The sequence below is a fragment of the Anser brachyrhynchus genome (assembly GCF_964034855.1).
Source record: "Anser brachyrhynchus genome assembly, chromosome: 23".
NCBI lineage: Eukaryota > Metazoa > Chordata > Aves > Anseriformes > Anatidae > Anser > Anser brachyrhynchus.
The window spans coordinates 4,401,233-4,684,235 of NC_137716.1; the positions used below are offsets into that span (position 1 = coordinate 4,401,233).

Consider the following 283,003-nt stretch of genomic DNA (forward strand, 5'->3'; position numbering starts at 1 on the left):
TGTGTGGGTGTCAGTGATTGGGTTATAAGTAAAATTCAATGCTCTAGTGCTTTGATCGTGGGACCTACTGCATTTGCCCCACCCTTACCCACTTCCTTTAAATGCAGCACCATGCATTCCACATTGCGGTTATAACAGTACTGTTAACCAGTGATATTAGTGGAAGAACCTTCACCACTAACCAGTGTGTAACCTTCAACCTCTTCTAAATTTTTATTGCTCGCTTATAGTGGTTTTGACCTTTTTAACCTTGAAAGAATATAAAAGTCCAAAAAATGCAGGAAGAAATTGTAGTTTCAGTGTGTTTTCTTCTTGTAGTGATTATTTAATAAAAACAATTGTTTTTACCACTCCAGCTTTTTTCAGTCTTTGTAAATATTAGGATTTATTTTAAATATATTGAATATTAGTAACTAATAGGGGCGGTGAGTGTTGTATTAATAATGGACTTATTCAATGATAATGTACTTAACAAAATTATGTATTGGTATTCCCAACAAAAACTTAAATATCAGAAAAATATCATAATACGGGTAATCAAAGGACTAAGTACTGAGTTCATCCCGTGTAAAAAAGAAATTAGTGGATTTTCTTAGCAGCTATTTGAAATACAGGTATTAAAATAAGCAGTATTGAGAATTTGTTATTCCAGACTGCACACAGTCAGTTCATCAAATAACTTTGTTTCTTGATCCATTTATTCTTGGTAGCTTTGATGTATTATGGAAACTGAATTTATAAATTGGCATTTCAGAGGTTAGTGGTTAACACCTCTATCTTCAAGTTAAGGACTTCGATTCCGTTCTCACATGGCCTTTTTGACAGGCAGTGTTTTTTGAAATGTCAAAATACTGCAAAAAATCTTGAGAAGACAGAATAGGGGACTAACTAGCCTTCCTTGAATTAGTAAGTATGATTCTCCTCTTTCAGAGATGCCTCGCTTGTGTGGAGTCACAAAAGACCTGAATGCCAACACAAAGGTTTGCCCAGTGTTTAATTTGAGTGACTAGAAATTATTACATAACGATATTATTAATCATAAATTTAGCCAGCTAAGGTGGTAGAGTTCAGTATTTTTACCAAATGACAAATTGCAGAGCTGATAGAAGTATTTTGCTGTTGCCAGCAGTTAAGTCTGTAAAGGCCCCACTGACTTAGGACTCAATCAGTCAGATTTGGCTTATGTGACTTTTTTTTCATCTTGCCAGTTTGAAGATAAAGAGATCTAAATCTGCTGATGGCTTTCAAAAATGAGAACGGGTGGGGTCTTTAAGATCTAGTAAAGATCTAGTAAGATCTTAATATCTTATTGAACTACCCTGAAAACTAGAAGCTGTTGAGCTAGACTCAAACTGTTGAACTTCGTTTGCACCCCTGAGGTACTGTAGATGCCTCGCAGCACTGTGCACGATCAGATCCTTCATGCTGTCAGCCACAGCTTTTCTTGCACGAATCGGAGGGGCAGGGCAGGCAGCTCTCGGAATGACAATGTTTGTAGAGCCCTGTTCTGCTGCTGCCTGCCTTTGTATTTGATGCTTCCTCCCCCTTTATGTCCTTTCTGATAAATATAGTTCTTTTTTCTGTGTGTCACTTCTCTAAATTTAAGGCATTTTATGGTTTGACTGTTTTTATAATTTTAGACTTATTTTTCATCTATAAAGCAGTGCAAAAGTACAGTCAGTTTACATGGCCACTGACGTCTTATTAACAGCCCTCTGTTGAGCATTCAGTTTAACGAGAGAAAAAAATAATTAAAAGAATTCCCTCGCATTTGAACATTTTTTTAAATTTGCATGGGCATGTTCAAGTCATTTGGATCACCTGTTGGTCTAAAGGGGAATACAGAGCGCTGTTATTCACTGTGTGATCACAGGAGTGCTTTGTTTATTTCTAAGTGGTACCACACACCTGTTTCCTTAGAGCTTCTTGAGTCCCCAAGGTTACTCACGAGTAGCACGGTGCCTGTTCACCTTTATTTTTTCCTCATCTGCAGCTGACTGTGAAAAATTCAACCTAAAACTTTGTGACAGACAGGAAAACTTTTTTTTTTTTTTTTTTCATACCTTCTAGAAGACCTGACAGTTGCGTTAGAATACAGGCATCCCTTGTTGTTTAGGATAAATGACTCATGGGTGGAGCACCTGCCCTAGCCACAAACTAAAAATTCCATTCACGCTTTGATTCTGTTGTTTATGCTGATCTCTCACAGTGAAGATATTTCAGTACCGATTGTTGAAATAGGTTGTTCAGAATCTGTTTCAGAACAGTTCGTTATCTGAACATACAACGATTCTTCTGCTAACCTCACCTTTTCAGAAGTCTGTAATTTTAACAGTATTTGTCTTAAGCTAAGATGTTCAGAGTTACTGGCTAGCAAAAGGTGAGAATTTTGGAAATAATAAGCAAAAACTGTTTTGATTTTTATTTTTGCATAGGAAAAATTCTTACTTTCTGTTACTAAAAATATATATTATGATTTTGTGCAAACAGCTTGATAGCCAAACAGTTGAGTTTGAAATACAGTGCAAAAATAGCCCCTGTTGAGGACAAATACCTTTGAGTATTCTGTAGAAAATTGGTTTTAATTTAGTGGACTTTCAAGAACATTTTGAAAGCTGGTAATAATTTTTTTCTGTAAGTTCCTAAAGCTCACAGTTTACGAAAGTTTTATTCCGCATCAGTGGAAGAGCTGGATAGTTTAACAGCATGGCAAAAAACATGCTGAGTAAGTTAGGAATGATAGATAAATTTGGTTAAGTGCCAAGGGAGAGTTCTGCTGGGAAGCACCTTACGCACTGCACAGTCTTCAAAATTTGCTGGAGTAACACCTCCTCGGGCAGATACAAGGTGTGTGAGGAACCTTGGCATTACTTGTTCAGATGTAATTGCAGGTATGGACTTCACTCATACTGTCACTACCTATCCTACATAGCATGACTCTGACTTCTTAAAGCATATTTTTCACTTTAGAACGTTTCCTGGAAAGGAGTACCTGTGTAGTGAAAGTTTAAAGCCATGTCACCTCAACTCTGCCATGTTTGCCTGTCAGTATGCATAATACAAGTCTTCAGACACATGAAAACATGCTGTTTCTTGCAATACAGAAGGTACTTTTCTAAGCAAAAGCTAGGATCATCCTTGAAACATGGAATATAGTGAAAACTCTAAAGGTTTCATTGTTTCACTGGCAATATCTTGTAATGTAATAAGTCAAATTCTGTAATGGCATCCTACCAGTGAGATTATATTTGCCTTGAACTATAGATCTCAACCCTGAAGTTTGCTGTGGGGTATGAAATTAGATAAACCCTTCACATGGGTGGAGTTCACTATAAGTTAACAGCATTTGCTGTGGTAAACCATTTTGTTCATCATCTCTTTTTGCTGAAGTGAGTCCTCGGTGTGGTTTGGGTGCACCACTTGGGTAACTGCTGAAACTGCTGTGGTTTCAGAATAGGACCTGTTTTGCTTTTTTCTAAACTTTTTTCCCCTGAAACTATTAGCAGAAAAATCAAATAAGTAAGGGTTACAACTGTTTGCCTCTGCTTTCGTATTGCCATACCTCAAAAATGTTAAGCAGTATCGTTATAAAATGTAGTATTTTTAGTCACCAGTATGTATAAGATTAATGGCACCTCAGTAACTACTGATAGTACATTTTGCAATCTTAGTATTTTACAAATGTCCTTCAGTTCAGTTGGTGATTTATTTTAATATGATTTTTGTATTTTTGCTTTATGTTTTAGAAATACTTAACCCACATCCTTGACATGCTAATCATAGAAATACAAAAGTTTTATTTAAATATATACTTATTGCATTGGGGGATTCACACTTGGGGTAAGCCAGCAAGGATGTGTCATAAGAAAGAGAACTCTGGTGTCATTATTACTGATTTGTGTCCAATAAATTAGTAAATTTGAACATCTAAAACCAAACAAACTTCTGCCAGGCCTTCGGAAACCATGTTTGCTGAGTGTGGCAGGATAGAACAGGCTATAAGCAGCATACTGAGTGGAGCAAAAGAGGACTCATTGAGGAGTCTGTTGCAAGTGTTAGGATTGGCTTCTCCATGTGGGCACTGCCCTTAAATTTCTTTGCAAAAAGTAACCTAGGTCTCATAAAGGTTGCCCCCTTTCTGCTTTTCTTCAAAATAACAGCATTAAAATCCTCTTCTATTCTTCAACAAACAGAACTAAAGAAAATGGCACTCAGAACATAAAATGAACATTTTATGTTATTAGCAGTAACTCTAGTATTCACGGTGACATTTCCCCTACAGACAAGTTGTTCTTTTTTGATCTGTCCTGAAGATGAAGCACAAGAAACCCCTGATGCTCTTTGTTTATGTTCTGAAACCACTAGGGGCTTTGTGCAAAAACATTAAACAGGCCACCTAGAAAAAAACAGGTTTGCTGAGCAAATACGTTGCAAAACCTGCATTCGTATTAACAGTCACCAATTCCACAAAGTGGTTTCAGCAACAGAAGATTTAACCTCTGAAAGGAGCAGCTTAAAATGGACCGGTCTTTCCTCCATCCATCAAATCTGGTTTGGAACAATACAGGGTGGAGAGAATTTGCTTGCTATATCTAGCAGTAGGGGAACAAGAAAAAAAATGTAGGCTCTTGTTTTGCCTTGACCTAAAAATAGAAATACAGATGCTTTAATTCTCTCCGTAATTTAAAAATTATTTTCTCCTTTATCTGCAGAATTACATTTAAAAGAATGCTGAGTTGTTCATCTTTTGCCAAGTTTGTTCCTTACATTGCATAGGTGTGTCAGAAGGTGAGGTCTGATGGAGATGAGCGGTATGTCAATGCAGTAAAATGTTTCCAGTGTACAAAACATGGCCTCTGCAAAGGCAGATTGAAACGCTGGCAAAAGAGGGTCCGTGCTTGTGGGGAGAGCAAATGCTGCTGGTATTTCCTGTATATTTTGTCACTTCCTTCCATGAAGGACAAATCCTTGGTGTGATCTGCCTGTCTTTTAGAAGCCCCACATATAGTTGGAAAATAATGGAAAATTAGTTGGGAATATAGTTGGAAAATTCCCCATGGAAAATAGTATTGGAGTGACCATTTAAGAGCTCATCCATCCTCCAGCTTCAAGGCAGCACAACCAGCGTGCCTTCTAGATACTGTTTCTTGAACCCCTTGGATATGATGTGGAATGCATCAAATTCCCTAAGTAGTCTTGACTATTCTTAAGTTTTTTAGAAATTTTAGCAATTGTCTAATATAAATCTGTCTCCATAACGTCTAAATCTGTTAGTCTTTCTTGGTGTCCAGTTTGCAGCCAAGACTATGATCAGGTTCCTCCTGAATATTCTTAAGACTAAACAAACCCAGATATGTCTCCTGCTGCACGTGTCTTGTTTCCTACACCTCTTTCTGTATGCTTGTTCTCCTGAGGGCTTTCCTAACTTGCTTTGCATTTTCCCTGACGCACAGTGCCAACAAGTGGTTGCCATATTCAATTTGAGGCCTAACTTGAGTGGAAAAAATAATTTTCCCTGTGTAGGGTACAACGTTCTTGCATATAAATTCCAGTATGATGAATGCCTGCATGTAATGTTCTAAGATTTTGTTGCTGATTAGCAAGCCGTGATCAGTTGGTGTTCAAGAAGCGTCTGGATGATGCTCTTAGATGGTTAAACTTTTAGCTTGCCCTGTGTGGAGTCAGAAATTGGTCTTGATGAGCCTCGTGGGTCCCTTCCAACTCAGGATATCGAGCAATTTGATGTGGTCTTACCAGAGATTGAAAAGGAAATTTGTACCTCTAGCTCTCGTTTCCCATTTTTTCCATTGGCTTATTGGTAGGCATTAAATATCCATTGAATGCCTTCTCAGTGGAGAGCAGGGCTGATGGTAGTGCTACTGAGGTAAGAGTCTGCTCGGTTCCTCCTGACCGAGGCTGAGGACCATAAAGCCCCTGCAGCCCTTCAGGAGGTGCTGCCAGCACTGTGTGGAGCCCGCTGATGGTGAGGGCAGCACAAGAAGGATGTGGAGCTCTTGGAACGGGTCTAGAGGAGGGCCACTAAGATGGTCAGAGGGCTGGAGCACCTCTCCTGTGCAGAAAGGTTGAGGGAACTGGGCTTGTTTAGCTTGGAGTAGAGAAGGCTCCAGGGAGACCTCGTTGTGGCCTTCCAGTACTTGAAGGGAGCGTATAAACAGGACGGGGAACACCTGTTTGCATGTTGGTAGTGATAGGACAAGGGGGAATGGTTTTAAATGAAGACAGAGGAGGTTTAGGTTAGAAATTAGGAGAAAGTTTTTCACTCAGAGGGTGGTGAGGCACTGGAACAGGTTGCCCAGAGAGGTTGTGGATGCCCCACCCCTGGAGGCATTCAAGGCCAGGCTGGATGCGGCTCTGGCAGCCTGCTGCAACCCTGCCCAGAGCAGGGGTGTTGAAACTAGACGATCTCTAAGGTCCTTTTCAACCCAGGCTGTTCTGTGATTCTATACGTCCTACAGACTGACCGCAGGGAGGTGGGCTTATGGCTGGCCTCTGGGACGGGGGGAGGCTGAGCCGGGATTTAATGACGGGTGGAGGCAGGCTGCTGGATGGAAGTCTGCTGACCTTTTATTTCTCCTCTTTGACAAACGAGGATTGCCACAGATTCAGGCAAATTCTATTTGATGTATACAGCTTATAACATTTATGAGCACCTGTCACTGACTGAAAGTACTTTCTTAAAAGATAGCAGCCTGTATCTTAAACATGGCAAGTACCTACTCTGAAATCTGGGTTTTCAACTCCATTTCTTTGTGCTTTCCTAGTATGTGTGCTCTGATGTGAGTAAATTATAAGATTCCTGTTAAATTATAGTTCAGACAATTGGAAACTTAAAAAAAATAGTTTTATGAATGAATTAGGTATGTAATTCAGGTTGTTATGTGAGAAGTTGTAAATATATTTTCTTTTTAAAATGTTTCCAGATTTTCCTTTATCATTTGTCAAGTATACATTATCATCATGACTGACCTTTTTTTTAAAAAAGAAAAAAAGGGGGAAAGAATTACATTTTTCTGTTTAGTTATTTGACCTAACAAAATAGTTTTTTCAAGGGGAATTTAAAAGTAAACATTGAGGTTCTAATTGCAACAACCAAAATTTACAACCACGATTCATGAGCATACAAAATAGCTCCTGTGATTGCATCTGTTACTGGGGTAGAGTATAAGAACAAGAAGTCACCTACAGAAACTGGGTTGCACAGCAAGCACCCCAGAACAAGGTGATTTCTTCATCACGCTGTTTTCCGTTGCACATAGTGGTACAAATGTAAACCAGTTCCAGGAAAAAAAAAAAAAAAAGCATGCATTCTGTAAAGTCACAGATAAGTTACTATTTTGTTCTATTTAACATGATTAATTACTTACCTTTAGTAATATGTTTCCAAATATTTTGTCTTTTATATTATCCCAAACAATCTGAAATGTCTCTAATCCTGGAAATTGAGCTAAAGTCATGCTTGTAAATTTTTCTGATCAAATGTCTTTACATTGGGTTTTATAATTTAAAACCTTGATTGTATTAATATGGAGTATTTGTAAGAAAGATAATCAATTAAACCAACTATTTGAGATGATTTGCATTGAGAAATGAATAGTATTGTATTTGGTTAAGTTTTAAACTACCCCAGGAAGAATGGATGATGCTAAATTGCATCACAAGTTTCCTATTTAAGGGGTTTGCATTGTCCGTGGTAAGTAACTTCTGTTTTTTTCTCCTTTTTTTTTCCCTAAACTTTCCAGGTAAAAGTACTCCTGTAAGCCACCTTGGGTCTTCAGATTTTCCCAAGCCCCATGATCCATTCCAGCCATTTGGGGCTGACAGCAGTGACCCGTTTCAGAGTAAAAAGGGGTTTGGGGACCCATTTAGTGGAAAAGATCCATTTGCTCCCTCCTCTTCAAGTAAAACTTCTAAAGACTCTTCCTTGGGGTTTGCAGACTTCAGCTCTGTAAGTTAAGTTCATTGTCTCTGAGCAAACCACTTTCTGCTCTGCTTGCAGCAATCTATTGGGTTTTTGTTTTAACTGCAAACCTACTGTTCACTGGCTTCTGTCTCTTAGTACCTTCATGCTGTCCTCATTGTTTTTGTATTAATATTTCTGTAATAAAAAGGTATTATTTCAATAAAAAAGGAGTTTCAAGTTTCATACTAAATTTTGAAGGGTTTATTTGCATTTAAATTATTTTAGTACAGTGTGCCTTTACTCACAAATTCTTTGTAGCAGAATCTGTGTATTGTTTTTGTTGCATGGAGGCTATTCTGTAAACTGGTTTTGGGGAGCCAATGATGTAAAGATTCAAAAATAATTGTTGGAGACATTTATATAGCAATTTCACCATATCCTGAGAAGTGAATCCTTAAAGGGAAAGATTCCCTAACGTATTTGTATTTGTTGTGAAAAAAGTTCTGACAATCCTGTCACAATGTTTGCTGTATACAATGGAATGTGATGCTAAGGGTACGTAAACGAGACAGAGATTGAAAATTTAGCTGTTGAATTTTGTTCCAGTTGCTGGTATTGTAGAAAAGCCCTTGTTAGACAAAGAAAACGATTGTTTTGTAGAACCAATACAGAGGCATCCATTTTGCACTCCAAAATACAGTATCAGAAGGCGAAGCCAAGTACTTGTTCATTAAATATATCCAGGTTTCTAAAAGCCTGGCTTTGTTTTAAGTGCTGGCAGGTATGTTACTGAATTGGAAATCAATGTAAATATAGTAGTAGCGTGGTTCTTATGCTTCCACACGTAGGTAGAAATCTGTTCCATCCACAGCTTCAGGCTTCTTCCTTCTTTCATGTGTTTTTGCTGTCACATTGCCACGCAGTGAAATTGCCAGCTTAATCTGTCACTCACCTCTGACGAACGCAGTTCAGTGTTCAGTAAGTGGAGATCTTTAAGCTGAACCTTTCAGGTTGCTGATTTTTTAAATGTTTTCCCCTGATTATTAGTTACTAGTAAATGTGTATCACTTTTCTATTCTATATTGTTAGTTGAGGTCATCTATGCATACTTCTAGCTGGCCTCAGTGCTTTAATTTATCTATGATACTGAAGATGTCAAAGATGAAGATACTATGTATGCTTTACCACAGTTAGTATTAGCCTGTTGAATTTGGTGCACAGTTAAATTCTGTGATTGTATACAAAATGGTGACATTCTTAATAAAAATAAGACGCAAAACTTGCTTTATCTGAAATTTCTTGAACACCACCTAGTTTCATCCTTGAATGAAAGACAAGGAATGGAATGGAATGACTGTTTCCCAGCTATTGTTGTCTTATTTACAGACTGCATTTCTTAAGTTAAAAGAGTGGCTTACACTGATGGATTGCATCAAATGATTAACCAAAAGCTCTGATCCCTGTCCCATTGGGTGCTCTAGTGTTTAATTCTCTGTGCCATCAAGTTTCCAGGAGGTGAGAGTAACTTTAAAAGATGAGGAAAAATTAGGAGAAGCGAGATCTTGAGTAGCAGCCACTTCTAACTATTGTTAGGTGGCACTTCATCCAATAAAATTAAATTTTAACTTATTTTGTGAGTTGCTTTCTACTCCTGTAAGAACAACAACAAAAATGTTAACAATTTGGGAAGAGATGGGTTTCCTGGTTCTTTTCAGTGTTTATTTTTTGCTTGCCTATAACACGATTATTCTGCTACACCTGATAATTCTTAATCCTTCTGTATAAAGTCTTAAGTGTACTAGTTACCTCGTAATCAGGAAAGATGTGCTTGTCTTCTCCTATTCTTTGGGAAATTTTGCTCATAAAGGAAATCAAAAGCAATTTTAATTGCAGAAAGTATTTTGACATACTGGTTGAGTCATTGGAACCTGAGATCAGATTCTTAGAATAATGTAGGTTTGAATAATTGAGTAATGTGACTTTTAATTGGAATTCTTTACTGTTGCAAAGAAATAACATGAGGACCTTCACTAGTTTTTAGTAGTACTCTAGAAAATACGGCTCTTTTATAAAGATGTTGGCCAAATCATGCACCCAGAGTTCAAGTATATTCTCATTGCATTCTTAACTTCTTTACTGGCATTGAATATGACTCTTTGGAACAAACCAAAATATTTTGGTAGCTCATGTTTCAAGTATATCTAGTTTCCAGCTTCAATTTACAGAATAACAAGAGAAACAATCTGTTAATGCAAAGAAAGCATTTAAATTTCCAAAAAAACAGCGCTTAGAACCAAGCTAATTTATTTCTCTTAATATAAGCTGGTAATTTAGCAAACACAAGTCAGTGTAGCTTTTTGGTTTTTGTATGTCATTACTTTTGCTGCAGAACCTGCTGTTTTCCTCATTTATGCATTGGGTCTGAGGATACTTTTGAAAAAAAGATACGAGAGTTTTTATGAAATGACACATAAGTGATACATATTTATAGACTTCTTGAAACCTGGACGTATCAAAAAACAAAAAAAGTTATTATTTTAAATGATTTGTAACTGAGTTACGTGACCTTTTTATAGGCCATCTGTGCAAGAATCAGTGGCCAGAATGAATTGTTTCACTATCTAATGGTCAGTTATGCTCCTGAAAATTTTACTTCATGCCAACTCTTTGTAATAAGGCACATACAGATTTGTTTCCAACTTTTTTCTTACTTTTTTTTGGTACTCAGCCCTTTCTATCCACAAAAATAAATTATGTATTGTAAACAAGTCATAAGTTGGGCTGTCATAAGCTTTATCCAAAGATTTATCCAAACATACAAGCTACATAAGTAAATCTATTCTCTCAACATTAAAGAGAAAAAAAAAAGGCACCCCAGAACGTTTGACCAAGGCTTATTGTATTTCTGAAAATAATAACTGTTTTTCTTGGTCCTAGCTATAGGATATTCTTTTTGAATCCTTGGAATACGTGGAGAAGTCCTACTTCTGTTTGAGCCTGTCTTCACTGTATCTTGAAAAAAATCTATTTAAAATTCTAGTTAGCACTTAAATCTTACCTGTCAGCTGCTCCCTGAAAATACTTAAAGAAGTAACGATAGTAGGATTTCTTCATTGTAAGATATTAAATGTGCAGTTCTTCTGTTGTATGCCAATAACATTGAGTGCAAAGGTTCTCAGAGAAGTTTTGGTGGCGATGTAAGCAGAGGTATTGTTTGAAGAAAAGTAGCTTTAGAAGTAGCTTTGCATCAAATTATCATGATTTTGCAGGTATTGTGAGAAATAAAATGAGGAAGCGTGAGCATACAGAAGCATACATTTACAAAGCATGATTTAACTTGAGTAAATGCAAATTGGACTTTAAACAAATACAAATAGCTGCATTTATTTAAAATTATGGATTATAGATACAATGCAGAATGGAAAAGGCAAAGGTGGGAGCATTCATGTAGTACATACGCAGCTAGGCATAGGTCTATTACTTAAAGTTGCATTTAAAATTCAGTATTTCAAGCTTGTCTGGGAAGGAGTAGCTGTGCCAGCTGGTGCTGTGGCCTGTTTTGCTGTGTTCAGAGTTACTATGTTGAGGTCCAGAGGGCAATTTTGCAGTGTACATTCAGCTGAAATTAAAACTATACATTCCATGTAGTTCTCTCTCCCAGGAGAGAAGAAGAGGGGAAAAAAAAGAAACAGATTTTCCTGAACATTTATAAAAAGAACAAAGCAAATTTTAGAAGTGGGATATAATGCAAACATTTGTGTGCACCTCTGCCAACACTTCTGCTAACATCATCCTCTTTGGTGGATGCTAAAATTAAACAGTAACAGATTGTATTTTAGATTTAAATTGTTATTATTTAAATATTTTATAGTACTTTATGTATAAGGTTTGACCAAACAAACTTATGCATAGTTCAGCGGTAATACCAGACCACAATTTTGGAATTGTTTTGTTTAATAGTGCTTAAAGTGTTTTGGGAAGCTCAAACAGGCTTGGAAGCTCAATGTTAAAATGTGTTATATTAGTATTTTCTGCTGAAGTAAATTGGATTCTCTTACATTATTTCTTACTGGAAAAACTCACCCTGTATTTTGTGAACAGTTGCAAGAAGTGCTTCTGTAACTTTTGATTGAGTGATGAAGCTTCCCACAAATCAGCAGTCTCCAGAGTCATTACTGAAGCCCCTCACCCTTAGCAGGAAATACTGCAATAAAACTCTGCCATGGACTTGCAGAAGAGTAAATAAGCCTTGGTGTAACCAGCTAAGGGTTACGCATTTACTGTTCTCAAAAATGGATGCAGGTTGTGATGCTCCCAAACCGCTAACTAACTTCTGTGTTTGTGGGGTTTTTGTTTGGCTCCAGTCTTCTGGCCATGTCCATACACAATTGGGAGGTGGATGCAGGGACGTGCAGCCCAGATGGGTTAGTCCTCTGGTGGGAGGAGGAAGACGTTAAGGAGATAAAGGAAAGGATGAAGTGAGGAAATGAGTGAGTGAATTTTTGTCTTAGTCCAGAAGAGCTACCCTAAGACAGCTTGGTATACGTGATTCATATATTATTTAATGAGTCTGATTCATTGTGTTTTTCTACTAGCTTTTTGGTAAATTTATTAATTTGTTTTCCATTCTCGTTTTTTAGTTTGGAAATGAAGAACAGCAGCTGGCTTGGGCAAAGCGTGAGAGTGAAAAAGCAGAGCAAGAAAGACTAGCTCGATTGCGGAGACAAGAGCAAGAAGACCTTGAGTTGGCTATTGCGCTCAGTAAGGCTGATATGCCAAGCTCCTAGAGGTTGTTTGGCTCCACCCTGTCCGAGTGAATCCTTTAAACGTGGCTTTTATAAAATACTAAATTCTTCGTTTCTGTTGTGAAAATTATTCTAGTCACCTTCAACTCTAAACAAGGCTGTCTGGTTCAATCAAACTGGGCTCTGTGTGGCTTTTCAAATGCGCAATATGCAAGAAACACTGTATAAGCTGTATTATATGTTCTAGATAAAATTTACTGCTTGTAAGAAATTTAACACATGATCCTAAGATACCGAAAGCAAAGTTTCTTTATCTTGAAGACAACGTTGCATATAGAAACCTGCAACTTGTGAATCTGGCTTTTTATTACCTGACTTCCATTGTTTTTTGAGGCTGCAGTATGATTTTCAAAGAAGATGTTATAAAAAGATATTTATAGAATTAGCTTTCACTTGTTACATTTATTTAATTATTCATAGTAGGCTAATGGGTATGTTATCTACATCAAAGTCTTCAGTATAAATTCATTATTAGATATTCCCTTTTTACCCAGGATATATGGCTTTTATGAAGGAATCTGGCAATTTATATATGATGAATACAAACATAGTGAAGTGTATAAAATATTGCAAATTTGAAACCTGTATGAATGAGTAGTTTTCCGTATTTAAACACTTACTTGCATTGGCTTTTAATTGTAGGTGACGTAAAAGAGGGAGTTAATTCAATTGTAGTAAATTGGACAAATATGATGGTTTGCCAATTAAATAACTAGGTAAAATCTTGCTTTATCTCATAAGCAAATGTGGTTACAAGGTTATGGTAAAAGTTTGAGTGCTTCTTTCATGTAAAATCAAGCAACTGAAAACTTAGTAAGGTTGAGCTGAGTTCTCCCCTACAAGTCGTTTTACTCTCTTTTGCTCTGTCTGCCAGAACAAAGATCATATTTTTTGTGTTATCCAACTGACAGTGTGAGATAGTCTCTACCTCTATTTCTTTTTTTCCATCTATCTTATAATATGGGGTTGCAGATAAAGCATTCTTTAGCTGAAGTAAGGCCAAATTCAAACAGATTTTATTTGCAAAATACATGTTCATGCATAAATTATAGAACTGGATTGGCTTTTGAATATGTCTTGCAGTAGTAAGTCCAAGTAGGAGCAGATTTTATATACACTTGCAGAACTCAAAACTTCCACCTGGTAAGGATAACACAACATGTTTTACATGTCATATAGAAAGCCCTTCTGATAGATCTGTGAATTATTTACTTACTAAAATGCCTTTTCTGGTAATTACAGGAATTCTAAGACTTCAGTTGTCTTTGCCTTGCACTTTTATGTCTAAATAGTGTAGGCATCTAGCACAATTTTTTTTAAATGTCCTTTACATGCATCTGCTTTCCTATCCTTGGTTCTGTAGGAATACAAACCGGGTACTTAACATTCTTTGTTTTTACACATGCAGCCATTATCTTGTAACATTTTCTCTGTTTTCTGGAAAATGTGCTATTCCTTTGTCATCTTTAATGCATTTACATTTTTTATGCCCTTGCTTCCTTAATTTTATTTTTCAAAATACAATGATAGTGCCTGTTCATTGAATGAAAGCAATCTTTCCCCATGCTATTGTAATTGCCTTATTCTGGATGCTTTCCTTGCACAGAGATAACAATCAAATTGGATTATTTTAATCTTATTAGTAGTTTTCAATCCTGAAACGTCGCTAAAACATAGCACTGGTTGTCTCAGGATCTTGTGACTAGCTATATGGGTGAGTGCATGTCTGTGTGTGCGTGCACACACACATGTAAATCTATTCATTTACACATGCAGCAATATGTAAGACAGAACCAAAAACCCCTATCTCAAAATGCAGTGTTAGGAGTCACAATGCTCTGTTTTCTGTGTGTCTCCTGTGCTACTGGTACTACAAATAATGTGAATCTTTAATTTGCCTCAGAAGGGGAGAAGATGCATTCTAGTATCAAAACAACCATTTGATGATTTTTAGTACTTTTTTTTTTTTTAGTGAATGCAGTAGGATTTCTAGTTTTACAGAATCCAATTTGCTTTCCCTTCCCAATGCTTCCTATTGAAATAACTTTCCTCTAAAATATGTCAGCTTAAATGATCAAACGTATTAAAACATTAATGAATTCTCTTTTCTGTTGGTTTACAAGACTCAAAGTCTCTGAAAACAAACATGGTCTGTCTATAGCTAACATGAGATGAAACTTGCTGTGAAAGAGCAATTTTCATAATTGAATGACTGCAGTGCAGGATTCTCAGTGAAGTTAAACAAATTGTATTCATGGGTGAGATTCTCCTTTTCATTTTCACTGGGGCAAGAGTCTTTGTAGTGTCTCTTCTGCTAGAATAAAACACCATTTATATGTAGTGCCATTTTAGAAAGGAAAACCACTTTTGGACTACTACTTGGATGATGTCACTCCAGTGGGACAGGGTGGATGAGCTAAATAGCTTGATTCATTTTCTGTGTTATGTACCATAACAAGACTTTCTGCTGCTTTGTCAGTGCTGAAAAATATTGTAATTTATAATGCTTCTCAGGCAATGAGTCGGTGTTTTCAAGATGTTGAGCAGGAAGCCAGAAATGTGAATTAATCTAGCATTCCACATAGCGTTAGAACTGATTATTTTCCTGTTTCCTTATGGATTCATTCTCCTTATTTGCTTGGACAATAGCAGAAGATCAAGCAAATGTCCTCTATGCACAGTGTGTAAGATCTAGTGACCTTAGGTTTACTGAAACACTTTTGATTCAACATTTTAGGCACTGTGGTAGAGGAAAACTTAGCTGTGATTTCTCTCTGTTGTATTTAATACAGTTTTCCTTCCTTGTAAAGAGGAAGATTGCCCACATTCTTCCCTTATGCTTGTAACTTAATGTTTTGTATAATAACTGCACTTGTTCTAAGACAAAATTTATTGCAAGATGCTGATCTTATTCTTCCTCCAGAACAGTGAAATTTAAAGCACAAATAGGCCTTTTGCTATTTGGGCAGATAAAATATGTACAATGCAAGATATATAAAATGTGAGTATACACAATGCATATACAGTGTACATTGAGATCCATATTATTTGTGTGTGTATATATATATATAGTGTATTGAATAATGTAATAATAGTGTGTGTATATACTATATATGTCCACATACTATGTCTAGTATATAGTTACTTGTGCTGTACATAAAATGTGTATATACAATGGATATGTAGAATATGCATATATATTCTATATATTAACATTTATGTGTATGTATGTATTCTTTAGAGAGAGATGGATACAGAAATGGAATCTATACAGAAATACAGATTAGATCGTGGCTCTTAGAATTTCAAAGTTCTGGTGAAAGAAAAAAAGGAGGAATGACTACTACTAATAAATTTGTTTCAAGATTACTTCTACTGGCATGAAAAACCGTGTTCATTAGTTGTGCCAAGTGTGAGAGAGAAACCTGGCAGAAAGTAGGTATCATCTGCACTGGATGTGATTTCACATTCTTTTGAGTTTTTCAAGTGTCTTTTTGAAATGTAGACTTAATTTCTGATCTTTTTGCATGTGTGGGTCATGTGATGTCAACTTTTTCTCAGGCTGAGGCAATGATTTTTCTCCTACATTTGCTTTTTTCTTTTTTTTCGCCTTTTAAAAATACTGTATTTAAGGAGCTATCCCCACCCCCACCCCCCACCCCAAACACACACACACAGATCAAACAGGCACATGCTGAGGTGGAAAACGTGTTTTTCTTGCCTCATTCCAGTTATATGGGTTGCACATAATTGTCATCTGGATTTCAGTTCTGTTTTTCCTCCATTTCCACCTAAGTTTTTACTTCAGGAGGAATGACTATCCATTGCATTCTTGGCTTTGAGGAAAGAATGGAGGTGATTCTACTTTCTTCTTGGATAAATTATTAGACTCTGTAGTACGTTGAGCAATCACAAAGAGTTTAGTAGGCTTTTATAGTGGCACATGTGTATTTTATACAGAGTACCGTCACTGCTGGAATGACTCATGGAAAACCATGAATTGCATACAGCACCGAGGCACAACAGTTAAAACAGGAAAGACAGATAATTTTTCACATTGAACCTACGCATGCAAACTTTGCATGTAGGACAGATATTGAATTACCCGCTTATTCCTTTATAGACCAGTATGTTCGCATTTGCCTCAAGTGGTTTCCCTGAGACATAGTCAAATGCTCTTGTTGTAAAACATACCAGTCATTCTGCAATAAAAACAGATGCTCATAAAAGCAGTACTCCTATAATACTGCTGTATGAAATATTTTTATATTGGCAAATTTATCCTTATGAAATCTCTGCCCTATGAGGATCATCTGTCCTTACTGTATTATGTTTCATGTAACGTGCAAAGTGTAGGAAATTCCAAGCCGTGTCCAACTTTGTATCTTTTTTTTTAAATTCCTGTCTGTTGTCAGAAATTTTGTAGAAATCATTTTGTCATCTTATGCTGAAAGATAATGCACTTTTCTTGGATTCTTCTTATAATCCTTTTGGGGTTACTATTTCTTCTTTAGTGTTTCTCCATTGAGAAGAGTATTTATTCTGTAGAACCAAGGCCCAAGGAATTTTGGTCCAAGTAGAATTGTTGCTTTTCCTCATGTCAGAGTTTGATTTCTGCCTCCTCCTGCGTTTTATTCCTCCCTCTCAGGAATTTCACTTCTGTTTAATCCTAATGTTGCATATGAACTCTGTTAAAGTGAATTATCTGTGCTAATAATGATCTAGTTCAAATATCTTCCTACACCAGAGGAACAGCCAAGTTTTTGTTGTATGTCAACCATTGCATCTCTCTGTAGACTCCACAACACCTTTTCTTAGAAAGGAATTTTGCTTGGAGTATGGTGGAATCATAGAAGATTTATTTTTAGAGTAAATATGTTAACTATTATTCATTGACACATTTGTTTGATCAGTTGATATAATGCTCTTTTTACTTGAAAGTTTTATAAATAAAGGCTAATTTGTTATAAAATGGAATTTTCATTTCTCCAACTTCTGCCTTTCACTTTTAATTTTAACTATAAAACGAAGACTCCTAGTGAATATGGTTCCTTCTGCTGTTACAATTATAGCGTGCTCTTCTTGGTGTCCCTGTTAATACGACTTTCTCTAGTATGACCTAAAAAAAGTGGAAACATAAAGTGGAAACTGCAATGTTGACCTAAATTTGACTAATATCTCCAAATATGTACATTATCATAGTTATATTTATCTCTTGACTATCCATAACAAATTGAAAGAAAGGTATTTTAATTTTAACCCATCTCATGTGCTTATTGTTTAATATAATAAGAGAAATGTTATTGTTTAATATAATAAATGAAAAGTTACTTTTTGGAGCTCTGAGACTTCGGCAATCTTTCTTTACTTTTTCTGTCCATGATTTCCTAAGCTCTCGTGTCAAACGCGTGGATCTTGCTTAGAACAACTGCTTTATTGTCGGTGCTGAGGTCTGTTGTGTTTTTTTTTTTTCCTCCTTTTGGCGGGAGCCCTCAGCACGCTGCTTTCCCTTATGTCCTCGCCTCCGTGTCCCGAGCACATTTGGTCTACACTGACCAGTCAGAAAATCCAATGCCGCACCCTTTCCAAAACAATTTGTGTGCCGCAATGCTAAACATCCAGGCAATTTACGCTGGGAGGGGTTACAGAGATCACCAGAGACAAGCCCTTTCTGCTCAGTGGAAAAACACACCTCACTCTCATGCTATTCTGCATTATTCACTTTGACTCATTACGCTCCCATGTGTTTGTTTTATTTACTCAGCTTCTGCACACATTGGCATGGTTAACGACAGCTTGCCAAGGCAGGTTTATCTTGAAATTGCTCTCCAGCAATATTTTTAGTACGTTGACATTTTAACGCCAGGATTTTGCTATAGCATGTCACAAACAGACGCAACTTCCTAACCAGGTTCTTTCATCATGTAATTGTACCAAAAAAAAAAAAAAAATGTGGGCCACAGCTCGGTGTTTTTGCTCCTGCTCGGTTTTTGGAGTCTGACCTATTCAACATACTGATCCTAATGTTCTCCAAATTTTTGCCTGATCTGCATTATCCAGGCGTAATCTGAAAGGACTCCAGGTTCCAGGCAGAGCCTCTTCGGCGAGGAAGGGAGGAAAACGCACGCATCCCTCTTCGGGAAGAAACATTTACAAGTGGAAACTCCAACGTAAAGGAACACAAAGAAACCGGCCCAGCTGTTAAACCTCAAGAGCAAATGTGGCATTGCTGCCTGGACCTAAAAACGGCCCACGAGCAGCGTGGATTGTGGAAGTCGAAGCTCTCAGAGCCTTGCTGCCATCCCTGCCAAGGAAGCTGCAGTCGCATTTTTCCCTGTCAGAGGCTGCTGGGAGAAAATTGCTGACTCTCCTGGCTGCTCTAGGGGACTGAGTTTAGTCACACTGAACATTTTTTACCTCCTGTCTGGTTCTAGGTGCCGATTTTTCTGGCAAAGGCAGTGTGAACGTTTTTTTTTTTTTTCATTTAATGACCGCAATTATAACTTTTTATTGGTGCTGATGCAGCACCTCTTACAAATGCTGCAGCCTTCCCTATTGATGAAGTCTCGTAACGCTCTTTGCCAACTGCCAGCATAATACGTTTTGGCTGTTGAACTGCCCATAAACGTTGTCCTCAATCACAGCATTTCACAAGGAAGCTGTGCAGAGAACAAAACTGCAGGCTTTCTCTGCCCATCCCTTGCACCTGTGGGAAAGGCACCCAGGCATCCATATCCCTAGTTTTGGAAGTGCTCAAGATACAAAATCATCAAAATATCAAAAAACTATGCTGTCATCATGCATGGGCTGTAAAAAATAGTGGTTGCTGGGATTTGAGGATCTTTTGTTGTGTTTTGCTTTGTGTTTAAGCCTCAGGCTCAGTAGCTTCTCCTCTAATATATTAAATGTCACAGGGGATGTCCAATGTGATATTCCAGATGTTTCCTGATGACATAATGATAGGTCAGAACTCCAGGAATGCTCTGAGCTGTAAGAAGTGCAAGAAACCAAAGTAAAAGTGATTTAAAGGGATACCATATCTAATTATAAACCTGGGACAGGTAAGGAAGTTCATCTGCAATTTCTGTGTTGCTGAATTTATGCTTACTACAAAGGATGGAATACTTTTGATTTACTAAAAGGAATTCTAATTGAAGCAGGCAAATAAGGAGGTAACTAATGCTAACTATAGTTGCAGAGTAAATGAGAACTTTGTTGTTCCTGCTCTCCTTGTGCTTGGAAAGGTGTTTTTTGTAAAGTTAATACATTTCCATCCTATAAAGCAGTGCATGTGACTCATTTTTTGTGTTTACATAAAATGTTACAAGATCAAATAATTGTGGCTGAAAAGTCAGACCTCAAAAGATTAAATCAAACATATTTTCTGCCTAGCAAGCTCAGGATAAATTCCTGTCTCCTCTGTGCACTAGAAGTGTAGAGTACTATTTCATGGCAGAGGCTATTCCCAATCTCAGCCTGAGAAATGGGGAATTGGGTGTTCGGGATCAAACAGTGCGGAGCTTTAAGGAGTCTCTGGGAGTCCATAAGTCGAGCCCATTACCTCAAGGGCCTGTAAATCATGTATGGCTACGTGCTGTGGGTTAGTAGTGTTTGGCCTGTAAATCCATTCCTTCTCTGAATCTATGGCAAGCACGTTTCTGAAAGGACGTGTGCCTAAGCCTGGGTCTTCATTATTGACAGGGAGCTGCTGCTGTACCCCAGGGCAGATCAGGATGAGTCCCGGGCAGGTGGGACCTGAGAGCAACTGCTTCGAGGACACGCAGGAATTTTAAGGTTTGTAGATGCCACCAAGTATGTTTCCAATGTTAGCAACAGGGATAGCTTTCTCCCTGTTGAATCACACGGGGTTTGGATTGAATTTACCTCTTTATGTTTTCCCCCCAACACTGCCAGTTACCATAGCGATGGCTACATGACTTTGTTGCATTTGTTTTATTTAAATATAGCAGAAGAAATTGCTAGAGCTTGGGATTCTGGCTTAGAAAATTAAATTTAAGAAAAGCCTAACAGCTACTCTCTGTTATAGGTGCACAAAATAGCTTTGGAAACCACAGAGTTTCTACCACAGAAAACCACAGAACCGCACAATCCTATAATTTGAAGAATGGACAAACTTTTTTTGGCACTTCTTGTGGATGGAGGACCAAAGTTTAGCGTGAGGGAGTGTTTTTAGGCAGCTTGCAAACGGCTGCAAGCAACCAAGGACTCACACAAGCTGAAATCCCCCATCCCTGCATGGGGTGAGCCACGGCCACAATTAATGCTCAAACTCCCCCAGCTGTGATCATCCATGCTTTGCAGCAAGCTCCCAGAAAAGCACGAGGGTTTTCCATTCCAGCCTTCCATTTCAGGGTTTAAAACCCCTGAAAAAAGCGCCCTGCCCACTCAGGGTGCTGGGGTGATGCTCGTCTCGGCAGGACGCTGCTTTTCCCTCGAGAGCTGAGCCATCGCAGCGGCTCCGCGGGGCGGCAGGACGCGGGGTCAGGGCTCGGTGCTGTTTCAGCAGCACCAGGCTGAGCGTGTTACCGTGTTTGCTGAAGAAGAGTTCCCATGTAGCTCGGGCTTAACTGACACTTCTGAAGTCAGCAGGTGAGAGAAAACGGTTTTCAGCGTAGCAAAACACAGCGCTCTGAAACCCGGCGTGGAATTAACTGACTTCAACCAGAAACGGCGCTGGATGGTGGCTGGCGCTCAGATCTGTTAGCTAAAACTTTCACTTGGAACATCGTGCAGGATTTGTTAGTTTCTGTGCTTAACTGGCTCTATCTAATCTGGCAATCTATCTTGCAAGTGTAGTGAGCCCATCACTGTGGTATCTTATAAGAATATGTGTGAAAATCTTGTTTACAACGGACTCTACATTTCCTCCTATCGTGTTCGACTACGATTTTTTTTTCCTAGCGTGTCGAAGTCAAATCCAGGGTAGCTGCAGATTGGAAGGGCACTCCTTGCCCTTTCATGCTTCCTGCAGGCTCCCCGGGAGATGCTTGGGATGCTGGGGCTTTCATGTTAATTAGACCAAAATCATGTACAAGATTACGAGCTGACGTCCTGTTATTAAAATACGTTGCAGAGCGTTAGTGATTTCCTGCTGGCCAGGGGAAGCTTGCTAGCGTGGTGGAATCACACCAGCACATCTTTGGATGTACTAATTTAAGTCAATTAAAAAAAAAGAGTTGACAATTACTCATAATAGAATGTGAGAAGAATGAGATCAGCATCTCTTTCTTTACGCTAAGAGATTATCTTGAAATTCAAGAACCTGCAGTTTCCTGTGAAGACCACACAAATATTATCATACATGCCCTCCCTTCAGCAATTAAAATAAAGTTGGTCATAGGCTTTTATTAATGTTTTGTGCCCCCAATCCTTCCCCACTTTCAGAGGCCTGTGTTTATATATCTTTATATCTCTTCTTTTTTTAATATTTATATATAAGAGGATGGCTTTGCCCTATTTTCAGATGAGTCGCAACAAATCTGAAAGCTCCGAGGACACAACCTGCTTATTTTTACAGGGGGAACAGCAACACAGGAGAGCATGTCCCCGCTGTTCATCATGATTTGAGCGTTGTCTGGTTACACGGCAGTGTGCAGATAAGAAGTGTCTTGTCTGAAGACCTTCTAGTGAACAGGAGCAGAGGTAGCGAAGGTTTTGAGCCTCACAGCCAGTCCTTTCACTGGAGCAAAGGGAAGTTTGGACGTTCCCGTGCAGAGGTAATGGAGGAGGGAGGAGGACCATGCAAGCTCTTGCAGTGGGTCCTGCAGAGGAGCCACACACGTTTGCTTAAGGGGTGGTGAATGCAGTAAAATTTCTCTTTGCACGCAGGCAGAGTGCAGGGTTCGTGTCCTTTGTGACAGTCCACTGGCTGTAGCTGTCTCCCACAAGTGTAATTTGGGAAAATATAAAAGTAGCCAGACTGCAGGCTCACCTAGCCTCTACTAGAGGTCAGCACAGGTGGCTGGGGACGAGCAGAGCATGATAAGGAGGTCGTGATGCTGCCATGCTCTCTCCTGCTGCTGGACATCTCTGTCTCGGGACCTTCCTGAGCCAGATGTGGGACTGTGCACCGATGGGTGGCTGTACTGAGTGCACCGAGGTGGCAAACCTCCATTCCTTTTTTTAATTATGTTAATAAAGGGGAATAGTGTAAGATAGCATTGTACCACTGACCCCTGGAATGACTAAAAAATATTCCCAATTCCTCAGAAAGAGCAAGGGAAAGAGATCACTATGGAAAGGTAAGGGTAAGAATTAATTTCAAAAAAAAAAAAATCATTCTTAAGGCTATAACCACCAAACGGCATGCTGAAATATGAAAATCTTTGGCTATGGGGAAAGAGAAGGAAATACCTAGAACTGTTGCAACAATGCATGTGCTAAGTTTAGAACATCTTTAAGTCATCCTCACTTTCTGGAATTAGGTTGTGCAATTTTTTTTTCTAGCAAATAAATGAGTTTTGTTTTTAATGAAGAAATGTTAAATCTCCCTTATATTTCACTTTGAAAGAGCTATAAAAGTGAAATGTGGAACTCATTCTTCCATGTCAATGATTAGAAGCCTAAAATACATCTGTTCCACATGAACAACTGCAGACTTTGCTTTCACAGAAGAATAGCTATATTAGTGCTTTCTTTAAATGTATTCCTGTTGATTTCATTCCTGTATTCTAACTTGTAAAGTCAGAAAAATGTCACAATCTTGATTAAAATCAAGTTCACAGTATCCAGATGTTAAGAAAAAAATACTTTAATATTAAGCTAAATCTGTGTGTTTAACTAACAGTGATTTTGTTTGAGAAGTATCAAGGCTCACAGCTAAACTGTTGCTGCAAAAATAGAGAAGCCTCATCAGAGTTTCAAAGTAATTGCATAAATATACTACTTGGACTTATGATCTCATTTACAGCTGTGGAAGAACTTTTGGGGGGGCTCTATTTGACTTGCTGCAGATATTTACTTCTGTAGCTCTTGCAGTATCCAGCATGTGTCAGATTAGTTTTCAGAATCTGGATTACTGGTTAACTTTTCCTCCAAAATAGTAAGTATCTCTCTTAACTCCTGAAATCTGGGTAGGGTTCAAAATTATTAGGTGAATTTAAGCTTTTGAGAATGAGTTATGAAGGTATTTTAACCTGTGTTGTGAATTTATGTTTAAATTCCACTACTGTTCTATTGGAATTCTGCACTGAGCTCTTGAGAGCAAGGATAATTTATGTACAAGGATGCCTTAAAATAAGCCTCCGTAATTACAAAAATGCAGTGTTTAAATTTATAGTAAAAACCCACACACTGCTGGCAAAACTATAACTGCATCTGGAAAACATTAAGGATGCTATTAAAATAGTCTAGCATAAACTAGAAATGAGACTGAAATTACAGTGTTGCTTACTTAACCATTTTTAGGAAGTATATTTTGAATACGATCTACTTTCCTATTTGATTTTTTTGATAAAACACCATGTTGTGTCTTGTTTACTCCAGAGAATGAGTTGTGTCCTCTGTTATCTATTCTAGAAAAACCTATAGCTCAGATTTTTTCACTGTCTTCTTACAATCACTGATATTTTAAAACATAAGCAGGTGGTTGTTGGTCCAGCCATCAGGGCAGAAGTAACAGGGAAATCTCAAAGGAGAAAAAAAAAATCACAGGAATTAAAGATTTATTTTATTAAAAAGATGAAATGTTTTCAAACATTGAAAAATTACGTTTTTATAAAAACAGAAATAGGCAAAATACCCATTTGTCTTCTATTTACATATACAATATTTCTCACTGTATAAAATTATTTACAATATATAAAAAAATTACAGTAAAATAGGTTATTTTCTTACAAGACATCAAGCCCTGTACTTCTAGTGTAGATCATGGCAAACAAGAATATTATTGCACCTGTGAAACAAACAGTCTAACAATAGGAGTGTTCTCTTAGCCATGCCTTCAACTGAGATCTAAAATAACATCGGTAGCTACAGTAACATTCATTTAATCTCTTCTAGGGTCAACTTCAGGCAGTTTCCATACAAACATTGTCTCATAAAGCTTAGGACTGGGCAGTTAGAATCGGAAAAAAACATATTTACAGCTTCTATACAATCTGTATGGAGTCTTATGGAGTTTACCCTTCACAGAAGCTGCATAAATAACCCCTATTCTCCTGAATGGAACGGGCAGGTTCACTGATACAGTCACGTCAAATTCTCTGCAGGAGATGACTGGCTAAGTCTCCTTGTGTCAAATCCTCCTCGGCTTCCACTGCTAGAGTGTCGGTGCCTCCCTACGTAGTACCAGCTACAGGTTTTTAACAATTCTGCACCTGAGCAGTTAAATAGCGTCCACTGTTCGCAGGTCAGAGTCTCTGGGGCTACATGTGCCGTTTCATGTGCAAAGCCAGGTGGTCTGACCTGGAGAACGCTCTGTCGCAGAGGTGGCACTGGAAGGGCCGGTGGCCGGTGTGCTTGCGATAGTGACGGGTGAGCTCGTCGGAGCGAGCGAACTTCCAGCCGCAGCCTTCCCAGTTGCAGTGATAGGGCTTTTCACCTGTTGGAGAAATCACAGAGACTGTGACTCAGCACGGCACTCCCACATACAGACAGCATCACACGCTAGGCAACTTTCTGTTTTTATCTCAGCATATCCTTTTATTTCCTACCAAGCTCTCTACAGTAAGATCCAAGAAATATTAAACCACAAGACTACTCTAGCAATTCCTTTACTATCCTGTACCTGCACTGAGTCTTCTGAGAAAGGGCATTGGACAATGAGCCCTTACAACAGCTTTGACACACATATGCATTGGAAAACACTTAGATACTATAGCTATGATCACCTGTCACAGCCCAACTGTGAAAGTTTTTGGAGTTTAGAGATTACAGGGTTAAAGCTCAGGCTGTGCTCTGCATGCAAACTGTTTTACACAGGTGGCTATCCCAACCAGCAAGCAACGTATCTACAAATGAAGTATCCAGCTGTATTTACCTGTGTGTGTCCTGAGGTGGGCCTTCAGGTGCGAACTCTTGGTGTAGGTCTTCCCACAGCCTGCGTAGGTGCATGTGTGAGTGGCTGTCCTCTTCCGAGGCCAGGAGCGCCGTCCTCTTTTTGGCTTGGAGTCCAGCAGCTCCAGAGGCGAGGAAGGAGGGGTGAGCATGCCTCTGGGAGCAGAGGGTTGTAAGGGCAGGCTGTCCTCAAAAAGGCCAAACTGGGAGGTGTTCTGGTACTGGAGATGGGTCTGCGGGTGGTGGAAGCCGGAGGCTGGGTGGTAGCTTTGCTGGAAGGACACGGATGAGGTGCACATCATCTGCGTGTGGCAGTCACTCACCATGAGATCATCGGGGCTCAGCGGGGGCGTCTCTGCCCCAGGGATTTGGGGAGAGCTGGCCACCCGGGGCTGCTCGTAGGCCATCATGCAGGTTGCGTTGCCCTCCTGCTTGATCTTCGGGCAAGCCTGGGGCACCAGACCCATGACTGGCCCGTAATTGTCCATGTCAGGCTCGGGCTTAATGTTCTCGACGAACTGCGGGCCCCCGAAGCTGGGCGTCACGAAGAACCGCCCGTGGACATTGCCAGGTGGGCAGTAGTTGGAGTCCATCTCGGAGCGGATCATCTCCGGCATGAGGCCGGCGTTGTAGGGCGGAGGGCTGCCCTGCTCCAGGGCACTGTAGCATCCCGGCGATGGATTTGTCTGGTAAAAGCCGCTGCTCTCCCCTTGCGTGGGGGGATAGTCCCCGCCGGCAGCGCCCTGGCCATAGCTGTCGCTGCCCATGGAAAGGATAAAATCCAGCACGTTGTTGAGGTCTTCATCCTCTTTGCGAGGGGAGAGGCTGCCCCAGGTGCCAGCGGGGGCCTTGGCCTCCTGGTCGCACTTCCACCTCTGGGGGAGAAAGAAAAGGCAGAAGGTTAGCGGTGCTGTTTGGGGAACACGGAGGGGTTTGTAGGGGCGCGGGGCTAGGGAGCAGCGGGGCGGCGGCACCGCCGCACACCCCCGCGATGAGCGGCGCCGGCCTCAGCGCGGCGGGGCGGGGGGGGGGGGGCAGGGGCCGGACTCACTTCGTGGAGGGCTTTCTCTCGGCAGGGGCTGGCGAAGGTGGCGAAGGAGGGCAGGATGGTGTCGCTCAGCGCCATGGTGCGGCCGGGCGGGACGGCGGACGGCGCGGCGCGGCGAGCCGCCCTCCCCACCTTATAACGCGGGCGCGGGCGCCCTCAAGCCAATTGCAGGGAGCGGAGGAAACGCGTCCCGGACGGGGCGGGCGGGAGGCAGCGGCTCGGGCGCAGCCTAAATTTAGCCCCGGTATAAAAGGACGCGAACAGCTCCAACCGAGCCCGAACGGGGCGGAGAGGGGCGGAGCGGGGCCGTGAAGGGCCCACGCGGGTCCCCCCTCGCCGCCTCCCCTCAGCGCGGGGTCCGTCGACCGCGAAGCCGGGACCCCCGCCTCGGGCCGCTGCCTCCGGCTGGGGTCTGCCCCGGGGGCCGCTGAGGGTTCCCTGCCCTCGGGACCCCCCCGAGCTGAGGGTTCCCTGCCCCCGGGACCCCAGAGCTGAGGGGATCCTGCCTCCCTGGGGATGCTGAGGGATGAGGGGCCACGGAGGGTGTCCCTGCCCTGGGGACGCTGAGGGGACTCTCTGGGGCGTGAGGGGATGCCGATGGGTCTGTGCTCCAAGTGACACTGTGAGGGACCTGCTGTGAAACAGGGAACACTCCCTGCCCCATGGATGCTGAGGAAGATGTGAAGGAGGGTTTTGATCCCCCCCCCACCTCACAGCAGCTGCCCCACAGCCTGGGCTCGTCCCTGGGCTGTGCCCCAGGAAAAAAGTTTGAGCTGGGTGGGAGCAGGAGGTGCAACAAGCACAGCACGGGGGACAGAGGCACTGCTCTGTGTGGATGAACGCACTGCTCGCCCTCCAGCCTCACAGACCCATTTCGGTACTGTAGGAGAGGTTTTTTGCACCACTCGCAAGCAGTCTCCCTGCGAGGAAAAAGCTTGAGGCTTGCGTTTAATGGAAGCTCGGGTCTCTAGCGGAGTTTCCATTTGCTGCACAAAGATTGCCAAAATCAACGTTTCCTTATGACATTATGAGAGAAATAATGCAAGTAGCTTCTGTGATCTGCTTTGGCCATAGCCAAATTATGGTCCTGTGCTGAATTTTTTTTAGAAGGGAAGACTGTTCTTCTCCCTTGCCTTGGCCTCTAGCTCGGATGCCCAGTCTGAAGGAGCTATTCTCCAACAATTTTTGCTAATGTGGCTCAGACTCCTGTTTTTGAGAATCACAGCTGCTTGGCAGCCAGCCAAGACCAAAAGAGCAAAAGTGGCAATTCTGAAATTGGGAAAAACGACTATCTATCACAGGATAGACAGATTCTTTGAGAGCCTGTTCAGAGAAAGAGCTATGCTTTCCCTGTACCTCCTCCATATTTCCTTTGCAATCACTTCTGAAAGGATTTCTAAGTGAGCTGGAGATCAGAAGAGTGTAGGAGAACAACTCTCACTTTTATGTGCTGTGTGCCCTGGGAGAGGAAAAAGCGATGGCCCTTGATGGATTCTGGTTCTCAGAAACGTTTTGTACATGACCAGTAGAGCCCATCCCAGGCTTGTGGCTGTATGCAGCCATCTCGGGAAAGCACAGTTGCTAGGGTGAATAAATGATCTTTTCAATAGCTACACGTGTTTTAAAATAATGAATATCTCTTGTATAACTTTCTATAGTTTTTATTCTAAAAGTTCACAGGATGGCCAGGAGGAGCAGCCAAACTTCTGTGACTGGAGCAGAATCAATACACTGAATGCATGGTAACGAAGTACACAAAGATGTATGACTCATAGCTATGTAATGTCACACTTGTGTAATCTTTCAATGTAAACTCTTTTCCTCTAATAAAATGTTAGTAAGTGTACAATACGTATATATGGTGCTGTGAGTCAGCCAAGAAAATATACTCTGATGAATTCCGAATGAATGTGAATGTTCCCTTGATAACACACCCTGAATGTCTGTGTCAGTTTATGTGCTTGTGATTTCAGCAACAGCTATAACAAAATATTTTGTTTCTAGGATATACAACTGTATGTGTACATTTCACTGAGAAGTCTAGTCAGATGCTTACTTCTAGTAGGCACTGAAAGGACGTTCGTTGCTAGCCCTGCACTGACTCTGTCACCTAACTGTCGTATTTTTTCTATGCATAAAGGAAATGCTTAGTGGGTAGTGAGGATGAAAGCCAAATTAATGAAATAATAATTTAACCGCCTTTAGTTTCTTTTTGTTTTCAAATAAAGCTGCAAAGCTAAAAAAAATGTTGCTATATTAAACGTGGTAAGTTGAATGCGAGAATTTATTTACGTTGTGAGTCACTAGTTCTGTACAAATTGAGTACAACGTTGCCATGACCTTCCACTTGGTTTGTGGTTGTGCTAAATTTTCTGGCTCTTTTTTTTTTTTTCTCCTGTATGCAACGCTTATTTAAAATATCTAAAATCGAGACTCTGGCACTGATCTCACATGACAGCATAGATCAGGAGTGATGCCACTGGTGTATAAATGTGAAGAATGTGAGATTAAAAGGTATTTGTTAATCTGCTGTGGGTAGAGGAGAACTAAATGAAGTGTGATTTGTCTTCCTGCCAAAGTAAACACAGGCTCTACCATTTTTGTATGACAAAGTTGATTTTTATAGGTGTTGCTGCTGATCTCTGTTGTTGCTTTTACATCAAGAGAAACTTTTGAAGGGATTGTAGTGAAGATTCCACAAGTTTATAAAAGATTCAGAGTCGGGGCTGTGTGATGAACTGCACCTTTGGTGAAACTGCAGCTGGATCAGTTGGTGAGAATGCCCACGTCACCTGGCTTCTAGAGCATTCTGAGTCATTGCTGAACTCAAATAAACAAACAAAAGAAGCTCTCCTTTCTCATGAGATTGTTCTCAGAAAGCCCTGACTTGCACCTAGAGCTAACGTAATAACAGCAGGGTAAACAAGATGAGAATTAGACCTCTTAGAACACTGTTCAGAATCACAGTGATAGTAATGCTATGACCAATCACTACATATTTAAATGAGACAAACATTATCATAGGATTTCTGTTTGCCCGTATCTGTATCTCAAATTACCATAGTTCTGTTGACTCACAAGGTTTTGGTTAATTCAAACTGCAGATTCTGAAAGGGTACTTTTAAAAGTCTAATCTCAAAGAAGAAGTTGGTAAAATGATGTAAACAACCACATAAAATGAAATATACGAGTATTTTTAAGATAGGCATCTCATAATTCCAGGACAGTGATTTAATCCTGTAAGCCTTTTATCTGATTAAAGTAACATCACAAATTATTTTGATAAAGGAGCCTTTTTGACCAGACCTTTCATGCCTGGAGTTTGTTCCCATACAAGAACTTAAAGACAAAGGTGAACCTTCATCTCTTTGATAACCTTAAACTGATGGGGCTCATGAAGCCTTTGATATGACATATTTTTCCTTTAATTTTATTTTTTTTGTGATTCTCCTCTGAACTGTGTGCATATTTTCAAAATCTTTCTTGAAGATTGAGCACCAGAAACGTGAATCAGCACACAAATGCGTTACCCCTCTTTAGCTGAGGGGTAACTTGCACACTTCCAGTTACTCACACACGTGAGTGACTTTCACAAAGCCCTCCTCTCTCCCAGCTCCTTCATGGCATCTCAGCTTCCCAGCCAAGGTTACCACCACCATGTAAATATGCTCAGCACTCAGTGCTGGCTCAAGGCTTGAAAAGCCTTGGATTTAGTTTTGGTGACACCAGAATACATGGGGCACAAGGGAAGACCAAAAAGTAGAAGAGAGCCCCGGGTGGGAGTGCTAGCGGGCCACGATGCAGGGCTGTGAGGCATCACCAGAGGCTTGGAGCAACTGGGAGGAATCCAGCTTATTAAGGCTGCACAGAGAGGAGGTGAAGACTGCGTGTGTGGGCAGCAGCTAGTGTGTTGCCTTTACTTCCTGTAAGAAAAGGTACCACTAAAATAGGCATCTCGCAACGGCCGTCTCTAGCAGGGCAATTTTGCTGCCGTTACTGTTCTGTTGACCCAGGTAACAATCTGGTTTTGCCTATGCCAAAAAGCAGAGCTGCTTGCGTTTTTTGTTCCTAGAATCTTTAAAGCTTCTCTGTATGGCCATGCATGGTGTTTATTTCTGCATCGATAGTGAAGCAGTTATAATAATTATTAAACAATAGCATGTCCTTCTAATTATATAGCACTTCCTTGATCTTTGTCATCTAAGACTTTATCAGTAACAGTTTCTGTTTTCTTCCAGGTCATTGTTAGCAATGTTGAATTGTAAGTGACGATAAAAAAGATCAAGAACTAATAAACCTGCTTGATTAAAATTAAATTAGATTTCAAGATGCATCAGCTTGTGTTTGGACCAATTTGCGTGTGCACACCATATTGATTTGTCATTTTCTTTTTTCTTATTGTGAAAATCTTATTGCATAAGGCAAATCCTTACAGAGATTTGCTTGTTACATCAGCGCTGCTGCCTTATTTAAAACACTGTCAAAAGCCATTGTCATTAGCTAAACCAACTCTCTTTATTTATGATTCTTTTTCTGTATTAAGTCCTTCCAGTATTTTGCCCAGGTTTATATAACACAGATGAGCCTATGTGGGTCATTCTGTTTACCCTGTTAAAATATTGACATAATATTAACATTCTTCAAGTCACCTGGGGCTTCCCCACTGTTCTGAAATTGATTGATAATAAACATTAACCATCTGGATATGTCCTTAGTTGGTTCTTTTGAAACACTTACTTATAAGTTACCCAGACCTGGCAACTTAATATTGTTTGAGTTGAGTAGCAGTTGTTTTAACATCCTCCTTAGTTACTGGAATGGAAAGTATTTCAACATCATTATTGTCTGATCTGAATACAGCATCTGGCTTTTTCCCAAAGAGAGAACAGAAGTATTTTTTAGCACTTCTGCTTTTTCAGCATTATTATTGACAGGTCTATCATTTCCATTCATTGTGATGGCAATCTTAATTTGTTTTAGTGAAAGCCTTATTAGCTCATTTCACAAAGATTAACAAATGTCAGCTGTTGATACTTTAAAGCACTGCATGCAGACATCCATAGATGCAAAGTAAAATTAAGCTTAAAGTCCTTTTCAATAAATAAGTCTACTTATAAAAAGAAAAACTGTCTCAGAAATACTCAAGGAAATGCTGTTCCTGTCATAAAAGCAAGCTCATGGTTCAATAAATCATGCAAAAAGTCAGATGTCTCATGAATTTAATTGAGGTTAAGTATGTATTGTTACACCAGTTTGCTATGTGAAGGAGAGTAGTATTCAGCTGTAAATTATTCTTTGTCATTTTTGATTTGGGGAGTCTTTAGACCAAAACGTTTTATGCCGGTTTTTAAATTATCAGCTCTGATTAGGTATGTAGTTGCGTTTCTGCCAACATTTACTGACATGTGTGTTGAACACACATATGTTGTATTGCAGATGTCCCTTTCAGCTGTCAATTAAAAACACATTTGACAGATCTTTCATTTTTTTACAGAACTGTGAAATGATACCACAGTTTCAAAAACCATACTGACGTTTAATTTTATCAGTGAAACTGCCTAAATTATTGGGCTCTGATTATGTATAGCAGTTTTCAATTGCTGCCAAATAGTTTTCATTACAGAATCAGTAGTAAAGAGATGTACAAGTAAGGGTGTGGCAGAGGCCAGAAGGTACTTATTTGGTTTCATTCAGAAAAATAACTGTTGCTATTAACAAACATTTAATAGGTGAGGTCGAAAGCCCGGTAGGATGAAACTTGAAAGGCAGAGCTCGTCTCTGCCCTAGCAAGTTGCAGATAATGTTTGGGAACCAGCATGGGGCAGGGAAGTGAAATGGGATTCTGTGTAAGTAAGAAAGTGGAAGCACAGCCTGAACAAACTGTTTGCCTGTCAACAGCTTCCTTGGACATGCCTGCCTTCCCTGGGCAAGGTTTACAACTCTGCCTTCTTCCCCCTTGCAAATACACAAGTGAGTTGTGTCAGCACAGTGGCACTAACTTGGGCCATGGGTAATAGTGCTTGAGTTATGAAGTAAAAGCTTCCATTAACCCCAAGAGAGCATAATAGATTGAAAAACCCCATTTGATCCTGGAATAGAATGGGTATTGCATCGTGAGGTTTCATACTTGTCATGTCTTTCCTGGTCTAAGTTTTAGGAAAGAACTTTTACATAATTTACTGGAGATGACAGGAGAAAAAGTAAAATGATATATTATCTCTTATGTCCACTCGGAACAATTAGTAATGTTGTAAGACATACAAAGTTAACTGGTTTTGGAAGTGAGAACTGTGTTTGGGGTTTAATTAATGCAGGAAAAAAATCTGTTTGAGGGAACTTCAAAGAGCTAATCAGATGCACTTTTCTTTCTTTTTAATTTGTAAGATCTGTTCCAGTCTGAGTCAGCATGGCAGATGCAGATGGCTTTCTTAGCAGATTTTTTGTCACTTTGAAGTTCACGGCTTGTAACTGGGGGAGGGAGAGAAGACTGGACAAAGCTCAAAACCAGCCACAAGCAGAGAATTACTTAGAAGTGAGGAAGGTTTTTTTTATTATTATTTTTTTTATCCCCCCTCATTGATGTGCACTGTATCTTTATAGGTTATGGTTTTATCTGATAAGTAGAGGATAAGTCACTAAACACTCAAAGTAGGAGTTCATATAGGGTGTAGGGTGGTAAGCCTTGTTTAACATGATGAACATGTGGGGTTTAGTTCTCCTTTATAGAATGCCTTCTTTGTACTGCACCTGTATTATTTATTAGTCATATGTCCTGCAGTTGTGTAATGGGAAATACTGCAGCAAGCATTTCATTAACTGTGACACTGTTAATTGGTATTGCTTGCTGCCTGGAATTACTTTCCCTGTTTGAATACATGGAAGTATGAATCAGAGCTTAGTGAATTAGCCAGTGAGAGGAAGACAGGCATCTTTGCATGATAGGCTGTATGTATAGAGCAGCTGATCTCATTTGTCTTCCTGGACTGTGAAGTCCTCAGACTTAGATCACTGAAGTATTCAGAATGGTATATATATTTTCCATGATCACAATTTGTTATATCATTATGATTAAGCTTTGAAACTTCACTGAGATATTTTGGGACAGACTTTTTCCAGAGGCTTATGACTGTTGTTGTGAACACTTTTTTTTTTTTCCTTGAGCTATTAATGCCTACCCTTTTAGGATATTTATACATTTAAATTCCTGGATACCTCTCAGCTCAGGAGCAGTGTTTTGTGTCTTGTAGAAAATGCTTTCCATTCAGAAACAACAGTTCAACTTATTTTTTCAGGCACCCTGAAAATTTACTCTGAAGTGTTGAGCTGATATGCCTTCAAAGAATGTCATACCTATTACTGACACTAAGCTCTATGGGGAAATTAAGTGCCAAATTTCAGGGTTGATATTGATCAAAATTATTCATACTTGGTGCTATAGCAGATATAGTATACACAGCAATTATAGTTCAAGAGCATAACGCTGTTGAAATCCCTTGAACGGTTACAGCTATTCTTGAGCAATAAAATTCTTTTCAAGGGACAGCCTAGTACAATGCAACTTTGTAGAATGAGTTGTGAAATTTTCTTTTCATTTGCCACATAAAGTGCCAAATAAATGTTTGCAATAAAAATACAAGCCTGGGAAGAACGTGTTTTGCCAATTACAGCATAATGTGGGCTACAAAGAAGCGTTCAGAATGGAGTTCGGTATGGATGTTAGGATCAGGTTACAGCAGGGAAAAAGAGGGCATTAATTTGCCAAACAACTGCTAGGATTTTATCCCGCATTTGCAAGGAAAATCGTTGCCTTTGGAAGCAAAAAAGAGATGGGGCTCATCCTGCGCAAGCTGAATGTGGAGAGGAGAAGCAGACAGTCTCTGCTTGGCAGGCAAGCAGAGCACCAGGACTGCAGAACACAGATTGATGGTTGCCGATCCGCTCCGTGTGGTTGCCACATTTAGCTTCTCCAGTTGGCCAGCACCGGCGGGGGGGCACAGAGTGGGATTAAAGCTTTCGGAGCAGAAGTGGTACAAGCCACACTGGGCCTGGTGGTGACAATTTAAGGGGCCCTTTCTCCTGTTGCTCAAGAGCTCGCATGATTCACCCTGTTCCCTTTTTCTGAGTTTCAGATCACAGAAAACCGAGTTATTTTTCAGCATAACTTTTACTTCAGCCTAAAGTTAGATACTGAAACGCTGTGCCTGTAACTACAGCTTCGCTCAGCCTGACAATGCTCGTCCACTAAAACTACGACAGCGTTTGCCGAAAACATGCAAAATATGGACCATCGTGTGCTTTACTTCTTCTTGGGCTGTTTCCTGCCTTCTTTTGCTTAAAAACCACCTGCTCCACGGAGATGGCAAAGTGTCTCATTCACATGAAATCAGCGCGCAGCAGCCAGCCAAGAGGCAGTGGCGTGTGTGAGTGAGAGGGGATCCTTTGCAGCCTTTATATACCAGAGTTATTTTTAACCACAGCCTCCATGCTTATTACAGTGTTTCCTCTCTCAGACGCTCAGGAAGCCCACTTGGCTCTGTTTCCTGCTAACATGCGGCCCTGGCTCGCAAAATCTCTGAGAACAACAGGCCTGAGACTGCTCGGCTCCATTAAAAAAACTGGCAACTTTTCAAGCCCTGACAGAAAACCTTTGAAAGCTCTGGATTTCCTCCAGCTAACGTATGAGGCTCCTACATCGGTGACAAATTAGACTGAAACAGCACAAAATGCTCCTATGTAAATAGCCCTTTTTTTCTGCGTTCACCCTTTTAATAGTACAAACTTTATTTATAGTTATTTCTCTGGATAGAAAAATATTTTTATATTTTTTTCCGAAGATGGGTTCTAGTGAAATGTTTTCCTTGTTTGTTTGTTTGTTTGTTTGTTTTTAGTTTTTCCTTCGAGATTTTTTGTGACGGTTTTCTTAGGCTCCAGGAACAACCTTTCCTTCCTGGAAACCAGGACAAAATGGCCGTTGTGAGCTCTTCAGTAAAAGGCCTGTGTCCAGCGCTGAGTGCAGGTCTCCAACCGCTGCCATTCCACAACTATTAAATAATAGTTATAGCAGGCACAACTGACTTCTGATTTCCTGAGAGACAGCAGAAGAGGTCAGTTGCACTTTATCGGTGCCTTTGCCCACGTGTTTCAGGCATAACGTTAGTCTTCCATGGTTTATTTTTTTCTTGGGACTTTTCACTGCAATTCCAAAGGGACTGCTGCTTCCAAAAATGCTTCCATGTATCAAAATAGATGTGACCTTCAACACCGAGAATGCTATTTTCTCCTGAGTTTACATTTTACAACATGCTAAGAAATCTTACCATCAAACCACTTCTCATGTCTGTCGGTAAGAATGACCTGGAATTGTGGATAACTCCAGGACAGTGGAGCTAAGTGATTTTCTAATTTTCTAGGAGCATTTCCAGTAGTCTCATCATTATCTGAGTCATCAGCACCTTAAGGATTATTTGCGCACCCTAGGCGTGAACAAGAACCATCTGTACCATCTACCTGGCCTCTCTAGACCAAGTATTTATTGAGACGCTGGAGGCACAAACACGATCATTGCAGGAGCAGGTTCACTGGCATGGGATGATTGCCCTGCGCTGCCCTAGCTGGGCAGTGATGTGCATTTATTCTCCCCATTTTAAACATTCACAGCCCGGGCATGTAGGAGAAGGAACTGAAAGACTCTGTGCTTAAAGGAGAAAGTGAGAGATAATTCATTCCACCCTGGGATGATATGGCCAGTTTTTGGACAGCTAAAGGCAATTGCAGGTAATACTATTCCAGCTCCACAGATTTGAGGAACTCCTTTTTTTTCTTTTTCCTTTTTAAAGGGCTCTCTTCAGTCCTTCATTATCCTCATTCACTCCCCTAAATCACTAGGTTATGCCTTATAAATATATATATATATATTTTTTCTAGGTTAATCATCTCTGGTATTTTTGAAAGCCAGCAGCATTTTTGCCATGTGCTTTTCCCTTGGACCTTGTCTATTGTGTGAGGGCATCTCCAATGGTAAGAATCAGGTATAGCACAAGGAAGAGAGTAAAATTAGTTTCTATGTTATTGATATCGATAACACTGCTCGAGCAGCTGTGGTTTGCTCTATCTGTGACAATGAAATACTGAACTGGGAGCTGGAGGTATCAAGCACGATCTTGAATGAGTAACTACCACCATCTCTCAGATGACCCTTATTCTGATTGAAATCATTTCACTCCCAAAGTTATCTACATTTCACACAGATGTGGTTAACTTTTGCAGTTGAAAATTACTGCTGTGAAACAAGAAAAATGTAAACAGTTTTAAAATGTGAAAGATGAATCCCATGTTTTGTAGTTTTAGCAACTCATTCTGTTGTTCATTCTTTGCTTGTTTAGAGCTTTTATCTTATGTCAACAACTGGGCTTTGGGTGTGCCAGGGGCAACCTCCTTTGGATGAATCCTGGCAAGCAAGCCTTTCAAATTCAGGATATCATTATGGCAAATGATCTTTACTTTGCAAATGCAGTTTTTGCAGTTATAATCAGAGCTCATAGCATTTTCCACCCTACCTCTCTGTGTAGTTTATGGAAAAAGTTGTGTGCAATGGCAGATTCACATTTATTTTCAGGCAGGAAACCAAGAGTGCAAAAATGCATCATGAACTGAAGGGTCAGGGTGAAGGCTTTTTAAAACAGAATCAAGGTGTTTGGGTTGCATTTATCAAGCGTAGTCAAGCGGTCTAAAATTGACTTGTTTTGATGCTATTTGGAGTTCACTGTAATGAAAAACTGACTTTGTGCAGATTGACTTTCTGCGTCACAACCCGTCTTGGGATAGTAATACCAACAAGGACAATTAGTTTAACTGTTGTTCACAATTGCTGTTTGTTTGTACTGGATGGTTTATGGTAGAAACTGCAGGACAGCCTTCCATTCGAGCTCGTGCCAGTGGCCTCAGTAATTGCCCACTAGTCTCTGAAGGACAGACTCACCAAGGACTTTCAAAGCTAAGTTACCCTCCTTCAAATATAACTGAAATTTATAGCTAGCAGCTTCTAAAATAACTCACATCTCTACCACCTCCAAAAACAGCTCTGGGACCATGTGGCCTTGTGGTTATGGCTCTGGGGTTGTGGTGATGAAGTCAGAGATTCAAATCCAGTTGTAGGGAGATAAAAAGCTTCAAAGAAAGTGAAACTGTTTTTGCCTTGATTATGTGGAAATAATAACACTTCATTCTACTTACACCTGAAAAACAAAATTCAGAGCTAAAAATAAGGCATGGAGCTGAAGGGTCAGATACCATGTCCTGTTCGGAGATGTGCTGTGGATAAAAGCATGTGGCTGGTGCGAAGAGAGTGCTTAATCTGATGTGTCTTCAGTACATCATACCAAAGTGTAGGGTGATAAAAGTCAAGGTCTGAAACTCCATATAAAGAGGTTAAAGAGGTCAACTGTATTTTTTAGCATACCTTTCAACTGACCGACTGAGGGCTTGAGGTCTGTGACAGGAAAGAACTGTGTTTGCTAGAGCAGCCCCGAGGTTTGTCCTAGGCTCTTAGTGGACATTACAGTGCACGGAGGGAGTTGTGAGAATCCGAAGGATGCTCCCTGGAAGGTGTTATTATGGCACAATAATTAGTAAATGTAAATAGGATAATAACTGTGTAATTGTGCATTATGCAGGCTCAGGGTGGACAGGGTGTCCTCTGCTGTTAACAAGCTGCTTTCCTGGACTGCAGTGTCTGTGTCTTGTCTCACATTTTAGGGTCCTTCCACTGTGGGGTCCCATAGGTTTGAGGTAATGGTCCCATAGGTAATGAGCTGTCAGACAAAGCAGACGTGCTTCAGGTGGAAGATGTAAGAGCCTACCACTGTCAAATGGCCAAAGCCTTGGGACTAAAACATTGCCCTGGAGAAAAGTATGTTATGTAAATGCACACACACATATATGCGCACAATGTGTACTCAAGTGCCTCAGGCCAAAGAGGAACCTAAACCTGGGCTGAAAATAATTAAATAATTACCACGTTATTTGGTACGAGAAAGCACACGGGTCTTTTCAGCTGGAAAGCTCTGACTTCCCCCTCAATATTCAGAATTATCACCAAGCCATTGCTGTCCTGCTGGGTTATTCCTACAGCTGGTGGATATTTCTGGGTCTGGGCTGAGAAATCCTTCAGGGAATCTCTTTCAAAACCTGGTCCAGTTCTGACACCCCCCACCAAAAGAACGAAAAAAAATCCTTGTGATGTCAACATTCAGGTTTTTTTATCTGTCACTGATACTGATCTAAATTCCCTCCGTTTACATGTCAAATGAGAGGATTTTTAACTTAAGCTGCGGCTTAAAGTCAGGTTACAGTCACACTTCTTTGTACATAGGATGTACATATGAAAGTATATTTCGAGGCTAGTCTGATGACTCTGCTACAGGTCATAACAAGAAGAGTCCAGGACAATATTAGTCTGAACAATAGCTATTGTTGTGTTTTGATGACATCAGAAGCCCCAAGTGAGGTTGGCACATTTTTCTGATCTTTTAGCAGCATTTCAACGGGAAAACACATAGATGATAAAGAGCATCAATGATAAATATTTTCCCTATAGTGCACAGGGGAATATCCAAACCTGATTCATCAGTGACAAGCTTGGATGATTATTTCCTGAACTGCACCAAGATTTAGTCTACAGTAAAGACAAGCACTGAAGCATTTACTGAAAGAGAAGTGATGTTTCTGTTGTTGGAGTCCAGTGGATATCAAAGATGTCTTTGAATTTCTACAATTAGAAGCAGCCAAATAAAAACCAAATAATTTTCCAAGCAGATGGCCTTAGCCCTCAATACCAAAATTATCGAACTCCCTAAGTAGTGGTTTTAAGATAGATGTTAATGGATCTCTGAGCAAGAAGCATTAGTGATCTGGACTATAGCAACATTTTAATTAAGAAGTTGTACAATAACAGACTCAAAATGTAAACTTCAAAACATTTAAAGCCTAAATTACCCTGGGTTAAGAACTGGCATTGAGCATGTAATTTTTAACATTCCAGACTGCCTTCATTATAGTTCAAGAAGCCACAGAAATACACCGTTACGAGCCAGGAATAGTTCTTCCTTTTATTTGGAAAGAGAATTACAGAGGGAGCTATTGGGAACTGAAGTTTAGTTCCTAAAGCAGGAGCAGGCTACAATATTTTTATACACAACTGCAACCACAGACTTGCACTCACTCAAACATGCCGGACTAAATGGTGCCGGCTGTATAAATACTCAACGCTAAGTTAAAACACAGGTTCTTTTTTATTTCAGCTTTGAAGGTTTATCATGCTATTTCTACTTTTGCAATATCATTTAAAGTCTGGATGCCTTATATATATATATATATAAAAAAAAAGAGTGCTAGTAACTTAAACCTACAAATTAAGACCATGGTTCTTCAGTAGGTTTGAAGAAAGACTGATTCCATTCCGGCCATTGTTGATGGACACAATGCTTGCTTTCATTTGTGAACATGCGCTTAAAATTAAAAAGTAAATCCTTCTGGTTTTCTTGTAATTTTTTCTCCAGCCGGTTACTCCTCAACTGCATCATAATGCTCATATAATCTTTTTTTTTTTTCAGAAATTGGACTCACATAACTAGTTGGTATGCAAAATATGTAAGGCCCCAGTCTGCTCTGAATTACACCCATGCAAACCGTTGAAACTTAAAAGGGAATTTAAAATATGCATGAGTAAGGAAAACAAGTGGTGGTGCCCTCAATTTGCAAAAAGTCCTTTGAGAAGATGCTTCAGAAGATGGGTGTTGTGGGTGTAGCACACTTCCTTACCTGTGCCCCCAGGACAGGGAGGAGACAGACTCTGATTCTTAAACCAGAAGAGCCGAAAACTACATTTTATTAGTGCTTTTGGTAAATCAAAAGGGGTAGGAGCAGCTACTGTTGCTCACTAATGTTCTTAATTAACTATAATTTATTGAAAAGCACCAATGGAAAAAAATCCTAAATCTCTCTTCTTGTCAGAAATCAAATGTCATTTTGTTTTGCCAAGAGTAGTAAATAAACCCAACATGAATAGACATGAAAGGGCTTTCTAGAAGTGGTTGGCTGCGATAATTCCACTCAGGAAGCTGCCGAAGAGCAGCAGAGCCTGGCTGCCGTAGCGTTTGCCGTCTCTTTTCCCCTGTGTTGTTATAACGGGGAGGGGGGAACTGAATTTGCTTTGTAGCGTTCGTTGACTTGACCACATGGAGCTGTGCTTCAGAAGCCTTCATCCTGGGACAGAACACTTTTTGCATACTTTATAAATTGTTTTGACTATTTTCAGATTAACTATTGAACCACAGTGGAAGCGTATGGATTCAAGATATTTCTGGTGATTGTGTAACTGGAAAAAACTGTCCTGATTTTAAAGTATTTTTGGCATACAAGTGAAAGTAAATAAGCAATTTTGGAGACTCACTGGAAAGTAATTGCTCCTGCAGGACGCTAGCTGTGCCAGGAACTCTGGCAGATGCACTGAGCCCTCACTATTAAGCTTCAAATGAAAGCATTTTTTAATGCAACAGATCAAAAACAAGGATATATAATCTAAAATGTAAGGAATTTGGAAAGAACGGTTGCCTGTGAAAGGAAATGTCTAAACATGTGAACTGCATTAGGAGGGAATACAATGGAAGAAAAGCCCGATAACCTCCAGAGACACCTTGGCTTGCTGTGGTGGGAAGCACGAGCTGTGGTGGCAGTGACACGGCCGAGATGCCGGCAGTGACGTTGGCGAGCTGCCTTTGGCTGTGGCTCTGCTGGTGACACGCAAACCTCCGAGTGCTCGGAGGTGATCTCGGGCTAATCAGACCCGCAAAAAGCTTGGACCAGCTGAATTTCTGATGACGATGTTGGGTCATCGAAGCAGGAGGAGGAGCAGCACCTTGTTGCAGGTGACAGTGAACCACCAGGACAGCAACCTTTAGATAGGAACAGTCTGTCCTCGCATTTCCATCCAGTGATTCATCAGTGACTACGAAAGCGTCATAAAAGCACCACTGTCAGCTAATGTGTCATTAAAGGAAGTGTTCTGCTTTTTTTCCTACACAAGAAGTTAACAAAGTATTATTTTTCACTGCCTTCATGCTCTAAGCTGGCATTTCAAAGGCTGAAGCTACTGTCCTTTGTTGTTGCTCTACTTGCTCATCTCGAAGCCGTAATTGAATCCACCCAGGCTGCTTTGCAGGCCTCTGAGCTGTCAGCTCTCTTGGCGGCTGTGTGTACAAAGCACTGTGCTATTAGCTTCAGCAGCTTAACAGTAGATCAGTAAACCTCAAGGGGCTGTGGACAGCCACACACTCTGTAGTGAAGGACACAAGTGGTTTTGAAACTGAAGCCACCTGCAGAAAAACTTGAAGAAATGTGTTTGGTCCTCCCCCCGTCTCTCACCTCAAGTCTTGTTTTTCTTTTCTTTATTTCTTTCTTTCTTTTGGCCAACATATTCTCAAGCTGCCCTTTTCCTGGGTTCCCAGCCTGGGGCCTATGGCACAGAAATGACCTTTTGTGGGGTAGATTTATCTAGGTTTGTAGATGCTCCTTTGGCAATCAGATCAAATGGCCATGTCTGAAGAAGCCTTCCTGAGATGCTTAGAATACTTCAGTCCAGGATGACAGATGAAAGAAAGCATTTTAATGTTGCACGATGTTTGACTTTGTCTTTAGGGTTTGTATCTGGGTCCAATCAATGTAGTATCAAAGTACTAAATCAAGCAGATGAGCATTAGCTCTCCATTTATTCTAACGGGACATTTGATTTCTTTCTTGGTACATCGAGATGGGAGAGAGGCCGGCCTCTGGAGAGAGAAAAGCTTCCTGGTTACAATAAAATACCATCCAGCCTGTACAAGCAAGATACGTGCACATCTCTGGTTCCCATTTCCCTGAAGGCCAAGCCATGAGGCTCAGTTCCAGCTCTCTGCACACCTGCTCTGTCTCGGCCGCCAAGTAAATGAAAGTTGTTTCCCTCCTCGTGAGCAGTCAGTGAAAAAGCTGCCTGTGTTGGCGTCAGGCTGGGATTTTTTTTTCAGTCAGTTCTTGATGCTTTTCCTTAAAAAAAAATCTGTCATGGACAATAAGGACAAAGTGCTGGAATTGTTAATATTAAGGGAGGTCCAGTTTCCTGAGTGATAGAAGCTTATAATGTAATAAGTTGTCTTCTACTGGGTCCTTCATAGAAGCTTACAATATAATAACTTGTCTTCTATTGGTCCTTCATTTTTAAAGCAAATATAGTTCTCATTGCATTCTGATTAAATTATATATTTATTTGTATATATACCATATATAAAACATCTATATATAAGCATATATTTGCATGTATACATACACATATATATATATACAAAAACGAGGATTTTATCTGAGAGGTGCATTAGTGGAAGGCTACAATAGGAGAAGGGCTCTTGAGTTTATAGATAGAGATGTCTGTGCAAAAGAAGATATTTACCTATAGCATCATTTTTTTTTTTGGAGTTAAATGTTTCAATGTATTTTGGGGAGAAAAAGCAAACAAACAAAACCCTTGTTGCTCCGAATCGAATCGTGTGTGGCAGTGGACTGTGAGGTGAATGGGCTGAAGCTGTACACAGCTCTTAGATGCCTTTTGCGTCGTGCCACTGTGCCTTTGCCCATGCAGCAGCATTTCCCAAGTAAATGGGCTTGTGGCAGCAGAAGAGCAAACTCAGTTTTTCATCCCAGCTGTTTCTGCAAAGGGACAATTCTGCAGAGCACAGCCATACGCCTTCAGGGAGCAACTGGAGCCAGGGAAGCAATGGGATATTGGCAGCGGGAGGAAAAGAGGCAGTTTCAGGGATGTAAAGAGTCATTCTAGGGACATGGTGCAGGCTAAGCACTGCCTTGTGTACTGGCATTTCATTTACCTGTTTGGCTTGGGTTTTGCCAGGAGCACAGCTGAGTTTTCAACTCCTCCACAGTTCGGTAGCAACTGAACAAGTCGTTAGAAACCACCGAAACTCAAACCTCCACGAAAGCAATGGTCCCGCAAAACGTGAGCTGTTGTAGAGTACCTGACGGGGAGGCTGAGCTGACACAGTGCAAACTGGAGTGGCTTTGAGTGCCATTTCACTGGTGCCATTGTCTGTCTCCTCCTTGAGCTCTTGGCTGCTGCTGCCACTTCTGAGCAAGGCAGGCGTAGTACAGAAATGCGTGCTACAAAAGAGATTAAACCCAGATAGATTTAGAAGCGAATGATAACCAAGGTCTTTAGGGCAAAGATTGCCTTTTCTCCTTGGTGTTCTTTCACTTCATGGCATAGAGGAGGTTTTTCTATGCTTGGGACTTCTTGATACCACAGTACCAGTAAAATAATATGAATCAGAGCACGCCAATACTAGGACGGTTCAAGTGCTGGGTGATGTAACATCACTGTATGAAATAGCAGCTTGCTGAGATTTGCAATGCTCCAAACAGACGTGATGGGCTCGCTTCAGGAAATGGTGGGTGAAATCCTCTGGCCTTCTCGTTTGGGTCAGAGGAGGAATCACAGTGCTCTCCCCGGGCTCCAAAATCTCTCTCTCCCTCCAGAGGACTCTTGGCTTCTCCATTTCTGCAGCTGATAAGGACATGCTATGAGGCAACCCCTGCAGGCACTTTGTATTTTGAAATGTGCTGCTCAGTGAAGCAAGATAGTCCCCTGTCACTCTCCCCCCTGAAAAAAAAAAGAAAAAAAAAAAGAAAAAAAAAAAGGTCCAGGAATAATATCTTAGAGCCAAAGCAGAAGTCTGTCAGGGAACGAATGCCCTTGGGTGGAGATTACTAATATTGTATTTGTTATATTAGGCAAGAGAGGTCAGACCATTCTTTACAATATGTTACAGTAAACAAGCTGGGTAGCTGAGCCCTTCAAAAGTTTCATTACTGATGAGTTTTAACGTTAAGAGCTTCTATCGTACAAATCTTGATCAAGGGAAAGATAAATGTGCTGTTTTTTAGCATTTCACTACAAACACAGTGTTTGTGCCAACTGACACAATGATTAAATATGATCCTCTCTTCTCAGAAATGAGGAGAACTGTAACCGCACCGAGCTCTCCGCCGCTGATACAAGATAAAAGGAGTCAAATCGTGTGTGGTTTCCTTCAGACCAAACTTGTGGCGCGGCATTTCGTGAATGATGTTGTCCAAAGTCAAAATAATCTGTTTCGCCCAAAGGTGATTTCTACAGAGGACCTCAATATTTATACAGAATAATAGAAAAGGTTTGCTCGTCCTTAGCACTCTGCCTTGGCTCTTTGGTAGTGCAAATTGAAGATAAACGCCCCAGTATGGGAATGGGAATCAATAGGTGTCCAATTGCTTTCGTTCTAATGATGGCTAAAAAGGCAATCCAGCTTTAAAACAAGCTGGTTTTTGTATTTTTACTATATTTTTAAATTAATACTCAGGACATTTCCCCAGCACTGTGCCCCAGCCACTCTTCCTGCGTGCTGTTGTCCCGCTGCTATTTCTGAGCGGTGCCGCTGATGGCCACAAGACCTGGGTTCAGCTCAGCTTCGTGCAGCACCGTGCCTGCTGCAGCAGCAGCCCCACCACCAAGCCCTGCCGAAGCCACTGTACTGGTTACTGCAGAAAATTAGAGCAGCTGTTTGTTTCTTTTCAAGAGTATCAGAAAAACAAGAAGATGGTCCCCTCCCCATGTGGGCCAAAGGCTGCTTCAGCCTTTTCACTTTCAACCACACCAATAGCAACAATTCTTCTCTGCCTTTCTCTAAGGAGCTTTTCCAATTTATTGCTCTGATGCTCTGTAGGCCCTGGGTATCAGCTATGAGCGGCCTTCCCTTGTTGTAGACCAAGATAAAGGCAGCGACGGAGCCACTCCCCAAAACAAGAAGCGAAGAATTGCAGCCCCAGACACCTTACCACAGTCAGGGTGCTACAAACGTTGTGCTTTGCAGCCTCACAAAGCCCTGCAGAAGGCTTGGTTTGCTAAATCTAAATAGGATGCCTCACCCTTCTCATGAGCAAAGCGCAGCCGGCGCTCGTGCTCGCGCTTCCTTCGTAGAAAGCCCTGACACCGCACTGCTCCTCCTGGTTAACAGCAACCATTTTTGTCAGGCTCCACCAAAATGCTGGCCCTTGTTCAACACAGCTCGGTCATGCCTGTTCCCAAAGCTCCAGCAGATTTGTCCCGAGTCCTTCAAGGTCTGTTTTGTAGGACCGTGTGTGGTGCAGCACCCTGCTCTGCAGATAACCTCTGCTGCACGCCTGGCAGACTTGGAGAGCAGAGCTCACACCGCTGTGGGCAAGCTCATGGAGGAAATTTGTTGCGACCGACAACCTGCTAATTTCTCCTGTGCCCCGAGATGGCCCCGCATTCACGAGATGGTCTCGAAACCTTTGTTCTGATGAAGGAGCATTTTAATGGCTCTGAATCGGAGGCTGTCATCGCATGGCTGATGGGATCCTGCATGGGGCAAGATGAAATGTTAGACCATAACAAGGCATGCGGAGAGCCTCCCTTCAGAAATGTGCTGTGGATGCAGGGAAAAGCAGCTGCAATATTTATTTTCTCACATGCTTTGTGGGTGTGGGGAGAGGAGATGGTCGGGAGCCAGGAGACATGAGGCTGGGATCCCCCATGCAAGCACAAAGCCAACGGCTTCTGACCCACATGGCAAAGTGCAGGGTGACTGATATCCTGGAGGGGGAAAGGGGAAAACACCTGGTACTCAGGCCAAAAAAGAGGCGGCACTTCCAGCAGTGGTGTGTGTATGTGCACGGCGTGGGGGAAAACAGCACAATTTGTGTACCAGCTGCCCAACGGGGCATCTCCTGGGCCACCCTGCCTTCCCACGCTGCCGGCTCCCCCGTGCCCTCGCTCAGCCACTGCTCTCACCCAGGATTCGTGCAGGAAACGTGGGTGAAGAGTTCCCCGAGAGCAGACGGGCTCCTGCTGTGGGCTGCCCACGGAGGCACCAGGCTCCTGCAGCGCGTTGACTCAGCGCGGTGCCCCGCTCGCAGCTGGGGACGTCCCATGGCACCTGCAGGAAATTTAATCAGAGTGTGGAGGTGTGCGGCTTGTCGCGAGGGCAGGAGCTTTGATGAGCTCAGCAGGGGAAAAAAACTTCTAGGAAAGATTACTCTGAAGTTTTGGAGGGAAAGGACTGGTGCGGTTGTGTATAGCGTCACCTTTAACACAGCATGCTGCTCAGAGTCCCCTCTGTGCACGGGCTGCAGCAGCAGCTTTTGGAGAAAGTGCATCTTTTGGAGGAGCTGCCCCATCTTCATGCAAGGAGCTCTGAGCTCTCCCCTGCTTCAGCTCTTCCAGCAGCAAACACGTGCACGCAAACACACACACTCTGTGCTGGAAGCAAACTCGTCTTTTCTAACTTGACTTTGCCTAGCTGTAGCTTCCAACCATTGCAGCTGCTCTTTCTTTTCTCTGCTGACTTCATGTTCCTACCCCAATAAAAAAAAATAATCTTGTGTTTGATACAAAGAAAAAAAAAATCACTTCATTAATCTAAACCCCTCTGGCTATACTGTCACAAAACACTGCTTGGAAAGAAGAAAGCTGCTTCAACACTGCTACCTCGGAGCGCTCAGTTGCTCAGTTACTTAAATCAGGAAGACCAAAATGTTCCCTCCTTTCCCGCCACCTCCACCAGCATGTTGCAAGAGTGAGCAAGACAGGAAAAAAAAGCTCTTACAATGTCCCATCTATGCGGTGTGTCAGTCCCTCAGAAATAACTCCTGTTGTCATCAGCCCTCGATATTCTTGGTATTTGACATAATGCACGGAGATAAGTTTGGGGACATAATTGTACGCAGCAATCCAGAGCGTTTTGAGCACTGCAGCTCTCTGGCTCTCGCTTCAGCTTTGCCCAGAGATGTCAGGAGGTTTTGGGACAGACGCAGCACGGACTGGCTTCAGCAAGGGACGCTGCTTTGTGCCAAACGCAGCTCGTGTGACCCAGGGCTGAAGCAAGCCTGCAAGCTGCTGAGGTTTTTCTCTTGGTGTTAAAGAATAAAAAGAAAAACAAAATCCTGACTTTCCTCATGGTAGAAGTTGGTCTTACCAATAACAAACTGACACCTTCCCCCATCTCTACCAAAGAATTTGCTGTAGAGAAATAACTCCTATTTATGAACTCAGGAGATATTTAAGAAAAATTCTAGCAAGCGTGGAAGTTAAAAAATCTGACTTTGGGAATTCAAAAGAAGCAGCCGTGGATTATTGAAGTAAAGGTCAAACTGTTTACTCTGAAGGAATAAAACAAACCTCCCACTTCTTCATGAATTCTTCATGATACACTTTGTAGGACAAATTTTGGGCTATCATTGCCCAAAACCCCCGGTGGGGTTTTGTTGTTGTCATTCCTCCTTTTCAGTAGTTACAGTTACTTTGGAACAAAACAGTGACAGTAGCTATGGAAAAAACCACTACCGCTTTATCAAATAGTCTAAATGAGGTTTGCTATAACCAGAGTGGTGTAATTCCGTACAGAATATTAATTGCAATGTTGGCCACCTTCCAGCTCAGCTCTTTACAGCTCCATTTAAATGCTATTTACTCTGATCTAATACTAGTTATAGATGTTACTGGACTTTGTTGCCATTAACTGCATGAAGCAGAAGGGCTGTTCCTTTCAACACATAGATCATTCAGCACAATGAACGCTTCTTATTTCAGAGCCCAAATATAACATTTTATCATCCAGTGAAATCTGAAATTTGCTTGGATAGAGCTCAGTCCTGCACCATAGAAGTCCACGAGCATTTAATGAAAGCTAAACAAGGCCTCCATTTATATGATTTATGGATTTGCTGTTTATTTGCTAAAGGCTTCTTTACAAGACTTATATCACCATGTTAATTACTTTAAGTATGTCCATCTGCACTCAAATAATAAAAATATACATATGAACTGTAACGAAATATCACTCCGAACCACGCCGGGCAAGAAAAACCATTCATGCTGCAGCTATAGCAACTACTAAAATAGCAAAGCGCACTGATTTCTGCCATGAACCTGTTCCTAATGTCCAAGAGACACTGTGTGCTGTGTGCTTTATATACCAGCTCCCAAAATATCCGAGTCCTGATAGGATGAGAAAATACTGTCATGTTCTTGCGCCAGGCCAATTACAAAGCTGTAGTTCCTGTGCTGGTAAAGATGTTTCCTGTTGATAACACAAAAGGACAACATAGCACTTAGCTGCTAATGTTATCTGGGACCCTTGTGACCTCTCGGAAACTTTAACAATTGTAGAGTTCACAACACGTAGAAGCGCTCTGTCTTGTGCTTTTGTTTTAATAAATAAGCAAGAAGGAAAATAAACACTCGTTCTGCAGCCATGCACTTGCTATTGGGCAGGGATTAATTAGAGGCGGCTGGGACGCAGAGGAGAGCTCAGTTCTAATAGCAAAGGGTTCCTACCTCTGACATGGGGCGGTGCTTCACCGAGTCCTTTTCTAAACAAATATGGTGAGAAGGAGGAATTTTACACTCCATTTTCTTTTGTCAATGTTAAATGCACTCCGCTCCAACTTTGTAGGCTTGTTTTGTTTTGTTTGAGGATTAAAAAGCAGATTTCACTTGTTTATAACATCGGAATTTTCAAAAAGACCTAATTCATCATGGCTTTTCCCCCACACCTTTTTTACAACTTTTACATTGAGGTCTCTTCAAGTTCCTCCCATCTTTTTAGTTTCGTTACAGCTCCTCAGCTAGTCCAGTGGCTCAATGCCGCAGTCACAGGTCTGGAGCCTGGAACGCAGCACTCCGGGACCTTCGAGGAAGAACTTCTTGAAAACATGAAACTGCAGCTGGCTTTGGGTAGATTACATTACCTCCTAACCATCTGCTTCTAATGCACAGCTGAGATCTCCAACCCACCACCAAACACCCAACCGGATTCACCAGCCCACTACAAAGCCCTAACGGGGTCCCTGGGCACGTGAGCCCTCCTAAATCTCAATACAACAAAAAACCCAGTGCTTCTGCTTGCCCCAGGACTTTGTGGGATTCCCAGACCCCTCCTTCCCTGCTGGTGCAGAACCACACGTACACGCAGCAGGACGTGGGCAGGAACCAGCAGCTTCCACAAGCTCTCAAACCAAAGCAGAAAGTGGAAGAACCCAGAGTGAGGTTGATCCTCTCTGATTCATAGCATGGGCTTGACACCTTGCTTCTGAACCATGCAATCCAGAGCAATCCAAAAATCACACCGGTAGGGAATTCCTCTGCAGTCTTCCTTCTTATCCAACTGGCTCTAACAGGTACACCAGTGACTTGTAGCCCTTGGCTTCAAGATTCATAAGTAACTAACATGGATTTAGCCCCGTGGGCCTGTTTTCACCTAGATATTCTTCTGTCCTTCAAAAAGCCTTGGCACAACAACCATGCTGCTTGAGTCTCACATGAGGCATAGCTGAATACGAGGTATACAGAACATATCTTCTCTATGTCCTTGTGTCTTTAATATATGTCCTTATGAAGGAAAGAAAAGTGGTTTGGGTTTTTAACTTAATAGATAATCTCTTTTAGAGCCTTATTATTGAATATTTGGGCTTTGGTTCTGTGCTAAGGGCAAGTCCTTTAAGTGCTGCTTCAAACACCCCAGCCCCTGTTAACCCATAGCTGCCCAAGTGGAAGAGCAGAGGTACAGCCAGTCAGCAGTTTTTCCTTGCTCCGTTATTATTTCTGCTGGAAAGAGGCAGAACTTCTTGTGATAATTTCCTTTGAGCAGTGCTTATTCACAGCAAGCCACAGTGGGAGAGGGTGGGAGGCAGAGTTCATTCATTTTTGTAGCATAACATAGAACAGATTGTGTTTGGATTTCACTAGATATTTGTTGTTTTACGTTTCTCTGCTTTATATTGGAAAAGGGCCTGCAGCACAACTTTGATCCAAGGTACAAATCCACAGCCAAGATTTGAAGTAAGCCTGCAAAACTTTCTCCAGAACAGGCCCTAGCCCAGCACGCTGACTCGGGGAGCGTCGTGCTCTTCACGTTGCTGACCAGTTGATTCAGGCCTGGTTCTGCTTATTTGACCATCAGCCTGCAAACGAACTTGGAGGCTCCCGCCATCCACGTTCTCGTCTGTAGTATTTTGAGAACAATAAGCCAGTAATTCCACCGACAGGACAATGCAGTTGCATCAGTGCAACGCTGCCAACTGCCAAGGAAGTCAACGAGACCAGAACAAGCGTAAAGAAATGCTGGCAGCTCGAAGGGGGAAGAGTGTGTGACAGAAGAGGAAGGAGAGGAAGGTCGTAAGGCTAAGCCGGGCATCATTTCTGATATTAAGCACAAAATTATCCACGTCTTCTAGTTCAACCAGTCCGCCAACAACCCCAGGGCGGTAGAAGAGGTGAAGTGGGAAAAGTGGTTATAACCTTCCTGTGCAACACCATCGCCTTTGCAGTGTTTTGAAGCTTTCAATTTCAGATAACTTTTTGCACCAAGTTCCTGGGAACATAGCCCAGAACATGTCCTAATAAAAAACAAGAATCCTTCATTTTTAGGAGAACAAATACAGAACTGAGTTTAGCTACAAGTCCTATCTTTAAAAACACATGACGTTGTTCTGTTTAGGAACTGGTGTGCAAGGAACACAGGAGAACGCGCTGCTGCCCAGAGGAACGGTTGTGTTGCAAAGCTTTACGAGGGGAAGAGCCCACACCCAGAGCTGGCCACGAGCCGTGCACAGACCCTGTGCAGCCAAAGCCAAAGAGATCAAAGAGTTACAGCCCAGCTCGCCAGCCCCAGGAAGGCAGGAAATACATCAGTACCCAAAGTCTTTAACTAATGCACTAATAACATAGCGAAATAACTACAGAAGGGAACCTCCTGGATCTGACTACGAGAGATGTGACTAACGCAGGCCCTGTGCTATCACAAACGCTGAGTCGACAACATGCCCCAGCTACAGGAGAAACAAGTTTTATCTGTGTACAGGGAGAGCATCACTCGCGTAACAGTCTGGATTACACACAATTCGTTGGAAACGGTTTACAATCATTTATGATTTCAGTACAACTCCTCCTGTAGCATAAACAACATTGCTGTGTAATTAATTACCATAACAATTATGGTAATTCATGTTGTCCCTTAATGTTGCGCTCTCACGCTAGCTTCTGCAAGGCCGTCAACCCTCGCAGTGCCAGGGCTGCTGCAATTACAAACAGCAGTGGGTGTCAACCACAAAGGGGAAAAAAAAAAACACTGAAAGAATTGCAACACGCTGCATTTGGCACACGATAAAGACAGAGGTGCCAAGGTTTAGCCCACTTCTTGTCAAAGAATATGAAGTCAGAAATAAACAGGTGCAATCTCTTAGCCGAAGACAAATCCACTATGGATAAAGCCTCATTGTCTCTCTTTATGCGTAAGAATGTTTTATTGACAGAGCCAGCTCAGATATGTGCAGTCAGGAAGCACATATAAGCAGTCCAACAGTACACAGTCATTAAGGGATGGCAATAAGGAAGGAAGAGCATCAACACACAAGAGAACAACAGTGAAAGACCCACCCGACCTGGAATACTGATGGGGAATGAAGCTTTTCCAATGCATCTGTATTATTTGTTTGGGACATAGGTTCAGTTTCTTTCATTATGACAAAAAACTGGGGTAATCGAGTGAAAAAAAGGTACTCCTCTTACGTTGAGGAGCTTCCAGAGCACCTGCTGAGTCTGGATTCTGTCAGCAGTTTGGAGGCGCAGCCTCACACCACCATACTGTCCTGCTCGACTAGCTGGGGTTGTGCAGCAGCAACGTCTTGAAGTCCCATAACACTGCCATACAACTCCAAGTAGTTACTTCCGTAGCACTGCAGTGGCTCTTCCCTTCCCTTTGTGCTGATGCCCTCTACTCGGTGTAGCAGAATTACTATTGTCGGGCACATGAGAATAACAGAAAGAAATAAGAACGTTAAGAGAAAACTGTCAAATGAAATTGAAGTTACTGAACTTCCAAAAAGAAAAAAAAAGAACCACCATACTGAATAGGCCTAAGAAATGTTAGTATTTTTTTTTTATAGGCAATAAAATAGCTGTACCTTCCAAACCAAAACATACATGAGTACATACTGTTCAGTGTGTGTCTATTTTTGACAGTTGATGGGAAATGATGCCCTCAGAACATGCATCGTGCTCAGAACGCCATCTACTGGCAGAACTGGCCATGGAGGGGTAGGGGGGAAAGAAAAAAACCACCAAACCATAGCTGGTTGTTGCAATCTTCCATTCTGAGAAAGCCAAGACATCAGATACACACATATGCCACTACAGGAAGTAAACTACCTATTTAATCCAGTGGAGCAGTGCTGCTGACACACCTTGATGCACAGCTAAATATTTATTATCTAATGGTTAGATGAGATGCAGTTTTGCATACCTTAGGGATGGAGGGCAACGTTTTCTGCTCTTGAAATATTCTGAGCAAGCCTGTGTTAAGCATAGAGCAGGGAAAACAATTAAGCTCACTGAGGGGAAAAAAAATACCCTGCTTCACTGTGTATTAGAAAACCAAGACTGTGGAGAATATTTGAACATTGCTGGCTTGGTATTAGGAACAGGCGTGTTTTCAGAGCCACTTAAGAAATCGAGCCTTTCGATGTTTCAAATTCCATGTAAAAGAGACAGCTATGAAACCACACTGAGCTGAAAATACAGACCAGATACCTTACTGCTTATTTGAATTATGCAAATTTTCTTCACAAAGTATTTTATATCGGGCAGTTATGTGTAACACTGGCAGACCATTAAATTTACATTTTCCCCACGTTAGGCAGAGTGCAGAAGCCACCAAGATTAAAAAAAAATTAGCAGTTGCTCTAAGAACAAAACTTACAAACTAAAGATACTCCTTGAACAAAACCTAGTGCTAGAATAATACCACATCTCTATTTCTGTCTTTATGCCTGCGTAAGTATGCTGGGACCCTGCATCTCAATGACTGAATTAGGAGCTTTTTTTTTTTATGGTGTACAAATTTTGCACAGAACACCACCACAAAGATTTTTTCCACTATTTAGTAAACAAATCAGGAACAAAAATACTTTCAGCTTTTGTGAAGCTCAGTTTCACTTACTTGGGTCTCATATTAGAATAATTGAAGGTACACTAGGATTAGAAGCTACATCCTGCTGTAGATCAAAGGTAAAAAAGACTGAGATGCAATTGATTCAAAGAGGAATTTTTGCTCTTTATTACTTGTGGACAAGTAGGACTGATGCCCCATCATCAAAGCAGACTCAAGTTGCTACAAAATACAAGAAAAACATGGTTCTGGTCTGTAAGACATAACCTTCAACAGGAAAACAAATGAAGCTTTTAAGAGTCACATTTCACAGGCAAATAACAGTTTGAAGAATAGTCACCAGGTAAAGTGATTGGTCAACCAGTTACGGTTTTAATATAAAATGTTTAGTCCAGTCATAAGCTCAGTTGTTCAAACAAAAGTGAGTAGTGGAACCAGTATCTTGAACAAGATCATTTAATTTGTTTCGATGTCAAGTTTGATGGGTGACAAATACAGTAATCTTACTCCAGAAAATACATGTCCACACCTACCTTTGCCTAACCGGCTAACTGTCTTGTTACTGCCTAGATACCTTCAAATGTCAGGCTCTTCTGAGACTGCTCTTTCTATAAGATTACAGCAGCTGCATCTCAGGGGAATTTAGCTGATTTTCTTAAACTAATAATATAAACTGTATACAGAGATATATAACCTACAAGGATTTAGCGGGGACTATGACTGAAATACTTTTCAATCTTGTGGGAAAGTCATGAACTGTCAAGAAAGTAGTGTGGAGAACCTTGCACACAGTGTACACATCACATTCGTGCACGTATGTTTAACTTTTGATGGTTTAAACTTAGCATCTGTCTGGAGTACTAAATTCTAACCAAACCATAATAAAAATTGTTTAAAGAAAATACTGATAGCTGTCAATTTTTTTCTGAAATCAAAATAACTATGTACACCCATGCCAACCTTAGCTTCTCAGAAAAATGAAACAGCATGTAAAAAAAATAATACCTTTAAGTATAACATTCTCATCTGTTGTCCATTCTGCCAGGAGGTTATAAGTTACTTACAAATGGAGACTGAGAAAGAAAGCATCCCCTTTAGAGCAAATAAAGTTAAGCAATTCTAGCAAGCTCTAGCAAAAAGGGAAGTATTTGCCCTAAATAAACAAAAAGGCAAGCCTGAAGAATGGTAGCAGTATTTTCATCAGCCTCTCTGTAAACAATCATCAAGAATAGGCTGGAGTATATCATTATCTGGGGGAGATGAAAAGTGAATACTAGCTACAAAATTATTAAAAAAAAATATCTTCCTACAAGATTTCATCACCCGCAAAATTGCTTTAATCTTCTTTTTCCCTTTTTTAAAAGAAAAGGTCTCACACTTTACAGCTTTGAATTTGATTTATGAATAAAGAAAAAGCAAATACTAGTTAATTGGCATAGGGTTTTCATACCCAAGGAGTACCACAGGGTTGAATCTCTCCAGTGTGCGTCCCAACTAATATCAAATAGTAATCATGCTTCCACAGAGATGTTCTCATAGACATTTTCCACAATCTCTTGTTCTCAGTTAACACACCTACTTATTTGTATACAAACCCACGACTTGAAGTTGTTCTGTCAGACAAATTGGTTTGAAACCATGCAAAAAGAGCAAATAGTATTTTTGGACTCCTGATAGTTTTAACTCGTATTTCTTAAAATTTTATAAGTTAACAGAGCTCTGAATGAGTTAAGGCACCCATATGCCCAGAAAAAAAAAAATAAATACCTCGGGCTAAATACAACTAACTGTTCAGCAGTCATGTAATTGCACAATTGTCTAGCTCATCTGCAGGATAACACTACCAATGACTTTAAAGATCCTAAAATATGAATACTAGAAACTCCGTGAATATAATGGACAAGGCATTGACAAGACATTCTCAAGGTTCATTCTGTATTCCTGGCTCTTCACGGTAATGGCTACTCCTAATGTAATTAACATTTAGCAGCAAGATCAGCATGTTCTAAGAATGAAATAAATATTCACACAATCAATACTAATGGTTCAAATGCTCAAACACATTGAAAACAGTAAATTTTCAATCCTGCCCAATCCAAGTTTGCAGAAACAAGACCCTTGGCAAGAACATTCACAGCTCTCAGTACCACAGAAGCTTCTGCAAACAAATTCTAGGCCTGAAGTTTTGTCATCTGTGGTGCTCGGAAGGTGTTTTACTGTGTTCGAAGCTGGTAGTCTGTAAAGGGAAAAAAACCAAAACCAGATTTAGTACATTGTCTTTCACTAAAGGTAATAAAGCTGATCAGTAAATTGGGATGAAGAGATAAAGAAAATCAGAAAAAGACAGATCTTCATGTAGAGTAAGCACAAAAATGGACTTTAAAACAATTAAGGTGATTACAAGCTTCCAAGCCAGAAAAAGCCAACAAAAACAAAGAAGTGGAAGTGGTTTTTTTGTTTAACAGATCTAGTAGCTTTTAGTATACAGTATTTATTCATCCCAAAGCTGGCAAAATGATACGTATGAGACATTTCCTAACTTACATTCCCCCAAAATTCAAGTATTTGGTAATTAAGCTCAGATTCAGTGAACAGCATTACTGTGCTATCCTATTGAGTTTTTCATTTCGACAGCAATAAAAAGGTGACTAGAAAAAGCAGCAAACATGAACGTAATGCATTATGCTGTACAGTTTAACATCAAAGAATACGAGCAAACTGTTTTTGTATTTCAACTTGTAGGTATATCCTGGAGAAACAAAATATGCAGGACAGAGATGTCTACAGTCCATTGCTTTCCAATTTACCTCCATTCTGTGTAATGTAACGAACCCATGGGAGAGCCTGATAGCCGCTCTTCTCAATTATCTTTAAGTAGCGAACCTGGAAAGAAGGATGTGCTACATTAGTCTTCCATGTCAGCCAAGCAGTGTTTAGAAAAAAAATAAACTGGGGGAGTACTGATGGTCAAAGGTGTGTTTTATGGATAACAATGAACAGAAATCATCTAGAAAAGCAAAACTTTCAGATGTAAATATAAACTCCTGACACTTGCGTTAACAGCATGCTTTCCATCTGAAATAACGCAGCCAGTTCTCTGATAATTCTCATTAAGAGGTTCCCCTAAAGTAGAAGAAATCCAGACTTACACTAATAAACAAGGAGTCGTGGTACTTTAATGCGAGGTGCAAGGAGATGCACATGCAAACGAAACACAGAACAAAGGAGGTAAGTCAGGAGCCCTAAGGACAAGGCAGACAATGCTACAAGGCTGAACAACAATTTTTGTGTTAAAAGCCCAGCGCAAGCTTTACCAGTATTTCTATTTTCATCTACTAACCTGGATTCCTGAAGTGGTGAAATATGGAATCTCAAATTTGACACTAATGGGAGGTTTTCCTTCCTTATCTTCAGCTTCAACACTTGGAAGTCCAAAGTGAGCTCTCATCAGATATTCTTTTCCACCCTTACCAAAAAAGAAGACGTGTTTTTCTTCTTGAAGCAAACAAAAGAGCTTCCAACAATACAAGTTGTTTTCTGTGCATAGTATCAAATTGTTGAATTCCACTAACCATTTCAGATCCTCTCTAGAGCTTAGAAGTAAGCACTTGCTTTTAAATGCAGATCAATTTAGCACCAGCCTGAGGCACAATTCATTTTCTTCCAGTTTCATACTCTAAGAAAACGTAAGAAGTTTTCCTTCTGACTATTCTGATTAAATGGTGAGATAGCTGTAACGCTCATGGCACCACCCAAGAAGCACAGTCTGACAAACTAAAACAGCTGCTGCTACATCTAGGCCAAGGGATTACACCATCCGCAGGTATTGCCCAGAAACCTACTCTCTAAATTGTTCTGAAAAATTTATCCCAGCTAAAAAGATTTGTTTAATCTCATAAAAATTTCTTTACAGTGAAGGTGTTCGAACACTACAACAGGCTTCCTGCAGAGGTGGTTGATGCTCAACACCTGTCAATGTTTGAGGCATTTGGATAATGCCCTCATTAACACACTTCAACTTTTGGTTAGCCCTGAACAGACCAGGAATTTGGACTAGGTATCTTCAAAAGTCCCTTCCGACTGAACTATTCTACTTTATTCTATTTTTTCGCAAGCTCCAATCTTTCATATGAGGAAGAAGAGGCCAGTACTACTCGTCCAATACTGCTAAAATTTGCTTTAGGCTGAGTCTGAACACTCGTAAAATGTTACCTTTAAGTAATTATTGTACTATTGGGTGATAAGACTAAGAATAATACTTACTGGAAAAGATTTAATGGACCAGACAATTTCACTGTTCTCTGGAACCCATTTGACACTTCCAACAGTGGTTTTAAACTTTGGCGAGTCTGCATCATTTGGTACTGGAATGTGAATTTCTACATTGTTGGCAGTTGATCTACGCTTAAATTGACTTTTCGCCTAAAGAAGGAAAGGGAGAAAAGGCAGTCTCTAAATATTTCCATTGTGTGAGCGAGTTCAGAGAGCTTTGAGACACACAATTCCCCTCCACCCCAATCTACTGAGAAAGCACTGCGACAGAGAACAAATGAACTTCTCAAAAAAGATGCAAGTCCCACAGAAATGTTAGATGTTTGTACAAAAATACATGCACTGCTGGCCAAGCACTGAAATCAAATGAGAGAGAAGACTAAAAGTAGCCATAATTATTCTAGAACTTCTGACCTTGATCATGTACTCGATGCGGCTGTGGGAATGTTTTTCAATCACAGACTCAATCCAGATAAGTGGTTTTACCTGATCAGAAAAAACATTCAACAGCTGTAGGTTTTACTTCGACATGGTCAAAAAAATATCATTTCCACATAAAATTACACTCAATAGCTGAATCCCACAGAAAAACAAAGATTGTGGTGTTTGAAGCGACAGGTGTTTTTTGGGAAGTAATTATACAAATAAGCAAGAATTGACATAAAACCAAACTTGCAAAAATGACAGGCTTAAGGAAAAAAAAAGGCATTCTCTGATTAGTTCCAAACATCTTCAGTTATCAAATATTTTGGAATGTATGTGGGTGTTTTTTCCTGTAGCTTTTTTTTTTTTTAAGAGATTAAATAATGACAATCCCTAAAAACAACTCTAATTCAGAACTACCATCCTTTAAAAGGAAGGAAAAAAGCCAACTAAATTCATGTGAAAACTTAAGGACTCTTCATTTACTGTCTCCCGTCATCGTTGCAAATTATAGACCTCCTCTATACTGAGCTTTTCCTTTTCCCAAAGGAAAGCTATCTTTATCATTGTGGCTAACATACTCTATACTGATGTTGTCAAGCACAATGAATTGCCACACTATCATTTCATCACATGGTTAGCTTAAAAAAAAAAAAAAGAATCACCCAAATGGTGTTTTGGGAGCAATTTCAACAGTAGTTGAAGAGATAGAGACTTGCTGCCAAGTTATTTCTAAACTCATTCTTACTTCCTCCAAAAAGAGCAAGCACAAAGTTTTACTATTAATGTTTGACTTCACAATGCTGCCCATACTTAAAAGAAAAAAAATTAAGGGAAAGCCATTAGCAACTTCACCTACAGTCTAAATTATTCTCATACAAAAAATTGCTCTAGTCCAAACCCAAACGTCCAGGCTTACGTGGGTATTAAGACGATATGACATGAGTTCAAACTCTCCATCAGGCGGAATGAAAGAAATCGTCCTGTCGTTTTCAAAGCGAGAGAGACGAACGCACTGGTGAAACTTCACATCTTCCAGTTCTACGGATTTACTTTTGCCACCTATCAGAAAACACACCCCAAAATTTCAAGTTGCTGCTCATGTTATATCTGAAGCCTCATCACAGCCAGTTACACAGCCAAGCAGCTGCCTGCTGCTATCTCCCCCACCTCGGTTTAGCCTGCTGTAGTTTTTTAGGACTACGGAACTCCCAATGAAAAGAGAAAAGGAAGCCCAGATGGTTACCATCTTCACAGCGGTATTCCATCTTTTCCTGGTACTAGCATGCAAAACCTAATGGGGTTTTCTCTGTGGTTTTCTGATAAAAAAATATTTCCATCACCTTAGAACAAATCCTTTCACGTGAACTTCAAGCATCCCAAAACTTAAGGTTTGAGAGAATAGCCTTAGTGATTACCAAGCCATCGCTGAAATACTCACGGCCTGTATTATCAAAGAGAACTTTGTCATTTAAACCAAGGCGGAGCTCTGGCATTCCTGAAAGAAAGACTCGCATTTTGATAGATCCAACTATCTCACTCCGCAACACGTTTCCATTGGCACTGACCTGAACGGCAAAGAAAAAAAACGTTAAGATTGGCCTGACATTACATTGAACAACACTCCCACCCCATCCTCACGCCCCACATTTTATGTCTTTCTCCTGAGAAATCAATCCTGAGTATTGAGTATAATTCATGAGGGACAAGATGGGGAAAGATTGAAGGATGAGGAAAGGACATGTCAGAAATTAACTTGGAATTGTCAGGCATAGAGCATGTATCCAAGTAAAGCATTATTGGTCTATTCAATGTCCTTAGATATACTCAGTCTTCATGACAGACAAATTGTTTCAAGCATCACAGTGCACTAACCAGAGTTAGGCTCATTTTTTATGATAACCTCGTAGGTTTTTCAGACAATAAGCTCTTTTCAAGACTTCCTGTTAAGTTTTCATTAAAAGTTCTAGCAGAAGGTACTCACCAAAAGGTTAACAGACTCTATAACATCTAGGAACACTTCATTCTTCCTATATTTTATCCCTTCTGACCTCCACGAAACAGCATTTGTAACAGTGGCGGGTGGACGTGGAGCTCCAGTTTCAAGTTTGTGACCTTCCTGAGTGATGTACCTTTACAACCACATAATGGGGGTGAAAAACAAATGATATTTTGCGATGTTTGAAGCACCTTCACTGTCAGACTCACATCAGCAATAAACAGAAGTTCATAGAATATCCTGAGTTAGAAGGGACCCACAAGGATCATTGAGCCCAACTCCTGGCTCCATACAGGTCTACCCAAAACTATGACTGAGAGCACAGCCCAAACGCTTCTTAAACTCTGACAGGCTTGGTGTCGTGACTACGTCCCTGGGGAGCCTGTTCCAGTGCGCGACAACCCTCTCAGTGAAGAACCTCTTCCTGATATCCAGCCGGAACCTCCCCTGTCTCAGCTTGACCCCATTCCCTCGGGTCCTATCACTGGTCACTACAGAGAACAGATCGGTGCCTGCCCCTCCACTCCCCCTTCGTGAGGAAGCTGCAGGCCGTGATGAGGTCTCCCCTCAGCCTCCTCTTTACCAGGCTGAACAGGCCAAGTGACCTCATGACTCCTCGTGCATCTTCCACTCTAGGCCCTCCACCATCTTCGTAGCCCTTCTCTGGACACTCTCCAACAGTTTCACGTCCTTTTTGTACCGTGGTGCCCAGAACTGCACCCAGTGCTCGAGGTGAGGCCGCACCAGCGCAGAGCAGAGCGGGACAATCACTTCCCATGACCAACTAGCAATGCCGTGCTCGATGCACCCCAGGATAGGGTTGCCCCTCCTGGCTGCCAGAGCACACTGCTGGCTCATATTCAGCCTCCGATCTGTCCACATCTCTCTGCAAGGCCTTTCCACCCTCAACAGCTCCGCTCAGTTTAGTATCATCAGCAAATTTACTCAAAACACCTTCTAGTCCTACATCCAAATTCTTTATGAAAACGTTGAAGAGAAACGGCCCTAAAATGGAGCCCTGGGGGACCCCACTGGCAATGGTCACCAGCCTGATGCAGCCTCATTCACCATAACCCTTTAAGCCCTACCCCTTGGATACTACATGGTTACATTTTACCAAGTATTAAATATTCTGACAACTGGAGTAAGCCGGAACATTTGTTTGCATATAGAAGGATACTTAAAACTTTCCCGAGGACTTTGCTACTGTAAGCAACGCAAACATATACTTACTCTTGTAAAATTTTACTATCAGTGGTTTGCGGGTAACCAAAATCCATAAGCTCATCTAACAACTCATAAATAATAACAAAATTATCCCTAATGCTCTCTTCTTCCAACTCCTTGAAATATTCAGAAAAAACCTGAGAGAACAACGACAAAAAAAGGGAGGGGAAAATGGAGAACATTAGCCGAGGAACTACAGCACATGAATGTATTCTTACAACTAAAATAGTTTTCAAAAAAGCCCCAAATCAAAGCCCGGAATTCACAAACACCGTTCTGTTTAGAAGATTAGCCTCAGGAAAACCCACCTCAATTAAATGAGAGCTACAGAATCCTAGAAGCAGCTTAACTATTATAAAAAAATATTTATTCTGGGGAAGATATGCTTCATGCCAGGCACAGATGAACCAAACAGAATCTATACGTGACATGTCACCACTCCTGCATCAAGTTCAGTTTTATTCTGTGTTCGCAGGTCTTGTGCAACTACTTACAGCAACGTGTCACATCCTTTGCCTACTCGGCTAGAGAATATCAATTCCACTACTAGTGTTAGGAAGATATTTCTACAAAATAACCAAATATAAAATCAAAATACCCAAAGAATTCTTTAAACAAAAAAAAAGGGAAATCCCTATATGCTTTGTTTAGACCAGCTTTAGACTGCACTGAAAAAAAAAGATGGAGGTTACTTTTGAGATTTTCTACTCACCTGAACTACTTTATATAAAAATGAAAACACCAGTGATACACAAGCATTCTTCTTAGAAGTCGCAACAACTGATAAAGGACGTTCAGGAACATACATTCAAAATTGCTATTTAAAAAAGTTTATTGAGTGCGTTTTTAAAAGCCTCTAGACAACTGCAGTTGGCCAAAAAACTAAGAGTTAATTAGCAGTGCATCTGGCCTAATGAGAGGTAAAGATAAACCTTCAAAAAATAATTTGTTCAAGCGAAATTAACATGAACACTTCTCTGTGCACTATGCTGCTGGTGCACGTTACAGTACGTCATGCAGAAGACCACTTAATTTAGTATGAGCCTCCTTATGCCCCTCCACCCATTCTCCAGCTTTGCATTTGGACACAAACAATGAAAGTAAAACAGCAGCACTTGGCATATCAGTAAACGCAAGCTATTCACAGTAGAAAGGATACGATATAGGTTGTTATGTTTAATCCACATAAAACGAACTCCTCCGTGGGCTAGGATAGGAGAAAGCGTCCCCTCTTCTTCCTTTTCCATAAGGATTGGCATAAAATGCTCCACCTCTGACATGTCCACATCTCCACGGTAATTTCGACAGATGAGAACCTACAAAAAAATATCAAACTCCTTACACTTTGTCTTTCAAGACTCAATGTTACCATGCAAGACCAACACACGTGAGATATTTAAAATGCTTCTAAGTAACATAAAAACCAAACCAACCAAACAAAAAAACCCACCAAGCATCAGCACACTCTCTGCACACTATAAATGCAAACCGCAACAGCAAAATAGTTTGCTGGTTAGAATGCAAATCCTAGTTTTTCATCCCGGAGTTGCGCAGTGCTGTTTTCTACTGTTACTCCTCACCTACGGCTGCACACGCGCTAACAACAACTTTTAAGATGGGAAAACATCAAGTCTTCTGGGACAAACCGCCGCCAATTACAGCGGAGATTAATCACCCGAGGCGGGATGCCCAAGAGCCCTGCTGCTCCCAGCAGCTGTAACTGCGAAGGGCAGACACAGGCCACGGCTCCCCTGTCACCGCGCGACCCCCCAGCGCCAGATCAAACCGGGGGTGCCGGCAGAGAAGCCCCGGGAAGGGGCAAGGGGCTGCCGCACGCCCCGGAGAGGCCAGGACAGCCCCACCGCACCGGGCCCAGAGCTTACACGGCCCCTCAGCGGCAGCCCGGGGCCGAGGGGAGCCCCCGGGGCGGGGGGCGGCCGCAGCCCGGCCTCACCTTCCCCTTCAGGTCCAGCACGTAGACGGCGCTGGCCGACATCGCGCCGCCGCCCGGACCGCCGTGCCCCCGGCCACGGCCACAGCCACTTCCGCTTCCGGCGTTGGCGCTTCCGGCGGGAAGCGGCGAAACGAGGCCCGGCGGCGCGGAGGGATCCGCGCACGGCGTCGTCGGAACAGCGGAAGAACACGGCGGCAGAACACGGCGGCAGGGACGTTAAATAGTCCGGCGGTCCCTGCATTTCGACCCCATCATGAAACGGAGCCGCAGCCCACAGAGCGGGCGGCTCGGGCAGGCTGAGGGGGGAGCCCGGGGTTGGATCAGCGATAGAAGAGGAAAAACACTCGGGATGAAGAAACGGGAGGGTTTGCAATGTGTAAATACACATCAGTCACATCACCCCTCAGAGTAACAACTGTAAACGCAGCCAAGCACTTCAAAAACGGCACAAAGACCTCCACAGGAGCACTTAGCATAGCAGTAAATGCAAATACAAAGGATACGATTTAGGTTGTTACGTTTAATCCACATAAAACGATCTCCTCCATGTGCACTGCCTCCTCATCAGTGCACTGCCCCTCATTTCATAGGGAAGTCAGCAGCAAAATGAAGGATGAAAGCAGTATTTTAATAAGAAGTTACATCAAAGGTAAAGGTACAAGAGGATCTTAGAACACAGCACACACCCCTCCTCCCCAGTATGTATAGATAGAAATTATACAAGTCCTATAACTTACAAGAAAAGCTGACTCTTCACTTCTAAAAAGGCGAACTGTTAGTACTGAACAAATAAAAGAACATTTTCCAGTTAGCTCAAAGCAATTGACTTTGGCCTTAATCTGACTTTGAGCACTAAAAAAAATAGCTCTCTGCAACTCTATAAACCAGCGTTCACTAGTCAAGAAGAGACTTTGTTGAATATTTGATCTTAAAAAAACAATTAAATAAGACAGTACAAGGTCATAAATGTTCAGAAGATATATTAAATACTCAATATCAAGAATACACAGATTTACATGGCAACCCCGTTCAATACAAACAGAACTCCTGATGCAAAGCCTCGAAAAGCAGTCCATTCACTTGGTCCAGCTGACTTTCGGAATGTCGTAATGCTCAGTCAGAGTATCCAGGTGCCTGTTGAAGTCCTAGGGGATGAGAAAAAAAAACATTTAACACATGACGCAGACATCACCGCTGTTGAACTACAAGATGTCCTTCTCACAGCTTTTGTGTTTCACAGAAAAAAAGCTCCTCCAGCCAGCAAGCCTGTGTGCTGGTAAATACAAGCGAGTATGAACAAATCAGGATAATTCTGCTCACCTCAACTCTCTGCTTGTGGGTTTTAGACGCTTTCTTCAGGATCCTCTCCATTTGCTGGAAGAAGACACAAGAGAGGCCGGTTACTCGCAGTAGCCCCTCAGAGGCTGCATCTGAGGGTGCCTCTGGGGCTTTTAACGCTCCCCGAGCCCAGAGGAAGGGTCTGGCCCTACCCGCTTCTCCTGCATCTTCTCGTAGGCCACCTGGGCCGGGGTCCGCTTGTCCAGGCCGCGCTTCTTCTCCTCCTCCTGCTTCTTGCTGCTCACGATCTGTTCCAGGATCTGGGCCTTGTCTTTCGCCTTCTTCTTCTTCCTGAAGACAGCGGGCGGTCAGCGCCCAGCCCCGGTTCCCCAGCGCCCAGCCCCGGTTCCCCAGCGCCCGGCCCCGGGTCCCCAGCGCCCGGCCCCGGGTCCCCAGCCCCCCGCCGGGTCCCCAGCCCCTCGCCGGGTCCCCAGCGCCCGGCCCCGGTCCCCAGCGCCCGGCCGGTTCCCCAGCGCCCGGCCCCGGTCCCCAGCGCCCAGCCCCGGTCCCCAGCCCCTCGCCGGTTCCCCAGCGCCCAGCCCCGGATCTCCAGCCCCTCGCCGGTTCCCCAGCGCCCAGCCCCAGTCCCCAGCCCCTCGCCGGTTCCCCCCCGCCGCCGTCCCCTCACCGTTTGCCGGCCCCCAGCCCGGCTCCGCTGCCCTTGAGCCGCAGCGGGCCGCGCTGCACCGCCTCGTAGTCCGCCATGGCCGCTCCACCCGCCCCCTGGCGGCGACAACGCTCCCTGTTTTTTTCCTTTCCTTTTTTCCCCGTGAGGGAAGAAACCGGCAGCACCGGGCGGGCCCTGAGAGGGCGGCCCCGGGAGCCCGGCAGCGCCAAGTGCCCGACCTAAAGCCCTGTCCCGTCCCCACACACCCCGCTCCGCAGCGAACAGTCCCAGTGTGAGGCATCTTTTGAAGAGTTCGAAGTCAGAGCGGGGCTACGAAGCTGGTGAAGGGTCTGGGACACAAGTCCTGTGAGGAGCGGCTGAGGGAGCTGGGGGTGTTTGGTCTGGAGCAGAGGAGGCTCAGGGGAGACCTTACTGCTCTCTGCAACTACCTGAAAGGAACGTGTGGGGAGCTGGGGGTCGGCCTCTTCTCACAGATAACTAGTGATAGGGCTAGAGGGAATGGCCTCAAGTTGCGCCAGGGGAGGTTCAGGTTGGAAATTAGGAGAAATTTCTTCTCAGAAAGAGCAGTTGGGTATTGGAACGGGTTGCCCAGGGAGGTGGTGCAGTCACTGTCCCTGGGGGTGTTCAAGGAAAGGTTGGACGTGGTGCTTAGGGACGTGGTTTAGTGGGTGACATTGGTGGTAGGGGGACAGTTGGACCAGATGATCATGGAAGTCTTTTCCAACCTTAATGATTCTCAGATCTTCGCTTATTTTAAGCAAGGCCTGCATATCTTCACAGCAGGGAGTAGATTTGGCCACCAAAATTTCAGACACCAGACATACCTCCTGGGCAGACAGTATGAAGGACCAAGGAATGAAGATGTTACAGCCTGCCTGAGGGCAATAAATCAGGGAGCCCACCACAGGCCGTAGTAGTGCTGTCAGGTCCTCCCTCTGCCCTTGTGTTTCATGTTTCATGTAGCCTTTACCAGCACATTTCTGGTTTTATGTATAACCAGCATATTCACATGTATTTTCAGTGTAAAAAACGTATATGTACTTACATGCATTTATGTTACATTAATAGCCACTAACCAGTGATAATGTGTATTAATAGATAATGGAGGAATAAAGAGACTGAGAGGGCTTCATAGATACTACCTCAAGAGCAAACTACCATTAACATTAGTGGACAGTGCACAGTGCATATTATAGAGAAAAGTGAGACAAAAAGGACAAGAGGTTACTATCACTGTTGCTAGTTTTTAGCATTTGGTGTTCATTCTTAAAGAAGGACATTGCTAACACTTTTCAGTTAATTTACCATATGAAGGAATGAAAATGTACAGTCCATGAAGTCTGCTTGCTGCTCCAAAGACACAAACAAGAAGCTATTAGTTGTTTGGCTAAATACTGTAACGTGAGTCTTTATTATGCACACAGGAGACAGGTGAGTGATGCTGGATAAGAGCCTTGAGTAGTCAGACTAGAGATTTGATGAAATGCTCCTATTATGACTCTCTGCAGCCTGTGGAATAGGGAAGCTGGTTACTTGATCCTCTGCTTTACCTGAACCTCATTGTTGTAGCTTTTAATATCTGAATATCCAGACCAGCTATAAAGGTGACTTTGAGGAAAGAATGATGGGACAAGACTCAGCAGTCAGAGCCAGAAATGGGCAACAAGCAAACCATTTTCACTCCAGAGCAACTGGATGCATATCAGGTACAAAACAAACTAAATGGGTATTAAGACAGAATATTGAATAATGGCAAGTTTTATTTATTTTTTTTTAAGCAGTCTCTCTAAAAATTACTTAGAGTATTAAATTACAGCAAAGGTTTTTAGGAACATGCTTGGATTCTTACATCAGGAAGGGTTATAAAGTATAAATTATATGCCAAAAGGAAAGAGTATTAGTGCTTGGCCACATACATTACAATATAATTCCATCTGAGTCACTGTAGTGGAAACGTTAGGGCCAATGCATGCTAAAAACTGTCATTACATATTATGTCATTTCTTATTTCATAGGACTGCACGTTCTTTACCAGGAAAGAAATTCTGAGGTGAGTCTTGTGTGTGTGTTGTGTGTGTGTTTTATGTATAAAATATGGAGATTGCTACAAAACAGATTACGTATAGGATATTTAAAAAAACCCAAAAATGTATTTATACAAAGTTAAAAATTAAAGTGATTCATTTGGACAATGTGCCTTTTTTTTTTTTTTTAGTTTACAAAAACAATGTAATTTATCATAAGCTGAGACAGGATTCTAAATTTTATGTCAAGGTACCAGTCTCTTTGCCAGAAATAAGTGTAACAGAGTATGTCTTAGTGCGTACTTTGCCATTGGCTTCCACATTCCCTCACCTCATTTATAGTCAAGTGCTTCAAAGTGTACTGTTATTCACTGGGACATGTAGCCTGTTTTATGAAATCATAAATGATTTTGTCGAATTTTATTCACATTTTCTTCATGTCTTCATGTAAATAATTAGCAGTGGTACTCTAAAGTGCATTTTTCCTGGAGCCTTCATGGGCCTCATCAAATACTCCATTCATTTCTGGCCACAAGATCTACAGGTTTGGTATTCTGTTCATATGAGACTGAGAGTCTTCACTGAAAACTTGTTCTATCATAAATATATATATATTTGCACAGATAGTAACATACATAACATTGAAGTTTCATTGTCTTTACTAACCATTGGGCATATTAACAGAAAAAATAACTGTTCATTCAGTTCCTGCATCTCTCAACAGGTAATCAGACATTATTTGCTAATCTCTCTGAAGCACAGAGCATGAATAACAATTTTGTGCAAACGTCCCTCTTTAGAACCTTGATATCCATGTATGAATTCAATATCAAATAAAATATGAATGAATCTGTAATAACTGAAATCTAAATCTATCTGCCTTTCCACGTAGTAAATAGATGCCAGAACCTCTGTGTCATGAATAAGACATTTATTATTGATAAGGATCCCTTTTAAAATTCTACCCTATTGTTTTGTTGATAACAGCTATGAATGGGATCCTTTAGCATAAAGAACTGAAGCAAATAGCATGCTGAAAAAGTAGTAAATGCATTCAAATGACTATGCATGTTTTCTGTCTTCCAAACCCCAGTTCTATGGAAAAACAGAGATAAAAAGAAGTGAATAAAAACCTGCTAGAGTTGGTCCCAGATATGTCTTTCCCTGGCTATGTCTTTAGTCATCTGGGATTTTATTCTGACATTTAAACTGATTCTTTCACGCTCCAATTTAAATCCATTATTTTTGGTCATATTCATTGTGGACTTGAAAAACAGATCCCTTTTGCCTTGAAACATTTTTTTGTGTGTGTTTGAAAACTGATTAAGTGGACCTTCAGGCTGAAGGTCATGTGCCTTGTTATCATAAATACATAAATTCTAAATACACTGTGTGTCTGAATACCATTGCTGGCAATGCAGAAGTGAATCTGAAAGTATGTGAAAAATCTTTTTTTAGATACACCTTATGTAGTGGCTTGGCTGCCCAACCTGTTTAAGCATTTTTTTGTAAGCATGAAGGCTTTGTATTTTTCACCAGTTATACTATGTTGTTCTTTTTAATTTTGTCTCTTCCACCAATAACTACAGGGCATAATAAATGTTATTTAGAGAATGGTATCATCCCTCCGGTAAGGAATGTGGAAGTGTGTAAAGTGTGAAGAATGAGATGGAAAAGGCAAACACATTAATCTCAGGGGTCTAAATAACTTGTTCCCTGAACGAGCCTTCCTTTCTATTTCAGACTGTTTTACAGATACCGAGATCTAGCCCCACAGCTAGTTCCACTCGACTACACCGATAAACCAGACGTGACACTTCCCTATGAACTCATTGGCAGCATGCCAGAGCTGAAGGTACAGACTGAAGAGCACAACGAGAATCAAGTGACACATTTCAGTTTAATCTACCCTTTTTTAATAATTCATTCAGTACTAATTGCTGGGAGGATGAAATACAAATAAATTTTGGCTACTGAAGTCCTTCTGGAAGCTTCTAGTGATTCCTTGAAAATACCCTGAAATTGAACAGAGGTTGAAGGCAGCTGCGGCTGTGTCTAACTCTGATAAATTAGACAAGAACATAAGAACTGAAAAAGGAGTATTTGACTGCCAAAAAGGGGTTACAACAAAAACAATCTTGCTCGAGTTGTATCTTATCTGCACTGAAATAAATGCTAGTAAAAATGACCTTCCCTCGCTCCTCTGTTCTGTTTCCCAGGACAATCCATTCCGCCAGCGGATAGCTGAGGTTTTCTCAGAGGATGGAGACGGCAATATGACTTTAGATGATTTTTTGGACATGTTTTCTGTGCTGAGTGAAATGGCTCCCAGAGACTTAAAAGCTTACTATGCTTTTAAAATTTATGGTGAGTGACATAGGCAAAAAACAATAACAACAGAAAAAAAACTTTGGGAAAAGCCTGTAGCTGCACATGGAAATGTAAAATAATTAATTTTGCCACCAGAATGTTTTCTAATTAGATGTGTTTTTAATACAGCCTTTCTCTGCATTGCATTCGAATGCCCATTCTCTCTCCAAAAAGTTCTCGTCCTTTATACCCTCTTGTCTCTGTTCTTATTTAACTGGAATTAGGATTTACTATAAAATTTACAACTTGAATTTATCTGCAGTTTTCAAGAACTGATAAACATTTAATAAATACTTCTGTCTGAGAAACTGCCTTGAAAAGTTCACCACAAAGGATTTGGTTGCCCATAAAGCTGCAGCGTGGTTTTGACTGGGGTTAGGTGGGGATCACACTTCTAGCAGTTTTCTCCAAGGGCAAATTTATATACATAAATAAGTAAAATATTGTGATTCAGCAAAATCTTAAAGTGAACCCCCACCAAAACTGAACAGCCCCCTTCTCTTGACTTCCTGTTACTGCCATTTAATTCAGTAGTACTGATTTACTAGGGTGATTTAATTATGGCTAGACTACGTTTAGCCATTAAACTATTCACGATTGTTACCTTAGGTATGATAAAGAGACATGAGACCAAGATTTTTATTTTGTTCTTCTTGAATTTTTATACAAATACATGTAACTTCCTACCTCATTTGAAAGTTCTGCTTACATCAATACATTACAGCCTGGAAACTAAACCCTTCCTATTAAGTCTTGGCAGTCAGCCATGTGAAATACTGACCTTTCCTGCATTGAATTCATTTTGTTTCCTTTCACAGATTTTAACAATGACGACTACATATGCAAATCAGATCTAGAGAAAACTGTTAACAAACTGACCCGCAACGAGCTTACCCCAGAAGAAGTTCGCCTTGTATGTGAAAAGGTGATTTATGAAGCTGACCTGGACAACGATGGCAAGCTTTCTTTGGAAGACTTTCAGCATATGATAATACGAGCTCCAGATTTCCTCAGGTAATATTTGCTTTTAATTTATAACACATAATTGCTGGGTTTTTATCAGAAGTCTCCAAAACGTGCATTTCCTGTCTCCTCAGCCATTACAGACCACTGGTCTTCCCCAGCAGTTTCTAGTAGAGCTGCCAGATGCATGAGAAAGCACAGAGGCTTGTATGTGACTATTGTTTTTTGGACCTATATATTTTTACACGATTAAAAGTCCTAGTAACTGTAAAAGTTGATATTAGCACTTAGGCTCCATTGATAAGTATATGACATTAGTTCAGCTGATGCGTAACATGGTCCAAGCATGGTTTCTGATGCATTACTTACATAAAGCAGCATTCTAAATCTTCCATTTATTTAATGTAACTGTTCCTTGCAAGTGTTCAAAATAGTTTCCAACTTAAACTACAATCCTAGGGTTAACTGTAGTGAATCCCTTTGAATGGAGTACACCGGTACAGAAGTTAACGTTGCTTCCTGGTTTTTTTTTAATAGCACATTTCACATTCGAATCTGAACCTAGAAAAACTTCATGATAGAAGTGTTTCTTGAACCTGCAACAACTGTTGTTTCTCTTGAGACGACCATCCATGAGAGTGATAAATGAGAGGACCACAGATGATGATTTCTGGAAACAGAACCAGTCAGAGAACCCTTTCTCTTGTTTACCTCTTTAAAAGGAATAATCCATCTTCACTGAAATTTCCCTGTAATTTCACAGAAGGTGCGTGTTTTTCTAAAATTGTCTATTCCTATCCCCTTCCTCCACTAGAGCAAGTCTGGTCTAGACACTGATATAGAAAAAAAATCTTATTTTTAATTTCAGATACAAGCAGATAGGAAAGGAACTTGTATCAAATTCTAAAAAAATCTTCTAAAAAAAATCCTAAGAAAATACCCTACTATCCACTAAAAACAAAACCATTATAGACTCACTCTACATTCACAAATCCCCATACCATTTCCTACTGACCTACTCCTTTTCCCCTGAGAGACAAATCTAGCTTTAGTTTAGGAAAACATTGCTGCCTACAGAACTTGGTTTTCCTTAAAAGGAGTGCAGGAAGTACTCACTCAGCTCAGGTTTTGAAGTCGTGAGAACGCCACCTACTTTGAAAATACTTTTAGAAAAATCACAGTTAATTCAAAATTGTGTAAACAACGCCTCTGATCAGCTTTACCAGTTTTAACAAATGGTTCAGTGAAGCAATTTGCTAAAGTATTCTCCTAGTGTGTAACAGAAGTCCGTTACGGTTCTGAGACGGGTATCAGGAAGTGCTCTCTATTTCAGAAATTGTAATGAAAAGTCAACATACTTTAAACAACAAAAGAAGATCCTATCCCAGATTCCTGTCACTCTTTTCTGTTTTTAAAAGTGTCCTGTTTTCCACACGAGAATCTATGTGTATTAATGATGAACGGAACTGACAAACTAATTTTTTAAAATTCTCTTTTCATAAGAAGTTTATTTATGCAGTGCTCAGGGTCCTGTACAACAGAGTAAAAACATACATACTGTAATAAAAAGTTTTGTTTTTAATACAAACATGAAAATCAATGAGAAGTGTTTAAGAAAGCAGTTGTGGGAAGGGTGGCAGTCAAAATTGGTCATTCTAAACACACAGTTTACAGTTGCTTTTTTAAATGCTGGTTCCCTTAAGTTCCCTTCAAAAACAAAGTCTTAAGTCCCAACTCATGCTCAATTTAGAGCATGATTCCTGCTGAAAGGCTAGAGAGACCAGCCTGTTAAACATGTATTAACTACGGAAACAAGAACTCCAATGATCAGTGAAAGAAATGGGTCAAAGAATAAGGCAGCCTGAAATAATCAGACTGCACATTACCATTAACGTTCTGTTGAACAGATCTTTATTTCATCTGTAAATGAGGACACAAGTTAGTCATCACTCTTTCCCAACCCCTATGAACTTCTGGCAGAAATGGAGACCATTAAGCAGCCATTTGTCCATTTCCTCTCCATCTTAAACCCCCATCCATTTCAAGTCCAAGAGAGCAAGAAATCACAGTAGCTTTTGAGTATGAGCATCAGCCAAACACATCGCCACCACAATAAAACCCTTAACAATTGTCAGTAAGATGATTAGCATCCCACATGAAAGTAGAGACCGAATAATTTTCAGCAGCAATAAAGAGACTTAATATAATCCATAGGATTTATAAATCTGAGGCTGAAAGTCTGATGGTGGCATAAGGCTCTGATGTCAAAGAACATTAGATGTGCCTATCTGCACAGGAACTAGACGACGTGAGCATTAAAACAGCAGTTCCACTGTTTATTGACAGATAAGCTACTGACAGTTCTACACCTGAAAGGGTGAAGACTATCTGAATAATTGCAATCAGCCTCAAAAATAAGGTCAACCACAGAATTCTATGATACTCATTAAAGTAAGGGAGTTTGAGAACATGCTCAAAAATGGGTTTGTTTCTCTACAAACCAAGTGTTAACCGATTACCTGACATTTTAGTGGTATTTAGACACTGAGAATGCGTAGCAAGCGCATCGTTAGCTTTACGGATCTACTTAAATTCCTGTTTTACAAATTCTGTATCCAATTTCAGATTTTTTCCATCTTAGTTAAAGAAAGCTTACATATAAATACATTCCTGTATTCATTTACACAGTACCTCTTTTGATCTTTGTGTTTTCATAACATTCATGCTTAAAAAACACAATTTAATTATGCGATGGAAACATCAACTGCATGTTGTACTTATCCAACATTTGATGTCAGTACTTAGCAATACATAGCCAAGCATACATGCAACTACAGTGTCTTTAACCTTTCCCTGTCTTACATTTGCATTCATATTTTGAGGTTTCATATTGCTTACACTGATATAATTTCTGCGAGTCTGTATACCCTAGAAGTACAGTGATGACTGTAGGTCACAGTAACTACGTGAAACTTCCTGAGATCGGGCAGTAACATGTTCCTTGAACAAAACCAATCAGTTTGGAAATCATGCTATAAATTAGGTATATAAACACGTGCAACAACCAGCATAAGTTTAAATGAAGTTGTTCACAGACAGAGTTAGTTTTTAATGCAAAAGAGTAACATAAGATGTAGAAAATGGGGAATGAAAAACAATTCAATCCTTCAAGTTTTATCCACTTTTAAGTTAATATGGTATTTCTTTCTCATCTCAGGACAAGTTATCTATTTAGATGCTGTCAACAGGCAAGACCCACTGTCGTGGTGCAGAGCCCCACGATATCAACTTAGATTAACCACTGATTTTTCCAGTCATTTCCAAAAATAAGTCTGGCTGCAACATCTGGCTATATTAAAGAAAAAGGATAGATGTGATACAAACCACATTTACTGCTAAGCCAGAAACAACACATTAAACAGATCTGCTTTGTGTAGAACAGCATTCAGACCATGCCTGAATCACCTCCCCAATTTTGCCCCAGTAATTTCTTGAAGCATAGTTTTTTTTTTTTTTTAAAGCATCCTTATATGAAGATAGTAGCATTGCTTGCCCAATCTACAGCTGTGTATTACCTACCCTTTGAAGCACATACTGACTAGAGGGCTCTTCAGTACCTTAACATGATTTTACCCTACAGATACATCTGCATGTAATTCAGCATGGTGCGTGTTCACCACGTCCTCACACTAAAAAGCCACAAGCAAACACACAAACAAACAAGAACAAAACATCATAAGGTACTGGTTAGAGGAAAGTTTTACATATGATTTTAATAATGAACAGAGCTCATTTTAATTTGCTAGCTATTAAAAGAAAAAAAGTTGGTGGCATATAAAATGCGTTTTTATAATCCAGTAACTTATGCAATAAAATTTCTTTTTATTTTAGAAAAAGGGGCAATATTCCTGTTGAGCCCAATTGCATGCTGCAGATTTATAAAGTTTAAATATCTATCAGATTCATAATTAACTACAGTAACACTTACGAGTGCTACTTTGAGGCCTGAATGTAATACCACAACATTGAAGAAAGCAAAGCTGGTAAGTAAATACATTAAAATGAGCTTTAATTTCACCCTTAAGTGCAGTTGTCATTGTAAACAAAGCAGCACGTTAACAGATCCAGTGAGTTGCAGGACACAGGTGATATGTTCATTTGGGTCAAATACACCATAATTCCAATTACTTGACAGCAGACTTCTAAGTAGATTGCTCTTACTGGCTCCTTTTATCAATCTAACTAGAGTCAGGCTTACAGCTCAGAACTCAGAGCAACTGGCTACCTAGGTGCTTCACTAGGCTGTTACATTTTATACATCGGAATGTACGAGACTGTGTTTATAAGAATAAATATTTCCACTGAGAACTAAATATCATTTGCATTGATGCACGCTATTAACAGGTTTGTTGCTGCTTGGAATCTGAAATGATCAATACACAGCAGCAAGGCAAATCTCAGTTTAAAAAGTCTGTTTTCAGAAAGTGTTCATATGTGCAACATTTATTTGCATATGTGAGCAAGTGTGCATGGGAACACACAACTGGAAGCAGTGCAATACATTTTCTTGTCACAATTTATAACTAGCTACTACATCATGACAGATCTGGAGTCATTCTCAACTGGAGAAGGAAAAGCTGTCCACTGTGATATTATATGCTGAAATACATGTCCCTGCGGTCTGTTTCTCCAAAAACAGACTACAGATTGTTTGCATGGGACACATTGTAGCTATTATCTCCTGTTAAATGTATGGATTATTTAAACATGGCCATCTTTAACATGGATAAAGAAATTCCTGATGGTAAGGAACCATTACATTTACAGTACTTTTTTTTTTAATAGATTCATTTGAATGTTTTTTTTTTTCTTTTCTTTTTTTTTTTTACTCTAATTGTACTTGTGGATTGTCTAGAAAAACACAATTGAGTAATTAGGCAGATTAAGGATTTACTCTGTAGTAGCAAAAAGGTGGAGATGTAGAAAGCTTCCTTCTACCTTCTGAAAAGGTATACACCTGTACTGCTTACTTAAGTGCATTTATTTGATGTTTTGATGCAAATGGTTTATATGCATCTAGATATGGATATGCACATGTATCATGTACACATACCTGTACTTTATTAATATTGGCATTTCAGTTTCTTATTTTGATCATAACTTAATCTTTCTAATTTGGATACATTACAGATACGAACAATAAGATTGAAGCCTGTCAGCAAAGGTGCTATTACAGGTCACATTTGATCTGTATTCCCTCTGCTAGACAATATATATGCCCAGTGGCAATCTGACAAAAATAAACTTGTTTCATCTCCAAAATTGAAGAGTCAGACAATTACTAAAATAAACAATTTCTTATTCAGATGGTCACAAAGTGACAATGTGTGTTGAAAATGCTAAGTCCACAGACAGAGGAAGTCTCACTCAGAACAGGCACAGTCCAGTTCAGTTGAGCAGACGCTCAGATTAAGGCCGTGTCCCTCACAGAAGAACACATCGGAAAAAGCTGCTTTTCTTTTGCTGGTCTGGTGTGATTTTGACTCCCTGGTTGCTGCCTTGTGGGCTATTGCCTTCCTGAAGATGCAAAGAATTTCAGTTACTTTTTTATACTTAACAGCTTCTAGTACTGTTGTAAGATCTAGCATCCATACTTCATCTATACGTTTTGTTGAATCAAGCCTTTCATTACACAAAAAAGGTTACTAGAAATCAACAGGAGTCTCCACTCCTTCACTCTGAGAAGTCAGAGAACTGCATCTGCTACTTTTGGCTTTGACTAACACGTACCGTGCCTATTCTTCTTTCCATAAAATCAAAAGGCAAACGAGATTAGAAAAAATATAGGACATTCGGTTCTTGTTACAATATCTCAGAACTGTCAGCAAGACCCAAAATATTACAGCTCTACCAGCATGTCTGGTCACATAAAGGTAGAATGTTCAGTAAAAGTAGATGAAATCTTCTTTAGCTTCATTTCATAAGGCACAGTGTTATGAAGTGGGCCTCCTGTACTTCTAATCCATACAATTCAGTTCTCCAAACAGAAAGAGCAAGAACTGCTCTGCTCTACCTCTCACTTGGCTTCCAATAAAACAAACAAAAGAATTTTATTTAGAAAACCTCAACTGCTGCAACTGATTTCTGAAATGCAGAGACAATTGTTTATAAGCCCAGGCAAGAGCACAGCCTGTGAAAACTAAAAACATATTTCTATAACCTTCAGTGCATCCCCCATGAAAGATGCCACAAAATGTTTTTTGACTCGCTGTGATAAAGTAGTTGGTATTTGGCTTTTTTCTTCCCCTCTTTAAATAGGGATTGGACTAAGTAAAAGTTACTCACCAACTTCTTGTCCATTTTTGCTTTGATATCTCTGGCAAGAGTGAAAAATGCCTGTAACAAAACAGTTGCAAGTTACATGGTTAACAGCTTGTGCTCTAACAGTTCTGTTTAATAATAAGTTGCCCTATCATGCCCAGGTTTTATATTGTAGCAAAATGATGTCCTTTGTAAATGGCACTATTGCATGCAGAGACATAAGCCCAGATTTTTTAGGATGTCCCTCTAACACTAGTTACTGTAATGCCCTTGTGTTACAGTCTAAGTACCAAGTTCAAGTTAAATTACTTAGCATAATGTTGGTAACACAATGCCATCACAGGATGCAAGGACATGTATTTAATAACACATCTGATGCACCTAACAATTGAGTTTTGCATACGATCAGGATGAGCAAGCTTTCTTGTTGCTTGTTTGCACTTATTATAACATGAATAAAAGAAAGGTTGCAGTACTTACATTCTCTATGTTTATATTTGCTTTTGCACTGGTCTCCATAAATTTAATTCCAAAACTTGCTGCAAGCTGAACAAAAGCAAGTTTCACGTTAGTTGGATCAGCAGGAACAGCTATAAATACAACCAGCCAGGGTGGAGACCAGGCTGTAGCACTTACCTTCTCCCCCTGCTCTCTAGAAACTTGTCTTTTGTCATTTGCATCACATTTGTTCCCAAGGATCATTTTTTCAACATCTGGAGAGGCGTGCTGAGGCAGAAACAGACCAAAGGAAGGACTTCTTATTTTTTTGTAGACAAATATTGACAAGATGATGATTCAGGTCATCAAGTACTTAAAATAGAGACGGTGGTGCTAAGCATTTTCTGTAGATTTATGAGCTCTCCCAAAACACCTGATCCCAGCAGCTTACTGCAGACACTGATAGCTCAGTGTGTGTCCTGCATAATGACAGCTCTTAGTCTGCTTGTCATGGCAAGAAAACGTTACCTCATAGGAACCCTACTCACTACAAGGACAAAAGCTTGCTCCTGTGTAAGCATAATGAATTACTGCTAACCAAGAAATTCTACAAGATGTTACTGATTTTCATTCAATTTATTTTCCACATAGCCTTCAGCATATTTATTTTAAAGATACATAACATTTCTGAAGCATTTAACTTCTAAGGTTTTTTGGAGGGGAAACAGCATCTTCAACATCGAGTAAGTAAATACAGAAATTACCTCTTCAATGTTCCTGACCCAGTTCCGAATATTTTCGAAAGATTTTTCATTGGTGATGTCATAGACTAACATAATGCCCTAAAGATTAAGGAGATAAACACCTTATTTCAGCATCAGTTTAAGCAAGAGTTAAAGGCTTGTCCGTAACAGAAAAGAACAACTTAACAAGCACTATTAAAACAAAAGGTGGTTCAGAGCTGCACATAACGTTTAATTGCAGTTTGTATCTTGCTAGATAAGGCGTACCGGATGTGTATTTACAGTGAGTCACTGTGGAAATCCAACCCTGGGACCTCCCACATTGCCCCAGTACAGCTCCAGCACCGTACTAAGAAACAGGAGCACGACTGTAAGTGTTTACCCAGCTTAGAGTTTACGTTTTGGAAGAGGAATGGTTACACACGTCCCACATTACAACCCAGCTGGTTTGATTGTGAGAGCTGCACCCTTTGGTTTACGTTTAGTGCAAGCTGTGTCGCTCCTACCATTGCTCCCCTGTAGTACGCCGTTGTGATGGTTCGAAATCGCTCCTGCCCAGCCGTATCCCTGCAACACACAGAACACAGCGGGGCTCACACAAACCACCCAAGCTCCCATGCCCAAATTAAAGCCATCAGAAATTTTAATTAAATATTGTTGAGCCAGTCTTTAAATATGCTAAAACTAGATTTTTGATTTCTACGATAACATAAACTGCTGAGAAGCATAATGGGAGGAAAAAAAGGTGATAACATCACTACTGTACACCACAGAATGTTAGGGATTGGAAGGGACCTTGAAAGATCATCTGGTCCAATCCCCCTGCCGGAGCAAGAACACCTGGATCAGGTCACACAGGAACGCGTCCAGAGGGGTTTTGAAAGTCTCCAGAGAAGGAGACCCCACAACCCCCCTGGGCAGCCTGTCCCAGTGCTCTGCCACCCTCACTGGGAAAAAGTTTCTTCTCGTGTTTAAGCGGAACCTCTTATGTTCCAACTTGCACCCACTGCCCCTTGTCCTATCACTGGGTGTCACTGAGAAGAGCCTGGCTCTGCCCTCCTGGCGCTCACCCTTTACATATTTACAAACATCAATAAGGTCACCCCTCGGTCTCCTCCAAGCTAAGGAGCCCCAGCTCCCTCAGCCTCTCCCCATAAGGGAGATGCTCCACTCCTTTCCTCATCCTCATGGCTCCGCGCTGGGCTCTCTCGAGCAGTTCCCTGTCCTGGAACTGAGGGCCCAGAGCTAGAGGCAATATCCCAGACGCGGTCTCACCACACTGATACCGCGCTACCAGGCCTTAATTCACGGAAGCGCAGAAGGAAAGCCTTACCAGATCTGCAGCTTAATTCTCTTCCCATCTAGCTCTATGGTCCTAATTTTAAAATCGATACCTGAAACGAGAAACAGCCGAGTTACTTCCCGCCTCCTCACAGACCGGCCACACGCGTTTCCCTCTCACCTCCCGGCTTGGGCCGGGACTTTCTCGGAGCACCACACGCGGAGCCTCCCTCACCCACAGCCCGGGCCCGCGGCTGCCCAACGCCGGGCACACGGCGACACGGCCCCGCCGGCCCTGCAGCGACCCGGGGCTGAGGCGGCCCCGGAGCGGCCCGAGGACGTGAGGGGGCCGGGGGAGCGGCCGTGAGGCGCAGCGGGCGGCCCGTACCGATGGTGGAGATGAAGGTGGCGTTGAAGGCGTCCTCGGAGAAGCGGAAGAGCGCGCACGTCTTCCCCACGCCCGAGTCTCCGATGAGCAGCAGCTTGAAGAGATAGTCGTACGTCTTCGCCATCTTGCCCGGCCGCCGCCCCGCCCTCCGCGCCGCCTCATAGGCCGCGCCCGCCGCCCATCACCGCCCGCCGCCTCCCCATTGGCCGAGCCGAGCGGCGCGGCTCCCGCAGGACCCGGCAGGAAGGGAAGGGAGCCGGCGCCTCATTGGCTTCGGCTCGGCGCGGCGAGGAGCGACGCGATTGGGGCGGGGCGTCACGTGACGCGCGGAGCAAGGAGCCGAGGCGAGGCGGGGCTGACAGGACCGTTTAATGGCCGCCGGGCACGGCCAGCGAGGGGAGGGGGTGGCGCCGACCCCGGCCCCACGGCCACCCCCAGAGCGGGCGGCTCGGGCCGGGGGCAGCACCCAACGCACGAGGCTCCCTCCCCGTCACCCCCGGAGCCCTTCGTGTTTCGGTACTGGTCATAACTTAAAGTTTGTTGGTGTGTTTTTTTTTTTTTTTTTGTCTTCCAGGGTACAGAGAGGGAAAGGGAGAGGAGTGGCGCGGTACAGGAGGTGAGGGTTTAAGCCTCAGGGGGCTGCTGAGCTCCTCTTCCCTGCTTCATATACAGTTCAGTTCGTTTAGTGTCTGGTCCAGTGTCTGGTGCAAGCCCAAGTTCTCTTCTTTCGCTTGAGCAAGTTTTTCTAGGGGGAAAGGAGAAAAAACAGGACTTAAAACGCACATCACATTACTGCCTTTTCTCTTTAAATAAATAAAATAAAAAATAAATAAATTTCTCTTTACATATTTTCTCATTAAATATAAAACTTTAAATATATTTAAAAAAATCTCTTTAAATAAAAAAAACTTACCTTGACATTCAAGAGAAACAATCACATTCCCCCATTTTTATTTTTATTGTTTTTGCAATCACTCTTTATTTCGTGAGGTTTTGGGCATCTCTTGCGTTACATGCCAGACTCGCGTTTTGATTTAACATCTGACTTGTAGGACACATCCTAGTTTTCATTGTCCCGTCAATTTTAAACCAGGCAGAGCTCCACACTTGCACAGAAGCGAGCTCAAAGCTTTTCACCGCTGGGCCTGTCTTTGGGAATAGCAAAATCCAGGCCTTTGGCAGTCCCCTGGGTTCTGTCCTGGCTGCCAGGGGTGCTGAGACAGACCGAGGTCTACGGCACTTGTCAGGGACAAGCATGGCCCTGTTGCCCCAGTATCCTGGGCCACACCACCCTCCCTGTCCCACCCGTGCTGACTGCATCTACTGCACCCTGGTGTGAGGAGCTGAACTTAGTGTCATTACTGGTCTGTTTTAGGTGAACTGTAAGGAAAGAAACCCAAAAGCTGAAAGGCAGAGGTATCTCGTTTTTATTGAGCTCGGTTCTTACAGAGAGGATTGAATTGCACAGAAGTGACAGGTATTAAAGGCAAGAAAAGCTTAAGAAATGCAGCAAGTCAAAGCGCCCCCCTAAACAAGTGCAAATTACAGAGAGGTCATGTCATTGAGAGCATGGTCAAGCTCCTCACTGATAGCTTTGTACTTCAGCTTCTGAGCGTACAGCTCATCTATCAGTCACGAGGGCAGAAGGCATGTTTCAGCAAGAAATGCAGAGAAACAGTCCAGAGGAAAAGGCGTATAGCAGAAGACACGAAGACAGGCAGAAGGCAGCGACCGAAGCAATTGCGGAGGAAAACAAAACAAGAAAACAGATCTGTAATTGAGTACCGGTATGAAAACAAAAATACACCCACCTGCCAGGTCTCTACATGTCCTTTTTTTTTTTTTTTTTTTAATAATCTCTCACTTATTTTTCAGTATTCAGGCTAAATAGGATTATGATTTTATTAATAGAAAGGGTGTTTGAGCATATACGTTTGTGAGGTAGCCAAAATGAGGTTATCGTTACCAAGTTTTTGGAAGAGAACCTCTTTCAGGAAAATCCCCTCTGTTCCATAGGTACCAACTGGGCTAGACAGGTATGTCCAGTGGATTACCAGCTGTATCATGCTGGCTTACCTATATACCTGATGAATACTTCTGTCATTTCCTAACAAAATTACTCACTCCTAGAATTACTAAAATTACTCACTCCTAGAATTTTGTTTTCTGACTTGAAACTGAAGATTTTAAAAACAAGAACCGGAGTGATTTCATACCTTCCAGATCATCAATAGACTTTTCCAGTTTGGCAACTGTTCTCTCAGCAAATTCAGCACGAGTTTCAGCCTAAAAAAAAACAAATAGAATAATTGAGTGCTGTTAAAAAAAAAAAAAAAAGCTGCCAAAATACAGTTTGGGGATGGATAAACTTACTTCTTTCAGCTTGTCAGAGAGAATCTTGATTTCTTCTTCATATTTATCTTCTTTTTCCGAGTACTGTGAAAACAAACACTCTTTAAGGGAAGTTGTGGCAGCAACAACAAATGTTTGTGGAAACATGACCACTGTTTATAACCACTTTTACAACAGTTGCATACACCCTTTGCATACACCCATACTTTTTTCCTTTTTGTCAAGACATCTCAAACTCTAGTTCAAATACCATCATTTTAAGACTGGTAATTGCCTTACTTTCATATGCAGCACAAAAAAGGCTGACAGTGTAAGAGAACCGATTCAGCATTTTCCATAGTCTCTTTAAACAGGCACTCAGCTAACCCCTTTTAATTTCTTTGTATCTCTGGATTATTTCTATGAATTTTAATTACAGGTTTCGATTTTGCCCCCATCCCTTATGTTACTTAAAGAACCAACCTTTTCAGATTGAGCTTCCAAAGACTTCAGATTGTTAGTGACATTCTTTAACTCCTCTTCAAGGTCACTACATTTACTACAGGGAAAAAAAAAAGGAGAAATTACTACTCTTCCTGTTATGGTTTAATTTTACTTTCAAGAAGTCTTAAAAATATAAGATGCAAAATACTTATTAAGTCTGAAAGCAGAAAGTTGAGTGTATAAGGTGCAAAAAGCTTTTCCGAATATACTACGTGCTTGTCTGCTAGCATTAGATTTTTCTAATGAAATGTAGCTTTAACCTTTACTGTATTCTAAACTAGTTCTGTGTTTGTGAAGCTACTCACACTTCGGACACCTCTGCACGCTCTTCAGCTCTTTCTAGCTCACCCTCCAAAATAACCAATTTACGAGCAACCTGGAAAGAGAAAACAATTGTATCAAGCTGCTATCGTTTCTTGCATGTTTCTCTCAGAGCGCTATGCTTGTGCTTCCCTTCTGAATGAAACTAGAGTAAAACAAACATGCAGACATCACAGACTTTTTCCCCAAATAAGTTACTTTTCAGTGTTCTTAGAATTAAGTATCTTAAATGCTGCTAGAGTCACCATTAACGTTATTCCTTTTAGGGAACATTCAAAGGTTGCTATCACACAGTGAAAAGCGTACAAAGAATGACTAAACTGAAGAATAACAAAGTTGCTCCCACTTCTCCCATATGGTTTATCACTTCCTTATTTAGGCATCCCTTTTACCTCTTCGTATTTGCGGTCAGCTTCTTCAGCAATATGCTTGGCCTCCTTCAGTTGCATTTCCTGGATTTCCATTTTTTCTTCATCTTTCATTGCTCTGTTCTCAATAACCTTCATTCCTCTGCAGAAATCAAAGTGCGTGTTTAATGTAGAAGCATTTTAGCACTTTTAAGTCCTGAAGTGGAATTCAATATTTATAACTAGAAAGCATCCCATTATAACCATACTATCATGTTCTTCTAGGCTAACAGAATTACTCCATTAAGAAAAAAACCCCATGCCTCTAGTTCTGAGTCTCTGACCTCCAATACACATTAGCACACGTAGATGCTGGAATATTTTAGTTGTGTATATTCCTTTTTGTTTGCTACCAAAAAAAAAAAGAAAGAAGAAGAAAAGGAAACACACCTCTCACTCTCATCCGCTGCTTTCTCAGCCTCCTCCAGTTTCTGCAAGGCTGTGGCCAGCCGTTCTTGGGCACGATCCAACTCCTCTTCCACTAGTTGGATACGTCTGTTCAGAGCTGCCACCTCACCTTCAGCCTATGTGAAATAACCACCTAGAATTGAGGTTCTGTGCATGCCAGTTGCCATCTGACAAATGTTCACATCTAATCAGTTTCCTTTTAATTGCAAAGGCTTCTCCTTGCTACAGCAGGGCAGCTCTGAAAACCTTTCCCTCTCTCTCTGCTTTTTGTTTGTTTAAACTATGGCATCTCAGGAATGTCAAGGTATGGAGTATGTGCTTCTCCTTTCTTTTTTTTTTTTCAGTGGTACTTGTCATTCCTGCCACACAACAAAGGATTAGACACTGATTGCAAACGGAGAAGTGTTCTCAGGTCACTTACCATGGCTAGATCAGTAGAATTCAAAGTTAAAAACCAATTGGTTTGCATAATGGCTTGTTCCAAAAACTTCACATTTGATTTCTATTTTCCATCACAAATTACAGTAATATCCTATCACAGCACATTGCCGAAATTAAAGCTACTTTGGCCTCCTAAGCCTGCCAACAGTATATAATCTTTAAGTGGCAGGGGATACAGTTGGCCACAGCATGAGAGTCAGTCTTCTTTGTAACATAAATAGGGCAAAATTAAATATGTTCTTAAAATAAGCTCACTTTCCTTTTTCATTGATTCCTGTGGTACTTAAGGAATTAGGCAATAAACATTTCTTAATAATAAGGTCTGTTTATGTATTATTGAATAAACTGAGCAGTAGTTACCTTTTGTTTCAGGACAGACTATGTAACAAATGAAGAGGTTGTTGGGAGAAATGCTTGCATACACACAATATGAACAAATTAGTGTCCATAAATTCATCATGTTTATTAAGATACGGGTCCTTTAATCGCTCGTTATTTGTAGAAAAAAAAGACCCACTTTAACAGTTGCTAAGTCTGCTCAATGACTTAGCATATAGGTCTCCCCAAATCTGAGCATGATTGCCATATACCAGCTTAACAGCTTTTTTTAAAATGCACTTTTATGGGCCATAGGTTCTGCAAGAGCACTCGTTTTTCGCATTATGTTAAACACTCTGCAAAATACTCGTTTTGCAGCAGCTTCTGAAACTTGGTTACTGACTGCTCCTCCTAAGTTGGAGGATGTGGTTTCCGCTCATAGCTGTACCATCTTGGAAAGGATTTCTGCGACTCTGATCCAAATGGAAGCTGACACAGGATTCCTCTAGTCACAATTACCCAGCATTTCATTTGTTTTCTATCCAGTGCTATATACTTAACTTACTAGATTTGCACACAAGGCATCGATCATGGAGAAAACTGGCGTCTGTTACGTGGCAGTCTGCAACTTCTTCCACTAGACAGGACATTTTTAAGTCCCATTTTAATTAAACAAGATTCCAAAGCTACGGAGATGGGGCCACTGGGAAGCTGGAGTTAGCCTGGCTCCACCTCTCCCAGAAGCAGCCCGCAGTCCTTATACGGTAAAACTAACTCGCTGACATGTGATAAAATAGCAGGAAGATGCCGGGAAGGCTGATCACACACAAATCTAAGTGAAACCAGCTGTCCAGCCCCGGGAGAGCGGCACGCTAGCGGAGAGCTCTCATTTCTCTGTGAAAACCAGGAGGGAGAAGTTATTTTCCAGCAGTTCGGACATTTCCCAGCTGTGCCGGAGCCAGCGGTGCGGCGCCGAGGCGGGAACTCTCGGCTCGTTGCGATGCGGCGCTTTTCCCCTAATTAAGCACCGATTTCCTACTCGACTCCCAGCCGCTCCGCGCTGCCGATCGCTGCCTTTTCCGCAGGGCAGGGCCCCGAGAGCGGCAAGCAGCCGGCGCCCCGGCCGAGCCCGGTGCCCCCGGAGCACGGCGCGGGCGAGGCGCTGCGGCGGCACCGCGGCTTTCCGCGGGGAGCTGCGGAGCGGAGCAGCGAGGGGACAGCTGAGGAACGGGGCGGGGGGGTGGGGACGGGACAGCCGGGACCCCCCAGCGGAGAGAGAGCCAGAGACAGGAAGGAAGGAGCAGGCAGCCCGGGAGAGAGCGACCGAGAGAGGCGAACAGGCAGCCCGGGCGGTCTCACTTTCTCCCGCAGGTCCCGTTCCAGGTCCAGCTCCCGCTGGAGGACCTGGGCGCGATCCTCCGCCTCATCGGCCTGCTGCTGCAGGCACTGGATCTTCCTCTTCACCGCTTCCAGGGAGCTCGGCGCGGCCATGGGCGCGGTGCGGGCGGCGGGCAGGGCGCGGAGGTGCTGCACGTGGCGGCGCGCGGCCCCGCGCCTTTCAATGGGCCGATGACGTCACGCGGCTGGAGGTGGGCTGGTGACGTCAGCGCGGAGGAACCGGGCCGGGCGCGGCTCGGGCCCGACCCCCCTGCCCCCCCCCCCCCGCCCCGGTTCACCGGGAGCCCCCAGCCAAAGCCAAGCTGCAGCAGCTCCGTGCTGCTCCCCCAGCCGCTTCTGTGCTGCTCCGGGACCGCGTCACCGCCGCCAAGGAGCTCCCTCCGCACGCCGGGGCCTGGAAATCCCCCTCTCGGCACCCCCCGACCGCTGCGGGGCTGCGAGGTCACCGCGTGGCCCACCAAGGCCCTGCTCCAGCTCCCTAGGGCAGCCGTGCGCCGTGCGCTGGGTGCTGAGCAGCCAGCCTGCGTTCATGCTGTTGGAGCGGGCAGGCGGCTTACGTACCTGAAACCGAACACTGCTTTTCCCATGCCCTGACTGAAGTCCTGCAATACAACAACTCTCAGCGATTCGTACCACCAACGTACTATACGCATACTGCAAAACAGAGCGTAGTTACAGACAGACGTTAGCTGGAGGGTACGTACATCAGTGGCCTTCTTCTCAGCCTGCTCTAGTTTTTCCTGGGCGTCTTTGAGAGCCTCGGAGTACTTATCCAGCTCATCTTCGGTTCCTTTCAGCTTCTTCTGCAGAGCTACCAGCTCATCCTCTACCTTTCAAGAGGAAAAATAAAAAAACCAAAAATAAAAACATTGTGGCACATTATTGGCTACAGTTTAACATGGCTAAAACCCCTCTTTACTATCGGTTTTAACATATCATAACAGAGTCACAAGAAGGCCAGATTCTCTTACTGCAAGTAGTCTGACTGGTAGCAGGTTCCAGGGAAAGATCATTAAAAACATACTGTCTTTGTAACAACACTCCTCATCGCTGCACACACAGGATCTGGTTTAACGCCTGGCATAGTCCCTTTTACACATTTCTATTTTGGACTCCACAACATCCTGCAGCAGTTAATTCTACAGCATGATGAAAAATGTTTTAAAGTTAGATCTTTTTATTTGTTTTAACAGCATTACCTGGTGATCTATTAGGAAACTGTTCAATTTCTGTATAGCTAGAAAAACGCAGTTGTCATTCTTTCATAATCTTTTTTGCACGTCATTCGACACACTTCAAAAGTGGTCCTCTGGAAGCAGGAGGGAATTGGTCTGGCCAGACCCTGCCGTAAGCGGGAGGTGGGACCAGATGACCTCTGGAGGTCCCTTCCAACCTGAATCGTTCTGTGACTAATTGTGGGCCAACAAGGTACACCCCATCCCACCATGAGGTTCAGGCTCTCTCCTCCATACCATATAAATCCATATCGTGCACTACAATGGTACTATTTATAACCTGCTGGGAGACTGTTTAATGACAAACTGTCTCATGCTCCCTTTAGAATTTGCATTATCAGGAGGCTTGCTGCTGATAAGGGTGTGCCTGCAAGCCCATCTGCTCCATTTGCGATACAAAACAGTTCAGTCTGTACAGAAACAGATTTAACAATTTAACTCCGCCCCCACAGAAGTTTAGGCTATCAAAATAGTTCACTCAAAATAGTGTATGTTTTAGGGCACGTATTTTCTTCATTCTAGCTTCAAAGATAGCTTTAACAGCATTTTTGGTAGTGAGCTATTCTTGAACACTGTTTATGTTGCTATACTTTTAGAGTAACCAGATAGTGTGAGAGAACTGAATATGCTCACTTGGATGCTCTAACAGGGGTACAACTAGCAGGATGAAGGAAGTGATGCTTCCTTTGTGTATGACATTAAAATCACTACTTGAGTACTGTGCCTATATTAAAAAAAAAAGATAAAAAATTGGGTACAATTCAGAGAAAAGGAATAAGATCAAAGACTTATTTTCTCTTTTTAGCTTTTTGTTGTGAATTATCCTCATGTACTTAAAACGTTCCCACAAGTGTGTCACTTAGTAGGAAACTTTTGCTAACTAAATGCAAAGGAAGGCTGAGCATTTCAATCACCATTAACTATTCTGAATAACAATCTGCTGTGGCTCCTCTGCCACTGAGTGCAGAAACATTTGTTAGGGAAAAAGTGTGGCCCAGCAGAGCTGCATCTGATCAGCACCTCAGAGGCTACAAAAGAAACAGTGACTACATTGACGTGGTGGTGTACGAAGCTTGCAGAAGCTTACTGTGAGAGAACAGAAGTGAAGAGTAGTTTTCCATAAGCTGGGGGTGGGAGAAAGACAGCAGCAGCCGACCCTTTTGGAAACATCTTTCCTGTTGTTTTAGCTACATGAATGAAAGATTATCACCCAAAGTTCTCAAACTGAACTTGAACAGAAGCAACATTTGGCCAAATGAACACTAACAATGCGTAAGAGCAATCTGGAAGATGTAGCAGAAGCAAACATATTTAAAGCATGTAAAAGAAAAAGACATGAGAATTTTATAAGAAGTTCTATAACAAACTGGAATGTAGTCAACATCCATTTCAAGATCATTCCGAAAGTACATGAGGTAGACACCCAGAATACAGCACACTGAAAAGCAACAGAATATACAAGTGTTATCTGTGTAATTCAGATAAAATTAGGGCTTTCAAATTAAGATATTGCTGATCATTCCTAACAAAACAATAACACAGCATACCTACCGTCAAGTCACAGCCAGCACCTCTAAGTGGCATCTATATACCAAAGACTAGTCAAGTGAACTTTCTTAATTCACTTCAAGGAGAGGCTCAATTAAGTTTTAGACACAGCTGACTGCAGGAGGTATTAACACTCGTCCTACAGGTGTTCAAGCTATACAGTTTTGATTTTAAGTCTGTGCAGTCTTTTCCATGGAATCATAAGCACAAGAAAATTAAAGCAATTATGTATGATTTAAAAAACTTAAACAAGATAGTCTTTAAAAATTTGCAAATATAGCTGAAAAGTTAATACCTAGCACCGGCTGTACGAGCGTAACATCTTAAAAAGGCAAAAGATTAACAAAAAACCCAAGTTCAAATTATATTTTTCTCTGAATCAGAGTTGCAACATGATATTTAATTACACTTATTTCCACAGCACATGCACAATCTGTGATTTTATTTCTACTTGCCTGTTTGCATTTGTCCTCAGCTGCCTTCTTATCCGTTTCAGCCTGCTCTGCTCTATCTATTGCATTCTCCTTGTCTAACTTCAACATCTGCATTTTTTTCTTGATAGCTTCCATTTTTGCTAAAGGATAGGTTGTGTTTGTCACGCAACTGAAAAAATCCTGAAGACTAAACTTTTAATTTTTTTTTTTTTATGAGTTGGGCAGAGAAAGGAGTTGTGCCCAGCCAAGTCAGAGGGAAACTGAGCTCAAGTAGCTGTAGAGAGCTTTAAACCTGGAGACCCCTGGACAAAAACCAGATCTACTGGCCTCTTCTCTGATCTTTCATATGCAGCCTTTCTAAGGAATGAGCTGGAACAGACTCACTAGAGGAATCTTCACCACTCCATCATATCCTTATTTGGGTCCTGTTTTCTTAAAGAGAAAACTGTTTCCATTTTTAAGCTTCTGACAAAGCAGAAGTGTTGACATATGAACACATGCTTGAAAGAAAGCTTATTAGCACCCCTTAGTGTTTGCAGAGCAATTAAACAGCCCCGTAGATCTAATGGGAATGGCCTGACTTCATTACTATTATGCCATTATTATAAGTACAAAGAAGTGTCTTTTTTAATTCCTGCAAAATAAAACCACACTAAAAATTAAAAACAACAACAACAACAACTTAACAGATAGCTAGACTTACACTATAAAAAGATGTGGAATATGTGTTGAGAGCGATTTTTTATTTATTTTGTGCTGTAAAAGTATCCACTTATTTTAAGGAACCGACTGTAATCTATAATGGTATAATACATAACAGAGTTCAGATTTGGATTCCAAGTTCAGACTCAAAGGAGTTCATTGAGTTTGAGCACCTGACTTTGAACTTTCTCTTGCTAAATACTTCAGGACTGAACAATACATCTGACACTGCAGCCTGATAAGTACTGTAAATATCTTCTCCTATATGCAGCAGCCACCTCCTGTCTTGTCAAGCAAGGCAATAGCAGGCCCTGGGAAGAGCATCAGGAGCAGCTCCTCAGGCAACCCAAGAAGAGCATCCAATGGCCCTGGGATGAGCCCTATTTCCTACTCCAATCCTATTAAACCCATAAATCCCCAAAGCCCAGCTACCCTTTCACATCCTTTCATATGCTCTAACTTAAATTCATGATCAGCTTTGCCCTGACCACAGTAAGGGCTTACCCCACCCTCCAGGGAAGACCAGAAGCACTTGTTGACTTTGCTGTGCAGGAACCTCCACACCCTCATCTGCCCCTACTTCACCAAATTCAGGCCCTGTTCCCCACTCCACTTAGCCTTTCCCCCTCCCTGATTCTGCCCCCTGGCGTGCTCTCCCCAGCCTTCATCCTCCCAGGCCACACAGAGCCCAAGCTCCGTACACCTACACAAACCCTCACAGACCTTCCCTCAGAAGCGCTCGCATCCCCAGACATGGGGGCACCACAGGTTCCAGCCTGGCAGCCCCCCTGCCATCTGAGGTGAGTTCGAACAGCACTCCAGCGCTATTCAGACCTTCAGAAGAGACCTCAGTGAAGGAAGAAAGAAAAGAAAAAGGACAAAAACAAGCCACCTTTATTAATCTAAGCTTGCTCTGGTGGTAGAATGGACATGAAGCTACCACAACACCCACAAGTAAGATTAGAATCTCACAAACCATACTTTAGCACCACAAGGCCAGTCAGAGCACTCACAAGGCTGCTCAGTTTGCCTTTTGTAAAGGACTTACAGCTCTCCCAATTCAAAATAAAAGCGCTGCTCACACTGCTACCAAATCAAAACCCCACCCCGGCAGCCCCTGCCGCCTCCCCATAAGGAGGCTTCGCCCCCCGCCCAAGATGGCGGCCAGGGAGCGCCCCGGGGTCGGTGTTCTGGCAGCGCCAAGATGGCGGAGCGCCCGAGGACTACAGCTCCCAGAGGGCTGTGCGCCCCCTTCCTGCCCGCGCGTTCCACGCCGCCCGTGCCTCTATCCCTCATCAGGGGCAATTAAATAACCCTGACTACAGGGTTTGAACCTTTACGAAAATGTTATCTGAATTTTTAACAGATATAAGTCTAGTGTATGCTTGGAAGCACAAAGCAGCATGCTTGGGCACCAGCCCTGCGTTTCCCCAGTGTGGTGTCCGCTGCCAGCCCACACTGCGGATGACTCCTCAGTACACCTGACATAATTAAATGTATTTTTTCCTCACAGAAACTAGAATACTTGTTCCCCTTCTCTGTCCCACAGGTACCATTGTGGCAAGGTGACCCCATGGGTGTACTTTGATTTCCATGATTTGAACAGTGAAAGACAAAGCAGCCAAAACAAAGAGCTGCTAGTTCTGAGCATGGAACCGATTTAAGCAGACAGGGTGAGGCTTTTAAGTAGCAGTGCTGTTAAACCTTCACGAATGATGTTAAAAACTAATAAAAGAAGCAGGTTTTGGGGTACAGCTTTGGAAACACATGAAGTGTGGGAGAAAATGGGGGGTGGGGGTGTGTGTGGGGGAAGTATGGTGTTCACCCCATCTGACCCAGCGCTTACAGGAACCCATACAATGGAGGTAGCTGCAAGACCGTGCATGCCTTTCCCTGGGACTACAGCTGCATGTAGCCCTCGGCATGCTTTGAGCTGTTTCTATGACAGCTCTCACAGCCTCTCCATAATTTCTGATTACTGAGGGGGGCAGAGGAGGCTTTCCAGACAGCTCACCAGCCCCTCTCCTGCTGCAGGCTTGGGCAGGCTCAGAATTGGGGCTGGAGAACTGAACGCTCAAAAGGCTCTTTTACTATTGTATTTCTACTGCAGGAGAAACATTTTTCATATCAACTCTGTAGCATGACTCAGAGCCACTTTTAGAAAGGAACGTCAAGGAACATGTCATCTTGTGTAGCCCTTCAACCAGGTACATTCCCTTCTTCCCCTCCCTGCTTCACAAACTGGAGAGAAATACCTGAAAAATCCACTCTGGTCCCTCAGCAACGTTAATCCCGTCACTCCCACAGCCTCTGGCTTTCATTAGCTTGGGAAACAGTGAGCAACCAAGAAAGAAAAAAGAGACCTCCCTCCAAACCATTTCCTTTTTCTTGGGCAGGCAGGAGAGTGTTTTATAGGCTGTAGGAATTCCTTTGTTTATTCCTCTTCTTTCAGTATGATTGTTTGGGCCTAGCAAGGCTTGGCAAGATTGTGTGTAAATATGAGACGATATCAGAAGGAAATGAAGTTGGATTGTTTGGGAGTGTGCTCATTTCTTTGGCAGCACACTGCATGGGAAGCATGTCACAGCAGGCGTTTTAACAGACTGGGGGGGTCCTTTTGGTCCTGTGGACTGAGGTCTGGCAGTTCTCCATTTTTTTCCATATTCTCAATCCCTACTCCATTTTTCTTTTTCTTTTCTTCTTCTTCTTTTTATTTTCTTTTCTTCTTTCCTTCTTTCCTTCTTTCCTTCTTTCCTTCTTTCCTTCTTTCCTTCTTTCTTTCTTTCTTTCTTTCTTTCTTTCTTTCTTTCTTTCTTTCTTTCTTTCTTTCTTTCTTTCTTTCTTTCTTTCTTTCTTTTTCTTTCTTTCTTTCTTTCTTTCTTTCTTTCTTTCTTTCTTTCTTTGAAATTAATTGGTACTGACACCATGGCCCATTTCACTATCCGGAAAGAGCTGATACTTTACATCCCTAATCTATTCTCTGCCTTCTGCTTATTTGAAACTCATGGTTATAAAATATCACCTTCCTCTCTTTCACATTGAATGAGCTCCAACCCCTCCTTATATGCAAAGCTGCATGTGTCAAGGCTACAATGTGTCAAAGTAGAAGAAACTTCTGACAATCCTTTACCAAGTTTCCTTTGGTTTCTTAATGTAGGTATCTCCTAACACTCAACTCTCCCTTGTAAAGTTTCTGTTCTAGAAACTATGTAATACAGTGCATCCTTAGCAGCATGCTGTAACAAAGGTGGCACCAGAATGAACACCAAATTGGTCTCTTCCTGGCATTTCCTTTTAAATGTTTGGTTAGAAATGACAAAATCCATAAAACCTCACATCTCACTGAATTTTATTTGTATGTCTTCCCTGCAGGGCTAACACCCAGTGTAAAGGGTATGGCAGGGTAGTAATATCCTCTTTCAGCTACTGTCTCATTATGTATCCATGACTCACCACTGATGCAGACAATGTGCTGGGCTAGGTGTGAGCAAAAGGACAGATCTACTCTTCCTGTGCCTAGATCCAAAGGGAATTGACCTCTTTTCATATCTAATCCTGGTTATCTGTATTTTTCAACAGAGTCTTCAACACCTGAGATGCTGAGTTAACTGTTTTGAATGGGATGTCAGGATTCACTCAGCACCTGCTTGGGAAGCCTATATCTATGCCAGTATCTGGTACAAACAAAGGGGAAAGCAAATCCCATCCTATGTGCATGTTCCTGGCTAATTCAGAATGGAGTGGAGAGGATGCCAGAAGAGGAGAAATCAGTAGCCTCTATCCCAAGACTTTGGCTACCCTTCCTTTATCTGGGTTAGCGGTATTGCCTTCACCGGGGACTGCCATTCTGTCACAGGGAAGGATTTCCTTTTAGACCAAAGGACAGTCATCGCTATGGACCATTCCTTCCTCGGTTACTTTGCTAGTGTAGCCCATTTCTGGGCTGTACCGAAAGCTTTACGCTCCTCCTTACCATTAGATGGCAATGTAGATCCACAAATCCTCTTCCTTCCTTGGGCTCCTGGAAAACCATCTTGCTGCTGGTGGAATGGCTGGTAGAGCCTCAAATCTTTTATTTCCGTCTACCTCACCTTTTAAGACCGAGGCATCCTGAATTTGTTTTGCCTGCAAATAAATGGAGCTGGCTGCCTTGGAGGCAGGCTCCTCTGGAGTTTCCAGTGGCATGAGCACTCGCTCGCTCTATCTAGCCCCCTCCCCCCCCCACCCCTTTGTCCACACAGGTTTATTTTTTTTCACTCATCCAGCATTTAATTCATTCGTCTCTTGTTTTGCTGTTTCCACAAGATGTTTTGCTATCTTGCTTGTTTCTCAGCTTACTGCCAAACCTGGCAGGTGAGTGAGTCATGGGCTGCTGCAGGCCAAACCCTGGAGGATACAGACTGCTTCCTAGGGTCATGAATCTCCTATCTGGGAAGTTATAAAGAATTGCAGCAAGAAGTAACTACCACTGCAAAATGCTTTCCCCTATATCCATTTTTCATCTTTTCCATTGTCTGCACTTGACTGGTTCATTTAACATGTGCGTTAGTGTTTTTTTGTTCCTTCACATTTCCTTTTCCACCAGAAAATGTCACCATCTCACAACTAGCTTTCACTTAGAAACTTGCAGTTCCAAAACCAGACAAGTTTGCTCCTTCAAAGCTGAAAATACACAGCTTTTTCTGAAGCCTGTTTTAAGTTCAATCCCATGCCAAACATGGGATCAGAACTCCTGACTGCTGTATGGAGCAGGGCAGGATGACAAGACATTTTCCCCTGTGCCAGGCAAGGAGATGTAGGATAGGAATACAGTGTAACAGAAAGGACATCTGGCCTGGGAGAATAGGACCCTATAGCTTGACAGGCAGATGACAGGATAGGGTCAGTGCAAAGATTGCCACTTTCCATCATCACGCACACCTCCCAGTATACGTTACCATAAGTACCTTCCAGCTTTTACGGTTTTTAAATGGTCTAAACAATGAGGAATTTGCCCTTATCCCCAGGAGAAGAATTGCTCCTCCTTAACAAAGGCTCTCTTTATTCGTGGTGCACGAGAAGTTAATAGTATTTCTAAGCACTCTTCCAGATGTGAGCAGTATGCTGTAGATAAGTTATATCAGGAGAAGTGTTATCGCTTGGGCTTACATGTTTTGTGCTTTTCTGTTGAACTCTAAAAAGCTGTTTCATTTAATTACCCATTTTTCAAAGCATTTATTAATCATTTATTAGCTCTTTGTTCATTTCCTGTAGATGTAACTTGACATCTAAAGTGAGCCTAGTCATTTTATAATCAAGCACATCTCAGGAGGAGGGAAGCACTGGGTGATAGAAAAGGCCTTACTCATCTTTCTTATCTATAAAGCACTTGGCACATGGTGGTACAGCTCTAGTCGGGACCTCTGGGCTTTCAGAAATATAAATATTAGCACCTTAAGCTGCCCCATTACCGAAGATATCTGGGGCACTGAGTGGATTAGGTGGCAGGCTGCATTTTGGACTGGAGATTTCTAACCGTAAGCGATCACTGTTGAACCTTTTGATTTGTTCTGCACAGCCATTCATTCACAGTGAGTGAACCTTTCCCAGCCCCATGCTCCCCAGCAGCCAGTGTGGGTCTCAGAGGTCACAACACTGCAGCCTCCTTCTGCGCCATCGAGTAATGGAACAGGAGAATGACCACGGGGTAGAGAATGAGCCTGCTAGCTAATGCTTAGTATTAAGCTTTAGTGACTGTGAGTCCTGGGATCAGACAGCTTCAGGAACCAGCACAGTATCTTACTTGCCTGACAGGCCAGCATTGACAGAGGGGTTTCCCCAAAGAGTCTCCCAGGGGAATTGAGGTCTTATTTTCCCCAGATGTCGCACTTTCCATATGATTGCTACCAGGAAATGAAGAAACCTTTATTACCTGATAGAGCAACATCCCGCTTTTCTGTCCTCCTCTGCAAGGACAGCAGCACAGCAGGCAGGAAAACACAGCCATTGCCAAAAAAAGGCTAAGAAATATGCGTCTCTATTCTGGTATTATAAGGAGACATTATAAGGCCTAGGATTATCTCAACCAACAAGAGACATCTTAATGAAGCACCTAATTTAAGCAGGTGTTTCTCTTTTGCTCTAGTCAATGGAGTAGGGAAGCTTTGAGAGCAGGGGAGGAGGAGACTATGTTTTATTAAATGTTGTTGCTTTAGTTCTTAAAAAAATCATAGCCCACCTAGGTTTTAAATTGCTTTTCAGGCTTTCCTAATGAATGCTTCTCTGAATGTTTGCACATTCTCTGTTTGCCCTCAATATGGGGAAAAGCTTAAGTCAATAAGTTTTTATTTGATTTGTAAATAATGCCAGAGTGACACATTATCACAGATTCTCAGAACTCTGACTCCATGTCTTGTCCTCCAGATATGACATACCAGAGACATCACCCAATTAGGCTGTGAGGCACAGGGTAGAGGATGAGGATTAAAATAACTTTAAGAAAAGACGATCTAGAACTTCAACCTATACCTCTGTTTAGCCCACAAACTATCAGGAGCTTGTGAAATAATTGCTTTGGACAGATAATAAAACATCCTCCAGCAAAACTAAGGTACTTAATATACTGCCCAAGTCAATTTCCCTTATTTCTGCTGTCCTCTTGCTTTTAATAATGGTTTAATGAAAAATTCAAAATTAATTGGAACTGGCATTAGCCATTCACGTGTTCCAGTGAGGGTTTCACTGCTTCAATATTTCATAAGCTGACTTCACTGCTATGCTTCTCCTTCTGCTGGCTTTCATCAGCTAAAATATCACCCCTTTTCTTAAAATGAATGGTCCCAACATGGTCAGATGGGGGATAGGGGTACATGAGAAAATCTCCAGCCACGTAATTGGTAAAGAAAGAAAAATAATAGAAATAATAGCTGTGTGTTTTCTTTCTGCCACCATCCCCCTTTTCTATGTAATGATACACACATCTGAGCCCTGACTGGAAAGAGCTGTCCTAAAAATAAACAGGAGCCGTCTGAAAGGTGTCTGAGGGAGGTATTTGGCAGCTGTCAGGCTGTCACGTATGCTAGAAGGATGGAGCTGATGGACTCACTGACACCAGACGGGCTCTGCTGAAATGAGAATGCCTTATGCTTCCCTTGGCACTCACCGGGCAAATTCTGTTGGCCGGAGCCATCAGACCTCAGTGTGTCTGGAGCACGATCCAGTTCTGACTGCCGTCAATGAGAGTCTGCCCTTGGATGGCAGTGGGAATTGGATCAGACCCCGGATTTACCCCTGAGACTCTGGATTTACACCAGAGATGAATTTTGGCTCCCCAAGTGAATGACGCCCCAAAGGAGAAGGATGCACCATGCCCCAGACTTGTAAGATTCTGTAGGTCTCTGAAAATGCAACCTATGAGATTCTTAGACACAGGGACATGAGCCTTTTACTTTTTTTTTTTTTTTAAACAGCTTTGCACTGCTCTGTGCCTCCGTTTCTCCTTCACTAATGATGGTGGTGGTGTCATGTGTTTGAGAAAAAATATTGACATATCTGCAGATCTATTCTATTTATAAATGCTTCCATGAAAGGGGCCATGGCTGTGCTAAAAGCTGTTCCTATTTCACATGAGGTGCTTGAAGGACACGTGTTACACCACGCAACAATCATAAGATGAGCAAACACAAACATGAAGGCGTGACGTGACTCATCTCAAACCTCTGCAGTAACTCAGTGGCAGAGTGAGGACCCAGGAATCCCAGTCACCACCAAAACAGTCATACCTCTATGGTGAACAAATCCAGAACGAAAAACTTGCTAGCAGAAGTTTCAGTTCCTATCAAGTGCACAGGGAAATCTCCATGGCCTGTAGTGTAGCTGTTGTTCTTGACAGAGACCTAACGTATTGGGGAGGGAAAAAAGAAGAGACGTGAGAAGACAGGGTAGAGACCTCATTGTTTCTCAGCGGGAGAGGGGACACATCTCTTGTTCTCAATGGGAGCTGACTGCTGCCATATCTGAAAATCTGTCAATTTGTTTCATTATCTAATAGGCAAGAGCAGCCCCTTTTTAGTGAAGAGCACACTCTGAGGGCAACTATATTGCAGTACTTTGGTCTAGAAATACTGGTGTGTGTTGAGAAGAATGGATAAGGGAATTAATTCCGGTAATACGGGCTGCAGGAAACTACCTGCAAGATAAGAGGGTGACTTGATCTTTTTGAGAAAAAAAAAATGACTTCCTTATCTTGATGATGTTTGCTCTGAAGTACCATCTTGTGACTGTCAGATTTTGCCTTGCAGGATCGTTCAATTACAGCCAGCTCCCGCAGCTGGCATTGCTTCCTTCCTTTTGGAGGTGTCACTGTATTTACCAGAGCATCACTTGCTCCTCTTGGTATTCTGAGGCCTCTCTTGTCACCTTTTCGCATGTGCCTGCAGCCCTGTGATGCTATCTCTGCTCACGTGTTAGAGCAGGATACGACCAATACTTACTTCAATTAGGCATGGATCTTCAAGGAGGAGGAAATCAAGATGATGAACTGCCGAGGAGTGTGTGAGTCAGTATTAGATACGTGATGGTATGAGGAGCAATGAATGAATGCCCTTTCGGAGGGTCCCAGCCTGTTCTCCTACAATAACTGTACAGATCTCCTAACATGAAACTGCAGTGCACTAATGAGGGGTGTTCACACCGGCTCTGAGTCTCCTTCAGGATGTTCTGGCTCTCCCCCATGAGGAAGTTTTCTCTATGCAGAATATTTTTCTGTTCTTCATTAAAATGGCCATGTTAAATAGCTGTGAGGTTTCTCAATGTCTACTTTTTGAACTGAGCTATCCCACAGCTGGCAGCTTTTTAGAGCAGGAGACATGAGGTTGCTAAACCCATTCATTTTTCAAAGGCACCCACATTTCAAATGGCTGTGGAGATCCATCTTTAAAGTCCTGTGAAAGCCATTGGAATGAAGAGCACTTTGTGAGGACGCAGTAATTATTAAGGGATTTAGGGGTGTGTGGAAATGATTCATGGAGACATTTCCCAGCCAGCAGGCTCTTGGAGCCAGGTGAGCTCTTCCCTGGAATGTGAAGCATGCAGCTTAGCAACTGGGAGGAACAGGTTTGGCAGGACATTTTAAGTTGTTCACGGCAGACAGCCTCTTCAGAGCCACATCCCTGCCTTACCTACCTCCCAGCTGGATGCTCCTCTCCGCCACACTGTCCCCGGAGAGCTGGAGAGGATGGACACGCTGCGAAGGAGTCTTTCTCGCTGGAAGAGGTACCACATCAAGGTGCACCTGGCCGATGAGGACCTGATGATGCCACTGACCGTCAAACCCAGAGACACGGTGATGGACCTGCGGGCTCACTTGGTGCGGGAGGGCGTCACCTCCTGGAAGAAGACATTTTATTACAACTCCAGGCAGCTCGAAGAACACGAGACTCTCAAAGAAGCCAATATCCAGAATGGTTCTGTCCTGCTTCTCGTAAGCAATAAAAGGTAGGCAAGGAGCTCATCTGCAGCGGGGGTGGTGCAAGGGAAGGGGAACACTCTGTGTATCTCAGCCCTTTGGGACGCTTTCCTGTTGGGGTTTGCAGAAAGCAGATCAGGAGCTGAAACCCTGCAATTTCCAGCAGGCAGATTGAGATTTAAGTCTCTTCAACCCCAGATATGCAGCACTGCGAAATAAGAGAGAAAGAGGAGGGGGAGGAAATCTGGTTGATATTGCCACTCCTGTCTCCGATCAGGTCTCACTTTCCTGACAACATGGCCAGAGGGAGAGAGAAGACGTGCAAATGGGAGCTTGTGCGACCCAGGGGAGTGCTGTGGGAGCCTATCCCTTCTCTTCGTCTTTTGCTGTCATGCCTGGCTCTCGCCATTTCTTTTTAGTAGTTAGTTTCGGCAAGTGTTTGGGGGTGGCGCAGCCCTGTTTTGACAGGCAAGAGAAGTGAGCCGCCTGCTAGCAGCAAAGCTTGGTGAGTGCTGGACAGAGATGGTGAGAGGCGGCGACTTCCCCAAATGTGGCCAGATCTTGGCACAAAGCAGTGATGCGAGAGGTTTCCAAGACAGGCAGCATAAAGGAGATTCAGTGAATCTTTTCAATAAGGGCAACTCCTACGTTCCAGTGGGAATGCAATTCGACATAATGGACCTCAGCCCCTCTGGCCAGTCTGGGCTCAGTGGGGTGATTTTATGCCCAGTTGCACCATCTTTGCTAATACCTGGCTTGTTGCTGTCAGCACGATTCATTCTGTGAAGCATTTCGGGGGTACTGGGTAGAAGAGAGGCACGGCAGAGCACAGGTGTACGGTGTCTAATTCAGCTTTCTGAATCCTGAGCCGTCTGAGTTATGCATCTGTGCTGATCAGAGTTTGCTCTGCAGAAAAACCTGCACTAAAGACTTCAGTTCTGATTAGATGCCATATACTGGAATGGTCCTATTTTCCAGTCCAGAGGCAGCTTGAAACCTCACACAAAGAAGATTTAATAAAGCATTTCCTTTCAGAGCTCAGCCAGACACAAGAGATTTCACATCGCTCAGCTAACTGCAAACCTCAAGTCACCCATGGCCCCTTTCTCCAGCATCTCATTTCAACTCTCTGATTAACTTCACACAGCTCCTCCTTTTCACCTTGTTTTTAACAGCAGGAGCATTTATATTTGTTGTGGTAGGAAAGGATTCAGAGGGGCTCGGTTGATGGAGCGCACATATTGGTGCTCAAAAATGTGCTGTGGGCCTTCCCATGTGCTGCAAAAGCAGGGCTGTAACTGCAGCAATGCAAGAATCACCAGGAGATCCTGACCCCAGTGTGCTGAGTTCTGGGTACATGTTTGAAGCTGCTAGCCATTTCTGAGAATTTAAAGCCTCTTGTTTAACGTTCAGGCTCAATTTCTGTGAGTATATGAAAAAGGGAGCAGGATTTATAATGTTTTTGTCTTGAATTTAATCAAAACCTTCCCAGCTCCCAAACAAGCACCTTTGTGTATTCTCTGATCCCTTTTCCCAGGGCTGGGAGCACTGTGGTGGGTAGACGGTCTCTCCCTGAAGTCACATCTCTCCTTGATTTATTGGGCATGGAGGGTTAGTGGGTTATGACAACCTCAGACAATTCCAAACTATTTTGTGTGGCACGAGTGGTAAATGCCCAGGTACTGGGGATACATTTCTCTAAAGGCTCGCGGGGGTGACGGGGCTGTTATTGCAGCATGACCCCCCATTCGGTATTTCTGAGACGTGCTCGTGTGTGTGCCTTGGCAGCAGTCACCACCTGCTCAGTACGTAGTCCTGGGCTCAGTGCAGCCTCCGTGACTCAGCACCTTGCCAGATCCTCAGCATACAGAGGACAGGTTTAGAGGGCTCTCTCTATCAGTTAAAGTCGGAGTTTGGAAATACAAGTTGGGAGAAGGCAGGTGCTGCATCGCAACTGAGATTACAGCACCATTTTGAGGTTTAAGATTACTGGGCCAGACCTTTAGGTATTATAAAACCACGCTGGCTAACCTAGCCTAGAAAAGAGAAGGCTCCAGGGAGACCACATTTCAATCTTTCAATACATAAAGGGGGCTTATTAAGAAAGGTGGGGAGAGACTTTTTACTAGGGACTGTAGCAACGGGACAAGGGGTAATGGTTTCAAACTAAAACAGGGTAGATTTGGATTAGAGAAAAGACAGAAATTCTTTACCACGAGAGTGCTGAGGTGATGGAACAGGTTGTCCAGAGAAGTTGTGGATGCCCCATTCCTGGAAGCATTAAAAGGCCAGGCTGGATGGGGCTTTGGGCAACCTGGTCTAGTGGGAGGTGTCCGGGTCTATGGCAGGGGAGCTGGAACTAGATCTTTAAAGGTTCCTGCCAACACAAACCATTCAATGATCTATTCTACGTTGCTCCAGTAGCATCCGTGGAGATATGCTGGTCTTTATCAGCTGGTCAATGGTGGGAAACCTTAGGGAATAAGACAAGAGTAGCCTATGCAGCGTTGGGACTAAGAGCCACAAGAGCAGAGAGGAACAAAGAACCTGGTGTTGGGTTTGGCCAGCAGCCCCAAGGTTTTAAGAGCTGGCTTTATTATTTCACAGACTCAGTGAAGTATGGACCCTCGCCATCGAAGGTCATCATCTGCTTCTTAACTTCTCCCTGAAAAACTTGGTGTCCCTACTTAGTATTTTGCACTGAGAGGCCAGCCAAGCAGAGCTATATTAATTCCAAAAGTGGAGTTGCTCTGATTGCCAAGGTCTGCATCTCAGTGTCGTGCCTATAAATATTAATGGTCACTCTGTATGCTATGTGTTCCTATAAGGGGCTCACGGGACAGTTTACTTTGAACCAGAGAAAACATGAAAATGACCCTATTTTTCAACCCCCCACCCTTAATGCCTTTGTAGATAATTGGCATTTAGCAACGGCCAAGTCAGCATTTCCACTTCTTGCTCGTGTTTTCTGGGGTTTATATCTTAGCCATAAAAAATCACTTAAGGCTGCAGCTTGGCAGGAAAGGGATCAGCATACCAGCTAATGCTGAAAATTTATTTGGACCTCAGTGTTCAAAAGTTCGGGCAAGCCATTTTGGAGTTCAGTCAACATGACCTCTCATCCTGGGAAAACACCCAGGCAGGCCAGAACTGGGAAAATCACATCCACCGAGGCTGCAATTCCCACTTGTGCAGAAGCTTGTTAATCACATTACTGCTGCACTGATTAAGATTGCAATCCTGTTGCAGTGGAAGCCTAGCAAAGAACATGCGGAAAAACAGCTTCTGCCCTAGAGAGCTGCATATTACAATAACACAGCTCACAAGTGGGCAAAACAAGACTTGAAATGCCAAAGAGAAAGCTGAGGTAGAATCCCCCCAGCTCAGAGGCCTCGGGCCTCGTGGTGTTTGAGCTACTGGTGTCCAAAGCAAGGAGACCGCCAGGGAGACTCGGCATGAAAAAAAGCAGCCACCCAGCAGAGATGCAACAGCATCCACGAGGGCATGCAGCAGGCTGTCCCAAATGCCCGAGGCGTGATCAGTGCTGGCACTGCGGACCACGCCATGGCAGAACCTGTTTGGCTCGCTCCGGAGGCGGCAGGCGCAGGGCCCCAGAGCCAGGTAGCTGCTCAGCTGGTCTGGTGGTGATGTGGGAGTTTCTGAAAGTGGCACGGCTCTTCCTGAAGTTTGTCGGAGCTGCCCGAGTGCTCTCCGCCGGCTGCAGGCTGTGGAGCGCTGCCCGAAGAGGCCTTCCGTGGTGCAGTCAGCAGCAGGGCTGGATGGCGGCCACAGGGCATCAGCTGCCCCCTGCTGCTAATTTCCATGTTAGATGTGAGGTATCTTGGAGGGGCAAATCCACCGCTTAACCCATGGGAGCTTTTCTCTCTGTGACCTCATGAGCTATTTCAAATGGAGGATAGAAATGGGTGATCCAGAGCGACTCCTTGACGTTCTGTGTGCCTGTCACCGACTGTTCCTAAGGACGCACAGCTCCAGCTGGCTCTGGACATGGTACGAGCACAAGCACATTGACAGGGCCTTCACGCCTGGTTTCAGGCTCCTTTCTTACAGGTGACTGCAGTCAGTCAGACAAGGTCTGTACTAATAAATTAACCAGTGCCAGGACTGCTCTCTGTTACACTGCTGGAGTATTGCTCTGCAGCTTGGTCCAGTCCAGATGCATTTCAAGCGCTAGCATGGGTCAAAGACTCTTCTTTATGGTCCGTCTGGTTGTGACCACACAGGTTTGGATGGTAAGAATTTGTTATGAAAACAACGGCCATTCTGTGCCAGCTGTCTTCTCAGTGCAGAGGAAAGTCCCAGGCACATTTATTTTACTGGCATAGACCCAGCCAGAGCACACAGGATCCCCTCAGTCTTTTGAAAGACAAGGTTCATTGAGGTCAAGCAGCTATTGTCATCACATATGGCTTGCGTGGAGAATGGAGTTCAGTAAGTCATTGGTGAATAGGTTAAATAAAGTAGATGCCAGCACTGAATTTAGTAGAAGTCTATTATCTGGAATCTCTTGGTGTTGATTTTTTGGCCTGGAGCCACCTGAAAACATCTATCTCGGGGCATTAGCTCAGTTACCATAACAACTCATCTAGGAATAACTTCTGACAGCTCAAAGAGCAGACAGAGGTGCTAGGTGGTATATAAGCCACCCTTAGGTCAAGATAAGCATATCCAGGATTCCCCCTCTTCTGCAATGCAGCCTCAGCATCCCTAGTGTCAGTGCTTACACACGCTTTAATATGCTTGGGACCCTGCTTTATCACTCAGAGGCTGCTCAGCCTGATTTTCCAAAGGTCCACCCACTAAAGGAGCTACCTCCTGGCAGAATAGCAAAATCATCCATCTTTGGGGAACCCGGCTAATTCCCTTGTTGCCATCCAGTTTATGATCTCTGATTTTTGGACTCGTAAATTATAGCTTGGCATGAAAACCATGACTGAGCCACTTCCATAAGGTCCAGTTTAGCTGATGCTAAGAAACCGCTTCCATGTTTGACTCCGATGATGACATAAGGATCAATGTTTTCCATAGATACTCACCGGTGGCTCCCTCCAGGCTTCTATTACTCCACCGTCCTGTCACCCCTGCTCACTCTCACTGGAATCGCCTGGGAAGCAGTCACCAGCGACCACAGGTGTTGCCAAATCTCTATAAAGAGAAATCAGAAAAAAAATGGGGCCTACACAGTTTGACCCTGTACAGAAAGCCAACATTACAGCCAAGCATGAATTAAGCCCCTTACGCTGAGCTTCAGTGTGATCTTTTGATGCCTGCTCCTTGCACTGACCTCCCAGCTCCTGGGGTTGCTCAGCAATTGCTCCTCAGCATGGAGGGGAGACTTTCCACTCCCGTACAGCTACTCTGGACTTGCCCTGTTAAGCTTAGACCTAGCAGCAGGCTCCAAGGCATCTCGCAGTAGGATAACGATCCTTTAAATAGCACTGGGAGTCTCTCTTCTCAGGGAGAACCAATTAAGTTCTTCGGCACATGCTTAGACATATGTTGACCTGGTACGCCTTAACAGGCCTGCTTCCATCTACTAGATAAATAACACTGGCTTAAAAAATATCCTCCTGGAGATGCGTTACTTAGGCAACAGCCAGGTGGGGGACTGACTTCTCCATCTCTGTGGCTAAAAGTAATATTTATGTGTATTACTAATGGGCCAAGCTCTCTGCTGGTGTAAACGCCTTGAAATCAATGTTTAAATTCTGAAAGGACCAGCGCAGTCACCTCTGGTAACCCCTAGTATAGCGCAGGCCAGAAAACAACACCTTTATTTAGCTCAGTTACCTATTGTTCAGCCCAAGAAGCTCATTTAACAAAAGCTGAGGGTTGCATCAGCAGAGAACACAGTCCATAGGGTCAGAATTCTTTCCCTGTGCAGTTGCATGAGATTTCAGTAGATGAAACTGAACTAACACGCATCCCATGGTGGCAGGGGGCATCTATCTTGGCTCTAGGCAAAGAATTAATGAATTGAAAGTATGTTCTAAACCAGGCTCTTTTCTGGCGTGATATGGCACAGCTTCCTGGACTTCTCTGTAGCTGTGCTGATTTATACCAGATGAGGATTTTACCCAGTTGGGATAAATCCTCTCTCCTGTGTCCTGGTGTTTTATGGGGCATATGTGCTACAGGGTGGGCTCTCAGCAAATCCTAGGCTATTACAGTTCCCTGAAATTTCAGGTGAATAACTGAGCGCTGGAATACAAATCTTGTTTTGGCATTTGCAGAAAACCCAGCCAGCAGCTGTTGTCAGCCAAAGCAGAATCATAGTGTCCTTTGCTAGGACCCAACAAAAAAACCCCACCCCACATAAACTTCGAACTTCTCTAATTCCCGATTAAACGTTTGCAGCACAAGCTCGGTTTCTCGTCTGCATAATTGGAAAGAGCAATTCACAGGACTCAAGAGACTCAGCCCTGCACTTACTGGCTCGGCTGGGTGGGGTGGCTGCCTGGTAGAGCTGCTGCCTACGGGCCATGAGCAGCATCTTGGTTGCCGTCCAAGCCATGATAATGAGCTCTCTAAGCAGATGCTGGCCCTGAAGAGGTACCCCTAGAAACTTTCAAGAGCTTCAGCCTCTGTTCTGAAGACACCGGGGGTAGTCCTGCATAATTTTTAAGGGTCTTCAGAAGAGTAACTACGAAAGTAATCCTAATTTTGCCAAGTTTAAGTATTCTATGCAGGGTCTGTACCCCTGTCAGAAAATGTTTATGGAACCATAACCCCAGAAAACTGAAAACCACTGTTTAGTGCTAACGTATGGGGGTGAGCACGCCTAGAGAAATTCAAGCTGTCTCACTGTAAACATCCTTAGAGTGCTCCTAAAGCTACAGGCTGCCCTGTTCTGAGATGAAAAATGGATTCTCAGGATCATGCACTAAGTAAGCAGAGCCTTGCTTATGGGAAAAAGACTTCCAGGCAGTTGCAGATTGTCAGAAGCAAGGGTGAAGGCATCTCCTGCAGAAGGAAAAGCAGGTGTGAAAACCTGGAAGTGGCTTAGTGTGATTGGAAAAACAAAACAGTCAGAGGATCAGGTTTATATTCTCCCCACGCCTGGGTCAGTGCCTCCTTGGTCAAATGCCATTTTTGATTGCATGTCTACAATGCTCCAAGTACTTGCCTCTTTCTTATTCAGATAATGCCAAAGAGCACAGCCAAAGCCATGAGAAACGGGGAGCGTGACAAGGGCTGAAAGGAAGCAGATGGAAGAGAGCTTGGCCGTGGAAAGGCAGCCCAGCCACAGGCGTTTGGTAAGTCCCTCCCTGCACGCCAGCTCCAGGACTGTTCAGAAAGCAGCTCCAAGTGTTTTCAGCACAGTGCTCACGAATAATTAACCCAAACAAACTACAAATAACGTTTCCTCACCAGCTCACCATGTGGTCTGAGCTGCCAAAGGAGAAGCGTGGGTAAGACTGACTCAGCTCCTGGGGGCAGTGAATCAGAGCGAAATGCCCAGGAAAGGGTGAATTCTGCCTAGGCGATGAAGCAAGAAGAAGCTGAGGTGGGCTTTGCTTAGGGCCCTAGATGGGGACACTGGACATCTGAGCCTCCCTCTAACCTGCTCACAGGATTCCTCAGTAAGTTGCTGGTCTTGGCCTTTCTTTTTTCCCCTATGTGCAACTCCGAGATAATTTCTCCTTCCCTCTCTCCCACTCTTTATCCATCCAGCTTTAAGTGACTCAGGTTAGGGATTGACTGGGCTTCTGAACAGTTCCTATGAGGCGGGGCCCTGATTTCCAGGTTGAAGGCTCTATACAGCAAAGAAGTGGTAAGTGCACTAGAGACAGTCCTGGAGCCTTTATATATCCAAAGGACAGAGACTGGCTCGCTGCTCTTACAGTGACCACCTTACCTGACGTTAGGGCCCCACTGTTACACCAAAACTGCCATATTTTTGAGCCAGGGTTTAGAGAGCAATGAGACTCCTTGTGCTGCTCATCCCACTGTGTGCCAGTTGCCCCACTCCAATAACTTCTGAACCAGCTGACCTGATTCAATCCAGTTCGATGGAAGAGAGGTCTCACAGACCCTAGATTCCTGCAATTTTTGTAAACAAACAAACAAAAACCAGCAGCATGATATAAGAGAGACATACCAGCTGGTCAATCAGTACCTGCCTGACTTCCAACCAGCTACTGCACCTGCTGCTCCTTGCTGGCAAAGCAGGAAGCTCTCAGAAGAGCTAAGGGCTTTGCTGGGGAGGTCTGAAGGGGATAAGGGTGCCCTGGGGATATTGGGAGCATCAAGAAAGGAAGAAATAAAAAGCAGTTGTAAAATATAAGTCAGGAGAACGGGTTTCACCAGTTCCCCTGTTCATGGAACAACTCACTTTTTAGGTTCAAACTTATATTCAGGATGAAATAGATGTTTCTTTAACCACTACAGTACTTCCCCTAGAAAATTTCAGTGATTGTTATCTGTGTTACCAATACCCCCATAAAACCTGCGTGCTCTGTTGCTCAGCAGAAAAACATGCCTTTCTGGATTTTTTTTTGGCAACAAGAAAATGTTTGATTCTTTTCTTCCAATAGAAACATTTGAAGAAATGCCATATAAAATGGAGTTTCTCATTTTCCAGGAGTTGTTTTTTTCCCCCCTAGGAACAAAGAGTATTTCCCCAGGTACTTCCCTGGACTAGAGATTCTAGGACAGACAAAGCTGTGAACTTAGTCACACCTGAAGATCTTTCAGCCCAAGCAACAGAAATGGACAAAGGTTGGGATGGGACTAAGCACGGGAAGAAGGAATGTGACTTTTCCAAGGTCAACCACCAAGCTGGGTACACGCTGGAAAGTGTGCTGGCGCTGTTGGGTCAGCGTTTCTGCCACTTGACCATGCGGCGCCTCTGTGCATCCGTCTGTCCTGAAATAATAAGCTTCTTGGAGCAGAGCCAGTACTTTCCTGAGAGCTTGGAAAGTGCCTTGTGCAGCCTAGGTGCAGTCATAAATAATAATTTAAATGTTAATAATAATATTAAAGTGGAGGCGTGCCACTGAAGATGGGACACACTCAGCAACAGAGTCCTAAATCAGTGTCTCCCTTCCAGTGAAATGTACAATTTGTCTCACAAAGTCTGGGGGACCAGTATTTTCTTCTCTGGACCTGACAATCACAGTCTTATGCTCTGTAGAAGGCAAAGTGACCTGAGTAGAATTAGGTCCGGTATCTGCTCTAACACCTCATGCCTGTAGCTGGCAGCTCTGGTCAGCTCCGGAAGCCTTTTTGCAGCTCAGGGGAATATCTGGAAAGAGTAAATTAACTGCGGTAGTGTGGGGAACTGCTTGGACTAATGTTTTTTTCAGAGATAGGCTTTGATTGACACTTCAGATCTGCCTGACAATCTCTTATTCTAAGTGTAAGTTGCTGCCTTTCTTCAGAGCAAGAAGAGCTGGTTGGGTTGCTGTCCTTCAAATGATGGATCTTATCACATGGGAAAAAGAAGAAAAAAAAGCAAACCACCTGCAAACAGCCACAGGTACAGCACAAAAAGAGGTAAAACTAACTGGAGCTATTTGAGTTATTTCTGTTCTTTTCCCTCTATGGCATAATCCAGTGCAAGATATAAAAGAAAAGAGACTATACTCTGAGGAACAAGAGCTGACTGTTCTTTTTATCTGACTGTTGTTCTTTCCCTTCAAGAGATTTTGAATGCTTTGCAGATAGCACTGTGCCACCCTCCAGGGACAGGAGGGCTGAGAAGGCAGTGGGACAACTTTTTTTTTTAACTCATTTGGTCCCCCTTTGGTCCCCTTTTAGCGCCCATCCTCCCCACATTGCCTTACTCCATAGTTTGAGGCATCCTCAGTGCTTGCTAAATGCTGTGATCACACCGTTCAGCTGCTCACAGAAGAGGTGAGCTCTTTTTACAATATAATTTACAGTTTACCTGAGTCTGGTCAAGAAGAAGGTTGGGTCTCCAAACAGGCAGAGGCTGGCTTCAAATCATCTAAACGCCACTTAGGTGGAAAAATGGGTCTCATTTGAGACGTCCTGTCTCTTCTTGCTCATCTAGGTGCATAAGAAACAGCCAGTCTCTTCAGCCTGCAGAGTACAGGGCTGCTGCTGTATGTCCAAATACCAGGAAAGATACTAAGAACTGCTCTGAAATAGATGTTTTCCTTGTTCTCTGCAAACACAGGTGTGGACAAGACCGATGACCAAAGCTGAAAGGTGTGCAAGCTCCTGTTTGCACATCAGCCTGGGCGTATCGTAAGATGGAGACATTTGCAACTTCGCCTGCTGCACCACGGATGGGCTTTCTTCTTGCCAGGAGTGTTTATCTTTGGGATCCTCCTATTGTTGAGGCATCACAGCCAGGATTACCACGAGTACTGTTGTTTGCTGCTGCACTCACCTCCACCTCGCAGCTGCAGCCAGGCCTTCCCAACCAGCTTTTTCCTGAGCCTCATGAGCAGAAGACAAGCCCAGGCAGGGCCGTCTCCCCCAGCTGCTGTATTTCAGCAAGGCAGGTCAGGCTGAGGCATGTCTCAGCGGCTCTTCCGTGCCTCTCCTCTACCCGAGTTGTGGATGCATCAAGTGCTTCAGCTTACAGGGCCATCAGTCTGGCAGCTTTCCTCAGCACTAAATTTACTTTTTAAAGTTACATCAGTGTTGTACCCAGAGGGAACGGAGGAACAGATGCAGTCTGTGAAGTCTGGCTTTAATTCACCTGCCTCATTTAATTTCCTGCCCTGCCTTCTAATCAATGAGTCTGCACTGCTGGCCCTGGGAATACAGAAGTTTTTTCATATACAGGAGAATTCAATGTGGTGGCTGTTCCAGCTGAGCTTTCAGGGTCTCAAGCAGGCTGTGTCATGTCTCCTTTGAGGCTGCTTCATAATGGTGTTCCTTGCCCCAGAGGCACTTGCACATAGATGGCAGCTGCATTGCATTTCCTTCAAGGGGCCGCTGGCACCAAGCAGCTGTGCCCCGTTAGCCGAGAGAGGCTGGCTGTGTGGTGTCCCCTCCTGGAAACTGCTCCTGTCCTTCCAGGTGCTCCTGGTTTTCAGCCACGTGGCTTTCTCTGCAGGGCCACGCTGTTTTCTGGGGCTCTGTCCCCGCAGTCGCTCTGCCGTCCTACCTCAGACAGGCTGCTGATGCCAGATGTGCCTCAGTACCTCGCAGGGGCTTCCAGCAACACCATGGGAGCAGCGGTGCTTCACATGGGCTCTGTTCTCGAGGCTTTGCAGGGCCTTCAGGCCAGGCTGTCATGCTATGGTGCCTCTGGTGTTCCTTCACCAAGGACAGTTGCATCAAATCACCTCAAAAATGTTTTCAGGACTTCGTTGCCTCATACTCAGGGCTATCAGGAAGCCCCGATGAAACGATTTTGGGCATTTTTGCTTTGGTTAAGCATATTCCCTCGCAGTATTGCCCAGTTGCTTAATCAGCCAGCGTCAAAACCCTGGGAGACAAGCAGGCTGTCCTTGGCTGGTAGCACTTATTTTGTGATGTTGCCGCTTTACCTTGCGTATTATAATCTGTATCAGATTGCTCTTTGCTTGCTAAAATGGACAATTAGGATCCAGTTGTAATGCAAATTGCACGGTGGAATAAAAACTGTGGGGAACAAAATCACAAATAAGTATTTATGTCAGCCTTTGTTACCGCGTGATAGGTCCCGCTCAGTTACTGCTCGCTGTGAAGCATTAGACAGAGGAGAACCTGGTGTGCCTTTGTGTTTTATAGGCACAAGCTGCCGAGCTGCTCTGGGTAAGACTGCCTTTAGGCACTCGCGGGCCCCGATAATATGTATGTGTGCAAACCTAACAGACAGATTGCCGCCTACACTGGAAATTTGATGATTGCCTTGTTTTTTTCCAAGGCTCTGTTTTATATACTGCAGGACAAACCCATGGGGTAATTTCCAGTCTCTCTGCACAGGGCTGAGCTGACATGGTGAGAGAAGCGTAGAGATGCTGAAATTTCAATCTGCCACATAATGTGCTCCTAATACGGATGGTCTTAATAAGTGTGTTGTCATCAGCGGTGTTGCTGTAGTTCTTGCCATTGTTATCTTTCCCAAGTCTGGTGCTAAGCCTTGTAAATTAAGAGGAACCTAAAGTTTCTGTGGAATTAAACACACAGGAGTCCTGCAAATGCACATGGAAGAGTGCACGTTTAAAATGCCAAGCCTTATTGATGCTGCTGGTGTAGCTGCTTTTACTGCACATCAGCTTTGCATTTCCCCAAGCCCTTGGCAACGAAGAGTTGAGCTGCATGTTTTCATAGCAAAACTCATTTTTGAGGACCGAGGTGGACTATCCATGTTTCATATGTCATTGCTGGTAGTCAGGAGGCAAGTTTTTTAAGGCTTAGCAAAGCTTGTGAAGTACCTGTAAGATTCAGAGTGAGAGTAATGATTGTTCACATCCCATTGAAACAGTGACTTCTAGAAGAGAGCAAGGAACAAGAATGAGAGTTTGTGAAGCCAGACGGATGAGTGGGGATCAAAGTCCTCTGAGAAGCTATGGCACCATAGCTCATCTGTCTACTCAGAAAAACCTTTGCAACTGCCATTAATGACTCCAAATGGCCTTGTTTTCCCCCTAGCAGGGAAATAAGCAGCTTCAATGGGGAGGAGTAAATCCATTTGATTGCCCACGTTGCTGGGAATAAGCATCTTATTACTTATTAGTAATAACCCAACCTATTGCTAGCACTGTAGCCACCAGAACAGCCTTATCTGCCAGAGAATAGTTACATTGCTCCTAACATTTCGAACTGCCACTGAACACGAGGAGTCAGAAAGGCCTCAAGGAAGAAAGCAAAAGGCAACATGGAGAACCTGGCTTATAAATGATGTGTGTGACAAGTGAAATATATCAGGGCCAACATATCTTTTGAAGAAGAGTTGTGCCAGGCAAGACTGAGCTCTTTCTGTTTCTGACCTTCTAAGCCAAAGCGTGGTATTCATCCCCAGCTGATGGGATGGTGGCAGTGTTGGCTTGTTAGCTCATCTTCTGAAGGAAAGAGGGGCATCTATACCTCGGGTCTGCGATGCAGCAGCTGTCAAGCTCAGGGCTCCGGTCCAGGATTTAGATGAAAATTCTCCACGGAAATTGATGACAAAGCACCTGATCGCTTCACCACGGCAGGGGTGTTCTCACATGGCGACGCCCTGGGAAATTCTCACTCAGAATAGATCAGATTCTGCTCTCATTTATGTAATTATAAATCCAGTGTGGTTCCATTTGAAACAACTGTTTTCATCCAATGCAAATGAGATCAAAATCTGGCGCAGGCTGTTTTTGTACACAATGGAAACTGACTGAATTATGGGAAACAGGAAACAAATCAAATGTAAATCTAAATGGAAATATCATGCTCTCTGTTACATCAGAATAAATTGGAAGCAAGTCTGTCGATTCTAATGGAATTCATCTGGATTTACACCAGACCGTGGCTCAGCATTTGTCAGTTGGCTGCACACCGACATCAAAACACAAACCATGCTACCTCATCTGAATAGCTTTGAACAATTTCTTCCTTTCCCTTTACATTTAAGCAATTGCCTCTGCATCCTGATAGCTGATTAGCCTTTTCAAACAAATAAACCCCTGCAAACAAACATCAACAAATGAGCCCCTGCTCTCAGTAGCACGTTCAGAATCTAAATGATGAGTCTAAAGTACTGAGCTTGGTTTTGGAGTCACTTAAACTTGCTCCCGCCCCTCTTTGTTCACAATATGGAGTAGTACGGTTGAGCTCACGTGAAAACAGACTGTTGCTATTCTCTTTTCCCCAAAGCACACCAAATCATCTTCCCATCATCACCAACAATGGTCAGGGCCAGCTATTTCCTAGAATACACAGGAGACCTTTCAGTAGATAAGCAAAATATCACCATACTTCTGCTGTTGCTGTGTTCGGATGGTCAGAAAGGAGCTGTAACCCTCCCTAATGTGTCTAATAGGAAATTGTGTCACACTCTGTTCCTCTGGGCAAGTTACCGTTCCTCTCCGTGCCTCTGTGCAGCTGGCCACAGGAGCCTGTTGCTGATGGGGCACTCTTCATGGGGGAGCTGAGAGGGCTAATTAATGTCTGAGCTGCAAACTAGGCTTCCTGGATAAAAGTTACTGGAAAAGCACAATGTCTGAGGAAGAGCACAGCCATGTCAGCCCCTTCCCTTGAATATCAGTTACCCCAGCTCCTTATATCATTCAGGGTTTAATCTGTGGTGTTTTTTTTTTTTCTTGGATAATTAGGAAAATGTATCTGAACTAAAACAAGAGAAGACGATGATGCACAAAGCCCTAAGTCGATGGGACTCAGGGAAGGGCAAAGCACTCAAATTCAAATACATTATTAAAATACAAATCCTGTTGGTAACCACCCAAAATAGTAGTCACAGTTACAGAGAATGTTTCAAGGTAAAAGAGTTCTCTGAAAGTTGGATAACTGTTTGCTTGGACACCCTTCTTTCAAGGGACTTGCTACTCACCTGCAATCAGTCTCCTGAGCAGAAGAGGTAGGGGAGCACTCTGGTCTGCAACACTTGTTCCCACTCTTCCACTGTTTTTTCTGTGGGATCTTCAGTAAGTTAATTGGCCAAGATTTTCACAAGTGGCCCCTCTCTATGACTGCTTGCATGCGTAGGTGTTCAATCTGAGACATGAGCAATCACCCTTTTCTGGGTCATTAGCAACAAAGCACACACGGATCTCAACCAGCATCTGAATGTGCCAGCCACTACCTCTCAGGGCATTTATGTTCCCATCTGTAAGTTGTTATAATAAATACTTGCCTGATTTTATAAAGCCATTCAGGACTCTCAAATGAAACAGAGGCTTTCAAGTAGCTGTGATTATTATGGCTTACTCTTGCTTAGGCTTATTCCTGCAGGTCAGCTATACTTAATTTGTGAGAGCTTTCTCATTGCTGGCACTGCAGATTCTGTGTAGCATGCAAAGTCTTCCTATCTGGTTTCTGTTCTGTACAGCATCACCTGGAATAAATGCCTGCAGCCAGGATGCACCTGATGGTTGTGTTGTTGATACAAAAACAAAAGCTCCAGTTTACTTATTGCTCACAGCCTCCATAACTCTGTTTACCATGTACCAAAGGCTTATTTTATCCATGTCAGTGAAGTTAACACAGGAGACTTGGAAGCAGAGAGAAAGCAGAAATGAGAAGTAACTGGGTCCCAGCCCAATCCCAGCTCTCTGCAAGAATGCACCATATGCAGACATGGACAGCACTGGACTGCAAAGTGTAATGTAATCCTAAGGAACCAGCTAAAGCCAATTTGCCAAGCTCCTTGGAGAGTCTCAGCAGCACCATTGCGTTTTACTCGCTGACCGTAAGTGGTCTTATTGCACATGATAATAAAAACTATATAGAGGTGGATTTAATAGGACCACCAAAAACAGAGTAAAGAGAGAATCACAATTGCACACATTTGCTGCTCCACCAATACAAGAAGACGGGGGTGAGGGGAAATTATTTGATTTTATAGGAATAAAACTCTTCAGGCAAGAATTTTAAAAGTGGGGATAATTGTGACTTACTGTTCACACAGTGCAGTGGGGAGTCATGTCCAAGACTGTAGTTACAACCTTTAGCTTTACATACTGTGGACTGGACTGTGCTGTGTGGTTTTACTAGGTAGTCACATTGATTTCAAAATCCCAGTTTTCCCCAGGGTGCAGCACTGCTTTGTGTGAGCATGGATTCGAGGCCCCACGCTTGAATCTGATCTTGCATTCTGAGAAATCAAGTGATTGTCGGTGGGCATATACCTGACTTACTTGAATATGCATGTGACCTGGCCTCAAGAGCCACTACAACCTTGGTAAGATTTTTGTTAAGTTATTCTTCTAATTAAACCCTATCTCTGTTAAGCAGAATCATATCCATTTTAGCATGGATGTGAGACTCATTTGAACGCAGAGCTGGATCTTATGTCAGAAATCAGGTTTGGCCATGATGGCAATAGAACTGGTTACCCTATAAGCCCAAAGTAAATTTGCAAACTCTGTCTGTTCAAAAAGAAATGCATTAATAGATGACTGATCTCCTGAAACGTCATTTGAATAGTTTTGACTGCACACTTGTTTTATTCCTGGGAAATTTCAGAGTACAAAAAGACTTCTATTTTCCTTCTTCATTTGCCAAGAATCTCTTTTAAACTTGTATGTAATATAGACTGACTCTTGGATCAGATCTTCAGCTCACACTTATACAGAAGTTCACATACATGGAAGTATTTCAATGGACTTCTGTAAAGAGATACTGATATATATGAGCTGAGGATCAAGGTCAAGAAAATGAAAGCAAGAAACTGGTAGGTACGAAGCTTTCTGACCTGGAGTGGTTACTCCAGGCAATGTGTTATTTCCTAAAAAAATTATTCATCCAAAATGGCAATCTTACTCATCTGGGAGATGAATGTCTAGAACATATGTCTCCGTGACCCAGTGCCATCCTTGAAACAATCCCTTTTCATGCTGATAGTTTGAGGACTTTTTTTTTTCCACTGTCTGTTCTACCCCCAAGGTCATTTTCAGATAATGGCAGAAGGTTTGAATTGAAGTATTTAATTGTGAAAAAAGTCACAGTAAGTTTTTTAAACAAAGCCTTTGGCAACAGCTCCTGATTGTGAATCGGAGAATGTGCTTGTATTGGGACAGTCTGGATTATTTTATTTTACGTGATTTTAATGCTTCTAAAAGCAAGTGTTTGAAAGCTATATGTTGAGAGTCCAACAGATAAAGTATGTGGATCAGCTTGTACAGAGATTGTTGGGTGTCAGAAGGGAGAAACAGGAACATAATGCACAACAGAACTCTGAGCAGGGAGTGCCCCTCAGACAAATGAGACACTAGCATTAAGAATAAATGGAGAAAAATAGGAAGAATGAGTAAATGGAGCCTTGGTTTAGAGCCCTAAGCACTGAAATCCATTCTTACTGCAGGGTGTCCTTCCATATTGCTGCAGCGTGGTACCTTGGAAAGAGGTTTGGATCCCCTAGTGCCTACCATGTGCTCAGAGAGATGTTCAGAAGGGAATCTGAACATGATGTTATGAGGTAAGACTGTATGACAATGAAGACCGTATAAAAACAACTCAGGGCTTAAGCTAAGGCTGCTTTAAGCCCTGGGTACATTAGGCTAGATCTGCCCATTTCTGGTATCTTGGAACTTCCTCTGAAGCTTTTACTACAGCAAAAGGATTCTGGAAGAGACGAGTCTCCTGCTGCTAAGCCTTCACCATCACTAGGGAAGTGACTTTTTTGTAGTTTAATAGTAAGTTGTCAGTTTTCAAGCCTGTCAGCACAGTGCCTTTCTCCCACAGCAAGTAGTTCATTTCAGCCAGGAGTTATTCCTGGTGTATATGAAAGAGAAAAGAGCTTCCTTTTTTCTTTAAAGGAGAAAAGAAATAGCCTTCCTGACAGATTCCGAGTGAAGTCTATAAAATTCTGGGAGAAATTCCTAAAAGCACTGATTATGATAACATCAAAAGAAGTAAGAAACTACCCTGGGAGATGATGTGAGAAGGGTGTCCCTGGTGAGATGTAGGATCAAGTCCATCAGAAATGTTTGCTAGCGACCAATTTCAGGTGTCTGGGGAAGGAATGTATGACCAGGGGAAGCTTGGATGGGTCTTGTTCTTTCCTGTTCCTTCTGGAGGCTCATGCTCTGCCCAGCACCTCTTCTCTTCCCAGTCCCTGCTGACAGCATTTTGTTTCTCTTTTTCAGTTTGAACATGGGGAAAGGAGGGGAAGCTGGTCTACAAAGCAATTTCCAACCTGTTTCCCTATCCGTCTCTCTGCACTGTACTAATACTTGTTTTTCTTAGGGATAAAGGCTGGAGATAATTCCTTTAAGTGGCAATTAAGCTCCAGGTAGCTGCAGAAAACTGTAGCTTTCCCCAGTTCCTGCAGAGACACAGCTTGAGCCACAGGTTTCCCTACTTCCCTAAACCAGGACATATTTTTCCTGTCTTTGGATGATTAAGGCCCCACTCATCCAGAACAGCCCAAAGTGATTGGAGCAGTGGGGGAAACGACAAACCAAAGATGCTCCATGAACTGCCAGTGCCCTCCTTCAGAAATACACTAATTTCAAAGAGCAGGGAATAGTTTCCTCCCAGTCCTCATCTGACCTGTGTTTCATCTGCAACACCTCTGTTTTCCAAGCCCTGAGCTCAGTTCAATATCCTTGTACCCCTGCTGTGGTGACAAATATCAGAAAGAGACCTTTGATCATGCTGGACAGACTATTGCGGGCTAATGGAGAAATACTTGCACTTCAAGATGCAAAGTGAGTCTCATCAGCAGACCTGTGTGATCAGTTTGGCTCATTAGTTAATGAGGTTAATGAGGCACCTGTGTATGAGCCAGCTGATATGAAAGGGGACACATCTAGTCTTAGTGATTGCTCAAGATGACACAGCAAATCACTGGCAGAGCTAGGGAAAGACAGAGCAGGGCACGGCACGGCACGGCAGGGCTCTGCTCCAGGTCTAAGCCATCCCAACCACCCTTTGGTGCAAGCGGAGATAGCTGCGAGCTTGATTCAGTCTTGTGTTGGGTCTGTGCGAGGGCTATGGGGGGATATGGCACATCAGCAGGCTGTTTGTGTTGGAAATATTCTCCGTTATCAGCGAGACTCATGAACTTTCAGAGAGCTTACTACATCTCTATTTGCAAAGAAACGTGAGCCTCTAACTCAGAGGATCTCCCTTTCTCAGGCAGGCTTATCATCAATAGCATCAAATAATAGGATGTTACCATTTCTACCTACTTTTAATGATTTATCATCCCTGAATTATGCACCATTGGTGACAGTAATTTTCCCTGATTTAGACAGGTAGACAGAATTACAGTTCTCTCTGTTTGGTGTGCTAACATAATCAGAATTAATATTTTGTCTTGTCTGGCTTATCTTAGTTAGACAGTAGCTATTATTTCACCTACTCTGTTTCTCTTCCCCCTCCCTACCACAACTAAAATAATTTGATTTTGAGCTATACTTGGAGCAGGACTCACCTCAAATCTGATTTCAAATTCCTTGATAGGAGCCCGATCTCAACGCTACCAATCTCCACCATGTCCAAGAACAGTCAGTCATGTAACAGGCTGGATAAAGCAGGGAGAATACATTTTATCGATTGCTGCAGATACCTGTACACAAGCACACACACGTATTTTTGACTTTACTTGCATGCAATCTGATGTTGGGCAGAGTGAGAAACTGCTTCGCACCTGCCACCGTGGCACATGCTCCTGTACCCCACACCGTGGCCTCGTGGAGATCGTGGTTCTGGCCCTACATGCACATGGCCCTACAAGCAAATGTGTGTGCAAATGCAAAGGAGCATTCCTCGCTGTGTAGTGTGTGTATGCTGGGAGGCAAAGAGGTGAAAGCACGGATTTCATTACTCATAACATGTTACTCCTCTGTCCTTTCTTTTTCTAGTGTGTTCCCACTTGTGCTGATTTCCAGTCACCACCATTGGGCTTTGCCACCCAGTGTGGGATGCTGAAGTGTGTTAGATTCTACACATATTGAATTGTTTGCCCTCTTTTTTTTTCTTTCCCTCCCTATTCATGGTTGTTTGTTTTCTCTTCATTCATGGCATCAAAAGGACGTTTGAGCAGCAACTACTCAATCCAAATGAAAGGGAATGTTGCTTTTGGAAGATCCAGCAGAAGCCTGAGCAGATCAGATACTAAATTATGAATTAGCTGGAGATTTTTTTCATCTCTCTTCTTTTTCTTTTTCTGGCTTTTCTTTTCTCCCTTCTATTTTCCTAACCCTAATTAAAATGTGCAGGGCACAAAACTGTAATGAAGGACTGGACCCATTATTTTTGTTTATGGCAAAACCCAAGCGGAACAGAACTCTAAATGGGCTCTGGTTGAGTACCATCTCCCTCCATAAAGACCATAATAAATATCAGCCACATTGATTTTCCTTCCCCATGAACCCTTTGCTATTTGTTCTGGTCTAAGTGCACTGTGTTTTCCTCTGAGGTTTCTTTTGCTCTAACTGTTCTATTATCTGTTGTTGTTGTTAATCTGTGTTGAGTGTGTAATTGAGATCCTAAGAGGGAGTTTAAGAGAAACCCCCTTGGGAAGACATCTGACCTACATGAAGAAAGAGAAAAAATAAAATAAATAACCCAAGCCATTGAGGCCAACTGCTCTGTTTACCTGGTGGAGCCATTTCCTTTATCAAGGGCTCTCATCCACCCCAGGCTCAGTTCTCTTTCTGTAATTAGTTTTGCGTATGTGTTTTTAACCTCTACTTGATTTTTCCATTGATTTCTTTGCCTTGGGGGGACATTTGTCTGTTGATTCCCTAGGCCTGATTTTCCCTTTACCTGCAGTTGTCTGCAGAACTGGTGTTACAGTCAGAGATGCTGCAGGCAGAGGTAGGATGTGGCCCCTTTTCCCTTCCCATTTACATGCTGCTGCTAACACCTGTGATTTATCCTGGCCCAAGCGATACAGTACGTGCTAGGGGGTGATGTAAAAGATGTCTCAAAGTGCATGACAGCTACTTAATTCCCCCTGGCTTTCCTAGGGAATAAGGCATGGGCATGGCTGAATGCCTCCAGGGAGACTGGCTAGAAAGGTGTGTTCAGCCGACCTCAGACACTGCCTACCTGCTTTCTATCCACAGCTGGCCGTCTGATCCGGGCAGTCCATGTCCTGAGCACCTGAACTTCCCGTCTCCCTTGTTTGGTTGCTGCCGCAGGGACGTATTGCAAATACGCGGAATCCATTATTGCCTGCTCACTGTTCCAGTTCCCCAGTCTCAGCAGATAAAGAGTTCTCAGTGTTGTCTTAATGTCTCTTTGTAGTTTATTAGAGGCCTAGGAGGCACGAGGGGGAAATGAGAATGTGACTCAGAATTCCCTGTTCTGAGTCACGTGCTTCCTTTGCAATCTCATTTGTAACAAGACTATTAAAAGTAAATTATCTGAGCCAAGCGGCAGTGCTGAAGCGTAAGGGCTGAGGAGAGGGAAGCAACACCCCATCGGGTGTCTCCAGATGCAAGCGGCTTAGCTCAGCCAGTTTAATCTGTCCCTTTCTGCCCATGTTGGGATTTCTGCTCTTACTTTGGGAGGACTGGCAGTGCTGACAGTTGTGGACGTGTGGCTGGCTTGATTTCCCCTCCAGTCCTGATGAAGAAATGCCCCTCTTGGCTGCGGCGTGGGGATGTCTTTGGGCTCTTGACATGAAACTGGGAAGAGGAGAGGGAGGTGCCCATGAGACTCCAGCTCTTCTCTCTGGGATGAATCCGTTGATGGAGAGGCTGTGAACTGATGGCTCCACTTGTCTCACGTTTCCATGGTATTTCCATCACACCTGTTTCCAGGGATGTCTAATAAACTGAAGCAAATTGTGATAAGGGATTATAAAGCTTTAAATGATGCTACCGAGCCAAGCCTCCCGCTCTGTTCATTACGACAAATTTCTATTTTCTCCCAGGGATCGACTGCAATTCAAACTGAGGCAGGGTGAGGAGGTGGCTGCTGGCGTGTCTGTGCCTGTGTCAAGCAGCTGGGACTGCTGCAGGTCTCCCGACTTGTCCCTCAGTTAAGGTCAGGTCCTGTTTCTGTTGAAGCAATTTCATATCTCTCAGTGGGGGTTGGATCAAGCCTTTAAGGAATTAGACTCTACTTTAGTTCATACAAGTGAGCTCAGCCTTTCAAAAGTCCCCTTTGATCCCTCCCATTCTGTTCAGGAATTGCTTTGAGTGTATCTATTGACTTTCCATGGAAAGCGGACATATCTATGTAAAAAACCTTGCTGCTGAATGTTTTATGGAAGTAATATTGACCTTCCCGCAGGTGCTGAAGAGAAAAGAAAGTCCTACTTCTCTGTAAAACTAAACTAAAATTGTATTTGATGAGTTCTATAAAATGTTTATAGATTTTTATTTTTTCCTACTTTGTCCAAAACATCTTTTTCCCACAAAGGCCAGAGGCAGAATATTTACAGGGAAAGAGGGGAAACACTTTTTTGAAAAATATTTGTGCTGGCAAATTGTTGCAAATTTTTCAGCTCCCAGATGTACCTAAACAAGTAACAGCAAAATTTTGGCTGCATTTGCAGAAAAAAAACCAGCCCAAACCAAACAAAAAACCACAATGTAGGATTTATGTGCTTGTTTCAGGTATAATCAGAATCTAAGTTAGGTTTACTGAGTATTTACTAGCTTTATTAAGTTTACAATGGAAGCAGTACCTGTGCAGTCTTGTGGAAAGTAAATCTAGCTACCGCCCACTCCAAAAAAAACAGGTCAAACTCTGTTTTTCTTGGCAAGTCCCTGCTGCTGCAGTCATGCTCTGCTGTGGCCACAGGCTCATGGATCCTCCCAGACATGTTGCAGATCTTCAGGTGGTGACATTAGTTCCTTCCTTGGGTGACAAGGTGAGTCTCTTCCCACTGGGAGAAAAGAAATGGTTTAGGGTTAGGTTGGGCCTGGAGGGATACCAGATCTCCAGGGGATATTAGCTTGCCAAGCTTCATATGGTGCAGGGATGAACAAAGCCGAGCTAAGCAAAGAAAGATCTGTCCTGTTTCTGAGCTGGTGCCTGGAGGGATACCATGGCACCTGGAAAAGGCTGCAGGAAAAGGCCAGTTCTTCCTAAGAGCAGCTCAAATTTTCTGTTCTTGATGTTCATTGCCTCCCGTGGCTCATATCCTGACAAGAGCTCATCGCTTATCAGCACCACTTGCCTTAAACACTGCAAACCATCGATCTAGCCTCTTCCATCCCTAGAGTAAGAATGTCTCCAGCAATCAGAGAATGTCTTAAAATGGGAACTGGAGCGTTACTTGCTTTGTGTCTCTCAGCTTCAAGTTTTCTAGGTTTTCTGCTAGAGACAGAGTATAGAAATGTTCCTCTCATTTTTAATGAAAGATCACATAATCTGTGTCACAAGAGACTGAGCATAGCAAAAGGTTTCTGAAGAATTTAAAGAGCTCCCACCTAACACACTGCAGTCACAAGCAACCTGCTGTCTAAGATAACCTACAACAACTGATTGTTACAATATACTTAAATATCCACTAACTAAAGATGTATAAACTATGTATAAGCTTCATACATTACATGATCCCTGCTTCCCTCTGAAACCTCTGTCTTCCCACTACATCTTCTATCAGCAATCTAAGTCTCCTTTCTCTGTCTTTTCTCAGCCCCTGGTGGCTTTGCGCAGTTCATCCTATGTCATTTGTGTCTGGATCTGGAAATATTTCTCAGGACATTTGACTCATCCATCATTTAGATAATAGAAGGAAAAAAAACAACAGTGTCCAGCTATGAACATCCATATAAAGCACCAAGGAAAAAAACCCTCACCTTGAACTTCCCTTCCTGCTTTTCTTTTCATTTCATTTGAGAATCTGACTTGACAGTCTTTGCTCTGGCAAGAGTCCCACTGAAGTTATTAAGGGCAAGAGCTTGTCAGGATTAAGAGGAAGGATTTGAAATCTCTGTGAGTGATAGCAATATCCCCGGTTCTATTAGACCAGATAAGTATTCGCAAAGGACATTAACCCTGGTGCCTTGAGCTAGATGGTGACTGCCCTGGGGGGAAAGGAGATGAAGCTCCCAATGGGGAAGCTGCTCTACAGCCACCTGTAATATGGCTGTGCATCCCTTCCCTTGTTCCAAAGTTTCCATTTGTCCATCAGAAGCAGGGTGCTGTTAGCAATGAATGGGCAGGGAGGAACCTAAGTGGGAATTAAGACCTAAAACTCAGTGTTGGCACCAAGTCTGGGCGTGCAGGTGTCTGTCAGAGACGATTACACAGCGAGTGCAGCCCAGTCAGGTGTTTCCAGGCTATTGCTGCTTTGAGGGCTGGATTTGGAAAGGCCACCTAAACTGCCCTGCCATCAGTGGGTGCAAACGTCTGGGAGCTAGCACAAGCACCACAAACAGAGACGGATGTGAGCTGGAGTAATGTTTACTAACTTCCAGCACCCCGACATCTCTGTTTTACCAGTGTAAACTCCTCCTCCTTCTCTGCTCCCATTTTTCAAGAAGGGACTATTATCACGGACCAAACATTCACTTGGCCCATTTGAAGGGCAAATGCGGCTCCTGGGGCAAAAGGCCGATAGAGGGTGTCATCAGGAAAGGAGAAATTAGGATGGAGTCGATTGAAAAAGCTTTTCTTACTCCTCTTTCTGCTTTCCTGGGCCTGCAACACTGGACAGACTCACGGATCATCCGTATTTCCGTCTGGCACTGAGAAAATCCATGCTTTGTGCAGGAAATCAGAGCGCTGCTCATGCCTTCTCCGCTGTAATTCCTGGCCTCACACCCATGGCGTCTACATGCGCACGTGATTCGCAAGCCCTCCTGTCAGGGGGAGATCATATTAATGCGGATGTTAAAACCAAATAAACACTGAAACAAATTTAAAACAAAAATAGCATTTCAGAGGCTGTGTTCCATTCCCACCACCCACTACCATTTATAACTAATTGGGGCTTTGTTATATTCTCTCACCCAGTGACAGATAAATACTAAACTCCACTGGTTAACAATAATCACCCTAATTATGCCAAGATGACATTTACAATACAGGCAATTGCTAATCCATTACCTCACTCTGCTGAATACTAGAACACTCAAATTAAAAGTTATTCACCCACAAAGAACAATGTTTTAGTAGCTGACACAGCTTAGTAAAGGAATTTATTAAGGTAATTTGCAGTATTCCCATAAATAAAACATTCTAGAGTTCCCCCGTCCTCCTCCCCCTTCCCCCAAAATAATCTTTTGTGATAAATCTTTTTTTTTCCCTCTCTTGTAGTGCAGTTAGAAGAATAATAATTGAAACTGTCAGACGGAGTTACGTGTTTAAATTTGCTTACCTGAAAGACAACAGAGAGCTGAACATCTTGCATCCCTTCAGGCTCTTCTCGGAGAACTGGGGCGATACTTAGTGGTTTGTGATGTGTAGGAGGTCACTGTGGTAAAACCTTCACCCATGTGGGGTTTCGATGAAACCTAAGGGAGACTCAGAATGAAGGAACGAGGAAGCTGTGACCAGCGCTGAGACGTGCAGCGTGCGGAGGATGCTGGCCCCGCGTGATAATCCAGCTGGGACTGGCAGGACTCTTTGGCCCTCATCAGGGAGATGCTGAGGAGGCAGCAAAAGGGCTGTGAGTCTCCTCAAAGACGGCTTCAATTCAAGCACAGGGGTAAATGCTGAGGCCTCTGCTCAGGTGATGTCCCAAACCAAAGCCGAACAAAAATCAGAACACGGCAGCCCGTGTAGCACAGCCCGTGACTAGCAGTGCTGGTGTAGGGAGAAGGCGGGAGAAGGGAGGCACTTGGACCTTTATTGCAGCACCTGGAGGCCTTTTCTTTTAGTGATCTTTTCCTGATCTTATCCCAGCATTAAAACACTCACAAATGTTTTTTCTCTTTTTAAATAAATAATTCTAATTAATTAATATTTGTCAATGGGAGGGAGTCCCATTGACAAATATTAATGGAGTGAGGAAAGGGTTAAATGGACATACCAAAAAATCAGAGCTGGGTTTCATTGCACCCCCTGAGCATCCCCTTGCACCTGGTGCCGGCAAAGCCTCTGCCAGCAGCGGATCCAGCCAAAGGGATAGAGCAGGAAGGGATTTTGGGGGTTTGGTTTTTACTGTTATCACAGCAGCTATGGCCAAAGCTATTTGCAATAAAGCAGCACGTTGCAGCAAGCCAAGAGTCCCTGCTAGCACATCCCCGCTATGTGCTGGCCACCTGCAGCAGCAAAGCCAGCAGCACGCCGGGTGCCAGCGTCAGCTGAGCCCCATGCAGAGCGAGCAGCTTGTGGGGGAAACAAGGCAAGAATTCAGAGCAGCATCCGCCAGACTGATCGCTGCCTGCTCAGGAGATGGCTGGAGAACTCGGAGCAGAGCTGCCACGCATCTGTGTCTCCTGCACAGACCTTCTCTTTCTGCCCAGGCACTTCATCCCAGCGTAAAAAAAGATGTGAGCCATTTGTCTGGGATGTTGAAGCCCCCGGCAGCTGGGCTGGAGCTGTAGCTCAGGGTGGAGAGCAGATGTCCAGAGACCCGGTGAAATGGTCCCTGTGCATGTGCAGCTGAGCTCTCCAGCACTGACACCCTGGGTATCTCCCGTCCCAGACACGTTAGACTTACTCTGCTTATGCAGGTTGTTATCATGATGAACAAACTGACTCCACGTTTTCCTGCCCCGTCCATGCACAGCACGGCATGTGTAAGCATCTTTACAACCAGCATCTGGGATATGGGAGCAAGCCCTGCCTTATCCTGTGCTGCTTCGTGGTGATTCTGCCCCTGGCTGAAGCAAGGGAACATGCCGCAGAGCAAAAGCCCTGTCTTTCTGCATTTTGGACCAAAGATGCTTGCAGCTGCAGGGAAGAGCACTGAAGCAGTGCCTACGCAGACGGGCACCCCACACGCTCTGCTACAGCTGCTCTGGTTCAGTTCCCCCTTGCACGATGCTCTCTCAAGGCTAGCCTGGATGCTTCTGGCCGATGGTGACAGATCGCAGGAAGGCAGCTCTTGTAAACAAAGATCTGCAGGCCTTGTAATCACCACGACTCCTTCTTCTCCCCCGGCTCAATTAAGAGACAATGTTTTCCTGCTCACCCGCTCTGCTTTTATTTGCTCTCCGTCTCATGCTTCTGTGGAGTTTTTCCTCCCCTTCCTCCTGCAGCTGAATGTTAATGGACCGGGCGCCACTCCAGCCCCGAGCTCCCAGCCCTGGGCAGACACCCAGGGCACGAACGAGTCGTCTTCCAGAAGTGCTCCTGGGAAAACGGGAGCTTTTGCAAGGGAAGGACTCTGCGAAGGAAATCTGAGCGAGGAAAAGGTGTGCCATAAAAGATAAATCTTTAAAACGCGCTGAACCTCACGTGGGGGGTGCTTCTACGTGGAGATAAAGCAGTCTTAATTTGAATGAACTTTATTCCTTCCCAAGGAGGGTAAACGAAGCCTGATTAAAGCCACTTGAATTCTGACTAAGAGAGTCTGCCTGGGGAGTTAATGGCCAGTAACAGGCAGCAAACAAAGCCGGGTAATGCTCAGCACAGTAGGGTTCAAACTTCAGCACATAACTTCTTATGATCTGCAAACTATATTTTATCTCGGTATATAAACTGACAACCCAAATTTGTACAGACACATGAAGACAGTAATATATGCCACTCTTAACTTGCTCCTGTTCAAGGGCTGTAAGTACACAACTGGGGGGTAATGACAGATTGGAGGAGAATCACTTCCAAGCACAGCTCGGAGGGACGCAGTGACACCACTGCCTCAGCCGTGCAGGCTCACCCAGGCCTGGACCACGTCATCCTGCAACTATCGAAATCACATCTTAAGCAATGGCAGAAGCTTGCTGAGCCCACTCATCCCAGTTGGGACTGCAGTCCCAGTTCTCGCTGTCATTCCCCACCTACTTTCCTCTTTTTTTTATTTTTTTCCAATCTGTTCCCATTAATAATCCCGGTTTTCATTTCTCCCTCAGCCCCTACCCGGTTCCTGCCCAGAAAACCCAAGTGACTCTCTGGGTGAGCCATTTCTCTTCTGATGGAAAGCGCAGCCAGCATTTCAGTGGCACTGCCTCCCAACTCCTTGACTGGGCAACTTAAATAACCCCTAATTTAGGCCATCAGATCTGAACCCAGACTCAGCACCAGAGCCAAAGGCATGTCTCTTCCCTCCGTGCACCTCAGCGTGTTCCAGCATTTGTCCCAGAGCCCAGCATCTATTTATAAGGCAAAGAGAAGGCTCTGCCAGCCTGAATACTTTGTTATTTTCTCTGACAAAATCTGAATTTTGGTGGCGAGAAGCACTGCCGCTCTGTATGTTTGACCCCACTTAGCCTCTGACATTAGAAATGCAGAAAATTCACAGTCCCACCAAAGCAGGGGAACTGTAATTGCATCGCCACTGACAGATGCTGGTTGTTGAACTGTGAGGAGCAACAGGGGATTTCGGGCTCTCTGTTCTTAAAGGCACAGAAAGATGGAGTTCCCGTCTTCCTCACCGACCTCAGTTATCTTCTGTCTTTTCTGTTTTGAGCTGCACATTTCTTTTCTGCCAAGCTTCTGCTTTCATGGGACAGTGCCTGGGTTTTACACTGGAAGTGCCTGGAAGTGATGGAAAAGAAAGAATAAAAGAAAGAGGGAGGGAGAAAGGGAGGGAGGAAGGAGTAACGTTAAAATCAACAGTTTCTCTTCTTTTCATTTTAGGTCAGAAAAAGTCTTCCCAACTTTACGAAAGGCATATTGAAAAAAAACCAGTAAATTCATGAACATGCAGTTATTACTTAGCAGACAAATTACATTTCTTCCGAAATGTTCCAAAATGCATTCATTTTCAGAGTACATTACTTTCATAATACTGTGTGGAACATTAAATGAGAATTTCCCTGACTTGGCTACAGAGCACATTTTTATATTTCATAGTCTGACACAGAGCCCAGGGTAAGTAATGAAAATCTTTTCGAAAAGTGACAATCTTGTCTAGCAGCCTCGCCTGTTGAAGAGATTGCAACATAAAACAGATGAGTGCCCTGCTTGACAGCTAATTGTGTCGGGCTTAATTACAACAAGCAGAATTTAATCGGCTGTGCAGTGCAGTTTTTTAGGATGGGGGAACCATCTGGAATGTACCTTGCTCCTAGGCTGATGGAGGGGCGGGCATCACTGGATTTCAAAGACAGGGGAGCAACCGTGTGCGGATTTAAATGCAGCAGAAGTTCCTTCCCTAATGTATTTCATTTGAGCTGTTTGATGAATTTCAGAGATATTTATGCAAACCTGCACGCTGTTGCCTCGCGAAGACAAGGTTTTGGAAGCCTTCCCAGGCTCAATTTGATGAGCCTCGTTCCCCCTCCGTGGCCCTGCGCCGTGGCCAGACCTCGACGCGGAGCTGTCAGGTTTCACGAACTGAGTCCCTCTCTCGGTCCCTCGCCTTGCTCCGCTGCGACGCCCGCCTCTCGCTGCCCCTGCGATCCTCCAGCCGGCTCCATCAGGTGCGGGCAGCCCCAGCACAGGACAGAGCTGAGCTGCAGCCAAGGCAAAGTGCTGGAGTGACGCCTTCCTCAGGGCCAGTCTGGCGTCGTTGGCTTGGTCTGCCTCGCAGCCTGGCACGAGGTGCCCACGCCAGGAGCTGGAGAGCTGTGTTTATGTTGGCCTGAAAAAAAAATGAAAGGGAAGTGCCCTAAGTCAGGGATCTCCAGGCTTTCATGGGCACAGCAGGAGGGGAGGGACGGGAGGCAGGCACCAGCCCTTCGCACTGTTGTATGTCCCATTTCAAGGCTGAACATCGGCACCTAGGGAATACAGGCTGCAGAGTACTCCGGCACTGACCCTGGCGAGGCTGATGCCATCTCCTGCTGAACTCTGGTGGAAACAGGCTATTGATAACAGACAGGCTCCCTGAGAACTGCAGGCTAAAGCAGTTCTTCATTTTCTCCCCCTGAATACATTTAATACCCAGCTATTAAAATAGTCCTCTGTCATGTCAGAACAAGGAAGAACGAAACATGCATTTCAAAGCCTTTGAAACAACAACAAAAGGCTCGTGCTAGTGCAGGAATCCTTTGGTACCGCATGCCTGGCAATAGCTGCGTGCCCACGGACTGGTCCCTGCGGGCAGGGACGGGGCTGCTCCCATCCCTGGGAGCCAGCAGCCAGGGCAGGAGCCCGGGAGCGAGGGGCAAGCAGGGCCTGGCTCCAGACTGCCCTCCCTCGTGCACAAAGGTATCTGTGCCGGCACAACGTGGATTTGGATACAATAGCCCCAGCCAGCGGCGTGCCTCCATCTTCGGGGCAAAGAATTAATCCCGGCCAACTTTCAGGACAAAGTCGGTCACAAAATGACATCTCGGAGCTCGCAGCGTCTGCAGCGTGTAGATGGATTCCTCACTTCAGGGGTGTTTTACCTGTCTTTGCTGCTGGGTAAGCAGCGTTGTATGGAGTGCTCAGTGTCTCTCCACGCCTGTCTCCATCCACCAAGAGCTGGGGGAGCAAGGCCTCTCCGGAGGGAGCCCCAGCAGGGGTTTCTCAGGAAGGAACATCCCCCAGCACAGCCCTCACGGCCTCTCCTGGCCTGGCCTGGCCCCTCCGTGGTTTGGCTCACGGCTGCTTGTGCAGGGCTGGTTGCTATTCCCAGCCACATGGCTATAATCTGCTCCCCGACTTCAGCTGCTGGTTTTGCTTTGGCTCCGCTGTGAGGTTCCTTCACCTCACGCGGCGTTTCTCTTGGTGTAATCGACTCGAGGCGTCTTCCTCCTTTTTTCTTTCCCCCTGTCTGTTTTATCCAGCCTTCTGCAGTTTGATCTCGGAGAGGCTGCCGGGAGCTCCCTGCTGGGTTGACATTGCTCCGACACCTCCGTCTCCTCCGTCAGGCAGAGCAGTGGTTGTCACCTTCCTCGTGTCAGGCCCGTGTCCTTACCTCCCCTTCCCTGAGGCTGCATTTTGGCCTACCTCCCACCTCCATGGAAGCGGCGAAGCCTCTCGGAAGGGTGGATGTGAGCCATGGGATGGAGGCACTTCCCCATGCAGGGCAAGGGCTGAGCCCAGCAATCCGAGTGCTCTGGGTGACCAAGCAAAGCAAAGCCCAGGGCTGGGCTCCGCAGGGGCTCATCCACAGACTTGTGGGAGATCAGGATGGGCTTTGGGCTGGTTTTATGCCTGTGGTCCTTGACAGGGTCCTTAGGAAGGTGGAGGGAGCTCAGCCTGGGTGCTGTGCGCCAGGCACTGGACTCGGTAGCACTCAGGAGGAGTCACAGTAAGCTGCAAGCACCTGTAAAACCAGCTCCGTTGTGTAGCTGGGAGGAGAGGGGCTGGCAGCATCTTTTGGGTGCTGTAGGCTGCTGCCTGACACCACCTCCCTCAAACACTTCGGAGAAGCTGCCTGCAATCTGCCTCATAACTGAAAAAAGAAAAAAGCCACAGCGGCTCCGGGCTCCGGTGTTCTCACACCTAACCCAGCAAGTCTGTGCCCCAGTCCAGGGGCTGCTCTGGGTTTACCTGGGAGGCAATTGGGAGCAGAAATGAGCACAGGCCCTACATTCTTTGACCGTACACTGGGTGCATTGAAGCAGAGCCTCTGTGCAGCCAAATGTTCCCCCTCAAATGTCGCCGTGGGTCTGCCAGTGACCCCTGTGCCCGCCCAGTGCATGGACAGAGAACCGATACACCTGGTGGGGCATCAACAGCCTGTACAGCCTGGCTGTGAGCAGGCAGCACGACATGCTGGTCACAGCAGGCTGGCAGCACCTGCAACACCTGGGTTCATTCCTGGGTTTCTCATATAACCTTGGGCAAATCACTTGCCCTTGTGTTTTTTTGCCCCTTTGTTCAAATGAGGGGAATGAGACCATCTGTAGGAAAAGGCTTTGAGTTCTCTAGAGAAGCAGCTCCTGCATCCCACACTCATTGTGAAACCTTCCTTCTGCTTCTTCCCCTCTCTCCTCTGTAATTTTCAGGCCAATAATCATTAGCCATCCCTCAACGAGCTCCCCTCAAGGCAATTAATTACTATCTATTATGCCCATTTTACAACTGCGAAAACCAAGAGGCAAGGTCAGACTCTGGCAGCCTAGAAGTCAGAGGCAGGGAGCCTAGGAGGTCAGTCCATTCTCCATACCAGCATCCCTGCTTTGACCACTAGACGCTGCTACACTCAGAAAACCTATCAGGGAAAGCCAGGCGACAAGCATTGTCCACAGTGCTAATCTTCAGAGGACCATATTAGTGCAATTTGATGTCAAGACGCCTTATCTATCATGAAGCAAAGAGTAAGATTAAAGGACTGGAGTTACAAGTGCCTTTTTGTTTGCACTAACTGGGTGAGTGCCTGTCTGGAAAACAGAAGCTTTCAATCTAAATTGCTGTCACGTTTCCCATGCAGGAGTAGATTGGTCTCAGCACCCTTATTAAAAATACTACGAGCATTCTACAGCTGTGGCTTGAAACTCTGCAGCTCTCAGTCAGGAGGTTGCAAAGTAGATGTTGAACACCAGATACCGATCACTGCTACTCCGGTGTAAATCTGAAGCAGCTTCCCTGAAGCCAGCGGAATAACTCCTGGATTTACACCAGACCCGATGCCGGGGACCTGCTTGTGTTCCCCAGCCTCTTTGCACCAACTCAGCTGCAGCACATCCTCTGCTCTCCCAGACCAGCGGAGCTGCTGTGGAACAGGGCAGAGCTGCACAGATTTGCTCACTGATGCTGCCTCCCGTTCGCCACATAAATCCTGATACACCCTGGTGTAAAAGAGAGTCAGAATAGGTTCCTTTCAACCACACCATATCTCTGGGAGTTATTACTCCAGAGCATCCCTGAAACCACTGGGGAGAAGAAAGAAGGGATGTTGGAAAAAGGCTAGGTTAAAAAAAAAAAAGAGAAAAGGGAAAAAAAGAAAGAAGATGGAGTAGGAGAAATGCAAAAAAAGAGAGGCAAGGAGGAGCACTGAACAGAGGGTTATCAAAGGCTTCTGTTGTGTGCTTAATGATGCTTTAATCCCATAATGACATGGAGGCACACGAACATGAATATGGAAGGCAGGTACAGCCAGGATCAAACGTGCTTGTTTTTTTTTGTGTGTGTGTGTGTTTTCACCTGAAATGCATCCAAAACACACTGTCAAATAGTGTTTGCTACACTTGTCTCCTGCTGCCACTACTCTGCCCGGCAGCTACGCTGACACCGCTCCAGCAACAGGGTTGAGGGAGGGAAAAGGGACTGCAAACTTCCTTGGGGAAGAGGATAATAACCATAACAGAGATCAGTATCCTCCTGAGACCGCCCGGCTTCGCTACTAGCAACAACAGCCCCGCAGATGGCAGTGGCAAGTTAAAATCCAGCCAGCTCTGCTCTTTGCCTCCAATAGCAGCCTACATGTCTCAGCAGATAGAGTTCCTTGAATATTGACAAAACCAACAACTTTTACCAGGCCCGGGCTGGTTTTCTTCTTGCTTAAAGGGAAATCTTTCCTCTCTGTTTTCTCTTCTTCCCTGGGCTTGCTTCAGAGGCGTTAGCGGAGCCGCAGCGCTGAGAGGTGCAGGGAGGCAACAGAAAAGGGGGACACGGGGCTGTGACAAGCAGAAACGTGGAGACACGAAGGTGATGCTGGGGTCCAGGGAGGAGAAGCGTGAGGGAGTGAGGGGCGCAGATGCAGGAGGAGGCAGCTGAGCAGGGCAAGGCCAACTTACCTTTGCCTGGGCACTCGTGCAAGCTCTGGGTGAACCCCAGGCTCCCTGTGGCCCCTGGAGCACTGCAGATGAGAGGCTGCTGCTTCTTCCCCTGTATTTATTTGTGTGGGGCCACAAGTGCACAGGGGACTTTATAAGAGCAGGAAAACGGAGCTCTGGCCTTTAAGAACTTTGCGACTCAGCAAGGAGAGAGAGGATTAATATGAGCTGGTGCCTTGGAGGGCAGCGGGGAGATGAAGTTCACGAGAGGGACTTATATCATCAAGGCATGGGAACAGGCGGTGACCACAGCGAGCTACCTATCCACGGGCTTTAAGCAGTCGGATATTGCATTGCAGTATCTTTTCTCACCTGCTCTTCACTCGCATTTCCAGCAGAAAAAACAAATTCCTAAGTGTAACTCCATCAAATTCAAAGAGAACTGCAGACATCTGTATTCTTTTCCCCTTAACTGAAGCTCAGAGCTCAGCAGGACACTAAAGAGTGGTTTTTCTTCTCCAGAGCTCTCAATTCACAGGGGAAAAATGGGACTCTGGCACTCTGGATTCCTGTGCCCTCCAGGATACAAACTGACATCAGGCAACATGAGAGCTGAGTGCCGAGACCTTTGCTGAGTGAGGAACGGCGTTAGTGTAAGCACAGTAAAGGGCTGAGAGCCTTTCAGTTCTCTCCCTGTTGAGCTCTGCTGACCACTTGCTCTGCTGGGCCAGAGATGCCCTCTGGGCTCTCTGCAAAGGGAAAGTGGCCTCCGGGTGGGCATGTCTGGCTTCCTCCCTCTTCCACGTTGTGCTCCCTGCAGTACCAGGACTGGTAATTTTCAGCAAGTACTCTTTGGGCACTTGCTCTCATTCTGCAGCTTGGCCCTTTTCTCACCGTGTGGCTCTTTGACCTTTGGCCATGCTCCACATGCACAACATCCCAGGTTTAAATGAGGTAAAAGATTAAGTATGCAGAGTGTGAGCTGACTCCGGGCTGCCAGAGCTGGGAAGGGAGCAAGGGGATGTTAACATAAATCCATCACCCCTGGCTCTCTTGCTGAAGTTGAGCAAAACTGCTCCAGCAAGTCTGATGCTATGGAGGATCCAAAGAAGTGCTGGGAAATCCTGATCACTAGAGGTAGCCTGAGTGTTTCGTGCTCCCAGCCTTGCTGCTGTAGGTGAAGACGCCTCCTTTAAAAGGCCCTTTTACTTTCTTGGTCTTTCCCAACGCTTTTTTGTCATCCTCTTTTCTCTCATCCTTCCCCACTTGCCAATGAACGACGGATCTGTCGTCTCCACGTTTCCAGGGTAACGACAAAAAGTTTCCCTCCAGCCCAGAGGTAGAGCAAACCCATTCTGCTGGAAAATTCAAAGCGAGGATTAAAATTTATAAAACAGCACACGACCTAGTGCAGCATCACCCGCTCCTGCCAATTCATCCAAATCGCTGCACATAAGCAGCAAAGCTGGGGCCACCTGCACGGGATTATTCAGTGGGTCCCTCGGGGCAGCGGAGAGCCAGCTCTCGCCTGCAGTGGACGGAGTTTTGTTAGCAGAGGCTGCTGGGCACCAGCGGGTCCCGTGGCTCCTTCTAGCCTGTGCTCCTCCGACTAATAACGTTAGTGGATCCAGACACTGCCTGGAGAAGGGGGGAGAGAGCAGCTTTGTTTTTAATGACGGTTCTGGATCTTCCAGTTGGCCTGCTTGATCCTCTCTTATCTGATCTGGCAGCAGTAAAGAGGAGAGGCAGCGGGGAAGAATAAGGAGAACAACTTAAGCCCACATAAGGGTTTAAGTATTCCTTAAGCAAGACATGGTCTGGGTCGATTGGCTTCCCAAGAACCCTGTACAACAAAGCCAGCGATCTCCTGAGGCAACAACTGGCGATATGAAGGTCTGGAGCAAATGACTTTGCAAGACTTAAAGGCTAACAACTTATGCACTTAATATTTCAGGCCATCAAATGTCTTTCTTCCTGAATGAAACCTCTGGGAATTAAGTACCTGAGCTCCTCTCTGAAACCGATTCCAAGGCATCTCTCAGCTTTTAAGCACCTGAATTTCTCAGGCACTTTTGTTGTGCCTCTCACCAAACCATGCTCCCTGCCCGTGAAGGGTTTACATCCCAGCGATAAGACAAGAGCCAATAGTTTGATGCCAACAGATGGAAGCAATAAGCAAGTACAGTGACTGTAACAGAAATAATAAACAACCCCACATAGAACATTTTCTTCTGTGCTAGCCAAGGAAAGTCCATTAATTCTCATCTAGAAATCCCTGTAACATTTGCAGCAAGGATGTGCCATGGCTGTGCGTGCTGCTGCCCCACAGCACACATTTGCCTTGGAAATGCGAGCCATCACCGGTGAATTCTGCTGTTTTCTCCTACCAGCTCATTTCCAGGTTGTCCAGGGAAGCAGAATACACTGATTAGCACGAGCTGAGCTGGACGCGGGTGAGGACCAGGCAGGATGGCAGGGAAGCAGCCTCTCTCCTTGCAGACGGGCTGAGAGGGTCCTTCTCGCTCTGCGGACTGGGCTGGTGAAATGCTGGCACGAGACGCTGCATTTATAACACCACGAGTTACACATGAAGCGATCCCAAAGCATAATTACTAATAAATGTTTAATTAATAGCTTATGCACGTGTTGATAAGTTCATTAAAATGATGCATGAGCACATGAATATTCCTGAGCAGGCAGGAGTGAGCGAAGTTACTGCTGGGAAGTGTGTTAACAAGGGGATTACACGGGTTGCATATGGAGGCTGCAAGCGCTCTGCTCGCTCCTCTTAGATGAACATTTTACGGCCTACTAGGACCAAACAATCTCATTGCAATCTCCTTTTAACAAATCTCCCGCTTCTCCTCTTTAATATAAACAAATAGACGGTGTTTTCCTGTTAACAATAACATCCAGCAGTGTGGACCAAAGCAAATGAGTTAATTGCTTCGAGAAGCTTTAGCCGCATTTCCATCCACTGGAATGATTGCTTCTGGAAAAATAAACACTCAAAGCCTCCAACAACAATAGGCAAGACACCTAGAAGGTCAACTCCAACAACTGCTGCTGTGGAATGGAGAATTCAATAAAACCAAGCACTGCATGATTTTGTCTGCCTAGGCTCTTGCCCTCTTTTTTCGCTCCAGAGAACCGAAGCTGATGAGGTCTGCAAGTGGTTGCCCATTGCGCCGCAGCTCCAGAAAAGGCCTTGAGCCACAGCCCCTGCTAATTGCTAGCGCTTGCCTTTTGTTCCTCAGCCTTTCTTTCTGCATCTCAGTACAGACACTCAGGCTGGGATGGAGGCAGAATTGTGGACAAATTCAAACGCTGCCTGCTTTTGAAGCCTCGAGGAAGCGTGTTCTGGTTCTTGGCATCGTTGCACGAGCTGTTTTTGGCTGGGAGTATGAACAGCAAAGCCAGGGTAGCAGAAGAGCTGCTCTATCTAATCTCATCTTCTCGAACTAATAATCTCTCTAGCTGTTCATGCTTTATATCTGTTCTGTATTCTAACTAATCTATTTTATTGGTGCCTCATCCATTCTGGATCCCGTCTCATCTGTTCTAATGATTTATAATCCAGACTGGATTCTGAGAACAAGCTTTAAAAGGCTTTTGTGAGAAGATTAAGACTTGCTATAAATTGTATAGTCTGTGTGCGTTAGGTGCCTAGATCTGGGTCAAAAACATGACGGCTACTCCTAAAGTGCTTGGGAAATGTGACCCTCTGCCCCCGGGACTGAGTCCATTCCAGCTAGATTTAGGCAACTTTCCATCCAGGTGTAACGTGGTCGCCGTGCCTGGAAGGGCAGCAGCAGGGAACCAGGGAATCTGTATTGCAGATCTATAGCATCAGTCTAGGAGAGATGAAATATGGTATTTGTGGCATTTAGGCCCATTTGTGGCATTTGTGGCACATTTGTGGCCTTTTGGTCCTTCCACAATACAAACAAAAGAGGGAGGCACAGATATGCCTATCTTTGCAGGTGCCCAAAAATATCAGGCTGCCTGAGAGATATTTTCTAAGAGATATTTTCCGCCTGTGAGCAGAAGTGAACAAGCCCCAGCCCTCTCCTCCATCACGTTCTGCTATCTGTTGTGGGTACTTCACCGAGCACTATCAAAAATCCCTGTAAAGAATAATAAAAACCTCAGCTTGTGACCAAGGCGGCTCCAATTATTTAACAACCAAATCTGGAGTAACTCCACCCCTGTTCCCAGGACAGACCCGAGCTCTCTGGTGGCGGTGCGGGGTCTCCCCGCACCCACGCGACAGGCGCGCGCTGTGCCCGCGCCATCTGCTCGCCGCCAGACTCGCCTCCCACGCGGCAAGGCAGGAGCACCCGTGCGCTGAGCATCCCCGGGGAGCTCCGAGGCTTTCTGCAGGGCCGGGAGGACAGCTTTGGATCCCGAACCACAGCCGCTTTCCCTCTGCGTACCCGGCTTTGTACCTTCTCATCCAAAGCCGGTTGTGATTACAGCCTCCCAGCACCTGAAGTAATGGTCCTGCTCTAACATCACCCAATGCACCCATCAGCTTCATTCTCCCTTTTCCTATGTGTCACCTTTCAAGCGCTTTGAATGCGAAAACCATCTGAATACAAAGAATCGCTCTGCTTAACACAGTACATCTCGCCCTGCACAGGATGCTTTGGCTCGTATTTTGTGCAGACAGAGGAAATGGAGCCAGTCTCATTGCTAAATAAATAAAATAGTGACTTACTTGGGAAAAAACCTCTAATGAGGTCATGAGGGGTGAAATGCCACCACTGCAACTGGTGACCTTTTCTCATTTCCAAAACAACATTTGCTAGATATAGACACACACTACTGGTTGTTTACAAAGTGATTGAGGATTTTTGCTTACAGAGAGATCCCAGTTTCTGACTTTTGCTACTGCCCACAACCTCATTCCGGCAGTGACTCTCAGATAATGACTTGCAGCCTTGCGAGGGATTTCGCTGAAACTTTGTGGGAAAGCAGTCGTCTCTTCTGAAGCCAGACAGCGGGACAGGAGGTTGGAAATATTTAATTTGCTAACAGCCACCAGTGAGCAAGAAGAGTTTGGTAAATAAGCCATAAGAAGCCCATGGCCAACCCTGCTTTGCCCCAAGAAAAGGGAGTGGGGGCGGCAGGTGAAAAGCTGCTGAAATGCTGCTGAGGAGCAGCTCCAGACCACTGGACCCAACGCTTCTGAGCAGCCCAAGCCTGGCCCAGTCCCAGCAAGCACCCAGCCCCTGCGGGCGACCGTGTTGGTTGCATACCCATGCCCTCGAGCACTCACACACCCATCTCAGCAGCTCTTTGCCTCCCACCTTGGTCACACTGTAAATGAGGAGGTTAAGCCCCCAGCCATCAGCGAAACAGCCACATCTTTCTCCTTGACATTCAAGTGATTGAAAAGCTCCTTGTAGGGTCGAGCACAGTGGCTTTTAAATAATGCATTGTGTTTGTTATTTTGTTGGCATTTAAGTGCTGGCTGAGAGAGGACAAGCAACTGGGGCCCCAGTGCTCCACGCTCCTTACAACGGGGTATCTGTGATATGCCCTAGGTCCTTTGAGAGAGCAGCCCAAGAGGACAGACCTCTCCTCTACCCCCACAAGCCATGGCCACGTTCCCAACCACAGCAAGAGGCACGGTGGGGACATCACCGGTCTGTGAACGAGGAGAGAGGCCCAGCAGGCAGAATCCACTTTGCTGCCTCTCAGCTGAACATTTTGGAGGACCTGGTTTGAGTTTTCAGGCTGGTGATGTGTTACCAAGAGCTGTCACTTCTACTGGGATCAGTCATCTTGAGTGGTGTGTTAGGAGGTGGCGGCACACCTCTGCCTGGGATCACTGCGCAGAGATGGGGAAAGGGGAGCTGGCAATGCTCATGACCTCCTGCCTGCACCTTCTCCACTGCCGTTTGCCACTGCAGAGTGCTTTATTACTGAAGTCACCCTCTGACACCTTGTTTTAAAGCTGCTGACGAGCTCTGTCCCCACAACCCTTTCTCAATATCAAAACCCACCCAGGCCCCAGCACTTAGGAGCTGATAAAGTCTCTCTCCTTCCACTGTGCATCATCTCTCCCTGATCCTGCAAGACACCAGAGAAAGAGCAGGGCAGAAAGGAGGAAAGGCATGAGGTGCTCAGGGCCACAAGGAACAAGGGGAGAAAATGTGGAGATGATTTTTTCATTGTCCTGACACAACTGGACTAAAAGCATCATGTGCATACGCGAGCGAGGTGGGGACATCTGTAACGCAGACAGCCGAACCGCCTCGCGGTGCTGCACCAGCCTCCCTTTGCAAAAGAGTGAAATGTGAGCGATCCTGTGCAACGTGCCTGACGTGCCTCAGGAATGGTGATTTTTGAGGAAGCTGCTGCTCTGCACCACACACCCTTGCCTGCAGTATCACTGTTAGCGTGCTTGCTACAGCCCTGCCATACACAAAGGGTAACCGTGCAAAAAACAGAGGATCTACTCCAGATTTACACCATGACAGGAAGAGAATTTTGGCCCAGATCATTTATGTGTGATTTTTTTTTTTCTTTTTTCAAAAGCAATTAATTAGCCTTGGTTTACAGCAACTTCCCTTCCAGCAAAAATCAGGCCTTGCTGCGATAGCAGCCCTAATTGCCATGTCAGATATTTCATAGCCCCATTCATTCCCCAGCACCATCAGCTATTGTTATAAATTAATAAAGCCTGGACACATCCCGTATTTAAGAATGAAAGCAGAGAGAGGGAGTGTGACGGAGCCTTAAAGAGACAGGGGATCGGAGGGTTCCTGGCAAGACCCCTCGTCTCTCATCTCCTTGCCTCCTTCCCGAAAACAACACCAAAATGTGCATCTGGAGGTATTTCTAAATGCAGCTGCCTAAAAACACATCCATTCAGAATTACAGGGTATTTTTAGACTGTAAAAGAGAGCAGATATAAATACGTCTTCATTCCTGCTGCAATCCAATTGGTTTAATCAGTTACATCACTGATAGGCTTGATCCATGCTGTACAAACACAGCTTTAATTACAGAGCGAGCACGCAAAACATATATGTATGTGTGTGCGTGTGGATATACGTATGTTTATCTATATAATATATAGGTATTTATACACAGGCATAGACACACATACCCCTCCCTTCTCTATTAAAAAAATGCTGCCTGAATCATTTTCACAAATAAGACAAACCCCATATTTTGCTGGCAAAACGATTACGGCTGTCAGATCTGACGGACGCTGTGCCTCCGATGAATAATTCATGGCAGCTAATTATAAGCTGGCAGATTTCTGGCATTGTGGCCCGAATGGGTTGGAGATCCCAGTTATCTGTGACTGATCTGATCCTCCCGAGGTCCTGAGACGCCAGAACAGAGGGACAAAGGGGTGGCATTACTGTTGCACAAACGGATTTGCTGCACATGAAGTGAGTTAGGTGGGGACTCAGCCCTGCTCCTAAGTACTACATGCTACAGCAGGACCCTGAAAGCGTCCCCCAAAGCCACAAAGGTTGCATGCTCCGAACCGCACGCAAGGATCCCAGCTCCATGGATTTGATAAGGGTAATCGTTAGGTGAAACAGCTACACAGGTCTGCCCGCTGCCCCTACGTCCTATCTCCAGCGGTGGGCAGCAGCAGGCGGCCAAGTCAAGAGCAAAAATTAGGGGTAAGATTTCAAAGCCAGAGCCTGGGCTACCTTTTCTTCCCAGCACTGCTTCCTGCAGCTCTTGTACCTCTCCTTTTTATGATTCTCACTAGCAAGAAATAATGTGGCTCCTCCCTTCCCCTTTGCTAAATGCGACAGAGCCCCTGCGGCTGGTGTCAAGCAGCCTCTACCAGACGGCAGCGAGAGCCGAATCTTTCAGACCTGCAGCAGAAGAGCTTGGAGGGCACAAGAGGCTCTGACCCAGCCTCTGCTAATCCACTGCAATGAGGCAAACGCAGAGCCTCTGCTGAAGTCCACAGGCGCAAAGCACACCTGTAAGCTCCGTGCTGAATCACAGTGCTGGTGTGTGAAAGTGAGGAAGAGGAGGGCCACGGGGAAGGACAACACAGCAACTGGTTGCACTGGTCTGACTGGGAAGCAGAAGCACTGCAGCAGGCAGTGAGCACTGTGGCTGGACTGGCAGTGGGAGGCTCGTTGTTACCTGGTACTGGTTTTGCAGGCAGCATTTCGGATGTCCCTCGCTCCCATTCCTCCTCTGCACTTCATTGAGAGCCTGCCGTGAGGGTCTGTAGCTCTGGTTTAAAGATACCTGCTTCTCTGGGGCTCTGGGGACTTCACAAGACTTTTATTCACCCATCAGTCACTGGCTGGAGAACAAAACATTACAGGCACAACTAGAGGTCAAAAGAAGACCCCTGTTCAAAGCCATCTCCTCAGCGGGAGTTAAATAGGGCATCAACCTCCATCGCCAAGCACGATGCTTCTCTGAGGCTCCATTTCCATGGCCGGAGCTCGCCTCTGAGCGAACAAGAGGCCAAAATTGCAGGCTTTGACTGGAGATTTCAGAAAAATTGTGAGGCTCTGACCCACACCAGGAGACCTGGGCCAAGGATGGCAGATGGCAAAGATTAGAAAATCCATGACCACAAACTCCGTGTCTGAAACATTCGAGGCAAATTTCTTTAGGCTTCTACAACCCATTAATCTTCTACCCGGTAATATAAGACTTAACGCTGTTAGCACTGAACACTTAAAGGGGAGATTCAAGGCTCATTGGTTCAACCCATCCAAGCAGTCTTGAGCTTCAGTGCATATTTCACTTCAGCTCAACACAGAGCCAGTTATAACTGGTAAAACCTAAGAGAAAAAGCTCCTGTTTGAACCCCTGCCCCCCCTTACAGTCCCATTTCTGACCGAAAACAAAACTCCCATGGGTGACTGTGAGAATCTGAAAGACAGCTCTGATTCCTCACTGGCATGTGGGGTCGTGCACACTTGTTCCAGCTCTGTGTGCCACCACTGCACTGGTGCTCCAGAAGCAGATCCCCAAATCCCAGAGGTACTGCTGACAACACCTGAGGCAGAGCAAATAACCTCATCACACATCCATCCACGTCCCGGCTCCCCTCAAAATAAAAGGGCAGGTTATGAGCAAGAGAATGAATGTCCCTAATAAGGCCAAGCCTGGTAAATAACATTATGCCCACATTTGCTCTGAAACCATTCATATTCTTCCAAGCAGAAAGGTAACAGGAGTTGTACAGCAATAACAGATCGTCAACTGATGGGAGCTTTCAAGGTTTGTCTCTTCTCTCAATGCACGCTATAAAAATTACCCCCCAGAGTCTTTTCTTTCTCTTTCCTTTTCCTCTTGACATACTGTCGACATAAACTTTCTCCCTGCAAGGAGATTTCTTCTTCCGTGAGTCCCAAGCTCAGTGACATTCTTCATGGTGCCCTGGAGCACAGGGCCTCCGCGTGCGTCTGTCTCTTTGGTGTGAACTTAAAGATCAAGAGTCATTCATTTACAAAAATAGTGAGGGCACATTTTCTCCTTCGTGCCCGAGCCTCTTCCTGAGTCTAAGGAAAGGGGAAACGGCTCAGATTAAGAGGCAAGCAAGCAGCATGCACGCTCAGGCAATGGGTAGAGTGTGCACGTCAAGATAATTGCAATGCGGAGAAGACAGACACGGCTGCTGATGTGCATAAATCCCCCTTGTCTATAAGCTGCCTTCTCCACCCTACGTTTCCTCTGCAGTTTTAATGTTTTGTTTCAACCTTTGGATTGTATTAAAATATTAATGCTAACGTTTTATTATAATTTTATATTCCATGTTTAATATTTTAATACAATCAAAAGCCCAAATGAAATCTTTCAACATTATCGGGTGAAATGATTATGCGCAATTGAAACAAAGCAATCCACCAGAGCCAGGAAGATGTTTTCCTGGAATTTTCTTTCCCTGGGTACTTACCACATGTCATTCCCTTGTTCTGACAGGAAGACCCCTCCCCACATCTAAAATATTAGGAATTCAATTCAGTTGTGCATCCAAGTGTCTCAAATTGAACCAAACGTCAGTGATGGGGCTCAAGAATTGCCTTCTCAAGAGATCTGATGTGTTTCTGGGGCCCGAAAGGAGCGGAGATGCCCTGGGCAGTCAGGTGCTGAGTGAAGATGGGAGATGCAAGGAGGCACAGCCCTGCTGCCTCACGCCACGTGACACCCAGCACACCATCCCCTTGTGTCCAGACCCCTAATTCTGCCTCCCCAAAGCGCCCCTCAGGTCCTAACAATTTGGGGATCCCTTCTGGGTCCCGCATGCCTGTGACACCCCCTGTTTTATAGCACGAGGAAACTGCTAAGACTTGCAAACAATTTTTCAATTTAAGGCAGATTAAGAGCAAAATTCTAGTGGGACTAATAGTGTGTAATCTTCTTTACATTTCTCCCCTTGCTTTATGAAGAACAGTTCACTGCAATGGCGTATTTCACACTCTGATGCTGATATTTCAATTTCCTGCTTAAGTTACAATAAAAACTGCCCACACTGCTGATGCTCCCATGAAGAATAATTTATGTTGATTGACGTTATTTAATTCCCTCTGGATGCAGCTAATGATTAAGTGATGCCAGGAAATTTAAAAGCACGTCCTACCTGCGGACTCCTCTAAGCTCCTTTGGAAGGTTTTGAAAAGCTTCCAATTTCCAGCACAAAACACTGCTACTGATCTCTAAGCACCTTCCTTGTCTTCCCCCTCTTCCTCCCCTACTTCTTCCCCACCCCAAAGGAAGCCAGAATTAAATTAGAGAGCTCAATCAAGGCCTGGGGAACTGAGTTCACAGCGGCAGAGCACTGCTGGGAGGATGCTCGCCTTCCAGCAGCTCCTGGCAGGGTAGCTGGCTGCAGGACACCCTGCCTGCGATCCCAAACAGGTTTTTAGGACAGCTGACAGTTTGATGAAGCCCGTGAATGGGGTTTGGATTGATTTCAGGGACCGCTGGGGAACATTTCAAGACGCTGATGGGGTCCTTGTGGTAATCAGTACCTGCTGGATGCAGAGTGGCACAAGTTGGATGGCAGCAGATGGGAACAGAAGCGCCAAGCCCTGGGCACCAGCGGCTGTGTGAGGATGGGCCCTGGAGGCGTCTCTCAGGCACCCAGTTGTGCCAGGCAACTTCATCCACAGGGGAACTTTGCTACAGGGGAAACGTTACAGGATCAGGCATCTGGGTGTAAAATTAGGCTGCAAACCTGTTCCAAAACCAGTCCTTGCATTTACACTCACAAGACAACTTTGCTGGCATCCTTAGGTTAATCAGACACGAGAAAACACACGCTTCTGCCCTCGCCTGCCCCCAAACCCCTTCCCCAGCACGCCCAGCCCAGCAGCCCCTCACGCACCTTTGCCCCTGCCATGCAGAAGCAATTTATATTGGATCCTTTTGCCAAGAGAGGAAACGTTTTGCTTTTATTTGTCAAAGGAGTTGTCCTCCTATCTTCTGCGGACAGGCTCTGTGTCTCTGTGAGGATTTGCCTGCATGGCAAAGATTTACTCTTATTCCAAACTAAATTCAAGTCTGCAAGCTGCTAATCCAGCATCTCTACAGCAGGATAACCCATCCAGCATAACCACATGATTCCTCTGTGTGGACAAGACCTCACAGGCAGTGTGTGGGGCAGTAACTGAAGAGGAAAAGGAAATTTTTCTGTTGGCAGCTCCCAAATTTTGGCAGATTCCTCCAGGCAGCTGCAACTCAGAGGGTTAAAAAGCAACCCCAAGCAAGGAAAGACTGAACATCGCTTCAAAATGCTGAGAAATCTTCTCATCAAAATAATGTCAGAGCCTGTCACGGTGGAGGGAAAACAAACGCGCAATACATGATGGTTCTGCATGAAATGTAAAACGCTGTTTAGTTAAAACAAAACTCTTTCAAAGCACCCGAATGGGGAAGGGGAGGGTGGGGGGAGAGGTAAAGGCAGAAAGCACTCCGCTCTCAAAGCTTAAAAGATATTTAAATGGAGAAACCTGTTGAGGCGTGCACAGCCCTGTCTCCGTTTCCAGCAAGCGCTCCGCAACACCCCCGGCGCAGCGAGCGGTAATTACTGTCAGTCAAGGAGACGGGAGCCCCTTTGCCCAGAGCTCAACGGCCTTCCGCTGGCTTCGAAGCATCCCCATCCTCTGCCACAGCAGCTGCAGCGTGATGGGAGCGGAGCAGCCTTTGTGAAGCAGCCAGAAGAAGAAGAAAGTAAGAGGCTATGGTGCCAAATGGATCCGTGATGAATTGCTGCCGGCGAGGTGCTGGATCCCTGTAAGTGCAGCGCTTGGCCCTAGGTTTGTTTCCCATGCCGTGGAGTCCAAATGCTTTTTGCAGGGAATGCACCAAAATGCTGCAGGAAGGGTGTGGAACACGGCTTTCAGCATGCCAGTGCACTGCTGTACCCCGACACAACACAGCTCTGGCTGGGCTTCTGTTCTCCAGGCAAACCTTTTGCAGACCTGGCTCTGAAGCCCAAGAGGAGATGGTAGAAGGGATGCAGGCAAGAGAACTGCAGTCGATGGAGAGGATGCTACAACCTCCAGGGCTTCATTGTCCTCCAGCCTGCTGCTGCAAAGCAGACCAGGGCTTTTGCACATGGCTCTTATACCATCTACACGCGGTCAAACCAATGTCATCTCCTCGTCCCTGCCTATATGTGAAACAGATCCTTTTAACATGTAATAGTTAATAATAATTGCCCAAAAGGACACCAGCTTGGAAGGCAATGACAGAAACCATGGCTAAGGAAAGAAAAAAGATCTGTTTAAAATTGGGGAAGATCAGCATACCTGCAGAAAGAGCCTTTCATGGACATGTCTTTAATCTTTCCCGCTTCCAGACCTTAATAGCAGAACCTGATTCGAAGACTTGGTGATTGATTTCCAACCCAGACACAAAGTGACAGGCTCATTTTCGAGCATTGCACAGCTATAATTCCGTGTTTTATTTGTTATTATTTTAACCTGCTGATGGAGTGGGGCTGTATTCAAGGTAGCGGGTAACAACTCTAGCTCGAAGCATTATTTAGAGTTAGGTGTTTAGAGCAAGAGCCTCGTGCCTCTTGATATTTATGAAGAAGATGTGCCTGTAGCTGCAGCACTCGTATCTTATTTGTTTGTTGTTCAAACAAAGGATCAGGAAATTGGATGCTGTTTCTAGCGAGTGATATCATCTTAACTGTTAAGGGAAGGCCACTGGTCTTTACCTGTTTCTCCAGCAGAGCAGCAAGGAGGGTTGTCTCCAGCTCAAGGTGAACGAGTCACCTTGTGAAGTGCTTCATCTCTGCAGCCGGGGACAAACCCACGAGACAGACCAGACTCCCAGGGCTCAGCAGCATCCTCGAGCCGTGGGGCCCAACCCCATTGCCTACCACTGAACCTGTCCGGTATGCCTGCCTTCTCATCTGCTGGAGCTTCTCCCCATTGCATACCTTAATTTCCCCTCTTACTTAAGCTTAAATTAACAAACCTTGCCTTGCCCACCATGGAGAAGAGTGCACAGCACTTTTTTCACTCAAAATAAGATTGTTGGAAGGAAAACCTTCCAGTCAGCTTCAGTGAGAGCCCTGTTCCACCGGAGACCAGAACGAAAAATCCTGCGGTGGCTGACAGGGCTTTTGTGGGATTAGGGCCTGTTTATGTAGCCAGAACAGAGTTGTGCTGGGTTCCCCCCTTCCGTGGGCCAGGGAAGAGCCTTAGCCCCAGTCTGCCAGCTGTGAAGCTGTGCCTGGGTGGTTTTAAACCTCAGCTAACATACCTTGCCTTGCAGCATGACTCCACAAAGGCGATGGTACACAACCTCCTGCCCTCTGTGAACTCGCCTGTGAGCTCCTAAATCACTCTGGCAGCTTGGAAAAGTTGATTCAGCCCGAGATACTCAGCCTGCTGCAGCAGCAGAAGCTGAGTAACAGGCTATTTGCTCAAGCAATGAAGTTTAACCTCTGCCGTGCTTCTGTAGAGCAGACAGCAGCAGCATTGTGCTCACAACAGAAAACAAGATGCAAGCAGGGATTTCTGGGTGCTGCCCAAACACCCCTGCGACAGCACTACACTAGGCACAAAAGAGGATATTTTAACACAGCCCAACAGTTCATGCTGAGACGTGGAACGTCTCCTACGAAGTACTCAGCATCATTATTCCAGTTTCTCGTTAACCGTGTAGAAGACCAAACGCTGCCTGCCTACAAAAAGCTACGAGCTCTGTCGGGCTTTGCAGGGAAAACCAACCCATTACAGCCCAGTGGGTTAAGCCAAGGCAATTTGAAGCGCATCCAGTGTTATCTGCTTCTTGAAGATCTCTCCTTTGCTAGTCTTTCACGCTGTGCCCTGGTCAGGAAGTGCAGGTACAGGAGCGCAGCCCCGGCCTCGTGCTGGGCACCCCGAGCGCTGCTGTGACTCACAGCACACAGCGAGAGACACGCAACTGCTCTGCAACCTGCCAGTTTGCCAATCCAAGAATGAAAGGGGACGAATTAAATATATATATCCCACCCAAGCTGCTACCAGCTCTGTTTTGCCAGAGTGTTATTCATAAAAACAATCTCTGGTGCCAGCTCTGGTTCCCAGCCAGGGCTGCAAACTAATGAAATTGCCTTTTATACCGAGCGTGCGAACAAGCCTCCTGCCTGCAGGAGCGGGCCAGATTCCTCACTGTCATCCTTCTGGGGGTGGTGGTAGCCGGGTCCTTCTGGACTTGACAGCAAATAGGACACGGAATTGAGGGCTGAGCTAAAATTGGTGGAGCAGCTCTGAATCCTTTTCAAAGGAGATCGCAACAATGAGGTTGGTGAGGGAGCCTCGACACCCCGCAGCCATTCAGCTGGCCTGGAGGGGCCGAAGGACAGGGGAGAAGAAGAGAATTAGCAAAGTGCTTCCAAGAGGAGTGCTTAGAAGAAAGACGGCCATCCTTGGAGGACAATAACCCTCAGCACTGCTCAAAGACATTCGGATCTGTTTTGTTCTCTGTGGGTTTTCTTCCACCTGCAGCCCAACCAGCTTCTTAACACCACCAACGGGGCATTCAGCAACGTCCTGCATTACCAGGAGTGTTACTGGACTGGGGGTGTATGGTGAAGCTCTGCTCCCTGGTGACATCCCTCCACGTTAGGACGTATGGGGAAGTAAGGAGCGCTCCAGAAGGCACAGGAAAGCACATTAACACACCCAGTAGTTCACCAGTAAGCTTCTTGCCTGGTTGCAGCAGGCAGATACTTCACAGAGGGCAGAGGAGGGGAGGTTGGTCCCCCCGGGAGCCTGCTCTCGCCGTGCGGTGCTGGTGTGCCCAGCACCATGCTGAAGTGGTGCACAGCCTCCTGCCCCGGAGGTGAATTCCCCAGGCTGTGCACCCAGGGTCAATTCCCCTTCCTTCATACCAGCCATAACCTTCACGTCTCAGCTGTCCCAACCCAGAGATGGGGCTCTACAAGAAGCAGAGATTTTCCTGCACTGGAGAGGAAAATCCTTCCAGGGCCTGACTGTGAGAGCTGAGGCACTTCAGTGCTATTGTGGATTCCTATCCACAAGTCAGATGCTTAAAAACGACGTGCTGAGGCTAACTTTGAAGCACTACGTCCTTTAGTGGATCAAATCTGCAACCCGCCTGTGCTCCAGTTCTCCACTGCAGAGAATGGAAACGATAAGTGTGTTAAACCCGAGAGGGGTTCATCTACCACTATGATGGGGCTAAGAGAAGGCAGAACAGCAGAAGGGCAGCGGGGGCTAATGCTGAAGTGACTGAGATGCAGCTGAGCATCAGCTGGGCACTGCATCCTCCCCCAGCCTGATGGGCTCGGAGCCACATGCATTAAACTCTACGCAAAGCTGCAGAGCGCAGCGCTCCCAGCTTGCTTCTTACACCCAGCCTCCTCTTTTCCCTTTGCAAAGCTGCTGCCAGCCTTTTTTGTTTCCACTAAACGTGGCCCTCTTGTGTTCATAAGCAAAACCTGGAGAAACCGGTAACAAACGCTTTTGAATACAAGAGGGTTATTAGAAAAAGTGGCTTTTCCACACCCTAAACTCCATTCATAAAGCTGAGGGAGCCATAGGCAGCATCCTACAGGCGTCTGCCCCAAATCCCACAGGAGCAGGCTGAACATCAACACGAGCATCGCGAAGGTTTCTGGCTTCCCTCCCACCCCCACCTCCCTGCGGTTCAGAGACAAAGACTCCTCAGAGGTTTGCAGATCTAAACACGCGGTGCTTGGAAGAAATAAAACCCAAGTGCTATTATCTGAAGGGTGGAGAGGAAGGCCGGCAGCAAAGAATACAGATCAGCCTGGTGCCACCCCGCGCGCGCGTGTGTGCACATGTGCATGAATGGCCACATGCACACCGAGGGAGCCTGCAACGCAGCTCAGATGTGCAGAAATGAAAGGAGCAGTCGTTTATATTAGGGTTTCCATAGAGACCAAGTTTGGAAAGAATTAAGGTGGAACGATTATGTATGTTTTGAAGGGCTCGAGATAAAAATAACCCTGCTACGCGCCGCATGGACTAATTAGACGATGATCCTTGACTTCGAGCTCTCCTCGGCGATACAGTCAAGCTGGGCTCCTGGGCTTGCCCGCACTTTCCCCCGTCCCTGCTGGTGTGCAACAGAGAATGAAGTGCCTGGGATCGGCAGCGATCCAGAGCCCCGACACCCATTTCCCTGGCAGGCTGTTACGCTCTTCAAAGGAGTCACCCGCTACCACTCTGCTAGCTCAAGCAGAAGCAATGCGTGCTCCAGCCCTTCCGCTGTCAAACCTGCTGTCACCGACAGCCAGGCAAAACACTCCGGGTCACAACACCGGGCTTTTGCTGTGGTTTTGCAAACATAAAGAAGGAGAAAGGTAAGGAGGAGTCCAGTGACAAGCCGTGGTGGATTGCCACCAGCCGTGGCAAGGAGACACTGCCCCAGGGCTAATCCAGTTCGCTGAAACCAGCACAAAAGCACCTCCCCGGTCACAGCACGTGCTCGCCAGTTTGGGAAGAGGCTGTATGACCTCCTGGGGTTTCCAGGAGCTAAGGAGGTTAGCAGGGAATGTCACGTACAGGGCAGAGAGAGGGACAGGGGGAGCATAACCTCGACACGAAATGCCCTGACATCGGTCTGGCACTGCTTTCCTACCCAGATACAAAAGAGAAAATAGAATACAAGGAAAGCGAAGACCTAAGGCAAAGAAAGGATGGGTCAAACTGGTGCTATGGGAAAAATCCTCTTTTGAAAAACTCAGAACAAAATCTTCTCAATACTGCATTTTGGAAAAAAAAAAAAAAGGCATTTTGTTTAGAACTGCAATAACAGGGTAAATGCATCCAGAAAAGCAACAGAAAGTTTTGCTTTGGTGTGGAACAAATACAACTCTTTGAGTCTAATTACTTCTACTCCTGCTTTGGCAAGGGATAATGGAAAAACTTCGTTTCAGGTGGCCTCCCCCCAATACATCACTCCTCGGTTCCCTCCAGTTAAAGCCACGAAACAAATTAGAAGTCTCACTCAGCTGCAGTCCTTAGCCAGAAGAGCAATTTCAGTGCTGCCCTCAGCCCAGCTGTCTCGCAGTCTGGCTATCTAACAAGCCACAACGACTCTCAATATATTTTTCCTAAAGCAAATTCCTAATGATGGTTATGAAAACCTCCTTATGGTTTCCCAGCTGATGCAAATGTAGCATACAGTAACCGGCCGTTCACACACCAACATTTCTAAAAGCAGCCTCTGATTTTTGGGGGCTCTGCGTGGGTCCCTTCTGAATGACCCCAGGTGGGTTTCAGGGACTAGGAGCACAACACCTTCGTAACCACATCGCCTGCCTCACACCTGAGTGCTGCTTCAAGGCGCTCCCCAAGCAGGCACTGACACCTTCGCTGTCACCGTCACTGCCTCATTTACTTTTTGATGGCTCTCACCCAAGGGCCGAGGGGAAAAAATCCCCTTTTCTCTTTAGCTTCTGAAGCCTGACAGACAGTGGCAAGCGATCGCAAAAAGAAGAAGGGCTCCAGATCCCCCATAGTTTAAGAAGGGGAATAAAACTGAACAGCTTTGATTCACAGGGTGGCTCCTGAAAGGAGCTCTTCAGACAGGATGGAGGTTTCTGCCTCTGCATCCCACTGTAAGAGCTCAGGAAGCAAATTAAGGGAACATTTTTCTCCTTGCACAGAATAATTCCGTACAACCTCACCTCTCTGAAGGCAGCGACTCCTTAAGTGTCTTTAATACAGAGGCCAGCTCCTGTTCTTGGCAAGGGTAAAGTAAGCCTGGTGTAGCATCATCAGTTTCTGAGTGTGACTCGTGCTTTCCTCGGGTCCAAGTGATAAGAGACTCAAGCATCTCGTTCTGCTTCCCACGGCACCCCCTACAAAAGATCAATCCTGCCTGAGTAAAACAGAGAGCTGCAATAGCTTGAATTTAATTCAAACAGACAGCATGCTCCTCTCTGCAAGCAGCACCAGGGCTCTGGCATCTGCAAAGGTTCAATGTGACGCAGTAAACTTGAGTCAGGCCCGCAAAGACACGATCGATGAGGGCAGGAATGGGGAGGCAGGACACGTCTGGCAGACAACGCGGACCTAGAGTGTCCTGTGTTGCTCCCTGTGTCAACACGAGGTGGGGGGGATGTAATGTGATTTGACATGAGCAGCAAGAATACAACTTTCCTCCTTCCAAAACAGCAAGTTTCCAATTCGTCACCTGTTTCACTTCAGCCAGCGAATTGCCTGATAGATTTAAATTTAGCCTGGTCTCCTATCAAACCAGGTTTAGATGATCAGTGTGCACACTCGCATACATGTACCTATACTCCTCTCCCCGTCATTTTGGACTTGCTCACCAATCCAAGTCCAATCTGACAGAGAGACAGAAGTCTCTACGAGGTTAAACCCCAAGTGACAGGGCAAAAATAGATATTTGAGCAGGGGTGGCAGACATTACAAAGAGGAAAACTGCTGAAGTGTCAGCTCAACCCTTACTACACACTAGAGAAACCACCCCAGGAGGGACTGAGCAGGAGAGCCTTGCAAGCAGGCTTTCCCCAAGCCTCGCAGGGACAAGACACTCCAAGCTCTGCTTAGGATTTCCTTCCTGTGTTGCCTTCCCCCAGCACCCTGCTCTCCAGAGCTGCTTTCAGCTCCATCACACCTGCCAGGGTAAGCTGTTCTTCATGAGGGTTGATTATAGAATCATAGGATCATTTAGGTTGAAAAGGACCCACAACATCATCAAGTCTAACCAGCACCTGATGCTACCAAGTACACCACCAACCCACGTCCCTAAGCACCTCGTCCACGCGTCTCTTAAATACCTCCAGGGATGGTGACTCCGCCATTTCTCTGGGCAGCCCGTTCCAATGCCTAACCACTCTTTCCAAGAAGAAATACTTCCTGACACCTAATCTAAACCTCTCCTGGCTCAGCTTGAGGCTGTTATGGCCCCAACAACCTCAAAAAGGCATCCTTGACCTTGAGAGAACCGCAACACGTTCCAGGGTCTCTTCTGAAGAGCCAGTGGCACCTAACACCAACGTGCCCATTTACCGATGCACCTGAATTTCATGGGACTTGTACTGATGCTTGAGTGCAGCCTATGGGCCTGAGGTCAGAGCTCTGCAGCAGTTAGGATTGAGTTTCCAGCTGCTGTCTCCCCAAAATCAGGCCTCAGCCTCACCTTATCATCACCATGGTGCCTTCGAGCCATAGGCAGAGGTGGGCCCCCCTGTGCCAGGCGCTGTACAAACACAACCTTTGTGGGCTGCCTCGACTTGCTCGCCATCAGCTCAGACAATAACTTGGGCAGGAATTTGCCTGACCCTCCCGACTATGCCAGGACTTGGCCTTTTCTCAGCAATTATCTCCTGCAAGGGGAAAAAAAGCAGCTTGGCGTTCAGCTGTCAATACACGTGAAGGAGCCCGGACCCCCCCGCTTCCCTCCCACTCCGGGAAGATTAACACCAGCTGCTGCAGGTGTTGCCAGGGCTCCTGGGGAAAGAGTACAACAAAAATCCTCTGCTTGAAGGTCACCAGCCACAAAGTACCATGTGAAAGAGCGGGCAGAGCACACCAAAGATTAATGGCACTTCAAGGTTTAGATCTGTCTGCGCTGGGAGGGTCTGTGGAGAGAACCAATAAAGGCTAATATGATTTTACATACAAATGAATCATTTCAAGGAATGAAAAGCCCCGAACGAGCCTCTACATCGCCGTGCTCCTGTCCTAAGGAGCAGGGGGAGGTATTCCCCACTGATTTGCAGTGTGTGTAATTAAAGAAGAGAGATCACGTTTTTCACAGGCTGAGCCTGTGGGTTTTTGCTGTCCTTCGCTCAGGCAATAACGCCAATGTCAAGAGCACGACTGGGGCAGCGTGGCCCCGGGCGCAGAACAGGGCCGGGTGCCCCAGGCTCTCACCCTTGCTCTGACACAGGAGGCCGTGTGGCCTTGGAGAATTAATGCCTCCTCTCCCTGTCCCTGTTAAAACAAGCACGCCGACACTGTCTTCCCTTGTAAAATGCCCTCGGAGCTAGCAAAGAGGAGTGCTGCATTACGGTTATTGCTCCATCTAATTCCTTCACCTGCCCTCCTCAAGGTAATATCTGAGCATCTCCTAGACCCGCACAAAGCGATATGACTCATGTCTGTCATATGTGACTCCTCTACGATTCCCAAAGGGAAAATTAGATATGTGGTGGCGTGTTTTGTTTTGGCAGGGTTGTTTCATGCCTGGGCTCTGTTTCTGGATGAAGGGCTCCCTGTGTGTGTGTTGCTTTTTTTAGCCAGCTACAGCGCTCTGCGTCTACTTGAGAGAAGCGAGGGTGATGAGCTGCTTGGAAACCAGGCAACAGGCAGCCATTTCACAGGTCGGGGGGCATTCCGGCCTGACATTCAGAGGCAAAATATGCCTGGAAGAGGCAGCTCCAGTGGCACCAAGCTAGGGAAAGCTGAGTTAGGGCTGGGCCTCTGTCCACCAAAATTCCCCTGGACTTTTATTTCTACTTTGTCTTAACTCCTGTCCCTTTCCTGAGATTCAGGAGAGAGAAAAACAGGCGTGGAAAGCTCTCCTTCCCTCTGCTCCCACTGCCAGCTGAGGCCCTGACCTCTCTCCCTCCTGGATGGGGATGTGTCCACACATCCAGCCACAGCTCCTCTGTCTGTCTGTCCGAAGGGAAGTGATCCGGCAGCACTGCCCCTTGGTCTTCAACGTGCCACGCTTGGGAGCACAGGAGATCCAAAGCAGGAGCATTGCTGGGCATCAGGAACTCTGATCTTCTTAAGCCTCTGAGGCAGGAGAAGGTGGACAAGGTCTTCGCCCATCATCGCCACATGCAGCCCCTTTCCTGCAGAACCAGGGTGGTGTAAAGAAGCTCAGATGCAGATTCTCAAGCCTGGAGCACGGTCAGCCCAGTGCCTCCTGTGCTGTGTGGTGGCAGAGATGTGGGAGAAAAGGGGGATGCAGGATTTTTTCCTCAGAAGATGTTTGGGACTCTTTTCTTTTCTTTTCTTTTCTTTTCTTTTCTTTTCTTTTCTTTTCTTTTCTTTTCTTTTCTTTTCTTTTCTTTTCTTTTCTTTTCTTTTTTCTTTTCTCCTTTCCGGAGGAACTTTTGCAAAAAGTACCATGAAAGGAAGTTTTTCATTTCAGGAACATTTCATTTTAGGATCTTTCTGAAAGCTCCAAAGAAAAGTTGAGTGCTCTGGACCCAACTTTTCAATACTCTGAAATGAGAATTTCCCCCCAACCTTCATTCTCCCTGTCATAAAAGACCTATTTCATGGCCCATTTGGAAAATACTACTATTTTTTTTTTTCCCCATTCAGATTCAAAACAAAACTCACATTTCTATAAAGCCTCGGTATTTCCCCTCCTCGGTGCAGTCTGTGCTGAGACCTCCTCGTTTTCCTGCAAGGCACCTACTGGACAGCACCAGGCGTGGATAGAGCCTGCAATGCAACAGTTAATGTGGTAATACTCCAAGGATTTTGTTTAGAGTTTTATAGCATTACATACCAGCCTTATTGGATTTAAATGGTTTAAATTAACTGGGTTATTTAATGGATTGTCCAGATTAGGCAGGAATCTGCAAAGGCTGTTACTTCAAGAAGAGCAGCAGCTGCATTGGAAGAAAAGATCTCAAAGTAACATTAATATCCTGGAGGCTTGCAAGTCCTGACAGGCCACTCCTGTCCTTTATTGACATTCTCTCATATGCATTTAGCCAGGTTTGTGTTTAGTTTAATAATCTCCTGAAAGTTTAATTGTTGCTTTATTCATCCATGACCTTTCCTTCTCATCTGGAGACATATTATTGCTAATCTACAAATTTCAAGAACCAGATTTATTTGCAAAACCAATTATTCTGCTATGCAAATCTCCTCTCTTCCTGCAGCCTGCATGAACAGGGCTTTTTACAGCCATCATAAGATATAGACACTATTCAAATATTTAAATGTAAAATTTATCTATATTTCTTTTCAAGCATGCCCAGGTTCTATGTGGTGCAAAGTTAATTAACATCTTCAGAATCAAATGCAGGTTTCCTGACCTTGATCCAGGCCTGACAGACTTTAACCTCCAAAGTCCTCATTTAACCACAGGGGAACTGGAACTACCAGCAGAGCGGAAATCACTATCGGTAAACTTCTAATGGAGAAACACGTCCTCTCCATTAGTGTCAGACGTGACAACACCACCACTTCAGTCCCAGCGACACACACACAGGTTTCCTGAGCTGTCTGCAGATGCCTGACCCGAAAGAGGAGCAGATAAGCACTCCGAATGAGTTTTTGCTACAGATCTTCACCCCCAAAACATTCCTGGTGGCACTTTCCCCATGGAGAGATGCCTCTTCTCAGCCTGAGGATTTATAATCCTGCTGGCATATGGCAGGAGACAAAACACTTCATAGAATCATAGAAAAATTAAGGTTGGAAAAGACCTTCAAGATCATCTGGTCCAACCATCACCCTACTACCAACATCACCCACTAAACCATGTCCCTAAACGCCAGGTCCAACCTTTCCCTGAACACCCCCAGGGACAGTGACTCGACCACTTCCCTGGGCAACCTGTTCCAATGTCTGACTGCTCTTTCTGAGCAGAAATGTCTCCTAATTGTTTTAATTGTTGAAGAGTAGTGCTCTTTGTTCAATTCTTTGCTTTAATTGTTGAAGAGTAGGGGCATGACGCTTCCATTTTTCCACTCACCAGGAACATCGCCCAAATGCCAGGACTTTTCAGCTCGGATGGAGGGAGGCTTGCCAGATCCCTCAGGACCCTGAGATTCATGTCATCAGGTCCCACAGACCTGTACCTGTTTAGATTCCTCATGTGGTCTCAAACCTGCTCTTCACTTACAGTGGGTGGGACTTTGATCCCCCAGCCTCCATCTATGGGTTCAGGGAAATGAAAGACTTGGGAAGCCCATCTACCAGTGCAGACGGAGGCAAAGAAGTAGTTGAGTACCTCAGCCTTCTCCACGTCGGTCATTACCAATTACTCAGATACAGAAACTCACTCCTAATATAAGAAATTAGCCACCTACAATCGCTCACACACTACTATTTTCACCCCTCGGTCTATTTTCACAAATGTTAAGGGCGCATGGTAGCCCTCGGGGACTCCTCCTGTCACCCCACCGCAGCAGCCCGAAGGAAGCTGGGTCCTCTCTTGTGCTCTTCTTCGAGGCTCTGCGCAGAAGGGATGCCACCTCTCGCACAAGGGCTGGGGAATGGGAAAAAAGCACTCACGCAACCTCTGGGAATTGGCAAGAGTTGTTTATTGCCTGGACATCTTGCAGGTAAGCCTGCGGGACGTCTGCAGTATTTGGTGGCTCCAAGCTAATGCTTGGGATGGAGCCTGAGCAATGAGTAGGGAGCTGGGTGGGCACTCCTGCGCCGCTGTTGGTGCTCTCAGATGGAAGAGAGCAACGACATGCTGCGGTAGTCCCACGTCTGTTCTGGTGGAGGTGGATCCACTTCCATTTGTTCTTCCACATCTTCTGGTGGATTCGTCTCCATGGGCTCCACAGTGCTTGGCAGAAGGATGAGCCAGTCGTTGCCTGGGACTGCCCAGATGGGATGCCTTCCATTGGGAATGTTTTCCGGCCAGGGTGCTGAACCACGAGGTCGTCCAGTTCCGCCCCCAGGACCCATGCCACTGTTGGTTTGATTTTCACGCATGGATTTGAGGCTGCTGTCTGTTTTATGGCCATGCCTGGGTCCCACGCTCCGTTCTGTACCATGGGCATGCCTCTGCCCCCCACGGCTCTCTGTCTGATGTTCCTGACTTTGCCCCATGCCACCGTTACGCCGATGGGAAGGCCCAGGCCCCCTGTTGCTGGGTGTTTGAGGGGGTGGCCTGTTCCCCGCGTCACTGCGGTACCTGTGGTACCGCTTATGTGTGCCTGAGGGCTGGGCACCAGGGGTCTCTCGAGCACTGATGTCTCTTGTGCTGCTGGCACCATCCCTGAACCCACGACACATCTTGTGAGCTGCATTCCTTCTTGGTGCTTCTTTGGATGGCATCGCTATCCTTGCACACCAAGGAGGGCCGCTTCTCGCCTTTCTGCTTCTAGTCGTCTTCCTGCCGCTTACACTGGCTGCCAGAAGAGCTAGTCGCTGAGCGAGTGGTGGGCCAGCTGCAGGGGGGCTGTTTTATAGGGCCCGCAGCAAAGGCAGGGCAGCGGTGGCCACTGTGACCTCAGCAGGCCTCTGTGATGGAGTGGCCCAAGGCGGCTGTGTTGGGAGCAGCCCGGGAGATGCCCTCACATGAAAGAAGGAGGAGGGCTGGGGGGGGCTGAGGGCCCCTTTTCTGGGGCTGGCTCCCCTGGACCACAACAGCTGCCCTCCACCTCCCATCCTGTGCCCTGGGTTTATTTTTAACAATGGTTTTTACGTAATTTCTTTCTATTCTTTACGGAAAAGAACAGAAGCAAGGTGTATCTTCAGCCCTAACACCCATGTGCGCTTTGTGCTCTGAGTGAAGGATTTCTTCCTCACATCACATCTAACCTAAATCTCCTCTCCATCTGTTCAAAGACATTACTCCTTGTCCTATTGCTACGCTCCCTGCTAGAGCCCAGCTCCAGCTTGCTTTCTTCTGAACTTGGGGTTGCTCAGAGGCTCGAGAGGTCTAGGGACTCGAGACCTCTTCCCAAATGATCAGTATCCACAGCATACAGCATTAGCTTTAGCTATCCCCTGCCCCAGTCTCCCCATCTCCAGTGACAGCAGGAATGCTACCTGCTTGTGTTCACTCAGGCTGCAAAGATGTGAAGTGCTCCTACTCCTGCTCAAAAGCACAGCCACTGTCCTACGACTACGAAGCATCATTACCACAATTACCAGCAAGCAAGAAATCAACATTTTATACTAAGCCTCATGTCAACGAACAGCATTATCAGGGAAGCTTGCACAATTAAACCATAATTCAGCGGATGGATGTTAAGTACTTTACAGATGAGCAAATTAAGAAAGCATTAGCCATAGGATTTGAGGAAGAGGTGACAAGGGTGCCAGCTAGTGACCAGTGAAGTCCTGTGTGTGCTCCCACTGCTCAGGAGGGTCCCAGGCAGCCACCAGGCTGCAGAGGAGCCAGGAGCCACCTCCTCCCCTGGATAATTCTCAAGATGTGGAGGAGGAAGTAGAGACTAAGAGGGGGAGACTTTAAGTCAGAGGCGCTGCAGATAACGCAGGGTTATGTTTGCTGGAAAGTGTCTTTATTCCTGCTCCACCATGCAAAATGTTTGCAGTGCTGGGTCTGGACAAAATAACCAGAGCAGCACCAGCTACAGATGGGTCCCACAGGGCCAGAAAAGCATCCCCAGGCTACCAAGAGATGCCATGGTTCACTCAGCTACGTACCCACTTAGACCTGACTGAGAAGAAAACCACTCCTGATTGCTTTGCTGCAAGCTGCTAGGACAGAAACAGTTCCCTATCTTGCCAATAAATCCCCACCACCAGACTGATGGACAGTGGACAACTCCAGCAGTCTTCCATTGAAATGGAATTACTTGCGGACATGAAAATAGACTGGAAATGGGTGTTGTGGGAACATCCATCTCCTGTCCCATGTGCTGACACAGGGGAAGGAGGGAGGACGGGGACAGTTTGCTTACTTGGGATGTAACGGAGAGCTCGGCTCTTACGCACTTGTGGCTGCATCAGCCCTTTTCCATGGATCCCCCAGAGCTCAGGGATGGGAACCGGTCATCTCCTGGCAGCCGAAGCAGCGAAGGATGCCACTGGCTTCAGGAAGCTCTGGCTCAAGCTTTATATATTTCAGATACGCGTGGCTTTAAGCTGTTTTCCACAGTCTGTGGATTGTTTCTCTTGCTCAAATAATTTAGCTTTAACCTGAGGCTGTGGGCTCAATCCTTGCTGTCAAAACCCAGTGCGTAGCTTTGCATGCAGCTCCTGCGGGTATGGGGGAATACAGCATGAATCTCTCTGACTCCTTCAAAGTCTAGCAGAGCTGCTTTATGTTTGTAGAAATCGACATAAATAAAAATAAATCTGACAGGCTTTAGTCTACATTTCTTCAGTATATCCTCCTCTGCGCTGGATTTACCTGACTTGGTTTATATCTAACAGCTTCGATACAGATATGTTTACAGTGAGACAGACCCCAATAAATATTAGCGGGGATAACGGTTCGCTCAAAAAAAACAACCATCCAAGCAAAGCAACCTGTAACGTGCAGCCTATGGGCCCTGGTGAAAGCAGAGAGACAACCGAAATCCCAGGCTGGGTCTCCCAGCTGGCCCCCAGCCCGTTCCTGGGGCTGTGGTGCCAGGGAGCACACATCACCCCGTTGGGTACGTCTACCCGATGCGCTCAGCAAACCAGATTGCTTTAATTAGTATTAGGAATTTAAGTTACAACCCAAATTGCTTTGTTTTCCCTGCTCTTTTAGCTTGAGTTAAGAACTACTTTTTGTTCTTCTTAGTGCAGGCAAACAAGGCTCATAAAACACTGTAATAGTGTCCAATTACACTTGGAGCTGGAAACCTTAAAGGTTCCAGCGAGAAAAGAGGCCACGTTCCCCTGCTGCTGCATGTACCATGTCGTGGGCATAAATGAAATGTGAATTACACCACTTTTACCAGCGTAAATGATTACAGAGGAGCAGCAATCCAAGGTGAAGCCGAGCCTTTAGTAGGTTTATTTTAAGCTCAGACACCATTAAATATGACAGAAACATGAAAGAAACTTCCCCTTGGTGACATCTGGATGAAAATGTGACTGATTTTCTTGTGCCCTGCAGCTGGACTCTGGCACCTGGACTGGGCTGGCCACGGGCAATCAGTGCTGGGATAAATGTCTCCACGAAGGGCCCGACATCATTCGCAATAAAGGGCCAGTCAGTTTGCCAGAGCTGTTTGATATTTTTAGGTTTTTGTCACAAACGGATTCTCATCTGGCCCCGCAAAGCTGCTGGTGAGGCAGAACTGCACCGAAACTCAACTTCTAATCTAAGCGTGTGTCTAATCCATTAACATCGAACCTCCTGAACATCAGTGGGTAGCATTGCTCTGATCTAATGCATATTCAGGCAGGCTCAAGGCACTGAGAGAACCGGGCTGAGGTTTCACAAGATTAAAGCTTTCAGGGCAACTTTGTCCTCATTCCTAGTGCACGGCCCCTCCACTGTGCTGACGCTGCCAGCCGTAGGGCCAGGCTGAGAAACATCTTTCCGAAATAAGGTGTCGACCTCGTCACTTCCCAAAGCCGGAACGAGTGACAGCAGCCTTTCAACTGGCATCAGCAGCTCAGCTCCTGTGCCAAAATCTGGGGGCACAGGGTCCTTTGTTTCCAGATTACACTCATCTTTTCCACTTCTCCTTCAAATGAGATGAATCTTATAACTGGCCACACAATCGGAAGTTTCCAAAACATCATTTACACAACAGGGGCTGCAGGGGGGAATGCTATTTTTCAGGTCAATTTGTGAGTCATTTGGCATGCCAGTCAACCAAGTTTCACTCACTTGGAGACAATATATCCGAGCTATAAACCCTAACCTTGAAACATAACTCACCAACTTTAGCGAGTAGCCTGTCATCGCTGCGAGCAACGATCCTTAACCCCTTATCTAGCTCTGGGGAACCATTATCTGCAGTTGTTAATTTAAGCTTGTTTTAAGTAATAAAAAAGTATTTCTTTCTGCTAGAAATGGGTCACTAATTCTACTGCTGCTTCATTATTCAGTTTCATAATAATAGTTATTTCTATTGATTTCTCATCCAATTAAAATTCAAATAAATATCACACAAGCCAATTAATACACCCACTGGCCAACTTTCCAAACATTTTCACTAGCCAGGGAAGAGCCAGAGAAGCCCCTGAAAGCAATGAAGCTGAGTTTAATCCACCCCTGTTGGCAAAGTGTCTTTGAGCTGTGCACGTTAACTGTCACCCTGCCAACAGATAGGGTGCCAGACAGGGACAGCCAGCCTGCATGGGACAACCGTATGGGATGGAGCATGGCATTGTCCTCACCTCACCTACGGATGTTGTCTTCCTCCTTTAAGCAGTCTCTCGAGCAGCATCCTTCAAGTCCACTTAGTTTTATTTTGCACATAAACGTGCGTAGGCTGGTTTGCATCCCTGCCTGGGCAGCCACTGCTTGCTGCAAGGCAGTGAAGGTTGGAGGCAGATGCTGGCACTAAGTAACATCAGCCAGGAAGGGGGCCGAACGCGCTGCTCACAACTATCAGATAACACAGCAACGTTCCCTCGCAGCAGCAGGCTCCAGTAGTCTGAGAACAATGAGACCAGGCATCAGTCACCAATATTTAGAGTAGAAAAGTTCCAGCAAACAAAAGCTGGCTGACCAGGTTGGGAATATAATCATCCACAAACTTCTGAGGCTAGCACAACGACCACAAAGCCCTCAAGCGATCCATCTGTCAGCTGGGAAGATGTAATTCAGACACTGAATGGAGTCACACTAGTGGACAGCTCTATGGGAACCAATTTACTTGAAGAAGGAAGAGAGTTTAATCAGTCAGGGCTCAAAAGGCATGTAACTCATGTCAGAGGAGAGCAAAACTGATTGTACACTCATCACAGGTGAACAAAAGATCAGGGAAGACAAAACAATTACAAGCAGATAATGAAATGGATACTCAGCAGCACAGACGGTGCCTCACGAGGTGTAAATCTGAGCTAACCACGTTCGGAGCAGCGGGAGTGCAGGAGGAAGGAGGAGCAGGAGCTGCCAAGCGGGCAGCAGCACTGGGTGCTGGGCAGTTGCTCCGTGCCACCGCGTCCCCACGTGCTGGAGTCCCCCCTGGCTCCACGAGAGGGATGACCCAGACCCAACGCTGCCCTGGAGACGGTGTGGTTTGGCAGCCAGCACCTCTCCAAAGCTCCTTTGGGGCTCACGCTGCAAACACCAAAAAGTGGAGGAACGTTGAACCCACTTCCAATCCCACCACAGTTCAAAACCAGTTTTAGGCTGGGCGGTCCTGCTCTGCTGGAGACCCGGTACTTGTTTTGCAGGGATACAAACCACTGTTCGCCAAAACACCGTCTCTGAAGAAATAGTTGCCCCAGGGAGCCCCGAGACACAGTCAGGGGGAGAGGCGGATTAGAGGAACCCGTCTCATTTTGCAGCGGAGCAGCTGGGAATGTGCACACACCGTGGGCGACGACGACTCAGCTGAGACAGGTTACAAGCAGCTGATGGAAAGGAATGCCTCAAACCGCTCCCTGTACCGACACAGACATCCGGCAGGATGCTTGCTCTGCTTTTCTAGCACCTTGTAGAGCACAGAAAAAAGGAGTTGGGCTTTTCCACCCCCACACGTTTTTTTTTTTTCTTCCTTCTTTTTACCAGCGGGGCTGAAAACACCAATTGTCCTTTGCACTCAGTGGGTCATCTCAAACCCCATATGGTACTTGGGATCCTGGAGCCAGGGGCTGCGGGGGCCGTGCAAAGCCCCGAGCAGCACAAGCTGCTACCCTCACGCGAAGTCTGGGACTTTGCAGCTCTCGGTAGGGTTGCAAGGGGCACTCGCTCCCCTGCTGCTGCTTCGCTGTGCCCCGGCGCAACAGCCGCAGTGCAGAGGGCCTCCGGGATGGGGGCGAGCAGAGCGCTGATGGAGAGCACGAGATAATTATCTCCTTGGGAGGCTGGTTTCTTAGAGAACAATGCTTATCTTCCCATCTCGCCTGACGATCCCTTATCATTACCCAATCCTCCTGGGTTTTGCAGACATTAGCTAATCTTGTGATAAGAGATTAAGAGGAAAGCCAAGACACATTCCCAGCCATTAATGGCGATTCCCCCAAAGCCTGGGTGTGTGACGCAGAGACCCAAGGATGCCTCGCTCTGTTTGAAAGATGCAGACAGAAACCCGATTATTCCCAGCTGACCTGCTGGGTACTTAGTCATGGTCGTTGAAGTTGTTTTAAGAAGGGAAAAATATTATCATTAGGAGGAGCTGTGCTAGAGCAGTATAGCCATAATAGCTAGTGCTTCAAGAATGCCCACAGAGAGGTAAACGTGCTAGAGGGCAAAGCAACATTCTGGTAGTGTTTCCTGCACGCGAAGCAGAGCAATCTCTAACGGGAAGGTCAGACTCTTACTACAGGTTGGGATAAACCACACCAAAACCAGTAGTTTTTCAACTGCTATTCATTGATAAAATAGTTGCAGTAAGCACGTGTCTATTGAAAACAGAAAGGAAATGCAAAGCTGCCCTGAGAGAGAAAGCTTTGAGAAGGGGAAGGGAGTAGGGGATTCACAGTTTAATTTCAAGAGGTAATGAGAAAAGGGGCAGAGAAGGACAGTTGAACACAACCATGTGTGTGTCTTGTAGGGAGGCAGGAGAGAGGAACAGGCTTCTGATCTGTGCTTACATACAAAACGGTTGGAGCTGCTGTTTTAGGTTATTGGGCTTCTGCCCTGCTCCAAAAGCCAGGCCTTTCTACATCTACGTTAGCATCAATTTTCCTCCCCACAAGAGCCATCTACAGTATTTGACACCACAGTTTGGAGGGCAGAGCACAGAGCAGCAACGTGCTTTCTGGACTACTGATGGCAGCACTGCCCACCCAGGGAGCTCACAGGACTCAGCGAGGGTGGTGACCAAGTTTCACAGCAGCGCTGCCTGTCTTGAGAATCGCCTTTGGGAAACTGCCCTATGCTCAGAACTTGGTGCACCACATCAGCATAAATACAGAATCCCACCAACAGTTACAGTTTCCAATACGTTCAATGCCACATGCTGTTTTCTGCACACAAATAGCACATTACATTAGCACAAATTACTTTTGTTTTCAATAGAACACATACCAAAGAACAAAATGTCTCTTGCCCAGGACAACACAAGGTATGCTTTCTGGCTTGCTTTCCACAACGGCAACAGTTTTTGAAAACAAAAATATCCCAGAAATGGTCTGTGGTGCAGAGACCTACATGTGATGCAAGGACTACAAAGCAGACCATGCCTTTGCTGTAGAATCAGAGAGCATTAAGGAGAGAGTCTCTGAGACGCATCCTGCTTCACTGGCTGCAAAAATTCTCTCTCCTCGAACACATTTCATTCTGCATTAAACATTACGGTTTCTGAGAGCTGCTCCCGTACAAAACCAACACTGTTACTTATGAAACAATGCATCAAACCCACTGATGGGAATTGGCTCTCCTGGCAGCATAGCCAAAACCACCCTTTCTCTTTTTTCCCCTCCTGTAACAAATGGCCTCCTTCCCCAGTCATCTGCATAACATTTAAAGGTTAATGTCTTATGTGGCATGACATGTAGTCAGTTGCCTTCTTCAAAGAAAGCTTAAAGCTCTTTGGAGACCGGGTTCTACTTTCACAGTTATCTGTCTACAGAGCAAACGCATTTCAGATGTGCAGCCAGTTTCTTCAAAGACCGGGTTAGCTAAACAAAGGGTTACTGGGTGCGATCTTAAAGAACGTTAGTTCCTGATCGGCTTTCATCTATTTTATCGTCTCTTCCTTAAATTTGAGGATGCCTTGGACTGTGAACAGAGTATTGGACTGAAAGACAGTCCACAGGCACCAAGGAGGGCTGTGCTGTTTAATGGACAAGGAACTGGCCTGGAACTCGGGAAGCCTGACACGTCTCAGCTCCGCCGCTCTCCATCCTACCCCCGTCACTTCTCTAGCTGTCTCACATCCCTGAAACAACGGTAAGGACTCACCTCCCTCGTAGTTCCAGGAACCCCACGTACCAAGGAGTTCCAGATAAATACATCAGCCATTTGCCCTAACTAACTCCAGGCATCCCCTCGCCCTCTGATCCCCAAAACACTACTCACCCCCCGTGATACGGGACGTCTCTCCTCTGGGAGTTTGTATATTTTGCTTTTGTTGACAAGAAAACTCTGGACAGGTAGCTTAGGTTAGCATGCTTTACTTCCAGCTCGCTTCTGATTGCTTTTAGCACCTCGATCTCCCTTGTCTTGCTGGGATGGCACGCAGCTGCCAGTAACGTTGGTAAAACACCTGTAGGAGAACCCAGGCAGAAGTTACTTCTGGGAAACATTAAGAATTATTCTGATTAATCTATGAGAGTGACAAGATGGGCAAAATGACAAAGTCAAGCGTCAGGCCACACAGTGCATGTCACAGAGACACTCCACGGAGACCTGTGGTGAAGCAGAGCAAATGTACCGGGAAATTCCTCAGAGACTTTTAGATGTTAAGCAAGAAAGAAAAACAGTGGAGGAGGCTGCCCGACTCTGGGTGGTTTTAAATGGAACAGCCTGATTGCTTCAAAACCGTTTTCTGGTTGCTGATGGTATTTTCCCTTCCACAGGATGTTTTGAAATGTATACCTTTGTTTTGAAAGAGCCCACAGCTCGTCCCCTTGGGATTCCCCACAGGGCGGAGGCTTCTGCGGCACACTGAGGCCCACTGCCAGCTCCGTGTGGGCCAGGGAGCTCTCCTGAGCAAGGGAAGCTGGCAGGGGACATTTTCCAGCCCTTTCAAGACCTTCGTAGGCTGCCAGAGTGAAGCAGAGAGGCCTCGGTGTAATGGAAACCCTGTCCCCAGGGAGGAAATGCAAACAGAATCCTTGAGGCCCTGGACTTATGGGGGGAAAAAGGTGACTTACTGTGTTTGTACAGTTGCGCTGCGAGAAATGGCTTAGCAAAAGAAAAAAATAACAGCAAAAGCACTTCCCCTCACAGCTCCCTCTTTGTCTGGAGAGTCCTGGTTGCTGACACAGGTTTTGCTGATGTTAGTGCTATGAAACAGCTGTGGCTCCCTGAGGAGAAGGGGCCTGATCTGTTATATGGGGACAGGGACAAGCTAGGGCAATCCCCCTGCACCGTCCTGTGCAGGAACACCAGCAGAGCCTCTGGTCTGTACAACAGACCCCAACCTGCTGGTTCACACTTACCCAGTGTCACGTCTCAATCAAATACTGTTGATTTCAGGAGTCTTTCCTGCCTGGCCTTTCTCGTACCACATCTTTGTCATTCACTACAGCAGGGTCAGAATGAGATCCTGAACAAGAGCAGGATTAGCCCCTCTAAGGCTCTAAAGTGAAGGCTGCAGGATTTGGCCTTGTTGTCAGCACTTCGGACTGAGGTGTAACTGCCTTTTTTTTTTTTTTAACTGCCTCTTTCCAGCTGGGAGAATAACACTTTGGCGAGTCAATGATAAAATGGTTTAATGTAATAAACATGAATCTGTCAGACTCAAGTGCCCTAAAATATTCCAGGCTGCAAGTGCAGGACCAACACTGAGCTTGTTGATACAGCCTCAAGCCAGAACTAATCAGACATAGACACCATTTGCTTTCAATAGAAATTACATTCAAGAGGGCTGCTTCCTGCTTGCAGGGAAAGATGGGAGGCGAAACAAAGTGATGTGGCACACTGAAAGCAAAAGTTCTCTCCCGTCAGGCTAAACATCACGGGGTTTCAGTATCTTGTAGGGAAAGAGGCTCGCCGTTTGACTAGAGATCCTGCTGACTCAGCTCGCAGCTGAAGATCTTCCCGGGAAGCAAAAACATACAAATAAATAAAATAGACCTTTTTGTGTACAGGGTTGTAAATAACAGTGAACGCAAGCAGAATCAGCAGCCAACAGGCTGGGGCTGTAAAACCGCACATGGTGGTGCTGCATCAGGACAAGAAAACAGTCCTTTACGTCCCTGATCTGGCACAGAGATAACATTAATTAGCCTTTCAAGTGGCCCTTTGATGCCTAGGAAAGCCAATGTCACTCGGTTCTGGAGTCTCTGCAGGCAGACTCAGAAAAGAACTGGCAGGAGTTCAGTGCAGATGCTTTCCAGCCTCAGTTACGCTGGGTGTAAATCCAGCTCAGCTCCACTGACAGCAGAGGGGTTGTGATTTACATCGGTGAAAATGAGAGCAAAATTCATTGAAATTAGCCCTCTGAGATAATTTGATCTGATCACTAGGGATGGGTAATTAGAAGCGCTTGAGCCTGCAGCCACACATACACACAACCATCCCCGAGTTCAGCAGAAGTCTAACTGCAGCTCACCATTTTCGCATTATTATTTCCCAGTTCTCCTTTGCTGGGCTTCTCTCAGGACCCGCCACAAGCAATACACGCGTTACAGCACTCCTCCTTTGAGACCTGTCAGTCCCAGGAGTATTAAACTCCGAGACCTGTTCCTAGGAGATCAGCAGCTCTGTTTTGCAAACTCAAGGACTTCAGAAAATTTGGAGTGGATCCAGGTTCAAGGGAGCTTAACATGAACGTGACAAGGGCTCCCTGGTGCTACACTAATAAATAATAATTAATAATAATTAGTCACTTAATGATGAGGTTCCCTGATCAGTCATGATCACAATTTCATGGCTAATATCACCATGCTTTGAGACAGATACGGTGGGCTTGACCTTTCCTCCTCACCAGCTTTATGCTGTTATAATTTTGTTAAGCCAAACCCTCAGCTTGTGTAAATCAGCACAGCTAGAGTGACTTCTGATTTATGCCAGTACAGAAAGGGAATCACATCCTCTACATATTTTACCAGCCTAACAACCTAACACATAGCAAGGCGTAGAGTCAAATACAGAGTAGGACTCTTCCTTAAACTGCTGTCTCTCCCCTGCAGAGAGGAAAATAAAATCAGCTCTTGGGCTTTATATATGATTGCTTCAGGGTCAGGAAGGGGAAACTGATTCTGTCCTTCCTGCCATGCAGTTGCTATTCCCCTCCTTCAACACATCACATGGCATCTGAATTAGTACTACGCTGCCTAATTACATTTGATCACCTCTGAAACATCAGATTTCAGCTGGTGAAAAAGGAACCGTGCATTTGTAACTACAGCCCAAATCCTGCCAGACTTTCTAGGGGGAAATGAACAGGAGGGAAACACTCCTCCCACCCCCGTAAGATCTTTCAATATCAAATATTTCCTCCCCCTGTGGATCTTTTCACTTTTCCACACGCTGCAGAAGACTGCCTCCCTGATTATATGAAAGAGATAAAGCCTTAAGAGGGAGTTCGCTTAACAGCCTTGAGATGTTCTGGCCCAGTGCTCTGTCGTGTGGGCACCCTCCCCACTCCTGATGCTCTTATTATCCTCGCTGCCATCAGCCTGAGTCATTTTGTGCCCCTTTGTTACGCTCCCTCGAACGGTCTGTGATAAGACACTTCCAACGTTGTTATTGCTTTTGCAAAATTCTTTTTATATTTTTTTTCTACAGCCAAACAATAATCTAAGGAGTCATACTGGAGGTAGCATATCAGAAAGTGCCTACTTTATTATCAGCACAATATGGGCCTGTAATCTGATAATGATAAAAATCTGCCTCTTTGCTTTAGCTCTTATCATTTAATTGGAGCGAAGGAGCACATTCGTTTGTTAATAATTTTATAATTGGTGCTATCTGCTGAGACCTATCAAAGGAACCGTGCACAACAGCCGCTTTCGGTGCAAACCATCTCCCTGATAAAACGAGCTTTACGGCATTTAAATGTTCCTGTTATTGTTTGCAGAGCAGGGGTGCCTGCAGGGCGCGCAGCCCACCCACGGCCCCGCAGCTCACGCTAACCCCCACCTCCTCGTACTCCCCCGGCTCGCGGCCTACACGCGGACCCGTGCGCTGTTACCAGGGGAGCCGGTGGCTTTTGCAATCCCTTCTGTTCTGGTTTAAACTAGACATCCCAATATTTTGACAACGCAACGATGTGTCTCTTCACACTTGTGTCTCCCAGCCCAGCTCACCTGAGGCATCTCCTCTCTCGCTCCGCCATCTGCTTGCGAGCAGAGAGAAAGCAGAGACAGCTGGATCCGCGCAGGGTGTGAAGGCAAGCACACGCCGAAGGGTTTGTTTCCCCCAGCAATGAAAACACTAAGGATGTGTCTACACTGACAGTCAAGTAGGAGCCAAGTCTGTACTTAAACCCAGACCGTGCTCGCAGTGGGCCTCAGCACCGTCCCTGGGCTGTGCGGAGGTGAGGGGCAGCCATGTTCATCACCTCTGTGCTGACAGGAACGTGATGTGTTTGCCCTGAGTTGCTACGGCCCAGTCCACCAAAAGCTGGCTTACACTTGACAGCCCCTCCCCACTGCAGCTATTCACATAGCAAGTTGAATAAAACAGGCCAAAAACCCGTCTGTGAGGGTAAACGGCGTGGTCTGGCCAGTTTCCATATAGCTGAACTCTCCTCCTTTCTCCCCTGAAGTCCTCGTCTTGGCATCAGCCAGAGCACTTATTGGCATGAGTCCTGCCTTGATGCCACCTGGGAGAGCGGTGCTAGGACTAGCTGAAACCACAGCAGGGGATGGATTATCAGTGCAGTATCATGGGCCCCTGAAGACACTGATCACCCGCACCAGCCACAGTCAGGCCCCTCAGAGCCCCCCTGGGCCCCTGAAGACACCGATTCCCTGCACTGGCCAAGACCAGGACCCTCAGAACCCCCCTGGTCCCTGGATTCATCTCACCTGCAGCACGGACCCCTCCCTATGAGCATGCTCTGGCAGCACGACACATGGTGCCTAACCTGCTGCAAACATCCCTAACGCAAACAAATCCTCATAAGCCGTGTCTCTTGTGCTGCTGTTCGCATTAAGGCGCAGAGAACCAGCATTTTAACAGCTACATGTTTGTTAAAATATCAGCTAACACAACAGTAACCACAGCCTAACGAGAGCTGCTCCTGCTTTTGGCAAGGCAGGAGTCATCCTGCGGCACCCCTCTGTGTGCACCTCCTGCTGGATGGAAGCAACAGGAATGGTGGGCAAAGCAAAACGAGGTAAAGAGCGAGAATAATAAAAGAGAAAGCCAAGTCTGGTGCATTCACATCACTCCAGACACCAGTGTTGCTGAAAACCAGCCCAGACCTCACAAAATAATTGAGAGGTGTATGCTCTCATCAGCCATGCCACCAACCGCTGAAGAGCAGCGAAGGGCAGAGTCCTGCAGCAGAGCCTGCTCTGTTCCCAGGCAGGAAACGACGGCAGCGAGGGGTGTTCTGAAGCATCACACTGCTGTTGAAGACACTAGCACTTCACTTCGAGCCTGGCTGCAACTCCTGCTTCCTCCGTTTCACCAACATCTATGAAACTGGAAGGTGTCATTGTGGCCAAATGACAAAGTACTTCAAAAAAAAAAAACAAAAACAAACAACCCATCACCCTCCCACACTGGGGCTTCTCCCCAAACACATCACCTTCCCATGAGCGGAAGAATTGAGGCAAGCAGAAATCAGGGCTGGTACTTTTAAAAGAGGTCACCAACATCTGGTACCTGAATTTCTGCAAGGTCCTGCTTGAGACAACTCCATGTCACTTCCCAAAAGAAGAACTGCACAAGGCAGCTGCAGAGCTGAGAGCAGGACGCCCAAATATTTGTGCTAGTTTTCAGACCTGTTTTAGAGCAAGATCTGATGCTGTTCTGTGAAAGATCTGCAGAAATTTTCTGGTGCTTTCCAGGAACTCCTGGATCTAGGAGCTCAGAAGGTTTTCCCAAACAGGATTTTTCCAGAACCTTCTATGAATTTTCTACTGATTTATAGGAATTTCTTCATCTAGAAAGGTTCCACGCTCAAGATTTTACCTAGAAAGCTCTGGAACCCTGCAGTTCACCAGCCTGTCATTACAATGATTTAAACAGAAGCAGAGAGCAAAACTTAACACAGGCTCCCCAGCTGCTTGCACCTTCCCAACACTGGTGTGTTTATGCATCACCCAGGAATTAACAAAAAATGAAAAAATGATTAAATTTAAATTTGACCTTATCACATCTGGAGGAATCTATTAAGGCATCAATCAAAGGGAGAACGAAAAAAATTTATCTTTAATAACCCTTAACAACAGCTCCATAACTAGCACCTGTGCTTGAACGGCTGGCAGCATGAAGGTAAAGTGGAAAAAAAAACCCACAGGCTTCCTTCTCTGTATGCCGAGAGGCTTCTAGCATCTGGAAGGGACATCACTCAGCCTCCTGCTCCCCTCGGCTGGGGCTGCCTTGGGACCCACTGCACAGCTCCTGCTTCCAGGCCAGGGCTGCCCAAGGCACAGAAATGCCCCTGTCCCTGCTCTGCTCCTTGGGAGCACGTGTGGGGCTGGGGCTATCTCGGGGTGCAAATCCCTCCGTGGAGTTCCCTGCCTTGTCCCCACCATACTGACGTGAAATGGAAGGAAATTCCAGCCCATCTGTGCTGGAGACTTCTAGGCAAACTCTGTGCCAGAGAGACCACAGCCCAGGAACCGCTCAGGCCCATATGGCTCTTTCAGCTCCCTCCTCCACCTTTACATCCCTCAGCCCTGTCAGGGGACTCAGACTTTTTTTTTTTATATCCCAGAATAAGCATCAGTTTGACATGAGCAATGATGATCGTTTGATATAGCAGGGGTGAGAGACTAATTAAAATCTAGAGCTTTATGATTTCATTTGGTTCCTGCAAGATCTGGCTGTCTAGGTTTATTTATGTGAGTTTTAAGTGTTTTATGCAAATTCTAGTGCTTGTGAAAGGCCCCGCATTTCCAGGCATGGGGAGGAAAGTACTCTGTTTATTCACAGTGCTGGCCAGAGCATGGGCCAGACCCTGGAGGGATTCCTGTGGATTCAGCTGGGCTGTTTAAGGTGCTGTTGCTCTGACATCAGTTTCCATCCCCATCGAGGCACTGGGGCTACACATGGTGACAAATGGGAGCCCTGGAACTTGTTTGCATCTAGCCAAAGCAGCTGAAAAACTTATTGCTCCCAGCTGCATGGACCAGAAGCTCTTTGCCAGGAACCCTTGAAGCTGGCTGGGCACACAATGTGATGCCCTGTGTGGGGAGTGCAGAGCTATGGCTGCACCAGCGGCTTCCAGTGGTTTTACTGCATCAATCAAAAGGCTGATTGAAATTAAAACAAAGGCCCAGATTTTGCAATTTCATCTGCTTTCCCAGCAATGTGATACAAATGGGAGAGAACATACCTGGAAAGAGGCACAGAGGCTCTGCACAGGGGAGCAGCCTTTGGAGCAGAAAGGGTCTTTTGTGCCTGTGCTGGTAGCGCATCAGGATCTCCCTGGCACTGACCAGACTGAGCAGGGTTCCCTCACCTTTGAGCTGCTGTACTTGGCTTTGGTGTCTGAAGCAATGGCCCCATCTCCTGCCCTTACGTCTGCTGGTCTTGTAGAGAGCTCGGTCCTGTATCAGCTGCCTTCTTGCTCCTGTGGGGCCCTGCATGCACCTACAGTGCCCTGCCGTGCCCGCTGGCTGGAACGAGGCACCTGCAGGGGACAGCCAGCACCCTACCAGGGACATCTCCCCTCTCTGAACGCAGGCCCAGCAGCAGGGAAACCCGTAACAGCTCAAAAGGGACTTGCCATGAATTAAGTCATTCTGCACCTCCTGGAGAGGAGCCCAAGCATGCAGACCTTCCCTCGGTGCCGGGTACTGCACAGACTCAAAAGCTGTGCTCTGCCCTCCAAAGCTCCCTACAAATGTCCAAGACAAACAGAGAAGCAGAAATAGCCCCCAAGACCCGAGTGCCACCTAATCAATCACCCCCAGCTGCTTCCTTTCTTTAGAAAGGGACACAATCTTTCCTTTCCTCCCTACTTCCCTGGGCAGTTTGGAGGATTAATTAATATTGGACGCACGTTTGGGTCTGACACACTTTATAAACAGTTAGTATTAATCAGATTGGAATTGATCAGCTCTGGCTTAGCATAACCCTTGTCAGCCTCTCTCACATCTCCGTGCTGATCAGCGATGCTGCGATACGTGGCTGCGCTGCAGCTCAGCCCAGGACCAACCATCGGGATAGCCTGCCACTGCCTCTCAGCCCACCAGAGCACATCCCTACCCCCCCACGCCATAGGGCATGCACAAACGTGCTGGAAGAACATCCCCAAGATAGATCAACCTACGCTAAGAAAAGGGAGGGCAAAGGATCTGCCTGAAAAATGTAGCAGAGAAGCTGTGTCACCAGCCTTGGGTCCCTGCCTGGCATTCAGCTCTGTCCTCCACGCCAATCTTTGTCCAGCTTCGCTTTCTCCCTGTCATCTCTTTCCCATCTGCACTGCTTTCTGCAGCCTGTCCTCTGCCTCTCTTTTCTGCACAATGCTTAAACACTGGGATCAAGAAACAGGGAGAGTGGGAGAATCACAAATACATTTGGAGCTTGCAGCCGAGCACCGGCCTGAGCGGATGCCTCTCTCGGCTGCGAGAGGGGTTGCCCTGCTGCTCACCTCCTGCTCTCTGCTGTTCGACACATGGCATCAATCACTCTTCAGCTCAGTTGTCAACAAAAGCTGCTTTTAGGACTGCGAGGTCTCTGTTAAGCACAGCTTCTGGGATCAGAGAGGCTCTTTACCAGGGTCTGAGCATCTTGTTTATACCCCTTGGGTGATGTAAGGCAACAGGATCCGATCCCCCAAGCTCTACAAACACTTCTCATTTTGAGGCTAAACTGAAGCATCCCCATCTGAGACCATAGGAGCGTGATCTCCTCACGTGCCACGAGAGGTGAGCTCCAAGGAGCAGCTCATTTGCCCCCAGACCAAGCAGATCCCAGCCCTGCTCTAAATTGTGGCTCCCTCTGCAGTCACAGGAGGGCAGGATTAGCCCCTCTGGGGCAAAAGGTCTTGCCCTGAGGTCACTGTTTAGGGTGGAAAGGCAACCCCTGACTGCTCCCCACCAGCTCTGGAAGGGATGCCTTGCCTGCAGAGGACTGATGCCATTTTGCCCCATGTGCTGATAGGGATCAGGTAAAAAAAAATCAGTATTTGCTTGGCATTTCTGCTGTGCAGCTCATCTTGCAAAAAGCTAGTAATAGGAAAAAAAATGAAACTATGTGAGGTACAAGAGTGGTGAGGTAGGAACCCGGACACACTTACCCCACTTTTCACCTGCAATGAGGCAGAATAAGCTGACTTTCCCCAGCTATAGATAGACCAAGGCATGTCCTATATCCTGCCTGCAGAGCCAAACGATGCTTGCTCAGCATTAGCCTGGCAATCCTCTAGAATTGGATTTCCAATTAATAGCGTCGACTCATCACAGAGAAGAGGCAGCTCAGGTCTTAGTTGAAGGTCAAGGAACTTCAGGCAGCACGGGACAGATTTACACCCCAACTGAGTTCCCAAATCGCCCGTGGCACACCAGGGAGAGGCCAGGCCTGATGTGTGGGCCTCCTGCCCAGCAAGGGAACGGGTGGCTGATCCCAAACCCAGCAGCAGGCACGCTGCAGAGGGACAGAGCTCTGTCCCCACACTGGCAGCTGCTGGGATGGAAGGGCATTTCCACCCTCCGTTGGCAAAAACACACACCACCCAGTCTGACTTTTAGATAAGCTTAAGGAGACTGCTCACACCAAACCTCTCCCGCCACGATAACAGGCTAAGATCACCTTGATGCCTTCAAGATGCTCCCCATATGGGATGGGAACCTTGGAAATAGGGGCACGACATGAAACAACATCTTCTAGCCACCTTTTTCAACAACAACAAAAAAATCCCATTTTCCTGCTTGGGCACAGGTTCAAGATTTGAAGTGAGAGGGGAGAAGGGGGAGGAGAAGGTATTTTATTTATAACAGCACATTCATTTGATTAAGAGCTGTTTCTGAAAGATTTCCCTGAAACAATGCGAAGGGAAGGGGTGGGGCAGCGGGGGAGAGAAATCATGCACTACAGTTTAATCTAGGAAGCACTGCAGAGGGCTGGGAAGTGCCTGGCACTCTCCACCCAGCCCCTACCAAAGCAGCTGAGCAGAGCTCATTTCCCACTAAAAGCCATGGCTGTGCCTGGAAGATGCCGTCCTTTCACACACCCTTGGAAGTCAGGAACCCCTGTTCTGGACCGATGGGATCCCTCAAACACTGGTTTCTTTCGAGGGATGGAGAACTGTTAGATTTCCCGACGAAATGACCAAAAATCCAGCTGCTGAGACTGACCAGACCTCCTCTTCTCCCTCTCCCCAGGCATGCCGCAGCCTCGCAGGACAGTGTAATCACCTTGTACGTATCTTCCCATCATAAATTCACGCACACATACAAAAATCAATTAACTACCAGTGTTGTTGATTATAAATCAACTATTTACATCATTAATTATTATATCTTTAATAAATGGTATGCAGGAGAGGAGGCTGGCGAAATATAGCCATTCTTTTGGCGCCATCAATTATTTGGAAGGGAAGGCAATTACACTAAATCTTCCTTCCACCTACCTCTCTTGTCAAGGGAAATCTCCCCCTCCTTCTTCCGATTCAGAGCCTGGAACTGAGCCTCCAACATCACATTACTAAATTGCTTAAGCAGCATTTTAAATAACAAAAAGGGATATCATTTAATTTTTTCTGAAACATGAAAATCAATAAGCTGTCCTTCAGCTTCCCTGAGTGATTGGCCCAGGCTGTCTCTCAGAGCTAATTCAATTTTCAGTCTTATTCAGAGCAACCAAGGCTTCAAAAAATAATCAGGCTGATCTTACAGGCCCATCTGGGACTTCATCGAGGAATTCCATTCATTGAATTAGATATCCTGCCCTTTTTTTTGAAAGGAGACACATTCCTGACATTATTTGGAGACAGAGCATGATCAATAATCCTTGCTGGTATTTATGGCTGCGCTATGGGGTTATGATTCCTCGCATGGATGTGTACAGTGCCTTGGAACCAAAGGCTGGGTGGAGAACCGACCGGCTTGGACTGCACGAGTGAGGATCTCTCCAAGGCTGAGAAAGAAAACGTCCCCAAAGCATCAGATGGATTCCACCTGAAAACTCTTGCCCCAGAAGCGTGCAGGAGGGGGAAGTTCAAAGCTGAGCACCTTTTCAAGGGCAAGAGTCCAGCCTAGGAGCCTGGCTGAGCAAGGGTCTTGCAAGGAAGGTTGCCCTGGCAGGGGAGGAAAGAAACAGCAGCTGGGATTCGGACATCCTACTCTGTTAAGGCTCTGTTGGCGGATTCCAGCAGGATGCTTAGACTGACAAGATGCCTCCTCCTTAATGCAGCCTTATAGCAGAAGTTACCAACTGCTGCCCACCTGCCGAGTTTCAGCTACAGGACTCTGCCAGCAGAGGGGACAGCCTGAGTGCTGCCTAACTGCAGAATGCTCCCCTAGCTCGGCACGTCAGCGAAAGCAGCGGGCTGAGAGCAGCGGCAGCAGAGGCACAGGTACCCTGACCAGCCTCCTTGATTTCGAGGGCAGTCCTGCCACGGCTGTTAGTCTCCTCCTTATAAATCCAGTCATCTTTCCTTTATAGGCTGCTCTCACTGTTTCTGAGCTGGTAATTGCATCTCCACATGTGTCTGTAAAGCACCTAGCACAGCTCTAAATGCCACCGTATTATTAAAGATTAATTCTCCCCTATGAAAAACTCAATGAACGAGGGGAAAAAATCCCTCCACTCTCCACAGCCACCAGATTTTAACAGCAAAACAGGAGTTCAGAGCAAGTATCCCTCCAGCCAAGCAGCCTCTCTCTGTGAGTGGCCAGCAGAGGATGCTTGGAGAAAGAACAAGAAACAAGCAAGTACAGAATGAATTTCTACCTTCCCAGCAGCTGGTGAACCGAAGGCTTTCTGTGCCTGTACTTACATCTAGACCATCCTTTCCAATAGCTACGCTTTGGGAATTTTTCTGGTGTGGGACTAGCACCTGCGCGCCTTTCCTTCTGTTTCAGGAGGACTGTGCCTCCCTGCTCCTGGGGAGGAAGCAAGGGGTCCAGCTGGGATGGGAGCTGCACCCGTCTCTGAGAGCAGCAGGCAGAAACCTGGTCATCCCTTTACAACAGCTTACAAAATTCTGTAGGAGGCGATCATTCAGAGGTTTCACAGAATGAAACAAACAACCCTGCTCTGGAAATCTTGATGTCAGCTACAGCATTAGCTCATGCAGCACGGAGGGAGATTCCTATTCAATTCACTGAGACTGTACGCTCATTCATCAGAATCCTCTTACTTTCATCTCATTACAATTACCCCAGAGCATAAAAGATACGGGGGCTATTAACTGGATGACTGCCCCATTTTACAGATAAACTGGGACAGAAGTGGAAGTTGAGGTGGTGTCCCGCAAGGGCGGATGCTGGGAATGAAAAGCAGCAGCCCAGCTCCTAGTTGCTTTATCCCCATGAGACGTCTCTCCCTCAATACGCACGTCTGTGTGTTTTCAAAAGACTGTGCGTTTAGATGGAGCCCAGTCATAACAGAGCAAATTTGAACATCCACTGAACCACCATAAACAACACTCGGTTTGAAACATTTTCTCCATCTTTCAAGATTATTGCAGCATCTGTTGATCACATTAAGTTGTAAGTGTGCTGTCTCCATGGAGACTGCAGAGTCTCCCTGGGTTTCCAGTTACTGTATGTGGTTTCAACTGAACGCGGAGTCACCCAATGAGTCAATCTCTATTCTGTATAATGAAAGGAAAGGATGTCACTGGGCTGACTGTTAGATATGTTGGATAACGAAGCTAGATTTATCATTACAGTTTCCTAATGAGACGCTGGTATCGGAGTGACACCAAATGGGGATTTGTGTAAGGTTTTGTTAAAGTCCTTAAAAGCAGGAGGCATCCTTGAAGAGATGTCCATGCATCCATTGGGAAACTCCCTGTCAATTCTCACAATAACCGTGGAATAACCAGAAACTATCTTGTGAAACAAACAGCCACAGATAAAAGCCACTCCTTCAAGGGGAGAAAAGATCACAGCTAAAACCTCTTTTGCTTTTAATCAGCCTGGGGGCTCCTTGCAAGAGAGGTAAGGAATATATTTTTCTAATGGATCAGGGCTGAATTCAAGAGAACTCAGCCAGCATGCAAAGTGACAACAGTAATGAGGAAACTCAGTTAATTTGGATTGCAGGCTTCATTCTGTCAAATGATTGGAAGAACTGGAATTCTGTCTTAACTGTGCATTTTGTTTTTAATTCTGGTAAAGGAGCAAAACCATAACAACATCTGAATTCATATCCTACAGAAGGCAAATTAAACACCAAATACTGACAAGAAATGAATCACCTCTTACTGCAGATGCATTATAAATGAAAAAAAAAAAATCAAAATCAAACAAACCACTCTTTTCTCCCAAGCTACGAAGGCAAGAGAAGCTGACCAGTTTTCACAACCTCTACACTGAGTGACTTGATTCGTGCAGCTTTCCTGCAGGGACAGGGGAATCTGAGCTGACAGAACAACATTTTATGTGCAGAACCCTGGTTCCTGGCTGAACTCCTGTTTCCAGCCAGCTCATCATCTTTTCGCCTTCTTTTCCCCATTTTGGACAAACCTTTCTTTGCACCTTCCACCTGCAGCCTGTGTATGAATGGGACAATTCTCCTCAGGGGGTCACCATTGCCTGAGGATCAGTGCAGCCAGGAAACCCACACTCTGAGAGTGGCTGCACTCTTTCCAGATGACTGCTGCAGCACTATCCTGCTTGGTGCTGTTCCCCAGAGAGCTCACAGGGGCAGGCACGTTGGCTTCTTGGAAACACAGTGGGGGCACCACCTTGGAAAAATCCAGCCCAGTACCGCAATGCTTGCAGACAAAACAAGCAAGCTCTGGTGGATTTTGGGCTTCAGGTGAGGATACATCCTCATTTCCATCCCTCTTTTTTTTTTTTTTTTTTTTTTTTTTTTTGCAGCAGGCTACCTGGCTTGATCTTCTCTTTGCAGAGACTGGTCTACTCCTCATCCCTCCCATTTTCAAGGCAGGGATATGGAGGTGCCTTGACCGGTGTAAGCAGATGTGCCACTACTCTGCATCTTCTGCTCTCATTTACAACAACTCATCAGGCTGTGACACCCTGCCCTCGCACTGGCGTGCATGGCAGGGCCAAGGACATTCACTGGACTGATCTGGAACCACGCTGTCTGCAGTACCGATATTTCATGCTTTCCCCCTTATTTATACCCATCTCTTTCCAAAGCAATACCTCAGCAAAGAACCCGACAGCATAGCTTGCCCCAGTGTGAGGGGCCCTTAAAGGGGTGCTGAGCTTCGCTGTGCTTACAAGCTTTGCACAGGCAGACCAAACCCCTGAGATGATTGAGTGTGGCATCCCAAAAGGAGGGGAGGGAGCACAAATAAACACACCGCTCTGCTCCAAATGAAAGAGCTGCTGGATTTAATGTGACAGGGCCTGGGATGCTTCATTTGACACAGACTGGCAGCAGTCTGGTGATTGGCAAGCACTTGGAATAATGGCTCTCTGTACTGTCATAACATCGCAAGATCATCTGCAGAGCAGCCCAGCCAGCCCCGAGCAAAGTGTGGGATCTGCTGGGTCGTGGTTAAAAATGAAATAAGTTCAGCGTCTCAGGACTTTCCATTGGCAAGCCCTGGAAGGATGCAGTCCGCAGGGTGCAGATCGCACATACCTGGCTGAGCTTTCCAACGCTGTCGAACGCTGTCAAGGTTTTCATATCTCTGGAAGAGCAGTTCCCTGGCCAGTCAGAACCTCCGACTTGTTGCTTCTTGTGTTTACCCATCAACAGAAAACCCTGGAGGAGGCAAGAAGAAAAGCCTAACTGAAATACTCACTAGTATATGGCAGTTTTTGCAGCCCTGCGCTGCAGCATCACTTTTACTCCAGGACCAGGTACCACGAGCTAACCCCAGTTAGTAACCTCATCTGATGAGACTCAGGGATAGACCAGCGATCATGTTACTATAAAAAATACCGCCCTTGGAGCTGTGTGGCGTAGTGCAATACTGAAGCCGTTATGCCTAGGCTGCTAGGCTTCAGATAGGGTGCACGTGCGCATTCAGATGGACGTGTCCATCCCTGAACCTAAAACGCACCTACACACCTCATCGCCTGCGAGCAAAACACCATGCCTTCCACCCTTAATTACACCGCATTTGCTGAGCTCAGTTCAGGGTGGGGAGCGGGATATTAACCCTGTTTTGAGCCTGGGTCCTGCCTCCTGCTGCAGTCCCCAAGCTGCAGCTCCACTGGGGCATTACGTGCCCCCCCGGCTCTGGCAGTGACAGCAGAGCAGCTGTTTGGGTGGGAGAGCGCTTGTGTCTGAGCAGCGGTGTAGTTCTGTTGTTGCCCAAGCTGTATTTTTAGTTTTTAAGGCTCTAAGCTGGCAGCGGATGAGCAGGCTGGTTTGAAAAGCTGTGTCTGGTTCCAAAACCATATTCAGTTTGCAGTGTTGGGAAAGGATATTTCAAAACAAGCCAGGCACTGGCTTCCTCCTAGGTTAATCCATGCGGCTCCTGCCTTGTGTGTTTTGGAATACTAACAACCCCGCAGTAGCAATGCGGTGCAGCGACTGCGAATCCTTCCTGCTAACTGCTCTTACAAGAAAGAAAATAATCAGGCCCTTTTGCATCCTGGTTACCTGTGGCTACATCAGCCTTGCACCCTCCTGAAATTAAAAGTTAAAAAATGCAAAGGGAAAACGTATCCAGAATGAGGTCTCAATGGATCTGCCTATGGGTTATTTCCTTTCTCTATAAGACGCCTTCACCATTTCCTCTGACCAAAGTCTTCCAAGTCAGTGGGTTTTAAGGGTACTAGGAAAAACAATGGTTCCCGTTACTTAAAGATAAATAATTTTTTTTAAAGGGCAGCTGGTGAAACCTACAACCCCAGTTGCTAAAATCAGCATCATCTGTTATTTCCCATACCGTCGCAAAATGTTCCATTTTATCTGAGCTAAAAACAGCTTTTCTCTGCTGGAAACATGCAAATATCATTCCTTCATAAAGAAGCCACCAGATGGGAACTTAATAACTGTAGACTCTAATTCTCATTGCCTGGAGTTGCAAAAAGCACCAAACTTTGAAAATTCTTGTTTATACCCTGCTTATTCAATGGTTTAAATATGTTTCCATGCACAGGCATCTGGCTCGCGGCCAAGCTGTGTTAATACTTGGGTTATTTCTCTATTCAGGGCACAAGCCGAAATGCCTGGTGCCCTTTTTGGCTCTCCTTGGCTCTTCCTGCAAAAGGGAGATTTACATGGCATAATTGCTCTGAAGGTGAGCTGGTGGGAGTACATCAGCTCTGCGAAAGCCGCCCTTTTTCTCTGTGCTTGTTATTTTACTCACCGTTCACTTTTTTTTTTAATATAAAGTCCGTTCCCCCCACATCAAAATGTCTGTGAAGTGAAGCAGACATTTTTTCTGCTCTTGCAGAAGTATGTGGGAGAGAAAATTTTATTGGAGTTTTATGGATGCCTAAATGGCTCTGCTGTAGGAGGGAAAGAAAAAGAGCACAGGAAGGAGATGGACAGCAGAACACAAAGCAAGAGTGATATCCCTCTGTGCTCGAAAACAGAAACATGGGAATACAGAACCCAGAAACAGCAAAAGAAATAAATTCTTCATGGAGCCATTTATAACCAGAACAAGTGTTTGCTGTGCAGGGAATAAAAGCAGGCAGGGCAGCTTTCACTTGTTAACCCTAGCAATCCTCCAGCTCTCTTACAGAGCGTTTTGGTGCAGGCTGGGCCTGCTTTTGTGTGCGAGCAGCTTTCAGCAGCTTCCTGCTGCTGGCCTTAAATTCCTCCCCAGTGCCTGCCCACCGAAGCCTCATCTTTGCCCCCATCCCTGCCCAGAGGATGCCATCTCCTCCATGCCTGTACATGCTTCGGTGCCGAACCCTGCAGAGGTGCACGATCAGCAAAAATAAGTTGTAGCTGTAACTTCTTCCAGGTGAAAGTAAGCAAGAGGTGGGATGTTTGAGATGCATCCTGCAGGAGGAATATCTGCGTTTAGCTGGAACTCCCATTTCTCCTTCTGCCTGCCTCTGCAGGATTTGATCACAGCCAGGAGGGCTAAACATGTTGCTCACATTCACCTCTGCTCCCCGCACCATTTACACCCCCAAAACAAACAAGCTCCGGCTGTCTCCCATTTAACTCACTGCATCAGTGTGACCCTAGTAGAGACACCAGCAGCGTCCAGTCCCCTGCTTTTGCATCTTGTGTTTTGTGTCTGTGATCAGACCAAGTTCTTGTAACGTACACAGTCAGTTGGACACATGCAGGCACCTCTTGGATTCACCACCACCCACGTTATCGCCTCTAAGTATGAATTAGCTGCCTGTGGTGGTGTTAAACAGGGATGCCAAACTTCTCAGGAGCACAGGGACAGAAAGTCTCTGGGTGAAATGGAGCCCTTGCTATAGCTGGAAGCAGCTGCACAGGATTAAATGGTTTCTGCAACTGCATGTACTGGTCTGAATGCTATCTGAAGGCTCAGAGTGCACAGCTTTCCTCCCACGAGCAACACTCCTGGCTGCAAAAACATTATTTTGTCATTGCTTTCCCACTCGGGAACCCTCAAATCTCTACAGATATTTTACCTACCTCTTGAAAGGTAAGCATGGAGGAAAGAACAGGTAAAATCCAAGTTCTCAATTCCAAAGCAGGAACGAAGACAAATCCAGCTACTAAAAGTAGACTTATCAGCCCTCAGACACTGAACTGGTAACTCAGGAGGCATGTGGGAAAACCAGAGCTTTCACTGGAAAATGTGCCTTGACCACCCACTCATCTCAGGCAGATAATGAGAATTTAAGACCCACTCTCTGGGGATTAATCCAGAAAGAGAGGCCTGAGACTTCACCTAGGTAGTAAACGATAATTAAAACCTGCTAAACCTACCATCAGCCTCAGCATCCTTAGGGTACACAGAAGAAAGGAGGGGGAAGCAGGTCGGGAGGGGAGCATTTCATACTCGCATCTAACCTCTTTTCCAGATGAGTTTTTCAATGATCAGATTCAATCTACTGTATAAACTTCCCAGGGAGAGAAACCCTCAGCGCATGAACCAAAAATGTAATGATCTGGGAAATGCATTCCTCTTTAGGGGGAAGAAAACCGTGGTTTCACCTTCATGCTCCCACTTTTATTGATCACAAACTATGCAGATTTCTGTGCTACAGAGGGCAGAGGCGCAGTGACAGAGCTGTAACGTGATGAGGTCCTTGTCAAACTCACCACTCCTCGGAGGGGCTGCCAAACTGCATCAGACCCAATGTCTGCCAGCTCATTCCTTCCTCAGATTAAGCATCATTCTGGACTCTACCAGGAAAAGACTGGCTTAAAGGCATGGTTTAATAAGCCTGCAGCAAAATTTGTCATCATTAGCTAACATGTTTTTACATATTTCTGCCATTTGTACAAGTGTCCACCCTTTTGGTGAGTCTTATTAAGTGCCTGGCCTCGATGGCTTCCTGTGGCAATGAGTTTCACAGTAATTACACAGTATGTTAAGAAGCACTTTTCTTTTTATCAGTTAATGCAGTTCTGGCTACATCTGTGCTCCCAACTTCTGTTAAAATGCCCAGTCCCTAATCAATGCTGCTGTGCCACCAAGGATCCCCTTGCGACCATGCCAGCTCCTGGAAGCCTCTGCTTCTGTTAGCAGAGCACTTCACCGGGGTTAACAGGGCTCAGTTATCAGTACAGAGGAAAATGTGACCGCTGTAGGTCCATTCATTGGAGGCTCCTGTCTGTGCAAGCCCTGGGGAAAGATATTTTCCACTGGGTAACTTCTCTAGCTGCAGTGACTAGACTCACAGGTCAGAGGCCTAGATTTCACAGGAGCAACGCAAGCAGCCGCTGTTCATCTTCCATGCTCTGGACCTCAGGTCTGTGCTACACTAAAACCTAGTATTTAAAATGCTACCATCTCAAACAGGAGGATTTAACACGTGTGTGAGAAACCATGTAACTTGGAGAGTAACAGAGAAGGAGGCCCAGGATAACTGCTGGGGCCCCAAAGCAAGTCACACAACCACGTTTGTCAGTTTTAAACACCACTCAGAAAGTGACTCCTTTGTAACTTTACAACTAGATCATAGCAGAGAAAACGCTTGCTACAATTGTGAATATAATGTGATTTAACACGTGAGGAGAAATTATCAGAATAGTGGAGATTACCAACAGAACCAGGCAGAACAGTCAGGGCAACAGGGAGAAACCTTCAGTCTCCACCCTGAACACTTGGAAATGCCCCGGGAACAGGCAGGTAGGGAAGTGAGGGGTTTTAAACATGATTCCAGAAAAGCCTTAATCTGATTCTGGGAATGTGATACATAATCCCTATTGCTCTTTGATTACCTGGTCCCAAAGTCTTGTGTTCAGGTGAGCCTAACCTCACACAGCACTCAACGCTCAACGTCAGAGCACAGAGGACTGCAGGCTGCAGCCCAGCCCAGGACTACATAAATACAACCAAGATTTAAGGAGAATCCATTCAGTCCTGAGAGGGCAACATGCTGAGAACCAGGGCTTCAGTGGCAAATCCCACTTAGCCTCAGTCCCCCCCCAGGATGGAGCTGACCCACTTCATAAATGATGCACTCTTCCTTCCGCATCCAAATGCCTCCGTATCATTTAGCACTCCCCGTGGGCTAATTTTCTCCCTCAGGGATGGTAGATGAGATCCCACAATTTCTCCCTCCCCCTGAGTTTTCAAAAAGGTCTTTCAACTGTAATAAACTCAGGTATTTATATATCAATCTGCCTTACCTGAGGCACATAATATTAGAGGCCTGGGTCATAGCAACATCATTACAGTGAGTTTTAAAGGGAGCAATGGGAATAGATAGATAAATAATTCTCTCTCTGCGGTGCCCTTTCTATTTGTATGCTGAAGCTTAGGAGCAGCTCCTTGCCTTGGACACACCTTCAGAAATACAGTATTTCTCACCAGAGCTGAAAACATCAAGGTAAGCAGCAACCCATCCTCTGGAGCTAAACAAACACTCTTTTCCCCTTTAAATTACAGACACTTGCACATCACCTTGGCTCCTGTCTTCTGTTGCTTCCTCCCACTTCTTAATCCCTTGAAGCTGTTGCACACCTGCAGTCACTCCTCTTCAAAGCATTTGTGCTGCATTTCACATTGCCAGGGACATTATAATGTGAGGAAAAAGAGGTCATGGCTTGGCTGCCTTGGGGAGCAGCAGCAGCAGCCCCTCTCCTTATTCTGCACTGCGGCACCTCAGTGTCAAGCAGTCGGTTCAGTCACAGACACTGAGGCAGATTCTTGTATTTAAGCACTTGCTTAATATTTTGCTGGGCTGAAGGCTTAAACTGGGCCAAAAAAAGGCCTCCCAACACTTGCAGAACTCCTTACTACAACATCTGATATCCACTCACCCGGTTCCTGAAGAAAACAGTACAAGTAGTACACATTTCTGACTGAAAGCACACCAAATCATATAAAAGGACCTCAGAAGGGTTGTAAGGTTTCTCACTTACTCGCTAGCAAGCAGGTCAGGCTACTCACTGCAATAACAGTATTTCATTGTTGTACTCACAAGCCAAACTAAAATCAGGTTCCTCTTGCACTAGTTAAGGTACAAACACGCTTCATAAAGGTTTACGATAGCTAGAGGATACAAATAGATATCCAAATGTCTCCAGTCATCCAGCACACACCACCAACTAGGTGGCCTGACACCCAGTCTGGGACTCTGGCCATGCTTTCCCATATGCAAAAGACCAGCTGTGTAGCGACCAGCTTTCACCCCAAAATTACTGCTCACCATAGGTTTTGTTCGGGTTTATAAAGGTATTTTAATACAGTGGCTTGCCTCTAAAGAAGAAAGTGCCTGGCGTTTGTTTAAGCGTCTTTATTAGACCTGAAACAAATACTGCATCATTTAACTTTGAGGCTTTTGTTGCTGGTATCAGTTGTGTTCTGCAAATCACAGACTCAAGACTGCATCTAACCCCTAATAAGCAAGCAAACTGCTATTCGTCCACCTCCCTGCTTTCCCCCAGCTGCTGTTATCTCTGTGTGAGACTGGGAATTGGAGGAAAGAATGACCCAGTGATTGTCTAAATCAGCCCAGCTCTAATTTACTGGAATATGGTTTGAGCAGCTAATGTAACACCTACTGTGAGCAAGATGGAGCTATCTCCAGGACTTCTGTAGGCTAGGAACATTCACTTAAATGGCATTGTCTGGCTGCACTCACTGGAGGGCCTGCCGTACCGCAGAGAGCAGTTAACCCTTGGAGTGGGAAATTAGGTCAAAAGAACCAAGCTTTCAACTGCAATTGGAAAAGTTAACTTTCCGCGGAAAATTGGGTGTCCTGTTTGCCTCTGTCACTTTCTTGACTCCTCATGTAGCAAATAGCTTGAGCAATTACAGTGTGCAGGTAAACAGACACCATCAAAGGTGTCCTCAGGATGCCCTCGCTCTGGCAGGAGCTTTCCCCAAGGCCCCCAGCTCTCGCTGATACAGTTACATGTCATGTTTCCCACGGCTGGATTAAGCAGCTGGTCTTTCCCTAGACAGAAAGGATTTTTTGGGGTTTAAAATACTGGACCGAGTCACACAGAAGCCAGTGCTTTCACTGGCCCTGGTACAGAATGGGGCTCCCCTGAAAATTGCCCTCGCCTCTGTCCTTCAGCTCCTCACGATGAGGAAAGAGGAATAATTCCTCTGCCTGTTGTCTGTGAACATTGCCAGGTAGACGTTGGTTCTTGTCCTGAGTACACAAAATGACCGGGACCTTATGACAGCAGCACCTGGGGGGACAGGGAGATGCTTATCATATAAACAGCTTCAGTTTCAACAGCAAGGTCATTCTGAGCCAGCAAGCCACTCACAGGGGATTCCACGTGAGACTGAAATTCTGTTTTAGCAGTTTTCCACAGAAAATGTTTTTATTTCAATCTGCTTTTCAAATGCAAGAATGTTTTTGAGAAGCAGTGCTTTCCAATCAGGTCGTATAGGATTTTACATAAAAGTACATCTGTCTCAAGCTAATGATCCCCTTTTTACAAATGGGGAAACTGAGGCACAGAAGAGGGGAGTGCTGGATCAGATGGAGACAATCACGCCAGCTGAGCACCCACCCTCACACATCAGTCAGCTAAGTCCTCTCTCTAAGACAGAGGGCCAACAGTTGAACCGCTAAGGAGGGGTTTATCCAAGTACCCTTCTCCCAGCAGCCCCCCCAACAGGCTCCCTTCAGCAGGAGTTTTGTCAACACACGACTTTGACATCTTCCCATTCAGCAAATTTCCACCAAGGCTGGCATCAGCTGCAGCTAACATTCACGTTCCTATTCACTGACAGGAGGCAAGAGGGTAACGCGAGGAATGTAACACTCTCAGCATGAACTTTCATAGCTGCTGAATCGCTGGAGTTTAATTGCTCACAGAGCCAGAGTTCCAGATTAAGCTGCGTGTAATCCCTTTACCTTGCAATGCACTGGGTTACGTGCAGGTAGCATGTAACCTTCAGCTTTAAAACCTGCCTTCCAGCAAGCACAAGCATGATTCCCATTAGCTTCTGCAGTTTAGGAGCACAAGCTCCTACTACCTGAAAAGCTGAATCAGTAGAGACAGCATCCTTGTGCTGCTCCACTTCCCGTGCTGGGAGATGCCTTTGGTCATGTCCTTCCCCCCCCCCCCCCCCCCCCCCCCCCCCCCCCTTTTTTTTTAAACTCAGACAGGCTTTGTGTACAGGAGGCCGCTTGCAGGACTGGACTCACCTCCCATGGAAAAGCAGCCTGGGTACAAATGGCTCCTCCGTTTTTCCACCCATCTATTTCCCCAGAGCAACGATGCCAGCTCACACTGTGCCACTGAAACTAGTGAAGGATCCCTTGGCCAACCTTCGATAAAGACCTCCCTGTACTCCTTTAGCAGTACAGTTAGGAACTATTCACCTGCTCAGGGACAAGGCATCTTACTTTGTTCTAGGGATGCCTTTTCCACAAAAAGACCCAACCCTTTCATAATGCTGGCCTGGAGGCCAACTGCAGGTTTTAAAAGCCACTTCCAAAGGTGTTACCAATGTTAATGAGTGTAGCAGTATCTCTGCAAACAAGGAGAAAGCAAGAAAAAAATTAAATGTAGGGGACACGTGAGGTCAGCTTTCAAAGAGACTAAATAAATTTGGAGGCAAAAGCCCATGTCTGGCAGAGGTGCCTTGGCACCTGGACTGCAGAGCCAGCCTGTGTCCCCCCTTACCCCCAGGCCTCCCACTGGCCATCTAGCAACTACGACAGCACAGGTAACAGCGACTGAACCCGTATCTGCTTCTGCAGAGCCAGCACACCACCCCAAGGCACAGCTAAAACCAAGTGTGTAGCTGCTGCAGGACTTACCCAGTGAGCCTTTCCAGACGTTCTCCTGCTCCCCTGGGCACCGTCGTGCCCCTCTCTTCCAGCACCCGAAGCAATCACCTTCACAGCCCATCAGGTGCTGTCCTCCCCAGGCACCTGCAGTGCACTAAGCTCAAGAAAGGTAACAGCTGTGAGGGGTTAAAACATACCCCCCCCCCGACACCTTGTCCTGTGCTAACTACACCTAATACCTAATTTTTAGTTACCACGTTACTTAAAAAAAAAAAGAAAAACAAAACAAAACACAAATGACACACAAAACTCCCCAATAGGTTTTATCCTAATTCTCCCAGGAAATAATGACTTTCTGTTATTAAATAATGTAAAGTGATTGAGGCGAGTCATAAAGCATTTGTATTAACACTAATGGATCCATGATTAATTTTTTCTTTATTTTATTATTATAAAACTTGTCTGAATCCCCCTCCCCCCTCCTCTGTCCTCCCCATCACATTTTGTTCTCAGGGGAGGTAATCAAGACTTCACTTGAATTTCTCATTACTTGAAAGGTTCCGCATCACAATATGATAATGGGACAGTTTCATAATTACAATTAAAAAAAATCAGAGCAAGAGAAAACTAGAGAGGTTTTCAGTTGCCTTTGTCTTTCAGTCACCCAGAAATTAGAGAACTGCTTTAAAACATTTTAAAAGGGCCATTTCAACTTATTTTTTTTTCATAACATTAAAAATCAACAACTGCACACGAGCTTCATTTCAGAAAGCCCATCTTGCATCCTTAGTTCCTCAGACTACCTGCTCCCTGTTTTTTCTTTCCACTTTTAATATATTCTAGACAACATTAACTTCTTTGCTCCTCCAGCAAGATGCGAAACTAGATTGGTAATTCTTGTATCTTACCACTGATTTACTTAGAGGCAAGTTACCTATCTTGTGCCTCAGTTTCTCACTTGCAGTGGAAAATACTATAGCAGTTATGGCTGTTTTGCTATTTTTACCTGGAGGCTTATGAAGCAGATTTAAAACCCTCCCTGTAGGAGCAGGACGCAGGTGGCAGTGATGAGCAGAATTAGCCCTGTTCTCTGCTAACAGGCTTTACGATCCCACAGGATATAAGGCTGGGTTAGACCTGACAAATATTAATGATTACTCTTATTATTCCTCCTAGAACTGGTCTAAGACATTGTCAGCTAAAGATATGTCAAAGTCACAAGACATTATGCATTGTGGGAGACTCTGAAAAAGCTGGAATTTCTATCTGAGAATAAGAATCACTTGCTGGAGGAAGAAAAGAAAAAAAGCAAGGCACGATAGGTAAGAGCGCAAAAAAAAAAAAAGTTTGCTGTGAGTACTGCTCTCTCAGGCCCCAAGTCCCCACACAGCATGAGCCAGTCATCTTGATTCCCAGGCCCCATTCTCAGACTGATTTATGGCTCCCTTGTGTGATCAGAGGTACCTCGGAGTAACCACCCCGTGCCTCAGTTTACCTACTGCTCCTTCCACAAAACACTTCCCTGACCTGAGGGCAACGCTGCACCGCGAGATGTAGCGGCACACAAAACGTTCAGAAGAGCTGCGGGGAAGAGGCTACCCCAAAGAACACCCCGCTGCTGGACCTTTGCTCTGGTTCTGCCCCAAACCAAGGCCTAGCAGCTCCTCCCCAACCCTGTCTCTGCTGGAAGGAGCCTGCCCCTGGCCTGAGGCTGCCTGGGAAGCCAGCCCTCATGGGGAGGCCCAGCCACCCCACCTCTGACTGACAGAGGAGTGAAGCAGGGTGCAAGAAGATGGAAAGGCCCTCTGCCCACTTTTAGTTGTCAGAGCCAAAGAGCTCTAAGTTCTCATGCCATACTTACCCCAGACTGCTCCTGCCCTCCACCCAGGGAGCAGCCATTTTCCCCTCAGAGGGGCTGTTTGTGTTGAGGAAGCTGTGCTGTTGCCCCATTTCATCCCTAACATGCTGTATGGGTCCAGCTGCTTTGGTTTTGTGCTCAGTGTTGGGCGTGGGCCTCTCATCTGCCTGCCTGACCCCGCTTCCAGCTGCGGCCCGGCCACTGGGGCTGCAACCCTTAGAGGCCAGCCCAGCTCCCTGAGCATCTGCACTGCTCCTGGGGCCCTGGCCTCTGGCAGTGCCTGCTAAGATGCTGCTGTTAAGCAAATAATGCCAAAATGCAAATAGCAGCAGCAGCAAATTCTTGATTAAATATGAACAAGTGCAGAGAATTGCTTATGTCACTCACCCCACTCCTCTCTGTCCTCCATCTGTCTGCTTCCCTTCTCTTTCACCGGCTCTTCCCCCAGCCATCTGTTTAGCGATCTCACTCCTCTTCTCTCTCTGTCCCTGCACCCATTTCCCTCCACAGCTGTCTCATTTTGAGTGGGTCCCCGTTTTCTCCTCCCCTCCCTGCTTTCAGGTTTGGCTGAGCCAGGATCAGCCCCTTTGGCAAGTTGTATTGTGGCGGTTCAGCCTCCCTGGCGTTCGTTTGGGCCGTCAGTGTGGGCGTTAGGTCAGTGCAGGGAAGCCGAAGGCAGGGAGCTGCTGGTGGGGAGGGAAACACAAGGGGGCTTAAACCAGCTTAAAGATTAAAACAGTTAACAATTGGCCACACATGTCAGTAGTTAAAATATTCAGTGGTCATAATGGGGAAGAGCAAACCCACCCCCTTGTGAGCCTGATGGCCATCCTGCAGCATCATTTACACCAGTGCAGTATTTGCGCAAACTGCATTAGTGGCCTCAGCTCAACGTGCAGGGTTTTATTTGCTTTTCTCCAGAGTAAATAATAGCAAGGGGTGAGGGCACCAGATCAACGGGCATTAAAATCTACAGAACGGAGATAAACCTCGTTGCTCCAACACATCACCCACGTCTTCCCGGGGGGTGGGAAGGAAGCCTGCTGCCTGGCTGGGTTACCAGCAGCACTCCTGCTGCAGGGGATTCGTGTGCTACCATGGAAGCCAGCAACACTGGCTGCTGTTGGAGACAGAGATTGGGTTTGATCCAGCCTGGCAAATCCAGCGTTCCTATAAAAGAGCTGAATAAGGGCCCTGTGTCTGACAAGAAGGAAATAAAACTATTGGATTGTTGGCTTTGATAAATCCTTTCCCTGACACATTCCTCAGACTTTGTCTCAGCAAAAGATAATGGTATAGAGAGAGACCGTGTCCTTTTTCCTGTGATTTAAATACAGCAAAACAACAATATGATATCAACAGAAAGCGTTTAAAAGAATAACTTGACTGTGCACCTTCTTTCTTGAGTCTCCAGGGAGGAATCAGTTTAGATTGATGCACGATGAAGGAACAAACCTGTTGCCTGAGTGGGGCGGCTCTTGGTGCAATAGGCAGAGCTGTTATCAGACCTGTTAAACAAATAAAACTGTGGAGTGCAGACATATTGTCTGAAGCACACGCGCAGCTTTCCAGTCAGCCGAGATCTTCTTAAGGAATCCTTGATAAAGGAACAAGCCTGTTCAAGTTAATGGATATATTCAGGTAATGCTTGGAAAGGAGGTGTGAAGTGAATGGGGGATCTTTGCTGTGGCTGCTGATGCACATTCCTCCCCTGCACAAACACATCCTCATTCATGGTATCGCTGCCTTCTCTGCAGGAAGGGAAGAAGAGATTACTGCACACGCAGGGCAGAAGGGAGTGATGGATGAGCCAAGCCAGCAGGAATAGCCCCAGCCCTGCTCAGTGGCAGCCCCACAAGGGCATTTGGGTTGCCGGGGGGTGGTGGACCACAGCTGGGCTGTTGGACAAGGACTGCTGTTCTGAAAGAGCTCACAGAGCAAAGAGAGAGAGCGATGGGTCATGGCTCAGGGCTGCTTTGCCCACCTCCAGTGACCAATTGCTTAGAGAATGGAAAGGAAGAGTGATAAAGGATTTCTCCTCAGCTTATGTCCCCCAGGTCAGCAGCTCTCAGAAGCCTCTCGAGTCAGAGGTTACCCAGACCGTCCCACTGAACAACTCCAACATAAGCCCAAGCGGCAGTATCCATAAAGCAGGGCCCTGACCCTGAGACCTTCCGTCTGATAACAAGGATCACATGCCAAAGTCACCTTTCAAAGCAGCTTCACACCTCCTTCATATCAAGAGCATTTTTGGACTTAGTCCTTATTTGCCTCAGCTGCAATGAGAAGAGAGCTGGGCTCCCCTCAACTGGGTTTCTAGCAACATCAGAATAGTAATTTCACTGCAACGTTTCTCCTAAGGAAAAACAAAACAAAACAAAACGCCACCACCAACAAAACAATTTGTTTGTCTGTCTGTGACAGGGAGAATTTTTCATGTTACTAGCAGCCCTGGAGTTCAAACATTCACCTATTGGAAAGATGTCCAGCTTTGAAGGATGTTTAATCTTATTTGAAAAGAGATAATTAGGAAAACACACACAAACACATGTGCCACACGCTCACAATCTCATTAGAGACTGCTCTGTCTGTCAGCCGAGGAAAAGGTTTTATTGTTATGGTGGGGATGGATGTGTTTTCGTGCTTGGTTAAGGGGTGTATGAGCACCCAGCTGTGTGTGCGTTCATGTGCATATGTGGGTGCATATTTATATGTCTGAAGGGGAGAGGTTTTTAACTTGTTGAAACCTGTGAAACTCCTCATCCTGGTTCCATTTTTGGAAGCAGATTTTGATGAGATCTCTCCCATCACTGCGCACAGAACATCTAATCATGTTGTACAAAGACAGCCACAACTGACAATGCATCTCCTTCTTCCAGGAGAAAGGAAGAGGGGGACAAAATGAATAATTCAAATGATAATTAGCGGTGTAATTATTCCTGTTTTTAAAGTAACCTACAGGACAGAATATCAACGTATGAGTCACTGGCGAAGTATAAACAGAAACAATTTGGGAGGTGCTGTCCTGATGCTTTAGGAAAGGACTTGTCGGAGACTTTCTCTTCTAATCTCACAGTGGCACCAGGAGCCCCTCCGCCCTGCAGGGTCAAAACAGCATCAGTCAGCCAGAGCTCAGCTCAGGGAAAAGGGAGCTTCAAAAGCAGTGACAGGCGGTGAGGGCATGCGGCGAGGACAGGCTGATAGAGCTGCAGAGCTGAGGCTCTTCAAGACAGTGGTCTGGACTTAAGTCAGGCCAGGGAACAATTTCTTGCTACGTGTCTCCACGACCTGGTGTAGCAGATCCCAGCTGCAAGCTTGGCTTCGGTGTGCACCAGTCCTGCAAATAACGATGCTCAGAGCTGAGATCTGCATGCACCAGGAGTTGAGACCTGCAGGTGCTGAGCCCTGGGGAAGAAAAAGGGGGTTATCCCTGCATTTTAGGCCGAGTTGGTAGGAAACAAAGTAAAAACTCATTCTCAAGATTTCTGCACTGTGCTTTGGAAGAGCCAAACACATTGTACAGGACAGAGTTGTAATCGTCCGGACCATGCCCTGATCCTTTCTGATAGGGATGCAAGCACTAAGTCTGGACTTCAGCTGTGCCTCATTTCTTCTCTTAACCAACAGCCTTCCAAGCTACAATTACTTTTTTTTTTTTTTTTTTTTTTTTTTTTTTTTTTTTTAAACCTGGAGCATCTTTCTTTAACAGGAAACATGAAACCTCTGTGCTTGGAGCAGCTCCCGTCCAAGGAGACGCTGGGGCAGCAGCAGCAGCCTGTAAAAGCAAACAGCGGGATGCCTCTTGGCACTGTAACACAAGAAGAAGAGAAGAAAGATGTCTTTAATTTGCCTGGTAATGATCAATATAGAATCAAATCTGACCTTGAATTTTAATGGCTCAGTACTAATAGAAAGCCACTTGCAGATGGATGGAAGAGGATAAGAATAGCCTAGAGGAGGGAGGGCAGGGTGGTCCTCAGCACAGCAGGCTCAGCACCTTGTGTGGCCATCCTGTGCCACCACGGATGTGCGTTTCTGGGTCTGGCAGAGGAAAAATCGCTCTAGGGTGGCAGTGGCTGGGGACAGGCCATGGGGACAACCCATTGTGGATGCAGGAGGCAGCATGACCCAAGGCTCCCTGGGCTCCCCCAGTGCTATTTCAGAACAGCACTGCCTTAGAAGCAAAGAGATTAAAGAGAGAAAAACTGAGTCGAGGAGCAGGAAAGCCCTTGGACCAAGGTGACGTGGCAGCACCCAAAGCAGGAGCAGGTCCCTCGGCCCCCATGGCGTCCTCCTCACGACACTGTGGCCTCCCCATTGCTCCCTCCCTTTGGCATGGATCAGATGCTGTAAAACAGACAAGATGACTCAACTCCTGATCCACGGCACTGACAGCATTTACAATTGGCAGAGGCTCCTTAAAAAGAGAAAAAAAAAATATGCATATATACATTCATATATATATGTATAAATAAATTCAGATTAGATTGACCAGTTGAAATTATATAGCAGCTGTTAACATTGGCATCTTTATTTGCTGCATCAATTGTATTTGGTTTAATCTTGTTCCCACAACGCTGAAAACGTTTGACTCATCTTCTGGTGTGCTTTTTTTTGTTGTTGATATAGAATCATTTTGACAGTTATCCTGTTGGCTGTTAATAAATATCTGCACTTTCTATAATCAATCATAAAACAAATCCAATCACCTTTTCGCTTTTTATTTGACCTTAATCCTAACAAATCTCCCACTGTTTTATTGAATTTACTCATGAGCCAGCAGAAGAAGAAAGAAAAAGAGAGGGTGTCCATTGCTGCCTGTCCATCTGTCTGTGGCAAATAGTCTAGAGGAGCTGAGACGGGAACCAGGAAAATATTCATCTATTGTCTGCCAGTATCTGTTGAGTCACCCTGGCCAGATCCCTTTGCTTTTTGTTTCTTGCTTCCCCTCCTATAGGGTAGAGTAAAGCTGTAGGAAGCTGAGCGCCACATTTTTCTCTCCCCTCAGCCAAACATTCGCAGGATCAGCTGCCTTCTGTGGACCACAGAGGCAAAAGGAGGTATCTTGCTTCTCCAGGAGCTATGGGAAGTTCTCCTCCTCCTTAGTGCTCTTTTAATGTTCACCAGCCTGCTGGATTCCCCCATCCTTTGCCCCCCGCATCCAGGGGGAGCAGCGTGGTACAGCTGGGGGGTGGGGGATCTGGATCCCGGAGCACAGCAGAACCAAAGTGGAGGGAGCCGGAGGGCAAATGTTGCCTCAGCCTCGTGGTCCCACCACCCGGCCGTTTTTGCTTGTGCTTCCTTCCCTCTCTCCCCTTACAGATTTCTGCCTGAAAAAAAACAATCCACCAAGCATTTCGAAACCGAGCGAAATGAGGCTTGCCTCTCGCCACGAACCCATATCACATGGTGGGGAGGAAGGACACAACAGCACTCTGCCAGTCTTAAATCAGCCCTGGGTCTGCCCTTGCTCAGCACTCCCCAGGAGACACAAGGATGCTTTACGAGCAGTTCTGGTACAGCTTCTACTTTGGAAGTGTTTCCCTTCCTCCATCCCCAGGAGGACAGCGTTCAAAGTTTATACACAAAAAAAAAATAAAAAAATAAAAAGAATCCTGCAGTTAAAGAAGAGAGGAAAAATAAAAAAAAAGGATAAAAGCGGAAGAAGCAACTTTGTCCTTTGGTGCCAGCAGCACCAGGCTCCTGCGGTTGGAACCCCAACGAGAACCAAAGTATCTTCATCATTATCTAGCTGCAAATGGCAGCTGCTTTGCCAGCCGCTGCTCGGGTGGGACGGTCTCTTTTACGAGAGCAGGAAGGGAACAGTGGGGCAGGGAATTAAAATATGGGCTACAAATTGGAAACGGCAGGGGGTGGAGGGGGATTCAGCTTAGCCGGCGGACGCCCAGTGTGCTCCCTATTTATGCTATGCCAATGACTTTGCTCTCAAGCAGCTTGCAGGAGACAGAGAAAGAGAGAGAGGGAAAAAATAATATATATATATATATATATCTTGCAGCTTGCTTTGGCCCAGGAAATTCCTGCAGAAGCCAGCGGCAGGAGAGGCTGCAGTGCCAGAGGTCAGTGATGCAGCAGCCCGCCTGGAGCCGTGGATTACCTGCTCTTGCCCAGGTCGCTCTGTCGAGAATAATCTGGTGGGTGGTGAGTTGGCTGGGGAGGAAAGGATGTGGAAAGGGCAATTTTCTTACTGCACTGCAAGCCCTGCATGAGGTCAAGCCCAGGCTGAAGGCAGGATTGGACCTAACCCCAAAGCTCACCCCCAGCCTTATCTCACACTCAGGGGAACCTGAACTTAAACGTTGGCTCCTGCGTGACCTTGACACATCTCAGCCTCAGTTTCCCTGCCTTTAAAAATGGAATCAGAGCCCTGCAGTGAGCACCACCAGGATGAACATGCGGAGAGGTGTTCAGAGCTCTGCAGTGGGGCCAGGCAGCCCTGCCTGGAGCTGCAGCCCCTCTGCCTCCGGGTGCCCCCTTCCAGCAGGACTCCTGTGTCTCTTTGGCCCCACATCACCCCAAAGCCAACCAACACGGCTGGCTTGGCACACGCTGCTAGCTGAGAAGCACGCGAAGGAGAAGGGAAATGGTGCCTGAGAGGTGCCTCCCTGGTACAGGGAGGCCTGAGAGCAACCAGAAATAGAAACGCAGGGCCATGAATTAAACACGCTGCAATCTCTCATCTGTCTCCAGCAGGGAGTTCAGCTCAGGGCAGATCACTCCTCCACTTGCTTGGATGCAGGGGTGCTTCCCTGGGAAGGCAGAGCAGGGATCAGCAAGCGCCCACCCCACTGGTTTAAACAGAAGTGGTTCCTAAGGGTGTCCCTGTCCCATGCCACCTTCCTGGCACTGCTGGGCTCCTCGGGACAGTGCTGATGGTCCCGAGCACTTCCCAGCTCCTGGGTGTCCCGCAGCATCCCCTGAAGGGCCAGAGCCACTGGTTTCCTCTGCTTGTCCCAATAAAATGGGAGGCCACCATGGCTGACTGTGCAGAAGTGCTTCGTGGGGGGACAGGAGGACACGAGGTGCTCGTGGCTCAGCTGGGCACAGTCCCCAAGGCTTCAGCAGAGGGAGGATGTCTTGGGGAGCACCCTGCCTGGCCACGCTGACACACAATGACGTGACAGGCAGCTCTTTGCTGAGACTCTCGGAGATGGAAACAGCTGGGACTTCGATCTACGGGTTTCTCAGATGGCAGGGGATAGCTTTGCCCTGTTATTTATGGTGCTCCCAGCCTTGGAGGGGAGCACAGTATTGTCCTTCGCATCTTAAAATGACATTGGTTGTGATGATTGCTCCTGCAGACACAAATCTCTGCTGGCCTCTGTGCCTGGGCACGAGCCACGGGCAGGGGCTGACCCCACCGGTGGATTCCCTGATCCCCGCACTGCCTGGAGGCCCATCAGCATCAAGCTGTGCTCCTGCCAGCTGCTTGGGTGGCCACCCAGCTCCTGTCCTCCCACCGGGCTCTCGCCGCTCTCAGCAATTGTCTCCATCCTCTTCGGTGGCACCGAAGAAGGACCAAGCCTCTCCCAGAGGCAAGCAGAGGTCAGGGGAACATCGCTCGGGCAGCAGATGATTAGGTTTGCTGACAGCTGTCTCAAGTGGACGTGATGGATGGTGCCTCATTCTGCCTGAGCACCAGAGCCTATCGCCTGGCCCTGAAGTCCACCAGACAGCAGAGCTCGGGAAGGATTAGCCCTGTGCCTGCCTGCAGCCCCGGGGCTTGAGACAACTCCAGGAGTGACAGGGAAAATGAAGGAAGTAATTTTGAGCCTAACAAAGAGAAATCCACAAAGCCCTGGCTCAGCCTGAGAGCTGCTTGCTTGAGAAGGGGGTTGATTTTCTTCTGGCTTTGCAGAGGCTCCAAGCAAGTTTTCCTAACTCAAAAAAGAAAAAAAAAAATACAGGGATTCAGCAGCAGGCTGACTTCTTCCTCCCGTCTCTAGGATCACTTAATTAAGTGACCTCACACGAAATGCACAGCATTTTCAGTTCCCAGATAAAAACACATTTGCTGCATGGCTCGCACATGCCAGATGGCACTTGGGGATGCAGTCAGTCGCGTAGATGGGGTGCAAATGCAGCTTGTACATAGACCAGCTGCAAGGAGCTTGTATGTAGCTATTGGTCTGGTCAGCCCTGCAAACACTAGAGCACTTTCCTTGGTCCCTGCTCCTTTTCTCCCTGCAGACAGCCTGCGTCCCCTCTACATGCACCTAGGCCACTGCTGCTGCAGACAGCTGCTCCATCCATCACGTGCAAGCCCCTGAAAAATGGGAGCATGAACACTGATCTCACATACACAGGGATGTTTTCAAGCGGCCACAGGATCACTGGTCTGGAAATTGCAGCTGGGATACTCATGTACATCCTGGGGAGAGAACACTGCTTGGATACCCAAGGATAGGAACCCCAAGGATAGCAGTGCCACATCCTGCTCTCCATAGGGATATCAGGGGAAAAGGACTCTACAAACACCCCGCCCAGACAAAACAGAGCTTTGGGGACCCCAAAATTCTCTGCTTCTTTCTCTCTGCCTGTTCCTCTCCCTCACTTGAAAGGCCTCGCCTGCCCCTGCAGAAGCCCTGTCTGCTCTGTCTCCCTCCTTTTCATCAGGTTAATTGGACGCCGCCTTACCAGGGGAAAGCTCACCCTGGCTGTCAGCCCTGAGCCTCGCTTAGCAGCCTCCAAAAGCTGCTGGGGACGCCTTGATGCTGGGAAGGGTTTTTAACCTGTCACAGAGGCAGCTGGGGAAAGGAGCAGGGCTCGGCTGCCTCTAATTGCTCTTTGCGCAGAGGTGCCTTGTTTATTCGATTAATTTGGAGCCATCAAATGCCAGAGCTCAACAAGCAGCTGCTGAGTGGGGGGATTTTTCCTCTCCAGCAGGGTGGGGTATGCAGATCCCTGCTTCCCTTCAGACAGCCTCTGTCTCTTGGTCTTTATAAGCATGAATGCTCGTTGTGCCCGCAGTGGGAACCGTATTGAAATGTCTGTAATGTTTTTTCCCCTAAGTCTGAGCAAGGTGGAAAATGCTAGTCCAGACCCAAGAGTGAAATCCTCGAGGCTGTGCTATTTGGCCAAAGGAAATGCTTATTTCCATTGATAAATGAACAGATATTTAGAAACTAACAGATATTCCCTCTTCCCCAAAGCTGCAAATCCCAGACCCATATCGTCCTCCTCGTTAGCGAGCAAAATCCCCCCTCCGCTCCCCATCTCTGAATGTCATGTGCTGGCCCCAGGAAACATGCAGCAACCAAAACAGCCAGGAAGGGGGAGAAGCACTCCTCGCTCCAAGACATAAAACCCTAAATCACAGCAGAATATATTTCCTCTGCCTCGATTTCACAGCTCTCTGTATGATAATATGGCTGGTCGCACTCCCCGCATGCATCGTGCTGGGAGCCCCTTTCTGCAAGGTCCAGGATTTGGCTTTTTAGAGGGAAATAAAATAAAATAATTTTAAAAAGCCTTGTTTCAGCTTGCCTGGTCGCAATCAAATTTTCCCTGAGCATGGGCAGCAGCCTTGCAAGCCATTTCTGTTTGATAGCTCAGGTTTTATTCACGTAGATAATGAATTTGGCAGGAGGTTAATAAGTGTCAACTGAAAGATAATTTAAGAGTTGTAAAGATAAATTTGTTGTGCGCTCTTTTTCCATGTGTGTGGCTAATATCTCAGTGCCCATACACGTGCGCACACACACAGCGTGCACAGGCTGGTTTCTAAGTCCATAATCTAGATGGTTTTGCATTATTCCTTGAGGTATTGTAAATACCTAAAAGTCGCAGTGAAAATCCTGCTGCATGTAAAATCCCATCTGCCCATTTTTCTCCTTTCCTGGGCAAAGTGATTAGATTAACACGAGGGGGGGGGGAAGAGGATAAAAAGGAAAAGAAAAGCAAGCTTCAGAAATGTGTTTTTTTCCTCCCTAGCACAATGCTCACGCTGAGAATTTCCTTGCTGGTTAGACAGGGACGTGGCCTTTATGCAGAGTTTTGAGGTGGAAAGGGGGACTTCGGAAAGGTTTGCCTGACAGCTGCTTTTTCTTCTCCTTCTCTTTTTCTTTTCCCTGAACCTTTATTTATTTTTTTTCTTTAAATTGGCCCGATACCCTGAGCGCTGCCCCACTGAAGCCAAATGACTGCACGTTTCCAATGCAGATGGTGCTTGGCTGGAGCTGGGTGGAACCAGGGCTCGGGACATTTTTGTCCAGGGACAACCGGGGTCAAGCTCCTCTGTGGAGACGTGGCCCAGGATCCCTCCTACGGGGCAGGATGAAGGTCGGGAAGGTCCCTTCTAACCCAGCTCAGGCTATTTGGAAGCAATTTTCCCCACTAACAGATGCTTTCCTGCCTTTCTGAAAGCTTTGTTAGAGCCCGAGACCCCATGTTTTAAACATCAGGATCGATACAAGACCTGGCAAAAGGCATAACGCTCCATGCACCTCAGACAGACACAAAGCACCCGGCACGAAACAAGCCATCGGTGCTCAGGGGAACACCACCTGCCCCAGCCCCTGCCGTCCCTGCTGGCGTTTTGTCTGCGCCCCACGGACGAGCACCAAAACACGACTGGCACTAGGCACTGCCTTCCCCCTCTGCTCCCACCCATCCACCCCCTTCCTAATCCCTTTCAAGCAGAACGGGTTTAGGATTCGGTGGTGGATGCTGTGCAGTGGGGGCGAGAGAGAGGACAGCAGGGCTTTGTCACGAGTGCCAATACAACCCGGTTCCGTAAAACAACCCCCAGTGAAGTTAAAGATTATTTACATTTTAGATATGGGTAACAACCATAATCTATTTGATTAGGCGAGGCTTGAATTAAGTACCGAATTTATCTCTTTACATTGTCAAACTTAATAGTAGTTTAAAGATAAACCTCATTGAAACTCTGCCTTCCCTGCTGGGCTAATTAACACCCATTTAGGCTCTTAAACCTTTGATGGGTGTTTCTGTTCCAAGGCTTTGGTAATAGGGAAAGCTGCTGTAATAAATCAGAGAGAAATCTCGGCCGAGGAGCATGAACCAAAGGCTCTCTGACCAGGTGTGATGGGTTTCCAATGCGGTAAGGGAGATAAAAGCACATTCTTGATTAAATACTGCCACCAGGTTGAACTCTTGAGTTTTCAGGGGCTGGTACTGTTACTGCTGCTAATGTGAGCTGAGTGTTTGAAACGGGCCAGACTGATGAAAAACTCATCCAGCGTGTGCTGAACTCAACGGGTGGTTGCCCGTGTATTTGGAGGGCTTGGATCTGGGCAAATGGATGCAGTCCATGGATGATCATGAGGAGAAGAGGATCTCTTCAATGGGGAGATGTTCTGGTAAAGCAGTGCCTAAATTAAGGGGATGTGGGAATTTAAAATGCTGGTGCAAGCAAATCCCAAGTGAGCCGTGACTGCTGGGGCCATGTCAGGCACTGCAATGGGATCGAACCCAGTTGTCCCCTACCAGAATTAGGACAGGTGGATCCAAGCAGCGGTTACAGCCCTTAATTTCTCCCACACTTTTTGATTTTATTTGTGGTCTGCATTCAGCTTTGGGAAGAAATGCTTGGTCTCTCTTTGGAGGGGCTTGGTCTGGAGACATCTGAGACAGGAAAGAAACCTGCTCCCAGCTCCTGGAGCCGGAGCCGAGGGAGAGGGCAGGGAGTCAAGTGAGCCCCCAGACCACGGCAAAGCTTTTTAACTCCTGCTGCAAGCCAGAGCTTTTCTAAGGAGCAAGAGCAGGGCAAGGAGAGATGGTGCCACATTTAATTAGCTCTCAGCAAAACCAGATTATTCCTAACATTAAACTAATCTTCAAAAAGGGAACCCTTTAAATGAAAAGAGAAAGTGCAAGGCTAGGAGACCATTAATTGATTCCTTATTCATTAACCTTTGCAAACCACTCAAAAGATCTGAAAAACGACTTTCTTTGGAGTAAGGGCTTATGTAGGGGCTTGTAGGAGCCTCTCATAACCCACCCGACACAGGGCAAGGGAAGGGATGGCCCCAAGCTGCTCCTTGCTTTGCTGATCAGAGAACAATTCCTCCCACCGAGTGTCCCTGCTGCAAACACCACTTGTCTTGAGCACCCTCATCTGAAGCCACCCTGGAACCATGATAGCTTCTCTGATATTTAATCTGTAAACCTTGGACTTCTCATGCCTGTTGCTGGGCCTGGCAGCTCAAGTCTTACGATAACTTGGTTTTCCTTTTTTCAGTCCGGAGCTTCTGAAGCCAAGGGATTTGCATAAAGAAAGTCCTTGCTAGATGAGATTGTGACAACCAGGTTGCAAAGGGCTTTGGGGTTTAAAAAATATAACAATGACCCAAAGCCAAACGAGGCTGAAGATGGTATGTTAAAAAAACAGATTTAAATCTCTGGTTTAGTCACTATCGTGATGGGAAGGGAGGTGAGCTGCCCAGGGAGCCTCAGCACCGCGGGCTGGGAGCACCTTTTGCGGTCGCCCAGAGTTAGGAGGACAAGGGAGCACTTGGCACGTGTGGCTGTCCTGCTCCATTGCTTTGCCACGGCTTGTCCTGGGGGAGGTCGGCATGCCCGCCGTGCCCACCTTCCCTGGGAGGGTGGACAAACAGCGGCAGTTTCCATAGCCGCTGGGGACAAGAAGAAAGAGCTAGCCTGCTCGGCCAGCAGCTGCCAAATCGCCTTTTGTTCGTGTCTAGCAGTGCCTGGATTTTCCCTGATCTGAAATGACACTTTTCTCTCTTTCTGGGGTCTTGTATTCTGGGTATTTGATTCTTGTGCCAGGGCTTGGATAGAAACCAATGGCTAAAAGCTTCCTCCCATACACTCTGGAATTAACAACCCTGTTTCCCTGACCTCATTAGCATGGAGGGACAAAAACCAGAAGCGTTTTCTCTCTTCACACGGTTTAGGCAGGGGGGATCCAAACCCTTCACAGGAATGCCTGACCCAGCCTCTTTCCAAGGGCGTGGGCAGAACCTGGAGATATGGCACCTGCCAAACTGGGATGCAGTTTGGGTGTTCCTATCTGGGGTAACTGCAGGCAAACCAGGCAAGCCCTAAAGCCGGTGCTCTGGGGACACAGCAGCCCAACCAAAGGCTGCATCAACTGACTTGCTCCTGCTTGCAGGAGGCGCTGCAGGTTCACCCAAATCCTGTATCCTCTGCCCACGGGACTCACACTACTTGCTCATCATATCTGTATTGCACCGACCACTCAGCACTGGGAAGAATTACAGCTTTCGCACATGTTCTGCAAAAAAAAAAAAATAAATTACCGTTCCCAAGTATCAAGAAAAGCCACAAGTCCCAGTCTTAGACCAGCCGCCGCAGACCTCCTGCGTGTCAGCACAAGGGCCAGTTCCCTGTCGCTGCTCAGCATCCTCCCACTGCTCCTGGGCTCCGTCCTCGCTCCCCTGATTCCCTCCTGCTTCGCTCAGCATTTGAAGCCGGGTGCTCTTTAAAGCAGTCTCTAATGAAACTCCATTGATCTCAATTATCCAGAGACAACTCTCAGTTATCCTGAGGCCGATTAAGCAGGTTGCAGATTAATCATAGCCTGCTAAGTGCCCCCTTCATCCCCATCACTGGTTCCTTACATCTTGATTTTGTTCTTTGAAAGAAAACACGCAAGGTAGCATGTGCTCCTGTTACCCGCAATGGTGCCTTTCAACTGGTATTTTACTTGCTATCTATTATTTCTGTCGCTGAGAGCTGTGCACCCAGAAAAACAGTAAAAAAAATATTGCTTCCAAAGAGATTTTCTCCAAATTCATCAAATTTTGTTCTGCTGAACCGTAACCCCCTCATCGAAGAGCCCTGGGGAATGTTTCACCCATGTTTCAATGTTCAAATCCCACTCATCCCAAACTTGCTGTGGTGGTTTCATGCTGATGGGCAGCTAAACTCCACCACAGCCCCCCTGCAGTCCCTCTTACCAAACCTTGGCCACGTAAGCCCAGTACACTTGCATGCACGGAGGCCGGTTTGTGGTGCCCAGGAAACCTCAGTCCTTGATGGAGGAACTGAGACACTGGGATGCTCCTGTAGGGAGAAGCTTGGAAAGGCTGGGAGCTATCTGGGCACCTGAAAAGCACAAAGTGCAAGGATTTCCCCTCCACGTCAGGCAGTCCCCAGCTCTGGCGTGGCTTGGAGTGACCCCAGGGTTTGCGTGGGTTGCCCAGGCTAGGACACAGCCCTGTCCCCCTGTCCCCTCCGCGGCACACACGTGTCCCATCAGCACCAGGCAGGGCTGCTCAGGGGTGAGCATGGGCATGGCCACAGAAGGGGACGACTCTCCCCTCGTCCTCTGAATTATTTTGGTGTTCTCCGAGCACTGACATCTTTGCAGGATGCTTCTACCCTGGGGAAAGAAGTACAGAAGGAGGAGGTTTATGCCGTGTCTGGGAATTGGGAATATTAGAGCAAAATTCACTGAAAGGAAGGAGGAAAAACATTTACCAGTAGCACACTGCCCTCCACAAGCTTGTTGTTTTTCTATTTATTTTTTTTCTTTTAAGCTCTTGGCTCCAGTTTACCCAAAAGGAAGAAGGAAAAAAAGCCGAAAGAAAAACACGGAGAGCAGCGAGCCCCGCACCACTGCCCTGCGCGGGCTGGCTGGCGGCGAGGCGCTGCCAGGGCCAGGCGCTGCTCACGTCCCCGCGCTTTCCAGCTTAAGCACAAGTGCTTTGTGCAGATAAATTGAAAACCCTCAGCCCTGGAATACTGCCTCATGTAGCGGCGCTGTCAGGTTAGAGAGGGAGCAGCTGCCTATGGAGAAAGAGATAAACAGCGGCAAGGCTGGTCTGCCTTTACGTGTTGAGCTGGAGACAGCTTTCGAATGGGAAAACGCAAAAGTTTGCAACATATGTATTTATTTATATATTACACACCCACGCATACAGCTCCATATATACTAAATACAATTATATAGTCATGCACACAAATACAGAGACACACACAACTGCTGTGCACGGTGTCCCCCTACCAAGCACCAGCCTGAGCAACGCACCACTGAGCCCAGACGAGATCAGACCATGCCGACCCCCATTAACTGCCATTTAATTAATTCTCCTTTTCAATTAACTCCTTTACTTCCCTCCTTTCCCATTTAGGAGTCTCCAAGCCCTCTTTAGCATCCCTCGGTGGAGGCGATGGTGGTGAGGATGGGGCCAACTGGAGCAGCTTCTCGGGGAAGGTCGTGGCTGTTGGAGGGGAGAGAGGATGGGAAGGAGGGCGGCTTCTGGCTCTGTTTTTGCCTTGCGAGCTGGATCACGACAGGGAAAGGCTAACAGCAGAAACGAGATGATTTCCCAACTTCCTCAAGCTTAGATCACTTGCTCACACGCACCCACAATCTAGCCCACGATCTTTAAGTGAAACTGGCTTTTATCATTACTTGTTAATCTACTTAATCAAAATTTCAATTAATGGCAGGGAATTATCATTCCATTTAGCACAGAGAGATTTAAAAAGAAAAAAATAAAGGCAGTGGCAGTCATACTGCACATTCAAGCACTGGGCAGCCTCCGCCTGCATCCTCATCAGCCGGGCGGTGATGACGGGTCTTCCTGGCCCCCCAGCTTCAACCCACCGTGGCTTTTTATAGGCAGAAAGCACCCACCCTGCTGATAGTTTATTTTTTTCCTCCTTCCCTAAATTCCCTGTGTGGGATTTCTCAGTGCTGGCCCGGGATGAAGGGCAGCAGCCCACCCGGTGATGGAGAGGGAGGGGAGGGCGAGCGCAGGAGTGAAGGATGGGGGAGAGGGGGTGGTAGAAGAAGAATCCATTTGTAATTACTGAAATAAACACAAGTCGGGGAGAAATGCAAATGCCTCATGTTGTGAATTACTTGACAGAAGAAGTGACAGCTTTTTATTAGGGTGATAACAGCGAGGAGTTTTAAAATAGAATAATCGGTGCAACAAAAGCAATTTTCATTCTGAATTTTCATTTTAAATGGATGATCTCGTTTTAATCAAGGGAGTCATCACAAAATGCTTTTAATTACCAAAAGTCAAGAGCTATATTGTAATTTTAATGTCTACTTTCAGCCTGGTGATTAGATTTATACAAAACGTTGGTGGGGTGGGAAGGTTGTTGCGCCATTCCTGATTTCTGCCTTTTTCCCCTCAAATGAGCACAAGATCTGAATTTACCATTCAAAAAATTAAAAGCCTTCTTGTAAAGTGCATTCACCTTGCCAACAAATACAGAATGGGCTCGGAGCAGAAGATATTTGTTAAAATCTGGGTTTGTTTATTTTCTTCCCCTATCTCCTTCTGTGTTATTTGAAGCAGCTGAGCTGCTAACACGAAGTTTGACTTTTTGTGCTTTTAAAGGCATTCTGGGAAGCTGCCGTAAGCTGAGATTGGACTACTTCCCGCAGACTCAGAGAAGGATCTGCATCCACCATCTACCATCATGCCAGTGAAAAGGCTAACTTCAGGCTCACTTCCAAGCACAAAACCCACCTCTTTAGAAGAAAAAATGGCTGAGGCTGTGTGCTTTGTGTTTACGGAGCCAGCTCTCCCCTGGCTCTGCTATGAATTCCTCGGACTCCTACCCGAGATTCAGAGTCACGTTTAGATCATGAGTGCAAACCAGGAACAGGAGAAGCTGGCCTTTTTTTCCCCTGGTGTAACCGCTGAGGGGTTATATACCACGTCCTGCATCTCACCTTCAGGTGCCTTCAAACTCTGAGTATACTGCACCAGCCTCAAAATAAGGAAAGCTGCACAAAACACCTGTTTATTTTATTATTTTTTTTTTTAACTATAAGACTTGAAAAGTCAGTGTAACAGGGCCCTCACATCCTTTGGCTTTATGCGTCTTTCCTTCTCGTGCTGCGCTCTTTGCTCCTTTCATGCTGCTGTTCAGACCAAGCGCGGTGAGAGGGGATGAAAGGCATTTGCAAATGCATTCTCAGAAGAGAATCTGCTTTTTCCCCCCATTTATAAAGCAATTCCTGTTGCTGTGCATTGTTTGCACGCAGGGATTAAAAACGCTTGAAAGCCTGAACCAGAAACGAGATGTCGCATTTCTAAATTCTCCACGAAGGCGTGAACGGAGACAGCACCAGACACAATGCGGAGCCAGTGCTGACATGCACAAACCAGCTCATTATGTGGGAGAAAAACCAGCACCTTTCACCTCCGACAAGCTGGGAAAAAGAAAATCCCCACCAGATAACCTGACCGAAAGCCTCACGAGAGAGGTGCAAGCACACCGGAGTGCCGGGAGCTAATTGGGAGAGCCTCCACCACCCCTGTAGCAGCAGCAGGGGACAAAAAAACATGCTTTTGCAGCTGAATAAATAAAATTCAACAGGAGACTCCTTCCTCATTGTCCTTAATTTCTGCAGCCCCGAACTCAGCCAAAACCCAACCTTGGCATTGTGCTGCGTGGCTGAGCTGCTTTCAGACCTTGCTTTTAGCAGAGCCTGTCAGGCTTGTGCCCACGCCATCCCTTTGGGAACGTGGGACAAGGGCTCCCACGAGGCTGGCTGGAAGCTGTCCCTGCAGTGCTCATGCTGCTGGGACTCAGGGGGGTGAATTCAGGGCTGTTTTCAGCAATCCCAGCCAGGATCCGCCAGCCTCGGTGCATCACGTTGAGGCCTTCCTTGGCCAATGGGTCATATCAGAAGCCATCCCCAAACCCCTCAAATTAAAGTGACTCCTGGGGTTCAGCAGGTCTGCTGCCGTACTGGAACGGCTGGAGTATTTTTCCAGCCCAGGAACAATCATCCCGCCACCACCTGCATTTTTTGGCTGAGAGCTAAGACCATCTTAATGTCTCTATCTATTTTTTTTGAGAATTTAATGAAAGATCCTCAAATACTCAAACAACACAAGTGTCAGGCACGCAAATTAGCTGAGCCTTCAGAGGCCAGCCTTCTCCCTTCATTAATATCAATAACAACCGCGGAGCTTAATTGAGCCACTTTGGAAACCACCTTTGGACGAACACACAGCAGAAGGAGAAACCCAGGCTTGCCACCTCTCCTGCTGCACAACGGCGTGCAGGCTCCCACTGTAGTGGGTTTTCGTGGCAAGGTTTTGGTAGCGGGGGAACGCAGGGGGGGCTTCTGTGAGAAGAATCCAGAAGCTGCCCCATGTTAGATAAGGGCCCCGCTGCTGGCCAGAGCCGGGCCAATAGGTGATGTTGTTTGTGCCTCTGTGAGAGCATATTTAGGAAAGGGAAAAAAAATAAAAATAAAAAAGAACTGCTGGGGAACAGCTGCTGGGAGAGAGAGAGGGGTGAGGAACAGCCTTGCAGGCACCAAGGTCTCCAAGGTGTGGGGAGCTGGGGGTCGGCCTCTTCTCACAGGTAACTAGTGATAGGACTAGAGGGAATGGCCTCAAGTTGCGCCAGGGGAGGTTTAGGTTGGAAATGAGGAGACATTTCTTCTCAGAAAGAGCAGTCAGACATTGTAACAGGTTGCCCGGGGAAGTGGTGGAGCCACTGTCCCTGGGGGTGTTCAAGGAAAGGTTGGACCCGGTGCTTGGGGACAAGGTTTAGTGGGTGACATTGGTAGTAGGGTGATGGTTGGACCAGATAATCCTGAAGCTCTCTTCCAACCTTGATGATTCTATTTTTCTACGATTTCCACCATGAGGAGTGGATTTATGCATCCCGGGATGGGGCGAGAGGTAGGTGCTGCCGCGCACAGCCCCGCGTGCCCCTGTCCATTGCCCTGCATGTAGCTGTGTCTTAGCGTCTTGCTTCCCTGGAGCAGCTCCAGCCCTGCTTCTCGCCGCTTCCCCCATTTCATGCTTGGAATTTAAAAGATCTGTGTATTTATCTGCTGCTCTGTTCAAATTACCAACTGGGCTGTGCTCTCCACGGTCTCTCTGGGAACAGGCAAGATGCTACATGGCCTTTTGATCGAAGCAATCTTTCTGTGGAGGCTTTTTTTCCTTTGCACAGGGGAAAAAATGCAGAATTTTATATATATATATATATTTTTTTTTTTTTCTTATTTTTGCCAAAGAGCATCAACTTGAGGTGAAGTATTTCCCAGTGCTGACAAAAGCTTTGATATTGTAATGCCAAATCCATTGAGCCAAAGCTTTTAACTTTGCATTGTTCTTTTTTTTTTTTTTTTTTAAATATTGGATTTGTGACGTTTGTCCTCCTTCCTCTTGCCTGCGATTGATCCTCCTGTCCTATTTATCTCCTCCATCTCACTGGGCCGTGGCCTCAAGCCCACTGGAGACGTTGCATTGATTGCCCAGGATTTTGGATGAAGCCAGCCAGTTATTTTCCCTTCCCCTCTTCACCTCCCTTACCTGTTGCTTGTTCTCTAACCAGGTTGATTTTTTTTCTAGATTCAATTGACCAGAAAACACATCCCACATTTGGGAAACAGGGTCAAGATTAGTTAAAAAATATACGTATATTTTGTATTTAAATAGTTACTTCTTGAGTCAAAATTGTTCCTCAGCATTTCCAAAACCAACATTCCCCATTTGAGAACATGACAAGTTTCACCTAGAAATTAATTGTGAAGCTGCTTCAAAACCTGGTGGGAATTCTTTCTTTTCCACTTACAGACAACAAACCAGCTTGTTTTTCTCCACCTGACTTTTTCCCTCACCAAAAAACAAACCTCAGGTCGGTTGTAAATGGTGCTCCCATCCAAAACTTGTGCAACGTAGGCACTGCTTGGGGAACATCGGTGCCCGTTTTGGGGTCTGTCCCCGACCTGGGGGCTGACGGCCCAGGGGACTGGCCACCCCCATCCCTGTCTACAAGCACTGCTCTGCAGGAGTGAGAGCTCTCACAGCACTTGGCCTTGGCTGTTTCTAAGTTAACTGCTTATTTTCTCTGCTTTTCCCTTCAGTCAACAGAGAGGGACTGTCTCCTTCGGAAAACGATTGCGAACGCCAAAGCTAAACTTGCTGTGACAGATTAACACAAGCTCCGTCTGGAAAAAGCATAAAAACACCTCTGCAAAGGTGGTCGCTGCAAAGTTTGGCTGGAAGCAAATGCAATCCAGACCAGGCGGCCTTCAGCATCTAACTGCGGGGCGAATGGGCGCGAGGATTACTTGGAGACTGGCAACAGCCCGTACGTAGAGATTTGGTGTAGAGGATTAAAGCTTAATGAGGGCTTTCAGCATTGAAATCATTTAAAAGACTTTCAGTGAGAAAGAAAAGGAAGAAAGTTTCAGGGTCCTTTCCCCATTCACACCCATGGCCTCTCTCATCGAGGCATTCACGCTCTTCACCCGTTTAGGGTCATTTCGGGATGAGGAATTACATGATGGAGGTATTGCTTTCCAGCCCTGAGTCCCTGCACGTGCTTTGCTTCTGCCCCAGGGCAGATTTTTGCTTATGAGACCACCCTGATATCCCTCACAAATACTGGGTAATGCAGGCCAAGCCATTTGAGCACTTTACCTCACAAGTTTGGGCCCCGCAACCCTCCAGGATCACATGTAAAAAAAAAAAAAAAAATCAAAACAACGACAAGCAACCAAACATTTGTTTAAAATGGGGAGACACAGCAATAAAGTTCTCAAAACCCAGCAATTATGGATTACACTGGCTACAGGGAGGAGCAGCTCCATGCTGCTGGACAAACCCTACAGAGCCTTGCCTCGAAAACGCTTTGGAGATGGGAAGCAAATTACTCGCAAGCTGACCAGGGAACCTGCGATACAGGTCTCCCCCAGCTGCTTTCTGACCACTTCAGGACTTAATTAGCATTAAAGGCCGTAGGAAGTCTGAAGATTATTTAATAGAGAATGTAGTGGTAGATATGGCCTGAAGAAAAAAGGAGAAAAAGAGGAAGCACCGAGTCTGTGCAGGTGACTACAGCTTTACTGCTTCGTTACCAAAGGGAAAACTTGGGTGGGATTTTTTTCCCCCCTACTCCTGCCCCAAATGTCAAGGTATCACAGATTTTTCAATCCTGAAATTAGGACAAAGTAAAAAAAAAGTCATAGCCCTCCAAACAACCTGGGGAGATGTTGGCCAAGATGTGTTGGTTTTACTCTGGCAGGTTTTTGTGAGCTTGCACGATCATTTAAAGCAGAACTCGATCCGCTAAGAGGCACAGCGAGGCCGTTAGTCCAAGGTACAGGTGCGGTGAGAGCAGCTGTCTGCAGAGCTCTGAAAGACCTTCTGTGGTCTCTGCCTCTGCTGGCAGTAATTAACTCAGAACTGCAATCTGAAATTTGTAGTAATATGAAGGCACTGAAGTCCAACCCTTTCCAAAAAATAAAAAAATAAAAAATGGGGGGGGGACGATGACTTTCTGTTAATTTACCCAAAGTAAAATCCGGAGAGATGTGGATGACTATTTACAGAAACAACCAAATGAACCCAAATTTTCCCCTCTGGCTCCTGCTTGGCTGGAACATCCCCTTCCCAGCACCACAGCTGTCCAGATTCAGCACATCGCAAGCAGCTGAGGGCTGGGATGTGCCCCCTGCCTGCGGGCAGGATACGGCCCTCACTCACGGCTCCGCTGTGCCACGGTGCAGCCAAGATCCTGTATTTTGCCATCAGTGATCAGCTATAAAATATACCCCTGGGGTTCGCATTCTAATTTCTGTTTGACCTTTAAAGAACAACTCTAATTGACAGCCAATTTCTGTCTTATTTTATGACAGCTTTCGCTGTACTGTCAATCACAGGTAGAGTTGTTAAGGAGAAAATGAGGCGGGCGGTGAGAGCCTTGACAAAGAAAAGCCAGCCCATAACAACATCAGGAATTCCTCTCATCACTGTTTTCCAGCTGCTGAAAATGCCACCAAAGGTGTTCATTGAGATGAAACTTTTCTAAGCATCCGTAGCCAAGGCTTCACTGGGAGGCAGGAGGAAAGCAGCTGCGTCGCGGTGCTTCTGGAGGGATGGATGCTGACCCCAACCCATGGCCCAGGTGGGATGACGGTGGCGGTAGGAGGTGGTTGAACGCAGAGGATCCTGTCCCAGGGAAATGGTAATGAAACGTGGGAAAAGAGGCAAGGAGTGGAGAGGTGCGGGTGGGAGAGCACAGAGCATCCAGGAGCCGCATTCGGATGCCTGGGAGTGAAAGAGAAGCACTCAATGCACTTTGTGCCGGGGATGAAATCAACTTTCATCCAACGCTTCTCCCTGACAGCTGCTCTACACTCCAGCAGCATTATTCCACAATTAGTCCAAAGGCATATATGCTTGGCTCTAATTAGCTTCTTATCACCCCCAAAAAGCACAAGCATGGGAGCTGCTGGCTCAGAACAGGACCCTGCATCCAGGCAGAGTGGGGCTGCTGGAAAAGCATCCTCATCTTGCCGTGAATCGATCATTCGATCATCATTCGATCGCCGTGAAAACAGCACCGGTTTTGATCTGATAAAACCTTGGAAAGGCTGAAAGAGCCACCTAATTAGCAGGAGGACACAGGTAGTTAGCTGTATTAGATCCTGTTCGAGAGGGCTGAATCCTGCCTATGTGCTGGGCCACCCCAGCTCCCATCCCTCTGTCTCCATCCACATGGGGCTCAGCCACCAGCAGACTTCTTGGCTTACAATATCGTACAGCCAGCTGAAAACACGAGGTCTGCTTCACCCAAAACTCGTGCGACCAACGGCAAAGGCGTTTGTCACTCTTCCCCCCTCTGAAACTGGGAAGCTTAAACAATATGCATCATTTATGCACCTAGAGAAGCAGAGAAAATCAGAATTGAAAACAGACTGGTGCCTCTGTCTGCATGTGTCTGCATGAAATATTCAGCACCAACTCTGAGTCCTGCTGTGTGTCAGGGCTCGGGAGCGCTGCATCTCCTTGCTCCGCAATCAGAAACCATGACAGCCCACCAAAAAATAACAGCTGCGTGGCGCAACAGACACCATTTCAGGTCAACTGCTAGGATGAAGAGGTGTTTCGAAGCCTCTTCAATATTTAAACCGAGAATGAGACACATCGAGACCCAGTTGCTAATGGCTTCTTGCCTTGCAGTGCCACAGTAACACCAGGAAATTGGAAGACTTGCTGGGATTGCTCGAGATAGTCAGGAAGGGCAAGGGAAGAAGTGCTGTCTGCTGTAATTGCTAGATCTCCAGATCTGCTCCGCCTGGGACTGCAGCCAGACAGGGACAGGGAGGAAGATGTAGGCTGACTCCCGAAAAAGCCAGGCGGCAAACGAGCCCTACCTGGGTGGGCCAGACCCTGCTTTAGGAACCGCCTGAGCAGCCTTGTCTCTTGGGATAATGGCGAGCAAGATCTGGTCTTTCAAACACAGAGATGACAAGCCAAATCCTCTAACCTTCCCTGGCTGCTTACGAAAGCTTTGAGGCTTCCCCAGGTGCCTTGCTGGGGTGGAGCAATCGCAGGAATCTTGGCAAAACCTTCCTGTGCCAGGTGATGCCTGGAGTGTGGCAGCAGCAAAAGCAAACAGCCCCCCGAAACTATCCCATCGTTTTCAAGATGAGTTGGCTGCTAACTCGCCCCAGGAAGAACCAGACTGGCACCTTCTTGCTGCTGGTGCCCAGCAGTGACTGGGAATGAAGACGGGTAAAAGAATCAGTGAGCCACCAGGCTCCTGTTGAACTTGTATGAGCTGAATACAGATTAAATGCCAACCCTTTGGTGTAGCCTCCACTACGTACAGATCACAGCCCAACTGGGAGCAGCGAGTGCAATGCATCGCTGGCATGAACCACCACTGCTGGTACGTGGTGTGGGGAGCCCGTGCCACAACCACAACTGCAGTGACGGCACTTGTACGGAGACCGCCGCGCCTGTGAGCTGCTTCCACCCCACCGGTGCTCCCAGCCAGGGCCGAATCTCCTCCACTGCAAGTGGTTTCCAAACGGTGGGCAACGAGGTTGGGTTTGGGGTTGAAATTTGCGGCCGTCTTTTCATCCTCTCCTCATCAGCTTTGTATCCGCTCCCAGTTCTGAGAGGAGTTTTTACTGCCCTTGTCTCCTCCTTGCGTTCGGAGTCCTTCAGAGCGGACAGGAGCACTAAAAATAAAATCACCTGTCAGGTTTCCCAGTTTTTACAAACAAAATGTCCTTTACAAAAACGTAACGAGTAAAACCCTCATATTGTGTGTGCTTATTCACATAAAATATTTAGAAAGCTCCTAATGTTTTTATGGCTGTAATTAATCTTGTGTCATGTGGGGGGAGAACAGCACGTAAAAAAGCCCACTCTGGCGGCAGGCGGGAGCTTCGGCATCCCAAGGCAAACCCACAGCGTGGCTGCACTCCCAAGGGCCTTCCAGGGGTCCCGACGGGGCCATGGAGGCTGAGCAGTGCCTGTGTCGTGCTGCCTCTGCAGCAGGGGCGCTCCTGCCATTTGCAGCAGCTTTGTACTCCCTGTACAGAGCTCGGTGGCACAGCCAGAGAGGGAACAGGAGCTCCATGGATGCTTCCCTCTGGGGAAAGCTGACCCCAGAAGACACACGCTCTTTTTTACGTTGGAAACAGTGGTGGATTTTAGGGAAAGATCCCTGTAAGTTCACTGCAGTTGTCTGGAGGGCTCCGATGAACACGCACATAAACTGCCACCGGTCAGAGACTTCTGGCCCTACTTGCCTTGCCGGTAGCTTCTTTGATGGGAATGCTCCCAGAGGAAGGATGCTTCAAATCAGGGCCAGCCCTTGTTATCCACAGGGTCTCACCGAAGAGGAACTTCTGGCCGAGCTGCAGGAGGTCATGGCTGGGCAGCACCCAGCAAAGGAGGTGACAACGGGTGGGCACGTCAGGGCCAGCTGCATGTCAGGGCCAGATCCTGGGCTGATGGGGAGGCAGGGCTGCTGTTCCTGCGTACTCAAGTTTATTTATCATTAAAGCACGGAGAAGCCTGGCCCCTCGCACCATAGGAGCTTGCAGTCAAAGCCCAGGATGAGAGACACATTGGCCTCAGCAGAGTAAAGCATTTAACTGGCGTAACAAAGAAGAATGTACTTGACATTTCAATCTTGATCCTTGCACTTCTAAACCGCCCTTTAGAGGCAGAAGGTAATGGGTGAAGTACAGGGCTGCTCCTGGGGACCCACCTGCCTGTAGAGCAGAGGCACTGCGATGCGACCTGGTACGGCTCAGGGACGGCCCAGCGAGGCACCCAGGCACAGAGGAGAGCAGAGGTAAGGGGGAGCCTTGGTTTCCTTTCCTGGGGGGATCAGGGTGTCTGTCGAGGCTGGGAATTAAGGTCCAACACGATGCATCCCCACCGCTCACCCCCAGACTCTGCTTGGCCAGCGGGGCACATGGAAGGGGGGTGCTCCCACCGACAGTGCGAGGCCAGGGTGCCCTGCCAAGGCTGCTTTACGAGTTTGTAAATACCACGAGCACCATGCAGATTTATACCCCTGCTCATTATTCAAAGCCATCTGGGCTCTAACCATCCTCCTCAATGGAGCAGGACGAGTTCAGGTTCAGCACACGTGGCCCGAATGTGAAGCTGTCACATGCAGCCAGAGGTGCAAAGGGTCGGAGAGGAGAACATGCAAGCAAGGTGAGCAATGGGTAACAAAACCCAGCACTCAGTAGGGTTGGGACTACAGGGGGAGGGACAGGTTTCTGCGTGGGCTGCATGAAATTTGGGAGTGGGGTTCAGCCAGCCCCTGCGCTGGACCCCCAACTGTTATCCCACCAGTTCCCATCCCCAGCCACCTCCTCAACTCCTGTGCATTTCTGCACAAGCTTTTTTTTTTCTTCTTTTTTAATTTAGTTGACTTTCAAAGTAGCTGAACTGCCAAGACTGCCCATTTTGCCTGCAGATGCTCTGCATTGGCTGCCTCCAAAACTCTTTAAATAGCCACAGCTAAATCACAGTTCTGTCAGGCGATGCTCTATTTAACAGAAGCTGCCCGTCTCGCGCAGCAGCCGCGGCCCAGGAATCTCCTCCCGAGTCCATTTTCTCAGTGAGTGGCAGCAATAAATAAAAGCCAGCCAGTTGGTCCTTGAAATGCAACCACGGCCTCTCGCTTGATTACTTCTACCCAGGATTTTGCCAACCGCGGTGCAATCTCCTGCAAACGCCGCCTCCCTCCGCCTGCCGCCTCCCCGGGATGGATGGATGGATGGAGGAAGCAGCCGGGTGGGATCACACACGGAGCGGGATGCGAGCGGGTGCAGAGCAGCGAAGGGAGTTGGAGGAGGCTTTTTGAGAAGGATGTGCCCAAGCCAAAGCCTCCTGCCCTTGAGTTGCACAGCGAACGCAAGGGTCCTGCCCTGGAAAGCTCCCGGGTCATTCTCGCAGGAGCAAGGAATGCTCCCCCCCGCCTTGGCCGGGCTCCAGGGTAGTTAATTGCATTCTGCCTGCCCAACGTTAATTAATTTGGTGTCGTGCAGAGCCCGCTGTGCTGGGTGCATCTGGGAAAAAAAAAATAAAAAAATCCACTGGCTCCCACACCCAATAAATAAGAGAGGGGGTGGGAGGCGGCGGGCTCCAAGGTTCCGCACCCGGATGCTGGGGTGCTGGGCAGCCGCCTCCATCCCAGGATGAGGAGATTCTTGTCAGCACCCAGCCCTCCGTTAGCTCTGCTGCTCATTTGCTTTCACCTCCAAGCAAACGGATCCCAGGCACGCATGAAGGTCACCTCCAGGTTGCTCCTTGCATCTGCATTCTGGTTGGATTTTAGGAAATTTTTAGGATTTTTAGGAAAAGTATCCTCACCGATACCTTACCGATGCCTCACTTGCGGTTGGGCACTGGGATGGGCTCCCCAGAGCAGAGGTCATGGCACCAAGCCTGCCAGAGTTCAAGAAGTGTTTGGACAACACTCTCAGACATAGTCTGATTTTCAGGTGGTCCTGTGTGGAGCCAGGATTTGGACTCAATGATCCTTGCAGCTTCCTTCCAACTCGGGATATTCTGCAATTCTGGGGTCTGCTCCCAGGGCGGAGGATGCTGATCTCGGCAGGGAAAGGTGCTTCAAGAACCAACAGAAGGACAGCAGGAGCCGGGTACAACCGGCCTCTGGGCAGTGCCAGACTGGGCTCGCAAAAAGGTCCATGAGATCTGGTGTGGCTGCAAGACCCGGGGGTGTCTTGGGAACCAGGAGCACCACAGACATTTGTGCTGCAGCAGGAAATCTTCTTTAACGATTGTGCAATTGTTGGGTGGGCAGGTGGGCATTGCTGCAACTCCGTCTTATGCGCCCTGAATGAAACAACCTGCAGATCAGAGCTGGGAAGGCAAAAAACCTCCAGAGATCCACAGGAAGCCTCTTACAGACCGAGGGGTCAAAAACGCTGGTGGAAAGCAAGCCACAGGTACGCATTTCCAGAAAGGTGCCCTCAAGGAGATCGCAGATGCACCGCTGAGGTCTGGGATGATCCCTACCCCCTGCGAAAGCCCTTGCTGCAGCGATACCTTCGCTCCAGCTACGGATTTCTCCAGGCAATGCTTGCAGAAGGAGCTGCCAAGAGAAACTCATCCCGTCCAGGCAGCAAACCCACGAGGGCTGAGGCATCGCTCGGTGCGGAGGCAGCGCCGGAGTGGCCCCAAGCTCACGCCTCCCCTGCAGGGTTGTTTTTGGAAGGCAGAGCTGTGGTGGGAGAGCCCCTGCTCGCACAAAGAACAGATGCTGGTTATTTTAAACCCTACTGTTAACTCATTAAAGCAGCTGTCTGCCGTCCCCCAAAGACAGCCGAATTAGGATTCGACTCAACCAAGAGCACAACGCACAAAACGTGGCCGCACGAAACGCCAACGAGCCCACTCCCACCAAGCCGAGCCAGCGGGCTGGGGGGCTTGGGGAGAAAAGTGGAGGGAGGCAAAGCAGCGAGCGAGTCTGCCTCTGTGTGTGGTTAGAGCCCAGGTCCGCTGTTCCCCCAAATGAGCAAAAATCCTGAGCTGTGTCTTGAGTTGGATTTCTCTTTCTTTCTAATTCTTCCAGTGATAATTTTTTGGATTCACAGCTGGGATCTCCATCACCTCCTCCCAGTCTTGGTGCTGATTTCCTGACCCACATCTCCCTCCCTGACCTGGCCAGTGGGAGAAGGAAGCCCCTTTACTGCACAAAAGGTCACAGCCAGATCAAAGACACCTGGGCACGGCCACAGTGGGTGGCAATGTCACATATGGGGACAAGAGACACAAAGCACGGAGATGGACACGCAGCACATCAGACGCGCTGCATCCGCTGTACAGCACACAGCTCCTCATCCCTGCGTGACGGCAGGGTGCTGCAGCACATCGGGGTCACCCAGCACCCAAAGCCCTCGAGTCCCCTCGGCCTCAAGGCGTCTGGGGACAAAGGGAAGAGCACTGGGAAACCAGCACTGGGAAACCAGCCCAGCCCAGCCTCTGTCCCCGAGATGCTCGGGCGAGTAGGACGCTTGTTCCCTGCATGGCCAGAGGTAGCAGCACAGTCACAGCATCTCCCATCGCTGGGAGCGCGTCTCGTTCAGGATCAGTTAATAGTTAAAGGATCCAGGTGATTATTTCAGACCTCCTGCGAGTGACAGCAGACCGCTCTGGAGCGATTTGTAATCTAACAGAGACATTAACCTTTTAAAGCACCTCCCGAGCTCCCTGGGGCTGTCGAGGCACGGTCTATTGTGCAGGGGAACAAAGAGCCCTGGTTATTACTCAGGAGTGAATGGCAGGGATGAGCTTTACATAAGCGAGATCAATAAAAATATATCAACAGCCCACGCAGGGCACGGGGAAGAGGTGGAGGGGAGAGGGCTGGGAGGAGACGCGGCGCTGACCAGCTGGGGCACAGCATCGCAGCACTTATTGAGGAGTAGATGAAAAGAGGCTGATTGGGCTTTTAATCTCTCCGCTCGAGGTCCCCAGGGCCGAATAGGCTCTTTGCTTTAGTGCTAGCAGGGACCGTGTGCTCCAGGGGCTGCCCCTTCCCCAGGGCTGGGCTGGGGGCCGAGCGCTGCTCCCCGCAGCAGGAGAACCACAGCTGCATCCCGCAGCAGAGCCAGGATGCGCTGCCCACACGCAGTGAGTTTGGTGGTCTTGGCTTTGCTCCCGTCGCATGCAGGCATCCCACGAAGCTGGTGCTGACAGGTTTTATGAAAAGGAGTGAAAGGACGGAGCGGGGAAAAGACAAAAAAAGCCTGAATTTCTGCAGGGATCTTCTGGACGCACAGGGATTGATGCCGCATTGATGAGGCAGCCCCATAAGCAGGGGAGCTCGGGGAAAGGCTGTTCTATTTCTGGCCGGGACTTTCCTGTCGGGAAAGCACGCAGTGCCGAACGCAACACGTGCAGCAGGGGAAGCAGAAGGTCCGCAGCCCTTCTGTGGTTGCGCAGCGAGTCTGACACCTGAGGACAGACCCCACAGCCAGCGTGAGGTCCCCAAATCTGCCCTGACAAAGCTTCCAGATGGGGGGGACAAGGCAACCTGTTTGGGGACCAAACTGGTGCCACCACCCCTCGGAGCCGCAGCGAGCAGGGGGTGCCTCTGATCACCCTTTCACTGTGCAGGGTGTTGCAAAAACACCTTGGAGAGCTCGGAGCTGCCTCGTTACACGTGGGAGAGGAGGATCCGTCCCTTCCCACCAGCAGCCGAGCTCCGCATCCCGCCTGCTATCGGCGAGCGGATCAGGAGCAGGCAAATCAACGCACGCGGCGCAGCCGCTTGCCTGCGCCAATTTCCCCGAGTGGGGTTGTTATCTAAATCAGATTAGAGAGGCAAGAAAGCCGCAGCGGCAGGTACAGCGAGCGGAGGAGGCCACCAGACTGGAGCGAGAAGGCGATAACGGCGGGGGCTCGGACATTTTGAGGAGCCTTTCTCCAAATTGCTTTGTAAAGCATCCTCCCCCAGCCACGGCTGGGTGCTTACCGAGGGGATTCCTTCCTGCCACAACCTGCAGAGCAGGGCCAGGGCTGGGGAGCAGGTCCCCAGTGCTGTGGGCGAATTAAGGGCAGCCCTTAACCAAAGCAGCCTGCAACCCCCCGATTAACAAGCAGGTTGCACCCTCCTCACCAGCACTACAGGTCACTCACACCAATAACACCACCAAAATCAGTACAGCCCTGTGAGGGAACTTGGTTTTAGTACAAGCTGTTACAATCCTTTTGAGTAACATTAATTTTATTCATATACCTAAGAAATGCAGATAGAACTGCTGAAGCTTTGGTTCCTGCCTGACCCTTAAGGCAGGAAAATATTCAGTTAACATCTTGGACATCCAGCCAGACCACACATTGTTGGGCTCCTATTTCTTATTTTACATGCTGAAATATACTAAGTGGAATTCAAAATAAGAGCTGTATTTCAAAAAATGATATGCAAAAGCTTCTTTACTGACAGATACTTAGCGCGCTTTGATTTGCTTTTCCTTGGGAGCCCTCTCAACGATTATTTCTCCCCAGCAGCGTCACTCTAACTTCCAAACTGAAGCAAACAAATGGCTCATTCCTCACCTCTGGTCAGGAGCCATCCCAGGAGGGTTCCTTCAGCTTCTCAACAAACACCCACTCGGCTTGTGCCTGCAAATTTCACCCCAGCCCCACAGACCATGGAGCAGATGTTGTTCATCAGCATTAATGGCTCAGGTGCACCAAAAAAAGCGGCTCTGCTCCATTGGAGGCCTCCATCCCCTTCACCTGGTGTATAGGAAATTGGGGGGTGTTTGGTGAGGGTTTCCCTCTGAATCTGAAGTTTGTTTTGTGGCGATGCCATGGGGCCGTGTGCCTGTTCCCGAGCTCCACAGTGTCCCCACCACCATCCGGGACAGGCTGTCGTGGTCTCTCTGATCCCCTCTCACTTCAAGAGAAATAACAACAGCCACACACGCAGCCTTTTGGGTCTTTTCCACCCTTCCTTTTTGTTCATCACCCTGCAAATTTCACAGGAGCTGCCATTTCCAGATGATCGCCTGGTGGGTCTCCCCGTGGTGGCACGCTTCGTGCTGAGATGTGATGTGACTGAAGCCATAAAGGGCTTTTTTGTAGCTGTCACTGTGGATAAGAGCACACAGAGGAAGGATTTATGTGTATTTTCTGTCCTCCTTCACCCCGCTACCTCCTCCAAGCTCCAACTGTTCAAGCCAGAGCTTCAACTTAATTACACACCGCCGGGCTAAGAGTCTGGTTTAGGAATCAGGCACGGAGGGACGTGTTTTGGGTCTCTGCCAGCAGCGAGGGAGGAAGGGGGGATAACCCGACTTCACCAGGGGAAGAGAGGGTGAAGCTGTGGCTGTTGGTGCTCCATCGGGCTTGTTGTGGTGGTGGAGAGCCGTCGAGGCCCACGAGGTTTTTTGGAGAGTCACCCTAATAACAGGTGTTTGGCAAAGCTGAGCTTCCAGCCTCAAAACGCAGGTGGCCTCCTGTGCACACACGGTGGTGCTGCCCCTTCTCCGTGTGAATTCGCTCAATGAGGTGACCGTGTCTGGTGTAAGGCTGCCAGGGAAGATCCTGCCTGCACAGCAGTGGGCAATAATCTGACAAATCATCTCCAGACCAGAGCAAGAGGCTCCCCAGCAGGGGTGTCAACAGGGAGAGGTTAATCCCCCCAGGCCCAGTGCTGCGTGATCTGGAGACACCGACCTTCATGGGCTGCATCCCAAGCATGAGCACCCGCACCAGGAGCTGGCCAGGCTGTGAGCAGGCAGCAGGGGTCTCCTTTGCTCCCCCATTAACCCTAAGGGACTCCCTGCAAGGCATCACACCACTCTGTGCCTCCATTTCCCTATTCGCAGTACAACTTGTCACCGTCAAGCAAATAGAGATAGAAAAATAGAGAGTCTGTTAAATATTTGCATTTATTTCTCTGCTGCTGACATCCAGTTGCTTCTGCTTCAGCCAAGCTGCGACTTTAACCGGAGCAATTCAGACTTGCAGAGAAGCAAGCTGTGGTTAAAGGTGATCTTTGAAATACCCCACCAGCAAAGGATCCAAAGAGACGTAATCCAATCCAATCCAATCTGCCAAAGCCATCTCCCCGACGTGTAGATTTAATGGAGTTTAAAGGCAGAAAGGCTTGGCGTAATCTTCTCAAGCCGCGTTTCTGCACGGTGGGGTGGAGGGAGGGAGGGCAGGGGACTGCGATCCTCCGGGCTGCGAGAGCTGCGTGAGAGTTCCCGGAGATGAAAGATAAAGGCAGTGCGGACGGTGGTTTGTGGGATTTGGAAGTGTTGTTGGGGAGATATTGCGAAGCCCTGACTCGTGCATAGGGTCCCACCGCACCTTGACCTCCTTATCCCAACAACTGGTCCCAGTTCGCAGCACAAACTGGGACCAAAGGTCACGGCTGCTGGAGCGCAGCCGTACAGCAGCTTCTCCAAACCAGCCCCCTGTGCCAACACACATCCTGCTCTAAATAGAAATGGGTTTTACGTTTTCTTCGACCCATGTTCTCCTTCTTTTTCCCCCTTCTTGTCTCCTCCAAAGGGCGGACCTGGAAACGCCACCTCGGGGCCCACGCCGAGCCCAGGGCTGGCGGTGCACCCAGGGTAATTCACAGGCTTGGCTTACGTCTGCTCTGACGAAGCTGAACAAAAACGAGCTCTGGAGGATTTTAATTTTCAAAGCTTTAGACGAAAAGGATTCATTTAAAGCCTTTAAAAGATTTAGCCCACTTCGCAGTTCCTTCCAGAGATCGGTGTTGTGCTCTTTAAATAGGAGACATGTTTTAAAGCTCCTGCCATCATTTATTAAATTAGCCTCAGACTTGCAAATGCAGCTCTGCCTTATTGAATCTTGTAATATTTATTTGCCAAGTTGTGATATTTGAAATTGTGCACGCTACACATATTGGGGAGAGAGGGAAGTGACGGGAAAGGCGTGAGGGGACGGGGGAAGGAAACCACTTCTACTGTAAATTGTATAAATACATTTGCACATCCCAAGAGGGGTAGGGAAAAGGTATTGTAATTAAAATGACTGCCAGGGTATTTTAAACAAGGGAGAATAAATAGACTTTTCTCTGCATGGCACAGGCTCCTTTAACTTGGAAACTTCGTGACAGAAGATGATTAAAAATATCTTATGGCGTGTCTGAAATCTGCAAGCTTTGATGAGAAAAATGTTCTTGGGAATGAAAGGAGATCAAGTGAAGGAGGAACAGTCTCCTACACAGTGTTTTATAGGCCCAATTCATGACTGCAGATGTCGCAGAAAATAATAAAAAAAAGCCTTTTTTTTTTTTTCCTTGCTACCTAACAGAGCAGGAGAAAAATCCCCACAGGACTCCTCAAGTGAGAAGCTCCCGTTCCTCCAGCTCTCAGAGCAGCGACGCTTCGTACCGGTGCGATGATGCTCCGGGAAACCACGGCAATGGCAGGGATGGGGCCGCAGCCCCACGGGCTGGCCTGGCTTCATCCTGAGCTGCCGGGCTGGAATCGCATCCTGCCTGCTCCCATACACCTCTTATCTCGGCCTGAGCGAGATATCCAGGCCCCAGTGGGTTGCTCTGCCCTCAAGTTGCTCCTGGCAGAAGCAGCAGCTCCTTCAAGGGCTGGCTGGAGAGGGGCCGATATCTGGAAGCAAACAGGCTGGCAGCTTTTCCCCATGCCCAGCCAGCTTCCCATCCAAGTGACTGGGCTTTAGCAACGCTGCGGGGTCAAAACCTGGCCCACACTGCTCGTATCACCCCAAAATCCCCCCCCTGGAACCCTGGGGGATTTTGCAAAGCTGATGAAACTGCTCAGCACAAGGGCAGCTGAGTTTTGAAGGGTTAAAGCCGCGGCTTGCGAGAGGCAGCAGCGCTCCTGCTCCGTGAGGGAGACAGCTGGGACCAAGGGGCTGGATGTGCCCGGGATGGCAGGGAGCATTTCGGGAGCCAGAGCCGTGCCGCAAGCTGCGCTCCTCGCCGCTCGGCTGGGCAGGCTGGAAAGGCTCCAAACACGTTTGCCTTCCTTTTGTTTCGGTTTTGCAAAATTCACTACGAAATCGCTTTCCCTTAGGAAGCAGATCGATTAAAAGAGAAAAAAGGAAAAGTGAAAAGAGATTGAAAAGCATCCTCGATCAGAAAGCCTGCATGGCAAATACTCGCCCCATGCTGACAACATCACCGTGGCTTCAGTGTTGGGTGAAATCCCCAGTCACCTCGAGGTGAGCTGGGATAACACCTTGACAAGAGGTTTTCTAAAGACCTAGACCTTAAAAGTTGTGAGCGGCTGATTTGTGAAATGAGCTATTTCAGATCATTTTGAATAGGCTTTCTCTCTTTTTTTTTTTTTCTTTTTTAATGATTCTAATTTTTCTGCCGCTCAGAGCCCCGGCCACGGTAACCACGGTAACTCAGCTTCACAGGCAGAGGGAGTCGAAAAATACAGGAGCACCACCAACAAACACAGAATCTAATCATCTCCCCTAACTGTGACATTAAAAGAGCCGTGTGATGATGCATAGCTGAAATAGAGGATTTCATTAGTGTTCGCTTCAGAAAGCACTTTCCCTCGTATTAGGGTGTGCTCAAATTGGGGCACCTCGGTGCGAAGCGCTGCGCCAGTTACAGCCCCCACCTGCGAGGGTTTTGAGTCCGGCACGATGCGACTGACCCGGAGGAAGGCGAGGAAGCATTAAGCACGCTGCGGAGAGGTGGCCCCACAACTCCCTGACATGGTCTCCTCCTGCCCAAGACACAGAGCAAGGGGGAAGAAAGGAAAATCTGAAGGAAAACGCACGCCAGAGCAAGCGCTGAATCGAGAAGAGCCTGGGCCTCAGTTTCCCCACTCGAGTTAGCTAAAAAGCAGCAAGAGCAGCTCTCTTGCCGGGAGGTGCAAGGCATTGCAAGCCCCTTCCAGAGGGGCTCGGAGCTGCGGTGACAAGTGACTCGGCTGCTGCTGGCTGACGGCAGCTGTGGGAGAAAAACAGGCAGCATCTGGGCTTGCTGGCTGCTGGCACAGCTCCCCATTGCTCCTGGGCTTCAAAACCTCGGGATAAACCTCCCTCCTCACCAGTGAGGCCATTAAGCCACGTTTTTCTGTAGCAAATGAACCTTCCCACCCCTGCCTCCATCCATCCCGGTGCTGGGAGACCCTCATGGCCCCATAATCTGCCGACCGGTGAGAGGTGGTGTCTCAGCGAGTCCGCAGGTCTGGCCGAGGGCAAGCAGGGAGCGGAGGCAGGAGAGGCAGAGGGGAAAGGCAGGAGAGGAGCGAGGGAACACATGGGGACAGAGCTGAGGCTGGCAACTCTGTGGCCAGCTCCTGAGGATGAGCCCAGGTGCTGTCCTGCTGCCCCACTCCGCCTGGCACATGCCGGAGCATCGCTCCAACCAAGACAGCCTTGGCACAGGCATCGGCCAAGTTTTCTTGCGGGCCAGTGGATCCTGTTCCTTATCCAATTCCTACACATGCTCCTCCTGGACCCAGATCAGCTCCTCACCTAACAGCCCCCAAGAGAAAGGAGGAGAGAAAGTGAAGAGGAAGGGGCAGAAAGCAGCAGGGGGGAAGGTTAGGGGATGCTCTCTGGCAGGACAGAGCCCAGCGGAGGGTGGCCGCGGTGGGCTGCCGTGAGTGGCAGGACTGGGCAGGAGAAGGAAGGAGGTGATTTCATCTCATACCAAAGAGCTGACAGCTAGCAGAGGATAAAAGCCTGGGAATCCCTCGGCTCCAGCGAGCAGAGCTCTCAGCTGCCAAAAGCAGAAAAGGAGACGGGAAGCTGGGGCTTGAATTGCAGGCTCAGCCTCCTGCCCTGGGTCTTTCCCACGCCAGCCAAAAAAAAAAATAAAACAACACCGAAGAGCGGCACAACCGACAGGCACGACGCCTGGGAAGGGAGCCGGCTGCCAGCAGCCCCGCTCACCCCACTGCCTCCCTCCTTGCCGGCTGCCAGGAGGCTGCGGGGCACCGGGGAGGAGGACGGAGGGAACATCTGCGGCTGCCGAGCCGCACCATCCATCATATGCACGGCTGCTGCTGGAGACGGGGCCAGGCTTTGAGAGCCTCCCTCGCCTCTACCTGGCACCCAGCCAGCCTCTGCAGGGCACAGTCCTTGCTTCGATCCCCAGGGCATCCCCTGCTGCTCGTGGGGTTGGGCCTGCAGAGCCACCCCGGGCTGGCCGTGTAGGCCCTCGCTCCTCGGTGCTATGGAAAGCGGTTCCAGCACAGCGTGGGAGCCTCACCTGGAGCGCTGGGTCCAGTTCTGGGCTCCCCGGCACAGAAAAGCCAGGGAGCTCCTGGGAAGAGGCCAGCGGAGGGCCACAAAGATGATACGGGGCCTGGAGCACCTCCCCTGGGAGGAGAGGCCGAGAGACCTGGGTCTGGTCAGCCTTGGGAAGAGAAGGCCGAGAGGGGATCTGATCGATGTCTGTAAATACCTGAGCTGTGGGAGGCAGAGGGACACGGCCGACCTCTTTTCAGTGCTCTGTGGGGACAGGACAAGGGGCAGCGGCCACAAAATGGAGCCCAGGCAGCTCCGCACCAACACGCGAAAGAACTTCTTCCCGGTGAGGGTGACGGAGCGCTGGGACAGGCTGCCCAGGGAGGCTGTGGGGTCTCCTTCTCTGGAGATATTCGAGGCCCGTCCGGACGCCTCCCTGGGCAGCCTGCTCTAGGGAACTGCTTTGGCAGGGGGGTTGGACCCGGTGAGCTCTGCAGGGCCCTGCCAACCCCTACAGTTCGGTGATTCGGTGACTGCTGGCACGTGGGTCTCGCTCCCCAGCGTGTCTGGTGGTATTTAGTGCTGCAGGAGCTGCACGGGGAGCCCAGCTCACACCTCCTGCCGAGCACCTTCACCAGTCGGGGCCTGAGTTACAGCTTCCCTCCTCTCGGGGCTATTGCAATCCCCAGCAAAGGTCCCTGAGGTATCTCACAGGAGGGTTTTGCTAAATCGGGTTTAAAATCCTAAAAAAACCCTTCATTTCTTTCCTCAACCTTTTGTTAGATTATTATTATTTTTTTTTCATCTGCCCCTGATTCTGTAAACCCCAAGCCCAACATCCAGCTGCCATTTAGAAAAAAAAAAAACATAATCAAAGTAATTACCACCTCCACTTCAGACATTACATTATCAAGCTAACCAGCTACCCATTGAAGACAATTAATCTGCACATAGGCACCAAAAGAAACTGTCAGCAATTAGAAGTGGAAGCACACTTTTGTAGTTAATTGGGAATATTGCACCTCTGTTACATGTTTAATTAGTTGATGGAGTGTGTCCCTTCTCAGACATTTTTCTTGTTTAAATTGTACCTGGAATTCGTTTTTTTCCACAAACTTTTTTTTTTTCCGCCAGCAGAAAAAAAAAGGCAAATAAATAAACTGTGAGTAATCTGAAACCTAATTCTAGCTTTTCCTTGGGTTGCAGCTTATAGGGTGTACACAGGACTTTATAGACCTCCAAGAGATAAGGGGGAAAAGTTCTTTCTTTTCTTTCAGAGCTTCTATTTTATTTTCATTCTTAATCTGATTTTAAGGCCTTGCCTCTGCATTTTTTCTCTTCTCCCATAAATCTCATTTTCCCCCCGTTTCCCTAGGGATCATCAGGTGATGGAATGCTACAGCCTGGGAGCTGAGCAGAGCCAGTCACAAGTCACAATACATTCATTTTTACACTTATTTTTTTGCAAAGGTTCTAAATTTTATCTTTGCATAATGACGCTGCTTTGCATATCTATAGCCGCTTTCATCGGATGATCTCAGTACTTTCTACCGACTGTTAATTAAATCTCAAAACACCCTGGCAAAGTCAATAGGAGGGCTTTATTTGAGTAGTTTTTAGCTAATTAGACCAAGGGAAGGGTAAACTGAGGCAGGGGGAGAATGCTGAGGCATTACAGGCACTTGGATATTCACGGGACAGCACAAGAGGCCAGGGAAGCCACGTTAAAGAAGGCTGCTCTTTGCAGACCTCGCAGGGAACATCACTCGCTCCAACAGCTTCAATCCCTACGACCGAGGAATGAAACTGGGGCTCAGCAGGGTGTTAGGTGGGACGCTCCCTGCCCCACACAGCTGCATTCGGTAACCCCGGTACCCACAGGCTGCGTCCCACGTGCGCTGTGCCAGCACACACCTCTCAGAGCAGGGCCCAGCTCCAGTTTGGGTCCCGAATGGAAATCTCATCTTCTCTCTGGAAGACGCACAAGCGTGGTGTTTCTTTGCTTGGGGTCTTTGCTTTTGTCATCCTTGGCAACACTTCCACACGCTCTAAACTGAAAACACTTTTATACCCAGGAGGGTCTATTTTTCATCACCTCGGAGCAGCGCAGACCAAGAATAACGTTGCTGGAAGTTAACAAACAGACAGACTGGCTCGAGGCAAGAATCAGCCTGGCAGCCCAGGCCTGCTTGCCATGAATGGGAAACCAGCTCGGTGCCCATCCAAACCCAGCTCCCGCGCCACCGAATACGCAGCATGGGTGGCACATACGATGCAGTCTGCCAGCTCCAGCTAGCCTCCCTCCAGCTCCCGAGGATGCTGCTCTGCCAAAATAAGATCACTTCAGGCAGAAAGATCCAGCCTGCAGGAATTCAACGTGCCTGGGGACTGCTGGAACAAACCGCAACAACAAACCTGGAGTGAAGTGAGCTGGCGAAGCCCAGAACACCAAGGCAGCTGCTGTCCTTACCGCCGCCCTTGACAAAATCTTTCCTGTGTTATCCAACGTCATCGACTCGTTTGGAGCAACGCTGCAAGAAACGGGCACCCTGGCCACAAAGCAGCTGCTTCATTTTGTCATTCACTGCAGCAACCGAGTTGCAGCTCGGGTTTGAAAGAGGGAGAAAACCTCTCCAGCAGTTGAGCTGGTGGAAAAAATTTGCTTTCCAAGTTGCCTGAGGACAACCGCACGCTGTGAAAGGCAAGGGTTTGTGTGGGGGACGCTGTGTTGCTCTCCATCCTCTGGCAGGATGCATTTCAGCAGCCCAGGAGGACCCTGCTAGGGTTATGTCTGTGCTTGCCTCTTCTCCCAGGTCCAGGTAGTAGGCACAGCTCATCAAACACACCATCTTCTGGGGAGGGAAGCAAATGAGATGGATCACAGAAACTCTCAGTACCATTAGGTCATTGCAATTTTGAGCCGGCAGCGGCACAAGCCATTCAGTGCACCGGTGATATCATTTAGTACTGCAGGCCGAAATTCAAACGACGTTGAAGTCAAAGGGAACGTATCCGCCGGGCCTTGGATCAGCCTGCAAAGCACATGGAGCGTGTGGGCGCTTTCTCTTTATGCCAGGGACAATCCAAGCAAAACTCAACCTCCTTCTTCCTTCAGCTGAAAGAAAGCATCAACAGAAGACTGAATTTTTGGCCTGAAAAGGAGCCAAGTGCTGCTGAAATCTGGCCCGTGGTCCTTGCACTGAGGATAATGAGAATTACTGAAGCGCCTTTGAAAAGTGCCTTGAGAACGGGCCATCTTTGGTCCTGCTATAACACGGGGATGTAGGAACAGCCAGGCTTGGAGCAGGGCAGGTCTCCCACTCCCTTATGTATGCAGCAGAGAGTGGATATTTGGGACATCCCCTGGTCAGCCTGTCTCATTTAGTCCACAGTAACTGCTGCTGCAGGCAAAGATGGAAAAACACACCTATCAAATCAAAACCCCTTCTGGAAGCTATAGCCTAATCTGCTCAAAGGGAAAAAAAAAATCCATCTTGTCCCCTCCTTTAGAGTTTATCTTGTGCCCTGAAGCAGGACGACTTAATCTCAATTTCAAAACTCACAGATGATTTTAAATCCATGCTTCGCAACTCTGGACACTCTAGTAACTTCCTTTAATAAAGGGAAATCTCTTTGCCGGAGAGCTGCACAGAAAAGCTTGCCTGAAAGGCAGCCATGCTTTCGTGTGCTCGACCTGCTTTTGTCCCAGCCCGAGAAGACCCAGGCCAGTCGCAAACCCAGCACACTGGGTACACAGAGACAGCTGCTCAGCACAAGCCAGCTGCTGAGAGATGATAGGGGCAACAGCCCGCCGTGCCAAGGAGGTGGGGGGAGAAAAGAAAAAAAAGACTTCTTCAGGCTCTGATCCTGATTTTGTTTTTCTCGCCTGCTGGATCCTCCTCCCAGCCCACCCACGGCAGGCAGCTCGACCCCGCCGCGTGCTGTCTTCAGGCAAACAGCTGGGGAACGTGTGGAGCCGGGCAGGTTTTATGTACCAGCATGTTCTGGGGGGTTGCCAGCTGCTGGCTGCATCCTTCTTCTGCCCTCTTTGAAGGAGAGGTTTTTCCATGGCATAGAAGCGCGAGCGAGGAGAGCAGATGCTCGGGGACACCCTGAGCGGCTCCGGGGCCAGGTTGCACTTGTTGCTTCAGGCACCTGTGGTACGGGGCAGGCAGGATGCTGAGGGCTGCTGCCTCGGCATGCTGAGCACTTTTGAAACCCTGAAACATGCGTGGTTTCTTCGGGAAATGGAGTGGAGACCAGAGCAGATACCCCTGTCCACGTTCACCAGTGAACACTGCGGGAGGTGAGGGGGGTAAAAAGTGTCGCCTGCACGAAGCGGAGGGGATGGGAGCCAATGCAGGCTGGGAACACATCCCTGCCTCACAGCACGGTGCTAAGGCTCCGCACCAGGCCCCCCATGGCAATAAAACGGGACCAAAAGCCTAAGTACTGGAGGATGGAGTGTGGTTTTTGAAAGAGGATTATAAGGCCGAAAGCTCATGACCGCAGGGGCTGTGTTCGATGACTCAGTCCCTTCTGTCCTGCATCATCACACAGCAGCATCTGTTTGTGTCCTGCAGCCTCAGTAAATAATTCTCTTTTTTTTATATATTAGCACAGCCATGTCCTGCCTTACATGCCAGCTCTGGTACAGCCACAGGGCAGGGTATTAATTCTCTCTTAAGCTGGTGTGACGTTCTCATTATAGCAACCGCTGTCAGCTCCTCAGGGTTGTGCAGCGCTTGCCGTCGCTGCTGCAGAGAGGGCTCCTTGTGCTGTCCCGGGGGAGCTGAGCACTGCCCATGACAATTTGCCACCACCTCTCACGAGCTGGCCGCACGCAGAGAGTCGGCAAGGGACAGGGTGGGGAGGCACGACCCTGACTGTGAGGTCTACCAAGTGGGAAGAGGAACGGAGAGCATGAGAAGCCAAAAAGGGGTTGCGTGGGCATACCTTCACGGTGACGGCATGTGAAGGAGCTCCACTGTACCCAAAAATACCATGGTGGCAGGACCTCTTCCAGAACGCTGCTGGGACCAGAGAGCCAAGGAAGGGCCCATTGCATTTTGCAGGGAAATCTGTACGGGGAAAATGCCGGCTTGGCTCCATCTGGAAGGAATTAGCAGCAGAGCTGTTTGTCAGCTGCTTCCACACGAAGGAAGGGGCTGAGATTTTACACCACTAGCCACCCCCAGAATAAAGCCAGGCAGGCACGGAGATTTATTACACACAAACCTCCCAGGATTACAAATGCCCCGTGGAAGAAGACCTGCCTGAGAGAGTGTTTTTAACTGGCATGCAGGAACGGAGCAGCCTCGCCAAAAATTACCTCGGAGCATGGAAAATGGAGCGGATCCCTGGCTGGATTAAACAATGGCATCAGCAAATGCCCAGTTTGAGAGAGGGGGTGAAAAAGAGGAGTTGAGGGCCCTGACTTGAGGACCACCCCGGAGATGAAAGATGCTCACTTGAACTGCCGCTGAGCCCCACAGCTTTGGCTGGTGCCTACATCAAATTCAGAGCCCGTGGTGATCCCCCAGCCCGATCCGGTTACAAATGACTTCAGCGGGGTTTGAGATCTCAGCGAGTGGGATGCGGTCCCATTCCTCCCCTTCACCAAAGATGAGCCTGCATGTGAGAAATCGTCCCCAGAGACGGCGGTACACTATTTTCATGGATTTTTATACATTTTGTTTACCTGTTGCCAAATTGCAGGAGTCATTTTTATTCCTTTGTTGCTAAGTTTTCCACAAAGCTTTGCTAAAAAATCAAAATTGTGTTTGATACAGATATTGAGCATGTTTTGTTTCCTGACAACCACACGTAGAGATTCAATTTGTACATGCTTCTTGGTGACTATGTCACACTGTGATTGCTCACACATTTACTGACACAGCAGAGCTGGATGGAACCGTTTTTCCTGTTCCATGAGAATTTCAGAGACTAATAAAAACACCAATGGTGTTGAAACAGACCTTGATGTTTTGTAATGTGTAAAACAAAAGGGTTTACTATTTAATTAGCCAAATAAAACACAACGCCAGACCTAAAAGGACACTTTAGATTGTGAAACATGTCAGTATGGGAATTTATAACTATTTTTTCTTCTCCTGGATGAAAAGGATTTCAAGTTGGGAAAACTGCAGAAAACAATAGGAAGATTTTGACTCCTCAACAGTGTCAGTTAAAACAAATCCGGCATTTCTGTTGGAACCCCAGCCAGAAACTGCTAAACCAGCTCTAGCTGCTCTCACAGACTGCATCACCCCTTTTTCCTCCCAGATAAATCCTCTTCTCCCAACACTGTCAGCTCACACGTTTCCGTTAGAAAAACAGAGATAACAGCTAACTTCCCCACGCTGTGCAGACAGAGTAAACTTGTGATGCTTATTATCCTACATGCAGGGACATAACTTTCCCCTTGATCTTCATTAAAGGGAGAAGGGAAATTCCAGCGTTTCAGAGGCTTTGTTATGATCTTGAATACTACAGCAGCAACTAGAGAAAACATCTAGCAAGACAAGACAAAGGACAGGCTTCGCAGACAGGGCGCAGCAGCTCAGACACGCGTTGGGTCTGTGAAGCCGAGCTGGAGAAGTCCCAGCAGCGAGCCTTTCATCTGCCCGTCAGCATTCCTGCAGCTGGGAATTGCAGAGTCAGGAAAAAAAAAAAAAAAAGAAAAAAAAGGAAAAGGGAAGAGAAAGAAAAAGCAAAACCCACACTCATTCCGGCGGTGTAAACACAAGATTCGCCTCAAATGCAGATCTGCAAGCAGCTATTTTCGCAGCAAGGCGATGGGAGTCTCCTTTGGCCCAGCAGTCGCCAGCTGCAGCGGGGTTTGGTGGTGCTGAGCACGCCAGCCCCTGCCCTGCGCTGCCTGCATGCACCCACCCTCCCACTCCTTGAATTTTATACCCGCTACCAGGCTCTGCTCATCCAGACACTGCTCTTATCGGCCTTCTGGCTCCGCCTGAGTCTCTGCACACACATTTTTTTGCGTTGCACTGCCCCTGACGCACATGTGCGTGCCCACACACCCGTCTGCTCCGTACTGCACTCTCCCTGCCATCGCTTGCACATGTGGACGCATCTGTGGTTCACAAACACATTTCTGGTGCTGGCTACGGCGCTCTTCCCTTGCGTTCGTCAACAGAAACCTTTCTGCTCCGTGCACTCAGCGGTCTGATCGCGCTTTCCACACACACATCACCAGTGGACACATGAGCAAATCCCAGCTCCTTCTGCTGCTCCGCAGCCAAAGCGGGGCGGCTGACGGCTGGTGGCAGCAGGCAGGTGCAGAGAGGGAGAGGAAGGAGAGGAAAATACGGATTTTGAAGCAAAGTTTAGCTTCAGGGTTAACTGGATGATGAATGACGGCAGGTGCATGCTTAACTGCATCCCGCTAACAGAGCCCTTCTCCTTCCCTGCCCACCGCAGTGCCAGTGTAGTGGGGCTCCATCGCCACGAATGCTGTTTCAAGGTTACTTAAGCAATAAATTATGTTATATGCTTAACAGCCCCACCAGGAACACCCACCCATGACTTGCTCATCCTCCCCATTTATTTTCCCTTTGCAGATGCATGGCTGGAAAACTGCTCCAGCTTTCACCTCGTTACAGGGAAGGAGGAGCCATTTCCATCCAACAAGCTGCAGAAACAGCTACAGCTTGATAACTGAAATAACAGGGGTAGGATCCTCCACCAGCACTACATCTGTTTGCTCCACCAAAGTTTGGGGAGCTGTGCTGATTTACACCAGCCATGGATCTGCTCTCATCATCATGCCGGGCAAACCATCAGGAAAAAAAAAAAAATCTGTACAGGGTTCAGGCAAGAGGGAAAGACTAAATGGGATAGTGGCAGAACTGCGAGAGAGAAAATTGTTACAATCTTTTGCAATGCCACTATGTGCACTGCAAACTGCAGATTTAAGAAATGAAAATTTGTGGTCCTGATTCTCTCCCCCCCCCAGTTTTACCCACATCAAAAGGCCAGATCCCAGTAGACTCAGTCCCCCCTTTTCCTCAGCAATCCCAGGTATAAGGAGAAAGCTTCAGTCCTGCAGATGCCCTTTCATGCCCAGGGATGGACACTTTCACCCTAGCACTGAGGAGCAAAGGCAGTCTCATACCTCACGTCACCTTGGTTAGAAGCACCTAAACCCAACACGTCTGCTCCTGTACCCCACTGGTACCAAACACGTCCTGGGGACTGCAGCAGCAGAGGGCTGGGTGCCCCGTCCTTCCCCGCGATGCTGTCTGGCTCCACGAGCAGCGCTGCCCGGCATGCCCTGCCGTCAGCCCTTAGCGTGCCAGATGCCCTTGTAGGCAGCTGCACGCAGGATTAAGTGCAGCATGTTCAAACCATGTACAATTACGTGCTACTGTTTCTCTGCTGCAAAGAGATGGAGGAGCAGTGGAGCAGCAGTTATGGTCTCGCATTAGTAATTTCCAAAGGACAGTTGTGTGGCCACTGTCCGTTACAGCCAGGGCAAATGAAGATGAATGCAAGTGAATTTGGATGCTCCATATGCCTTCAGTTCATTTACTGCAGGGAGGCCTGGATTACAGGAAACATCATGAGAAAATCTGCTAGAGGAAAGCAGTTACTGTTTCTACCTGAATCCCAGAAAATAACGTATTCAGCTGGAGATGAAAAAATCAGGTCACCTGAGATTTGAGCCTTACCTAGCCCTACCTCTCTGTTGCTTTTCTGCAGTGGCTCTCAGAGCACTTATCAGCTGTAATCCCCCAAATGGGAGATGTGCAAGGGAGCTACCAAGAAAGTAAACCACAATGAAAATGGGAATACCATCAGGAGCTGTCTCGGAGGAATGCAGTGCCACCATGTCCCACCACCTTCACCTTGTACAAGGAGAGGCAAGCAGAACACGGAGCTACCAGGGACTAAACCCTCAGCGTCTCAAAGAAAGCTCCAGAAGTCATGAGGCAAAACAAGCTTCAGGGACATACCTGGAAATTTGGCCTGAATTTCAAGGTCATGTAGCAAACTAGCGAGAACAGAACCCAGGTGTCCTGAGCATGATCCCTTTCTACCCTAATCAGCATGGCCTCACATAACCATTGGAGCAATTGGCTTATTTCACAGAGTGACTTACAGCTGCTATTGTAAGCAGATCCAGTCAATATATTTATTTTCCCTTTGATATACAGCTACAATAGGAAGCCATGCATGAAATTTATTAAACCTGGCTAATTTTCTATCAGTTCTGCGAAATATCGATTCTATGCATTCACTTATCTGGCTCAGCCTCGACCTGGAAAGAGAATCATTTAAAAACAACAAAAACACATCCAATTCCTCCAAAACAAAGCTAATCCAAGATGGCAAAGTATTGCTGTTCTCATGGGCAGAGCCCTCTGATCAATTGAGCCAAAGACAACTGTGTTATTTAGGAGCCATTTGCAAGCTGGCAAATTAAACATGATTTTTATTTTTTTTATTTTTATTTTTAAAGGGTGGGTATGGGGAAGAAACAGCAGCTTTACAGTAGCAGTAAAATATCCAAATGATTTTCTTTTCTCTAATAGGGCCAGATTCTGCGTGATATAGGGCAGGAAAGCAGTACAGAAGGATCTGCCATTCTCCATCTCTCACAGCCCGATGCAGCACCAATATTTTGATGTCTCCCTCTTGAGTCAAGAGCACACCAGGCCTCCGACAGAGTATGGTGCAGGAGCCTCGCACACAGTGCAAGCAGGGAAGAGGTACCCCAGCGATGCATCAGCAAAGCTTCATTGGAGCACAAGCTCCTAAACACAACGGACTGACGACGCTTCTGAAACCAGGCATTTTTTGCAGGTGTCTGTCTCCTGAAAGCATGACAGAAAATCCTGTCCAGTGGGAACATCTCAAGCCTAACCCCTGACTCTCTGCTTTAGAGCATTTGCATAGTAAAATTGTAAAATTTTCCATCTTTAAATCTTTATGCTTTACCGATGCTCAGCACAAGCAAACCGTTATTGTGCCTATATTGTGATGGAAACCAGCAATAAATGCAAAGCTGCTATCTAAAACAATATGGCAACATGTTTTACCACATCAATCCGAGGGTGCCTACACTTGGATTAGCATGTCAGGCCAGCTTTCAGCGACTTCCTTTGGTTTAAACTTAACCTGCTGCTTCTCCTGTGCCGTAGGCTGCTCGAGACCAGCTGCGAAGCATCATTGTACAAGACAGAACATATGCACAAGTAAACAAATTAAGGCTATCTCCAAAACAACAGGCCCCTGGCTTCCTGGAAGAGCTGCAAAAAGAAACTTAATCAACAGCAGCGGGTGAAACGGTAAAGGGGAGGAGATGGACCTCTGCTAATGAAGGCGATGCTCGCGGATTGCAAACGCTGGCTCGCAGCACGTGAGGAGGGGCTGGCGGGGTCAGCGCCGGTGACACGAGATGCACGCAGAGCCTGCAGCCACGCAGGCTCCAAGGAAGCGCTGGTCTTCACAGAGCAAAGCAATCACTCTAAGCACACATAAAAAAGGAAAATGAGGAGCTGAGCAGGGCACAGGCGCAGCCTTGCCCCTGCCTGTTGCAGCCGGGTGAGAGCTCAGCTGTCGTGGCCGCGTTAGGGTTGGTACCGTGGCCTCTCCAGGCCTCCCTGGCTCCTTCCTCGGGGGCTCATTAATGGTCTGAAGTTGCAGCAGCTAAATCAGTCGAATATCAGGACAGTTAAATCTCTGCACACCTCTGCGCAGATGTTTTGGCGTCAGTTTAAGCCTGCCTGCCACTGGCTTCACCTTGCATCTCTGAAACAAAGAGAGCCGGCGTGGGAAAATAAAAGAGCAGAAACCTTTCCCTTAGCTTCCCGGCTGCAGGCAGGTCCCTCTCCAGCTCTACCCTGGCCAGGTCTCTGCTGAGCTGGGCATCCCTGCCTGTTAAAAACCTCTGCCTTGAACCAACGGGCCCATCTGGATTGCGGTTGCTTACAGTGTGTCCTCTCGGGAGCTCATGCCCAGCAAAATTAAACCACAGCAAATCTTATTGCAAAGTGTGATACTTTAGCATCGAAAAAAAAAATCCATTAAAAAAACAAACAAACAAACCAAAACAAACCCTCATGCGCACACCTGGCTCTTTGCTCATCTTCAGCTTGCATTTTTATGACCAGCTAAGCCTCCCTTGTTTTTCTCTTACCCTGAAGAGCCAGGCAGTTAGCATATGTTCTCTTAGCAAACCTAGTAATCCTCTGAGATACCCTAGAGCCTCTCAGGCCAGTTCTCACAGCCTATCTCCATGCTCCGTGAGCCAGAATCATCTCCCCTTGCCAGAGCAAGCTGCTGGAGAGACAACTGGGAGCCCCAGCTCCTCCTTACCTCCGGCCCCAGACTGAGAGCAGAGTCTGGCGCTGAAGTCTAACACAAATCCCCCGATGTGATGTCAGGGCATCTGAAAGCACGAGCAAACTGTGCACAATTTATTTGGGGTTACGTATGCTATCACTGGGTCAGAGCTGCTTTACTTCAAGAGAATACAACAGCTGCTCATGGATAGAAAACCCAAAATAGGCCAGTCTGACTTGTGGTGGGTCACTGTATTTGCCTGCTCACAGCCTGGGGAAGGACCCAAACACCCTCCAAACAACCCAGCCAGGGGGGTGCGCTCCCACCCGTCATACACAAGGTTAGTACTGGGCAAGCCTGAGTTTGAATGAGAAGCTATTTAAATTTAACGTGGGTGAAAAACAACTCACATCTAGCCAAAGGCTGAAAGGTATAAGCTGCTCCATTATGGCATGCACCCTTGCTCACGAACACAAGCTGAATGGATAGGGGAGAAGTTTCCTTTGACAGGTGTTTGCCCACATAGAGAACTACCATGGCTTACCGTCACATCTCCAGGTCAAACAGATGTTTCCTTCCAGATACAGATGTGCCAGTGGAAGAGAGCACTGCCCCAAGATGTTCTTCACTCCCTCCCTGCCAGATGTTCCCAGGCATACAGCCCTGACAGCTAGCAGAGAAGTGTTTAAAACAACTGGCTGATTTAAGACAACTGTCTCCTTAATCCTGAGCAGTTAGAGGTTGCTTTATAACTTAAACTACAAAGGTTTGTATAGCTAATTTATTATATTTTTGAAGCCACCTTAATGTAACAGTGGAGGATCTGCTGTTCATCTTCAGCAAGGCAGAAGGAAAGCTAGAGTCACACTCAAGTTGGAAGAAATAAGAAACATGTAATAACCTAGGTCTTATTACTGCACAACTGAAATCCCCTAGAAGCACATGAGCCAAAATCAGTGTCTTCACGACCATAGAAGTGGTGGAAGTTCATTGCTTTTTCCACTTCACAATTTCCCCCTCTAGCTGTAAGGGCCCAGATATGGGACTGAAATTTGAAGAAGTCTACAGGAAGGATCAGCACCTCCATTTGAAAAGAGAGAAAAAAAAAAAGTAATAAAAAAAGCAGCATAGCTCTAATCAGTAACCAGGAAAGCTGCAATTCTTTATTTCTGAGCAGCTTCCCCCTGTCAGCACACCAGGCCCAGCGAACACTGAATCCAAAGTGGCAGAAGAGCCCCTCCAGCTGAGCACCTGCGTCGCGTCCGATGGCTTCCCCATGCGCCACCTCACTGGAGGGCACTGACACCAACCACCGACACTGTCGGGGCTGGCAGCAATAAGAGGAAATTGGGGTAATTCTTCTCTGCCAGCTGCTTCTCGGTGGCAACATCTGCGCAGATCCCCAAGCATCGCTGCTGAGCACAGCCAGCACTCCTCCCCTCTCTTAGCACCCTTTCTTTTTAGCCCAGCATCGTCTCCTCCTTTCCAACCTTCCCATCTCAAAGCCCAGCTCTTTGGTGAAGTAACAAGTTCTCCACTGCAAGAAGAGATATCTTTAGGCCATTCCCTCTCAGCAGGAGGGGAAATCCCAGCCCATTTTGTGTTGCAAGAAATCCATGATACCTACAGCATTTCTGCCAACTCCTGGAGTCTGAACGAGCTGTGTCTTACTGCTTTTCCAAGTAATGCTGGTTTTCCAACTCCTCTTCCATGACAAACCAGCATCAAGGATGAGCAGGGCAGGTCAAGCAGCACAGACCTGCACAGTGCTTGCAAAAGGGGCTCTGTGTCACTCGACTATTAAATCCTGACGTGGGGATGTGTTGGCTGTGGTCTGGCACAACGCTTTAGAGATGGTGAGAGCCTCGACGCAGAGCTCTGTCAGCAGCATAGAAACCCCACACCTGCCTCGCAGTAGCACTGTAGGAGGCTGTCGGTGCCTTGCAGGGCAGCTGTCACAAAAAAAGGGGGCCTCTGAAGGGCTGCACTGGCTCTAATCACGCTTGAGCAATGTAAGATGGCTGAATCTCTACTGTAACTATCCGGAAAATAGCTGCACTTGAAGAGAGTTACCTTTACAAGATGGACCTGGCACGTGGCGGTACCAAGCAGTGATTCAGGGCTGATTCTGGCTCCTGTTGCACTATCTCACTCCCCAAATCCAGCAATTTTCAAATCTGGGCTTTTGCTCAGGTCTCATCATTCATCAGCGGTGGATTGCGGGAGCTCAACTTCTTTCTGTAAGGCAGCGATTCCATTTTCCTCCGGTCTTAAGCAGCTTCAATCCATCTTACTGCATTACAGAGCCCGTGCTGATTGTTCTGCTGTAGTGGGTAATAACAACTTGTACTTTGCAGATTACCCCAGGGAACCTCGCTCCCAGCTCTGCCGTACCGCCAGCTCCGTGGGGCGGGCACACAACTCTCTGCAGCACCCCCAGAGAGGAGGAGCGATGGGGATACAGGAATAAACACAGAGAGAAATTTAGGCAAGGGTTTATGCACTGGGAAGTCATGGACAAGCTAAAAAATGGTTCTGATGGTCAGGGAGAAATCAGGGCGCCTAGTCCTGTAGGTGCGGTTGCTCCCAGGTGAACATTGTGGGATGGGGAGAAGGTTTTGGGGAGGAAAAGTGATGAAAATAGGACAAAAGTGAAAAGAAAGATCAGAAACACCCAGAAGAGTGTGCACCCTCATCATCACAGCATAGCCTTGCAAGGAGAGCAGGATGGAGAGCTGCTGTGACTTTGGCTTCACTGGAGCACCATGGAGGAGGTGCAAACTGGGTTTGTAGCCATGAGACGGGCAGAAACAGTTTTTTGCCCATCTCTGCTTTTTTTTTTTTTTTTTTTTTTTTACAGACAAAATCCTCTGTGCACCCCACAGGGAGAAAAACACATTCTACCCCATGAAACAGCTTCCTCTGAGCTGCAGTTCCGCATTGCAAGGCACTATTGCCGTGATGCACCAGAGGAAGAAAGAAATAAATACGGAGGAGGAATAAAAGTGAAGGTGAAAAGATGGAATCTGTGGAAGAGCTGTGAGAGGAAGGTGGAGGCCCCACCACGGGTACCCTGGGCAGAAGGAGGGAGAAGCTTCCGGAAGGTGGCGGCAGGTCTGGGCTGCCTGAGGCGCCCACCAAGGGCCTCCCCCTGGGGACAAGGGCACCCCAGTCCCAGGTCCCTGTTGTCCCCAGCATGTGGGACCCTTTCTGGTCCCCCTTCTGTGTGACCACTGTGCTCTTGTGCTTCCAGCTGGCCGACAGCGGCCATGGCAACAGCACCAGACCAGGAGGCCTGGCTCTCGCTGCAGGCCTGGAGCTGCCCCTCATGGAGGGCGGGATGGCGGCCAGCCCCCCTCCCGGCAGTGCCCAAGCAGATTCCTCAGCCCTCAGCCCCCAGTGTCACAGGGCTGAGGCCCCTCATGCTTGGCGAGGTGGGCACAAGGCCACCACCAAGGCACAAGGCTTCAGGGATGTGGCAGCAGGTGATAAGGAGGTCGAGGGAGGGTTCACTGCAGCCTTTGTCACAGAGGTAGGTGCCAAGCTTCAGAGGAAGATGGGACAGGCAGAGCAAGGGGCTGTTATCCTCCAAGATAAGCGCTGCTTCTGGAACAATGCTGGTGGGAGCTCTGGCTGTTGTGCCTGGAGGTGCTTCACCTGCTATCCAGACCTTTATTACAGCCTGATCCTGCCCGTCTGCAAGGTCGCCAGCTTCCTGGTCACCATGTTAACAGGCATCCAGATTCTTGCGAGATGCGTGAAGAGGTACCGAAGCTGGAGGTGGAACAAACACCAGAGCAAAGGACAACATCCAGAGATGCCCCCCAGCGAGGTCTGGAGGGCCGTCCACCACCCTCAGTGTGCCATCTGTCTGCAGGCGTACAAGCCCCGTGAGGCCCTAAAGCTGCTCTCCTGCACCCATGCCTACCACAGCAAGTGCATCGACCTGTGGCACTGCGCTCAGCCCGGGAGCAAGACATGTCCCCTCTGCTTGCGCAGTGTGACCGCGGTAGCGCTGATCCCCCTCCATGCACACAACAGTGAGTAGGAATAACCCAGGAAGGCTCATCCAAACTGCTCCCTGGAAAATCAAGCCCCCCCCATACACTCTCCTACTGTCTTCCACCCCCTCCTTGCAACTCAAACTCCAGCCAATGCCTCTTGGGAAGCATAAACACAGCACTGGATTAAAAACAATCGGAAATGTGCGGGTAGGGAATAAAGACTGAAAGGACAAATGAAGTATTGAGCGCATATCCTTGGCTCTGCCCGGTTTGGATGGACTTCAATCTAGAAGATTTGTGAGGTCCACAACCGCAGAACAGAAGCAGCAGCACGCACTAGCTCTTGCCAAGCCCGTGGATGGCCTGACTTGAGGTTCCTCCTTCCACTCTGTTTCTGAAGCTCTCACTCCTAAAAGCCTGCACAAACAGGTTTATTCCAACGAAGGGTCCAATTACTGCAATTAACAGGTAACTTTTAGCACAAAGCCTAGGTTGATGAAACAAGCACTCTACATTCCTTTTTCTTTTTTTCAACCATATAGTTTAAAAAGAACAAAAAGCTGCTAAATGGAGAGGATGTTTTTGCTTTATGTCCAAGATTTTCAGGGCATTTTGCCAAAAGTAGAAAAGGCAAGATGATATTGCCGGCACCAGTATCTAATAAAGATGATGTCTCCCTCCGTTGCAAGGCAAACAGCTGGAACTAGAATCCATTTCCAGACATGGGTACCAAGTTGCAATGGCCCAGATTTGCTCAACTGCCTTTTTTAATTGTGAGCATTAGCCGATTATGGGTACTTTTGTAGCAGGTCCATAAATCACTGCCTTATAATCTTCTGTATGCATTAGGGCCCAGATTATCATGCTTGTACTAGGTAATAACACAGAGGAGAGATTGCCTGGACCCCTGGGAAATCCAGGAGAGACACCTGGCAGAGCACAAGAGCACACGACGCTGAGACACGTGTAGGGAATGGCGCACACAAGCAGGGCTTGCAGAGCTCCAGCAAACCTGCTCTCCATTCCTCTCCCACTTCCCTTCTCACAAACAACAAGGCACAAAAACTTTCCCCCCACACACGACTCCATTTCTCATCTACCTAACAATGTTTTGGGTGGTGACTCTGTTTCAGCTATCTATTCAGTAAAGACATGGGTCATTCTTTCCTTTGATCCTAGATGAAAGGAGGTGGTTACATGCACCAGTTTCTAAATCAGCTCCTAGCAAAAAAAAAAAAAATCATTAACTACAGGGTGCAAGTCTGCCTTCCAGCTAGCTTGCTGCAGAGCTGGGGACTTGCTCAGTCAGCAGGAGGGTGGAAGCATGTCCCACATATCTTTCTTTAAAAAAGAACTGGGAGCACTGGGAGCAGAAAGGTTTTCACTGGAAGGTCACTAGATGGCCCCAGATCTTCCTTCACAGCAAATCACTGGCATTTCACTCCATGAGCCTGGTCCTCTCTAATCCTATAGCACAACCCCAGAGGAGCGGCATGCCCTGATAAGAAGGGCACCGAGCTAGAACCAGGGATACCTGCCAAGATGTCTTGAGCCCTGCATTTAACCCCACAATGGCTTTTTGTGCTCCTGGCCTTTGGCTGTTCAGGGCAGCGAGAGTCTGCTCTTTTGTCTGTACAATGCCACTGCCTGTGGACCTTAGAGACCGACCTAATACAGATAAAGGACAAGAAGTCTGATTATGTACAAACTCACATCATAGCACTGCCAGGCTGCTCTTTTCATGCTGCAAAAACCTCAGAGAAAAAAAAAAAATCTAGACTTATTCTCCAAGTTAAATCAATGCTGGATCAGGCACCTGTAATGAATCTTTTGTTGGAATTATAATGATGTCCACATCAGTCAGTCTTCTTGGCATCTCTGTTACAGTTTAAGCTATTTGGGCAGGACAAGGGTTAGATTGTGCTAGCAGTTATGTGGGGTCTAAATCAACACCAAATTCCTCCGGATTTAGCAAACCTTTTTTCTGTGGAGTACAAGCAGAAAGAGGAGATAGTTTTAGATCCCTATTCCTGCATGAAGTCATAGCCCCGAAGAAGGAGCATAAAAGAACACGGGGACTTCAGGAGTGGTGGGGTAAGTGATGAGTTAACAGAGGTAAATGGTCTTTTCCTTTCTTCTAGCTTGGATCTTTGTTCAAGTGGTAAAATGGGACCCGTTCCCTGTAATTGCTCTGCTCTTGCACACAACTGCTTTCTCCCACGTGTGGCTTGTTGACATTTAAATAAATTGCAATTATTCTGACAAAGTAGATTGCAGGGACTCCAGAGGAAATGGGTCAAGAATATGTCCAGGAGCATCTGCAATGTATTTAACAGATGAATGTTACAGGGGTAGGGTGCAACGAGAAGGAGAGTTCAGTGCCGGCTGTAATGAACGCAGCATGGGGCTGGAGAGGCCTTCAGGATAGCCTGGCACAGTCCCACACACGTGTAGGAAGTGCAGCTCAACCTCAGCCAGCAGGAGCCAAAGCCTCCAGGGCACTGGTGATGAAGGAGGCAGGCAGCAGCGATGCAAACAGACAGCACAGGGGGGAAACCACAGAGGATAGGGCACCACTTTGGCCCTTGGATTGAAGGCCACCTTGGCCTAAGTTTTTCTAAAGCCCTCCTCTCTGGTCTTGTCTGTATCCTGTTCTCCTCTTCGTCACTGTCCAGCCTCTTCAAGAGGATCTGTACTTTTACCCACAGCTCACTTTGGGGTACTGCTAGGAGTTACTGAGATCCAGGCTGGACACTAACACCTGATTTCTCCTTCTATCCAAGGGCTTGGTGAGGGAGCCGCTTGGTGAGGGAGCCAGGATGGCTGCTTATGCCTTGCTGATACAGGATATAAGAAATGGCGCTGGAGCAGCCAGAAGATAACCGTACACAGCCAGAGCTGAAGATAGTACAGCATAGCATCTGCACAGAAAACAACGGGAATCCTTCCTTAGTCCCACATGTCAGAGCTCAAGTACAGATGCATTGCTCCTTGTCCAACCCCACAGACAGACCTGCCCCTAAGTCAGGCAGCAGTGACTGGCAGTACATAAAGCTTCGATCTGGAGGCAAAAATAGAGAGCTGAGTGCAAGTAAAGAAACGAGGATGATGGATGCCATCACAGGGACTGTAAGACCAAGCCAAAAATGAACCCTCAAAAAGTTCTGCCGGTGTACCTCCATTTTCTTCATCTCATTGTGCTTCAGAGTCTTTGGCTTCAACCCCCTCCCCAAACCTTTCCCTTGTTTTTAAATGCAACAAAATGCCTCCCTGTGAGCGTAAAACTCTTTAGATGAGGGGAAAATAAAATCAATTTGAAATCACAGCTGCTGGGAGTCTCTGGCACACACACACACTGTCTGCTGACATTTTCTGTAGCTCTTTTCCCAGTGAAATCTGTCTCAAGCAGAGCCCAAGGGGGCTAGTAACAAATCAGTTGCCTAGTACACAAGTGATTTTTTTTTTTTTTTTTTAACTTTGGGTCCAACACAACTGCAATGGGAACCACGGGGCTACTCCCAAGTGGACTGTTAAACAAAAAGGGTTGTTTGTTAAAAGGTACAGGTTTTTAGGGATTTGTGGTTCAGAACTGACCTGGGTTCACTGCATATTCACTGCTAGTTTGCTCCGACAACCAGGAGAGCTATTGCCTCCCCATCAGGCTGGTGTTCCTCTGGGCACAGAGCACTCACCATTGGAGGTGGGAATTGCCTGAAAGATGAGAGCTGCGTTGTCGCTCCGGGAGGAACGGACAACACTTGTCCTCATGCCTTCCAATCCCCTTTTCAGCTATTTCACATCATATTTTTACATCGCTCAAATTTTAAATCTGTATTTATAGCTAGAAGCTAAAGTCTTCCTTCAGTCATTTGATTCCTGCAGGTGAGATTTTAAAGTGAATAAGGTAAAAGCTCAAGCACAAGATAGCAGTCCTCCCAGGCTCACCCACCCCAACAGGAGTCCTGCGAGCTCAGCCCCAGCAAATCTGGCTGCTCATCAGGTCCCTTGAAGGTGGATCCGCTCTCATAGAAGTTTGGCTAATGGCAGAGAGTGAGGCCACACAGAGATTTTCAACTTCTGCTAGCAGCAATTTTTGACTGACAGTTAGTGATTGACTTATTTCAAATGGAAAAAAAAAAAAACCTTCTACCCTAAGCAATTTGTTTGGTTTGGTATCGGTTCAAAGATTATGATTTTAAGGAAAAAGAACACTTTCAGCAGACCAATTTGAGCTGCCACGTGCACCTCCAGCGGCAGATGGTGGCCAAGCCTAACAGCTCGCTCCCACTCTGCTGCGTTTTCCAGACACTGCTTTGGCCACCAGCACAAAGCATCCCAGTCTGCAGTGGGCACGGTGCTGGTGGGGAGGCTCGTTCATTCTACCTGCGTATCTACCAGATGAGAGAAACCAGCATCCTATCTGTACTCAGAGGGGGATGAAACCAGAAGCCACATGCATGGAGCAGACCAAAAAGGAAGGGGAAAGAGTGGTTTAAGCACGTTGGCGGTAATGCCACATATCCCTGGTATGGAACACAGCGACCAGGTGATGTCACAGACCTGCAGATATGATGTAAGGGTGCTGCTTAGCAGCTGGAGACAGCAGAAGAGAGACGAGTTGTATCCTGGGAACCACCAAACCTAAGAAGAACCAGCAGAAACTGTTTCATCTCCACCCTGCTGTGGCTCCAAGTCACGGCACAGTGGTAACAGCCAGCTGGGATAATTCTTCTGTGACTGTCTCTCACAATTTTCCTTTGGGACTAGCCTGGAAATCTGTTTTCAGAGCTACCCAACTGCACTCAACATGAGTCTTCAGCTCCAGCTCCTTTACTTTGTGGTTGCCACCTTCTTCCACGAGGTTGCCGTTGCAGAAGCCTTTGGCCACGTGGCTTACAATGACAGCTCCAAGTGCGTTGTGTACAAAGCCCTGCCCGCATGCTTTGGGCCACAGCTCCCGGCAGAAGGGCTGGCAGGGTACCTGATGACGGCGATACCACCAAATGCTTGCCACGCCATAGAGAATCCTCCAGCACCAAGGAAGGCCTCAGAGAAATACATTGCGCTCATCCAGGGGTGCGGCTGCTCCTTTGCTGAGAAGGTCCTCCACGCCCAGCAGGCTGGCTACCAAGCTGCTGTTGTGTACAACGTGGATTCGGAGCAGCTGATCACCATGACGTCTGATGACAAAGAAATCCAGCAGCAGATTGAAATACCATCACTCTTCACCGGAGAATCTGTCTCCCTTCACATGGAAAAGACTTCGCAATGCGAGAAAGGGGCATACATCAGACTTCTACCACCCAAATACTATTTTGCTCCTTATCAAGGCAATGCTAAAATGCTGCAGGACACTCGCATCATGCGGGACATGTTCTACATCATTATCACCACTATCTCAATTATGGTTGGCATAAGGTGGTGCAAGAAGGCTCGTAAGATAAAGCTGTGTACTTACAAGCTGGGAGACAAGCACGAGAGCTGTGTGATCTGCATGTCAGAGTACAAGGAAGGGGACCTCCTGAAGATCCTGTCCTGTTCCCACGCTTACCACTGCGGCTGCATTGACACCTGGCTCCACACCCAGACCGGGAAGAAGACATGTCCCTTCTGCAAGCAGCCCGTGAACACCCACGGGCAAGGTGAGCTCCTGCTAGAACAGGCTCACGAGGATGTGAATGAGGAGGAAGTGAATGAGGAGGAAGAGGAGGAGGAGCGGGGCCAAGAATATGACGCGTTCAGAGAAGAGTATGAAGATGACGAATATGGAGATGGGGAGCAAGACAATGCAAGCTCAGTGGAAGGGGAGTGCTTTAATTCTCTGGAGAACAGCACCATTTGAGCTGTGAGTTGGATAAGTTATCATTAAACCAAGGAAAACTTCCCCTGTGCTTTCCCTCAGCTCCTGCTCCAGGCTAGCTTTTACTGGGAAGCAAGCAATGAACACTGCAGTTTTGGCTCCCTTCCCCGGGTCCCCCACCACAACAAGGCATAAAATCCCAGCTGGAAATATCAAAAATTCCTTAAGCCAGGGCAACAGGGGAGAAGCAGGGATTTAAGAACATCAGGTATGGGAGCTGGCTTATGTCTGCTAGGAAGCTTCCTCAATTCCCTCCCCAAATACCTGTGCATGGATACACAAGCACACACACACACTGAATCTTGCTTTGAGTGTTGCCCAAAAATCCCAGGTGAGAACCATCCCGTGTATTGCAGAGAGCACGAACCGCTTCCTAGCCTGACAAGCCACAATACAGAGAGGAAAAAAATGTCAGGTACTAAGGCATAAAGCAAGTCCCTTCCCGTTAGGGGTAAAACAAGGCCTGCAAGCCCCCAGCACCTCCTTGTCACGCCGCACACTGACACACGCTGTCCCCACGCGTCGGGTGGCTCAGCACAGCCCACCGCAGAGGGTAGCCTGGCCTTTAACCGCACGGGTTGAAAAACTGCTCCAGAAATATTGAGGGCACTTTAAACACCATCTCCTCAGCCGGGAGGTGATGCCAGCGGGAGGTAGAGGTCTTTACAGCAGGATTCACTTAGTGGAGCTGGGTAGATGGAAAAAGAATGAAATGCTTCTGAGCGTGGCGTAATTGGCTGCGTTTGCCTGGTGGCTGGCAATCTCGCACGCTCGCAGAGGCTGACGTGACAGGTACATGCAACCTCCTGCTACCTAGGTTGTTCCAGGTCATTATCCAAATGTGCCTAAGCACCTTAAGGGTTGCTGGATTGATGTACTAACATGATGCAAACAGATCTTCGTCTCTTCTCCAGATACACCAGGCACAGTCATATTATTTAGGCGGTCTGAATGCTTTCCCAATCCCGCTTTAAAGCACGAGCAGAAATCAGCACCGGCTCCGCAGGCTGGTACGGGTGGCTCTAACACCCACTGTGGATGGGGCAGCCAGCCAAGTCACAAACTGCATATGGGGATACAGAGCTGGAAACGCTCACAAAACCAATATTAGCATTTAATCTCGTGTAAAAGAAAGCCGTAAAACCTCTTTACTAAATGCCAAAAATTAAGGAAGTGAACAGCTCTAACATACTGTGACCAAGACATCAAACCTTCACAGCTGTACAAAGGCTAACCTCCCAAATCAAAGGCTCTGCTCTAAACATAAAACAGTTATGGCAGTACCCAGAAGTGTGCTGTCATCAGATCTATCTATTAGGACCATACAACAACAACAACACAACTAGGGCCAGCAAACAATCCTACAGCCTTGAAGTATTTTCCTATTGAGTGGCTACATTAAGACTCCGAAGACCAGGATTTAGAAAAGACTGTCGGGAAAAAATCATGCTGCAGAACTGAGAAGCATGATCTCTGCAATACAGAAATCTTGGAGACTTGAAAATAGCACCTAGATTACTTGCTTATCTTGAAAGTGTACACATCGTATTTGTGTTAGAGTGGGCTGGGAAAAATACGTGAATACATGGGACTTCCAGAGACAAGCTGGACCTGGCTCTGTCACTCCTGCCATGGGGAAACCGGGACGGCTTCAGGTGGGATCAAAAGAGGAAACTGCAGTTTCAGAATTTCTTCTGCAGTGGAGAAGTTCCAAACCAATTTCTCCTGGAATGAAACATGACGGCGTTTCCAAGGACTTGACAGAAACAAGTCTTTCTGCAAGTCCTCTGACTGAGCTGTTTCATTTCATTTGTGGAACAAATGGGGAAAAATGATTTTCGAGTCACTTCACAAGAAAACTGCCCTCCTCTGCAAGGTGTGCAGCCTCCTGGGAGCCACAAATCACTTCCACTGCTGAACGAACCCCCTCAGGGTGCCTGAGGAAGCAAAGGCAGTCGTCTCCATCTGGGGAAGGAGACAGGTCCTTCAGAGGGTGATTAGCAGCAGGAAGTTCATTTAGGTGCCTTTAATTGCCTTCTGGAGGTAACTCTCCTGTCAGCAGCTCTGAAAAAGACAGGACTGGCTTCGCTGGGCTGCACAAATGTCTTCATCCACTCCTCAGCATCTGGAGCTGACCTCAAAGCTCCCTGGGTCCGCAGGCCCTGCGGAGGTAGCCGGGTACCTGACCCCAGCACCCTAAAGGGAAGGAATAAACAGAAGGATGTCAGCAGCGCTCCCAGCTCCTGTCTCAGCACACTCACTGCCCTCGTCCTCCCTCAGCTGAGGTCTGAACAAGCGCAGGTGCTGCAGACTGGCAGGGAGAGGCTGAAGAGGTATTTTCAACCTTCTGGGGGTACGATGGGCCAAAACAGGCTGCCGTGTCCCCCAGCAACGGTCTCACATGCGATGGATGAAGTGATTGAACAAGCCCCCTGAGCCAGACCTTGAGGTGGTTTTAGATAGTCACACGAAGGCACAGTGTCACCCAGCTGCAGTGTGCTGGGCTCAGGAGGAGAATCTCCAGGGGGAATTCTCCAGGCTGTAATATGCATGAGGAGAGATGAGCTGATCGTAGTGCCCATAATATCTATCAGTTTCTTTCCACCTTCAAAGCAGCACATGCTCTAGAGGGGCTGAATTTTACCGAAATGGGTCAGTAGAAAAATAGATCCTTCTTACAACGCAATGCTGCATTGCCTTAATTTAAAAAGGAGAGGAAAAAAAAGAACAGGATCTGGGTAAGAGAGCAGCTCTTCAGTCCATTTAATGTTATCAAAGCCTATCACACTGAAAATCTGAAGTGTGTGCCATAGCAAACCTGACCTCCAGCCCTCCAGCTGTCAGATCCACTGCCCTCCATCAGCGTTAATGGCACTCCTAACACAGCGGGGTTAGCTTATTGCCAGGGTGGGACACGCAGCCCTTGGAGCCTGAATGAGGATTATTAACTTCTCCGGAGGTAGCACTGTCCCAGAGTGGAAAATAAACTACCACAGACAGTGCAGCAGAGGGAAAAAGGAGGACGAAGGGTCTGGGGCACGCTGGGGCAGAGCGTTTGACCACGCAGACATTGATGGAGCATCCTACAGCAGCGTGGGGACGGGGCTGGCCCAGAACAACCGTGCTGCTGGTGGCTGGGAATCGGGAGAGGAGGAAAAGTGCAGGGGGTGAGGTCTGGAAAAGGCCACAGGCAGATCTTACAGGAAGATTCGTGCCTCCTGCAGAGGTGCTGTAAAAGCAGTGTGTTAAATTGCCGCCGAATCACAGAGAGGAGGCAAGGGATGAGAAGAGAGCTGCTGCTGGGAAAGGGACCGCAGTTTGTGTGTCTCAGAGCTCAAGAAGAAGGGGAATTGTATAAGCAGAGGTGCCAACTCCTGCCAGAAAAGGCTACCTAGAAAAATTTTAGACAAACCTAATGCAGAAAAAAAGGAAAGTGAGGGGGAAGGGGAACGCAGTCTCATGGATCCAGCCAGGAACAGCTCAGAGGAGCAGCCAAAGCCCTGACGAACCTACCAGAAGCCCGAATGAGAAGAGCTGAGGATGATCCAACATGGATGGTTTTGATCAGAGCACCAGTGCTGGCTGGAGCACTGGTACAACTAGCACCCGAACATTGTGCTTAAAGGATTTGCCAGGAGCCCCCCCTTTTAGCAAGCCTCTGCCCCCATAATTCAAGCTCCGCTGCACTCAGTCTATTAAGCAATAACCAGGTTCCGGCACAGCCTCAGCGGATGACTGAAATCTCATTTATCAGGGGGGTCTTTGCAGTTTCTTGCACATTTTATTGCTGGATTTTTTTTGTGTGCGCGCACAAACATGGTTCAGTATATTGCTGGGAGAGTCACCAGACTGTGACCCAGAGGGAAGCAGCTGATGACCCAGCACTGGGAACTATTGACTTCACCACCAGAACGTCGATGCTATAGATCGCCGGGAGCAATTAGGGTGGCTGATTACCCCATGTGCAGCCTACGGGCAACCGTCCAGTGGAGACATTTTCCCCACGCTGAGAGCCAGCACTAAGCCTTGACAACAACATTTAAAGAACTGCTTTGAGGGTTTAAGTGAGATTTGAGTGATCTATGGATCCTGTGCAGGCCAAAGGTAGGAATTTCAACCTTGAAGACTCAAGTTTAATACCTACTGTAATTAGAAGGAGAGAGCCAACTTCCCTGCGGCACAGCCCAATTGACATCAATAGCGTTACAGCAGCAGAGAGCCTTACCTTTGATCTCCAAAATCCATCTGGGGAGGAGATGAAGGACAGAATGTGCTTGCCACAGGGCCAGGAGTCTCTGTTACCCAAAGGCTGACACGCATGGAAGCTTTCCTTCCTTCCTCAGGCCATACCGCCCACCTCCTACACCATCCTATTTCTTCTTACAATGTCAGCATTACTTATACTGAGTCACCTTTTCACCAAAAGGACCTTCCTTACAGATGCTCACCAGCACTTCAGCCAGGCATTCGGGCTGCCAGCTCCCTCGCAGCAGGGATGGGGGCTGGCTCTGCGGTTTCTCTGCGAGGAGCAGTGGACTTCGGGGAGCTTCAGGAACAAACAGCTTCTCTACGCAACTCCCTGTTCTTCCCAAAACATCTCGAGCATACGGGGACATACAGTTGGCCCTTTATAGCCCTTAGGATCTAAGAGCTATGAAGAATTCCCAGTTCTTTCCTTTTCTTCTTTCATCCAACCTCCATTTCTCTGCCTCTTGCTTTTCCAGGCAAAGTTTTTCCCACCCCCAGGCTCTGAAACCCACTTCTCCCTTCCACCAACCCATCTCCTTTCTGCTCTTGCTCTTATTCCCTTCTGCCTCTTTCCCACACCCCGTGGTGCTCCCTTCTCTCTCCTGCTTGCAGAAAACTTCATATGTGCCTTAAAAAATCAGGTTACCCTGAGGTGTCTTTGCACGCAGGAAGCCTGGTACAGCTAAGCCAGGAATCCAGCTCTCCAGGGTAATCTGCAGAGTACGGCTGGTTATTAGTCACTACAGTAGAACAATCAACACAGTTTCTGTAATGCAGTAAGATGGATTGAAGCTACTTAAGAATACAAGGAAATGGGATCAGTGCTTCGAAAAAAAAAAAAAGTAGCTTGACTCACCAAATCCGCTTCCACTGTAGCGGCTCTGAGCTCACGCACAGCCTTTGTTTGCACACACTAATGCTGCAGCACAGATGCTTACAGCTGGCAGCACTGGGCCAGTGGTCAAGCCCATACCAGGGAACACCCACACCTTGTCCCGATGGAAATACATGCCTGTCCCATGTTAAGGAAACAAGGAGCAAGATGCAGCTGTGCTGTATTGCTCCCATTCCTTTCTTGTTACCTGCAGAGCTCACACCTTAGCTCCATGTCTGCTTTTTCAGTTGAACAATTCTTTTTTGGTACTTTTCCCTTTCAAACATGCATGGAAAACAGAGATCCAGCACTTCCCATTACATCTGCACCAAGACCTGAGCAGACTGCAAAGTCTCAGAGGCTTCAAGCTACCTGCTCTCTCGCTTAATCACAAAGATTGATTCCACACCTCCCTTAAAGAGATGAGGCGTGATCAGGTACAAGAAGTCCTTCCCTTACCCAAAAATATTCTTTCTCCACAAATCTCTTCCCTCCCTGGAAACCAGCAGAGATGCTATTCCAGAAAATTGAGAAATGATCTAACAGCAGGTTAAAAAGTCTCCCCAGTGCCAGATCCCAGTAGCCCCAGTAGCACTGGGAAGGAGAGGACGTACCTATTTCTATCCTGGCATCGCAGGCATTGGGAAGCATCCTCTGTGGAGGCATCTCCCGCCTGGAGTGCCAAGAGCAGTACGCGACAGTGATCCTAATGGAAAAAAACATCGTCTTCTGCTGACTCAGACAAATGTCTTTACCTCTCAGAAATCAGGGGGTGGGAATGGCTCTGTAGAGAAGGCTGAGAGTCTGGAGGGAGGAACTGAGAAACTGCCAGGGAGACCGAAGAAGGTCTTGAAACAGCAACATTACCTCTTGGAAGGCTATTCTGCACTTTTACTGCCCCAGCCCTGGCCACAGGTGAGCACCCACAACAGCTGCCCTGCTGAGAGAAGCAGCCAGTCCTGCTGCCAAGGCAGGGAGGGAAGGAAAGGACCAGGAACTTGGAAAAATTTGGGTGAAGCAGCTTATTTTTCTGTAAATGAAACCCCAAAGTCTTCTGAGAGAGAAAAAGTAAGGTGGATGGAGTGCATGTAAAAAAACTCCCATTCTCGAGGCAGGGAACAGAGTGCTTGGAGGATGAGGACACATCCCAGCCTCCTTATTTACCCATTCCACAAAGCATCTCCTTATTACTCCTGGTTATTGACTAAGTGTAAACTACTGTAGTCATCTAAGAATTGGGACCTGAGCCAATTTTTTTCTTCTGACCTTTGTGTCCCTCTGCCACAAGGCTGGAGGAAAGAGGGAAAATACTGACCTGGCCCTGACTGTCCTAATTAACCAGAGCCCTGATTGATTTTGATAAGTAGCTCTGGCCTCATTCATCAGCACAGCATTTACCCAGATAAGCAGAAAAGCGGTGCATCAATCCAGACCCCTCCCCAGGCAGCACAGAGCTGGTGTAACAGTCACCATGGCCATGCTTTGCAGAGCCACAGGAACAACATTTTTAATACATCTCTTCCCGTGATGAAACCTCAACATCTTTCTGATTCTCACCCCACCACAATTTTAAAGACCTTCCAAGGCAAATCCATCCACCCTCTGAAGACCTGCCTGCAAAAGTTACCCCTCAAAGGGCTCAGCCTTATTAAACTTAAATCTGGGGGCTGTGTGAAGATCTGGCTCCATCAGAACAAGAGGCACCACCCATGGTTAGGGTCCATGCTCCCAGCTCACCTGCATTACAGGATGGGGGCATGCACTGTAAGGAGACACACCAAGAGCTGGCACAGAGCTAAGCCAGAGGTCAGCAAGAGATATCGGCCAAAAGGATAAAGGGGGAAGAAAGCACTTGTGGAGCAGCACCTGCTAAAACTGCTCGTTGGCCTCCTGCAGCAAAAGCTGCACCACAGCCTCGTGGTCCAAAGGGAAGGACTCCAGGTATTTTGCCCATGATGTTTAAAGACCCTTTCCACCACCAGCTTTGTTTTCCTCTCCTTCAAGCAGGGGATGGAGAGAGAAAATGAATGCAAGCAAAGAGATATTGTTGATTTAATTGGCCATATTCGTCACTGGAGCAAGAAAAATAACCCTAGCAATAGCGCTGGCTGGATGACACACATTTAATTAGTATATGAGATGCATTTGCTTTGGTCAATGAAATATATATTAAAACCTTCATCTTAACCTGACATTTCCAGGAAAAATCAGGTCTAAATAGCACTGTCCTGTGCTGCTGTGACAGCTGGGCACTCCCCTGCCACTCCAGCAAGCCCTAAGCAGCACTCCTGCAGCCCAAAAGCCTCCCTGCTTGCCTCAGCTTTGGCTTTCCCTGTGCAGAGCCTAACTCTGAGCTGTCTCGCTTGGCTTTTAGGACACTGTTTTCCCATCCCTTTACCTTCTGGCGTCTTCACACTGCTTTGCCCAGGCTCGAACTAACCGCCTTCCTTCACGGTGAGGGTGCAGCTGGTGCCATCCAGCAGCCCCGCCAGGGGCTGAGCATCCCCAGGTCCCCGTGAAATTGGTAATTTTCCCTTGGCAAATTCACTGCCTGGTGATGAACAGGATGCCAGGACAGGACCCAGAGGCTGCTAGAGGCAGATCTGCCCCTCCACTGCCCCAGTAATACTTTATCTGGGGAAGGTAACAGGAACAAGCTCTTCATTGAGCCTTGACTCTTCTAGTCAGAGGTTTACAGCCAAACTGTTTTACTGAACCTCCCTTAAGTCCTTCCCTGCGTTGCCCAAAGGATTATTCAGGGCACTGTCCTGGCACTGCCCCTGAAGCAGAGATGCAGGACCAGACAGTCTGGGGAAGAGTCCAATGTCAGCACCCGTGGTCAGGATTTCCACTGCGAGGAGAAGAGCTCCACAAAACAAATTATATCTAATTAGAACAGGTGCGTGGTGCCCAAGGAGCATCGCTGTGCAAACATTTACTCAAGTCTTTAAAAAGGCCTTTGTGGCAGGCAAAGCAAACAGCACTTCGACAGCCACGTCCAGTCCTCCCAGCCCGTGGGACCACAGCCCCACAAAGCAATCCATCAGAGCCTGTACTTGCTCTCCAGCACAAGCCGTACATTCTCCATGCCTCTTCAGGGCAGGATCCTGAGGTTTTGCTGAGGGCACAATCCTTTGCAGCCAGAGGTCAACCCAACCACGTCCTCCTTTTCCCAGATACCTCAGATTTACTCCCTCGACTTCACCAGGTAGGTTTTGGCACAGTGGCCTCTCTTTTCTTTTTCCAAGTCCCTCGCTGCAGCATGAGGAGACACCTGGCAGAACTGTTCTGCCTGGAAATCCATCCTCGGATTGTTTTATCTCTATTAGCCCTCGCAAGCAGATGACAGGGGAGCATGAACATAGACAGCGTGGGATGAGACATTCACCCAGCTGCTAGTTCAAAGGCATGTCATCATTTATAACACTCCCAGCTATTCCAACTCTCCCTACTTGTTCTCAGTTAAAAGAAAAAAAGAAACGCAAGCCGTTTCTAGTCCCGTATATTTAGTGTTCAGGGAAGCGCTGTTTATTTTGGTGCCTTTGCTCTCGGGCTAGCAGAGCCTCCCCAGCTCCACAGGGCTTCTCCCTTGTGGAGCGGAGCCAAGTCGTGATGCAGCCCCTCGGCATCCCGCTGGCAGGAGCAGCCAGCAAAGGGACCGGTGAGGACAAGGGGATGCTTTGGGGCACCCCGACCGGCCCTGCCTGCCCCTCGCAGGTCCCGCCTGGCAGCTGCTGAGCCCCCCGTGCTCCTGTCATCAACAAGCGAAGCATCGCACGCTGGGAAAGAGTTCAAAACCAATATCGAATCAATCAGCTAAAAAGGCTTTTAGCTCTATTGGGCTGGCAATCCCACGGGGCCAGCCCACCGACACCCCACTGAAATAGGCTGCTGCGGGCTTGAGGAGATGCCTGTGTCCAAGCCTCCGCCAGCCCCGGGACACCGCAGTGCCCAGGAGCAGAGGGGAGCATGCTCTGCCCAGCACCTTCCTGCAGCACCGTCACAGCCTGCAGGTGACACCCACCCAGAGCCTCTCCTGGGGCCCCCATTCCCCCATGCACACTTCCAGCATTCGTAGCAGGGAGTGAGAGCCTGTCCCGTAGCAGATTCATGAAGGAATAAAAGCGGCGTTTGCACATTTCCCATCCAGCTCCAGGCCCTTACAGTGAGCCCAGCGGGTCTGTACGGGCTGCGAAACCTGGCTGGGACCCCAGGCTTTGCTGCAGCCCTCCCTGCCTGAAGCAGGATGCTCCAAGGAGCACCTTACATCCTGCAGTGCCACCCCAGAGCTCCTGTCTTGCTCTGAGAAGGGCAGCAACAGCAGCAGGGGGGAGCGAAGGCGAGGCCCTTCACGTTACAAGCCTCTCAGTGAGTAATTTGGGCACGTTTCCAGCCCATCGCTAAGACAACGCAGAACCGACTTATCCCCGGAGACCGCAAATGGCCTGATCCAAATTCCACTGAAGTCCACGGCAAGGCTCATTACCTCCGTCTGGCATTAGCTCTGGCTCTTTGCTCACGATAGCTCCAAGCAAGAACTCCCTCTCCAAGGATCCCAATGCGATTACCCAGGGAAACATCGCTCCTCTCTCAGAGCCGGGGAAAAGCCCCAAGTCCTTCCCCACGCAAGCCGGGCCTGGTGGCACCCACCGAGCCGTTCAGGCTGGGTCCAATAGAGGGCAACAATATCACACGAACAGCTTCATTAAACTAATTGCAAACGGCCAAGGTGAGAATCGCTTCCCCCACTACCTCCAGAGCCAGATTCATCCTCTCCTTCCTCACTTCACCAGGAGGACCAGCCGGCAGCCCAAGGCTTCACCAGAGCTGGTGGCACGGTCAGGAGCGAGGAATCTGCAGGGTGGGAGCTTTGGGTGCCTCCCAGCCAGCCGTGCTGATTTTTTCCCCCCTCAGTGGCAGACCCAGAGCTACCGAATCCCCCAGTTTGGCCCCGCACCCAGCCAGCCTCTGCGTCCCCACCTGCAGCTCATTACAGCAATAACAAGAAGCACTCCGTGTAGAACCACAACCTTCTGTGAGACTGTTTTGCATAAAGACACCTTATACACTAGCAAACATTTGTTTAATTAACACTCTCAGTTGCCAGAGGTCTGCCCACAACCCCCATTGCTTTGCAGGGAAACGCTTCCCCCAAAACCACAACCCAGCTCTGCCCACCCCAAGCTGGGGAGGCCTTAGCAGTGAGGCTGGAGGGGCTCCAAGCCCTCCACCCCATCCCCCCCAGCCCTGCCATGTACCCTGGCACAGCAGCATGACGGGTCCGTGCAATCACCTTGCAAGCAAGAAGCACCCATGGGACGCTGGCAGCAGGCACCAATGCAAAACACAAAGCGGCTTTGCTACCACTGCACGCCGAGGTCTGGATTGCAGAGGACCTGGCAAAAGGACTTTCTGGGGAAAGCAGTACAGAAAGCAGAGCTCTGAGTTATCCCTCATCAGCTGCAGGACTCGGCTGTGCACTTGCACAGTGAAATGAATTAGTGTAGCGAGTGTTGTGGCAGGTTAAGCTAATATTTTACTCCGCATCCACAGCGGGCAGGGAGGCTGCAGGCAGCCAGGTGCTGCAGCTCCCGGCATGGGGTAGCGCGGCTGCATGCGACCAGGATTTAAGCTCTTACTAGAGCGGGGTGGCACGGAGTGCTGGCAGCAGGGCTGCAGACAGCTCTGGGAGCTGGGATCTCATCCTCGCTCCCACCTGGGAGCCCGCAGAGGATTGCCACCCACGGCAGCAAAGTCAGGGCTTTACCATCACCGGGGCAGGCTCATCCCGCCTCGTGTTCGGCTGCAACGTGGGCGGCAACCGCGTCTGTCCACGTCTGTCAGTACGTTACGCACCGCATGTCTCCTGTCATCGACAGCGAACCGAGCCCAAGGAATTTGGTGGAAGCAGCAGAGGCGAAGAAGCTGGGAAGCCAGGATTTCACTTGGGTTGGCAGCACAGCCTCAGCCCCAGTGTCCCTGATGGGTTTCGTTGGAGCAGGCTCAGACAGGCAGTGTGCGTCAGAGCACGGATGAGAGCCCCGCTCGCCCAAATCCCAGGCTCCTGCTGTATCCCAAACCATCCTCCCTCCCCGCGGCACGCTGGCCTCCTCCAGCCCATCAGCCCCTTGCCAAAACCTGCTCACCAGAGCCTTAAGCCTCCCTGCGAGGGGCCGTCCCACACCCTGATGAAGTCCCCCTCGACCCAGGAGTCTGCACAAAGGCAGAGCTCAACTCCTCAGGGCATCAGAAAAAGCTGGACCCGAGCCACAGAGTTGAGATCAGGGACTAAGTTACCTCCGGATCTGGGGGGACTGGGAGGAAAGGCTCCCTCCAGCCCTGAAACCAGCAGCTGAGACAAGCTGGGAGCTGCAGTTTGACCAAAGGAATTCCTCCCACCAGCAGCTGCCGAGCCCTGTTCAAAGCCCTGAAGCCGAAGGCTTGGCCGAGAGCCTAGCGGACGAGCTCACCTCTCGCTGGGTATGAATTTGTTTTCAGCTGGACTTACACGAGGAGATCAAAGCAGCTGCACAGGGCTGGGACAGGACTTACCCCAGGGCATTTCCCTGCACAATTTTACCCCATCTCCATTTCGCCCAGGGGTTTCTGTGCTCTTTGAGGAGGAGCTGGGCTGATTTGCCGTAGCCCTCTGCAACTCTTGTGCACCCAGGGCTCGGAGTCCCTCACCTCCTGGCACTAAATTTGCCTCCAGCCAGCAGCCTCTGGAAGAGTACACCAAGATGAGTTCCCAGCGCTGTCTGGAGTGCTCTTGGAGAGGTATTTTTGGCTGGCTACATGCTAAGGCCACCCCTTTGGCCATCCACATCCCTTCACAGGGGAAGAACAGACTGAAACCAGCACCAGTTGCAAACACACCTTGTGGGATGCAGTCAGGACACTCCAGTCCTCCTTTCAGGAGGGAGAAGTCACCAGCTTTGCTTTTACAGAAGCAAGGCAAGGGTGTAGGTGTACCTTTGGCTGTGCTGGCATGGACCATCACTGCACGCACCCATGCCATGCTGCAGCAAATGGCCACTGTGGAGCCTTTTCCCAAGCCTGATATTGCACGTGGCCATGCACAACCCTGCGCAACAAAATCAACATGTTCTTACACAACATTATGGTTCGCAGGGCACTTGCACGTGCTGCTGGGCCAGCCCAAAGGGCTGAACTCCCCCTCTGCAGGAAAGTAGGAGCTGACCCCCAATCAGGGCGATGCTACAGGGGAGCACACAGGCTCCAAAACTGGTCCCTACACAGCAGCAGCTCTCGAAGCCACGATTCATCCCGCAGTGCTTGGTGCTGGCACACGCGGTGAGTGAAGCCTCCTGCAACGGCTGCGGTTACGCCAGGTCCAAGGGAGCAACCTCCTCGGCACCGAAATTATTAGGGCTGAAATTTGGGGGAGGCGTTTTTAAGAACAGATGGTCGTGCTTTAGTATCGCAACACACTGCCAGTTAATTAATGCTAGCTGTAATTAAACTTTACACAAATTAGCTGTCAGCTATGCTAAAGGGAATCATTTCTCTCAAATGCCACCTTGAATCGCTGAGTTGTGAGACTTTTCTACAACGTAATTAAAAGCAGGAGGCTGGCATGGAAGGGGGCGGGCGGCAGGGGAGGGAATAGCCAGGAGATGAAAGCTGCAGGCTGGGAAGCAGCTGGAGATCCCCACCCTGCACGAGCAGCCCTGCTCCTTCGCTTTGGGGGACCCTGGGGGCTCTGCTTGGCTTTGATCCCCTCCAGCGTGCAAGGGAGGTTCCTTGCAGTGAGTCAAAGTTTTAGTTTGAAACTGAGTTTTTGGATCACGGAAGGAGAAAGGTTTGAGCACGAGGCCCAAGGAGATGTGGTAAGACTTTAGCAGGATGGGGAGAAAGTTGGGTGAGGAGCTGTTGCAGCGAAGTGCTTCTTCCACTCGGAAAAGTGGAAAACAAGATGTGTTTGCAAGGAGACGGCTGGTTTTGACAAGTCTTCTGCTTAGAAGAAAAGAAGTCTGTCAAAACAGCCATGTTGACATTTTCCAACCAGTTGCATTTTATTCAGGGTGATGATTTGGAAATTTTAGCTCATTTCTTTTTTTGCATGTTTGCCAGTGCTTGCTGAGCAGAGAGCTGTGCTGTGACTAACCCAAAAGCACCACGAGCAAGCAGGCAAGCACTCCCTGGGGCTGGGGGACGGGAGCTTTAAGGCTAATTCAGCACAAATTTTGGCTAGGAATCAAATTGGGGAAACAGACAACAAACCTTTTAGCACCAGATAATATTGATAGTAAGTAGCGGAGGTTTTCAAACATACAGGACACAATGATGGGTACCTGAACAAGGTGATAATGTCTCTAGAAGATACTCCAGGGTCTGGACAGGCTGGAGACAAAGAACCCAGGAAGGAGGCAAGACTAAAGAGGAGCTCAGCTTCCTCCTGGACTTTAAATAGCACTCCTGGGTGCACGCATGAGGCTGATCAGGGCAATTAAAGCCAATTAGTGCAGTCAGGACCCACGAAGTCAAACCAATCTTAAAGAAGAGCTCAGTAATCCTAGTTAATTTAACAGCTCCAGGCCTTAGGGTTCTTTCCCTGCTTTCTGGTTCTGTGAGCCACCTGCATCCCCGTCTGCACACCATGGTTTGTGCTTCACCACCCCAGCCCCACGTTGGACCAGGTGGTGGCCCCAAAATCAGCCTGGGGCTGTGCATCTTCCCCCGGGGGGCTGTCTCAGGCAGCCCGAGGCGTTACTGGTGCTCGCGGCTCGTGCAGTCGTGGGTAATTGATATGCCCAGATGTTTTCCACTCCGCGATACAGAGGAAAGCAAAAATCTCCGTGGTTCCTGCCAGGCTGACATGTGGAAAATTCCTGCCTGATCCCAGATCTGCTAATCAGATCAGGCGCTTGAGGGAGCCTCGGCGGGCGAGCAGGTCTCGGGACGGGGTCCCTGCATCCCATCCCCGCGCTTGCTGCCCGCCCAGCATCCTGCCTCCCACCCTGACACCATTCGGAGGGCCCGGGAGCACAGCTGGCCAGATGTGCACCCGAGAAACCATTTCTCCTTGACTCCTGCAGACAACTGGATGAGGCTGGGGATGAGTTACAGTTGTAGCCTTGCTGCAGAGCTCCAAGTGTTACGAACATCTTGAGGGCAGAGCAGGACGGCCTTCTCCCCGAGGGCAAGAACGGGGGGGATTTATGAATCAAGGTCAGCAAGGGCCACCATGTCTCTCTCCCCTGCTCCTCCCAAATGCACACACTGCAGCTATTTTTCTCCTCCAGCAGCTGAATTAAAGCCCTTGGTTTGTAGCAATAGCAAATCTCATTTTGGAGGCTCTGAGCAACAGTAAATCCCTGGTCCCTTGCTCTCCGGCAGCCCTCGCTGCCCTGCAGCGTGTCCTCCTCCAAGGTTGCCTTCAGCTTCCAGCAATTAGGGTTTCTCCGGCATTTTGCCTGACGGGTTGGAGGCTCCATTTCCAGCCTGGTACACTCAGAGGAGTTGAATTCCTCTGCAGCAGCCCAAGTCTCCCACCCCACCACTCACCTCCCACCCCATCAGAGCATCCTTTGCCCCTCCGGAGCAGCCGGTGTGGGAGCAGCGCTGGCCTCACAGCCGGGCGGATTAGTGTGACCGTGTTCCCCCGCACTCTGAGCAGACTCGAGAGCACTTCTCAGCTTTTCTTCCTTTTTTTTTTTTCCTTTTTTTTTTTTTTTCTGAGCTCAATCAAGGATCACATCAACTTCTCTTTTCCCCGCTGCTCTGCGCTGGGAGCTCATGATGAGGGAGTTATACACCCGTGACCCCTAAATCCTTTTCTGAGTCACTGCTGCTGCAAGCTCTGCTCTCCCATCCTGGAGGCAAACAACCCTGCTCCTTTGTTCCCACCTAAGCTACAGCGGTCTCGCACAAAGCACCAAAGCCAGCACTGCTATTTTACACTTCAGGAGTGCATTTTTTTTTATTTTTTTTCCCAAAGCAGCACAAAACATCCATAGTTCAGCAGTACCTGGAGTCCCCAGTGCACACCAAAAGGGATTGAGCTGTCTTTTACTAAGGTAGGGACGAAGACAAGTGTTGGTGGGAACCAAAATCTTTGTCCTTTCTCAATTTCCAAGCTTGCCCAGCCTGGCACTGGAAGAGACCCCAGTCCAAACGGCAGATACACCCCAAGTCTTTTCTCTGCCAAACACGATCCACAGCTTTTATTGGGGAATTCTCTGCCCACTCATCCTTACTCCAGGGTGCATGGGAGAACAGTGTGCATGTGATGTGGGGCTCTGATTTTGCTAGTCCTTTCCCCTGCCAAAGGATGTTTGCCTGAAAGTCAACCCGAAACATCTCCCAAACACCTGCACGAGCCGCGAGAGGCAGGGATCAGTCCCAGCTACTGCACCGAGAGCTGCAGGCACCATCAGCTGCTTTCCCCCACCTCCTCCCATTCAATTAAGGAACAACATATTTTCCTCCCTGCCACTTTCTTTTATCTCTGCCTCCTTCTCGTGCTGCTGTTATTTGTGCAATGGCAGGATCCTGGTCCCCTGCTCAAACAGCCCTCAGGAGCATGGCTCTGCCTGCAGCCTGCAGGCTCCGGGAGCAGGAAGCCGCAGTGATAAAGGGAGCTGTGCGTGTGTGCATGGGCGTGCACGTGGGTGTGCATGGGTGTGAGCACGTGTGCACGGATGTATATGCACATGTGTGCATGTGTATGCACGTGGGTGTGTATGTGCACGTGGGTGTGCATGCATGTGTATGCACATGGGTGCATGGATGTGCACGTGGGTGTGTGCATGGGTGTGCGTGCATGTGAGCATGCGTGCAAGGGTGCAAACCTGCATGTGTGTGTCTGCACGTGTGTGATCCCCACCTCCATGGCAGCACTGGTACTGGGGAGTCACTTTGCTGGCCACCTCTGCCAGGGTGCTTTAAGGTAAAAAAGCGTGGTTTTGGTAGCAGGGAAGGCATGAACGTTTCATCCAGCAGGACCCCACTTGCAGGATGCTCCTCTGCATCCTCTGCACCACGCTCTAAAGCAAACACAGCTGGGGAGAGCCAAAACCCAGCCTGGCTAAAGGTCTGAGCTGGGTTAACGGCAGGGAGGATGTGTGGCATGCGGGGAGGAAGGGCTGTGGGCACAGCAGGTGCTGCTGGCAGCCAGCCGTGCATTTCCTCCTCCGGTGGTGCTGAATCACGTTTGCATCGCTCTTACCGGGGGCCTGAGGGCAGAGGGGTTTGTGCACCACATCCTTCTGACGGCAAAGGGAGCTTTCCAGGAGGAATTCCTTAAGGAAACCCCCGCGCAGCTCACGGCGCTCAGGTACAAGGTGTCAGCTGTCACCAAGCACCGCGAGACGCCGGGATACGGCCCCAGCCAATTTGTAGGCATCACAAATAAAGCTGACAGCGCTGACAGGGAACAACTCGAGGACGCTGCCTGCGGGGAGACCCCACCGCAGCTCCAGGCTCTGAAACTGTTCAATAAATTTCTGGATTTAAGGCCAGGAGAGAGCGTTCAATCATCCCGGCTGACCTTGTGCGTCGCGTTTCCCCCCGGCGCAGGGGATGGCGGTGACGGGTGCTTGATCGGAGCCGTTTCGGAGCGGTACCCGGGGTGCACTTGGGGTACCTGAATCACATCCCCTGCCTGAGCCAGCTCGCGCCGTCTCGCACGTCTCTCGCTAAATCGAAGGACCCGTGCTCTCCCCGAAGGTGACGCCGTGTTGTGCGCTCAGCGTGGAGCATTTTCAGTCGCTCGCTGGCAGGGCTTTCCTCCACACTGCATGCCAGCCCCAGCTTCAGGAACACGTCTGGCACTGCAGAGGTACGGGGCGGGGGGGCGGGGGGGTCTCGGCTCTCTGAAATAAGCACCTGGGAGGTGAGGTTCTGAGCACATCGCCCAAAACATCACATAGGGAGCGAGGCGGTGGGGACACCAGCCTGCGTTACACCAGCATATTTCTGCCCTGCTGCCTCTTGCTGTCACACAAACCCAGAGCAAGGGACAAATCCTGGGGCAGACACGGGTCTGGTTTTGGTCCCTGGGGCTCTGCCACCCACCTCCACGGGCTCACCCCAACTGACGCCAGGTTAGGGGGAGAATCCGGCCCCCATTATCACCGGAGGGGATTGATGGAGTCAGCCTTTGGGTGAAAAACTGGGGAAAACTGAGAAATGCTTCTGACTCCAGCAGTATGACCAAGAATCCTGGGCACGGGTCTCCATTGCATCTCCACCACGTTGATGCTTTGGGAATTCAGCAAAACCCAACAGAGTTGCTTTGATTCTGTAGCAAGAAGGTGGAAGAGCGGAGCTGGGCTACCAGGGAGCCAGAAGAAAACGAGAACAAGCCCTTACAATGCCACAGGCCTGGGTGCCTGCTTCCATCCTGAGCCCAGGTTTTGCTCGCCCAAAATGCTGTCGTGCGTTTCCCAACACGCATTTCCCAACAACAGAGCATGGAAGCCCTCATCCTGCTGCAGTCCTGCTGCTGGCAAGTGGTGCAGGACCTGCTGCTGGTGCCACCCAGCTTCTCAGCTTGCCCACGGAAATCCAGGACAACGAACAATTTCTCTGAGCTGTATTCTTCGTGCATTAACTTTATTGATGAGCAACACAGCACGTTGGGCAGGACGAGGACCCTGGTAAATGAAGCAATACAGAACTGGGGCTGAAGGCAGGTAGCAACCTGCCCATCTGTAGCTCTGGATTTCAAGAAACGTCTCCTTAAACAGGGCTGCAATTTCATGAGTCTCTGCTCTGCACTATTTGCTTTTGCTTTATATTGTGCTTGGAGGGCTCTGGATGACAAGGACACTATTATTATTATATACTCCTGCATGTGTGTGCCTGCACGCTGGCTCAGGTGTCTATCGGTCGGAATAAATTAGAGGGAGACAGCGAAAGGAAATGTTGCGTTTCATTAAAGCACCGCTTTTCATTTGCACTGGGAGTTTCTCCGGTTAGAAGTCAAACTGCACACCCGCCACTTGCTAATTGCACTTTTCAGAATCAAAGGCTTTAGCCAAAGGGATAAATATATAAAATTGTCGGGAAGGAAACATTTTCTTCTCGAATTCCAAGTAAAAACTGAACTAATACAGGCTCTTTTGATAATAAAAGCAGAAGAAACATATATCAGATCTCTGTGGCTATAGGCAGCTTGAAAAGGAAGAAAAAGATTCGCTTATCGGGCCAGGAGGACTTTTCTAAGTGACTGAAATTACATTAGGAAAACCATGTCCCTGTTTCCTTCGATAATTATCTTGTGTTGTTTTAGCCTCCTTTCCAGGTAGCTCCTTCACCCGGAGATTTGCTCAGTCTCTGCTTTTCCCTGCTTCGCACCTCACCTAGGAGCTAAGAGCATCGACGAGATGCTGTGCCCAGCAGCCCCAGGGGGCCCCATTTCGGGATCCTGATGCTCTCCAGCTGCCCGCTTCCCTTTCCCCTCCCTCCTTTTTTTCTTCTTTTCCCAGCCAAACCGTGGCCATTCCTCACTCCTCGGGCCCTGGGACAGGGAGATGGAGGACAGAGTCACGCGTTGTTAACCCCCACTTTCCTGTGGCTGCTGGTGATTTATTACGAGCAACGAGGCATGAGGACAGCCAGGCAAGGAACGAGGAGCATCTTCGCTCCGTCCCGGCTCCGGGCTGTTTAATAAACCCTTTTAAAGGGAGGGGGGAAGCAGTACTTATTGGGTGAAAAAGTAGAGGACATTGGGTTGTATTTATTTTATGGCTTGGTTCTTAAGGAGGAAAAACGTCTCCATTTCAGAGCAGGCAGCCTGAAAGCACAAAGTCTGCAGCACGCCAGGAGGACTCAGCCTTGAGCAGTGAGGCCGGATCCTGCTCCTGGTCACGGTTTCAGAAGGCAAAACCTATAGACAGGCCGAGTTATTTATGTATTTTCACCTGGTTTCTGGCAAGGATCGTTTTTTGGCTCTGTTTTCATCAGCCGGTTTCCTATTTTTTTTTTTTTTTCCTGAGAATCAATTTAGTTTAAAAAGAAGGGAAAGAAAAAAAAAAGAAAAAAGAAAAATTCCATGATTACTAAATAAATAAATAACAAGAATAAAAACCCTACTGGAAATTCTGCAGCATTTTGCAAAAACGACTGTGAAATTTATGGAACGACAGCTAAATTGAATGAGATTAGGAAGAAAAGGGCCTGTCTATTTATGTGAAGAGTTTTCAGAGTTATCATAATTAATTATAACAAACATTTCGTAATGCACATTAAATCTCAGGCTTGGAGGCTCAGGCTGGTTCCCAATGCTCAGGCTGGGATGTTTGCTCGGTGGGGGCTGAGCTGCAGCCTGAGGCAGCCCCAGGACTGCAGAGGTGTAACGGGGAGCAGAGTGCCACCCCGCTTCTCCACCCGAGCACCGAAGTGATGCCCAAAATGCAGCAGTGAGCCTCAGGTTGCTTACAAACCTGCTAGGAAGGGATTGTGCAGAGAAGCCAAGCCCGGTCTGTGCTTCCCCGCAGCCCCATGGAGGGGCTGGGCTCCTCGCAGCAGGATAGGACCCAGCTGTGCATCAGGCCAGGAGGGAATAAAACCAGGGCAGGGTCAGAAATGCCTTGTGCAGATCCAGGGGATTGGAGGAGGTAAGGGTGGACTCAGCTTGGCCTCACTCGCCCCTTCCATTGGTCCTGGGGGGATGGATGGGCACTAATGATGCCAGCATCGCTTGCTAGGATTTAATTAGGTGCTGGCGGCCATGGATCCAGCCCCACCTGCGGCTCCTGATGCTGCACAAGATGTCAGCTCCCGAGGTGTAGCAGCCTGCAGGAGAACCTCCCGCTGGTCTTCCTGGCTGCCCACTTTGGAAATGGGCTGAGGAAACGATTTCACATGGGGGGAGACGTATGGGCAGGAAAACTGGGTGATGCCACGGATGAAATGGGCTACTTGGGGATGAATGATCCCGACCCGGAATCAGGTTTAAATCTCCTTGCCTGTGCAGTTTGGGTGCTAAGGCAAGAGGCTTGCAGAGCCCCGTGCAGCCCCACAAGCACTTCTGGCTTCATGGCTCTGCGTGGCCGAGGGTGGCAGGAACCACACACTGTCCCAGCAAATACAGGAATCACCAGATCTGCTGGGAGAACTGATGCAGGCAGAGCAAAGGCAGAGAAAAATCACCTCTGCCAGGCTCCACGCACGCTCTCACGTGAGCAAACATCAGGCTCGGTGTCTCACCTGTGCTCTGTCCTGCACCCCAGGAGCCGGAGGTAACCCGTCCCCATGCGAGCAGGGCTGACCCCAACGCAGCCAGCTCCCTCCTGGCCTCCCAGCAAGGGCTGATTGCTTTCACCTGCAAGCCCTTCCCAGCTCTTCAGATATATTACTTGGGGGCTTTTCTGGTCCCTGAAGTGAAGGTTAAAAAAAAAAAAGAAAGATGCTCGGGCTGGATTTATCTCCTCCAGCGCAGGGACCCGGACCCCACGCTGCCTCCTGGGGCCAGTGCTGCCCAGCACTAATTAACCACTGCCCCGGCTGCCGTGGGACCCAGCTCTCCTCAGACAAAAAGGAATAAACCCAGAGAGTGTGTGCATCGCCCATTTTTTTATGATCCACACTGGGTGAGGATATCAAGAGTCCTGCAGGCGGGGTTAGCTCAGCGCTGCAGCGCCCGGGGTTGCTTTAGGTGCAGGACGCAGTGGGGCCGATCCTGCTGCGATGTCCTCGGAGAGAGCCTGGAGCTCGGCACGCTGCCTCCTGGCACCCCCAAAGTCTCCTTGAATATTTGGCCCAGCGACAGCACGAAGACGTTTGGACGGGCCCATCCCGGCGCTAACTGGAAACATTTTGTTATTATCGCAGCCCCGTGCTAATCAGCACCCCTGCCCCAGACTGCAGCTCCCAACGGGATGCAACTCAGGCAGATGATCACAGGAGGGACACCGGGCACTCTGTGGCACCCTGGCCGCCCCACAGCACCCTGTCACCCTGTTCCCAGCCCTAGGGAAGCAGCCCCTGGGTGCAGCATCGCCCTGCCAGCAGCATCCCACAGCTGTGGCCGTGCTCCAAATGGCCTCGCCACTGATTTGCGGCGGCCTGAAGGCATCAGCTCGCCATGCCAGGAGGTAAATCATTACAAGTTTTTGTGCTTTCAGCAAAAATGAGAAAGGAAAGGAAGGTGGAATTAAAATAAATAAATAAATAAAAATCGTGCAGCCCCCCCCAGCAAGGGAATAAACTGCTGCAGAGCTGTACTTGACCCTGGCTGCTGCACCAGGAGGGCATCCGGCACTGGTTATGAGCCAAAGGAACACAGCCATGCTGAGAGCAGGGTGAGACCCCCCCCAGTGCCACCCTGGCACTGGCAAACAAGGTGCCACGAAGGCTTCCATGCCTTGGGTTTCAGTGGCATGGTCAGCAAGAGCCTTGACTTCCATAGTGTGCAGTCCTTTTTTTTTCCCCAGCATTAAGAGCTCCTGTTTGGCTTCTGATGGTAAAATATTTTACTTTAATATGCATAATACTTTTGATATCTAATCTAGAGAGCTAGCCCAAACCCTATGTTTTACCCACTTGGGCAAAATGATTGTGCAGAGCTGGGCATGGCAGCCCTGCAGGAAATCCTGACCCTCCGGGCTGGCTTCCCACCACCTGCAGCGGTGCGAGAGCAGCTCCACTGCATCGGCGGTGCTGGTGAAAGGAGAGGAACTGAGCATCTCCCACAGCCTGACGCTGGACTGAATCCCAGGTTTGCACACCAGACAGGTTGGGGTTAAAAAGCTGTCTTTGGTGCAGAGCTTGGTTTGAAGCAAGGTTATGGATTCAGCTGCCAAGGGTGCCCAGATGGGGCCCACAGGTCTGGCATAAAAAAGAAAAAGTCAAAAACAAAACAAAACAACAAAAAAAAACAGGATTAAATGCTTCCCCAGGCCAGGAAGTATCTCAATAGTTAAGGAAAAAAAAAAAAAAAAAGCCCTATTAGGCCAATGCAACTTCACTGAAAATTTTTACTTAATCGGCTACCATGATTGTGCCAGATGGATAAAATTAAACCTACTGAGGAAGATCCACACGTGCTTTTCTTCTTTTGCAACCAATATATCAACTCAGCCTTCCTGCATGGATTGTGAAACACAAATCTTCGTGCTTTTGGAACCTAGGAATAAAGAAATAATGGCATAGAATTAAGATAAATATTTGGGGAAATCACATTTCCTGTCATTTAAAGAAGAAATCTTTATACAACAGAAAAGCTGGCAGGTCCAGCACAGTGCTGCTGATCCCCAGCTGAAAAAAAAATATATTAAAAAAATCATTAGACAGGACTCGGGAATCATGAGACTGATGCAAAATCATTAGATTTTTAAAATGGAGATTAAATCACACCCCTTGGTACATGTCCCCGCTCCCACACTGCATGTCAGAGCAGCAGCAGCAGCGTACGCATGCCCGTGGGGAGTTCTGAGTGGGAAAATCCAAGGCTTGTGCTGCTATAAAAGAGCTGTAGTTCTGCACTGTCACTTCAAAAGATGAGCTAAATATATATACATAAAATATATGTATCTATATACCTGTATATAATGTCTTTCCCAGGCCTTCCCCGTGGGCACCGTCCCACCCTTGCAGGGTCCAGGGAGGTTAATAGAGCCATCCCTGCCTCCCCCTTCCAGGCAACAAATCCATTATGGGAACAGCGAGCTGCCTTGGACTCGTCAGCCTGTACCTTTTATCCATTTTGGCAGAGGAGCGTAATTGACTCATGTCATAAATCAAACATTTCTCCCCGCAAAGCTCCAGCCGCGCTTCGAACGCTTTCGTTAATGGGGCTGGGGACACCCTGTCCCCAGCGGCTGGGCTCGGACCCAAATCCCCCCTCCTGGGTGCAGGGGGACAGGCGTGGGTCAGGGGCGCAGGGTGGACGCTGGGGTGGGGGGAGCTGGTGACAGGGCTGTCCCCAGAGCCTCTTTTGGAGCAGCCTCCGCCACAGCAATGGGGAGACTGCGGGTGGGGGAACCCAGAGCCCCCCAGCTTTCCCCCCTGGCATCCGAGGGGCAGAACCTATGCAGAACCTTACCCCAATCAGCTCCTGCTCTCACAATACCTGTCCCTTGCCCACCTCGGGGACCCCACCAGAGCCTTCTCCAGCCTCACACCTGCCCCACATGTGTGCTGGCTGTGTGTAGGATGTGGGTCCTACAGGATCGCCCTTGGGTTTAGGATCGCCCCTGGGTGTAGGATTGCCCCTGTGTGTAGGATCACCCCTGTGTGTAGGATCCCGGGGGGAGGGTGCAGGATGACCAACGCCTGTGTTTGCTCTGGGGACGGAGTGGCCCAGGCCCCAGCACGGCTGCGCCCAGGCCCCAGCACGCCCGTCCCTGCCATGCGCTGAAGCCAACGCGTCCCTGCTGGGACCGACGCGACCACCATTAGAGGCTCCTGTAGGAAAATTCCAGCCTAAGGCTCTGAAAGCGAGTTAGGGACGGGAAGAAAAGCACAAATGAATTTAATAAGTGCTTAATTGGATTCTCCACAGCGGAGAAAGCTGCTGCTTCCCAGCAAACGCCCCCAGCGGCAGGCCGTGAGTCAGCCCGCTCCTCCCAGTCACACCAGTACTCGGGGGAGGCCAGGTCTGTCCTTGGGTGACCACAGCCTGGGCACGGCCTCGTGTCCTCTGCAGGCCCATCCCAGCCCAAATCCAGGGGCCGGTGGCAGGGTGAGTGCCGCAGTCAGGGCACCCACGAGCACCCAACTGAAAATGGTGGGGAACAAACCCCAGAGGTGAAGCCGTCCCCGTGGGCAGGGATGTGGGATTTGCCTTCACCCATGGGGCTGGTGGTGCCAGCAGCCCTCCTCCCATGGCTCCTGGTCACTGGTAGCCCCCTCTGTCACAACCCCGTGTCCCCACGTGTGGGCCTGTCCCCGGGCCCCTCTCCCAAAGAGGACGTCTTCTTTGCCTCACGCTTCCCCAAATTGACCCGCCCCGGCTACAAATAAAGAATCTATGAGGCAAAGCTGCATTAAATCAATGAGCCAATGTGCCTGCTGCTAAGATAAGCACAGCTACCGGGGTCTCTTGCTCCGTCATTAGTGCTGGAGGATTCTCAGAGCCAGAAAACCCGGGGAGACTCATTAGGGGAAGCGCCACTTCTGGCTGGATTTACCGAGAGTCTCTCTCCAGCCTCCGCGCGCCCCTTTCTCGCTGCAGGAAGCCCTGCCCTTGCTCTGATCTGTTATGCAGCGTGCGGAGACCATAAGGCTTTCAAAAATAACACGCTATTAAAATAGTTTTAATCAGAATTCCTCCAGCCAAGACACAGCAGCCAGAGATCCCGCTGTCTTTGGCAGAAAGGAGCTCGGAGAAATTAAGCGATGAGGGGAGGAAGTGATTTCAAAAAGCCTGGCCGTATCTCGCTCCATCAGGGTGGACCTGGAGTTTTTCATGGGGTTTCTACCCAGGAGGAGCAAATCAGCCTGGCTGTAAGAACAAATCTAGATGAAGAGACGGGGATCCAGCTGCAGCTCCTGCCTCTGCTGAAGGTTTTCTCTATGATCACGTAATTTCTCCATGCTGCACATTCCCTAGCAATCAAATGCGTTCTCATTTCTCTTCTCTTCCCTCCTGCCCTGCCTCCTTCTCTGGAGTCCAGGTTTCTCGGGGTGTGGGCACAGCAGCCGCAGCATTTTGAGAGCGTCAGAGAGAACGAGGAGGAGCAATCCCTCGGTGCAGGGGCAGGCTGGCATGCGAGGAGCTGGCAGGAGCCCTTCAGAAATGAGACGCGGAGGCAGCCTTTGAAGGAGCAATCCTCAGGTCCTGAGACTTCAGCTCCCTTTTGGCACCTGGGGAACTCGGTGGGCCCAGGAACCCTGCAGGGGACCAGTGCCCGAGAGCAGCGGGTGCTGCAGAAAAAACATTTTTGGCCAACACGTGGCAACAGCACCGCACACAATGAGGCAACGGGATCGACTTTGCACAGTGCCGGTGCAAAAGTATTTTTGGCAACGTCAGCGTCCAACCGATCGACTTTGGGATGAATCCTGAACCAGAGCGTGGCTGCTCGTGGTCTCCTGCTGAAGGGCAAGGGTCTGCTCCGCCTTCCTGGCTGAAATCCAGTGTGCTCCGTGTGTTCTGCACCTCTGCCCTTTCTGAGAAAAATCAGACCTGTGACATCTCTGGGAAGTCACCCCCCATCGCTGCCCAAAGCGGGGGCTGTAAATCAGAGCTGGATGCGAATGATTTATTTTTTTAAAAGTCTCACTTGTGTTGGGTGTGGATTCTCCAGGGTCTTGTAGGGTCGTCACTGCAAATCTGCATTCAGCCGTGGGACCGAGAATTTCTTCCCTTTTATCCCCAGCAGCTGACGCTCCCCGTCCTGCTCCGAGGAGGAGGCAGAGGTGGGCAGCACGTGGCCCGGGCTCCCAAAGCCGTTCAGGTCCCTGCTGAACTATTTGGGAGGAGGCACCTGGAGCACACGGCAGCATGAGCTTGTGTGCGTTCGCTTCAAAAAATAACAAAAAAAAATAAAGCAGATGGTCTATCGCCGAGAGAAACAGGCAAACAATGAATGGATGCATTGAAAAAAGCCAACAAAAGCCAGGCATTCAGCATTGCCGGAATAACCTCAAAATACACTTTTTTTTTTTTTTTTAATTCATAAATTGCTGTGAATTGGACTTTTTCTCCACTTTCAGCAAACGAGGGGCTTGCGATGGCTCTGCCCATTTCCCTCCCAAATGGAGGAGCAGACTTCCCCGCTATGCCCTTCTCATCTTGCAGGGAAAAGGGGGCTCAGCCCTCACTCGCCACCCACCAAACAATTTCATTTGCAAACCTCCAGGCTGCCATGGCCCAGTTCTCCCAGTTTAACAGCCCCAAGCCTCCCAGCACCGCACCAGCCACCCATACTGGGAAGAGCCCTGTGGATGGCATCTCCAGGAGTTTCCTGCCCAGCGTGGCATGGAAACATACCACCCCAGATTTAATTAAAATAAACCATCCTATGCCATCCAGAGCCTCGTTGTTTTGCGGGGTTGCCTCAATAATTATAAAATAAATTGCATTTCTATTGCGCCTTTCATCCTTGGATCTCAAAGTGTTTTACAAGCATTAATTAATTTAGCTTTCAAATAGCCTCTCCCTCTGATGTCGTATAAAAATTTAATAAACAGGTAGTTGGAGAGGTGGGGGGGGATGCCTGGGGGCATGTGGCAGGTCAGAGGCAGCCTTGGAAGGAAAACCTCCAAAAGCCAAAGATTTCAAGTAATGAGGGTGTCGAAAAAAGAGGAAAAAAGCCGTGAAATAGGGGCATGGACATAGCTGTATCCAGCCCCCACCAGCCCCCCTGAGCCCCCCACGCCTGCGTGGTGGCGGGGAAGGGGAAACCCCAGCTGTGAGTGGCAGGAGCTGTTAAGGCACATGACATATTGAGGGAATTAAAACACATTTAGGGAAATCTCCAAATAGTTCTTTTTTTTTTTTTTTCTTCCTTTTTTTTTTTTCGGCTTTAAAGAATAACACTGACTGTCTCAAGCTGTGGTAATGTATTCAGGCAACACAACTGAGTCAGAGCTAATTGAATTTAAAAGCAGGTATTACATCTGTGCCTTCGGAGTGAGTACATCCTGAAAATCACTTCAGTGATGAAGTGTTTTACCCAACTACTACTTAATCTTTTTACATAGAAAGCAGAATTAACCCTGCTGTGCAGCCTTCATTAAGGGAACCAAATGAAGTTACCTGGTGAGGTTCAAATTTGCTGCAAGTGGTAAAACTTCAGCTGAAGTTTCTTAAATCCAGAGGGACTCCTTTTTTCTGTTGTTGTTAAAATCCGCCAAGTGCTTTAAACCAGGTCAGTTATCTGGGTCCTGCTCGTCTTTCCTTCGTTAAATCCAGGAGGAAATCAGCACACCTGTCCCTGTGTATAAACACGGAGATGAGCAGAGAAATGGGTCATATCCCGCCCTGCTCCTCGTGCCTCTCCCCAGCAGAGCCCGCGCCGGCCCCGCCTGCCCTCTTTTCCCCATTCCCATCCCGTTTTCTCTTTCCAGGAGGAGAAAATACACCCTAACATGAGAAAACGTGCCCCAGAGAAATCCCAATAAGCTGTGCCCCCACTGGTGCTGAGCCTCGTCCAGAGCCCCCTGCTCCCCATGGACAGGGCAGGGCAGCAGCCCGAAGGCAATGAGATGTGAACTTGGCCCTGATGGAGTAAAAAAAAAAAATCCCATGGCTTCTTTACTACTTTTCCTTCTTCAAAATAAATATATTAATATTTACTTTATATGATATTACTCTAGATACTTGGTATATCGCTTCATGTATATATTACTTATATATTTATATATAACAAATTTATCTATCACTTTATATACTTGTTATATCACTTTATATAACACATATCTTTATGTGTATTACTTTATACACTAGGTATATCACCTTATACCAACTAAAAGCCCAAAGCCATCAGCTGAGCACCAGAGCTGAGTGCACCCCACCAGCACCCCCATGCTCCGGGTGCCAGGGGGGTCACAGACCCTCGTTCCCCTGCGAACAGAGAAGGAAAAAGGCCCCGCAGAACCGTTTCCAAAACTATCGCAGCGAGCGCCTGGTTTTGGCTGGCGGTGTTTATCCAGCAGCTCCCGAGGCAGGCACCAGGGAGCTGGGAAAGCTGCGGGGATCCCCTCAATGCCTCATGAATTTCAAGCACAGACAATTGATTTACATCGCCAGAAATTTACACGGGTAAGGAAAAAGAAAAAAAAAAAAAAAAAAAAGAGCTCTTCACCATTCATTAATTTTCTCTAAAATTCATTCATCCAATTAGGCAGCTGAAATGGTGCGTTGTAATTTAGATACCCTGTGACACACCATGACTATTGATGGTTCCCGATTCAAAGGGAACAGGAACAGAATAAATCCCTGGCTACGAGCTCTTCAAAACCTAATTTCCTTCTAGTTATGAACCAGGAAATCATCCGGAGAAATCAGGAGAGATTCAGACAAATTTATTTTGGGCATCAGGAAGTGGAGCAGATTCTTCACTGGCCACGAGTAAGACTATTCAGCTGTAAATGTTAGGGTGTTTGTTGTGTGTGTGTGTTTTTTTTTTTTTTTTTTACAAAATATTTTAGTATTTTCCAATGAAGAATCTGAAATAGGAGAGCCCACCCTTGTGTGTCTGCCCCGGGAGGACATCTCCTATAGCACTGCCAGCTTGCTTAATTGGAGTTTCATTTCCAATCTCGGTATCTTTATTAGCAGCCAGAGGCACCAGGCAGGACAACTGCCAAAGTCCTTACATCAGGTTTGTGCTGCAGAGGGCAGGTTTTAACAATAATAAACAAGGTGATTTGACGTTTGCCTCTTTGCCATGAAGAGTCATTGCAATTTTCTGACCGAGCTGGACGTGGATGTTATCAGGGACTCACAGCAGCGCCGCAGAGCTGCAAGCATCACCAGCGGGGTGCTCCCACTCCACGTGGGCAGAGGAACCCTGGCCCGTTGTGCAGAGGAGGAAAGCAACATGCAGGGTGACAAGACTCCCTTTGAAAGTTGAATAAAATAGCTATCCAGGAAAAAAAAATAAAAAAAATCACCTAAGTATTAAACATGAAAATTGGGTTTTCCCCAACTTCTCTTTCTGCCTCCCCCCCATGAGCAGGGGCACTCCAACCACTTGTTTGCAAGACGCATGTGGCTAGCCCAATTTAATGCAGCTGAAGAGGGAAATTTGGGCCAGGCAAATTAATCTGAAGCCCCAAGAAGTCCATCAGAAGCTGTGGATGAGGACTGAGGACTTCATGTTCTCCAAATGACCATGAAATCCCACCGCTGCGCTCAGTGTCCTGCTCCACCTCAGGGCTATGGTAACACACGGCACATATAATACAGCCATAAATATTCAAGTCAGCTGGCTTCATCCTTTAAGTGAATATGGAGATATATATAGACACGTATTTATAGAGAGTTATGGGAGTGCAACTCATCATCGTAACACATGAGCACTTACGGAGTTTTCCAGGACTTAGGGTGAGATCCAGAGATGCACTTTGGCTGCTGTAACTTGGGCAATGCAATACCTAAATTAGGGGGGCCAGCCCCACAGGCTGCCCCAAGGACACAGCGTCCACGGGTGGTCAATACTGAGAACGTTTTCGGAGAGGATCCGAAATCTGCAGCCCCCAGGGCCCGGGGAGCCCAGGCTGTGATTCCCACGACCGCTCAGCTCCCGGTTCAGAGCCCATTGGCTTCCCTGCATTTTGGTGCCATCTCCGTACCCCGAAGAGGGATGATCTTCTTTCCTGGGCTGCATGAAAGGTCTTTCTGATGTCCTACAGAAATGTTGGGGTTGCAGTCCCACACCCTAAGCCTCAGCCCAAGCTCCCAAGCCACGCCGCAAACCCCCTCGGTGCAAAAAAGCCGCGATGCAAGCCCGTGATCTGGGAAGCCACGGAGGTTTTGAGGTTTCCCCCGCTCGCACTGCCCTCCAGATGCATTTCTCTACAACACCATTGCCCTAACCCATACCAGGAGGGGAACCACCTAAAACCTCTGCCCGGTTGGGTCAACCAAAGCCTTGGCAAGGCGGTCCGTGCTGTGACGAGCTGTGCTGCAGTGAGAAGCATCAGCCTGTTGGGTTTTTTTTTTTTTGGTTAATTTTTGAAAATCAAGCTCTAGAAAAGCAAAGCGAAGGTCTGGAGATAACGAGGAAACGCCTGGTGCCAGGCCTCTGTCAGCGCCGGGGAAAAAAAGTCCCTTTTCCCCCCAAAGCCTCCAAGATAAAAAAGGAAGAAGTAAATAAATTTCACTGAGCCTTTTGAAAACGCTCTAATTGCCTTTGTGGTCTAATTGCTCCTGGTTTTACAGCCTCATTTCTTGTCATAAAGTTAGTCCCACTTTTTTATGCTTTTTCCTTTGCTACTGGTCTGTGATTATTATTTTTTAATTGCTTTGGTATGTTGATCTCTCCCACAGGTCCCTGGGGAAGGGGGCGAGGGACCTCATCCTGCAGCTGTCGCTGTGCGGAGGATGCTGCAGCTGCTGAAAGGAGGCGGCTGCTTGATTTTGGGGGTGAATTTTGGCATTCCTCTCCCCAGGATTGTCTTTAATGCCCGAGAACGGGGCTGGGCACAGAGACCGTGCCTCGAGCAGAGCTCAGCCACGAAAGGAGGAAACTTATTAGAAGCGTAGCAATTTCTTCCAGGACTTTTCAGGGGGAAAGAAGAGATGGAGATACAAAATGCAACCATTGGGAATGTAATAAGGGCATACAAGGAAACAAAACCACCTGAAAAAGATAAAAGCTGCATCATCTGTAACCCTTTTAATAACCATCTTATTTCAAACAGCACCAACTTCTTCTCACTGCCTCTCCAGAACAGCATCTATATTTGTTTTCTTTTTGATATACAGCTGCAATAGGAAGCCATGCGTGAAGTTTATTAAGCCTGGGTAATTTTCTATCAGTTCTGCGTGCTATTGATTTCATCTATACTGTTATCTGGCTCTGACTGAACCTGAAAAGTCATTTAAAAACAAAAAAAGCATATAATTCTTCAAAAATACAACTATTATGGGATGGAGGACGTTGCCATTTTGGATGCATTAACAACATGTTGAAAACGAATGTGTCAGAGATACAAATCTTATTAAGGAGACTTTGATGATACCGAGACTAGGAGGGAGGGAGCTGCTGGAGCTGAACCCGGATGCGGAGCTGAATCTGAACTCAACTCCGCAAGTTTCTCTCTCAGGGATGGAAGGAAAATTGGATTTGCTTTGGCTTTCATCCAGCCCTGCTTCATCCTGAACCACTGTCCAACCTCTCCCACGTCCTTGGAGTTACTCCCAGTTTGTGGCATAAGCAAGAGTGAGATCAGCCCGAGCGGCTCTACCCAGCGCGCTGGCGACGCTCGGAGCTGGCGTGGGTCCACCTCGGGCTCGCGAGCCTTGCGCAGTGTCACAAATGCAGATCTTCAATGCAGAAAAGCAAACCTTGGAGCCTTCCCCGGGCCACAAAGGCTTCGCGAAATCTGCATCCAAACCCAGGGCTTCCCACGTGCTGCACCGTGAGATGGGAGCACCCAGGGACACGCGGCTGGTGGGGGACCACATCCCAGCCCCACTCCCAAGAGTAGCTTCCCACAGCCAGCAAAGTATTTTTCCACGTCTGGCTCATCAGCCTCGTGTTTTGGGCTCCCCAAGTCAAAAAGGCAATGGTGACAGAGCGAGCTAGACACAAGTCCTGGCCAAAGCCAGACCCAAACCTTGCCGGAGCTGCAGGATGCCAGGATTTGGGTCAGACCTTCCTGTACTCATTTTGTCAGCTCCCTCATCTGACTGGCATGAACCACCAGGCAGTGACATTTAAAAGATATTAATTAAGACATCAAAATGTGTTCCTCTAATTTAGCTCCTTGTCAGTCATGGGGACGGGCACAACCTCCCTGGCTCCAAGCACAACCATCCAGCCAGAGGCCGCCCCGCCGTAACCAGAAATGCCCTTTTCTTCCCAGTTTTTCACCATTTTTTGGGTGACCTTCCTGTTCTTACACCACTCAGACCAACATAATGCAGGGACAGCAAACAAACCAAACCCACAGCACAAGGAGAGTTTGTCCTGGCTGGGATTGAAAAAAAAAAAAAAAAATTAAAGAAAGAAAAAGAAAAGTACAGCCGAAGGCTGCAAGATGAGTTGCGGGAATGAGAGTGCTTTGTGGGACATAATCCAATTCCTGCTGGACAAAATCCATCATCCCCTCCATACTCACCTGCCTCTGTGCCAAGAGAGGCCAAAGATAGCCAAAAAGTTTCAGAGACCTCCAAAACTTTGTCCTGATAGTTTGGGGGAGTTTTGGGGGGCCACTTTGGGGGGACAGCGAGGGGAAACCCCAGCTGTGGTTGCTGGAGCCAGGAGCACCTGCGAGAACCGACGGCAGGAGCAGGACGGCTCCCTGCGTCTGCAGCCCGAAACCTTCTGCTCGTCACAGTCGCTCTCCAAAACCTCCCCGGAGAAAACCTCTGCATTGCAATTTAGCTCCTCGCAGGCACTTCAGGAAGGGGCTGGGCGCCTTTACCACCTCCCAGCCACCTGGCCGTGCAGATCCCCAGGGATTTGCTTGTGCTGGATCTTTCCTGCAGGGTGTTGAAGGGGAGGAGAGGGGCAGAGGGGAGGAAGGCCCAAACTTTGCCTGCGATGCTCCAGCAGCAGCTGAACGCAGCCAGGCCCTTCCCAAAGAGCTGAGGAGCAGCCCCACGGCTGTGACATTTGCAATGCATTAAGTTTAAACATTTTCAATAAAGAAAAACAATCCATTCAGACTTGCTTTATGATTCATAGTAATTGCAAATAGAAGCAGTTAATATAATTGTCCAGCTGAGACCAGCAGGCTGGGAACATGTAGCAGTGAGATGTACAATCAGGGAAGGTTGGGAGGGAATTTAAGTGCAGGTTAAGCAAATGCATTACTTTAATAACACACAGAGACAGCCCTTGTAGTTATAAAGAGGATAAAATAAATATTGTACCAGAAATCTACAGAATGGGAGGTTTTATCACCAAGAACTGCCCGCTTGCTATTTACTTTCAATTTAGATTTTACAAAAGCTGCTCTCGCCATGTTTTTTATGTATGGAAGAGAATGACTTGAATTGACAAATGACCTTATTTCTCCATAAGTTTTGCAAGGGAGCCTCAGTTTCTCAAAGAAAAATGATCGCCTCCCAGCAGTCATCCCAGAGCGAGAAAGATGCTTCTTTTCTCTCTCTCTCTCTTTTTTTTTTTTTTTAAAAAAGGACTATAATTCAAAGAAGAGCTGGTGCTTCTGCTCCTCTCTCCCTTGGAGGTGGGCCAACCTCTTTGACTTCTCCAAATCGCAGAGGAAGGGACGGGCTTCTCTGCAGTGCTTTTCAGCCTGCATTTCAGCCCTGTCCTTACTGGGCGTTGGATGTGGCCGTGGTGGCAGCTAACGGCAGGGGAGGAGAGCCCGGCCGCAGGCAAAGGGCAAAATGAAGTCTCAGGGGTCCATACAGGCACCAGTGCTGTTTAATAGCTCTGTTAATGACTTAAGCAGTGGTGTTGGGCGCACCCCCAGCAAGTTTGCAGATGGCAGGGAGCTGAGCAGGACAGAAGGAAGGGACGCTGCCCTGACTGTGCCCGTGGGAAGCTCAACAAGGCCAAGTGCAAGGCACTGCTCCGTAGTCAGGGCAATGCCAAACAGAGTGAGGAATGAACGGATCGAGGAGAGAAGGGAGGCTGGGAGAGCTGGGGGTGCTCAGCCTGGAGAAGAGAAGGCTCTGGGGAGACCTTATCGCAGCTTCTAGTGCCTAAAGGGGCTGGTTGCTGCCACCCTTGATACCAGGGCTGCCAGGGCATGGCTCCAGTGCTGCACGAAACTCTGCGTTTCCCTCCTCCAGTCCTGGGAACTGGGGCTTTTCCTCCTCTCATTCCCTTTAAAGAAATAACTCGAGCCAGTTCAGCATGAAGCGTGCCAGGGGGAGGGGGTGAGGCGTCACCATCATCATTTTTCTGGCTTAACCAAACTCTGGCTCTCCAGAGAAGAACTAGAGCGCTTTATTTATTAAAAGATATTTCTGAGGGCAACATATTAAATTAAAGCATCTTGTTCGCAGCCTCACGACTTAACGACACATAAACAGCTAAACAAAACAGAACATCGGCTCATTACAACCATTTATAAAATATTAAGGGTCTTAAAAATTAATTATTCACAGGCACCTTCCGCTTGTTTATGGCTGGAGAATGAGAACACACAGGCTCGAGCGGGCTACCTGCGATTCGGAAAGAGAAATGCTGTAGGAGTCCCTCGGGGTGCCAGCGGGTGTCCCCTGATCTTGTGGGGACCCTGGGTGCCTCTGTCCCCTTTTGGGGTGGAAGTTGGGTCCTCCACAGGCGCTGCATCACCCAGCATCGCCCAGCTAGGCAAAGGGATAACAAACCCCAAAAATACCAGTGCCCCCGCAGCATAACCCCAAACCCAGTCGTGTGGTCGCAGATGCAGCAAACAAGGCCGTGCCCAGAGGGTTCCAGACCGGGGGAAGGAGGCAGGGAATGCAATTCTGAAGTCGCAGAATTTAGCATAAGAAGGTAATGGGATTGCAGTGGCTTTCCAGTAAATGTCATTGCTGTAATTAGGAGAACAATTATTGTCAACTAGCAGGACTGTCCCCTATCTGTCATTTCAGCAGGAGCAGCCAGAGCCGCAATTTGCGCGCAGGCGGGGTCGCCCCGCTCAAACGCCTCCAAATGGGGCCGGAGCAGCACGGGGGGCGCCGGGGCCAGCGAGTTTTGGAGGCTTGACCCCCCCCGGTCCCACTCCTGATTTACACCAGCCAAGGCAATGCTGCACCTCCCGTCTCCATGGAGCTATCGATTACGGCACCGGCCCGCTGTTCTGGCCTCGCACAGCCGAGCGCTTAAGCAACTGCTTAACGTGGAGAATAAAACAACATGCTGAACTGATTTACAAATTCGAGGCCTTGGAGGCCAAACTTGCCTCCGCCTACAGCAGCACGAACCTGGAGGAGCTCCAGGGAGGAGGAGGAGGATGCTCCAGCAACGAAGGCAGCCCAGAAACGTGTGCGTTACCTCCTGCTTCGCCCCCTTCTACTTATTTCCTCGGTGAGAGGGCTGCTGCAAGCTCACTGATGGCAGTTCTGAAATGGGGGACACTGGTGAGTATAAAGAAGTTCCCGTGATGCTGGAGGAAGGAGGAGGCTGCAGCCATAACCTGCTGTTAACGGACCCAGAGACACCTCAGCTCCACCTTGAGCCCCCCAGCTCCTGGGGCACAGCCCCAAATCCCTCAAAACCCAACGGGAAAGCGCTGCTGCTGCTCGGCTGCACGGCAAAGCGGGCTCGGCGCTCCCCTGCTTCAGCGGAGGTGCCACCGCCAGCAAACCAACGGAGGAAAATAAAACAAAATAAAAAAAACCAACAAGCAAGCAGCACCGTGCATCCAAATTTCCCACCTCGGGTGGAGAAGAGGCTTCTGCGAAAAAGGGAAGGGGGACGCGATGGAAGGGAGGAATGTAGGGGGGAAATTACATCCACCGAAAGCATTTGCAGCATCTTTGCAGCTCTCCGTGATTAACTGTGGCCAGAGTGCTATTAGCAGCCTGGTATGATGATTAACAAGCTCTCCTAATAGCTGTTTTTAAACCTGCTTTAAAAAAGCCAGAGCTGGAAGGGGGTGGGAAGACCGGGTGGTATCTCCAAGGAAACCAGAAACAAAATGGGCTTTGGCACATCGCACAACCAGGCGGGTAATCAAAGATTACAACCAGTTTTAATTTAAGGTTAATTATTGTTTACTCTCCGGAGGCGGCCCCGGCGGAAGGCAGCAGCCGCTCTGACCTTCAGCAGCTCGTGGCGGGGCCCCCCCGAAAGCCTCGAGCAGGAGCAGGGCTGAAGCCAGGGGAAACGGGAGCTGCAAGGGGGAGAAATCGATGGAGGAGGGAGGCAGAAGGAAACAGAGATGGAGGCATCCGACGCCGAGAACCAATTCCACCCAGGTGCAAGCTGAAAAGCTCCATTCAGCTTTATTTTAATGGTTGCCCCCTCTGCGGATGCTGTTAATTAATATCGGGCTCCCATTGATTTCCCATTTGGTGAGATCACACCGGCATCTCCGCACAAAACCAGCCC

At 46.9% G+C, this 283,003-nt stretch overlaps 9 protein-coding genes and 8 long non-coding RNA genes across 42 annotated transcripts in view; 7 read left to right on the forward strand and 10 right to left on the reverse strand.

Annotated features, from left to right (window-relative positions):
* The window catches only part of EPS15L1 (epidermal growth factor receptor pathway substrate 15 like 1), a 38,295-nt gene extending 25,453 nt beyond the window's left edge, over nucleotides 1-12,842 (forward strand). For 8 of the 9 annotated variants that reach the window (XM_080566063.1, XM_080566066.1, XM_080566064.1 and 5 more), the window contains 2 exons: nucleotides 7,761-7,966; nucleotides 12,562-12,842. In XM_080566063.1, coding sequence (XP_080422189.1) covers nucleotides 7,761-7,966; nucleotides 12,562-12,708 — 353 coding nt within the window. In that variant the 3' untranslated portion in view covers nucleotides 12,709-12,842. The remainder of the gene's footprint in view (nucleotides 1-7,760; nucleotides 7,967-12,561) is intronic. The other variant, XM_080566068.1, reaches the window with a different exon arrangement.
* Nucleotides 12,843-24,393: 11,551 nt separating this feature from the next.
* On the reverse strand, nucleotides 24,394-26,953 carry KLF2 (KLF transcription factor 2). The gene is made up of 3 exons (XM_080566089.1): nucleotides 26,795-26,953; nucleotides 25,727-26,618; nucleotides 24,394-25,288 (listed from the first exon to the last, which is right to left on the reverse strand). The coding sequence occupies exons 1-3, from the start codon at nucleotides 26,867-26,869 to the stop codon at nucleotides 25,113-25,115; spliced, it is 1,143 nt and encodes a 380-aa protein (XP_080422215.1). The 5' UTR covers nucleotides 26,870-26,953; the 3' UTR covers nucleotides 24,394-25,112.
* Nucleotides 26,954-35,633: 8,680 nt separating this feature from the next.
* On the forward strand, nucleotides 35,634-43,051 carry LOC308181861. 2 transcript variants are annotated; one of them, XR_013941603.1, is made up of 3 exons: nucleotides 35,634-36,565; nucleotides 36,716-36,808; nucleotides 40,402-42,447. It is a non-coding gene; the product is annotated as an uncharacterized lncRNA (long non-coding RNA). The 2 variants fall into 2 exon arrangements; XR_013941604.1 differs by lacking the exon at nucleotides 40,402-42,447 and adding an exon at nucleotides 42,597-43,051 and having other exon boundaries at nucleotides 35,643-36,565.
* A 10,922-nt stretch (nucleotides 43,052-53,973) lies between these two features.
* Nucleotides 53,974-63,960, reverse strand: AP1M1 (adaptor related protein complex 1 subunit mu 1). 2 transcript variants are annotated; one of them, XM_080566101.1, is made up of 12 exons: nucleotides 63,634-63,960; nucleotides 62,910-63,066; nucleotides 62,463-62,530; nucleotides 61,757-61,887; nucleotides 60,509-60,656; nucleotides 59,966-60,092; nucleotides 59,444-59,586; nucleotides 58,516-58,587; nucleotides 58,093-58,251; nucleotides 57,170-57,295; nucleotides 56,637-56,712; nucleotides 53,974-56,065 (listed from the first exon to the last, which is right to left on the reverse strand). In XM_080566101.1, exons 1-12 carry the CDS (start codon nucleotides 63,943-63,945, stop codon nucleotides 56,043-56,045), a joined length of 1,542 nt encoding a protein of 513 aa, XP_080422227.1. In that variant the 5' UTR covers nucleotides 63,946-63,960; the 3' UTR covers nucleotides 53,974-56,042. The 2 variants fall into 2 exon arrangements, with proteins under 2 accessions (XP_080422227.1, XP_080422228.1); XM_080566102.1 differs by having other exon boundaries at nucleotides 63,705-63,860.
* Nucleotides 63,961-64,204: 244 nt separating this feature from the next.
* On the reverse strand, nucleotides 64,205-65,828 carry FAM32A (family with sequence similarity 32 member A). Its single transcript, XM_080566120.1, has 4 exons — nucleotides 65,671-65,828; nucleotides 65,195-65,333; nucleotides 65,025-65,078; nucleotides 64,205-64,849 (listed from the first exon to the last, which is right to left on the reverse strand). The coding sequence occupies exons 1-4, from the start codon at nucleotides 65,745-65,747 to the stop codon at nucleotides 64,781-64,783; spliced, it is 339 nt and encodes a 112-aa protein (XP_080422246.1). The 5' UTR covers nucleotides 65,748-65,828; the 3' UTR covers nucleotides 64,205-64,780.
* Nucleotides 65,829-65,907: 79 nt separating this feature from the next.
* CIB3 (calcium and integrin binding family member 3) lies at nucleotides 65,908-75,912 on the forward strand. 4 transcript variants are annotated; one of them, XM_080566119.1, is made up of 7 exons: nucleotides 65,908-66,015; nucleotides 67,262-67,376; nucleotides 67,686-67,720; nucleotides 69,438-69,549; nucleotides 69,914-70,061; nucleotides 70,883-71,078; nucleotides 71,565-75,912. In XM_080566119.1, the coding sequence occupies exons 2-7, from the start codon at nucleotides 67,326-67,328 to the stop codon at nucleotides 71,584-71,586; spliced, it is 564 nt and encodes a 187-aa protein (XP_080422245.1). In that variant the 5' UTR covers nucleotides 65,908-66,015; nucleotides 67,262-67,325; the 3' UTR covers nucleotides 71,587-75,912. The 4 variants fall into 4 exon arrangements, with proteins under 4 accessions (XP_080422245.1, XP_080422244.1, XP_080422243.1 ...); XM_080566118.1 differs by having other exon boundaries at nucleotides 65,927-66,015; nucleotides 67,240-67,376; XM_080566117.1 differs by having other exon boundaries at nucleotides 65,977-66,109; nucleotides 67,240-67,376.
* RAB8A (RAB8A, member RAS oncogene family) lies at nucleotides 75,886-80,331 on the reverse strand. The gene is made up of 8 exons (XM_080566113.1): nucleotides 80,199-80,331; nucleotides 79,863-79,923; nucleotides 79,036-79,096; nucleotides 78,551-78,628; nucleotides 77,985-78,074; nucleotides 77,829-77,894; nucleotides 77,373-77,423; nucleotides 75,886-76,604 (listed from the first exon to the last, which is right to left on the reverse strand). The coding sequence occupies exons 1-8, from the start codon at nucleotides 80,320-80,322 to the stop codon at nucleotides 76,512-76,514; spliced, it is 624 nt and encodes a 207-aa protein (XP_080422239.1). The 5' UTR covers nucleotides 80,323-80,331; the 3' UTR covers nucleotides 75,886-76,511.
* A 218-nt stretch (nucleotides 80,332-80,549) lies between these two features.
* Nucleotides 80,550-99,521, reverse strand: TPM4 (tropomyosin 4). Of its 9 annotated transcripts, XM_080566104.1 has the most exons (10): nucleotides 99,408-99,521; nucleotides 98,006-98,119; nucleotides 87,031-87,156; nucleotides 84,152-84,285; nucleotides 83,747-83,864; nucleotides 83,339-83,409; nucleotides 83,013-83,088; nucleotides 82,572-82,634; nucleotides 82,415-82,484; nucleotides 80,550-80,943 (listed from the first exon to the last, which is right to left on the reverse strand). In XM_080566104.1, the coding sequence occupies exons 1-10, from the start codon at nucleotides 99,504-99,506 to the stop codon at nucleotides 80,861-80,863; spliced, it is 954 nt and encodes a 317-aa protein (XP_080422230.1). In that variant the 5' UTR covers nucleotides 99,507-99,521; the 3' UTR covers nucleotides 80,550-80,860. The 9 variants fall into 9 exon arrangements, with proteins under 9 accessions (XP_080422230.1, XP_080422231.1, XP_080422233.1 ...); XM_080566105.1 differs by lacking the exons at nucleotides 98,006-98,119; nucleotides 99,408-99,521 and adding an exon at nucleotides 92,501-92,581; XM_080566107.1 differs by lacking the exons at nucleotides 98,006-98,119; nucleotides 99,408-99,521 and adding an exon at nucleotides 89,561-90,005 and having other exon boundaries at nucleotides 87,031-87,152.
* TINCR (TINCR ubiquitin domain containing) lies at nucleotides 99,460-99,723 on the forward strand (the record flags this gene model as incomplete). The annotated part of the gene is made up of 1 exon (XM_080566121.1): nucleotides 99,460-99,723. The coding sequence occupies one exon, from the start codon at nucleotides 99,460-99,462 to the stop codon at nucleotides 99,721-99,723; it is 264 nt and encodes an 87-aa protein (XP_080422247.1).
* A 1,365-nt stretch (nucleotides 99,724-101,088) lies between these two features.
* On the reverse strand, nucleotides 101,089-190,540 carry LOC308182078. The gene is made up of 13 exons (XR_013941656.1): nucleotides 190,167-190,540; nucleotides 189,312-189,442; nucleotides 188,336-188,459; nucleotides 179,622-179,744; nucleotides 165,120-165,306; nucleotides 154,658-154,762; nucleotides 126,323-128,875; nucleotides 124,562-124,697; nucleotides 123,861-124,043; nucleotides 121,919-122,119; nucleotides 120,331-121,060; nucleotides 118,709-118,798; nucleotides 101,089-104,856 (listed from the first exon to the last, which is right to left on the reverse strand). It is a non-coding gene; the product is annotated as an uncharacterized lncRNA (long non-coding RNA).
* Nucleotides 106,851-111,666, forward strand: LOC308182079. Of its 4 annotated transcripts, none has more exons than XR_013941657.1 (3): nucleotides 106,851-106,967; nucleotides 107,086-109,192; nucleotides 109,856-111,666. It is a non-coding gene; the product is annotated as an uncharacterized lncRNA (long non-coding RNA). The 4 variants fall into 4 exon arrangements; XR_013941660.1 differs by having other exon boundaries at nucleotides 106,854-107,294; nucleotides 109,095-109,192; XR_013941658.1 differs by having other exon boundaries at nucleotides 106,854-109,209.
* Nucleotides 185,477-188,306, reverse strand: LOC308182084. Its single transcript, XR_013941666.1, has 2 exons — nucleotides 187,718-188,306; nucleotides 185,477-186,746 (listed from the first exon to the last, which is right to left on the reverse strand). It is a non-coding gene; the product is annotated as an uncharacterized lncRNA (long non-coding RNA).
* Nucleotides 189,469-196,687, forward strand: LOC308182081. 2 transcript variants are annotated; one of them, XR_013941663.1, is made up of 4 exons: nucleotides 189,469-189,627; nucleotides 191,578-191,804; nucleotides 191,921-194,016; nucleotides 195,486-196,687. It is a non-coding gene; the product is annotated as an uncharacterized lncRNA (long non-coding RNA). The 2 variants fall into 2 exon arrangements; XR_013941662.1 differs by having other exon boundaries at nucleotides 191,578-194,016.
* Nucleotides 193,159-195,470, reverse strand: LOC308182082. The gene is made up of 3 exons (XR_013941664.1): nucleotides 194,418-195,470; nucleotides 193,851-193,971; nucleotides 193,159-193,261 (listed from the first exon to the last, which is right to left on the reverse strand). It is a non-coding gene; the product is annotated as an uncharacterized lncRNA (long non-coding RNA).
* Nucleotides 196,688-197,081: 394 nt separating the features above from the next.
* LOC308182083 lies at nucleotides 197,082-199,487 on the reverse strand. The gene is made up of 2 exons (XR_013941665.1): nucleotides 198,822-199,487; nucleotides 197,082-198,061 (listed from the first exon to the last, which is right to left on the reverse strand). It is a non-coding gene; the product is annotated as an uncharacterized lncRNA (long non-coding RNA).
* Nucleotides 199,488-211,612: 12,125 nt separating this feature from the next.
* On the reverse strand, nucleotides 211,613-223,306 carry LOC308182080. Its single transcript, XR_013941661.1, has 2 exons — nucleotides 220,484-223,306; nucleotides 211,613-219,379 (listed from the first exon to the last, which is right to left on the reverse strand). It is a non-coding gene; the product is annotated as an uncharacterized lncRNA (long non-coding RNA).
* Nucleotides 223,307-241,468: 18,162 nt separating this feature from the next.
* On the forward strand, nucleotides 241,469-248,853 carry LOC308182070 (E3 ubiquitin-protein ligase RNF13-like). The gene has a single exon (XM_080566103.1). It carries the CDS (start codon nucleotides 246,227-246,229, stop codon nucleotides 247,259-247,261), a length of 1,035 nt encoding a protein of 344 aa, XP_080422229.1. The 5' UTR covers nucleotides 241,469-246,226; the 3' UTR covers nucleotides 247,262-248,853.
* Nucleotides 248,854-283,003: the final 34,150 nt, after the last annotated feature.

Excerpts from the sequence above, each read along its gene's own strand:
- KLF2 (XM_080566089.1), bottom strand. The coding sequence starts at position 26,869 with ATGGCGCTGAGCGACACCATCCTGCCCTCCTTCGCCACCTTCGCCAGC. Across the intron at positions 26,619-26,794 it reads GAGAGAAAGCCCTCCACGAA|AGGTGGAAGTGCGACCAGGA; the intron begins GTGAGTCCGGCC and ends TTTCTCCCCCAG. Across the intron at positions 25,289-25,726 it reads CCACCTCAGGACACACACAG|GTGAAAAGCCCTATCACTGC; the intron begins GTAAATACAGCT and ends TTTCTCCAACAG.
- AP1M1 (XM_080566101.1), bottom strand. The coding sequence starts at position 63,945 with ATGCAGGGACCGCCGGACTATTTAACGTCCCTGCCGCCGTGTTCTGCC. Across the intron at positions 61,888-62,462 it reads TTTTATATAAAGTAGTTCAG|GTTTTTTCTGAATATTTCAA; the intron begins GTGAGTAGAAAA and ends TTGTTCTCTCAG. Across the intron at positions 56,713-57,169 it reads TCACCACTTCAGGAATCCAG|GTTCGCTACTTAAAGATAAT; the intron begins GTTAGTAGATGA and ends CCTTCTTTCCAG.
- FAM32A (XM_080566120.1), bottom strand. The coding sequence starts at position 65,747 with ATGGCGGACTACGAGGCGGTGCAGCGCGGCCCGCTGCGGCTCAAGGGC. Across the intron at positions 65,079-65,194 it reads AGAAGATGCAGGAGAAGCGG|CAAATGGAGAGGATCCTGAA; the intron begins GTAGGGCCAGAC and ends GTCTTCTTCCAG. Across the intron at positions 64,850-65,024 it reads CCCACAAGCAGAGAGTTGAG|GACTTCAACAGGCACCTGGA; the intron begins GTGAGCAGAATT and ends CTCATCCCCTAG.
- CIB3 (XM_080566119.1), top strand. The coding sequence starts at position 67,326 with ATGGGCAACAAGCAAACCATTTTCACTCCAGAGCAACTGGATGCATAT. Across the intron at positions 69,550-69,913 it reads GCAGCATGCCAGAGCTGAAG|GACAATCCATTCCGCCAGCG; the intron begins GTACAGACTGAA and ends TCTGTTTCCCAG. Across the intron at positions 71,079-71,564 it reads CGAGCTCCAGATTTCCTCAG|CACATTTCACATTCGAATCT; the intron begins GTAATATTTGCT and ends TTTTTTTAATAG.
- RAB8A (XM_080566113.1), bottom strand. The coding sequence starts at position 80,322 with ATGGCGAAGACGTACGACTATCTCTTCAAGCTGCTGCTCATCGGAGAC. Across the intron at positions 78,075-78,550 it reads GGGTCAGGAACATTGAAGAG|CACGCCTCTCCAGATGTTGA; the intron begins GTAATTTCTGTA and ends TTTCTGCCTCAG. Across the intron at positions 77,895-77,984 it reads CTAGAGAGCAGGGGGAGAAG|CTTGCAGCAAGTTTTGGAAT; the intron begins GTAAGTGCTACA and ends GCTTTTGTTCAG.
- TPM4 (XM_080566104.1), bottom strand. The coding sequence starts at position 99,506 with ATGTGGTACCTCTTCCAGCGAGAAAGACTCCTTCGCAGCGTGTCCATC. Across the intron at positions 98,120-99,407 it reads GAGGAGCATCCAGCTGGGAG|GTCTCTGTCAAGAACAACAG; the intron begins GTAGGTAAGGCA and ends CCAATACGTTAG. Across the intron at positions 83,865-84,151 it reads GCAGCGGATGAGAGTGAGAG|AGGAATGAAGGTTATTGAGA; the intron begins GTGTGTTTCCTT and ends TGATTTCTGCAG.
- LOC308182070 (XM_080566103.1), top strand. The coding sequence starts at position 246,227 with ATGAGTCTTCAGCTCCAGCTCCTTTACTTTGTGGTTGCCACCTTCTTC.